Here is a 234,225-nt window from a genome sequence, read left to right as displayed (position 1 = left end):
ATCTCCTTCACTGAACCAAACAGATACAGAGACCTCTGTAAGCTGGAAAGTGTAGAACATATTCTAAGGCTCTTTTTTTCCCCTGTTTTCCCCTTTTTTTCTCCTATCTCTAAACTAGGAGCAGTCTAGAGCTTCTCTGCAGCAGTTGTGGCATGAGCACCTAAAACACTGAGAAAGCAACCAAACCACTGTCTCTCTGGTCAGAGGATCTTCAAAAGAGTTCCCTATCATCCCAAATGGACGGGGGAAAATTTTTGCTTTCGTTCTCTTTGTCTCTCTAGTCATGTGGAACTGCATAACAGGGTGGTCATTATGGAAAATCAATATTCTTTTTTTTTTTGAAATGGAGTCTCGCTCTGTCACCCAGGCTGGAGTGCAGTGGCCGCATCTCAGCTCACTGCAAGCTCTGCCCCCCCGGGTTCACGCCATTCTCCTGCCTCAGCCTCCGGAGTAGCTGGGACTACAGGCGCCCGCCACCTCGCCCGGCTAGAAAATCAATATTCTCTAGAGGATTTTAACAGGACTCAGAGTCTCACAACATAATATCAGATTGTCTAGAATACAATCTGAAACTATTTAACATACAAAGAACCAGGAAAATGTGACCAGTAGTCAAGGAGAAAACCATCAACAGGTGCCAACCCACTCCAAAACAACAAAACACATTCTTTTCAAGTACCTATAGAGGACACATTCTGAACCATTAAATAAACCTTAACAATTTTTAAATAATTGAAATCATACCAAATAATGTCGACAACATGTACGACCATAAATGGTTAAAGAAAAAAATAAAAAATAAAGGATATCTAGAAAATACCTAAACATTTGGAAGTTAAACAACACAATTTAACCGTGTTAAACAACACAGTTCTAAATAACCCATTGGTTAAATAAGTTTCAAGGGAAATAATATTTTTAAATAAGTAACAATAAAAATACAATTTATAAAAAAATTGTGGAAGTGCTTAGACAGAAGAAAATTATAGCACTAAATGCTCATATCAGAAAAGAAAGTCTCAAATCAATAACTTAAGCTTCTGCAGTGAGACGGTAGAAGAAAAGAACAAATAGCCAGATGCGGTGGTTCACGCCTGTAATCCCAAAACTTTGTGAGGCTGAGGCGTGTGGATCACCTGAGGTCAGGAGTTTGAGACCAGCCTGGCCAATATGGTAAAACCCCTTCTCTACTAAAAATACAAAAAATTAGCTGAGCATGATGGCGGGTACCTGTAATCCCAGCTACTCGGGAGGCTGAGGCAGAAGAATCACTTGAACCCAGGAGGTGGAGGTTGCAGTGAGCCAAGATCATGCCATTGCACTCCAGCCTAGACACTAAGAATGAAACTCCATAAAACAAACAAACAAACAAAACACAAAGAAAAAAAGAACAAACTAAACCCAAAGCAAACAGAGAAAATGAATTAACAAAAAGAAAAACAAAAATCAATGAAAGTGAAAACAGAAAAACAGTAGACAAAGCTAATGAAAATATCAATAAAATGCATAAATCTCTAGCTAAACTAAGCAAGAAGAGGAGAGAGAGAGAGAGAAAGAGAGAGAGAAGACAAAGGCTATCAATATCAAGAATGGAAGAGTGGATATCACTACAGAACCTAAAGACAAATGACTCTATTACCATAAATTTGGGTTTAAATCAGGGTTAAATCAGGATGGACTAATTCCTTGACAGATACAAACTACCAAACTTTGGGGAAAAAAATTAGATAACTTGATTTATCTCAGCTCTATTAAAGAAATTGAATTTGTAGTTAAAATACTTCAACAAAGAAAATACCACGTCCAGATGGTTTTACTGAGTAATTTTCCCAAATGTTTAAGGAAGAAGTAACCAATCTATATAATCTTTTCTTAAAAATAGAAAAGAAGGAAATACTTCACAACCCATTTTATTAGGCTAGAATTATACCAGCATTAAAACCAGACCAATAACCCTCATGAACACAGGTGAAGTAATTCTGAACAAAATTTTAGTGAATCGGTTCCAGCAATATTTACAAAGGATAATGTACCATGACTAAGTGGGATTTGTCTTGGGAATGTAAGGCTGGTTCAACATTTGAAAGTCAATCAATATAATTAACCATATTAACAGGCTAAGAAGGAAAACCATGATTGCTTCAATAGATACAGAAAATACATTTGAAATTTTCAGTATCTATTCATGATAAAAATTCTCAGCAAACTAATAATGAAAGGAAATTTTTTTAACTGATAAAGGGCATGTAGAAAAAACTGTATAGTTAATTTCACACTCAATGGAAAAAGATTGCATTCCCCTAAAATAGGAAACAAGGCCAAGATTTTTGCTCTTACCACTTTTTTATAACATTGTTCTGGAAGGCCTAGCCAGTGCAATAAGGCAAGAAAAAGAAATAAAAGGCATACAGATTGGAAAGGCAAGAAAAAGAAATAAAAGTCATACAGATTGGAAAACTTTGTTTATGGACAATATGATTATGTAGAAAATTCCAAGGAATCTATAAGAAAGCTCTAGAGCTCATAATCATAATTGACTAAAAATATAAATATATAAAAATTAATTTTGGCCAGGAATGATGGCTCACACCTACAATCCTTTCACTTTGGGAGGCTGAGGCAGGAGGATCACTTGAGGTCAGGAGTTCGAGACCAGCCTGGCTAACATGGTGAAACCCCATCTCTACTAAAAATAGAAAAGATTAGCCAGGCCTGGTGGCACACGCTTGTAATCCCAGATACTCAGGAGGCTGAGGCACGAAAATCACTTGAACCCAGGAGGCAGAGGTTGCAGTGAGCCAAGATCATGCCACTGCACTCCAGCCTGGATGACAGAGCGAGACTCCATCTCAAAACAACAACAAAAAAATGTGTTTCCATATACTACCAATAAAAAATTTATATTGAAATTTTACATTATGCCATTTATAATAGCACCATAAAATAAAATATTAAGAGTAAATGTAATATCAGCAGGATCTGTATGTTATAAATCCTGATTTTAAAAAAAAATCCCAAAGAAGGACCAAATAAATGGGAAGATATACTGTGTTTATGGGATATTCATAAGGTGTCAGTTCTCCCCAAATTTATCTATAGGTTCAATGAAATTATAATCAAAATCTCCACAGAATTATTTATACATATTGGCAAGCTGATTCTAAAGTGTACAGGGAAAAGCAAAAGAATGACAATAGCAAAACAAATTTGAAAAAGAGCAAAGTTAGAAAACTCATACTACTCTATTTCAGGTTACAGTAATCAAGCGTGATATTGGCAAAAGGATGAACACCTACGTCAATCAAATAAAATAAAGTCCAGAAACAGACCTATATAAGTATGGTCAACTGAATTTCTAAAAACATACAAAGATAATTCAGTGGAGAAAGGATGGTCTTTTTAACAAAATTAACTCAAAATGAATCATAGAGCTAAGTATAAAATGTAAAACTGTAAACTTTTAAAGGAAAATACAGAAGAAAATTATTACATCCCTAAATTAGGCAAAAAATTCTTATATATATATATATATATATAAATAACCCCAAAAACATACTACTTTCAAGAAAAAACGTGGTAAGTTAGAATTCAATAAAAATTAAGAATTCGCTTTGCAAATGACATTGTCAAAATAATGCAAAGAAAAGCCACAGACTAGGGAAAAAACCATCTGTGAATTACATATATTATAAAAGACTTGTATCCAGAATATAAAGAGAACTCTAAAATGCAACAATAAAAAACCAAGGAAATTTTTTAAAGAATTAAAAATTTGAACAGACACTTCAGTAAAATATATATATATAGCAAGTAAGCACATGAAAAGACAGTCAACATCATTAGTCATTAGGGAAATACAAACTGAAACCACTACCTGCCAATTAGGGAGGCTAAAGTTTAAACACAATAAGACAGTACAATGTATTAGTGAGATTCAGCCCACTGGAGCATTTGAAAAACAGTTTGGTAGTTTCTTAACAAGAAATTCAAATATACCCTTACTCTCTGATCCAGCAATCTCATTTTAAGGTATTTATCAAAAAAAAAAAAAAAAAAAGAAAAGAAAACTATGTTCATATAACCTTTATGCAAATATAATATAGCAGTTTTATCCATAATCACTCAAAGCTGGAAACAACTTAAATGTCCTTTAACTAGTGAATGGATACACAATGAATAAGCAAATTCAGCCATAAAAAGGAACAAACTATTGATACATGCAACATGGAAGATTCTCAAATTCATTATGCTAGATTTAAGAAGCTAGGCTCAAAAAGCTGCATATGATAATCCATTTACACGCTACCCTGGAACAGGTAAAACTACAGGAACGAAGAGCAAATCAGTGGTTGCCAAGAGTTTGGAGTGAGAGAAGTTGCCCCAAATTGGGGGACAGAAGGAACACTTTGGGGTCATAAAACTTGATTGGGATCCAAAATCATGCAACTATACACTAAAATCAGTGAATATTACCTTATGTAAATTAAAAATTAAGAAATAAAAAAAGCATACATATCAAAAATAGTTTTTTCTAAGCATTTCACATTTGTAACGTGTTTTAAGTACGTTGTATGCTGTCTCATTCCATCCCCATAACAAATCTATGAAAGAGGTACTTTCATCCCCGTGTTAACATGAATAAACCCAGGTTTGGAAAAGTAGAGAAACATACTTACTGTCAGACAGTTAACAAGTGACCGAGCAGGGATGTGAAGCCAGATTCCTCTGACTCCAAGGTCTGAGTTCTTCCTCCTGCACAGCGATCAATTGGCTAGATCCACATAAACAGCATGCACAAACTCACCACTCACACATACATACCCACAGACACACACCACACAGATGGGATGCAACTCACAATCACATATATGGAATGCGTGATATGCAAATATAACATTGCATTATTTTTATATTATTCTCGTTTTATATAAATCCTACCATGAGGTAGAGTCTGTCTCATTCATTCATTCATTCATTCATCCATCCATCCATCCCTTCCTTTATTCCCTCATTTCCTCAGGAAATAGCTTCCTTTGTGGCAGGTGCTATTCCAGACTCTGGAGATACTGCAGTAAACAAAACAGAATAAACTAAAAAACTCTAAAATGCAACAATAAAAAACAAGGAAATTTTTTAAAGGATCAAAGTTTTGAACAGACCTTTCAACTGAAATATATATGTAGTTAATACACAAAAACAAACAAGTAAATGACAAGTGGGATATTTGGTAGTGACAAGTGCTATGAAGAAACACTAAAGCAAAGTAAGAAGAGTAAGAGGAGGAACTGTTTTAGAGACAGTGACCGGGGAGGCCTCTCTGTGAAGGGGAATTGAAGCAGAGTATGGATAGAAGTGAGGGAAGGAGCATTGGGAAGGTCTGGGAGAAGGTTTTTCCAGGACACAGGCATAACCAGGAGAAGCCCCTGAGGCAGGAGTCGCTTGGCACGTTTGAGGTCCAGCCAGTGTGCTGCTCAGCTGGGGTGAGATTGCAGGGCTGAGAGTGGGAGGAAGCCAGGGAAGTCGTAGAACTTTCCTACTTAGGTGCGTACTTGTAACTGTTCTTCAATTCTCCGGTATAAGTGTATCTCCCTGGCTAATTGCAAATTATTTACAGGACCACGCTTTCTATTTTTTTAAATGAATCTCAGTCTGTACCTGGCACCTCACTGGGCATGGAGCTAATGCCAAATAAAAATGTGATGGTTGATGAGTGCTGTTCATACACATTTCCCAGTGGTTCCACCCCCGGGAGGCAGCTATGTGATCAATAAATAGGATGCTAGGAGAGTGGGAATTTCCAGCAGTGCTTCATATTGTCACCTTCGAGGCCTATAGAGAGTTCTGCTGAGGGCAAGGTCATCCTGATGAGGTTTTTTGTTTTTTGTTTTAATGGTGGCTTTTAGCGTAAATTGGCAGGGATTGATCAGGTGCTTCCTCTGGGCTAATGCTCCCTGGGGATCAGGGATGTGGTGTGCACACTCATCTGAGAAGGTCCAGTAATGGCAAGGCAGTCACCAGGGGACCCATGTCCTCAGAGGACCTGGCCCCTCGGAGAAACTGCAGGTTCACTGGGGGAGATTACCAGGACTTTAGACCTCGGGATGAAGAAACACACTCCAAGAGGGGCTGTGGATAGTTACTATGGTGCCCCAGAAAGGTGCCAGGGTAGTGCATGGGGAAAGCCCCCCGGGGTCCTGGCCAGCTTAGAGGCAATGGGGAGAAGCATGCTGGGCAGACTGTGTGGGGTCCAGTCATGATCAGCCTAGCTCCTGAGGGGCTTTGCGTGGCACAGGTGTGAGGATAAGAGCAAAGATTCCGGTAAGGAACAAAGAGACCGTGAGTCTCTAGGAAGCCTGGACTTTTGATTTAGCCAGACTTGGGTTTGAGGCCTCGCTCCTGCCCAGGGTAGAGTAAGCTCCTGTCACTACCACCACCATTACAGGGAATCCTAGCAAATTTATGAAAGTCAGAATCTAGACACAGTGCCTGGCGCTTAGTGCTCAACATATACTTGCCCTTGGATAGCCAATGTCAACTTAAATTTGCTAGAATTGTCACTCTGGGCCAGAAGGAGCTGTGTCCTGGCAATGGTGGCAGGGAGTCACCAGCAGGACCGGGTAGGACCCATGGTTGCCACAGTAGCTAGTGCTGTGAGGAGGATGGAGATGCGGGAGGGCTTGCTCCCATAGGGCAGCACCATGGTGGGGCCACTGAGACTGAGACCAGTGCACAGAGGGCTGGGCCTGGCGGTGGCCCCTTTGCACAGGCAGAAGAGCCTCCCAGAAGAGGACTCAATCTGGGCCCGCTATGGGGGCCGGCTGCTTGTAAGGAACGGAATAGACCACCAGAGGAGAACACTTCCCAGGTGGGGCAGTGCCAGGGCAAGACGCTGGACCCGACAACAAAGCCTGCAGTGGTGAAGACAGCAGAGACTCCAAGCTCCCTGTGAAGGAAGTGACTCACCCCGTCCCCAGCCCAGCTCCTTTCCTAAGGAGGAAAAAGGTGAGAATTCCAAAAAGAAATACTCTGTCAGTAAATTCTAACATGGGAGGTCTCAAGGAGCCCTACTTGGCCCCGGTCTAACAGCCAGTAACTCAAAAAGCTGGCTGCTCAGAGACCACAGCACAGTCTGTTCTTAGGACAGAAGTGCAGATGGGTGGCACACAGGCCATAACCACCAACATGGAGTTGCTGTGCCAGGTGCAGCCAGGGCCTCACTCCCGCACCCCGTGGAGCTGTGACAGCTGGTGGCGAGCATTCTGGTGACAAGTGAGCCATGGGCAGGCTTGCGTGGCACAGAGAGCGGGCTTGTTCTTACACACCCGTGAGACACCCTCCGGAAAGTCCCAGAAATACTGGCCTGGAGCTTACAGGTGGAGGAGCTGTGAAGGTCTGCAGGTGCAAATGAGGCCAAGCAGTCAGTGGGATTTACATTGGTTCTGTTAACCTGACCTCATTCGTATCCTCAGTATGGAGACGCTTTGGGACGATAAAACAAGAATAGTGATGATAGTAACGGCCATTTGTTGAGCACCTATTGCAGGCAGGCACTATGCTTAATACTCTAAACATTTTTTTTTTTTTTTACTTTTTATCCCAACCCTGAAATAAGAACATTTGAGACAGGAGGAAACTGAGGCTGAGCATTCACGTAAAGCTTGCGGCAGCATCTGGGAGAGGTGTGGGAAAGCACAGTAATAGGACCCAAATGTTCACAGCAGAAGCAGTCCCTAGCTTCTGACCTGAAGGGGCCCTTCTCTGACCTGCTCGCTGCTCCCTCTGGACTCAGCAGGAGCCTCCACGCTCCAGGAAGGACATGGGGCAAAGCTCTGCTTTTTGACCTAGGCATCTCCTTTTGAGGGAGTGGTGAGTTAGCCAAAGCGGGCATGGAAATGACTGTGAAAATGGAATGGCAGCTGGAAGAAGGTCATGATCCAGGAAAGGGCATGAGGAGGGCAAACTGCAAAAGCCTGAGGCACTGTAGGGATGGGAATGTTGAATGGTATAATGGCACATCAGGGTTTTCATGACTTTGATGCAAGGGGAAAGTGATTTTCACCTCAGACTCAAACTGGAAGTTTTTCTCCCTACCAAAAGGCAGGATGCCAGAGAAACAGACCGTTTCCCGCCTGGGTAAGAGTTCGGTGTTTCTCCAGTGCTCCACTCTGACCTAGCAGAGAGTCAGCAGAGACCATCCCCCAGTCACTTCATCCAGCAGAGGATTTTCCACATGTGCTATGGGCTCTGTTCTGGAATGCATGCATTTGTCCAAAATAGTCACAGAAGAAAAGAAACTCAGAATACATAAGGTTGGAGTGAGGCAAACTAATTTTTTCTGAATGATTGCATTTAACACATTGAAAGTGGAAGTTTAGCATCCCATCATTTCATTGTATACCCACTTTGGCTGGATTGGGCTTCAAAGATAGCCAAGCATTCTCTAGCTGTCCAGGATTGCTATGGAGGGCCGAATCTTGTATTACACGGTTGTCTATGTTATGTAAAGTAACTAACATCAGATTCTCCATACAAGTCTAATTCTCATAAAGAAAACAATATTGCAGATTAGAACTTTGAAGCTGACATTGAAGGAATTGTGTGTCAGTTCTTACAGTCCTTGTTTTTTTTTTTTTCATCATGAGAGATGAGGAAAGGAGAACAAACACCAAGTCTGCGTGTGAATTGCAGTGCTATGATACACATAGATTGGGCAGTTTCAACTGGCTTTCAAGGCTGTTTAAGATCCAAGTGTGACTAAATGCTGATCACACAAAGCAAGACACATCATTTGAAACAATCACTGGGGGGTATTATTGTGGCATCCCTTTGGGGGAATCCAGAGGCCCAACTTAACCCTCTCTAACTTCCACACATTGAACAACTGAGTACTGAGAGAGGCTCATGGTGAAGAAGAGCACTGGCCCTAAAATATCATTAACATCATTACCCTCCCCTACAAGCCCAGTCAGAGGTGGAAACCCTTAAAACGTGGGTGGAAGTCCATGGACCAACCATGGAATTCTGTGCTGTGTGCTTAGCTGATGCCATTTCTTCCTCTGTGCTTAGCTGATGCCACTTCCTCTTTTGTCCACTGCATCCATAAAAGAAGCCATTTTGGGTAAGGCCAGAAAGGATGGGAATAAGCTCTTTTTTTTTTTCTTCTATCCTCCAATTCTCTCATTAACTCGGGGCCAATGGAAACTGGGAATCACTTATTATGATTCCTCCTGAGACTGCACAGAACACACATGGCATATTCCTCCCAAAGCTGCTAGAAACCTAGTATGGTGTACACTGCTCTGCAAGCAAGACGCCAATGCTGGAGCACAATTTCACTGCACTTTATACTTCAGCTCTTGCCAGAGCAGCCTTGACTCCTCCAGACACAATGTTCATAATCCAGGTGCAAAAATCAGGTGCTGGAATTCATGTCAGTTAGTTTTCTTTTAAGAGCCAAAGACTCCTTACCAGCGACTCCTCCCTAATCTGTTGCCTGCTACAAACTGGATACTGTAGCAACAGGGATCTTCTTGGCAGGCAAAAGTAGGGAGTTCAGCCACTCCAGCATTGCTGAGCAGAGTGTGCTTCAGGTCATCTTGCCATGGCAATGAAATGTTTCCAGCTATTTCCTTAAGGTTCATTTCCTAAGAACAAACCATGATTCATGGCACTAGGGGAGGTGAATTGAATTAATGCCTGATTGGTAAGTAAAACAACTAAATCTCTTAGTTTTAAAACATATCTGCAAGATTACTCTAAAGTAACTATAGTTTAGAAATGTACAGTGAATACTTTGAAGGTCTAGACTTACACCAATCTGTTTCCTAATCTTTACGAATGTGTATTAGAGTTCTGTCAATCAAGATTTGATTCACTTACTTATTCAACAAATGTACTATGCATGTAGTGTGTGCAGCTACTGTCCTAGGCACTGGGGATGCAGTATTACCTTCAAGGAACTTACATCTAATCTATACTTCATATATTCAAAATGGGTGAATCTTTGCTTGACACTATTAATGAGGTCAAGTACAATCACACATATTTTCCAAAGAGTGAGTTTAACCTTTCAGCTGGTCTCCTATTTGTCCTGTCATGCTCTAAACATTGTATTACAGGCGTGCCATACCTTATCCTTCCTGTTAAAGCAGCAGCCTCCCAGCCCCTAGGAGTTCTCCCCCTGTCCACATTCTTGCTGTTATCTCAGCCATCCCCATCGCCCACATGTCACAAATTTACTCCCTCATAACATATCTACTTGCACAATGTCCCTGAAATCCTGTTTAAAATCCATTAGTGTTTTGCTCAAGAACCTTCACTAGTCTTTTATTTCTAAATAAAACATTTGCCCTTCTTTAAGGTCCTGAATCTCAAGTCATTTAACTTAATTAAACTTGTTTTCTGTTATTTAATTAATTCATTTAATCATGTAATCAATCACTAACCAACAAAGATTTAATAGACACCTATGGTATATCGGGTGGCCCTGAGCCACCAAAGGCATTGGTAGCAGATGCTGTGGTGGCCACCCGATTCCTCCTTCAGGTCTGAAGCCCTCCCCACTCAGCATGACAGGGGTGTTGGTGGCTGAGGGCTCTCACCTGAGTCCCTCTTTGGCAATTGCTCTTGGCTGAAGGGAGCTGCCTTCCCAAGGTTACTCCTGCTCATTGGAAGCAGTCAGCACTGATAATAGGTTGATGTGAATGTCAAAGGTTTGAGATCCTTACTGCAACTTGCAATGAGTTTGAAGGGGCATCCTAGCTCCAGAGTTCCCTGTTGGATTGGACTGAAGTTCAACTTCTCTCAGCCCAATTCCACTTTCCTCACTCCATTACAGGCTCAAGAAGCTTACAGTCTAACAAAGAAATCAGACAAATAAGTGGACAAATAAAACAGTGTGGTAAGGCTCACGCCTATAATCCCAACACTTTGGGAGGCCGAGGTGGGCGGATCACCTGAGGTCAGGAGTTCGAGACCAGCATGGCCAACATGGTGAAACCCCGTCTCTACTACAAATACAAAAATTAGCTGAGTGTGGTGGTGCATGCCTGTAATTGCAGCTACTCGGGAGGCCGAGGCAAGAGAATCACTTGAACCTGGGAGGCGGAGGTTGCAGTGAGCCAAGATCGTGCCATTGCACTCCAACCTGGGGGATAAGAGTGAGACTTTGTCTCAAAACAAAACAAAAACAGTGTGGTAAGAGATATGACAGGGGAAGGTCTAGGTTACAGGGGGAGAGGAGAGTTCCTGCAGGAACTGAGCTCTAAGTGAGATGTGCAGACTGAGCCAGAGACATCCAGAAGAACTGGCAGGACCTGGGAAGAACAGAAGGGTGGCCATCCAAGATAACAATATGTGTGCATGTCCAAGGGAAGAGAGGGCATCGGGCGCTGAGGAATGGTGAGAGGCACTGGGGAATGGTGAGGGGCACTGGGGAATGGTGAGGGGAACTGGTGAATGGTGAGAGGCACTGGAAAATGGTAAGGGGCACTGGGGAATGGTGAGAGGCAAGGCTGGAGAAGAAGGGGCAGAAAGAGGGTGTGTGGCATAGATTCTGAAGTCCTAGTTAGCCATGTGGACAGATTTGGAAGTACTGAATGGTTTTCAAAACAGGAGTGACAGGATTCGATTTGCATATTGGAAACAGCTCTCTGGAAGATTGATGGGCAGCAAGAGAAGATGCAAAGAGGCCAGTTAGGAGCTGCTGCTGAAGGCCATGGGAAAAATGACTGTGGATCATGGCATTGAGGGTGGAAAGCAATGAATTGATTTGAGGACCATTAATGAGACAGAATCAGCAGGATGACTTTCTGGATAAAGGAAAAGGGGGAATGGTAGTGCCACTTGCTGGAGTAAGGAGACTGGAGGAAAAGCAGGCTTGGGCTTTGGGGTTTGAGGTAACTAAAAGATACCTCATCACAAGGAGGAGTCCCTCTTCTGGACACACCCAGCCTCTCTTCCAGGGGATGGTGCTCCCTCTACTAACTAGCTGCTTGGTCATCTCTCCACTCTTCTGGCTGCCTTTCTACAGCCTTAACCATGCCCAAGTGACATGGCTGTTATCTTCATTAGAACTCCCCACTAAACCAGCATCTCCCCCAGTCAACCACCCGATCTCCCTCCTTCCTTCATGCATAGACATCCTTGGCAGAGTCCCTTATACCTGCTAGCTCTGCTTCCTCAGAGGCTTCTAAGAGTTCTTGTGCTTTCCTCAGAAGAATTTTCCAGTCACACTCAAGTTCACAGAAGTCTGGCATCTTCATCTAATACTGCACAGAACTGCTCTCACCAAGATGGCTAAAGACCTCCATGTTTCTGGTTCACAAGACATGCCAGTCATTATCATGTCAGCTGACCACTTCCTTCCGTTGGTTTCTCTGACCCACATGCTCCTGGGTTTTGTGATCTCTCTGGCTGCTCTTTTCCAGTCTGCCTTAAAGACACCTCTTGTTCACAAACATTGATGTCCTCTAGAGTTAAAAAACTAGGCTCTTTTTACTTCACAAACATCCCCTGGGCAATGTTATTATTGTCTTTTTGTTGAAGATTTCCAAACCTGTGTCTGCAGGCTAGCTCTCCTCAGCCTCAGACCCACATGCCCACCTGCCCGTTCAGTGCTTACACTGGGGTAAGAACCAGAATCTTTGGTGAGTCTGAGGGTATGTGGCAGCTCCTTCTGATGGTGCCCAGTTTCTCCACCGAGTAGGAGGCAAGGCCATGTTTAGGGGTGTGGGAGTTGGTGACAGGGTAGCAGGTTTAAGAGACTAGTGGACATTTGCTGTATCTTCTTGGGAGAATGGAACCAGGAGAATGTAAAAGGCAGTATGTAGGATCCAGCTGCTAATGGAAACTATGAATCCATAGGGTTCCTGCCTTCTAAGTTGTGGGATTTCTCCAGCACTCCAGTAAATACCATGGGTGTGGATCAAAAGTTGGACAGTAACATTCTGCCACATGGATGAGACAGAAGGACCATGCAAGGAAAGATCCTGGCAGAGGGAGTTGCAGTGACAGGCCCTGGCATGAAGATAGAAAATAAACAGACTTGGGGGCAGTGGAGGATTGGATGTTTGAATTTTAAAATGCAGAGGCAAAGCCAGATTGGGGTGATGATATGGTGCAAGGAGAGACTGTAAGTGTTGGTCAATGACATGAAGTGGGAGTGCAGGTCCCTGGAGACGAGGATGTCAAGGGGCTGAGAGGCTCAGTATTGGTCATTCCTAGCACTGGAAGGAGCTGGTAGGACTGGGGCCAATGCTAGAGAGGTCAAGGGGGAGCTCATGGGCAGTCTGCAGAGGACACCAGTGACAAAGAGCAGAGATAAAAAGGAGTTCAGAAGAGCTTTCCAGGAGGGAGAAAGAAGGCTTGGGGAGGGAGGGAGTGGAGCTGTGGAAGAATGAACCTGTCATAGGAGAAGGGTCTTCCGGGAAGGGGTGGAAGCTACAGAGAAGAGCCGGGTGTATCACAAACAGATCGCTGACCCCAGGAATCAAAAGGCAAGCTTGAGTAGAGGGGACAGCTTAGGAGTGAGAGGATACATTGTGTGATACATTCAGGTGCCCACCCTACATAATGGAGGTAGGAGACTGACCATACGGTGTCCAACTGAATCGGTCCCAAATCTTCCTGTGTCTGCGGGCAGGTGAGAAGAAGGTTCAGGACTCCGGCAAGGAGTCAACAGAAGCAAGCTGGACGAAAGCAAGTTCTGGCCCAAAGCGGAGGCCAGAGGTAGAATTTTTGCCTCCCAGTGTTCCTAAAGCCACCTTCATTGTAGGGGTAACTAAGTACTCTTGGGGGAGAAGCCTGCTCTGGCCCAGTTAGATTTGCGGAACTCTGAAAGCCGGGCTCCAGATTGGGGTACTCTAGGCATTTCATGTTCCACTCATTAGTTAACTCATTCATTCACTCTTTAATCCATTCGCTTATTCCTAAAATGTACTTTAGTTGTTTCTTCCCTTCCTTCCTCACCTGAAAAGGTTTAAGGTATTCATATTAGCACCGACTATGTGCCAGGCACTGAGCAAGGGTTTTAGAAATATATAGCTCCCTATGATTCCTTTCCCATGTTCCCTTCTATTAAAACAAAATCTAGCCTTCTGGCATGGCCTAGACCAAATTTCACCTACTTCCTGAAAACTAAATCATGTTGGCCACCATCTCTTCTCTTTGGAATTCTTTTAGTACTTATTCTCCGAATCACATATTTTGCTATATAACTACATTTTTTTCTAGCTTACCGTGCCTGTCCAATGAAACTGTAGGCCCTTGGGGATGGGGACTTAGTAAATAAATTTTAAGTGCCTCTAATATCTACTGAAGACATAGTAAGCCCTCAACAACAGGAATTACATTCTAAAGAGACATGCCTCTCTGCAACAGAGTCGTTCTTGATGATGCGCTATAACGAGACCTAATAATGAACTCTGAGTTTCTCAGGATACTCATTGGAGCGTGAACAGTTTAAAGTACAAGGTCAGCTCCAGGAAAGACAGAAGATAAAATGTGAAGAGCAATAGAGTAGCAATTTACATTTGTTCTCACCAGACTAAAAGAATACATTATAATATAGTGTCAAGTTAATGCTGGAGCTTTGGAAAGTATAATGTTACACAGACATATTTTGTTGCACTCATTTTAGGTTTCCAAGAAGTGTGCTGGAATTATGTCTCTCTTGGAATGAGCAACTGCTTAGCAAGACAAATGTCAGATTCTAGAACTTGACCCCAGGACACTTTTCTAATACAGTGATCAAGTGACCTAGTTTGAGGAAATGACAAATAAATGTCATGGATTTCTCATTCAGCTGTCACTCTATGGGTAGGAGAGCAAGTAGGAGGAAAATGGGGAATATTTAGAAGTTCTAAATGGGGCCTTTAAAATGCCAATGTGGAGACATAGGAAAACTGGTTCCCAACATGGTCTTCCTTTGACCAAATTACTTTTTTCATTGTCCATCTGACAATGTTTCCCTGATTCCTATACCTTATTATCACTAAGCTTTATTTCTCCACATCTTGTTTTCTTCTATGATTTTATGTTCTGGCTTTTTATTTTATGCTCCTTTCCTCCTTATAATCTCCTCTATCTCCTTCCCCAGCGTTTAAAAGATATATCTTTTTAATTAAATATTTTTATTTCAATGCCCAAAGTGTAACTTGTAGTGAGAAAAAGACTCAGCTTGCACCCCAGGGGCCAGGGCAGCAATTCTTTATAAGTGGTTGCTCTTTCAGGTTCCTGTCCTTAAAAATCTGTCTGCCCTGACCCAGTATTTCTACAGCATCACGCAGGAAGTACCTCTCTGATGCATCTGGAATTCCCAGAAAAAAAGCACATTAAAGCTGGTAATTTTAATGCTTAATTTCATTATAATCTTAGATCCATTCATAGATCATCCATGTACAAAATGTTTTTTTAATATGCAGCTTGCAGTGCTTGCAGCTTTCAGTTTGTCAGAGGGTTTTTGTTTTTTAGCATCCACTGCTATGTGTGGCAGGCAACTGGTCTACAGATACAGATAGAAATTAACTGCATTCCCATTCCCTGCTCTTGTGGATCTCGCCATACTAAGGATAAAATGAAATCTGGCATATAATCTTACATGACTGTTCTGGTTTCCATTCCTCCACCCTTTCTGTGTGAAATGCCTCCTTTTTGGGAGGGGGCATGAGGAGTTGCCTACTATTTCATCCAGGCCTAAGGACCCATGAGATGGGCAACATCTATACAGCATCTGTGGAAAGCAGGGAGCCATTCAGGCACATCAACTGCCCAGAGAGCTGAGAAGCTTGAAGCCCAGCAGACCTGGCTCAAAGATCACGTGGCTGTTCTTGCTCTCTCGCTCAGGGCGGCATTCTCCCCTTGTTACACCTTAACTTGGAATGTCAACCTCAGGATCTGGGAGGACAGAAGATTGCCACTCTCCTTAAACGGCATCCACTACTTTGAACACTTATTGAGCAACTACCAACACCAGACAATTTGAACATTCACTGAGCAACTACTTGAATATATGTAATTGTTAGATGCTTTACATACATTGTCTTATTTTTTACAAACCTGTTAACTAGATGTTTATGTTACCCCCATTTTAAGAATGAAGAAATCCAGGCTCAAAGAGGTATAATACCTTGATCAAGGTTGATATGGGTCAATGCAGTGGCTGCAACCTGGATCGAAATTGATCGTGTTTAAAGAAACAGACAACAAACAAACAAACAAACAAACAAAACCAAAAAACGAATACCCCACACTGCCCCTCTCTGGGATTCTCTGCATGGTTGCCAAGCCAACAAGGGAAACCGACAAGCACTTGCGGAACTGCATTCATTCACTCACTTATTTATTCAACAAGGGTTTTCCTGGTACAACAGTACCAGCTTAAGGGAGGCAGTTCCTGAATTCAGGGTCTGTCACATCAGGAGACACACAGCAATCTAATAGTTCAACTGTTGAACCTCTTTTTCCATGTGTCTTTCTAATCATTAAAAAAAAGCCATCAAGTTATTTGTATTATCTTTTCTTTTCGTTTTTCTTTTTTTTGAGATGGAGTCTTGCGCTGTCGCCCAGGCTGGAGTGCAGTGGCGCAACCTCGGCTCACTGCAACCTCCGCCTCCCGGATTCAAGCGATTCTTCCGCCTCAGCCTCCCAAGTAGCTGGGACTACAGACACCCGCCACCACACCCGGCTAATTTTTGCATTTTTAGTAGAGACGAGGGTTTCACCATCTTGGCCAGGCTGGTCTTGAACTCCTGGCCTCGTGATCCACCCGCCTCAGCCTTCCAAAGTGTTGGGACTATAGGCATGAGCCACGGCGCCCTGCCAGTTGTTTGTATTATCTTTAATAGACATTGAATTAGCTTTCTTTTAACCGAATAAATTCAACATTAATCCCAGTGCTAACACTGGGTTCAGTTGACACATTGTTTCAGAATCCAAGCCTTCTGCATCCCACTTTCAACCATTTTTTTAAAACCTGTGTATAAAAATAGTTGTTCCTTGCTCCAATAAAGAGATTGGAAAATCAAAATTCACAAACTAGACAGGGTATGAGGGAATATTAATTAGCATGACAAACACCCTCCCTTTATAAAATAATCCACTGTCTCTTAAAAAGGCTAACAGTGAACGAATACTGGTATTAGTAAAGAAATCACTGGGCAAAGAAACACAAAGAGAAAGAAAGCCAAGTGAAGTTCCGGAAATTACAACAGAGATAAGCAGAACGATGGGCCTTGGTTTACAACATTGGGACTTAAAGATGACTTTTTGGAACAAGCCCACTGGGCACGGCCAGGAAAGGAAATTTCCAGTTGTAATCGATGAGTTTGTAAGACTTTGTGCAAAGAATGCGGGGGTGGAGGAAGAACTGGGATCTACTCGGGTTTCTAAATTTACTCATGCACTCTGCTGTGTAAAAGAAAACAATTTTCCACTAAAATCTCCTATTTTATCAACGCAAAATTTTCCTGCTTTCTATTAAGCAACAAGGTTACAGCAAGTGTAACAAACTCAGTGTACTTAGGGATGATCTTTCCTGCTCCAGCCAATCCATCCTATCACCTTCAGCCTGGCTCCTACCCTGGTCTTCAGTTTACACTTGTGTCTCAGCCCTTATCAGCTCCCCACGAAATTCCTGGCTGCTATTTTAAATCGGGTGCTATTTTAAATCTGTTACTACTTTAAATCGGGTCGCGCCCATTCTTCGTGTCGGTGAGAGAGGGGCTGCGCTTCAAGTTGCGCGACCACACAGTGGGGAGTAAACGGAGACGGTGACTGGATTGCCATCCGCCCGCTTCACAGCGCAGGGCTCACGCACAGCGCCCCTGACTGGCCGCTCCGGGCGCCTTCTCCATGCCCCGACGCGTCTCGCCCGCGCGGGCTCCACGCGCAGCCTTAGTAGGCTCCGAAACTTGGATCAGCGCATCGATCCCTGAGAGGGCTCTTCCTTCGGCCCCATCACTCCCACAGCGGAAGGGCGGCCGCCTCCGGAAGGCTGCCCGCGCCCGCGTCCGCGTCCTTGCCCGGCCGAGCCCCGCGCGGGCCCCGAAGAGGTGCCGGTAGCCAAGCGGCAGCTAGGTGGGCTCTTCCCGCGCCGGAAGTCCGCGCGTGCGCGCTGGCCGGCCTGGAGGGCGCGTCCGGCGCAGAGGGGCGGCGGGGGCGGGGCCGCGGCCGCTCGCAGGGTGTCCTCTTCCCCGCCCCCCGGCGTTCGGCGGTCGCCGTGACAACCGGAGCGGCTGCAACGGCGGCTGGCTCGCGAGTCCCGCGTTGCCTCCAGGCGGTACTTCTAGGCCGGCAGCAGCTGCCCAGTCTCCGCGATCTCCCCGCCTCCCGGCCCGCTGGGAGGGGCTGACCCGCCCTCCGCCCGCCGGCTGGAGAGTGAGCGGCGCCCGGCCGCCCAGCCAGCCCGCCGTTCTCCGGCCGCCGTTCGCGCAGGGAGCGGGCGCGACTATGCCAAGATGGTCTTGCAGACGCAGAACAAGCACCGGGAGGCGGCCCGAAGCCGCCCCAGCAGCCCCGCATCTCGCAGTCGCCGCTGAGTGGGGCGCCGGACGTCGGCGCCGGGGAACCCGGGCCCGAGCGCGCGCCGCCGTCCCCAGGGCGCAAGGGCGCCGCGGGCAGTAAGGGGCCCCGCGCCGAGCCCGTCGCACCGCCCGCTGGGGGCGCCCTCAGGGGGCGCCTGGCCGCCCGGCTGCGCTGGGCTCTGGGCCTGCGGCGCGCGGGGCGCGGCCGGACCTGGACCACGCTCCTGTTAGGTGAGCAGCCCGAGCGCAGGCGACGCCGGGACGCGGAACTTTGAGACGCGGCCCCCCTCCCCTCGCCTTGGTTCCCCTCGTCTGCTTCAGCCCCGTCGAGCCCCGCCGGCCGGACGAGCCAGTTTGCAGCCCTCTCCGACTTTTTCTCTGGGACGTTCTTACCTTCTCCTTCCCCCAACTCCCTGGCTCAGCTCTCCTCGCACGCTTCCCACCCGCGCTCTGCCTGGGCTTTAAAAGAATGGCCCGGGGATCAACAGCTGCCTGGCCTGGCCGCGGGCGGCAGGTCTTCGCTAACGAGACTTGGGCGCTGCTGATTGGCATGACCGGCCGCCTTCCCCGTTATCTCGGCCTCTGACCGCCAGGATGGTTTGCTTTGGCTTGGAAACGATTACATGGAGCTCAAAGCAAAAGCACGTTCCATGTCCTAGAGAGTTGCTTAAACTTATAATTAAATTTTAGCGCGCTTTTTTCTTCTTGGCCGCAAACGCCGCTGGTGGCGCTTTATTTGTGATTCCCCTCCACAGGTCACTTTCTAGGTTGTGTTGTGTTTGGGGCGCCCGAGCCTTAATCCTCCCTGCTGGCCTGGGAACCTTTAGTGAGGAGGGCCCTCCTCCCCTCCGTCTGCCGTGCACCAAATGGATAATGTGTAATGATGTGCTGAAAAAAGTAAAGTTGAAGCATTCGTTATGTTTCGGACTGACTTCAGGTTTCCTTTGTTTCCTGTTTGACATTTCGATAAGGCAAGTTATAACAGTTTGGATAACAGGCCTAATTTTTATAAGTCAGCTAGTGAAATACTGTAACATTGCTTTTCTATATGCCTCATTGGGCTTTTGGCTACTGAACTATTTATTTACTGTTGCTTTATCCCTTAGTATATTTTCAAATTACCTTGGTGACCCAAAGTTCCCTTAGCCAGGAGTTGGAGTCCAGTATAAGTCAAGGAATAGGACACAGCAAATTGGCTTCCCCTGAGATCACAGCCACCACTAAAAGCCACTCAGTCATAAAAAGCTAGTCATCTCTGTGTGTATGTTTTAATGGGCTCAAGAAGGTTGTTTTTAGGGTAGTTTTTTTTTCCCTATTGCAGATTCAAGCCTAGAAAAACTGAGGTTTTTTTTTTCCCTAGCAAGTCCCCGCCCCCCCCCACACTTTTTTTTTTTTTTTTCTCAGTAGTGAGCTTGAAAAGCTGTCTGGTCTGCAGGTTAGAAAAGCTCACCTTGGGGAGGCAGCACGTTACGGTGGATGAGGCAGAGCTTTCAGATCTAGTACACAGCGGTTCAGTTTGGTTTAAGTTTCAGGTTCCTGCCTTTGTGAGTCTTTCCTTCTCTGCTAGTGGGGGGTTATCACATGGCGAATTTACTCCACAGGGATCCACAGGGATCTGCTAAGGATCATAACTAAAAGGGGTGGGTGATACATGGGAAGATACTTTGTGTTTAGAGCACTTGACACATTGTAGTTGTTGTAATAAAAGCAAATATGTGATGCTGATTTGAGATCTGATGACAGGATGGAGTTGCATTTTTATTGAATGACTAGTATAAACATTAACCACTTTGTAGTAAAATATAGAATAGCATTGCTTCTTCAGGGATGGTACGATAACAAATCTTAGAATAATGATATTTATTGCTATTTTCTGCATATTTTCTTTTTTGATTGCATTTCCTTTGTGTCTTCTTTGGATGGATGCATGACTTATATTTGGATGACTTATCTTTGGATTTAGTAATGCCCATACCTAAATACAGTTTTGTATTAATGTAACAGTATAGCACGTTGCTTGACTTGCCCCTTTGAGCATTGAAAGGAGGTACAGTGAATGTGGTAGACCGTATTCTTGGGTGTACCCTGGACCATGACCATCAGATGTGTGGAAGCTGGATGAACAGACCTAGGTCTAGAGACTTACTGTCCTTGTTAACCCTCTGCATGAGGCCCCAGGGCACCTTGAGAGATGATTGGGCCTGGGTTGCTTCTTTCTCTGGCTCTGTACCCTCATAGACTGATGTCAGACCTGTTTCTTCCCCACGATTATGCCCTGCCACAGCATCAAAAAACCACTCAGATCCTGCAGAGAGGAGCAGAGTTTAGACATTTCTGAAAGCTGCCTTATTTCCTGTTTCCTTCCTGCCTCCCAGGATGAGTGAGAGTTGAGCTGACATTATACAGTATTTCAGTGTGGGACTTTAAAATAGCTGTTTGGTTTTCCGCATTGCATTGCATATTCTTTTGTTCATCAAGAGTTCATTTGTAACTGATCAAAAAAAGAACAGTTATAACAACTAAGTATTAAGCTAGACAGAAATGGATTCATTTCTATTTAGAAAGTAATTTTGTAACTTGAAGCTCCATGATAGAAACACACATTTTTAAGAGTTAGAAACTGACTGGGGCTTTCCTCCATAGGTTCTAATCACTGATGAGGAACTCACTGCCTACCAACATGGTCTTTCCACTGTTGGGCAGTGTTAAGCATTGTTGCAAAGTCTGTTTTAATAAATATATGTTTTTCTGATTTGGGGGCATTATTTGCTACTTACTTAGTGGTAACATTTGTAAAGAGGGGTTCTTGACATGTATATTTTTAGAAGTTTCAACCTGATAGCTTCCTCATGCAGAGGCAGCTGTGACATAGTAAGAACGTTAACAATGTTTCCCAAACTTTTTTGACCACAGCCCACATTATAAACAATACAGTTTATATTAAACCTGTTCACACTTCCAAAATGCAACTCAGTACATATATGCATAAGTCTGTATGTTTGTTCATCTATTTATGTATGCCAGTGCTCCGTCAGGAAACAATGGAGTATTTTCAGAAGTGTGGGCAGGTTTAAAGAACCCACAAAGGATATTGAATCACCACCCAAGGATTGTCACCAACAGGAAGGTGCTACCACCTCTGGGTCTGAAGGGAAAGGGGAGCTTTATCAGAGGCTGCACTCAGTGAGAGCTGTGCTGGGGGAGCGAAGTCACTCCAGAAGAGTGACCTCAAGCACTTTCCCTGCACCCTCTGGTCTCCCTCTAGTGTCTCTCCCTGGCTGAAGCTACTAGAAACCCTTGGGCAAGGGGCACAGCTGAAACACTCTGTAGGGTTAGCCTCTTGGGGCTGAGAACAGGGTAGAGAAGGGAGAAGAATGGATTTGAAGAGGTAAATGGAGACTAACCAGCACTTATATGCATATATTTAAGACAAAAGTTTCATGTCACGATGTATATATTTTTTAATCTGGAGCTGTATCTTTTTATTATTATTATACTTTAAGTTCTAGGGTACATGTGCACAACGTGCAGGTTTGTTACATATGTATACATGTGCCATGTTGGTGTGCTGCACCCATTAACTCGTCATTTACATTAGGTATATCTCCTAATGCTATCCCTCCCCCATTCCCCCACTCCATGACAGGCCCCAGTGTGTGATGTTCCCCTTCCTGTGTCCAAGTGTTCTCATTGTTCATTTCCCATCTATGAGTGAGAACATGCGGTGTTTGATTTTCTATCCTTGCGATAGTTTGCTCAGAATGATCGTTTCCAGCTTCATCCATGTTCCTGCAAAGGACATGAACTCATCCTTTTTTATGGCTGTATAGTATTCCATGGTGTATATGTGCCACATTTTTTTAATCCAGTCTATCATTGATGAGCATTTGAGTTGGTTCCAAGTCTTTGCTATTGTGAATAGTGCCACAGTAAACATACATGTGCATGTGTCTTTATAGCAGCATGATTTATAATCCTTTGGGTATATACCCAGTAATGGGATTGCTGGGTCAAATGGTATTTCTAGTTCTAGATCCTTGAAGAATCGCCACACTGTCTTCCACAATGGTTGAACTAGTTTACCCTCCTACTAACAGTGTAAAAGTGTTCCTGTGTCTCCACATCCTCTCCAGCACCTGTTTTTTCCTGACTTTTTAATGATCGCCATTCTAGCTGGTGTGAGATGGTATCTCATTGTGGTTTTGATTTGCATTTCTCTGATGGCCAGTGATGATGAGCATTTTTTCATGCATGTCACGATATTTAACCCTATAATGTATAGTACATTCTGATTTTCTATTCTTTTTTAAAAAATATTATTTTTAAGCCATTAAATTGATTTCATGATCCCGTGTTGTGACCCACAGTTTGAAAACACAGGAACTATTTTCAGGTTCCATAACCTGTTTTAAATTAGTTAGGTGCCTGAGCAAAGCGTTTAGTTTTCTGAGCCTCAGATTTGTACACATATAAAAGGAAAGACCCGGACCAGAACAGGGCTTCTCAGTCTTAGCTGTGTATTAGAGTCACTTGGAAACTTTAATATAGTTTGGTATCCAAGCCAACATCAAACCAGTTAAATCTGAATCTGGGATGGGGAGGGTGGTGACGGTGGTGGAGGTGGCGGCAGCGGTGGTGGTGGTAAAGGGAAGCATCAGTAGTTTTTAAAAGTTAATGTCCTGCCTCTTTTTGATAGTAGGCGTCTAGCATCAGTGAGCTGATGTTCCTACATGGCAACAATCTGCGAGAACTATGTGAATCTCCCCCCCTCCCCCATGAGGACATGACACAGACAGGCCAGTTTGCCATAGCTTCTCCTGATCTCTACAGTTTCCCCAAAACTGGGGCTGTTATTTGCCATTTATCATCTGATTAGGCCGTTATTTTAATTAGAGTTAAGAGAAGAGTGATGTATTTTTTATACCTGTGTCCTTTATGAAAAGAGAAGACAAAAGGGTAGCTGGAGAAGGCTCTGTGTTTCAAGTGAAGATGGCAAGGGTGCTTTTCTTTGTGGTAGTGAAAGATATGCCCATTAGACATGCAAACAAAGCATCTGTGGTGAAAGACTCACATGAGATACGATTTACAAAACAAAAAAAAAGAACCTGAGTATGGAAAAAGTGGATGATAAAAACTACCTTTACCCTGCTTTGCATCAGTCCTGTTTGACTCATTCCCATTACCCACCTGGTTCCTGTGGTCAATGGCAAGGGTACCCCTGCTCTAACCTGGTTCTTTATTGACAAGGCTTTGCAACCTCAGCATTGTGGCATTTTGGGTGGGGTAAATTTTTTGTCATGGGGGCTGTCCTGTGCGCTGCAGGATTTTAGCAGCTTCTTTGGCTTCCACCTACAAGATACCACTAGTACCTCCCCAGTAGTGACAACGAAAATGTCTCCAGATGCTGGCCATTGTACCCTGGGAGGCAAAATTGCCTCATTTAGGACCACTGCTTTTATTCTCCACAGCTTACCAGAGCCTTGAAGCCCATATGATAGGAAACACTTGTGACTTCTTAGAGGCAGAAGTGGTCAGAAACTGGGTGGATGCAGAGAGTTGAATCTAGCTGTTGGGGAGTAGATGGGGGGAGCAATGTGGTGTGGTAGAAGCAGCATAGCCATTTCAACACTGGCCTGCATTTGAATCCTGTTCCTGCATTCCCTTTGATATTTCTCACCCTTAGTTGGCTTGTCTTTAAAATGGGGATAATAAATGCTTTGTCTAATTATGGTAAAGAATAAATGAGATAATACATGTAAAATAGCACAGTAAGTTCATTCACAGTCAATCATACCATATCATTGAGTGTCTACTAAGCCAGATGCTAGTTGGTGGGGCTAAAATGTAGAAAGAGACTCTGTCACCCCTACCTTCATGGAACTTACATTCTAGAAGGGGGGATGGTAAATAAATGAATATAATTACACATTGTGAGTGACTGCACTGCGGGAAAGAAACAAGCTGAGACAGAAAAAAAAATAAAAGGAAATACCCAGTTTAAGTAGGGTCAGGAAAGGCCTCTTAAAGAGGGTGATAGAAAGAAAAGATGTCAGCTGAACAGAAGAAGAGAGAGTATTGTGAATAGCATGTGCTAAACGTAGGACAGAGCTTAGCATGTTGAAAGAAGAGGGGGTGGAGGTGCATCAAAGTGAGATGGGCATGGGCCAGATCTTGAAAAGGAGCTTGGGTTTTATTCTCAGTGCAACAGGAAGCCATTGAGGAATGCTGAACAGGAGGAGAGTGACATGATTAAATTTTCACTTTGAGAAATCTGCTCTTGGGAAAATGGGTGGTTGCACTACAAGGACAAAAGCAGAGAGACCCATGAGGTGGCTGTTCAGGGACCTTGCAAGAGGGTTGCTGGGCTGGATGAAGGCAGTGGCTGTGGAGATGGAGAGAAGTTGGTCAATTTGAGATGTGTTTTGGAGGTGAAAATGATAGGACTTATGAATTGGGCTTGGATTGAGGGAAAGGGAAGAGTTATGAATACTTTGTACATTTTTGGCTTCTCTAATTGGGTAAATAATGTGGCATTCACCAAGATAGTGAAGACTGAAGACTAGGGGTATGGATGAGGGAATGGGTTTGAAGGAAAAGGTCAAGAATTTCATCTTGGACATGTTACTTTTGGGACATTTGTGAGATGTCCAAGTAGAAATGCCAATCAGTGGTGGGATATGAGAGAAAAGGTCTGAGTGGAGACATACTACAGGGAGTCATCAGCAAATTGGTTTTCACATTAATGGGAATTGAATTCGTATTCCCATTGAACTTCTATTTCCATGCTTATGGGAACAATAGCATCTTATACTGATAGGGGGCTTACTCTTTGCCAGGCTTTGTTCGAAGTGCTTTAGAAGAACTCATTTAACTGTTAACTCAGTCCTCACCGTGACTCTATGATTACTGTGCTTGTTTTACCACGTGGGGGGAATCTGAGGCACACAGATGTTAAGTAACTTGTCCAAGGTCACCCCTAGAATGTAGAAGGGCCGGGATTTGACCCAGGCAATGTGTTTCCTAAGTTCATGCTATGTTTCATCTCCTCTAGGGGGACAGTACAGCAAAAGCAATGAAGCCCTAGAGTCCAATTCTGAGAAACCCTAACATTTTGTGCTCAATGTTTTCATGTTTCTTCCTTCTCCAGGAAAAAGAAGGAAAAGAGGGTCATACAGGAACAAGAAGTAGAAAGAGCATATTAGGGGTGGCATAAGGGCCAAGAAAAGCCAAGTAAGCATGAGGCCCAGGGACACAAGCCATCTTGGTGTGCTTGCTGTCAAACAGACACGTAGACCCAACTGAGCACCAACTGTGAGAGTGTGTTTATGTTAATTCACAGAGGTCATGCCAATGGGAATTTGGGATTTTAAAGAATTTCTTTAATGTTTCTAGCCATTTTTTTTCTTTCTAAAATAGACTTCTCGCTAACTCTAAAGAATGTTTATAATCACCTAAACATATTTTATTATTAAAAGATACAGTTAGAAGGTTTCTGAATACGTGATGTTCATTAGCATCCAAATAACAAATTTGGTGAGTTTAGTTTATATAAATATAAGCATATGTTATCTATTTGTGATTGATTTTTGGCCAATAATATGGCATCAATACTGAGAGCACATACAATTTTATGTACATATGGGTATTTGGATGTTGCTAATATATGAACAGTGGCTGCTTTGCATTGTAAATACTTATCCTATTAGGCTGTATTAATTTCTCTTAGTGAGTGTGTTAGGTATATTAATGTTTCTTAAAGTTCATGCTAATGAGGCACAGTTGTTCCTTCGTATCCCTGAGGGATTGGTTCAAGGACCTCCCTCTGATATCAAAATCTGCAGATGCTCAAGTCCCTAGTATAAAATGGCATAGTATTTGCCTATAATGTACACACATACTCCTGGATACTTTAAATCATCTCTACATTACTTAGAATACCTAATAGAATGTAAATGTTACGTATATATTTGTTATACTGTATTGTTTAGGGAATAATATCTGTGTGTGTTCAGTACAGATGGATGTTTGCCCCCTACTATTTTCAATCTGAGGTTGGTTGAATCCACGGATGTGGAACTAACAGATATGGAGGACTGACTAAATCTACATTGTCATAGAGACCATAAACCTGTGTACATACTTCCAAATGGGGTAACTTTAGGCTTTATTATTCATATGTTTAATCCTAAATTCCTGTTTTGCTAGTTCTTTTGCCATCAGCTTGTACATTAGCCAAACCATTGGGACATTACTCTTCCAGGGGAAGAGGCTGCTAGTTTTATTTAGTTACTATTAGAACCATTTAGTTCTAATGGTTACTAGTCATCAAAGCTAGTAAAAATTACGTCTGTATCTAGGTCCAGATGTTGTTTAATCTCATAAAGGGCAGTCTTGTTTCACAGGGAAGATCATTTCTCCATGGAGGACCTTTCGTAGTTCAATCAAGAATCATTGACTATAAATACATTTAAAAAGCAGAATAATTTATTTTCAGAATACATAAATCTACAACTATTGTAGTATGTTTTTGTGCTTTAATACTGCTTTCTATTTTCTCAGCATTCTCACTATTATTTTTGTCCTGAGGGCTCTTAAATGAATAGCTGTTTCTGTTTTTCTGGTGTCTTTCTCTATATTTGTAGCCGATTGTCAGGCGTGTTTTTCAGCACGATCACTATCACCTAAAGAATGTTTGGATGGCATTTTGTAATTTTAACTTTATTATAGCAGCAAGTGTTAACATAATAGCGTAGCTGTCACCAAGACCACTTACAGAAGTTCTAGCGTGGTTTATTGTACTGATCATGAACGCGTGTGATTTTATCTACTAGTTTACAGTAGCACTAATTGTAAACACAGTTTCTAAGTCACTTGACCAGTTACTTTTGAAAACTTGTTATCTAGACAAATTATTAGTTTAGGGAGATTGTTGTAATTGAGAAGAGTGAGGCTTTGTCCATAGTTTTAATACTAAAATCTGCCCAAAGTGCTACTACTATGCCCTTCGGGCAAATACGTTTCCTATTTCCTAACAGTAATTACTACTTTTTATAATATAGCTTTTCAGTCCTGGAGTTGTCAATAGCAGAATCTTTTTCTGCAGGTTTTCATATTAATCATAAAGTTCTTATATAATTGTTTTCCACTAAGTTTAAAAAGTTGTTGTTTTTTAAAAATGAGACCTTATTTCTCACTCTTTTCTCATCTTTCATATCCATGGGAATATTATAAAAATGTAGAACTTAAAGGTTACCTCCTAGACTTTTCCTGTTGAGAAAACTAAAGTAGGGCCAGGTGAAAGTATCATTATTGAGTTCAGCAGGTGAAGTTTGGGATTGAAGTTGAGGTCTCTTGGCTTTGTTAATTACATCTGTGTAAAGTTGTAGGTTTCAGATCTAAAGTCTAAGGCATCTGTCAGAGGCACATTAGTGGGAGGTTGACCTCATGTGTCCCAAAACCCTATGGCTCTTTTGGCAAGAGCACTGCTTTGGCTTCTGGTTATTTGGGGGAATCACTCTTTTATATCTTTATGGTCAACCTATCAGTCTCTTTTTTCTTTTTCGTAATTATTTTTGAAAACTAATCTGAATTTTTTTTATTGGTTTGTTGGTTTGGCAATGATATAACAACACAGTAAAATAGTAAAAACTATCACAGTTTTCTTAGTCACTTAAATTAAAAGATAATCAAGATTCGTGGTACCCAAGGGAAGCTTGCAATTTGAGGGGAATGCATATCTTACCATTGGAATGGGTTATCAGTTAATGAACTTGTTAAATCTCTTGCTGATTATGATGGGCCTGGGTGTGTGTTGTTTGTGTGTGTGTGGTTCTCTTTTTACTGTAGTGGAGAGATGCAGCTTCTACACTTTTTCCATTAGGTTTACTAAAGTTTTACAGCTTCTCTATGCATGCTCAGAAGCAGATCATATCATCTTGGTTGTGTATCTAGCTATTTGTTCTTAAAACAGTAAAATACATATTTTTTCAATAAGGAGAAAGTTAATGTATGAAAATTACTAATGTAGATTACTGTTTGATTTTGAAATGTTTGTGTCAGAGTCATTTGAATCAGAGCAACTCCATTTTGAATGGAGGCTGGGTAAAATAAGGCTGAGACCCACCAGGCTGCAATACCAGGAGGTTAGGCATCCTAAGTCATAGGATAAGATGGGAGGTCTGCAAAAGGTACAGGTCACAAAGACCCTGCTGATAAAACAGCATGCGGTAAAGAAGCCAGCTGAAACCCACCGAAACCAATATGGCGACAAACGTGATCTCTTGTTCTCACTGCTCATTATACGCTAACTATACTACATTAGCATGCTAAAAGACACTCCCACCAGTGCCATGACAGTTTACAAATGCCATGGCAATGTCAGGAAGTTAGGCTTTATGGTCTAAAAAGGGGAGGAACCCTCAGTTCCAGGAGTTGTCCATACCTTTTCCAGAAAACTCATGAATAATCCACCCCTTGTTTAGCATATAATCAAAAAATAACTATAAGTATCCTTGGTTCGGTAGCCCAAACTGCTCTTCAGTCTAGGGAGTAGTCATTCTGTATTCCTTTACTGAATGAACTTGCTTTGGACTCGCCCGGAATTCTTTCTTGCGCAAGGTCTAAGAACCCTGTCTTGGAGTCTGGATCAGGACCCTTTTCTGGTAACATTTGTATTCATATTATGTGAAGATAAGACTTTTAAGGTAAGTTATAATTTATTGTTTTCAAAACACTTATATTGAGTAGTTGTTGTATTAAGTATTGCCTACTTTAATATCTGTACACATATACATATTTAAAATATGTGAACATTTACTTAGTGTATTTCTCTGTTTAGAAGCCTAATTATATTCCGCTTTGGGATGGTGATGTATACTTTCCATGCTCTCCTGTTTTCATATACTGTATTCACTTTAAAATAAATGGTTTTGTCCTTGATTCTTTTGTGATTTCTAAGGCATTTCCTCCTGTGTGCCAGTGCATCCTCTTCGTTGAATGTGCTTAACATCTTCAAGCCTGAACTTGGAGTCAGAGAAACCCAGTTCTCCTCCAGGCCTAGCTGCATCCCAGTCATATGCCCCTGAGCCTCATGGGAAAATGTGACCCGTATCTGCCTCAAAGGCACCTCTGGATCATTTTTGCTTAATATGTGAAAGGGCTCTCTAAACTGCAACTGACAAACAGATATTAGACATTTTCATTGTAATTAAGTTTTCTAATTTTTTCTTAACTGTTGGAAAGCACAGTTTTGCTTAGTGCAAAATATATGGAGGAGATTCTGATTAGCTGAAGTTGTCCTTAAAACTATCATCACGTAGACCATTGGTTTCTAGATCTTACTAGGAGCAGTAGTTTCTTCAAATCATGACTGAATTTTATTTTATTTTTATTTATTTATTTATTGAGATGGAGTTTTGCTCTTGTTGCCCAGGCTGGAGTGCAATGGCATGATTTTGGCTCACTGCAACCTCCATCTTCCAAGTTCAAGCGATTCTCCTGCCTCACCTTCCCAAATGGCTGGGATTACAGACATGTGCCACCGTGCCCGACTAATTTTGTAATTTTTTTTTTTTTTTTTTTTTTTTTTTTTACGTAGAGATGGGGTTTCGCCATGTTGGCCAGGATGGTTTCGAACCCTTGACCTCAGGTGATCCACCTGCCTTGGCCTCCCAAAGTGCGGGGATTACAGGCATGAGTCACCAAGCCCGGCCTTTATGACTGAATTTTAAAAGCAATCATGCTTCTCCCTTCGAAACTCAATATCTCTAATAGAATGCATTCCTTCTTTTGCTATTCAAAATAGATTTCTTTCCCTATTCAAAATAGAAAATAAAATAAAACTGCCAAACCTACCAAGGCTTTGTAGTTCGAAGAGCAGGAAAATCAAAATGAAAACAGAAAATTGTCAGAAAATAGCTGTGCAGTCACCTTGGAGGGTACAAAGTCCAGTGTGTTGGTGATAATAGCTGTAGGTAGCTACTGAAGGTCGTTAAGTGCTAGGGATGGAGATGACCAAAGAGAAACTCCTCATTTTTTTTTTTTTTTTTTTTGATACGGAGTTTTGCTCTTGTTGCCCAGGCTGGAGTGCAGTGGTGCAATCTCGGCTCACTGCAACCTCCGCCTCCTGGATCTAAGTGATTCTCCTGCCTCAACCTCCTGAGTATTGAGTAGCTGGGATTACAGGCGCCTGCCACCACGCCCAGCTAACTTTTTGTGCGTTTTTAGTAGAGACGGGGTTTCATCATGTCAGGCTGTCTTGAACTCCCACTTTTTTCCTCCTCCTCCTTTTTATCTTTCCTTTTTTTTTTTGTTTTTTGAGAAACAGAGTCTCACTATGTTGCCCAGGCTAGAGCGCAGTGGCTGTTAACAGTCACAGTCATAGCACACTGCTGCAGCCTTGAATTCTGGGGCTCAAGAGATGATGCTGCTTCTGCTTCCCCAGTAATGGATACGACAGGCATGTGCCACTGTACCTGGCTTGGGTTTCATTTGTAAGAGTGTTTTCATAGTTTGATTCCTTAGTTAAGAGTTATTTAATCAGAAGCCTGCCATCAGCTGTATCTTGTGATATAAGAAAATTGAATTGTGTCTTCCAGGTTCATCTTAGTATGTTCTTTCTACTTGGACAGATAGCAAGATACTGATTCTCGTATGAGACTGATTTTATTTCTAGCTTGTTTTCTCTCTCTTACCTTTTCTTTTTTTCTCCTTTACTCGATTCCTTTTAAATTGGTTTAAAAACACAGGTAAGATTTGTCATAAAATTTCAGGCATTGCAGCAGTATATCAGAAGTGGTAGTTCCCTTTTTTCTCCCACCCCCAATCCTGTACCCCTAAGCCACCATATTTCTTTATTCTGAGTTATCTTTACCTGTTGATTCCATTCCTTTCTCAGTTCTGTTAGCGATAGTTTCCATCTAATGGTTTCTGTCTATTAGCGGATATTAGGCCCTCATATATTTTGTTGAATGAGTGAGTGAATGAAAATGGTGACTGTATGCTTAATTCCCTTATGAGCCGGTCAATCACAATTTTAAACGTAGCCCTGGGGCTTTTCTTGAAGAGCCAGTATTCTTTTTTTACACATTTCAGTATTTGAAATGCTTATCTTTGAAATGGCTTGTCTGTAAGATGAACATGTTTATGCTAAAATTCTAATTTAAATTTCTTTTTCTTACAGCTGCTTTTGCCGCAGTGTTGGCACTGGTAAGATTGTTTTTTTCTCCTATGGTATTTTATGCAGATGTTTATAGCTGACTAAAGCTATTTCCCACACATTTAAAGGAATAATTTCAGCATGATTAGTAGGAATATATATTACATGTAACACAGTAGTATAAAGAGCTAGTTTAATTGATAAATCAGGGTCAGAATAATTGTTTAATAAAAAAGATTCATTGTTAAAGAGGCTATATTTGAGACTCCACTCAACATTAATATGTTCATGGTGAGAGAAAGATTAATTTTTTTAATCTTCTAGCTAGAAATATGAATTTCATTAGGTGTTTCTAAAATGGTAACCCAATGACATTTACAGTTTATACTTTTATTGTGCTTCACTTAAAATATTCTGGTTCATTTTAATTTTAAAATCTAATTTGATTTTTTATAGAGGGAAATTTTAGTATAAATGCAATACATACTGAGCGGAAAACAAATGTAGATACTATTGTATTTGAGTTTTATTACAAAATTATCTGCAAGTTAGTCGATACTTTTATTTTTGCTTTTAGCTTACTTTAAAAAATAATGTTTACAGTGTAAGTTTTAACACTGTTGCTTTGTTTTCTTTTTCCAGGAGCCATATAACACACCTCTTTGAAAATGACCATCATTTTTCTCACCTCTCAACATTGGAAAGGGAGATGGCTTTTCACACTGAAATGGTTAGTTTTTATTTGGTGTTTCATCATAGTACTTTAGGAATTTAAAAACATTTAAGGTTTTTTATTATGGAAAATTTCAAGATGTTCCAAAGTAGAAAGAGTGGATGCTCTAGCTTCTATAGCTGACAGCCGCAGCCGGTTTTCCTTCGTCTACACCCCCACTCACTATGTCTTTTTATTTTTTTATTTTTATTTATTATTATATATATTTTTTGAGACAAAGTCTCGCTCTGTTGCCCAGGCTGGAATGCAGTGGCGCCATCTCGGCTCACTGCAAGCTCTGCCTCCCAGGTTCACATCATTCTCCTGCCTCAGCCTCCTGAGTAGCTGAGACTACAAGTGCCTGCCACCACGCCCAGCTAATTTTGTTTTTGTATTTTTAGTAGAGACGAGGTTTCACCATGTTAGCCAGGATGGTCTTGATCTCCTGACCTCGTGATCTGCCTGCCTCGGCCTCCCAAAGTGCTGGGATTACAGGCGTGAGCCACTGTGCCCAGCCAACTATCTCCTTTTAAAGGGAATCCTAGACATTGTATCATTTCATGCTTTCATACTTTCATAAGTGTCTCTAAAGATAAGAATTGTTTTAACTGTGACACAAAACCATGGCACAAGACATACTGGAAAATGTTTAATAATATCCTTAATATCATCAAATAGAAATCACTATTTAAATGTCCTGTTTGGCACCTTTAAAAAAAAAAAAAGAAAAACAGTTGATGTGTTTGAATAGGATCCAAATGGTGCCTACAGATTGCATGTAGTTGATGTGTATCTTAAGTCTTTTAATATGTGAATTCCTTTACCTGTTTTTGTTTTGTTTTCCTGCCATTCGTTTGTTGAGAAATCCAGGCGATTTGTCCTATACCCACAATAATCCACATTCTTCAATTATGTTCCTGTATCCCAAGTTTCCTGAACATTTATGGATCAGAAGATTTGACTTATTTTCTGGCAGGAATACTTCCTAGGCGATGCTGTATACTTCTATTGTGTCAGGCCAAGAGGCACATCGTATCTGGTTGTCTCACTTTCTGTGATGTTGAGATTGATCACTGGCTTCGGGTATTGTGATGCTGATTCCTCCTATAGCCTAGCCATCAGCCTAGGTTAGTTATTTCATTATCCTTCTCAAACTGTGATATCTAGGCTATCATTTTTTTCCCTGCACTTATTAGCTATAATTCTTCTATTAATAACTTTCACACAATACCTTTTGATTTCTCTGTGAGGTATACTTCATAGAGGAAAGACAGGAAAATGCTTTATTCTTTCTTTTTATTTACCAATTTGCAGAAAAATGAGTAGCTTCCCTAGCATCTTCTAGTAGTGATCAATGGAGTACCTTCTTTTGGAGTATCATTATGACATGATGGATTTTAACATATTTTGTAAACCTTCTTGTGTTTAGCAAGTAAAGCCCTTGCAGTGAGAGACAGGACTAGCCGACTAAGAATCCCTAAGCCTAGCTGGGAAGGTGACCGCATCCACCTTTAAACACGGGGCTTGCAACTTAGCCCACACCCAACCAATCAGAGCGCTCACTAAAATGCTAATTAGGCAAAAACAGGAGGTAAAGGAATAGCCAATCATCTATTGCCTGAGAGCGCAGTGGGAGGGACAAGGATCAGGATATAAACCCAGGCATTCGAGCCGGCAAGGCAACCCTCTTTGGGTCCCCTCCCCTTATATGGGAGCTCTGTTTTCACTCTATTAAATCTTGCAACTGCACTCTTCTGGTCGGTGTTTTGTTACGGCTCAAGCTGAGCTTTCACTCACTGTCCACTGCAGCTGTTGAGACTTCCATCCCTCCAGATCAGGCAGGGTGTCTGCTGTGCTCCTGATCCAGTGAGGCGCCCATTGCCACTCCCAATTGGGCTAAAGGCTTGCCATTGTTCCTGCATGGCTAAGTGCCTGGGTTTGCCCTAATCGAGCTGAACACTAGTCACTGGGTTCCACGGTTCTCTTCCATGACCCACGGCTTCTAATAGAGCTATAACACTCACCACGCGGGCCAAGAGTCCATTGCTTGGAATCTGTGAGGCCGAGAACCCCCGGTCAGAGAACATGAGGCTTGCCACCATCTTGGAAGTGGCCTGCCGCCATTTTGGAAGCAGCCTGCCACCATCTTGAGAGCTCTGGGAGCAAGGACCACCACCACCCCCCCCCCCCCCGCCCCGTAACAACAGCTCTCCCTGTTTGCCCTTGATATGACCTCACTAGTATCCATAGGTTCCTTACTTTCAGGTACTACAAGGCATTTTCTTCTCAGACCTGGCATCAGCCAGTTTTCCAATGAGCCACCATTCCTGTCAGTGGCAGATGCTCATTGCTACTAGATTGGCCATTGTATTTTGTCCTTTTTACTGAACAGAATTAGGCTACAAAAAATTTTTTTTAAAGAGAAGATAGATCATGAATTTATATTAATTTTTAAAATGGAAACAAGGTTAATTTTTTTTACTTATTTGATATTAATCTTTTAGTTTGAGAATCTTGGTTTCAAATTATTGATTTGTTAGGAATAAAAGTACCAAAGGTGTAATTAAAAATATGATTACTGAAAAGAGTTTAAGATTTTCTTGCAGTTCGGTTCTGCACAGGGCAACCCCCAGAACTGGGTCTCAGCCCAGGAGGCCATGTGGGTTCTTGGCTTTGGGCAGGAAGGAATTCAAGAATGCGCCAACAGAGTAAAGTGAAAATGAGTTTATCTTAAGAAAGTAAAGGGATGAAAGGGTGGCTACTCCACAGGCAGAGCAGCTGTGAGGGCTGCTGGTTCATTGTTTTTAATGTTGTTTCTTCATCATATGCTAAACAAGAGGTGGATTATTCATGAGTTTTCTGGGAACAAGGAGGGGAATTCCTGGAACTGAGGGTTCCTCCCTCTTTCAGACCATATAGGGTAACTTCCAGAGGTTGCTACGGCATATGTAAACTGTCATGCTGCTGGTGGGAGTTTCCTTTAGTATGCTAATGTATTATAATGAGCAATAAGGATGACCAGAGGTCACTTTAGTTGCCATCTTGGTTTTGGCAAGTTTTGGCCAGCTTCTTTACCGCATCCTTTATTATCAGCAGGGTCTTTGTGACCTGTAACTTGTGAAACCAGTCCTGCCGAATTCCTGGGCTCCATTTTAACCTTAGGATATAGTCCACTAGGGATATACAGTAAAAGTACAATATCTTACTGTTACTTGAAATCTCCCAAGTTGATAAATAGTTCATTCCTTTCTTTCATTTTTATTTTGATATTTAGGGATTTTTAAATTTTTGATATGTTTCCAAAATCAAACCTACAAAAGAAGGAAGATATAGTTTCCTAGGGCTGTCATAAAGAAGTACAACAAGCTAGGTGGCTTAAAACAGCAGAAATGTATTCTCTCACAGTTCCAGAGACTAGCAGTGGGATGTTAAGGTGTTGACGGGCCTCTTGTCTCCGAAGGCTGGAGGGGAGAGTCCTTCTTTGCTTCTTGTCAGCCTCTGGTGGTTGCTGGCCATCCTTGGAATTCCTTGGCATACTGATGCCTCACCCCAATCTCTGATCCATCTTCACACGGCCTTTTCCCCTGTGTGTCTGTAGCTTTGAGGCCAAATATTCCTCTTTATTTAGATTTACCAGTTCTGTTGGATTTAGAGTCCACTTTAATCCAATATGACCTCATCTTAACTTGATCACATCTGCAAGAATCCTATTTCCAAATAAGATCACATCCACAGGGTCTGGTGGACATGAAATTTTAGGGGACACTATCCAAATCAGTACACAAGGAAACATAATTTTAAAAATAGTGATATCAGAGCTAATACATCAGACTATTAAGACTGTTTTTTTTCTTTTTCAATAAATTTCTGGGTAGGCGTATCACTTTTGTGTTTATGAGTCCTAAACCCAGTTTAAACTTTGGCAGCTACTGGTACTGGCTACCAGGGCAGCTCCAGGTAAAACTGAAGATGCAAATACAAGACATAGATTTATCTTGTGTTTCTCTGTCTTCCCTCATACTGCCACTTAGACTCCCCGTTAGGCTTCTAGTATTTTCTTGTTTTTCTGTGTCATGTATTATTCCACCCTTGCTATCTTTCCAAAGTAGTGTGCCAAGCTAAAAAACTATCTCTTTTCTTCAAAACACGACCACTTCCCACCCTCATCCCCAGTCCCACAGGGTTCTTACCTTATGCTGACTTGATAGGAGGGAAAGTAATCAGTAAAATTAGGTGGCACCTGAATGAAATTCATATGTAATAATACATCAGTGTGTAACCTTCTCAACAGGTTTGCATTTTTGCATGTAAATCCGGAGGAAAAATGACTGATAGTGTCATTTTGGGGATTAAAATAAGCAGTTAGAGGAGCAATTTTGGCTTGCGATTTCTTGGTTCATGATAAATTTTAGTTCCATAATAAACCACTCACTCTTTTCATAAGATAGCATTTTCTAACAGTTATATTGGTATGGGTAATAGGATTTTCTAAGTTGAAGTATGCTGAGTCGTATTATTTTTTAAATGCTGAAACTATTTTTGAAGCTATTTTGCATTCAGTTATTTCAATTAAGACAAGTTTATGTGAAAATACATAGTTTTTTTGCAACTTTAGGATTTATCAGTGATCAGAAACCTGTGCAATTCATTGTATTAATAGCTATTACATGCTTAATTGCTTTGTTTTTCAAAAACAGTGTATTTACTTAGAAGAGGCATCATAATTATGTACCTTTTGTTATTTTAACTGAGCATATCCTAATTTCAGGGACTGTATTATTCCTATTTCAAGACTATTGTGGAAGCACCTTCATTTTTGAATGGAGTATGGGTGATTATGAATGATAAACTGAATAATCCCTCGTTATTAGTACATTAAAAAGGTTCAATCTTTACCCTGAGGTAAGGTACTTTTTCCAATAGTGATTTTTCACTTTTGTAAAACTTTTTTGTATTAAATGCTGATTCTAAATCTAAGATATAATTCAACATATTAAATTGTATTTAATTTTTTAAAAGAAAATATGTATCTTGGGGAGGAATATATAAAAAAGATCATTATTGATTTTGAGGAGCATTGTTTAGAAAATACAAAAACTAGATTTGGTGTGCTTGTAGGGATTATACTAAGGGAGCCCTGTTACTTTTACATATCATTTGTTAAACGTTTTCTTCCTTATCCTCATTTAATTAAGTGCACTTTCTTGAGTGGGGGTGGAGGGAAGGTGAGCCCAGTTCAGCAAGTGGAGATGACATTTGGCCTCTCGTTTATCCTCCTTGCAAAACTATAAATTTGTTGATGTGGAACTCTTTCATTCAATAGAATATATACTTTAATGATTTTGTCAAAAGGCTTTCCAGATAGATATTGAACTATCCACCAGCAGTGTCTTCGAAACTATTTATTTACCTGCATCTTTGTTAATTGGATAGACAAAGAAACTGAAGTCACATGAATGTGTGAATATTTCATTCATTGATTTTATATATATATTTCAATGTTCTCTATTTATGTATATATAACACATACATATACATATAATGCATTTTTACTTTTAAAATTAATGGCCAATTTTTGCCTTTTATCTATATTTCTATTAAAATTCTCTAAGAGCTCATTTATTACATACTGGATATTAATATAATGCTATATAATGAAACATTTTCCCCAGTTGTTTGCCCTTCAACTTTGTGTATGATGTCTATGTATTTTTTTCTATACAGAAATATATCTGTGAATCTTTTTGTCTTTTATACATACATGTAAAAAACTTCATTTTTATAATCATAATTATTTTTTTAAATTTACATTTTTAGTTTATCTGGAATTGGTTTTGATGCATAGCGTGGGGTAGGAACCTAACCTTGAATTTTTCTTTGAAAATGGTATTGTGTGTAACCTAACACTGATGAGGTGTCCATCCTCTCTCCACTGATTTGAAGTAAGCTTTCTTCTTTATATGCAAAATTATTATACCTACATGCTTGCATGTGTTTCTGGATTTTGTGCTCAGTATTGCCTTAGGTTGAGGTCGTGCGAAGTGGACTTTGAGATGGAGATTTGCATGCTGGAAGTAGTTGAGGGAGTGTCCTTAGGGTCAACACCTGAAGGGGGATGAATGAAGCAGATTGAGGCAGGGAGAAGAGGAGAGCTTTGATGCAGCCACCGTGAAGGCCTCATCCAGTCCCTGGCAGCTCTGGATCTGGGATGGCCTTGCAGAGTTGTCCTACCTTGACAGAAGGGCCTCTAGTATCTTTCCCTATTGACTAGTCAGTCATTGGATGCAGATTGCCCTTGGGTAGGGGGTGTCACTTTGAGTGAATTTACTTTCTTCAGCCACGGGCAGTTCCCGGGGAGGGACACAGCTTCGAGCTCTCAGGCACCAGTCTTCCAACCAGCTGGAGGAATGAGTGCCCCGGCCCAGAAGAGGGAATCTGGGGTGGCTTACCACCACCTATACCATGGCTACATTGATCTGTCTAGCCATTCTTGTGCCAGTATCACACTATTTTAATTATTAAAGGTGATAAGACTTATATCTGTTAAAACATTCCCTTTAGTTTTCTTGTTTTCTAGATACATTTTAGGCACATGGAATTTTGATTAGAATTATTTTATGTTTATGAATTAATTTGAGGGAGAATTCATATGTTAAATAATTTGGTCCATTCCAGTAGACCCAGTATCTTTTCCTTGTGCAAATCCTCTTTTTTGTCTCTTAGTAGAGTTGTATAGTTTTTGAAAAACATAAATTTAGCACTTTTTTTGTCCCATATTTTGTCCTTACCCATGGATAAACAATTAAAAACTGACCAGTGAAGAATCTGCCTAGGAGATTCTGAGCCTTGTTTTACTAGATTTAAAGGGAGCCAAGTGAATGATATAGAAAGGGAAAATACAATAATTGTCAAAATATCTCAAAAGTATTCTAGTAATGAAAATTGTTTAGTATATTTTCTTAAGATACCGCTATATTTTTTAAAAATAGGTAATATTGGCCAGCTGGTACTAGATTTATACCAAAATAATGGACTTGATTGGTATTCAAACCAAGATACGTTGGACGGTTACCAGAGGAGAAGGACTCAGTCCTACTGAAAGCCGCAAAGGTAAGTTTCTTTCTGTGATATTGTCCAGTTATCTGTTGTAACATAATAAACTTATCCAGCATAATAAACTTATACTGTAAACTTAGTGGTGTAAACAACACCCATTTTATTATGCATATGGATTCTGCAGGTCCAGAATTTGGGCAGGCTTTAGCAGGGCTGGCTTATCTCCATGATTTCAGGGACCTCTGCTAGTAAGACGCGAATATCTGGGAAGACTGGAATTAACTGAGAGGCTGCATTGCTCACATTTTGACTCCTGGGCGTGGAGGACTGTGAGGCTGAGCTCAGCTGGAACTGTCAGCTGGGACACCTACCTGTGGCCTTTCTGGGTGACTTGGGCTTTTTGATAGCAAAGTACCTCAGAGTAGTAGTAAGGATTTTCCTACGGCAGCTGAAGGTTCCAAGGTGGACGCTGCATGGCCTCTTATGACCTAGTCTCAGAAGTCACATGGTGTTGTTCTGCCGTACTCTGTTGAAAGAGTCACAAGCCCAATGAAACTCAAAAATGGGGGCTATAGACCCCATACCTCCCGAGGGGGCGTATCTGTGAATTTGCAGCCCTGTTTTAAAATCACCATTGCTCATTACCCTGATCGCATTTATGTTGTGCAGTAGTGTTATGTTTTCATGTGGGAACCAAGGCAACTATTTAATATATCTGGCCACCGTTTTCAAAATGAACACAATTTAATATAAATTGCTAGACACATAAGGTAATTTGGGTTAATGTGGTTAGAGCATATGTTTTGTTTATTTTAAAAAGATTGGGAGATCCTGCTTGCTTTTATGTTGCTGTAATTTTTATTTTAAATGGACTAATGATGGCATTATTCTTCATATATGGCACATATTTAAGGTAAGATAATATTTTAGCATGTGCTTATAAGATATACTAAAATAAAATAGTTGATTAGTTAATAATTAATCGTTGATTAATTTATAGTTCAGTTTTATGAAAATGTCCTAAAAAATCTTATTATCATAAAATCAGTCATTATTTGCATGCTTTTACCACTGCCGTGGCCCATCACACTTAAGATAGTTTCAGAGGTATAAACAGAGTTGGGGATACTTGATAAACTTAATTATTATTATTTTTTGAGACAGGGTCTCACTCTGTCACCCAGGCTGGAGTGCAGTAGTGTAATCTCTGCTCACTGCAGCCTCTGCCTTCTGGGTTCAAGCGATCCTCCCACTTCAGCCTCCTGAGTAGCTGGGACTATAGGTGCACGCCACCAAACTCAGCTAATTTTTTGTATTTTTTGTAGAGACAGGGTTTTGCTATGTTGCCCAGACTAGTCTCAACTTCCTGGGCTTGAGTGATCTGCCTATCTCAGCCTCCCAAAGTACTGGGATTACAGGCATGAGCCACAGTGCCTAAATTTTAAATATTCATAGGCATTTGAGCATAAACAATATATATTCCACAAATGGTTATGGAATATCTAATATATTGTTATAGAACAATATATTCCATTTGCTGTATGTATGTGTATATGTGTATATGTGTGTGTGCTGAGATGTGTGAAGTCTTACTTCTTACTATAGTTTTGGTGTAAAAAAAAGTCCGTAGACTACTGCTTAAGGTAGCATGAGGGAGCAGCGTTTACCTTAGAGCATTTGGGTCTTTCCAGATGGCTGACTCCAGTTCTTCTTCCAATGTCAATGGCTGTAGATTGTTTCTGCTCCTTCCAGTATATATTGTTTACATAATATATAAGGGAAAAGACCACTCATTATCAAATGATATTAATAGTTCTTTACTAATGTTAAAATAGAAGTATCTTCTATGCAATATTTGGAAATGTGTTCTATGCAGTATTTAATATCTGACCTGATTACAGTTGAGCAGCATTCCTAAAACTAAAAGACTACTGTTTTAAGGCTTTTTATGTTTACTTTTCTCTTTCTTATTTTTTTGCCAATTTATTATACTGTATATATGTTTGAAGTATTTTACCTTGAGATTATCTTTTGAATTTTCTTCCTTGCTGCTTATTGATTCTTTGTAGTACAGAATTATGAGAACTGTATATGATTTTCAATTCGGGATAATAAGTTTGAATTTGCTATTATCCCATTATCTTTCCTTTGGAAGTGTGGCATTTTCAGTTTAGTACCTCAAAGATCTGTTGAGTTTCTAGCCCACTCTTTGAGTATCTAGCAGTTACTTGATAAGCATTTGTCAAACGAGGAAGCTGTTAGAAGATCAATGTAAAATATATTTGCATATGGATTTAAGACACTTTAATGTTAATATTTCTGACTTAGGTCTAAGAAAATTCTTTTGTTTAATTGGGGAGACAAAAATAAAAATGCATAATTAAAAGATGATGTGAAAGATTTTGTTTTTGAAACAAGACACAGGGAAGTAAGTTAAACCAAAAGACTATGGTAATGAGAAAAGGGGGCTGAGTTGAGGGAAAGTGGGCCTGTGTGCTTGCATCGTAATGAGCCAGAGGGAGAGAAACTTGGTGGTGTCTATTCATTTTGCTAAGTACTGCCCATCTGTCTATGGGTAGCTTTATTACATTTGGGGGATTAGATTTTAAATAAGAGAAGTTAGAATATGAAACATGGCATGTTTGCTAAACTGCTAATCTACACTTATGCTACCTTTTTTTTAAAAAAATATGGGGTCTTGCTATATTGTTGCCCAGGCTGGAGTCCAGTGACTATTCACAGATGTGGTCACAGTGCACTACAGCCTCAAACCACTGGCTTCAAGCAATCCTCCTGCCTCAGCCTCCCAAGTAGCTGGAACTACAAGTGTGTGCCACCTTGCCTGGCTACTTTTTTAGTTGAAAGAAGAATTTATACACAATTGTTAAATCATTCATATTTTCTTGTAATGCTTGTTATAACTGTTTTTTCAAAGGCAGAAGGTACAACATCTACTGAAGAGAATAGAAGTTTCTGGTTTCGGTTGAGGGGTTCTTGGTGGTTTTGGTCCTGACCTGACCTTTCTCAGTCTTTAACCCCTGTGGTGCCTGGTAGGCAGTTTTCTGTCTACATGGGAGATGCATATTCAGTTGTTCAGTCAACACATGCAATTCATACCAAGTAGTTTCTTAAGGCTGTTTGGGCTCTGAGAACATGGGAGTGCGGCAGGGTGTGTGTGAGTGGAAGATAGACACGAAGGAAGGATAAAGTCTTTAGAACTCCAAAGGCAGGAGAAATTTGTTTTGCATGGAGGGACTACTTCAGTGTGACCTTGTAGAGTCAGAGGTATTTGGATAGGTGGAAATAAACCATGAGGATAAAAGCATACCAGGGAGAGGCAAAGGCCAAAATCTAGTGTGTGGAAAGCAGGTAATAAGCAGATCAGTTTTGCTGGGATGCATGTTCTTCAGGGAGTGTTGTGGAGGATTCAGATGGGAACAGTGGTTGTGCTGGATGATGAAAGGCCTTGGTAACTGACTGGGTTGAAACCTATTCCAAAGCAAGTGAAATAAATACAAAAATTAACCAGTATGAAAACAGGATTCAAGCTGAAGTATGATCTCATGGAACGCTTGACTTTCCCCAGTCCTCAAAGTCAAGCAGTGACTACTTCAGCACGGCGTTTGTCAAATTGCAGGGCATCACTTATTAGAGAGTTTTACAATTGATTCAGTGGGTTGAGCCCATTTCATTTTAGATTAAAAAAAAAAAAAACTACAAAGTAAATAATATCATCTACCACACTAATAAGGATAGATACTATTTAGAGAAACTTCCATTTGCTGTATATATACGTCAGTAGGCAAGGTCATGAGCTAGTCCTGGGATAAATGTGGGACTCAGTCGGTAGGGATATCTGACAGAAATGTAGTGGCCAGGTACTGCATATCCAGCAGAAATATCATGAGGGGAAGAGCTGTTCCCTCTTTCTAAATTCACCACTGTTTACCCTGGCTCTGTGGAGCATATCAAAGCAGAACAACTTCTGTCAGTGACATAAGTGTCTTTAACTGATGCCAGCAGTAAAGCATGTGGAGCCAAGATAAAATACGGGCAAGAATCTGGTCCAGGCTCATCCAGGCTCACACTAATAAAATGTAGAGATTTTGGGCCTGAGTCAGTACTTGGTTCTGGACTGGCCACCTTCCCTCGTGTTTGTACATCTGTCCTCTTGGCATCCCATTGGGATTTGCTTGACTGCTCTCCCCTGTTGGATCTCCTGTGCCCTTATCCTGTGTGTTCCTATTTCTTGGTTTATTTTCTCATTTTGGTAGACCTCATCTTCTGGTAACTAGGTCTTGAGAGTAGAGAGCTGGGAGGTAAACATTTATGAAACTTTGCATATTTGAAAATGTCTTCATTTGCTTTCATATTTGGTTCACTGTTTGGCCAAGTATTGAACTCTAGACTTGAAAACATTGTTGGTTGCTTCAGATGGTGCTATTCAGATGTTCCTAAGTTATTCGGATTTCTAAACCTTTGTATGTGACCTTTGCTTCCCCTTCCTCTCTCTGGAAGATTGTGGAATATCTTCCTTGTCTCTATGGTTCTGAAATTTCAAAGCAGTATGTCTCAGTGTAGATCTGCTTTCATGTGTTCTCTTGTACCCCTGATGGGTTGTTTCAATCTTGTAACTCATGCTTTTGATTTCTGGGAATTTTCTTGGATTATTTCTTTACTTATTTTATTCCCTTTGTCTTCTGATTCAGAACTTTTATTGTTTGGATGTTCGTAGTTCCCAGTCCTCTAATTTTCTTTTCTTTTTTCCCATTTTTAAGCTCTTTGGCTTTGTTCTACATTCTAGAACATTTTATCAGCCTTATTTTTCCAACCCTCCTACTGAGTTTTTATTTTTGATTATCATGCTTTTTTTTTTTTGAGATGGAGTCTCGCTCTGTTACCAGGCTAGAGTGCAATCGCATGATCTCGGCTCACTGCAACCTTCGCTTCTTGGGTTCAAGCAATTTTCTCTTGCCTCAGCCTCCCAAGTAGCTGGGACTACACCACCACGCCCAGCCAATGTTTGTATTTTCTAGTTGAGATGGGGTTTCATCATGTTGGCCAGGACTGTCTCGATCTCTTGACCTGGTGATCCGCCTGCCTCAGCCTCCTAAAGTGCTGGGATTATAGGCATGAGCCTAGGTGATTACGTGCCTGGCCTAGCTTGTTTTTTTAAACATCTTTTGGTCTCTACCTTCCATGTTAGGTGCTTTCCTTAGATGTCTGGCAAACTTAGGCTGTCATGATTAAGGCTAGAAGACCAAAAAAGCTGTATAGAAGCTCTAAATTGTGGTTGGAATCTATTAAGGTTGATTTTTTTGTATAGTTTGAGTAAATGATGTGAGCAGAACTTAGAGTGACTGCCAGTTCTTTGGTTTACCTTTAAATGTAAAGGAAAATATAAAGTAACAGATGTCTTTTAGGGTTGTAAAAGGGAGGTGCGGTGTTTTATTAGGTTAACTAAAATGGAAGAGTATAGAAGATTTTTAAAGAAGTGATTGAGTAGAGGGGAGAACACCTAAATGAGTTTAAGAGACTGTCTTCTGTGTGAGAATGGAATAAGGTAGTGTTTGCAAAGGACCCAGAGGAATGCTTGCCTTCCAAAATATTTTTTGGTTGAATAAATGAATAATTAATAAAATATTGAAAGAAAAACTTAGCTTATGGTTGCCATATATGAAAGGCACAATAGAAATATATTATCTGTCACATAAGCTTTACTAGCATTTACCAATTTAGCAAGTATTTTTCCAGTGGACTCATTCTGAAACTTTCCTTCTGCAGATTCTAATCTTCCCTGAAGACTGTTTTTGATTGGAGAAATTCAGTACATTTGTGACACTTATGTGAGGTTCTAGTCTAAGCTCTTTACAATCAGAAACTCATTTAATCCATATGGTTACCTAATGAGATAGGTAAACCACTTTATAGATGAGGAAACTGAGACACAAGGATATTAAATAACTTTGCCAAGGTCACGGAGCTAGTCATTGGCAGAGTAGGGCTTTGAGTACTGACAATGGCTCCAGAGTGTGTGCTCTACTGTCTTTTTTTTTTTTTTTTTGAAACGGAGTCTCGCTCTGTCGCCCAGTCTGGAGTGCAGTGGCGTGATCTAGGCTTATTGCAAGCTCCGCCTCCCGGGTTTACTGAGGCCATTCTCCTGCCTCAGCCTCCCAAGTAGCTGGGACTACAGGTGCTGCCACCACACCAGGCTAACATTTTGTATTCTTAGTAGAGACAGGGTTTCACCGTGTTAACCAGGATGGTCTCGGTCTCCTGATCTTGCGATCCGTCCGCCTCGGCCTCCCATAGTGCTGGGATTACAGGCGTGAGCCACCATGCCCGGCCTACTGTCTTTGAGAATACATTTTAAGTATTCTTTCCACAGCAATTAAATTGTCTGCAGTTTTAGTTAATTTTTGTTTAAAGATCCTGCATAATGAAGAAAAAAGTGTTTATTCCATTTCCAAAGTGAGTAGTATTTATATTTCATAAAAAGTTTTACTTAAAATATTAAAATGTTTCAAAGATACATGATATTAACAAGGATCTAGACTTGCCATTCTCTTTTCTGTTCTCATGTTCCAGAATATTACCGTTCTGTAATAGTTCATTTCCGAAGGATTCTGAGGTCCCAGGATTTTGCTGTTCTTCAGCTGATATTTCTGTACACATTGTTTTGGTTTGATAGGTGGAAGTTTACTCTTTCTAATATTGTCATTTTTCAGAATCCTATTTTGCTCCATTTTTAGCTGTTATACATGTAATTTTATATTTATTCTAATAGTTTCTTCAGTTAATTTTACTTAGAATCATTTATTGAACTAACGACACATTGGAGGGAAAGGTAACATACTGCGTGTTGGGGGACGGATTCTTAAATATCTGCTTTTGCGATTACACATTTCCCCAACTCCTCATCCTCTAGGTAAGATGACTGTAACTCCATACCTTCGCATAGTCTGGTAGTTTGTAGTTGGTAATTTCAGTATGGAAAGTTTCTCTTTTTTTGGAAGGTTTTTCTTTAATGGTTTTCAAGCCAAGGTTAAAATATAGTGTATTATTTCTTTGGTGGTGACTACGAGCATCTATTTTAATGTTATCTGGAACATTTTTATGATTTGTTCCTTATATAAGTATTTTTTGGCAAATATCAAGAGGTCTCCAAATAAGTTAATTGAACAACTTTCTTTCTATTAATGTGTCCTACAATGGGTATGTTACTTATTAGTATGTTTTTAAACTGAATTTTCACTGCTTTGTATATATATGCATATCTTTTGGCATTATTCAACTTTTTATAATCAAGTACATCAGTGGTCCCTTGCCCCATCTGTCTTCCCGACCCCATTGATCCCTTTGTCTAGGGAAAGCCACTTTCAGATCTTTGAAACCTCAGCAATTCTAATACGTAAAACCATGGTCCACAGTTACATTATTATGACTGTAAAAATGTTGCTCATGGCCGGGCGCAGTGGCTCACGCCTGTAATCCCAGCACTTTGGGAGGCCGAGGTGGGCGGATCATGAGGTGAGGAGATCGAGACCATCCTGGCTAACACAGTGAAACCCCGTCTCTACTAAAAATAAAAAAAATTAGCCAGGCGCGGTGGTGGGCGCCTGTAGTCCCAGCTACTTGGGAGGCTGAGGCAGGAGAATGGTGTGAACCCAGGAGGCGGAGCTTGCAGTGAGCTGAGATTGCGCCACTGCACTCCAGCCTGGGCGACAGAGCGAGACTCTGTCTCAAAACACACACACACACACACACACACACACACACACACACACGAAAACAAAAAAACCCAGAAAATATTGCTTATTGCTGAATTAAGTAGTATAAATAATTGTTTATTTAGTAATTGAAAAATTTTCCTGTGGTTAATTATTGCTAATATTGTGTTTTCCTTGGTGTTCTGTATGCTGATTAATTCCTCTCCAGATCTACAATGAACTGTAAACACTTATTTTATACTTTGTCAAATGTATAAAATCCATTATTTCAATTTGCCCACTCCTATTCCCTGGGGCCTCCCTCCTGGAGCCTCTGTCTCTGGTTCCATCCTAGACCCATCCTTCCCTGGGCTTCCGTATAGCGATTCTCTGGGAGTTTTGTTCACCACCATCCTGAGAATTCCCCTTTCCTCTCTTGCGTTGGATTCATTGTGTTTTGGACCCCAAGTTGGTCTCTTTCTGGTCTGTTTCATCCTTTTGAGGATCATATCCTCAAGTAATTTCCAAGAGAGTCACAGAGATAATTTTTAAATACATTTTGTTTGGCATGTTGGAATATTTCCTTTTTTATTTTTATACTTAATTACTGGTTTGCCTGGTTGTTGATTTTAATTTTTCCTCAGACTTTTTAAAGGCTTTGTTCGACTGTCTTCTAAGATGGAGTGTAGCTTTCAAAAGTCTGGTGCTATTCTACCATTAGTTCCTTTTGTGTGTGGCTAGTTTTTTTTCCTCTGGCAGCTTTTGGGTTCATCTTTCTCTCTTTAGTCCCCTAAAAGGTCATGATGTGGCAGATACTATTTCATCCTTCTCATCGCATACTTTGTGCGCTCTATCTGGGCATTTACTTTCTTCACTTTGGAGGAAAACTTTTTTTAGTATTATTTCCCTAATGACTTTCTCTTTTCCATTTTTTTTTTTCCTGTTTTCTTGAAAGTTATTGATTGGATATTGGACTTCTTGAAGTCGAATTTTCTCAGGGTTTTTCTCCCTTATTTTATTTTTACATTTTATTGTCATTTCTGTTAGATTTCCAACTTAAAGAATCTTGAGTTTGAAAATTTCTCTGCCTGTTGCATTGTCTTTGTTACCTCTAGGTCCCCCTTCAATTTGTATTAGTTTCTGTTTTTCACATTGGAAGCTTCCATCCCCACAGCCTGGTGATTCCTAGCTTGACATTTGTATCTAAGAATAAGGAGCTGGTTAGAAGGTTGCAAAGTGGATGGGTCTTAACTGACTAGTGGCTTTTATTACAGCATGATCAGATTGGAAACTGCTTTGTTTGGGGAGACCCAGGCTCCTTTCATCTTGTTGCTTTTTCATTTGCCAGCCTCAGCTGCCTCTGCCTGTGGCCGGAGTCCAGGAGGCATATCTGATTCTTCACCTCAGTGCAGAAGTGACACCCAGTGCCAGTGACTCCTCCTCCCCCTCACCCCCGCTCATATGCAGACACTTATGCATGAGGGAGGGCTGAGCACACACTCACTGAGGCAGGGTCAGTGTTCCCTTTTCCTCACTTCCATCCCCTCTCTGGCAATGAGGTCGCTTTTTGAAGAGAACTTAAATAATCGTTTTCATGAACTTCTCTACATTTAATGAGGGCTGCCCAGAGTCCCTGGGTCCCCTCTGATCTGTTCCTGATCTCCTCCCCCTCTTTTGAACATTTACCCTTGTCTCTACCCAGTTCTCCATTGTTTCTGAGCTCTTGTGAGAAAAGCCTGGACATCCTTTTGTAGACATAAGTAGTCAGCAGAAAACGCCTTTTCTCCCACATAAGGAACCAGCTAGTCAGAGGACAATACCTTCATCTTCCGCTTTTCTGTTCTCTGCTACCTTCTTTGGTCGTTGGAGGTTCAGAGTTTTTCTTTGATACCTGACTTTTTTAAGCTGCTTTATTTCTAGATATGTTCCAGAAGCCCTGAGGGCCTGGAAGATTAGCCTGTATGTCAAAGCCCTTTTAAATTTTGCTTGATGTCCCCTTTTACGTCTGAAGTGAATAGTCATCACTAACAAAGTTAATTTTCCTACCGTCTCTTCCCATGATCCAACCAAGTTACCTATGAAGTGCTCAATATTCTTAGGTTCTGTAGCAGAATGGAAGAGCGTTCTGTATTAATTTTCCACTCTTCCACTGCCCTCCACCTGTTTTAAGGAAAAGTTGAATTTCTTAAATTTCATGCCAGTTTTGCTTCCATTGTTTTACATGATATTTTCTTCTTCTTTATTTTCAAAAAATCAAGCATTTACTACTCATACAGGCTGGATTTTTGGCTGAAAACACATCTTAAATAGGCTGTGAATTCCACCATCTCAAACTTTTCCAGCTATATATATATATTTTTAATATACTATTAACTTGGCCTGCTAACACATCTTTAATCAAACCCATTTGATCTAACAGTTGTGTATGAATATTTAAAAGATAAGTATTTTTATTTAGTATGCATAAATTGATGAAAGTTATTGGTTGGCAATATTGGTATCTTTTCTCCAAAACCTTCCTCTTTTTATGTCTTCATTCTCTCAGCAAATGACACTTCTGTCTACTCTAATGTCCAGTCTGACCTCTAAGAGATAGCCATGACTTTCCTCTTTCCTCTGTAATCCAAGGAGACACAAAATCCTATTTTTACTGTCCTGCTTCAGAATATCTCTGGCGTCCTTCCACTTCTGTGCCAGCCCATCACCCTGGGATGACTCTGCATCAGCTCATGGGGCTCTGCTCCCCACTGTTCTTGCTCCCATGCTGCTCTGCACACTCCTGTCAGTGTGGTCTTATCATTTGAGGAACTGTAACCGAGGACAGTGCAGCTGGAGAACAGAGTGTGGGCAGGAGGAAGAATAGTGAAAGGAGTCGAGGTGTATGCAGGGGCCAGATCCTGCAAGGCAGTTTGGACATGTTTTGGTGTTTGGGTTTGACATTGTAGGCAGTGGGATGCCATTGAAGGGTTGTGTGGATGGAGTGGGATTGGGTCTATTCATTGTTAAAGACAACACACTCTGCAGCGTAGAGGGAGCAGGCTTTGGGTGTGGGGTGTCGGAGGCTGTGGCAGCCCAGGGGAAGAGGATGGGAGCCTGGGCTGGTATGGCGGTGGTGGGATGGAGGGAAATGGACAGACTCTGGGATACTAGGAGGCAGAATTGTAGGGGAGGCTCCAGGGGAAGCATTTGTTCAGAGGAGAGTGATATTTCCGGGCAGGAGAGGGAGGAAGCATTTGGGAAGAGGCTGCAGGTGTTGGATAGGTAATTGTTCACCATGGAATGAAGGGCCTGGAGCACACAGTGTAGAGGTCTGCATAGGAGTTGAGGGTGTGGTGGTTGGGTCAGAGCAGAGGCTCACCTGAACACATGGCCCTGCCTGGTGTGACATGAGGTGTGGTGTGTTTGGCTCCAAGCTTTCAGAAAAGGAATGCCAGCAGTCTTTTGATGGAATAGTTCTGTTTTCAGATACCCTTTCACCCTCTTTCATGGACAAGGCTTGGTCCTTGGTCCTTGGCACCATGGGTGAATTGAGGAGTTCACAATCTAATAAATGAAAACTTCTGTTAGAACTGGCAGATAGAGAGTTAAATTAAAGGCATTAATGACTTGCTTGAAACAGACTGGAAAGGACCAAGCTGAGAACTTTTCTCACCCTTCCTAATTCTTATCCTCATTCCTCATCTTTCTTTCCTATCTCTTTCCTTAGTAACCAGTGAATCCCCTCTCCTCCTGCCACCGTGAGTATAGGGGAAGGTTCTCAGCTCTGAACCAGGCCTGCTTGGCATTTCTTCATTGAGCTAGGAAGGTGCCCAAGCCTTCAGTCTCCAACTTAAGATTGGAAATTATCTTAATTTGGTTATTTTCAAATTTTTCTCCGTTTTCTCTTTCTTAAGCATTTATACAACAATAAGAAAACTTACTCGTAAGAGTTATTTAATATAGTTTTGAATTAACTCTGATTGCTTTTTTCTTTTCAAAAGTTTAACTTTGGGTGATTCATCATTTTTGTAAATAGAGATAAAAATGTCAATCATTGCCGGGCGCGGTGGCTCAAGCCTGTAATCCCAGCACTTTGGGAGGCCGAGACGGGCGGATCACGAGGTCAGGAGATCGAGACCATCCTGGCTAACACGGTGAAACCCCGTCTCTACTAAAAAATACAAAAAACTAGCTGGGCGAGGTGGCGGGCGCCTGTAGTCCCAGCTACTCGGGAGGCTGAGGCAGGAGAATGGCGTAAACCCGGGAGGCGGAGCTTGCAGTGAGCTGAGATCCGGCCACTGCATTCCAGCCTGGGCGACAGAGAGAGACTCCGTCTCCAAAAAAAAAAAAAAAAAAAAAGTCAATCAATAAAATCTATCAAAACTTGCTAATTGATTTAAATCTATACAACCGTAGCAGGTAAGAAAGAAGAGAATTATAGAATTCTTAAATTTTAGAACTGGAAAGTAATTTCAGGTCCTTTTTAGCTTTATTTTTTATTATCCCCTCATTTTATGTCTAAGAAAAATCAAGGTTTAGATGAATGAGATGTATGAGTAAATGTGGTAAATGTTTAACAAGCTTAGAATGTTTTAAAATTTGCACAATAGGAGCGTTCATATTTTCTGACAGTAATATTACAGAAGAGACTTTTTTTTTTAACCACTAGGGAATGCTAAAATATCAACTGATCAACTATAATGGGAAATTTTTTTTTTAAATTTTAGACATTCTGATTGCTGCATCTTTTCTGTTTAGCAAATTAAAAGGACTTACTTAGTATCCTCTATGGATTGGGGTGAGAGGGTGGACATCGAGAACACTATTTTAGATTTGTTTCAAGTCACATCATTTCACAGTGATTCTAACTCAGAACATTCCTTGTAGATAAATTTTATTCTCTTCCTCTAGTTTTGCAGTTCTCAGAAATGTACTAGAAAAAAATCTGCCTCTTTTGTTAGTTAAGCAAAGCTGAGCCCATATTCATGTAAGGTGTTGGACCATAACCTGTATTTTAGTAATTTGGTGAAAAAGGAATGTTGTCACAGTGGCTCTGCTCTCAGGAAATTGTCCAACCTCAGAGCCTCCCAGGTTGTATGACAACTGAGTGAGGGTATGCGACTTCTTAGGCAAACCTCATCCTGAGATTTCGTCGGGGAATTGGATTTGTGAGTCTTTTGTTCTTTCCCTACCTTTACTTTGTCATTTAGAAAATTAAAGTTACTACATTTTCATTTTGATTCCTCATTGTTCCAGGGAATTTTTAAAAGGAAATTTTACATTAAATTCCTCAAGTGTCGTTTTTTAAAAAACTCATCTTTCTTATGACATAAGACAATGATGTGTAATCTCCGTATAGTCACAACACTGAGCTTGTTGATTGTCTCCTTCAAATCCCTAGTATGTTTCCTTTAGCTTACTTGACCTGTCAGATTATGAAAGAATTAAAATTTTCCACTGTGATCACATTTTATCATGTTCTCTTTGTACTTCTAGAAGTTTTAACTTGGTATTTGACTCTTACATTGGTTGTCCAAAATAAACTTTATTATTTTTGAGACAGTTTCACCCAGGCTGGAGTGCTGTGGCGCAATCTCAGCTTATTGTAGCCTCCGCCTTCCTGGTTCAAAGGGTTCTTGACTGTCATCCTCCTGAGTAGCTGGGACTAGTCATGCGCCACCACATGGCTATTTTTTTTTTTTTCCGTAGAGACAGTGTTTCATCATGTTGCGCAGGCTGGTCTTGAACTCCTGGCCTCAAGTGATCCACCTGCCTTGGCCTCCCAAAGTGCTGGGATTACAGGCATGAGCCACCATGCCTGGGCCCAAAAATTTTTATTTGAAGGAATACAATTAGAATTGAGTAAATGGAAGGAGATATACTGTGCAACTGAATGGCCATCATATAAATGACAGTCCTTCCCAACCCAAATTATATATAAATTTAATGTCATTCTGATCAGAAGCCTGACAATTTTTTCTTGGGTAGGGGAGCAGGGTTGGGAGACTGGTTCAGATGTTATATGTAAGAATAAGTTGGTAAGAATTACCTAAATCTTAAAAATAAGTGTAGTTGGGGGTGGGGAGCTTTTTAAAATCATGTGTTAAAATTACCATAATGCTACAGTAATAAAAATAGTGTGATACAAAAAAAAAAAAAAACCACACACACACAGAATTAAGTCAGCTGCAGTTGAATGAAATAGAACAGAGTCTAGCATTGTAAGAAATTAGTATAAGATAAAGGCTGAATTTCGTTTCACTGATAAAAGGGATGTTTACTTGATAAAATGATATAATATAATTGTCTAGTTCAAGGAGAACAAAATTAGGGTGAAAGAGCTAAGTGGAAAATGCAATTAATAATATTAGAAGATATTTTAGGAGACTATAGTTCTGAGGTGTGGAAGGCCTTCAGAGACAAGACAGGAAGTACAGAAGAAATAAAGGAAAATATCAACATATTTAAATACGTAAAAGTTTAAAAATTCTTTCTGACAGAATACACCACAAATTATATCAAAATACTCTGTCATACATATGTGTTAACTTAAAATAATCAAAAGGATCAGAATCTAAAGAGCGTTTATTCAAGCACAAAGTGTGAGGGTGGACCACTCAGGGACACCAACTCCAAAGGAATGAAGTCAGCCTTTGGAGGTAGGGAAGTTTAGGTTTCATTTATATAGGCAGAGGCAGATATTTTTAGCAGGAATACAACATTGTTCATACGAATTGGCACATAGTCACAGCAGTTTGATTGGTTATAGGTGGTATTTCTTTTGGGGAAGGGTACATTTAACTTTTTTTTTTTTTTAGCAGAGGGTATAATAATGATGGGTTTTCTATAGTTTGATGTAAGCAAAGTAAAACAACACGGGGAACATTAATCTATAACAGCGGTTATTAACTACAAAGGTAGGCTCAAACCTTTAATGCTGCCATTGTTTCTCTCTCGCAGCAAGTGGCTTTGTCTTCTGCTCTGTGGGGAACATGGAAACTCCACAAAGTACTTGCCACTAAATATGCAATCTTCCTCCTCTTTTGCCAAGGCAAACAGGCCACCTGTGCTGGGTCGCAGCCCTACCTGTCTCCTTCTGGATACTTACGTGGATTATCCCTGCTGGCCATTGCATCTCTTCCTCTTTTCCTCATTCATACATCACGAGAGTAAATACAGGGCCTTTGATGCCTATACCATCTCATTCTTTGTTGCCTCTCTGACCTCTCTGTGATATACCTATACTTATAGATAGAGAAAAAGAAGGAAGGATGTTTGGGTAGAATAATGAGAAAGCAGCATGAGCTAAAACAAGTAAGAAGACCTCAAGAGTAAAGATGCAGAACATGATGAAATAAACCTAAACAAAGCCTTATGTCCCCTACCCAGACTTCGGGTACAGTAGGGAACATATTTCACTCTTATCTGAGCAAATGAAGGTTAATTGTTGGAACTACTGGATTATACCATCATAATTTCTTACATAGAGTTATAAGCCTGATTGTCATACTTTAATATTTGTGTTCTATTCCAGTTTTTGAAAACAAATGAAACATAAAACTTCATCTATAAACTGATATTCCTCAAGTGTATTCTGCAGAAAAGTAGCTTGGGGATGGGATTTGGGAAATATGAAATTAAATCTTTAATGTGTGGAAGTGCCTTGTGAATTTCTAGGAGCAGGTAGGCAGTGTGGGGGTTTTCCATCCTCATGACCATGGATCCCTTTCCTTGCACATCTTTCTCACCCTTTTTCCTAACGTATGTCATCTGTCCCAAGGAAAGCAGTTTGAGAAATGTTGAAGGACATAAATAAATATGAGGTTATAAAGAAAAAAGAAAAATCAGGTTGTATGATGTACAGTAGTATGACTAGTAAGAATTTTTTATTCCCTTTCAGTTTGCGTGCTTTTCTGAGTCTATACATATTGAAGATAGCAAATGATTTCTTAAAAATGAAAAAAGATTATTTTGACTAATGAAATTTTGGAGGAAATAAACTATTTTGTAAATAAGCATAGGAAAGTTCTAGTGTGACTAAAATCTTTTATAATACCAGAAATTATGATCTTATGTATTTTAAGGTTTTTCTTAGGATTGACCTGAATTTTTGTTTTTTTCTTTTCCAGTGGCAGCCGATTAGGAAATATCCTTCCTTCCTTTTCTCTGTCTGTAAGTATAGGTATACCACAGAGAGGTGGGAGAGCAAACAAAGAACCAGATGGTATAGGCATCAAAGGCCTTGTATTTTTTGATTGTTAGAAATTCTTTTTTTGTGAAATAGGATTGTTTAGCTTTTTCATAGTAAGATTTAAAAAAAACTATTACCAAGCATGATTGATTCTGTTTTATGTAAAACATAATTGCATATATAAAGATGTGCACATATGAAGAGGAAATTTCTTACTTTGTATTTTTTAAAAATAAATACTTTTTAAAAAAGTAATTCAAAGTGAGTGAAAGGATTGCCTTGGGGTTCATATCTAATTAACCCATTTTTAGGACCCACAACATATTTCTGACCCATATTTCTGAAATATTTTTGCACTGAACTGAGACTAAACTATAAACGTACATGTTCCTAATTACTTATTGACATAGTTATGCCATTTATATAAGATTTGGAAAAGAATTCTTGGAACACTTTGAAAACAATCTCATTAATCCTTATAATATTCTTATATGGTAGATTCCTAGTAAATATCGCAATAGCATAAAAATGGAAGCAGTAAAACATTAAGTGATTGGCTCAAGGTTACCCAGCAGGGAGATTATTTTATTTGTATTTTTAAAAAATTATTTATTTTAACTTACAAATAATAGTTGTAGATATTAATGGGCTACAATGTGATGTTTTGATTTATGTGTACATTGTAGAAAGAGTCAATCAAGCAAATTAATGTAGCTATTCCCTCACCAACTTAGCTTTTCTTGTGGTGAGAATGCTAAAAATCTATTCTTTTAGCAATTTTGAAATATGCAATACATTGTTGTTAACAGTAGTCACCAGGCGGAGCAATAGATCATTAAAACTTATTCCTCCTGCCCAACTGAAACTTTATATCCTTGGATCATCTCCCCATTACCCATCTCTCTCCTGAGCCTCTGGTAACTACCTTTCTGTTCTCTGTTTCTATGAGAATGACTCTTAGATTCCACATATAATTAATATCATACAATATTTGACTTCCTGTGCTTGGTTTATTTCACTTAGCATAGTATCTTTCAGTTCCATTCATAGTGTCTCAAATGACATAATTTCCTTCTTTTTTTAAGGCTGTGTCATATTCCGTTGAGTATGTATAGCACATTTTCCTTATTAATCTCTTTATGGACACTTAGGGTTGCTTCCATATCTTGGCTATTGTGAATAATGCTGAAATGACCACGGGAGTGGAGGTATCTCTGATGTACTGATTTCAGTTCCTTTGGATATGTACTCTGAAGTGGGATTGCCAATTCTACTTTTAGTGTTTTTGAGGAAACTTACATGGCTTTCTAGAATGACTGTATGAATTTACATTCCCACCAACAATGTGCAGGAGTTTCCTTTTCTCCACATCCTCTCCAACACTTATTTGTTTTTTTTGATAATAGCCATTCTAACAGGTGTAAGTTGATATCTCATTTTGGTTTTAATTCGAATTTCCCCTATGATTTGAGAAGCTGAACACTTTTTTTTTCATGTATCTGTTGGCCATTTGTATCTTTCCTTTTGAGAAATGACTTCAGATTCTTTGCCCATTTTAAAAATTAAGGTGTTTTGTTGCTCTTGAGTTATTTGAGTACCTTGTATATTTTGAATATTGGCCCCTTATCAGAGGCATGGTTTGCAGATAATTTTCTGCCAATCCTCGGGTTGACTCTACACTCTGTTCATTATTTCCTTTGTTGTACAGAAGCGTTTTAGTTTGACGCAAACCTATTTGACTATTTTTGCTTTCCTTGCCGGTGCTTTTGCAGTCTTATCCAAGAAATTATTGCCCAGATCAATATTGCACGTCTTTTTGCAGCGAGAGGATTACAAGTTTCTTGATTCCCCATTTATCTCTCCAAACACGAAACTCTTCAGTAGGGGAGTAGCATTACAAAGAAGACATCACTATAATTTATCTTTTACAAATGAAAGGTGCAGAGACCTTTTCTTGCCAATTTGTGGACCTCTTACTTCATTTTTCTTTCATTCTTTCTTCCTTTCTTTCCAGTGTTGGTAAGTTTTCGGCCTGTACACCAGGTACTTTTTGATGATTGAGTTATGTAAGTAAAACAAAGACTCCTATCCTTGTGGACAATCATGTAAACGTGGGATAATCTTCTACCTTAAAGCAGGAGAATAACTGGCTTATTTGGGCAGTAGCAAGGAGGAGCAGAGAGTGATAGCAGATAAGGTCAGGCAGTTAATAATTGGAGGTAGGATAGAGTGAGAGCAGATTTCTGTAGGTCATTGTAGGGTCTATTTGGAGTGGATGGAATGCCTCTAGAGGATGATGACTAGTAGAATGGCATGATTTAAATTATGTTTTACATGAATTTGGGAAACAGTGTAAGTACAAGATGTATAATTTTATGAAGTCTATTCACTGGTATGTCTATGGATTTGTGAAGTTATATTAAACTTACAGTAACTTCAAAAGTTCAGTAAAAACAGAGTGTGTTAATCTTAGCAGCATATCTGCTGATGTAAATTTGAAAAGCAGTTTACAATAGAAAAGTAGCCTACAACATTTTTTATGACCTTGCCGCAGCTGGATTTCTGGTTTTGTCTCACATCACTCTTCAGGCTATTTTTGTTTGTTTTGCTTCAACCCTATTGGCCCTTCTTTCTCCAGTTCCCGAAAAGGACTATTCCTTTTCCTTCCTCAGGGCCTTTGCACACGCTGTTTCCTATGCTTTGTATATGCCTCTGTGCTCCCTCATCTTGACCTGTGCCTAATTAACTCCTAGTCATCTTTCACAACTGGGCATTTCAGTTTGCATCTCAGTGGTGTCCTTAATTTCTTCCTGCAGATCTGGATTTCCATCTGACATAATTTCTCTTTAGTTTTAATAATTTTATTTAGCATCGTGATAAAGATCTGCCAATAAGTCCCTTAGTTTTTGTCTGTCTAAAAATGTTATCTTGCCTTCATTTTTGAAGTGTATGTTTGCTGAATAAGAATTATAGGTTGATAGCTTTACCTTTCAGCACTTTAAAGATGCCATTCCATTAACTTCTGGCTTCCACTTAAGAAGTCAGCTATAATTTTTATTGTTGTTCCTCTGAATGTAATGTGTCTTTCTCTGTTGTTTGAAGATTTTCGTTATATATTTGTTTTTTATTGGTTGATGGTGGTGAACCTAGACGTGCTTTGTTCATTGAACGCTTTTGTTTTGTGGGTTGGTTTTTATTTTTAATCAGTTTTGGAAAATTTCTAGCCAAGATCTTCTTTTTAAATACTTTATTTTCTCCATTCTTTCTCTCTTCTCCTTTGGGGATTCTAATTACATGTATGTTCAACTTTTTAAAAACACTATCTCACAGATTTTTGACATTCTGGTTTTTTCCCCATTTTTTTTTTTTTCCTCTCTATTCCTCCCTTTGGGTGTTTTCTCTTGCCATGTCTAGGAGTTGATGGATGCTTTATTCTGATGCATGCAGCCTGCTATTATCACTGTCTGGTAAATTCCCTCCCTCCTTCTCTCCCTTCCTCCCTTCTTGCCTTCTTTCTTCCTTCGTTCCTTCTTAGGATTTCCATTTTTTTCCCCTAGAGTCTCCATTTTTCTGTTGAAATTTCCTATCTCTTCATTCATCTCACTAATATTTTTCTATACGTTTTAAAATCTAATTATTGTAGTTATTTTAAAGTCTGTCTTCTAATGCCAACACCTACGTTATCTGGGAATTTAACTCCATTGACTGTTTTTTTTCTCTTGATTGTGGATCGTGTTTTCCTGCTACTTTGCATGTCTCATAGCTTTTTACTTTATGGAAGACAATTTCTGTAAAATAATGATAAAGGTTGAACTAGATAATCATTTTTGCCTCAATTTCCCTAGAAAGGGAACATCTTCTTTTATGTCAAGCACCTGGGAAGACAGACTGAGAATTTGTGATCCCACATGAAGCCCTGCCAAACAGGGCAGTAGTATAGTTTTAATTTGTTTTAGTTTACTTCCAGTTTCAAATGAACTACAGCGGTCTCTTTTTTCTTTGTCTCAGTCTCCAACTTTCCAGGTGCTCAACTCAGGGGACGATTCCTTTGATCTCACCACTCTTTAAACTGGTTTTCAGCTTTTTAGTTAATTTTAATCCATCTCCAGATTCAGCCGTGGCAAGGCCCTGGAACCTAAGCGCTGTGTGTGAGATCGTGAGCTCACTGGGTTCTGACTCTCCCCAACTCCTTTGCCTGCCAGATTCACGTGTGTGTATGTCTATGTGTGTCCCAGGTTGAGGGAGGGGTGGCTGTCACAACAAATACTCATTTTTGTGTTTGTAGCTTTTTCGGATTCTTGTTTATATGGTTAGAAGTTGTTTGGTTCCAGCAAAGACACTCTGCCTATGGCAGATCCGTACCTAAATTATGCAATTGTTCCCAGGTGTGACGGTAGAGCCAACAGCTGTTCTATATCTTCACTTGGGGTATGTCTAGTTCCACTGTAAATCTTGTACTAAAAAGGCAGTACAAGAAAATTGCATTTTTCTCTGTTTTTTCTCCAGCTTTTTATTTTGAACAAATTGAAACTTATAGAAATGCTCTAGATTCACTTTCATTTACCAGTTTTAATATTTTAACACATATGCTGTCTCTCTTATACGAACACCGGCAGACATTTTTCTAATCCATTTGAAAATGGGTTGGAGATATGATATCTCACCCCTAAATACTTCAGAATATATTGTCTAAAAGCAAGACATTCTCCTACATAATCACAATACTGTTATCATACTTGAGAAATTTAACACTAATAATTATACAATAATATCTTAATATAACCCATATTCTCATTTACATAGTTTATTCCCATAAATTATTTGATGCTTTTATTTTGGATCCAGAATCTGATTAAGGATCGTACATTGCATTTAGTTGTCATTTTGTTTAGAAAAGTTTATCTCAAACAGTTTTTTCTCTTTTTATTTAATGGCCTTAACATTTTTGAGGAGTCTGAACTAATTATTTTGTAGAGGTCTGATAATTTGTACTTGCCTGATTGTTTCCTCATTAAAAGCTTCAGATTAGACCACTTTATTTTATTTTATTTTGAGATAGGGTTTCACTCTGTTGCCCAGGCTGGAGTGCAGTGTCACAATTTTGGCTCACTGTAGCCTCTCCCTTTCTGGTTCAAGTGATTCTCGTGCCTCAGCCTCCTGAGTAGCTGGGATTACAGGCGTGTGCCACCATGCCCAGCTAATTTTTATACTTTCATTAGAGACAGGGTTTCACCATGTTGGCCAGGCTGGTCTTGAACTCCTGGCCTGAAATAATCTGCCTGCCTCGGCCTCCCAAAGTGTTGGAATTACAGGCGTGAGCCACCACGCCCAGCCAGATTAGACATTTTAATGAAGAATGTGGCACATACGATGTTGTGTCCTTTTCTTTGCATTACATCTGGAGGCATACAAAACCAATTTGTCCCATAATCAGATTTACTAAGTTAAATCACACAGTTAAGGTGGTATCTGTCATATTTCTCTATTATAAAAATGCCCTTTTCCTTTTAATAAGTGAAATGTGGGATGATACTTTGAGACACCAATACCCTCTTCCTCTGTAACATTTACCAACTGATTATGCATCCATTGATGATCTTTGCCTGAATTAATTATTACATTAGCTGTTGTAAATGGTAATTTTCTAATTCTAATTTCATCTGCATTTAGTGGTGTTCTGTAAAGACAAATCCCCTGTCCTGCTGTTTTCTTTTACTATATATGCATAGTTTTTAAAAAATTTATTCAATGTTTCATAATCCATCGCAAATCTTTTTGATGTTCTCATTGTCACACATTTGGCTGGTAATAGTCTCCCCACATTTTAATTATATATAATTTTCATACATTAAGATTTGCATGTTTTAACTATTCAGTGGATCTTTACATATGTATACAGTCTTGTATCCAGGCTAGATCAATGTATAGACTATTTCCAGCCCCCAAGCAGGCTCACCTCTGTTCCTGTCCCATCTGTATCTTTCCCCATCCTTCAAAACAGGTAGCTACTCTTCTATCTCTATCACCATTGATTAGTTTTGCCTGTTTGGGGGTTTCATATAGTGGAATCATACTTTCTTATGTCTGATGTCTTTCTCTCAGTGTATGTCTGTGATATATTTCCACATTGTTTTCTAAAGTGCTTGTGCCAGGTTTTACCCCCATTGGCAATGTACGAGAATTCCAGTTTCTTTTATCAATACATCCTTGTCAGTGCTTGGCATTGGCAGTCCTCTTAATTATAGTCATTCTGATGAGTGAAATGGTACCTTATTATGGGTTTCGTTTGCATTTTCCTGATGAATAATGATATTGAGCACCTTTTAATATGGCTTATCTGATTTAGAACTCTTTTCTTTAATACCTATCTAAGTCTTCACCCATTAAAAAATACTTGGGTTATTTTATTCATATATGAGAACTCATTGTCAATTCCGTGGAGTTCTTTGTAGAATATATGTTCTGCAAGTACCCTCTCACCACTTATGACCTGCCTTTTCATCTTTTCAGATTTTGTGATTTTTATCTTTGTGTACACAGATCTTTTTGGGGTTTTTTGATGAAGTTCTTAATTTTCATGAAGTTCCATTTATCAATCTCTTATGTTCAGTCCTTTTTGTGTCTGATTAAAAACTCTTTGCCTACTGTAGGTCATAAAGATTTTCTTGTATTTTCTTTTAGAAGCTTAAAGAAAATATAAGGGAAAAGCTTGGTGTAGCTTTCACATTTTGGTTTATAATCTGTCTAGAATCTTGTATAGAGTATGAAATAGGTTCGAGATTCCTTCCTCCCCTACACCACCCCAAATAGGATGTCCAATTAACCTAGTACCATTTGTTAAAAAGAAAATTCTTTCCCTGCTGAATTGTAGTGGGCCTTGTGTCATAAATAAAGTGACTATATATTTTTGGATTTATTTCAACACTCTCTATTATGTTCTATTTGTCCATTTATCTTCAAGCCAGTATCACATTGCCTTAAATATTGTAGTTTATAAGTTCAATATCTGATAATAAAGATCTCTAACCTTGTTTTTCATCAATATTGCCATAGCTGTTCCAGGTCCTTTGTGTTTCTATACGAATTTTAGAATCAGCTTGTCACTACTCCCCTCTCTTTCAACACATACACAACCTGTTGGTTGTGTATTGGATCTCTAGATTAATTTCGAATGGACATTGCTGAATATACTAAATTTTCCAATCCATAAACATAGATTTATATTCATCTCCTTTAATTTCTCTCAGCAATGTTTTATGTTTTGCACATATTTTATTAATCTCTAGATATTTTATGATTTTGGCACTATTTTCTGCCCTTTTGATATATCTCATTGGTGTCTGAACACTTCCTTTCAAACACAAAAAGGTTCCAGAAACAAACACAAAATGGTTTCAGAGTTACTACACTAATGTCATTACCAATAACAAACCTACCAAGTATGGTTCAGTATTTCTCTACTTATTTTTCTCCTAAGAGTATATGCTACTAAGGAGGTCTAGTCAGAGTATAAAAGTTAAACAATTCAGAAGCAACCTGAATTGTTTTTATTTCTCCATGTTGTATTATCATTTTGATAGTGCAGTTTGAATCATTTGTTTCTGTTTTTATATTGCCTTTATGCCTTGGCTAATGCTTTCATTTTGTAGTCATAATTTTGGTTATGTTGATAACCTTGAGCAGTGTAGTTTATAACCACATGATAAAGGTGGTAGAGTTGATACTGATAACATCTTGCCAGATATATTTTCTATTTTAGATGAATAAGTAGTGGTCAAGTTCGAGTCATTGCAACAATGGGTGGAAACGTGGAGGTGTACTCACTGCTTTTTCAACAAAGTTGACTGCTTTCACAGAGGTTTTTTGTAAATTTAGGATAGGATATACTGATATCTTAGATTTTCAGAGACAAAAAGATTCATGTTTTTTGTTATACAACCAACTGAAATTCTTTATAAAGATAGTAAAGTTTAAAATAGCATTTACATATCACTGACACATTAAACCCTCTATGAGCCAAAATTGTATTATAAGTTCAGATTGAAATATATAACTGGTTAATTGAGCAGCTTATCAGTACAGGCTGTGCATCTGTAATCTGAAAATCTGAAGTCTGAAATACTCCAAAAGTCCAAAACTTTTTGAATGCCAACATGACTCTCAAAGGAAATTCTCACTGGAGCATTTCAGATTTTGTTTTTTTGGATTAGAGATGCTCAGTCAGTAGGAAAAATGCAAATATTGCAAAATTTGAAAAACTCTGAAATCCAAAACACTTCTGGTCCCAGCATTTTGGATAAGAAATACTCAACCCGTGGATGGTACAAAAATAGACCAAAACTCCAAGAAAGCAACCAGGCTTACTTATTATCAAGATACAGTGCCCTGAGACGCACAAAGCCTACTCCAAACTAAGGGTCTTCCTAAATAATGGGACTGCCCTAAGAGCATCAAACAAGAGATAATCAAGCCATGTCTCTTAAACCTAGCATTTTTATGTTTACTATGTGGATAGCAGGATTCTTAACACCTATAACATTCTCTGAAGAGAGGTAGCATAACCTTCATGGTGCCAGCAGTCTTTTAAGGAAGCACTGATAAACATAATGTTTAAAGCATTATTATAGTTAATATTAAGCAGTATGAAGAAATAGTATAATCAATATAGAAAAGCAGCAGTCAGAGGTGGGTAATTTGTTTTAAACCTAAACTTTATAGTAACAAGTTGGGATTGATACAGCAAATAGCAACTCTAGTAAAAACTCTTGGAATAAATCTTAAACATGATCTGTTTGATACTAATACTGACCACAATTTATTTATTTATTTATTATTAATTTTAATTTTTTATTATTATTATACTTTAAGTTCTAGGGTACATGTGCATAACGTGCAGGTTTGTTACATATGTATACTTGTGCCATGTTGCTGTGCTGCACCCATCAACTCGTCAGCACCCATCAACTCGTCATTTACATCAGGTATAACTCCCAATGCGATCCCTCCCCCCTCCCCTTTCCCCCCTCCCCATGATAGGGCCCAGTGTGTGATGTTCCCCTTCCCGAGTCCAAGTGATCTCATTGTTCAGTTCCCACCTATGAGTGAGAACATGCGGTGTTTGGTTTTCTGTTCTTGTGATAGTTTGCTGAGAATGATGGTTTCCAGCTGCATCCATGTCCCTACAAAGGACACAAACTCATCCTTTTTGATGGCTGCATAGTATTCCATGGTGTATATGTGCCACATTTTCTTAATCCAATCTGTCACTGATGGACATTTGGGTTGATTCCAAGTCTTTGCTATTGTGAATAGTGCCGCAATAAACATACGTGTGCTTGTGTCTTTATAGCAGCATGATTTATAATCCTTTGGGTATATACCCAGTAATGGGATGGCTGGGTCATATGGTACATCTAGTTCTAGATCCTTGAGGAATCGCCATACTGTTTTCCATAATGGTTGAACTAGTTTACAATCCCACTAACAGTGTAAAAGTGTTCCTATTTCTCCACATCCTCTCCAGCACCTGTTGTTTCCTGACTTTTTAATGATCGCCATTCTAACTGGTGTGAGATGGTATCTCATTGTGGTTTTGATTTGCATTTCTCTGATGGCCAGTGATGATGAGCATTTTTTCATGTGTCTGTTGGCTGTATGAATGTCTTCTTTTGAGAAATGTCTGTTCATATCCTTTGCCCACTTTTCGATGGGGTTGTTTGTTTTTTTCTTGTAAATTTGTTTGAGTTCTTTGTAGGTTCTGGATATTAGCCCTTTGTCAGATGAGTAGATTGCAAAAATTTTCTCCCATTCTGTAGGTTGCCTGTTCACTCTGATGGTAGTTTCTTTTGCTGTGCAGAAGCTCTTTAGTTTAATGAGATCCCATTTGTCAATTTTGGCTTTTGCTGCCGTTGCTTTTGGTGTTTTAGACATGAAGTCTTTGCCGATGCCTATGTCCTGAATGGTACTACCTAGGTTTTCCTCTAGGGTTTTTATGGTATTAGGTCTAACATTTAAGTCTCTAATCCATCTTGAATTAATTTTCGTATAAGGAGTAAGGAAAGGATCCAGTTTCAGCTTTCTACTTATGGCTAGCCAATTTTCCCAGCACCATTTATTAAATAGGGAATCCTTTCCCCATTTCTTGTTTCTCTCAGGTTTGTCAAAGATCAGATGGCTGTAGATGTGTGGTATTATTTCTGAGGACTCTGTTCTGTTCCATTGCTGACCACAATTTATAACTCACTAGTCAGTTGTTCTTCTATTATTTTGAAGTTATGAAGATAAATCAATTAGATCATGCTGTATTTCCAATATTATAAGTTAATAGTTTGAAAATAGAGATTGGAAAATTAAGCTATTTTTGAGATTCCTTATTTATTGATTCTTGAGTGAATGATTAAAAATTACATGGTGAAACCCTGTCTCTACTAAAAATACAAAAAAAATTAGCCAGGCATGGTGGCGGGCGCCTGTGGTCCCAGCTACTCGGGAGGCTGAGGCAGGAGAATGGCGTGAAGCCGGGAGGCGGAGTTTGCAGTGAACCGACGGCGATTGCGCCACTGCACTCCAGCCTGGGTGACAGAGCGAGACTCCATCTCAAAAAAAAATTATTAAGCGGAAAATAAAAGCCTGTTGTTAATATCTACACAGTATTATGTTGCAATGTAGTCAGTGTTATGAAATGTGTGCTAAAACTTATATACTAGATGATAGCAGTTTGTGCAACGTAAGATTTTTATTGAATTTATTTTCACAATAAATGGATTTCTTGTACTTAGAGACAGCATACATTTGTATAACCCTTTTTTGAAGCAGTTTACATTTATATTTCCTTTAATTCTCAAATTTCAAAATAATGCCTTTAAAAAGCATTGGCATTTTAAACTGTCACACTATTTTTATTTTACATTTAAAATTAGCGATAAAAAATATTTATTTGTTGAAACGTAAGGCATGACTAAACCAAATCTCTTCACTATTTTCAAAGTATATGGGGTCATCTGGAATGGCAATTATATTTGTACCAGATCTAGTAAAGCACGTTGTGTTACTAGAGAAACATAGGAAGCACTTTCATGGACATTTGATTTCATGCACTCAGAATTTTGAAAGGAGAAGACCTTGCCGTTCATTACAGTCCTATAATTGGGTTTTCTTGTCCGTACTTTCAGAGAATGTAATTCAGTTTTGGTGAACTGAGTGACTTCAGCTATTAAATGAATTTTGGAGAAATGATAACGTCATTGAATGTGGGTAACAAATGTGGGGGAACCGTCTGTATGAAGAAAATTCTCAAATTGTACATTGCATAGTTTGAATATTTGTTTGAATATTTGTTTTTGTACAGAGACTGATGACTTTACAAATTTTGATCGTACAGGCATACTTCAGAGATATGCAGGGTTAGGACAAGACCGGGGCAATAAAGTGAATATTGTAATAAATCAAGTCATACAAATTTTTTGGTTTTCCAGTGCACATAAAAGTTATATTCACACTGTACTGTAGTCTGTTAAGTGTGAAATAGCGTTATGTCTAAAAAACAATGTACATACCTTAGTTTAAAAATAAGTCGCTAATCCCAGCACTTTGGGAGGCTGAGGCAGGCAGATCACCGGAAGTCAGGAGTTCGAGACCAGCCTGGTCAACATGGTGAAACCCTTTCTCTATTAAAAATACAAAAAAAAAAATTAGCCAGGTGTGGTGGTGGGTGCCTATAGTCCCAGCTACTTGGGAGGCTGAGGCAGGAGAATCGCTTGAACCCAGGAGGCAGAGGCTACAGTGAGCTGAAATTGTGCAGCTGCACTCCAGCCTGGGCGGCAGAATGAAATTCCATCTCTAAACAAACAAACAAACTACCAATGATCATGTGAACCTTCAGCAAGTTGTTCAGATGGAGGGTCTTACCTTGGTGTTGACAGCTGCTGACAGAGGAGTTGCTGAAGATTGGGATAGCTGTGGCAGTTTCTTAAGATAACAGTGAAATTTGCTGTGTTGATTGATTCTTCCTTTCACGAAAGATTCCTCTGTAGCATGTGATGCTGTTTGATAGCATTTTACCCACAGTAGAACTTTCAAAATTGGAGTCAGTCCTCTCAAACCCTGCCACTGCTTTAGCAACTACGTTTATGTCATATTCTAAATCCTTTGTTGTAATTTCAACAATGTTTACAGTATCTTCACCAGTAGTAGATCCCATTTCAAGAAACCACTCTTCTTTGCTCATTTAAGAAGCAACTCCTTATCCTTTAAGTTTTATCATGATATTACAGCAGTTCAGTCACATCTTCAGGCTCCACTTCTAGTTATCTTGCCATTTCCACCACATCTGCAGTTACTTCCTCCACTGAAGTCTTGAGCCCATCTAAGTCTCCCATGAGGGTTGAAATAAACTTCTTCCAAAGTCCTATTAATGATGGTATTTTGACATCTTCCCATGAATCAGAATGATTTTAATGGTATCTGAAATAGTTAATCCATTCCAGATTTAAATTTCATTTTCCCAGACTCATCAGAGGAATCACTGTGGCAGTTAGAGCTTTATGAAACTTATCTCTTAAATAATAAGACTTGAAAGTTGAAATGACTCTTTGCTTCATGGGCTGCAGAATAGATGCTGTGTTAGCAGGCATGAAACCAACATTAATCACTTCATCCGTCTCCACCCAAGCACTTGTGTAACCAAGTGCATTGTCAATGAGCAATTTGAAAAGAATTGTTTTTCCTGAGCAGTAGGTCTCAAGAATGGGTTTAAAATATCCAGTCAATCATGCTAAAACAGATGTGCTGTCATCTAGGCTTGTTGCTCCATTTGTAGATCATGTGCAGAGTAGATTTAGTGTAATTCTTAAGGGTCCTAGGATATTTAGAATGGTCAGTGAATATTGGCTTCAAGTTAGTCACTGGTTGCGTTAGGTCCTAACAAGAGAGTCAACCTGACCTTTGATGTTTTGAAGCCAGCCACTGACTCCTCTCTGACTAGGAAAGTCCTAGATGACATTTTCTTCCAATAGAAGGCTTTTTCATCTGCACTGAAAATCTGTTGTTTAGTGCAGGCACCTGCCTCAGTTATGTTAGCTAGATCTTCTGGATAACTTGCAGCTTCTACATCAGCATTGCTGTTTTACCTTGTACTTTTATCTTATGGAGATGGCTTCTTTCCTGAAACCTCATGAACCAACCTTTGCTAGTTCAGACTTTTCTTCTGCAGCTTCCTCACCTCTCTCAGCCTTCATAGAATTGAAGAGAGTTAGGGTTTTGTTCTGGATTAGGCTTTGACTTAAGGAAATGTGGCTGGTTTGATCTTCCATCCAGTACATTAGAACTGTCTGCATATCAGCAATAAGGTTGTTTCACTTTTAATTTCCTTCAATAATTTTTCTTTTGCATTCCAGACTGTTAGGCATAAGAGGCCTAGCTTTTGGCCTCTCTCAGATTTTGACGTGCCTTCTTCACTAAGTTCAATCATTTCTAGCCTTTGACTTAAAGTGAGAGATGAACAACTCTTTCTATTAATTGAACACTTAGAGGCCCTTGTAGGCTTATTAATTTTCCTAATTTTAATATTGTTGCATCTCAGGGAATTTGGAGGCCTGATGGGAGGGAGAGAGATGGGAGAGTGGCTGATCGGTGGAGCAGTTAGAACACACATGTTTATCCATTAAGTTTGCCATCTTATTGGACATGGTTCAAGGCACCTAAAGCAATTACAATAGTAATATCAGAGATTACTGATCACAGATCACCATAGCAGATATAGTAATAATGAAAAAGGTTGAAATAGGCCGGGCGTGGTGGCTCATGCCTGTAATCCCAGCACTTTAGGAGGCCGAGGTGGGCGGATCACGAGGTCAGGAGATCAAGACCATTCTGGCTAACACGGAGAAACCTGTCTCTACTAAAAAAAATACCAAAAAAAAAAAAAAAAAAAATTAGCCGGGTGAGGTGGCAGGCACCTGTAGTCCCAGCTACTCAGGAGGCCGAGGCAGGAGAATGGCTTGAGCCTGGGAGGCGGAGCTTGCAGTTAGCTGAGATTGTGCCACTGCACTCCAGCCTGGGTGACAGAGCCAGACTCTGTCTCAAAAAAAAAAAAAAGAAAGGAAAATGTTGAAATATTATGAAAATTACCAAAACGTGACACAGAGACTTGAAGTGACCACCTGCTATTGGAAAAATGGCACTGATAAACTTGCTTGAGGCAGGGTTGCCACAAACCTTCAATTTGTGACAGACGTTATCTGCGAAGCACAGTAAAGGGCAATGAAATGTGTTTTGCCTATGTATCTTACTGTCAATCCTACTGAACTCTCCAGTTAATCCAATAAACTAACAACTTTTAAAAATTGCATTCTGGTTACAACAGTATACATTATCAACAGACATTCAGTAATATTCAGTAACGACGGTATACATTATCAACAGATCTTTTCAGCATTCCCTTGTGGGAGTAGTTCATTCATAAATACATACATATATCATTTTCATAGAGGATGGTGAGCTTGGTAGAAAAGAGGAGTGAATTGACTCAGTCTTTCTATAGCAGTACTAGAAATATTCAGTGGTCTGAGGTAGAGCTAAAATATAGGAAACACTTATTTCTGACATGGTCTTTGCCATTCTGTGGAGTCTTTGTCATCCCTGCTTGCACTGAAAGACATCATAATTTATTTTAGTGTGACTTAATAATATCAGATTGCTTGCATTTAATTCTATGTGGTTTTCTGTTGATGGAAGGATGAACTTACTAATATATTTAGTATATATACAGAAAAATGACATTATTACAACCGCGATAGTACATTGCTTAATTATGTCCAAAGTGAGCTTTTCAGAAAGGTTTATACTTAAAAATTTTAGGACTTTTGTTACTTAATTTGATTCTACCACCTACTTTTAATATTTTGCAACCCAGGGTAGCTTAGGCAAAGAAGTAAAACCAAAAATGGAATATTCTTTTGTAGCAGCACTGAATGAAAATACTAAAATTGATGACTACAAAGAATTCTCAAGTACTAGTTATGGATAGTTTTGCTGAAATTCATGGGAAAGAAGACAGACAATAGATAAATAATCAGCTCAAAATATTCTGAAATTTGACAGAACGTTTTCTTGCTGGTACTTTTCCTCCCTTTCCTTTTAAGATGTAGTTGCATCTTTTTTGGTATTTTCTTGTTGACAATTCATGATACTAATGCTTTACATGATCTTAAGCCATGTGTTTCTCTGTCAGTAATATTTCTCACATGCTAGTTTTGCTGTCTGTGGAATAAAGTCCAGTAGTTTGTTTTACAACACGCCATTTAAATTATTTGTTAAAAATAATTTTATTTTATTTATAAATAGCAATTTTTACTTGGAATGTCTGTCTTAGTAAATTTAGCAAGTATACTATACTATGAATTTTTTTTTCAGTGTACCTGTGTAATGTGGACACCACCTCTCCCTGAAAGCTTCTCATATGCATTTCTTGTTCTTCAAATGTTGCTTGTGACTCATATTCTCAGGTAACTTTGACTTAACCTTATTTCTCTTTGCATTAAATAATTTAAACTAGAATTTCTTAAGCTTCCATAATAAAGTCAATGTAATACAATAATTAACCAATATGATGCTGTTATTAGTAAAAATATTTTAAGAGTATAACTTAAAAATAGTACCAAAAACATTTCTTCTGTCAGCCTTCTATTCCTCTTCCTTTTTCTTGGTGGTCCACAGTGACTGCTTGAGAAGGAGCAAATTTGCTTTCACTTCTCCTGTCATTTCTACTTTCTCAAGTCTTCTGTTACCACTATAGCCTCCTGATAATGAGCAGAAAGAAGGTGAAGGCTGGTTATGCTATAGTGTATCCTGTAAGATACAATCCTTTGGGGCAAAGTGTAATTCACAGAATTCACACTTCTCTCCCTTTCTGCTGACAAATATTGACCTGCCTTGCTTCAGAGGGTAAAAATGAAACCAAATGGGGGCTATGGAAAAATGGAACAAAGCATGATAAAAATCTGAAGATGACTCAGACCGATAACTCCCTTCAGTGATCCTCCAAATTCGGAAGAACTTTGTTGAAGTCTGTTATGCCAAACCCTTTGGGCAATCTATATTTCCCTCTGAATGTTACAGCAAGCATAGAACCATCACATGGCTTTTAGTCTCCTGCATAGTAGTGTCTTTAGACAGACCTTTCATAGAACATGGGATGAGTAATGTTTTTGCATTAGCTTTTTAAAGTCTGTGTAGCTCCAGCTTTATTGCTGTCCCCTAAACTCTTTTGTAGGGTTTAATTCTTTGGCACCTTCAAATAAGGTGAACCTCTATGAATTCATAACCTTTAGCTGTGCCCTGTTGGTTCTGAGGCATGTTGAGCAACGGTCCCTTCTCAAACATCTCTGTAAGAAGTGTTGTGCTATAAGAGTCTTTGATTCACCACCACAGATGCTGTTTTTCCACATTCACATTCTTGACCATGGCTTTTTTCTCCAGTGTAGTGCAGACAGCAGACTGCCCATCAGTCTCTAGTTCCTTCCTGCTTTTCTACCTCTGCTCCTGTCTTAAATCCAGTGAAGGCAAACCTTTGAATCTTCTTTCACTCACTGATCTGATCTGTCCCTGAGTAGCTGTGCGGATGCTGCTCCGGGGACTGAGCGCTGCTTCCTTTAGTCCATCTGCACCATGGAAGGTAGTGTTAGTTTCCTGTTGCTGTGTAGCCAGTCACCACAAACTGGGATCTACTGTCTTGGAGTTCTCTAGCTCCGAAGTTTTACAATCAGGGTATTGGAGGTGCTACACTCTTCCGGAAGGCACAGAGTGGGAGGGGAGAGAATCAATTTTCTTGCCTTTTCTAGCTTCTAGAGGCTGCCTGCATTTCTTGGGAGACTGCCTGCATTTCTTGGGAGACCGCCTGCCTTTCTTAAGAGGCTGCCTGCATTTCTTGGGAGACCGCCTGCATTTCTTGGGAGACCACCTGCATTTCTTGGGAGACCGCCTGCATTTCTTGGCTTGTGGCTCCTTCATCTTCAAAACCAGCAATGGTGGATTGGGTCCTTCTTTGTCAGTTCACTCCAACCTTCTCTTCAGCCTGTCTTCCACTTTTGAGTACCCTGTGGTTACATTGGGCCCACCTGGATAATCCAGGATATATTCCCTACTGTCAGGCCAGGTGATTAGTAATCTTCATTCCGTCTGCAGCCCTAGTTCCCCTTTGCCATGCAACATGACATGTTCACAGGTTCCAGGGATTAGGGCACAGATATTTTTGGAGGCCATTATTCTGCCTTCCAGGATGGGGCCTCTCCAGTTGCTGTTTCCTGCCTTCAAGGGCTGCCTTCTGTTGGGTCCTTCTCTGTTTTTGGCTCCAGGTGCTTCTGTGACAAGCTTTTTATGTCTTCTTTAGCCTCTTATCATTGTCATTTTCAGCCTTACCCACCTTTTCATACCTGTCTTTACTTTTTGCTGAAAAGTTTTAGAAACTTTCCTTTCTTTAGAGCCTTCTTCATTGTCTCTGTTTATATTCTGTTGACATTTCCCTTCTCATATTCCTGGCCATCTGAAGCTGAATCAGCTGCTGCTTTCACCACTCCTGGTTCAGATCCATCCCATCTTGGTCTTCCTCGCCATCTTCATTGGCAGCTTGTCACTTCTGATTGCGATGGCTTTCCTGGTTATGCTCCTTAGTTGGTGTGGCTCCCTGCTTGCTTGGTGTGGCTGTGACTGCTTGCTTGGAAGTGTGGGCTTTCATTTTGCTTTCCTGGACACTGCAGTCTTTCTAGGAGGGAAAACCTGCTAACCCTCCTTTCTTGAAGTTTTGGCAGACATCTTGCCTTTTTTCTGAAGGATAGCAACCTTCTTTCTAGTGGCCATCTTCGTCTTCTGATATTTCATCCTTCTTACTGACATTGTCTCCTTTGGAAGAGCAGCCATTTCCTTTAGTTCTTGGTTTCTACCTGTAGTTGACATATTGTGACATGAGAGGGAGGTGGTGGGTGGTGATGGCTTGGGGGAGCCAAGAAGAAGCTGAGCAGTGTTGATGCAGGCTGCAGTGCTGAGGATACTGTTATAAAACTGGAAAGGAGACTATTCCTTAATGCTAGGAATCATGTATAAATAAGGTTAGAGGTATATTTTAACAAATTGGTTTTGTCCAGTTTTGCATTTTAAGCATTTTTAGAAATTCAGTTTATATAATCACCTAATACTAGCACAGCTGAGCTTTTTCTTGATTGTTCTTAGCTTTTTTTTATTTTTAATTATTCTTGGCAATATTTATGTTTCCATTTCTGTTGTCTTGGGTCAGAGCTATTTTGATCACCAATTGGATTTTCTTTGTTTTCTGTTCATTCCTATCTCCCCATAGTGCATTCTTTACCCAACTGCCAGATTGGTATTAAATTCTGCTCAGAAATCTTAATGTCTCTTATTACCCATAAAATGAAAATCATATTTAGTATTCAAAAGCAGTAGAGAAATGCTTTATTTTAGACAGTGGCTTTCAAACTTTCGGACTATGATCTGTAAGAAATAATAAGTTTTATACTGTGGCTTAGAATACACATACATGTATGCACACAACTGAAACAAAAGTTTCACAGAATAGAACCGCTCGTACGTAGGATATAGTCATATATATTCCGTTTCACCCTGCTGATCTCCATAAGTTGATTCCATAAGTTGATTTCATAACTCATTAAAAGGTTATCTGGAGTTTAAAAGTACTTTTGTTGGATTAAAATAGCAGAGAGGGATGTCCTTTGGGGAAGGGATACTTCCAGAAGTGAAGAAAGGCGTTTCGTAATGGTGCTCTATGCTCTAGGTAGGTTTGTCTAACCAGGATGTCTTTACTGTATCCAAGCTGCCTACACTCCATCACCTCAGTGTATTAACATGCACACTGTGCTTCTGTGAAGATGGACATGTGTGGGGCTTTGCGTTGGCTCGCAGATTTAGAGGATAAAATCATCTTACCCTCCTAAAAATCTCCTAAATTACAAGTCAGTGCCAAAATGAGATCTCTAAAGATTGCTTCAGAATGGCCCCCATATCTTTTCCTCCACTTTTCTGTGTTCTCCTACCTGTGCCAGACCCAACTTTTTATCTCACAAGCGTACAAAATCTCTCTCAGCCGCTTAGCTCTTATTCTACATTCTTGCACTAGTTGTCTGTGTAATACTTAGCACTTAAAATACACTGCTGTCATCTTTTCACAGGCATCTCCTGCCTTTCTAACCAATGAATCTGTTGAATCAGGTATTTTTAAAATATTCATACATGGATTCACCAAAATATAATTTGAAAAAAATGTTCATGGGTATACTGACCCAGCCACCCTCCTTCTCTCTGTGTTATTGTTAGCAATAATGGGTATTTACCTTTCAAAGAAAATTGTTGTAATTGAGTATCAGGAGGTATAATTTCTAACCCATTGGTTCATTTTATGTTTAGGTTGTGTTATAACCAGATCATATATATTTAGAGATTCTAATTTGCAGCAGTTTGGAGCCAATGCTAGACTATTTTGTGTTTGAACTTACTAATGCTTATTTTATCTTTTCAAGGGCTACAAAACTTTATAGAGGAAGTGTGATTGCACTCTGCATTTCCAATGTATTTTTCATGCTTCCTTGGCAGTTTGCTCAATTTGTGCTTCTTACTCAGGTGAGCTGATTATATTTTAAGCTGTTTTAAGCTTAGCATTTTTGACTATGTCAACTCATTTGCATAAAATTATAACTGAGATGTTTTATGATTCTAATTCCTAAAACATTTTCTAGGAATGTTGAACAAAAGAAAGTTCAGTGTAGAGAAATATGTAGGATTATTTATTAATGATTGTTAATTATTTACTTCCTAACATAATGCATTTATTGAACTCAAATTTGTAAGAATGCTTATCTTTGTTATTCAGTATTGTTAATGTGCTTAAAAGAGGACTAGTGCTATAACTTTAAGTATTTCTCTTAAGTTATCTATAGTATTTCTCTTACGTAAAATGTTTCTTTTATGAATAGTTGTGTACATTCTTGCATGTAGAATAAAGACACATAGGATTACAGGATAAATAGTTAACCAGTTCATCTCTTATAAAATTCTCTCTACCTGTCTGGAAATTTATCTATTGTCTTTCCATGTACTCTTGCCCACTATAAATGGAGGTCGTTTGTTGAGAGAGGGAGCGAATTACATACTCATTTTTTTCCCTGCCTACTATTTTTTTTATTGTACCTGGTATATTTGTATAAAGCAGTTGAAGAGTTGCTTTTTTTTTTTTTCCTGAGATGGAGTCTTGCTCTGTCACCCAGGCTTGAGTGCAGTGGCATAATCTCGGCTCACTGCAACCCCCACCTCTTGGGTTCAAGCGTTTCTCCTGCCTCAGCCTCCCAAGTAGCTGGGACTACAGGTGCGTGCCACCACACCCGGCTAATTATTTGTATTTTTAGTCGAGATGGGGTTCACTGTGTTAACTAGAATGGTTTTGATCTCCTGACCTTGTGATCTGCCCGCTTAGGCCTCCCAGAGTGCTGGGATTACAGGCGTGAGCCACCGCGCCTGGCTGCTTTTTAATATTTTTTAGAACGTCTTGCTTGGGAATGAAGTTAGACTTGGATTTGAGTCCTAATTCTATTCAGTAACCTCTTAATTTGGATAAAATAGTTAACTTTTCTTAGTTTAGATTTTCTCATTTCTGAAATAGAGATAATAAAAGAACCTACTTTATTGGGTTGCGTATAGGACCAGATGAAGTAATGTGTATGATTCTTAACACGGTACCTGGTACTTAGTAGGTGTCAGTAAAGTTAGTTGGTTTTATCATTATTTTAAAAAATAGGCTTTATTTGTACTTACTTTTTATTTTGATCTTGTCTTGTAGACTCATTTGTCTAACTTAGTTTGATGACATTTTCAATCAGTTTCTGGTTTAAAATTGTCTCTGAGATTCTTTCTTTAAAATTCTACCCTGTAAATGTACTGTGTGTTGCTTAGCCCTTGGGGTGAAAAGGGAGCATTCTCATTGCTTCCTGATAGTGGACACCGCCTGCTTTTCTGTGGAGGTGAAGGTCCCTGTGGGGCTTATGTTGAATAATAACACACACTTCCCACAGTTGTTATGTCATATCAGGCACCCCAAGAAATGCAGTATTCTCCATGGGTAACTCTGAATTAAGGGAAACTGTGTTGTTTTACTCACTAATGGAAAAATTTGTTGTAGATTGCTTTAGAGATAAAAAACTTGATGAATGAAACTTAAGTTATATGTTTAAGTATTCAGCTACTTTGCAATCTGTTTATGCTATGCTTTTGTAGTAGGACAGGGAGAGTTTAATTTGAGTTGCTTTCTCTATGAGGAAGGGTGTAGAGGCATTGTCTGACATATTACCTCTATGTAAGAGATACTGTATAATCATTTAATCAATTAATTCATCTAAATAGTTCCAATACTCTTAGAATTAGTGATATATAACATACAGTTTTCTTTCAAATAGAAAAGAAAGTTAAAAATACCTTTGCAGCAAAAGTACTCTTGATTTGAAATTGATAAATTTGATTATAACTAACTCTTGGATATTTGTATTAATGAAAGAACGCTAATAGAGATACTTGTAAAGAGTGACTAGCAAGGAGAAATTAAAGTATTTTTATGCACACATGCATTGCATAATTATTTTTCAGTTTAATGTACCTTCCCCAATTATGTATTAGTTATCATATTATAATTACATTTTCTTCTTTTTGATTGGACACAGCACTTTTTAATTGTACGTATTGACAGTAGGGTTGACCTGAAATTAAAATGAGTATTGTTTTGGACAATCGACAGAGTAGACAATTAACATGATTGAGAGAGCTGTGTATCAGAGAGAAAAATCAACCAATATTTTCTATACTAATATATTGACTATATTTAATAATAAATTGGCAGATAAAAGGAAGACAAAAGAACTCACTCTGTGTGTATATATAAATCAGTTGAAACAACAATAAATATATTCTTCATTCTTGTAGCTATTCATTTTATCTTTTTTACTTTTAATTTATTTTTAAATTTCAGATTGCATCATTATTTGCAGTGTGTGTTGTCGGGTACATTGATATATGTAAATTACGGAAGGTCATTTAATAATTTTTTATTGTTCTCTTCCATTTTTTGCCCTTAAACTCCTGATTAATATTTGATTTGTTCATGGTTGAAACTAGTTGTAACAATTTCATAACTAAAACAAATGTTGTTCAAACATTGTGATATAATCAACAGACCTTGTTTTGATAGACCACTCACAAAAATTTAATTTGGGTCATATTATCTGATTGAAGTTGTGCCCAACTTAATGCATTATCAGTAAAAGAAATAATTTATGAAACAGAAACATGGGATTGATATATTATCCAGGAGCTGTCTGTTAAAATGAAGTAGAAGGGCCCAACATGGTGGCTCACGCCTATAATCCCAACACTTTTGAGAGGCCAAGGTGGGGTTCACTTGAGGCCAGGAGTTTGAAACCAACCTGGGCAACAGAGCCAGAGCTCATCTCTACAAAAATACAATAAAATTAGCCTAGCATGGTGACACATGCCTGTAGTACTAACTATTTAGGAAGCTGATGTGGGAGGATTGCATTAACCCAGGAGGTTGAGACTGCAGTGAGCTATGATCATGCCACTGCACTCCAGCCTGGGCAACATAGCAAGACCATGTCTCTACAAAAAAGAAAAAAAGTTTTACTGAGTGTCAACTATCCAGGCATGTGGAACAAACCAGCATTCATATTACTACATTCTAACAGCATGGAGGAAGGAGGGAAGACAGAAGATAAATAATAAACATAGTAAATGGGTAAATTTATGTAGGATGTTAGAAGGTGATAAGGATTTTAGGCCAGGCATGGTGGCCTGGGGAAGTTGAGGCAAGAGGGCATTTGAGCCCAGGAGATTAAGACCAGTCTGGGTGAGACCCCATCTCTATAAAAAAATGAGACCCCATCTCTATAAAAAAATGCAAAAAAAGATTTTAGAAGAAAGAAAAGGTCAGGGTAAGGCAAATAAGAAGCACCAAGATCAGGGGGTAGGAGATGGAAAAATCAAATTAGGTGGTCAGGGCAGGTCTTCTTGAGAAGGGGAAGTAGAACAGAGATTGGAAGAAGGAGAAGGAGTTAGCCGAGTAGATATGAAAGAAACTGATCTCTAGGTTGGTGGAACAGCTAGAACAAAGACCCTAAAGCCGGTTGGTTGATGTTCTTGAATGATTGTCCTTTAAAAACAAACATTTGTCCTCTCTTTCATTAGTTTTTATAATTTTGATGTTTTCTTTTCCTGATAATTTTACAGTTGTCATAATATCCCATTTTCATTTTCTTAATAATTTATACATATAAAAGAACATTTATAATGTGTAAGGAAGTTATAAACACAGTCATAAAATAAACAACCGGGAGCCTATTCTCCAAATGGAAAATAGAACCTTATCGTTACTTTTAAGTCCTGTATGCCCTGAGCTCATCCCCTCACTGCTCCTAGAGGTAACCGCTATTCTGACTTTTTGAATTGTAATCAATTTGCTTTTCTTTATAAGTTTACCATATGTGGATTACTAAATAATATATATTTTTATTAAATGTTCACATTCTTTGTAAGGTTTATACAAATGGCATTATTTTATAAATACTATTTTTTCACTCAGATTTCTGCTACTTACATGTAGCTAGAATTCAAATATTTTCACTGCTTTATAGTTTCCACCATATAAATAAAGGATAATTCATTTATTCATTTTCTTGTTGAAGGACATTTAGGTTCTCTCCTCTCCCCCCAACTTCTTTTTTTAATTATAAATAATTCTGTACATTCTTCACGTATCTCCTAGGGCACATACGTTGAGAGTATCTCTAGGGTGTTTTACCTAGCAGTAAACTTGTTGGGTGGTAAATTATGTACATGTTCAACTTTATAAATACCAAGTTGTTTTTCTAAAATGATTGGACTACTTCCAAAAGCAATGTGTCATTCAAATAGCAGCTTATGTTATTCTACATCCTTTTTTATTTTATCAGTCTTGTTCATGTAAAATGGTATCTTGTGACCTTAATTTGCATTTTCTCTGATTCATAATGAAGCTGAGCATCTTTTCATATGTTTATACACCCTTCATGTTTCCATTGTTGTAAATTCCTATTCACATCTTTTACCAGTTTGTCTTGTGTCCAAAAGAAAATGACATCTATTTTAGTCAGTACAGTGTAATACATTATTTTTGTTATTTATGTTGATGCTCAAATTGTTCCACACTTGTCCAACTATTCAAGCTGACTTCTCTTTCCTTTTAACATGTCCTCATCATGCTTTGAGCACTTTTAAAAAGAAATGAATAAATGTTAAATTTCATGAAATGCTTTTCTGTATCCGTTTAGATGATTCTGTGTATTTCCCCCTACTTTAATCTGTTACTGTAATGAATTAACATTAATTAATTTTCTAGCATTAAATAAACTTGCTTTTCTGGGTTAAACACAATTTTTGCATGTCGCTGGATTCAGTTTGCTGTTATTTTGATGGATTTTTACATCCTTGTTCATGAATGAGTTAGACAGTAATTATATATTTTTTAGACTTGGCTTATTTTTTCCCAAACTATTTAAAATAGTTTTTTATTTTGTAGTATAAATCAGATATTTAAAATGTTAAGCCTTCAGAGTTGGCTGGTCACATAGGCAACTATGGCTGAGGGCATTGACTCAAAGTTATAGTTATAAAATTATAAAATTACCCAGTGTAGTTTGTAGTAAAACCTACCTTGGGTAAATGATACATACTTTATTATATGATTTACTATTTTCTGTCAGCTTCCATTATCACTTTATAAATTCCTAAATTCTTATAGTAATAAAAAGAAAAATATAGAATTATTTCCAAAAAATTATTTTTCCATTTTTTATTGTGGTAAAATACATGTAACTTAAAATTTACCACCTTAAGCATTTTTAATTATACAGTTTAGTGATATTAAGTACATTCACATTGTTTTACAACCATCACCACCATCTATTTCCAGAACATTTTTCATCTTGCAAAACTGAAACTCTATACCCATTAAAGTCCTTATTCTTTCGTCTTCCCAGCTGCTGGAAACGACCATTCTACTTTCTGTCTTTGTGATTTTGACTACTTTATGTATGTCATGTAAGTGAAATGATACAGTTTTTGGCTTTTTGTGACTGGCCTACTTCAATTAGCCTACTGTCTCCAAGTTTCCTCTATGTTGAAGCATGTCAGAATTTCCTTCCTTTTTAACGCTAAAAAATAATCCATTGTGTATACACACACACACACACACACACACACACACACACGATCTTGCTTATCCATTCGACCTGTCCATGAATACTTGGATTCCATTGTGTGTATACACACACACACACACACACACACACACACACACACGATTTTGCTTATCTATTCAGTCTGTCCACCGATACTTGGGTTACTTCGATGTTTCAGTTATAGTAAATAATGCTGCTATGAACAAATATTTTTTGAGATCTTGTTTTCAATTATTTTGAGTATGTACCCAGAAGTGGAATTGCTGGACTGGTCATATAGTAAATCTATTTTTATTTTTTTAAGGAACTGCCAAACTTTTCCATAGTAGCTATACATTTTACATTCCTATGAACAGTGCACGAGGTTCTATTTTCTCCCTGTAATCACCAACATTTATTTTCTGCTCTTGTGATGGTAGCCATCCTAATAGGTATAAGGTGATATCTCTCTGTGGTTTTTGTTTCTTAATTAAAAATCTTTATTTTTCAGAGAAGTTTTAGGTTTATAGCAAATTTTTTTTTTTTTTTTTTTGGAAACGGATCTCACTCTGTCGCCCAGGCTGGAGTGCAGTGGCACGATCTCAGCTCACTGCAACCTCTGCCTCCCGGGTTCAAGCGATTCTCCTGCCTCAGTCTTCTGAGTAGCTGGGATTACAGGCACGTGCCACCACACTCGGCCAATTTTGTATTTTTAACAGAGATGGAGTTTCACCATGTTGGCCAGGCTGGTCTCAAACTCCTGACCTCATGTGATCTGCCCACCTCGGCCTCCCAAAGTGCTGGGATTACAGGCATGAGCTACTGCACCCAGCCAGATTTATAACAAAATTAAGCAGAAAGTACAGACTTCCCATATACCCCCTGCTCCCCAACCATGCACAACCTAGCCCTCTATTGACATCCCGCACCAGAGTGGTACATTTGTTACAATTGATAAACCTACATCACACATCATAATCACCCAAAGTCTGTAGTTTACGTTAGGCCTCACTTTTCTGTGGGTGGTGGTTGTTTTTTGTTTTTTGAGACAGTGTCTTACTCTGTTACCCAGGCTGGAGTTCAGTGGTGCAAGCATGGCTCACCACAGCCTCGACCTCCTGGGCTCAAGGGATCTTTCTGCCTTGGCCTCCCAAAGTGCTAGGATTGCAGATGTGAGCCACCACAATCGGCCTGGGTTTTGACAAATGTATAATGACATCTGTCAACCATGTAGTATCTTGTAGAACAGTTTCACAGCCATAAAGTTCCTCTGTGCTCCACCTGTTCTTCCCTCCTTCCCCCTAACCATGGCAACCCCTGATCTATTTACTGTCTCCGTAGTTTTGCCTTTTGTATGGTGTCATGTGTTTGAAACCATACAGTATGTAGCCTTTTCATATTGGCTTCTTTCACTTAGTAAAAAGCAAATAAGTTTCCTCCAAGTCTTTTCATGGCTTGATAGCTCATTTCGATCTTGATTATTGTTAACATTATATGGATGTACCACTGTTTATTTTTTCACCTATTGAAGGACATGTTGGTTAACTCCAAGTTTGGGCAATTATGAATAAAGCTGCTGTAAACATCTGTGTGCGGGTTTTTACATGAATGTTTTAGTTCATTTCAGTAAATACCAAGGAAAGGGATATTTGGATGGTATGGTGAGAGTATGCTTAGTTTTTAGGAAATTGCCAAACTGTCTTCCAAAGTGGCCAAGCCATTTTGCATTACCACCAGCAATAAATGAGAGATCCTGCTGCTCCACATCCTTGTCAGCATTTGGTGGTGTCACAGTGGGTTTTGGCCATTTTAATAGATGTGTAATGGTATCTCATTGTTTTAATTTGGTTGAATGTCTTTTAATATGCTTTTTTGGCCATTCTAATAGTTGTGTAATGGTATCTCATTGTTTTAATCTGGTTGAACATCTTTTAATATGCTTTTTTTGCCATTTTAATAGATGTGTATTGGTATCTCATTGTTTTAATTTGGTTGAACATCTTTTAATATGCTGTTTTTGGCCATCTGTGTATCTTTTTTGGTGAAGTGTCTATTAAGATCTTTTGCTCATATTTCCTTGGGTTGTTCATTTTCTTATTGTCGAGTTTTAAGAATTCTTCGTATATTTTAGATAACAGTCCCTTATCAGATGTGTCTTTTGCAAATACCTTCTCTCAATCATTGTCCTGTCTTTCACAGAGCAGAAGTTTGTAATTTTAATGAAGTTCAGCTTATCAGTCATTTCTTTCATAAATTGTACCTTTGTTGTTTTATGTAAGAAGTCATCACCATACCTAAGGTCATCTAGGTTTCCTCCAATGTTATCTTCTAGGAGCTTTATAGTTTTGCAATGTGCATTTAGATCTATGGTCTGTTTTGAGTTCATTTTCGTGAAGGGTGTAAAGTCTATGTCTAGATTTATTTTTTTGTATGTGGATCTCTAATTGTTCCAGCACCATTTGTTGAAAGGACTATTTTTGCTCCACTGTATTGCCTTTCCTCCTTTGTCAAATATCAGTTGATGATATATGTGAGTCTATTTTTGGGCTCTATATTTTGTTCCCTTGATCTGTTCGTGTCTTCTTTCACCAATACCACACTGTCTTGTTTACAGTAGCTTTATAGTAAGTCTTGAAGTGGGGTAGTGTCAGTCCTCTGACTTTGCTCTTCTTCAGTATTGAGTTGGCTCTGTACTGGGTTTTTTATATCTCCGTATAAACTTCAGAATCACTTTATTGATAACTTGCTAGGCTCATGATTGGGATTGTGCTGAATCCATAGATCAAGTTGGGAAAAACTGACATCTTGACACTATGGAATCTTCCTGTACATGGAATAACTCTTCATGTATTTATAAAGTTCTTTGATTACTTTCATTGAAGTTTTGTAGTTTCGCTCAGATAGATTTTTTTATATAAATTTGTATCTAAGTGCCTCATTCCAGGAATGCAGGAATGTATTCATATTAGAAATTCTATTAATATTTATCACATTGAGAAGTTTAAAAAAATCCATAATAGGCCGGGCGCGGTGGCTCCCGCCTGTAATCCCAGCACTTTGGGAGGCTGAGGCAGGTGGATCATGAGGTCAGGAAATCGAGACCATCCTGGCTAACATGGTGAAACCCTGTCTCTACTAGAAATACAAACAATTAGCCAGGCGTGGTGGTGGGTACCTGTAGTCCCAGCTACTCTTTGGGAGTAGTCCCAGCTACTTTGGGAGGCTGAGGCAGGAGAATGGCGTGAACCCGGGAGGCGGAGCTTGAAGTGAGCCAAGATTGCACCACTGCACTCTAGCCTGGGTGACAGAGCGAGACTCCGTCTCAAAGAAAAAAAAAGAAAATCCATAATATAATAATTGCCTTTGATACTATAAAGATATTTGATAAAAATCAGCATCTATTTTTGGTGTTTAAGACCATAATCAAGTAAAAATAGATGGATATTTCATTGAAAATTTAAGATACCCGTGCTCGCTTCGGCAGCACATATACTAAAATTGGAAAATTTAAGATACCCACACCTCAAAACAAAAACTAGTATCACATAAAATGATGAAGCAATAGAACAATTTCCTATTTCCATTAATGCCAGAAGCATGGTAAATATGCCTACTGCCTCTCTTATTACTTAACATTGTTGCAGAAATGTCAGCTAATACAGTTGACTAAAAAATAATTCAAAGGAAGATGTAAAAATATCATTGTTTGTAGTTGATATCATTTTTGAATACTTGAAAAATCCAAATAAACAACTACTAGAAACAAATCATATTCATTGATGCATATTTAATATATACAATCAGAAAATATGAAGATTCTTGATACAACAGCAGCAAAAATTATATACTTTAGAATAAACTCAAAATATGCAGGATCTATGTAAAGAAAACTGTACTTGCTAATGCATGTCAAAGAAGATTTAAAGAAATGGAAGGAACATGTATTGCTTTGGGATCTAAAGATTCAATGTTGAGCAGATATAACTATAAATAACATACGTTATTGAATAAAGTAATTTTAATAAAAATTTTAGTTTTTGAAGCTTAATAAGCTGATTCTGAAATTCACATGGAAATTGATATATATGGATCAAAAATAAAACTTCTAGAAGAAAATATGGATTATTTTATTTTTAGTGCCTTTTTTTTTTTTTTTTTTTTGAGACGGAGTCTTGCCCAGGCTGGAGCGCAGTGACCGGATCTCGGCTCACTGCAAGCTCTGCCTCCTGGGTTCCCGCCATTCTCCTGCCTCAGCCTCCCGAGTAGCTGGGACTACAGGCGCCCGCCACCTCGCCCGGCTAGTTTTTTTGTATTTTTTTAGTAGAGACGGGGTTTCACCGTGTTAGCCAGGATGGTCTCGATCTCCTGACCTCGTGATCCGCCCGTCTCGGCCTCCCAAAGTGCTGGGATTACAGGCTTGAGCCACCGCGCCCGGCCTTTTATGCCTTTTTAAATGACATAAATCCAAAGACCTAAAGGAAATGAAGGATAAATTTGCTAAGATAAAGATTTAGAAAATAACCATAATACAAAAAATTCTACAAAGGTCAAAAATGAACTGAGAAAAATATTTACAATATGTTTACTTGATAAGGGGCTAGGTTCTTTTATATATATTATATATACATATATATATATATGGGGAAAAGAAAGATCAGACTGTTACTGTGTCTATATAGAAAGAAGTAGACATAAGAGACTCCATTTTGTTCTATATTTGAGATGCTGTTAATCTGTGACCCTACTGCCAACCTTGTCGTTGCAAGAGACATGTGCTGTGGTGACTCGAGGTTTAATGGATTTTGGGCTGTGCAGAGTGTGCTTTGTTAAACAAGTGCCTGAAGGCAGTATGCTTGTGAAAAGTAATCACCATTCTCTTAATGTCAAGTACCCAGGGACGTGTACACTGCCAAAGGTCGCAGGGACCTCTGCCTAGGAAAGCTAGGTATTGTCCAAGGTTTCTCCCCTTGTGATAGTCTGAAATATGGCCTCGTGGGAAGGGAAAGACCTGATCATCCCCCAGCCTGACACCCGTGAAGGGTCTGTGCTGAGGAGGATTGGTGTAAGAGGAAAGAAGCCTCTTGGCAGTTGAGATAGAGAAAAGCATCTGTCTCCTGCCCCTCCCTGGGCAATGGAACATCTCGGTGTAAAACCCGATTGTATGTTCTGTTTACTGAGAAAGGAGAAAGCCACCTTAGGTGGAAAGTTGGGACTTGCTAGCGCAATGCTGCTCTTTATGCACTAAAAAGGTTTATGGAGATGTTTACATATGCATATCAAGGCACAGCACTTTTCCTTAAACTTAAGTCACAGAGATCTTTATTCATATATCTTACTGCTGACCTTCTCCCTATGATGATCCTATTATCCTGTCACTTCCCTTTTTCTAAGATGGTAAAGATGATGATCAATAAATACTGAGGGAACTCAGAGACCGGTGCGGATGTGGGTCCTCTGTATGCTGAGCACCGGTCCCCTGGGCCCACTTTTTCTTTCTCTATACTTTTTCTCTGTGTCTCATTTCTTTTCTCAAGTCTCTTGAGAAACACGCACAGGTGTGGAGGGGCAGGCCACCCCTTCATATATATACACTTTAAGTTCCGGGATACATGTGCAGCAAGTGGAGGTTTGTTACATAGGTGTACACATGCCATGGTGGTTTGCTGCACCCATCAACCTGTCATCTACATTAGGTGTTTCTTCTAATGCTATCCCTCCCCTAGCCCCCCACCCCCAATAGGCCCCGGTGTGTGATGTTCCCCTCCCTGTGTTCCATGTGTTCTCATTGTTCAACTGAGACTTATGAGTGAGGACATAGGATGTTTGGTTTTCTGTTCCTGTGTTAGTTTGCTGACAATGATGGTTTCCAACTTCATCCATGTCCCTGCAAAGGACATGAACTCCTCCTTTTTTTGGTAGCTGCATAGTATTCCGCGGTGTATATGTGCCACATTTTCTTTATCCAGTCTGTCATTGATGGGCATTTGGGTTTGTTCCAAGTCTTTGCTATTGTGAACAGTGCTGCAGTAAACATATGTGTGAATGTGTCTTTATAGTAGAATGATTTAAAATCCTTTGAGTATATACCCAGCAATGGGATTCCTGGGTCAAATACTGGTTCTAGATTCTGGAGAATCTTCTGGAGAATCACACTATCTTTCACAATAGTTTGAACTAATTTACACTCCCACCAGCAGTGTAAAAGCATTCCTATTTCTCGACATCCTCTCCAGCATCTGTTGTTTCCTGACTTTTTAATGATCGCCGTTCTAGCTGGTGTGAGATAGTATCTCATTGTGGTTTTGATTTGCATTTCTCTAATGACCAGTGATGATGAGCTTTTTTTTTTCATACGTTTGTTGGCTGCACAGATGTCTTCTTTTGAGAAGTGTCTGTTCATATCCTTCACCCACTTTTTGATGGGGTTGTTTGTTTTTTTCTTGTAAATTTGTTAAGTTCCTTGTAGATTCTGGATATTGGGGCTATATTCTGTAATATATGAAGAGAACTGTTAAGGAAAATAATGAAAGCCCAATAGACAGATGGGCAGTGGGAAAAAGCAGTTCACACATACACACGAGACAACATAACCAGCAAATAGAATAAAGGGTGCTGTGTTTCATCTATTAAAAGAATGGAAAAGTGAAACAATGAGGTAACATTTTTTCCCTACTGGATTGGCAGGTATTTAAAAGAGGAATACAGTGTTGCAAGAATATATATCCATAGGAACTTTCCTGACCAGTTGGTGGAAAAGTGACTTAGCACAATCTTTTTGTAGGCCAGTTTGTCAATATTTGTATTGAATTTAAAGATGTGTATATCCTTGATCCATCATTTTCACTTCTAGTAATTTATTCGTAAATGTACTGACATGTACATGAGGTATACACATAAGGATGTCTATCCTTATCCAGTGTTTTTATTAGGAAAATCCAAACAAAACAAAGTAGAAATGGAAAGCACTTAAGTGTTTAGCAGTATTCAAAGGACTAGTTAAATAAATTAGGGTACATCTATAGAATAGAATACTTTTTCCAGTTCTTAAGCAGAATGTATTGTTAGATTGGCTTGCATGCATATGGAAAGCTCTCTGAAACATATTACAAATAAAAGCAAGAAATAGTATAGCTTGTAAGGTAAGTGTCCATTTGTGGTTTAACAAAATATATACACTAGAATTTATACATATTATCTGGAAGGATGCACAGGAAACTGCTCATGATGGTTATCTCTGGGAGTTTGAAGTGTGGTATGGAGAATGGGCTGTTTTAGTCTTATAGTCTCTTTTGAACAGTTTGAATTTTATTATGGGCATGTACAAATTTCACAATAAAAAACAAAGGTTTTTTTTTTTTAATGTGCATTACTTATATTTTTTTCTTGGATTTTTTCCAGATTTCTCTTGCATTTTGTTTTGTTTCGATGTTTGGGAACTCAATGTTGTTATTATCCTTCTTTGGTAATTATTTGGGTAAGTATTCCTTAACACTTACATGGCTGTTTTTGAAACTAATGGTTTAATAATTTCTTCTTCACTGGCTTAGGATTCATGAGGGTTTTCTGTAGGAACCATCTTAAGTGTCTTACTGAATATTCTAGATGTGATGGTGTTCAAGTACTCACTTCTAAAACAGGAAAAAAAAAAACAATGAAAGTATCATTTCAGAAAGATTTCTATGCTTTCTTCTCCCTTCCTCCTTCCCATTTTTATCCAACTCCTGCTCCACTTTTTGAACCCCTTTCCTCAAACTGCAATCTTATCGTAGCCACCCCTCTTCATTCCACTGTGATCGGATGATCAAGGCCTTGGTTACTTAGGGTTTTTGTTTTGTTTTGTTGTGTTTTTTGCCCCTTGTCTACTTGTATGGACTTATTCAGAAGGTGTAAGTAAGGTGATGATTCAATTTTATTTTGTAAATCACTACCAAGAACAGCTTTAGATTATGGAGAGATTATTTTACAGAATTAGAACAAATTGGTGGAAGGTCATCTAATTCCTTCTGCTACATTTGGCAGGATGACTTTGTTTTTTGTTGTGTTGTGTTGTGTTGTGTTATTATTATTATTTTTTTAAATGGAGTTTCGCTCTTGTTGCCTACACTGGAGTGCAATGGCGCAATCTTGCTCACTCCTCCTCCCGGGTTCAAGTGATTCTCCTGCCTCAGCCTTCTGAGTAGCTGGGATTACAGGCATATGCCACCATGCCTGGCTAATTTTGTATTATTAGTAGAAATGGGGTTTCTGCATATTGGTCAGGCTGGTCTCAAACTCCCGACCTCAGGTGATCTGCCCACCTCAGACTCCCAAAGTGTTGGGATTACAGGTGTGAGCCACTGTGCCTGACTGGCAGGATGACTTTGTAGGTCTAAAAGTCTTCTGAAATTTAAAGACTGCCTTTTTTTTAGTGGGTTTCTATTAAAATGTTTTGCAAACTTATTATGTTTAAAGTGCATGTGCTTTAGTTCCCGATGACTTTAAAAGCGTATTTCACTGTTGTAATTGGAATGTATTCTACTTCTTGAGTAATTAAGTTACTCAGATCATTTGGGGTTTCTTAATTTCTAGAAGCCATTACATTTGAAACCTCTGTTTTCATTTATTTTACAAATAATATTTATTTAAAAACCCGTTTCTCAAAAATATGCCTCTTCCCAGTCTGGGCCACCACCCTTTTCAGGTTGTGCCTTGAGTATACTTAGCTACAGAAATTAGCAATTAGCATTATGGTATATTTTCAGCAACAATAGGAAAAATCATAACTTTGGGATTAATAAGTATAGTTCTTTAGTTCTGTGTCAAAGTGACAAAGTACTCAGTTGTATGTTTTACATATGTACTTTGTCATGTACTGCTATCACCCAGGATCAAGTACATGAATCTTGGTACTATGGACAGGGAAACCATTGAATCGAATATTATATATAAATAAAATCTAATTTAAATACATTTTGTAGGAAATTTCTCTTCAGTTCTGTATGTCAGGTATGCTGCTAGATGCTTCACACTGTGGTGCGTCTTAAGTATGAATTAAGCGTATTTATCTATATTCCATATATTGTGGTGTATAAAAATAAATGATAACAGAATACAGCATGTTTGTGCATATTTAACTATAAACACATTTGCATATATTTATAATTAATCACTTTGCACATTTTGTATTCTCAGGTATTCAGAAACTTCCAAAAAGATTTAATTTGGTTTCAAATATTTATGTTTTGATCTGTAATCATATTTTTGCCATGTTTGAAGTAGTTTTAGCTCCCCAAGGGTAATACAGTTTGGGAGCGTTACTACCTGAAAATACTTAAGATTTGACAAGAGAAGTATTTAGTTTATCCATTAAAATTTCATTTGTTGTTTACCCTGAGTCAGTAATTTTTAGCTAAAGGAAAATCTTATGCCTGTATGACTGCTGTCCAAAATTCTGAAAATATTATATACCTCGTGGCTCAGAAATAAATCAGATATGTCAAATCAGTTGTAGACATTTACATATGGTGATTTCCTTTTTCAACTTTAGAAAGTCATGCACTCACCTAGTTGACTTTGTTTGGATAATAGGGCTATAGCTTGAAGTCACTGACTGTAGAAATGAGCATGTGGATGGTATGTGGGAAAGTCGACTGTGTGCTAAATTTTAGATACTTGAGTATCTTATTATTTAGAAGAATTTTTTGGTACTTGAATTTATGTCTATAAATAGTAACTGTGTATACTATGTTATTTTTTCTACTCAGGGTAATCTGGCAATGAAACCACATTTCCTGAAAATAAATATATCTGAACTTAGTTTATGGGTAAGAATCAATCTATTTTAATGCTTATGTTTTTTCTTCTCTAAAATATATCATTGGTTTTATATTTTACTTTTAAGAAATGATCTATGTAATTCAGGGGATCCAACAGTTTCATAGTGTATTAGGGCTCAATTTTAATGTACCAAATTGCCCTTTTTTTGAAACAAGTTAAAGTGAATCCTGGGTATGTAGTTAAAAAATTCCAGTTTTATTTATTACTCATGTTTCATCTGAGAAACAGTGCATGTATAAGAAACTGTTAAAGGGAATTTAACTGCAGTGATTGTGTGAATCTTCTATGAAATATATTAATTTTGATAAGATTGTATGATTATATTTTTATTTTTAGTTATTGCCCCTTGATTTTGAGCAACACGCTTGATTTTAAATTGAGATGCATTTTTTAGCATTTTCTCTTGTAGATAGCAATATGTATTTCATGTATGATTAAAGCATTTATTTTTTTCTTCCTAGCCTATGTCTATGGAATATGAAGCATCAAAGTTATTTTTGTTTTCTTTTTTTTTAGGTTATTCAAGGATGTTTTTGGTTATTTGGAACTGTCATACTTAAATATTTGACATCTAAAATTTTTGGTATTGCAGATGACGTAAGTGCATTTTTTGCTTAAACTTGAAAGACTTGAAAAGAATCGAATAGGCTAAGAATAAATTGAATTATTCATGTATCACTATTAAATGAAATTCTAGGATGAAGTCTGTTCACCTATTATTTTATGTATTTAATGTAATAGAAAGTAAATGTAATTGTATATAGACTTTTGTTCTCCAAAATTAGTTTCTTAAAACAATCTCTTATTGGTCCTTCTATATCACTAAAATTTTTAAATTTTAAAGCAGGAAAACTCTAGAGATTAAAGATCAAATTTTAAGGTCTATACAGATGTTTTTCTCTAGCTTCTTTTTAACTGGTAAAGACACCATCTTCAGAGCTTTAGCTAGAGATCGTATTATAGTCTCATTCTTTTTTCTCCCCAGTTTTCAAGTCATTACTTGTAAAAGGCTTTTATAAACCTTTATAGATAATTTAATCCAAGTTAGTCTTATTTAGAGAAGATTTTTGTTTGTTTTTGGTATTAGGGTAGAAGGGAACATAAAATGGAGAAGTCTGTCTTATAATTTTAAGGATTTTCCTTGTCCGTAATTGCTCTGCCTGTTTTATTTTGGTGTTTTAATCAGCAAATCCTAAGTCAGGAGGCTGTCAAAGATTTAATTTAAAAAAACAGCACAAGAACCAACATGGAAAAAATAAACTACTTTTTTCCTATAATTTATTTTTAGTAATAAATTATAAATTTAATTTATTAATAAAAATAAATTTATTAATCTAGTACAGAAAGAAAAATAAAATTATAGGATTTTATTTATATATAAATTATATTTGATTTTATATATACAGTACAGAAAGAAAAATAAAATTATAGGATTTTATTTATATATAAATTATATTTGATTTTATATATACAGTACAGAAAGAAAAATAAAATTATAGGATTTTATTTAAGTACAGAAAGAAAAATAAAATTATAGGATTTATTTAAATAAATCCTATAATAAAATTATTTAAATAAATAAAATCCTATAATTTTATTTTTCTTTCTAGTACAGAAAGAAAATTTAAATAAATTTAAATAAATCCTATAATTTTATTTTTCTTTCTGTACTAGATTAATGCTATGGTTTTGAAACTGGGTTATGTGAAGTCCTAGGACTTCCCAGGACTCTTCCCTGAGGGCTGTCTACTCCCCCATTTCCTAGCCTCTCTTTTACCCAGGGCAGTTTAACCTTAATCTCTTTCATATAGGTTTTCATAAGAACAAGGGTTGTTTTTGATTAAAAGATTGAAAACACATAGACCATTAAATGAGTGGTCTACAATCTGTGGAAAGATTTTTAAAACTATAAAACTATAGTTGAAAATGTATTCATTCATTCATTCATTCATTCAGTACCTCCTGTGTGCCTGACAGTGGAAAGTATCCTAGAGATACAAAACTGAGTAAGGTATGGTCTAGTGGAAAATTTGGAAAATAGGAACAATTTCTAGCAGTTATAATACAGTGTAATAAAGGCTATGATAAAAAATTAAGTACAGAGTGCTGCAAGAATACACAGGAAGAGCATTAGGGAAGGATCCTGGAAGTCATCAGGATGAGAGCTGAAAGGTGGGTGAGTCAGCCAGTATGCAGAGCGCAAGCAGGAAGACAAGTGAAATAACCCTAGTCCTGCATTTATGGAATCTGTTTTCCTCACTGGGGGAAAATGAGCCAGTTAAGGTATTAATTCAGGTTAAAGCGATTATCGTCATTTTCTGTCATCACCTAAAATTATGCCAGATCCAAAACAAGATGCTATAAACTATGTTATTTGTAAATTAGAAATAACTTAGTTGTAACTTTAGTATTTTTAGAAATATGTAACGTTGATCAAGGGCATTGGCTCATAAATTCTTAATTTTGACATTGGTTAAAGGAAGAGAGTGGCAAGGCTACCAACCCTTTCATTTCCTACTGAGTTCTCTGCTTTTACTGACAGCGCCTCTGAGCGTAGGCTTTTAGCTGTCCGCCCCAAATCCGGTCAGCCTGCTCCAGTAGTGAAGGTTCTTTTTATGACCAGCCGCACTCCGTCCTGCCGCCTTCAAAAGAACTGTTGCACTAACAGTATGGGGGAGATGGGGGTCGTGCCGAGGTGGATGGGAGCAACCGAGGTAAAAATGCCGCAGACTTCTTTGTAGGTTCTGGATATTAGCCCTTTGTCAGATGAGTAGATTGCAAAAATTTTCTCCCATTCTGTAGGTTGCCTGTTCACTCTGATGGTAGTTTCTTTTGCTGTGCAGAAGCTTTTTAGTTTAATTAGATCCCATTTGTCAATTTTGGCTTTTGCTGCCATTGCTTTTGGTGTTTTAGACATGAAGTCTTTGCCCATGCCTATGTCCTGAATGGTGTACTGCCTAGGTTTTCCTCTAGGGTTTTTATGGTATTAGGTCTAACATTTAAGTCTCTAATCCATCTTGAATTAATTTTCGTATAAGGAGTAAGGAAAGGATCCAGTTTCAGCTTTCTACTTATGGCTAGCCAATTTTCCCTGCACCATTTATTAAATAGGGAATCCTTTCCCCATTTCTTGTTTCTCTCAGGTTTGTCAAAGATCAGATGGCTGTAGATGTGTGGTATTATTTCTGAGGACTCTGTTCTGTTCCATTGGTCTATATCTCTGTTTTGGTACCAGTACCATGCTGTTTTGGTTACTGTAGCCTTGTAGTATAGTTTGAAGTCAGGTAGTGTGATGCCTCCAGCTTTATTCTTTTGACTTAGGATTGTCTTGGAGATGCGGGCTCTTTTTTGGTTCCATATGAACTTTAAAGCAGTTCTTTCCAATTCTGTGAAGAAAGTCATTGGTAGCTTGATGGGGATGGCATTGCATCTATAAATTACCTTGGGCAGTATGGCCATTTTCACGATATTGATTCTTCCTATCCATGAGCATGGTATGTTCTTCCATTTGTTTGTGTCCTCTTTTATTTCACTGAGCAGTGGTTTGTAGTTCTCCTTGAAGAGGTCCTTTACATCCCTTGTAAGTTGGATTCCCAGGTATTTTATTGTCTTTGAAGCAATTGTGAATGGAAGTTCATTCATGATTTGGCTCTTTGTTTGTCTGTTACTGGTGTATAAGATTGCTTGTGATTTTTGCACATTAATTTTGTATCCTGAGACTTTGCTGAAGTTGCTTATCAGCTTAAGGAGATTTTGGGCTGAGACAATGGGGTTTTCTAAATATACAATCATGTCATCTGCAAAGAGGGACAATTTGACTTCTTCTTTTCCTAACTGAATACCCTTGATTTCTTTCTCTTGCCTGATTGCCCTAGCCAGAACTTCCAACACTATGTTGAATAGGAGTGGTGAGAGAGGGCATCCCTGTCTTGTGCCAGTTTTCAAAGGGAATTTTTCCAGTTTTTGCCCATTCAGTATGATATTGGCTGTGGGTTTGTCATAAATAGCTCTTATGATTTTGAGGTACATTCCGTCAATACCGAATTTATTGAGCATTTTTAGCATGAAGGGCTGTTGAATTTTGTCAAAAGCCTTTTCTGCATCTATTGAGATAATCATGTGGTTCTTGTCTTTGGTTCTGTTTATATGCTGGATTATGTTTATTGATTTGCAAATGTTGAATCAGACTTGCATCCCAGGGATGAAGCCCACTTGATCATGGTGGATAAGCTTTTTGATGTGTTGCTGAATCCGGTTTGCCAGTATTTTATTGAGGATTTTTGCATCGATGTTCATCAGGGATATTGGTCTAAAATTCTCTTTTTTTGTTGTGTCTCTGCCAGGCTTTGGTATCAGGATGATGTTGGCCTCATAAAATGAGTTAGGGAGGATTCCCTCTTTTTCTATTGATTGGAATAGTTTCAGAAGGAATGGTACCAGCTCCTCCTTGTACCTCTGGTAGAATTCTACCGTGAATCCATCTGGTCCTGGACTTCTTTTGGTTGGTAGGCTATTAATTATTGCCTCAATTTCAGAGCCTGCTATTGGTCTATTCAGGGATTCAACTTCTGAAAAAAACAAACAACCCCATCAAAAAGTGGGCAAAGGATATGAACAGACATTTCTCAAAAGAAGACATTCATACAGCCAACAGACACATGAAAAAATGCTCATCATCACTGGCCATCAGAGAAATGCAAATCAAAACCACAATGAGATACCATGTCACACCAGTTAGAATGGCAATCATTAAAAAGTCAGGAAACAACAGGTGCTGGAGAGGATGTGGAGAAATAGGAACACTTTTACACTGTTGGTGGGATTGTAAACTAGTTCAACCATTACGGAAAACAGTATGGCGATTCCTCAAGGATCTAGAACTAGATGTACCATATGACCCAGCCATCCCATTACTGGGTATATACCCAAAGGATTATAAATCATGCTGCTATAAAGACACATGCACACGTATGTTCATTGCGGCACTATTCACAATAGCAAAGACTTGGAATCAACCCAAATGTCCATCAGTGACAGACTGGATTAAGAAAATGTGGCACATATACACCATGGAATACTATGCAGCCATCAAAAAGGATGAGTTTGTGTCCTCTGTAGGGACATGGATGCAGCTGGAAACCATCATTCTCAGCAAACTATCACAAGAACAGAAAACCAAACACCGCATGTTCTCACTCATAGGTGGGAACTGAACAATGAGATCACTTGGACTCGGGAAGGGGGACATCACACACCGGGGCCTATCATGGGGAGGGGGGAGGGGGGAGGGATTGCATTGGGAGTTATACCTGATGTAAATGACGAGTAGTTGGGTGCTGACGAGTTGATGGGTGCAGCACAGCAACATGGCACAAGTATACATATGTAACAAACCTGCACGTTATGCACATGTACCCTAGAACTTAAAGTATAAAAAAAAAAAAAATGCCGCAGACTCCCACTGTTTTTACCCAGAGTTTCTCCGTTTTTTATGAATGAATGCTTCCCACGTTGTTGCTTCCTTTTGGTTAATTTCTAGAACCTGTTATGAGTGTGTTTTTAAATAATTTTGTCCAATTTTAAAGTTGTTTTGGAGAATGGGAAATACCAGTTTCTTCAGTCTGCCATATTTGGAAGTCGACACATTTTTTGATATATGAGTGTTGATCTAGCTTGTATCCTGGGATAAACCTCACCTGCTCAAATGTAGTATTTCTTTTCTATATTGCTGGATTTGGTTGGCTAATATTTTTAAGGATGTTCATCTGTTATTCATGAGGAATATTTGTTGTAGTTTTCTTTTCTTGTAATGATTTTGTCTGGTTTTGGCTTCAGGGTAATGTCATCTCCTAAAATTATTTGCAAGTGTTCTGTCTCCTGTTTTCAGAGAGATTTTTGTGTGGAATTGGTATTATCTCTTCCTTAAATGTTTGGTAGAATTTGACAGTAAAGCCCTCACGGCCTGGAGCTTTCTTTGTAAGTAGATTTTTTTTTTTGCTACAAATTCAATTTCATTAGGTATCTCTCCAGTTCATCTGGAGTGAACTTTGGTAGTTTATGTCTTTAGAGGAATTTTGCACATTTTATATATGTTATCAAATGGATAATGCTTTTAGAATTTAGTCAGTTAAAATTCTTATTGGAATTTTTGTGTATATGCATATATGGGAAGTGATCTTTTTGTTCTTTGGTTGGCTTCTCCTTATTTGGATTTGGAATTAATATTGGTCTCCTATTAAGAGCTGTTGTGTTTGTTTGTTTGTTTTTGGTGGTCTTTTTAAAAAATTTTTCCTACTTTCTGGCAACTTGGGAAAGATTTTTTTGAAAGTTTAATAATTTATGTGTGTTAACCATCTCTGTCGAGGGGTTTTGGGGAGGGAAAATACTTGATTTCTATTTCAGATATTTGAATGCTTTTTGTTCTATTCAAGTTTTCTGTTTCTTTTTGTGCCAGTTTTGGTGTTTTATGATTTTCCAGAAATGTATCCATTTTACCTAGGTTTTACAATTTATTAGCAAACTATGTAGCCTACTATTCTTATTTTAGTTACGTTGAGTCCATAGTTATTTCTGCCTTTTTTTGTTTTGCTTTTTGTTTGCATCTTTTGTTTCCTTTATTAGACTTGCTCTAGAGGTCTATTGTTTTAATATTTTTAAAGTTATACCTTTTTTTAGTCCTCTTTGGTTTTGTTGTGTTTCTCTTTGTCACCAATTCGTGTCCTTATTCTTACTTCTTCTTATTTCCTCTCTTCTGATGCCCAAGGGAAATGCTTAGCTCTGTTGTTTTCACCTCTCTTACTTTCTGATCAATGCTTTTAAAGCTAAAATTTTCTTATGAGTATGTAGTACTTTTTTATGTATCTTATAGATTGGCTATTTGTGGTTTTTTAAAAGTTTAAGTTTTATGATATTTAATTTCTATTCAAAAGAATTTTTAAAGCAATTTCTAGTTATTTTCTGGGTGACAGAGCAAGACTCTGTCTCAAAAAAAAAAAAAAAGTTAATGCTTAATTTTCCCCTTGAATGTGGGCAAGTAGAATGAATATGGTGGAAGTGACAGTGTATGACTTCCAAGAGTAGGTCACAGGAGGCACTGCTTTCTCCTTGCTTTCTCTCTGAGATCTCTTTCTCTAGGGGAAGCCAGCTGTCATGTCATGATGACAGTCCAGTAGCCCTATGGAAAGTTCCATGTGATGAGGAACTGAGGCCTTAGTTCTAGCACTAACTTGCCAGGCATGTGAATGAATCATCTTGGAAGTAGATTCTCCAGCCCCAGGCAAGCCTTCAGATGGCTGCAGCTTCTGGCTGGCAGCTTAAATGCAACCTCATTAGAGACCCTGAGCCAGAACCACCCAGCCAAGCCACTGCCAAATTCCTGACCCATAGGAACTGTCTGAGTTCGTAAATACCTGTTGTTTTAGGCTACTAAGATTTGGCATAATAGCAGTGGGTAACTAATTACAGATGCTGAATCTAGGGGAAATTTTGATGATAAGCAGGATATTTCTTGATCTCAAAAGTGTTGCCCCACAGACTGTTAATTATCTCTAAGAAGGAAATTGTACAGGGATGAAATTGTACAGGGATGAAATCAGGCAACAGTAATTGTACAGGGATGAAATCAGGCAACAACCTTAACTGGTGATCAGTATTGACACTGGCCATCATATGCCTCCAGATGTGATACCCTGTAAAGGACACAATGTCACCTAGTCAGTATACTGGCCAAGAGTGCACATCTTGGATCTAATCATAAGGAAACAGCAGACAACCTCCACACAAGGAACATCTTAAAAGGAGAAAGAAAAAGGAATTTATTTTTCTAAAAAGTCTATGTCATAAAGGACAAAGGTTTGGGAAATTTTCTTTTTTTTCTTTTTTTCCTTTTTTTTTTTTTTGAGACGGAGTCTTGCTCTGTCACCCAGGCTGGAGTGCAGTGGTGCGATCTCAGCTCACTGCAAGCCCCGCCTCCCGGGTTCACACCATTCTCCTGCCTCAGCCTCCCGAGTAGCTGGGGCTACAGGCACCTGCCACCACGCCCAGCTAATTTTCTTTCTTTTTTTGGGGTATTTTTAGGAGAGACAGGGTTTCATCATGTTAGCCAGGATGGTCTCGATCTCCTGACCTTGTTATCCGCCCGCCTCGGCCTCCCAAAGTGCTGGGATTACAGGCATGAGCCACTGCGCCAGGCCGAAATTTTCTTAATTAAAAGAGACTGACAGGCTGGGTGCAGTGGCTCATGTCTGTAATTCCAGCACTTTTGGAGGCCGAGGTGGGTGGATCACCAGATGTCAGGAGTTCAAGACCAGCCTGGCCAACATGACGAAACCCTGTCTCTACAAAAAATACAAAAATTAGCCAGGCATGGTGGCATGCGCCTGCAATCCCAGCTACTTGGGAGGCTGAGGCAGGACAATGGCTTGACCTGGGAGGTAGAGGTTGCAGTGAGCCAAGATCACCACTGCACTCCAGCCTGGGCAACAGAGTGAGACTGTCTCAAAAATAAATAAAATAAAATAATAAAATAAAACTGACAATTGAATGCAATACCTGACCTAAAACTGGGTCCTGTAATGGAGGGAAAAGAAATGCTGTAAAGAACATTATTGGGGTCGGGTACAGTGACTCCCATCTGTGATCCCAGCACTTTGAGAGGCCAAGGTGGATGGATGGATTGAGTCCAAGAGTACAAGACCAGACTGGGCAACATGGCAAAACCCCATCTCTATAGGAAAAAAATAAAAAATAAAAAAATAACATTATTGGGTCAATTCACAAAATTGGAATACAAGTGGTAGAGAAAATAAAATGATTGAATTAGTTTACATTTATTGAATTTGATAACTGTACCATGGTACATAAGAGAATGTCCTTTTCTTGGGAAATACACATTAAGTATTTAGGGGTAAAAGATAATGATGTTTATAATGTAGCCTCAAATAGTTCAGAAAAAAGTGTGTGTGAGTGTGTTTGTGCAGGGGGAGATAGCGTGTACAAATAAAGGAGAGGGGATACAATGTTAACAGGTGAATCTAGATAAATGGTAATGGGTGTTCTTTTTATTATTTTCATCTTTGCAACTTACTTGTAAATTTGAAATTATTTCCAAATAAGTTTAAAAAACAGCAAAAAATGTTATATGAGATATCAGGAGGAAAATGAGTGTGGGTAAATATGAAACAAGATCGGCCATACATTGATAATTATTGACACTGAGTGGTTTACTATAGTTTTACTATAGTATAAAAATAAGTTTATTATGCTCTTTGACTGCTATTGAATATATTTGAAATTTTTCATAATAGAAGAAGGTAAGCAATAATGAGGGCATCTGAACTTGAAGATTGCTAAGTGTATTTCCCAGCTCTAAAGCTCTCTTGCCATTTGAGTGTGATGAATTACATATGTTAGGTATGATCCTTTTTTTTTTTTTTTTTGAGACAGAGTCTTGCTGTGTTGCCCAAGCTGGCTTTGAACTCCTGACCTCAAGCAACCCTCCTGCCTCGGAGGCCTTTTGAATAGCTGGGACTACAGGCTTACACCACTTTGCCCAGCTTGATCTAAATTTGAGTTCTACTTCGGCTCAAGTTTTTCCTGCAAAAATTGGGAAGACTATCTACTAATAAGAGTAACTAAATATCTATTATGCATTTGAAGTTGTTAGCACATCTCCTGGCACATAGTGTAGTAATTGTTCAATATATGTTAGTAATCACTTATTATTGGATGAGTGAATGAAACAAAAAGATTAATTTTCACTGATGGTTAGAAGATGGAGCATTATCGGTAAGGAATTTGATCTGCATAACTACTCTCATTATTGGCATGAGGTATTACAAGAGGTTCACAGAGAGGGGTACAGAAAGAACAAACTGTTCTTTCAGAAGAAACTGAGAACTGTTATTTTCTCGAGTGAGCCCAGCTTTGCTTGTGCTCACATTTGATTTTCCCTGTGCACTCCAGCACCATAGTGCTTCCTGCTGCTTTCTTAAGGGGTTATATAATTATGCAGATCAACATTGTGAGTCTTTTTCCCCTTGGACAGTACTTTCTGGAACTGCTAGATTTCCAGATGAGAGCTGTTTATTCTGGATTAGACTTAATTTGGTCAGCTGAATTCTCTTGGGTATGAAGAGTTTTTCTTACCCTTGGCCTACTTTTTGTGATTCTAAATCTCCTTTTACAGTTTCAACAAGTATTCTGGAAAACAGAAATAGTTGAAAGCACTGCTTTCTTTTGCCTTCTTAGTTCCTTTGCTGTTTAATGATCTCAGTATGTCAGTTACATTGCCTTCTCTGAAAGCCAAAACAATAGAGCCCTGCATTACAAAGGAACGCTTTGTTATTGTCACAGTTTTCATCGAGTGCCTACTACGTGCCAGGCTCCTCACAGCTTGTTTCAAAACCAGATGGTTACCCCATGGCATTCAGGAAGGTGATGGAGATATATTCAGGGCCCGGGGGGAAAGAAAAAGGCACTGGTCTAGCTGAGATGGCCCAGGAAGCTCTGCGCTGCTTTTACCCACACACAGTGTCTTCTCTACCTTTTATTGCACTTGGATTCTAAGCTCCTGCCCTCCCAAAGAGTAACAACTTAAAAGCAGAAGAAAATCACTGTAGTAAATCACCCTAATAAATTAGCTCATTTCCCATGTTCTCACAGTTCTTGTGGAAGAAATGGAGAAAAAATACAGGAAGAAGAGAAGAAGAAATGAAGACGGAAGCGAGTTTGACTCCTATTCTCCCAGGTGCCTCGTCCCTTTGTCTAATTTTGTATTCTGCATTTTCCTCTTTTCTACCTTCCCCCAGCATTCACAATGATTGGTTTGTTTGTTTTTAAATTTTATTTATTTATTTATTTATTTATTTATTTATTTAGACGGAGTTTCACTCTTGCTGCCCAGCCTGGGGTTCAGTGGTGCAATCTTGGCTCACTGCAACCTCCACCTCCTGGTTCAAGCCATTCTCCTGCCTCAGCCTCCCAAATAGTTGGGATTACAGGCATGCATCACCACACCTGGTTAATTTTTTGTATCTAGTAGAGATGGGATTTCACCATGTTGGTCACACTGGTCTCGAACTCCTGACCTTAGGTCATCCACCCGCCTCGGCCTGCCAAAGTGCTGGGATTACAGGTGGGAGCCACCACACCCAGCCAGCCACCACATCGGCCTGTTTTTGTTTTTGTTTTTGTTTTTTTTTGCATAGAGATGGAGTCTCAGGCTGGTCTCAAACTCCTGGGCTCCAGTGATTCACCTGCTATGGACCCCCAAAGTGCTGAGATTATAGGTGTGAGCAAGACAGTCTCACTCTGTCCCCCAGGCTGGAGTGCAGTGGTGCCATCTAAGCTCACTGCAACCTCTGCCTCTCAGGTTCAAGCAATTCTCCTGCCTCAGCCTCCTGAGTAGCTGGGTTTACAGGTGCCCTCAACCACGCCTGGCTAATTTTTATATTTTTAGTAGAGACAGGTTTTACCATGTTGGTCAGGCTGGTCTCAAACTCCTGACCTCAGATAGATTCACCCACCTCGGCCTCCCAAAGTGCTGAAATTACAGGTGTGAGCCCCTGCACCCAGCCTCACAATGCATGTTTTATTAGTTGTCCATCATCACACTGAGTATCACACTTAGTATTATACTTAAGTGCGTAACTCGATTCTCTGTTGGTGGTTCCAAGTTTTCACTATTATGTAAAATGTTGTGACAGAGAACTTCATGCTTATAACTTTTCTTTTTCCTTTTGGATTATTTCTTTAATATAAGAATGGAGTGCTGGTCAGGCTTAGGATGGGAGTCAGTCCATTTTAAATGAATTATGCTCTCCTTATTAAGCTACAGGGGCATACAAACATTCACTCCTGCTGTATTGACCATGCTTCTCAAAAGCACACCTCGTTTAAAGCAATGAAACAAGTATTAGCTTAATATTCAAATACACCCCAAAAAAGAACGTGGTTGAAGCAGGAAAGCCAGCTAGAGTGCTGGAAACCCTGAGTCACAGATCCCTGAGTGAGGGAGCCCGGACCGCCACGTACTGGGGGAGCGCCCCCTTGCTGCCGTACTCCTCATTTTATCAGGGCAGGACTTCGTTTGAGCAGTCTCCCATCTGAAGAAATATTTGGAAGCCAGGAGTCCATTTCCTTCATTTTATTCAGGACATGGGCTCAGCAAGGTCTCTTTTAAAACGTGGCCAAGATCCACAACAATCCAGGACTGCATTCTGCCTTCAGGTTTTGGGGCGCTCTGGACACAGTTCCTCTCCTAGTAAATGAGGGGAACGGAAGGAGTGAGGGCCTGGGAGGCCAAGGGAGGAGGTTCACCTGGGAGGAGTCGGGCCTGTTTCTCCTCATTTCTTCTCTCCCTCATTCCTAGCTTCTTCCATGCGTCTGTGAGGACAGATCTTTCTAAAATGGCACATCTCGAGGCCCGGCACGGTGGCTCACGCCTGTAATCCCAACACTTTGGGAGGCCAAGGTGGGCGGATCACCTGAGGTCAGGAGTTTGAGACCAGTCTGACCAACATGGTGAAACCCCGTCTCTACTAAAAATACAAAAAAAGAAAAAAAAAATTGGCCAGGCATGGTGTCACGTGCCTGTAATCCCAGCTACTTGGGAAGATGAGGCATGAGAATCACTTGAGCCCGGGAGGTGGAGGTTGCAGTGAGCAGAGATTGCCCCACTGCACTCCAGCCTGGGTGACAGAGCAAGGCTCTGTCTCAAAAATAAATAAATAAATAAATGAAACAGCACGTCTCCTATGTCGCTTTCCTGATGACAGCTCTTCACTGCCTCCACTGCTCCCCAGGCACCTACAGCGTCCTGCGCCGCGTGACTTCTCCTCACCTCCACCAACCCCTCACACCTCCCCCTGCAGGAAGCCTCCTGGCACAGGGACTTCATCCTCTGTTCCTTCTTCTCTGTTGTCCTTCTATCTGGAGCTCCCATCCTGGTCTCACTGGACTTTGCCCGTCACAGGTACATCTTTCGTGAGAATCCCAAGGGCATCCTTCCCATGCCCATGGCTGTGGTGCTCCTAAGGCTTCTGGAAGGTAGGGCCCTGTCTGCTTTCCTTGGTTTCTCCAGCAGCCTGGGGCCAGGAGAAGGGCAGCACTATGAGAAAGAAGGGGAATGGGAAAGAGTCATTTGCTTCCTTAAAGATGATGGGAAGCTGTTTGAATTACATCAATGAGCCATCGCCGGAGAGGGCAGATGAGTGAGTTTTTCCCCAAAGGGAATTTTTTTTTTTTTTTTTTTTTCTTTCAACTTTTATTTTCAGCTCAGGGGGTACATGTGCAGGTCTGTAACATGGGTAAAATGCGTGTCGCGGGGGTTTGATGTACAAATGATTTCGTTACCGGGGTAGTGAGCATAGTACCTGATAGGAAGTTTGTTGATCCTCGCTCTCCTCCCAACCTCCACCCTCAAGTAGGCCCGGTGTCTATTTTTCCCCTCTGTGTCCATGTGGACTTCATTTATAAAGTGAGATAAATAAGAACGTGTGGTGGCTGGGGTGGTGGCTCACGCCTGTAGTCCCAGCACTTTGGGAGGCCGAGGCAGGAGGATCACAAGGTCAGGAGATCAAGACCAGCCTGAGCAACATGGTGAAACCCTGTCTCTACTAAAAATACAAAAAGTAGCGGGGTGTGGTGGCGCATGCCTGTAATCCCAGCTACTCAGGAGGCTGAGGCAGGAGAATCACTTGAACCTGGGAGGCGGAGGTTGCAGTGAGCCCAGAATTGCATCACAGACTCTGTCTCAAAAAAAACAAAAAACAAAAAACAAAACCAAAAAGATCATGTGGTATTTGGTTTTCTGTTCTGTGTTAATTTGCTTAGGATTAGGATAATGGCCTCCAGCTCTGTCCATGTTGCTGCAAAGGACATAATTTCATTCTTTTCTATGCCTATGGTGTATATGGACCACGTTTTCTTTATCCAGTCTACCATTGATGGGCATCTAGGTTAATTCCATGTCTTTGCTATTGTGAACAGTGCTGCAGTGAACATATATGTGCATGTGTGTTTTTGGTAGAATGATTTATATTCCTTTGGTTATATACCCAGTAATGGGATTGCTAAATTGAATGGTAGTTTTTTTTTAAGTTCTTTTAGAAATCTCCAAACTGCTTTCCACAGTGGCCAAACTAGTTTCCATTCCCAATTCCCACCAACAGTGTATAAGCATTCCCTTTTCTCTACAACCTCAGTAATATCGGTTATTTTCTGACTTTTTAGGATTAGCCATGCTTGCTGGTATGAGATGTTACCTCATTGTTTTTTTGATTTGCATTTCTCTAATGATTAGTGATAGAGAGCATTTTTTCATGTGCTTGTTGGCCACATATGTGTCTTCTTTTAAGAAGTATCTGTTCATGTCTTTTGCTGATTTTTTTTTTTTTTTTTCGAGATAGAGTCTTGCTCTGTCACCCCAGACTGGAGCGCAGTAGTGTGATCTCAGCTCACTGCAACCTCTGCCTCTTGGGTTCAAGTGATTCTTCCTGTCTCAGCCTCCCAATTAGCTGAGATTACAGGCACCCACCACCACGCCTGGCTAATTTTTGTATTTTTAGTAGAGATGGGGTTTCATCATGTTGGCCAGCCTGGTCTTGAACTTCTGACTTCAAGCGATCCACCCACCCAAAGTGCTAGGATCCAAATATATCTCTTTCTTTTCTTTTCTTATTTTGGACAGAGTCTCGCTGTGTAGTCCAGGCTGGAATGCAATGGTGTGATCTCGGCTCACTGCAACCTCTGCCTCCTGGGTTCAAATGATTCTCCTGCCTCAGCCTCCTGAGTAGCTGAGTAGGCACGTGCCACCACGCCCGGCTAATTTTTTGTAGTTTTAATAGAGACAGGGTTTCACTGTGTTAGCCAGGATGGTCTCGATCTCCTGACCTCGTGATCTGCCCACTTTGGCCTCCCAAAGTGCTGGGATTACAGGCATGAGCCACGGTGCCTGGCCCCAGATATATCTCTTATACCACAATGATAATAATAGTAATAGCTTACACATACCTAGCACTTCACAAAGAGTGTCTACATGCCTGTGTATCTGATCACTGCTAAAAAAGATGGAATTAACATTTGTTGAGCAGAAATGATTGAATACACGCAGCAAAGCCAGCCCCTTATTTTCCTCAAACCAGCACTTTTGATTTATATAGTGATAGGAAGTTTTTAGGGAGATGGAGTGAAAACTCAATTAAAAGTCAGGAGTCCTGGGTTTGACCTTATTTCCTTATTTATAAAACTGGGATGTGACCTATTTTTGCCTTTTTCACAATGAGATATGCTATTCTGGCCAGCACAGATTATCAATATCATTGTGTAGAAACTCTTCCCCCATTATAAAATTATAAATTATTGAGTTATAAAGCAACAACAAAGACAGAATGGCTTTAATGCAGAGTTAGTCAAATTGACCAAAGGAATAGGAGGAAATATCTTGAGAAGGACCCAGGCTGCTTGTGGTGGCTCACGCCTATAATCTCAGCACTTGGGGAGGCGAAGGCAGGAGGATCACTTGAGTCCAGGAGGAGGAGACCAGCCTGGGCAATGTGGCAAAACCTTGTCTCTACAGAAACTCAAAAAAGTTAGCTAGGCATCATGGGAGGACATGCCTGTAGTCCCAGCTAATCAGGCGGCTGAGGTGAGAGGATCACTTGAGCCCAGGAGGTTGAGGCTACAGTGAGTCATGATCACGCCACACTACTCCAGCCTGAATGTCAGAGTGAGACCTTGTCTTGAAGAAGAAGAAAAAGACCCACATGTGTATCTGTTCATCCAAAGATACTGTAAAGAAAGCAAAAGGCCAATCCGCAAACTGGAAGAAGATATTTGCATCTACGTAACTGACAATGGACTAGTGCTGTGTTTTGAATGTCCTCTGCAAAACACTTGGGGAAATTATTTATTTTTGTTTTTATTATTATTATTATTATTATTATTATTATTATTAGTGTCAGAGTCTTGCTCTGTTGCCCAGGCTGGAGTGCAGTGGTACAATCAAAGCTCACTAAAACCTTGAACTTCTGGATTCAAGTGATCCTCCTGGCTCATCCTCCTGAGTAGCTGGGACCAAAGCCATGTGCCACCATGCCTGGCTAATTTTTTATGTTTTGTAGAGATGGAGTCTCACTGTGTTGCCCAGGCTAGTCTTGAACTCCTGGCCTCAAGTGGTCCTCCTGCCTTGTTCTCCCAAAATGCTGGGATTGCAGGCATGAGCCACCACACCTGGCCTTCACATTGAAATTTAATTGCATTGTGTAGTATTAAGAGGTGGAACCTTTAAGAGGCAGTGAGTTAGTGAGTGATCTGTCCTCGTAAATGTATTAATGACATTACTGGGGGAGTGGGTTAGTTATCATGGGAGTGGGTTTGTGATAAAAGGGTGAAGTTCAGCTCCCATCTGTTCTTGCTCTTGTGCCTTCCACCATGGGATGAGACAGCATGAAGGCCCTCATGTGCCAGATCCTGTGCCATGCTTTTGGACTTCACAGCCTCCAGAACTATGAGCCCAAAAAACTTCTAGTGTTTATACATTATTCAATCTGTGGTATTGTTATACATCAGAAAACAAACTAAGACAACTAGTATTGAGAATATAGAAAGATTTCCTACAAATAAGAAAAAGAGTACTCTATAATACAATGAATAAAAAACTTGAGCAAAATTTCACAGATGAGATATGAACAACCAATAAGCATTTGAAAAGGTGCTCAAATTTCTTAGAAATTAGGAAATACAAAATAAGTCCACAACACTTGTATACTCACTTGAACAGCAAAAATTTAAAAGTCTGTCATGTGTTGGTGAGGTCAAAGAGCATATCTCACAAGTGGGAATGTCATTGGTACTACCACTTGGGAAACCATTTGGAATTACCTTGTATGATACATTGAAGATGGCCACATTTTCTGATACTGTTCCCATTGAGAGGTTGAGTCCCTTCTCCTTAAATCTGGGCTGGTCTTAGTGACTTCTTGGCCAATAGAATGCAGCAGAAGTAGCCGGGCGCGGTGGCTCATTCCTGTAATCCCAGCACTTTGGGAGGCTGAGGCGGGCAGATCATATGGTCAGGAGTTCGGAGACCAGCCTGGCCAACATGGTGAAACCCCGTCTCTACTAAACATACAAAACACTGTGGCACGTGCCTGTAGTCCCAAACACTCAGGAGGCTGAGGCAGGAGAGTCACTTGAACCCGGGAGGAAGAGGCTGCAGTGAGCTGAGATCCCACCACTGCACTCCAGACCGGGTGACAGAGCGAGACTCCATCTCAAAAAAAGAATGCAGCAGAAGTAACACTCTGGGACGTCAAATGCTGGGTCAGAAGAAGCCTGCAGCTTCTGTCTGTTCAGGTCTCTTGGAATACTTGTTCTTGGAGCCTAGCCACCATGCTGTCAGGAAGCCCACACAGTCCCAGAGAGAGGCTCCCTTGCCAGCCAGTACCAAGTTGCAGTCATGTGAGGATCCTAGAATTTGGATCCTCCAATTGACAGTTCATCCTCGGAGCAGATGAAACATCCCTGCTAATCTCTGCCCAAATACCAGATCCTTGAGCAAAATAAATGACTTTTATTGTTTTTTAAGCTATGTAATTTTTTAAAAAACAACTTTATGGTATAACTTACATACCATAGAATTCAACCATATAAGTGTACAGTTGGGTGATTTTTAGTACATTTAAAAAGTTGTGCAACCATTACCACAGTTTTAAAACTTTTTTTTTTTTTTTCATTTTAGAGATAGGGTCTCACTCTGCCACTCAGCCTGGAGTGCAAGTGGCATGATCATAGCTCACGGCAGCCTTGACCTCCTAGGCTCAAGTGATCCTCCTACCTCAGCCTGCTGAGCAGCTGGGACTACAGGCACTTGCCACCATGCCCTGCTTTTTTTTTTTTTTTTTTTAACAAAGCAAGATCAGGTCTTGCTTTGTTACCCAGACTGGTCTAAAACTCCCGTGCTTGTGTGATCTTCCCACCTTGGCCTCCCAAAGTGCTGGGATTATAGGTGTGAGCCTACTACCACTCTATTATGATTCACTATGAGGCCCCAAGTTTTGGGAAGGGTTGTTATACAGTAATAGATAGTAGAAACCTAACAAACTGAAGATACACATACACTATGGCTTAGCAATTCCATTTCTAGGTGTGCACTGTAGAGAAACTCTCATACACACCTATCAGGAGACGTACACAAGACTGATCTTAGCAACCTGCTTGTACAGTAGTTCCCCCTTATCCAAGGTTCCATGGTTTTAATTCCCTGCAGTCAACTGCAGTCTGAAAATGCTAAATTGAAAATTCCAGAAATAACTCATAAGGGTGTTTTTTAAAAAATATATCTTTCTTTTTTATTTATATATTTTACTGTAAGTTCCGGGATACATGTGCAGAACATGTAGGTTTGTTAGATAGGTATACATGTACCATGGTGGTTTGCTATACCTATCAACCTGTCATCTAAGTTTTAAGTCCAACATGCATGCATTAACTGTTTGTCCTGATGTTCTTCCTCCCCTTGCCTCCCACCCCTGACAGGCCACAGTGTGTATTGTTCCCCTCCCTGTGTCCATGTGTTTTCATTATTCAGCTCGCACTGAGTGAGAACATGCAGTGTTTGGTTTTCTGTTACTGTGTTAGTTTGCTGAGGATGAGGACTTCCAGCTTCATCCATGTCCCCACAAAGGACATGATCTCATTCCTGTTTATGGCTGCGTGGTATTCCATGGTGTATATGTACCACATTTTCTTTATCCAGTTTATCATTGATGAGCATTTTTGTTGGTTCCATGTCTTTGCTACTATAAACAGTGCTGCATTAAACATACGTGCACATGTCTTTATAGTAGAGTGATTTATATTCCTTTGGCTATATATCCAGTAATGAGATTGCTGGGTCAAATGATATTTCTGATTCTAGATCCTTGAGAAATCGCCACACCGTCTTCCACAATGTTGGAACTAATTTACATTTCCCCCAGTGGTATAAAAGTGTTCCTATTTCTCCATAGCCTCACCAGCATCTTTTGTTTCTTGGCTTTTTAATAATCGCCATTCTGACTGGTGTGAGATGGTATCTTATTATGGTTTTGATTTGTATTTCTCTAATGATCAGTGATGTTGAGCTTTTTATCATATGTTTGTTGGCCATGTAGATGTCTTCTTTAGAGAAGTGGCTGTTCATATTATTTGTCCACTTTTTGATGGGGCTATTTTATTCTTGTACATTTGTTTAAGTTCCTTGTAGATTCTGGGTATTAGACCTTTGTTGAATGGGTAGAGTGCAAAAATCTTCTCCCATTCTGTAGGTTGCGTATTCACTCAGATGATAGTTTCTTTTGCTGTGCAGCTCTTTAGTTTAATTAGATACCATTTGGCAATTTGGGCTTTTGTTGCAATTGCTTTTGGCATTTTCGTCATGAAATCTTTGTTCGTACCTATGTACTGAATGGTATTGCCTAGGTTTTCTTCTAGGGTTTTTATGATTTTCAGTTTTACATTTACATCTTTAATCTATGTTGAGTTATTTTTTGTATAAGGTGTAAGGAAGGGGTCTAGTTTCAGTTTCCTGTGCATGGCTAGCCAGTTTTCCCAGCACCACTTATTAAATAGGGAATCCTTTCCCCATTGCTTGTTTTTGTCAGGCTTGTCAAAGAGCAGATGACTGTAGATGTGTGGTGTTATTTCTGAGGTCTCTCTTCTGTTCCATTGGTCTATATGTCTGTTTTGGTACCAATACCATGCTTTTTTGGTTACTGTAGCCTGGTAGTATAGTTTGAAGTCAGGTAGCTTGAGGCCTCCAACTTTGTTCTTTTTGCTTACAATTGTCTTGGATATACAGGCTCTTTTTTGGTTCCATATGAAATTTAAAGTAGTTTTTTCTAATTCTGTGAAGAATGTCAATGATAGTTTAATGGGAATAACATTGAATTGATAAATTACTTTGGTCAGTATGGCCATCTCACAATATTGATTCTTCCTATCCATGAGGATGGATTTTTTTTTTAAATTTGTTTGTGTCTTCTCTTATTTCCTTGAGCAGTGGTTTGTAGTTCTCCTTGAAGAGGTCTTTCATGTCCCTTGTTAGCTGCATTCCTAGGTGTTTTATTCTCTTTGTAGCAATTGTGAATGTGAGTTCATTATGATTTGGCTCTCTACTTGTCTATTGTTGGTGTAAAGGAAAGCTTGTGATTTCTGCACATAGATTTTGTATCCTGAGACTTTGCTGAAGTTGCTTATCAGTTTAAGGAGTTTTTGAGCTGAGGCGGTGGGGTTTTCTAAATATAGAATAATTTTGTCTGCAAACAGAGACAATTTGACTTCCTCTCTTCCCATTTGAATACCCCTTATTTCTTTCTCTTGCCTAATTGCCCTGGCCAGAACTTCCAATACTATGTTGAATAGGAGTGGTGAGAGAGGGCATCTTTGTGTTGTACTGGTTTTCAAAGAGAATGCTTCCTGCTTTTGCCCATTCAGTATGATACTGGCTATGGGTTTGTCATAAATAGCTCTTATTTTTTTGAGATATGTTTCATCAACACCTAGTTTATTGAGAGCTTTTAACATGAAAGGATGTTGAATTTTATCAAAGGCCTTTTCTGCATCTTTTGAGATGATCATGTGGTTTTGGTCATTGGTTCTGTTTATGTGATGGATTAGGTCTATTGATTTGCATATGTTGAACCAGCCTTGCATCACAGGGATGAAGTGGACTTGATCATAGTGGATAAGCTTTTTGATGTGCTGCTGGATTCAGTTTGCCAGTATTTTATTGAGGATTTTCACATTGATGTTCATCAGGGATATTGGCCTGAAGTTTTTGTTGTTGTTGTGTGTCTGCCAGGTTTTGGTATCAGGATGATGCTGGCCTCATAATATGAGTTAGGGAGGAGTGCCTCCTCTTCAGTTGTTTGGAATGCTTCAGAAGGAATGTACCAGCTCTTTTTTTGTACCTCTGGTAGAATTCACCTGTGAATCCATCTGGTCCTGGGCTTTTTTTGGTTGGTAGGCTATTAATTACTGCCTCAGTTTAAGAACTTGTTATTGGTCTATTCAGGGATTCAGCTTCTTCCTGGTTTAATCTTGGGAGGGTGTATGTGTCCAGGAATTTATCAATTTCTTCTAGATTTTCTAGTTTATTTGTGTAAAGGTGTTTATAGTATTATCTGATGGTAGTTTGTATCTCTGTGGGGTCAGTGGTGATATCCCCTTTATCATTTTTTATTGTGTCTATTTGATTCTTCTCTCCCTTCTTCTTTATTTGTCTAGCTAGTGGTCTATGTATTTTGTTAGTTTGTTTAAAAAAATCAGCTCCTGGATTCATTGATTTTTTTGAAGGATTTTTCATGTCTCTATCTCCTTCAGTTCTGCTCTGATCTTAGTTACTTCTCGTCTTCTGCTAGCTTTTGGATTTGTTTGCTCTTGCTTCTCTAATTCTTTTAGTTGTGATGTTAGGGTGTCAATTTGAGAGCTTTCTAGCTTTCTGATGGGGGCATTTAGTGCTATAAATTTCCCTCTTAACACTGCTTTAGCTGTGTCCCAGACATTCTGGTACATTGTCGCTTTGTTCTCATTGGTTTCAAAGAACTTCTTGATTTCTGTCTTAATTTCATTATTTACCTAGGAGTCATTCAGGAGCAGGCTGTTCAATTTCCATGTAGTTGTGTGGTTTTGAATGAGTTTATTAATCCTGAGTTCTAATTTAATTGCACTGTGGTCTGAGAGACTTTTGTGATTTCAGTTCTTTTGCATTTGCTGAGGACAACTTGTAAGTTTTAAATTGCTTGGCATTCTGAGTAGCGTGATGAAATCTCCGGTTGTCCTTTTCTGTCCCACTCAGGACATTCCATCTCTTTGTCCAATGTATCCTTGAGGTCTACACTATTGTCCTGGTTGGTAGTCATCAATTTGGTTTCCTCCTGACACTCAACCATCAACATCATATGGCTCAATGGTCCAGGATCACCTGAAGCAGGTGGTCCTCCTTTTGACATATCATCAGAAGGTCAATAGTAGCCTGACGCTAGTCACAATGCCTGTCATTCACCTAATCATATAGGCATTTTATCATCTCAATCACAGGAAGGGTGAATGCAGTACAATAAGATATTTTGAGGGAGAGATCATATTTGCATCACTTTTATTACAGTATATTGTTATAATTGTTCTTTTTTTTTTTGAGATGGGGTCTCGCTCTGTCACCCGGGCTGGAGTGCAGTGGCGCAATCTCGGCTCACTGCAAGCTCTGCCTCCCGGGTTCACGCCATTCTCCTGCTTCAGCCTCCTGAGTAGCTGGGGCTACAGGCACCCGCCACCACACCTGGCTAATTTTTTTGTGTTTATAGTAGAGACGGGGTTTCACCATGTTAGCCAGGATGGTCTTGAACTCCTGACCTCGTGATCCACCCACCTTGGCCTCCTGAAGTGCTGGGATTACAGGCGTGAGCCACCGTGCCCGGCCTCTAATTTTGTTGTTAGTTATTGTTAATCTCTTACTATGCTTAATTTATAAACTTTGTCATAGGTACGTATTGGAAAAAAACATAGTAATATATAGAGTTCAGTACTATCTGTGGTTTCATGTGTGTAGTAGGGTTCTTAGAACGTAACCTCCGAAGGTATGGTGGGACTACTGTATTTTTTGTTTCTTTTTCTTTCTTTCTTTCTTTTTTTCAATTCCAGGCACATGATGCTCAAGGGGGGCCTCCTATAATAGCAAACATTGGTTGGGGAGGGGAAGACCAAAAAAATTGTTTGTGAACTCATGAACAATTGAGTGTGGAAATAAACTGCAGTATATTCACACAATAGAATACTTCCTGGCAGTGAAAATGATCTACTGATAGACAAAGCGACATGATGCTCAGAAACTTAATGTGCAAGCAAAAGCAAGTCACAGGGTAATATGTATGTATGATTCAACTTGTATAAAGTTCAATAATCTGACACACTAAACAATCTGTTGTTGAGAAGGGAAATATATGGTAATTTTTTTTTTTCCTTTGAGACATAGTCTCTGTTGCCCAGGCTGGAGTGCAGTGGCACAATCACAGCTCACTGCAGCCTTGACTCCCCTGGCTCAGGTGATTTCCCACCTCAGCCTTGTGAGTAGCTGGGACCACAGGCATGTGCCACCATGCCTGGCTAATTTTTTTTTTTTTAATTTTTCTTAGAGATAGGGTTGCACCATGTTGCACAGGCTGATCTCAAATTCCTGGGCTCGTGATCTAGCTACCTCAGCCTCCCAAATTGCTGGGATTACAGTCATGAGCCACAATGCCTGGACAAATTTTTAAGCAAAATGAGGGATGAGAGACACCCCCTTAGAGCTGGGTGATGGATTGTTCATTTTATTATTTTTTAGATCATACACATTAGATAAAAATTCTTTTGAGTCTCTTCAGTTATTAAAGAATCAAAAATAGGCCAGTGTGGTATCTCACACTCATAACCCCAGCACTTTGGGAGGCTGAGGTGGGAGGATCGCTTGAGCCCAGAAGTTCAAGACCATCTGAGGCAACATACAAAGGTCATTTCTCTACAAAAAAATTTAAAATGGCCAGGTGCGGTGGCTCACACCTGTAATCCCAGCACTTTGGGAGGCCGAGGTGGGCAGATCATGAGGTCAGGAGATCGAGACCGTCCTGGCTAACATAGTGAAATCCCGTCTCTACTAAAAATACAAAAAATCAGCTGGGCATCGTGACGTATACCTATAGTCCCAGCTACTCGAGAGGCTGAAGCAGGAGAACCACTTGAACCCAGAAGGCGGAGGTTGCAGTGAGCTGAGATTGCACCACTGCACTTCAGCCTGGGCAACAGAGACTCCGTCTCAAAAAAAAAAGAAAAAGAAAATTAAGAAACGTTAGCTAGGCCTGGTGGCATGCGCCTGTAGTGCCAGCTACTTAGGAGGGTGAAGTGGGAGGATTGCTTGAGCCCAGGAGTTTAAGGCTGCAGTAAGCTATGATTGCACCACTGAACTCCAGCCTGGGCAACAGAGTGAGACACTGTCTCTAAGAAAAAAAGAAATTAAAAAAAAAAAGAATTAAAAATAATAGTAATAGCAGGCCAGGTGAGTGGCTCACACCTGTAATCCTAGCACTTTGGGAGGCTGAGATGGGTGGATCACCTGACATCAGGAGTTTGAGACCAGCCAGGCCAACATGGTGACACCCCCATCTCTACTAAAAATACAACAATTAGCTAGGTGTGGTGGTGTGCACCTGTAGTCTCAGCTACTCAGGAGGCTGAGCTAGGAGAATTGCTTGAACTTGGGAGGTGGAGGTTGCAGTAAGCTGAGACTGTACCACCTGCACTCCAGCCTGGGTGACAGAGTGAGACTGTCTCAAAAAAAAAAAAAAAAAAAAAAAAGTAATAGCACATGTGTATTCAGGGTCAACCATATATTAGACATAATGCCAGTTTGAGTATGTATAAGTTCACACTTCCTTTTCGTATCCAATTATGTCATTCTTTTCTGATGCCCTCTCTTCTATCCACAGGAACTCACACCATTCTTTTCATTCTCTTTTGTTCTGCTGCTTCTCCCAGTAAGAAAACATCTCCCTTCTTCTCCATTTACAAATCAGAATTGTCTATCAGTCTATTCATCCAGTGTCCACTAAGTGCTTACTCTGCACCAGGCACTGTTCTAGGCTCTGAAGATAAATAAAACAAGAAAAACACCCTGTTCACATGCCATAGAGGATGATGAACAATAGACAAATATGAAGATACACAAGTGCAGCCCCAACACACACATCGTCATCTCATTTAAACCCACTGTACTGAAGGAGAATGTGTGGTTCAGAGATGTCAAGTAACAAGCAAGTGTGGGTGCTGGGTTTCCAACCCAGGCCTGTTAACCTCCTATTTATGGCATCCCAACTTTATTATAAAGCCCTGAACAAATGCAAAGAGTGATGCTAATTATTGTTGCCAAAATTGAGTGAAATGAAATACAGGCAATTTTATGTGGAATTTTTACTTGTCAGAAACACGAGCCTCTTGGGTTTGTAGTTATCTTCAAAGATGTGTCTGAAAAGTGGAAGCTGTATTCCTTCCACTGATCATACTTCCCTAACTGAGAAGTAAATTACATTTTGAAATGATTGAAACATTTTTAATGATTAGAAACATTAAAATACATCTCACATGTACAGCTTGACTTTATGTGTATACTTATCTAACCACCTAAATCAGGTGAAATAGTTGATTTTAATTAACATCTGCTTAGCCTTGAAATCTGTCGCAGCTTCAGAGTGGATAAAACATCTTTCAGTCCCCAAGAAAAACATGTTTATTTTCAAAACGGTTTGGTTTGTGATATTGATATAAAGGCAGTTGCACTTTCCCAACCCTTCCAGCTTCCTTGGTGGAAGGTACTTCCCACGCTTGCCCCTGGAAAGGCAGCCACATCGTCACACACACGTCCTCAGCACAGACTGCTCCTCACAGGCTCTTCTCTTTTCTCCTGTGTCTGCCAAGAGGGGTTTTCCCCTCCTCACACTCTTCCCCTTAGTCCCCGTAGCCTCACCAAGAGAAACAGACTCCCGGGGGCAGAGCAGGAGGAGCTGGTTTCTGTCTTTCTCAGATTGCTGCTGGCTTTAGCAACCCCGCAGGCTGTTTCCTTCTTCAGTTCTCCTCTCTCATCACTCTTTTCCCCTCCTAGAGCCTCACCCCCCCTGGCCTGCTCCTGCCCTGCATCTCAGGCCATGCCACCCCAGCCCGTCCCCAAGGCCGGAGGACAGAAAATCTGTATCTCAGGCCATGCCACCCCAGCCCCGTCCCCAAGGCTGGAGGACAGAAAATCTGCTCTCATCCTCTTCACTGCCTCACCCTCACTTCAGCAGCTCAAATGACACTTCCTTGAGGAAGCTTTCTCTCACTGTCCCAGCGAAAAGGTTGCCATGATGCACTTGACTGGACTTCTCAACACACTCATCTTTCTCTTTTTTTGGTCTTGCGTTGTCACCCAGGCTGGAGTGCAGTGGCACCATCATAGCTCGCTGCAGCCTTGATCTCCTGGGCTCAAGCAGTCTTCCTACCTCAGAGTAGCTGGGACTACAGGCGCTTGCCACCATGTCCAGCTAATTTATTTTTAGTAGAGAAGGGGTCTCACTGTATCACCCAAGCTGGTCTCAAACTCCTGGGCTCAAGCAATCCTCGTGCCTCAGCATCCCTAAGTGTTGGGATTATAGGTGTGAGCCACTGCACCCAGCCCCATCACTTTCTTTATCACGTATATGTACAGATCTAATCTCTTCTGGACCCAGACAGCCCTCACCCATAGCAAGTGGTTTTGTGTTAAGACTGAGTGAAGCTTTACTTACTCTGCTGGGGCTGCGGCGAATGGGAGTTACGGTTTCAGCTGCCAGGCTGTCACTTAACACGTCTCCGTCTGTTGCTCAGTTCTCTAGTACCTTTATAACACACAGTCATGTGCCACGTAGCGAACCTTTGGTCAGTGACAGACAGCATATACGATGGTGGTTCCCTAAGATTACAATACTGTTTTTTTTTTTTTTTGAGATGGAGTTTTGCTCTTGTTGCCCAGGCTGGCGTGCAGTGGCGTGATCTTGGCTCACTGCTGCCTCCACCTCCCGGGTTCAAGTGATTCTCCTGCCTCAGCCTCCCGAGTAACTGGGATTACAGGCATGTGTCACTACCCAGCTAATTTTGTACAATACTGTCTTTTTACTGTACCTTTTCTATGTTTAGAAGCACACATCCTTACCATTGTGTGAACACTGCCTGCAGGATTCAGAACAGTACCATGCTGTAGAGGTCTGTAGCCTAGGAGCAATAGGCCAAACCATATGAGCTAACTGTGTGGTGGGCTCTGCCATCTAGGTCATTGTAAGTATACTCTATGATGTTCACACAACAGTGAAATCATCCAGTGACGCATTCTTCAGAATGTTGTTAGTGACGTGTGACTGTATTTTGGTATCTACTCTGGCTGTCTGGTGAGCTGCCTTTTATGAGCTGAGACATAACTCCCATAAACAACACTGTCCATGTGGGAAATCCATTTTGAGTTCCCTATGAATTACATTAGAAGCTTTGGAAACACAATAGCCTGTTCTTCAAGGGAGGGCAGTCACAGGGTTAACTTGACAGTTTAAAAGGAAACAAGCCAGGCATGGTAGCTCACGCCTGTAATCCCAGCACTTTGGGAGGCTGAGGCAGGAGGATTGCTTGAGCCCCCGGAGTTCAAGACCAACCTGGGCAACATACTGACACTGTGTCTCTAAAGAAAAAAAATTAAGAAAAAAAAAAAAAAAGGAAACAAAAGACACGTCTTCCAACCAGAGGAGTGGTGACTAGTTATCTTTCATTTCCAACAAGGTCTCAAAAGAAAATTCTAAGGATTAAACCCAGGTGCTCAAAGGAATGGAATTAACCACATTCAAAATAAAAATGATTTCCACTTTGAGTGTCAAAGTGAGGGTTCTGTCACTAATGAAAAAATACACTTTAAAGGTCATAAAATATATAAGATTTAAAAATTCTAGTCCTGCTGACCTTGTGGTTTTAATGACCATAAAATGGGTGACACAAAAAAATATTCATCTTCATCTGTTAAAACTTTACCTAGGAATTTCCATTTGGAAAGTATTTAGCGAGAGTGAGTGGTTTATCAAGGCCACAGAAGCTTTGGTTTCTAAATGGATGATCCTGTACAAAGAACCAATTCAGGATGTGAGAGCCAAGGACGGGGTAATTTTGCTTTGGTCTCCATGGTTTCTAGGAAGTAACGGTTTTCTAGGGCAGAGCCTGAGGACGCAGGTGGACAGCCTACTTCAGAAATTCTCCATTGTCCCACTTTTAACTTTAGCATTCCTGAGAGCATGAATGTGGTAAAATTTTATCAGAAAAAATAATTCCATGAATTTAATGTAATTGAAAGTCCAGATGTTAGTGGCAGATGGGCTTTTTGAATGTATAAATGATTCCCTTCCTGCTTGTAAATGACATGAAGAAACAGCGGGTTTTCTCCAAGTTTAAACACGTCACCACAGTGGTGGTGCCACATGTCTCCTGGGTCTCCACTTAGCCAGAGAGAGTAATGGAACAGATGCTCCAGTGCCCTCTCTGCTCTTGGCTTCCTGGCAGGGACACCATCACTTGACAGGTTCTTTTCATCAACAACCTCCACGGACCGAATGCCTGGGGAAATCGGGAAAACTGTTCTCGCAGTAACTGGTTTTTGACTGAGGGCCATGCCACAGACTTTTGTTCTTGGCTTTATTGTGTTTGGGGCAAATGCGATTTAAAGTCAGTGGAAAACTGGGAAGGCCAGTGAGGAAGGGAAAGGGGCGGTGGTTGAGTTCAGAGGTCAGCTGAGGAACATCACTAGCTTTACAGCAAAGGGCAAAGCAGAAGCAGTGGTACCCGTGACTGAAAAAACTTTCCACAGGCAACACCCAGCCAACCTGCCACCCGCCTGTGGGAAACCCTTGAAGGCTTTCCCCTGTCTGTGGGCTGACAGGGCTCTCCTCCAGATATGGCCTTGTTTCCTGACCTCATCTCTAGCCTGTCCTCCTTGCCATTTCGGTTTCGGCCACTCCAAAAAACATCCCCTCAAGCCGCGCTGCTTCCAGTCTTTGCTTGTGCTGCTCTGCCAGGCCCTGGAGCCCTTTACGTCTTGTGGTCTTTCCCCTCACTCCCACCTCACCTGGAAAACTCTCCCTCAGGTCTCAACTTGGACTCGGGAAGAGACATTTATTGATCCCTGTGAAAAAGCAGTTACCTGCAGTGGTTTGCTGGTGCCACTCCTGCTCCCCCACCACCCAGCACTCTCCCCTCTACAGTGACCGCCCACCCCTACCTGCTGGACAGCAAGGTCCATGGGATCAGGAACTGCACGTGTCAGGGACTATGTGTGGCACTGTATGGCAAATCTCCAAGATTGGGAAGCACCGCTTTACATAGTCCTCAGTAAGTACTGAATCCAGGTATTTTATTATTTTATTTTTTTGAGAGAGAGTCTCGTTCTGTTGCCCAAGCTGAAGGGCAGTGGTGCAATCATGGCTCACGGCAGCCTTGACCTCCTGGCTTCAGTGATCCTCTCACCTGCGCCCACCCCCTCACCCCCACCGTAGCTGGGACTAGAGGAAGATGCCACCATGCCCAGCTCTTTTTTTTTTTTTTTTTGAGATGGAGTTTCACTCTTGTTGCCCAGGCTGGAGTGCAATGGCTCGATCTCTGCTCACTGCAACCTCTGCCTCCCGAGTTCAAGCGATTCTCCTGCCTCAGCCTCCCGAGTAATTGGGATTACAGGCGCCCGCCACCATGCCAAATACAAAAAGCTAATTTTGTATTTTTGGTAGGGACAGGGTTTCTCCATGTTGGTCAGGCTGGTCTCGAACTCCTGACCCCAGGTGATCTGCCCACCTCAGCCTCCCAAAGTGCTGGGATTACAGGTGTGAGCCACTGCACCTGGCCTTCAGCTAATTTTTAAATTTTTTGTAGATACGAGGTATCCCTATGTGGCCCAGGCTGGTCTCAAACTCCTGGGCCCAAGCAATCTTCCTGCCTTAGCCTCCCAAAGTGTTCAGAATTACAGGCATGAGCCACTGGCCCCTGAGAATTCAGGTATTAGAAAGGACTCAGAGTAGCCTGGGGAAGACTTTCAGTAGGAAGAGAGGTTGGGGCTGGGTCTTTGATTACTATGTACTACAGGTTCTCTCAGTAGTGCTCCTCCAACAACTAGAAGGATGGGAAGGCAACAACAGCAGCCAAGGTTTCAGTTGGTAAGGGGGCTTATGGAGGCCAGGGCATCCGTGGAGAAGCTACGAAATTAAGCCAATTCCTAAGTCAGGCACTCAGGGTCCGCCACACAGGAACTGGTGCCTTTTCATGGGTAATGAAGTTGTTTAATGGCTAGCAAGTAGTTTTTAACTCTTCATTATGGAAATTCTCCAACATACACAAACAGAATAGTCTTAGAAGCCCTTATGAACCCATCACTTGCCCTCAACAATGATCAGCATTTCATTAAGTGGACAGAAACCACATGGACAACACACAGGGTACTTCTAGAAGGACAGGTCAAGTTCAACTGTAGGCAGGGCGAACAGGATCATTTTATTCTCATTTACGCTTAAAATAAAGATACAATAGAAGTTTTACAATTCAGTATGATTAGACGTGATTTATAATTTTAACAATAAAAAAAAAAAAAAACTAGTACAAACTTTAAAACTACCAAAGAGAAAATACCTTTCTGATCAAAACACGTGCCACGGGCTAAACTTCCTTAGAAAACTTTTTAAGTTTTCTCAGCTAAATTTTCTTAGAAAAGGTTTGTGAAAAGCCTTTAATTGTAAATATTTAAACTATTTTTGTAACCACTAAATGCCTTCACCAACTCATTAATCCAATGTTTCCTAAATTCAGGAACCAGTGACCAAGGGGCCTGAAACATGTAAGCCTTGATCTTATTCTTCCAGCTACAAAATACTATTATTTTAAGAAAACAACAAAATATTTTCTAAGCACAGAAGCTTTCTGAAAACTTCCAATTACCTTTTCTGGCTCAGTACCTGACTGAAATGTTCAAATGTTCATATTGCACACACGAAAAAATCTGAGCAGCATACTACATGGGTGTGAGAAGCTGATGAAAAATAAGATCGGGAAAACCCCCTACACTGTTCCATTTACATGATTTAAATATATAGTTTCTATATCTTTCATATAAGTAAAAAGGTAAACTTTAGAACAGCACAGAAATACAAATGTATTTAGAGTTTTACAAAATATATTCAACCCCTCAGACATGCACAATTTTTTAACTTTGGAGTTACCATATAAGGGAGCTAGTTTCCCCTCCTTCATAATGAAAGCAGGAAGTCATGTGTACAAAGTCATTCATATGAAAAGAATAAACATCCACATTCCTTTTCTTTGTCCTTGACAAATATTTATGGAATGCCGGAAATTATGGAAAAACAATTCCAATGTTACGAAGTCCAAAGAACTGGAATGAGAAAACTCCTCGCGGCACATTACGCTGCATGGAATGACCATCATCCTCAGGGAATTAGGATAGCATCTTCTACCACTTTTAAAGGCTACCACGAGACGGGGTGGAAATGCCACGAATGGCACCTCATCTCTGATCAAAGATTCAGAGCATGCAAGTGTTGATGCCATTAAAAGTCCCAACCATCTCCCCACTAAAATACCAGGCAATGCTTAGCAGCTGCTGTTCTAACAGGCTACTTTCCGCAACTGCTGACACAGGTTAAGTTCATGTGGTTAAAGGTCAGAGCACTCACCCCTTCCAGAGCTGAAGTGCTCCAACACTCATCACTGGCTCTGGAGGGAAAAGACCACTAGCTGTAACTTCTACAAAACTTTTATTCACAAAATATAAAACAATAACAAAACCTACCTACCAGGGCGATAATGCTATAGCGTGACTTTAAAACTTGTAACTAGCAGAGTAACATTCTGACTGCTTTCTAAAAGAATTCTTATAACCCTTAGCACATGAAATACTGCTCTCAAAATACTTTCATTCAGATTTTAAGCACCTTGTTCCTCAGCCAGGCAACAATTTCTCACTTCTCTTCCGAATTTGCTTTCTCCTTGGCTTTCCAAAGGAAATTATTCTAAAAAACATCAGACGCTTCGTATACAATTTGGAAAGGAAGATAAGGTTGAGCAAGTCACATCATATGCTCTGGTTTGCTGCCAAAGTATATTGCTGCTGTGTTTCTTAACAGGAAAGTGGATGAGAATTGTTTTAGGGCTGTGCTTGGCCAGGGGGTAATCGCTAACGGATTTGGGAAGAGACTATTCATGCTGGTTATGTGAGCCAAATGCATATGCACAATCATTCTAAGCCGCCTTTGGACATGCAACTATTTCTGTTCCACAACTGGTAGCTTTAACTCTCTCTTCCTTACCTACACCATTGTCATTACAATATCTAGTAGGAATTGAAGTATACCAGGGACATTTTCCAAACTTTTAAGTCACCTGGATAGCAGTGAAGCCACCACCAAGACATTGATGTAGTGTGTGTGCCTGGCACATCTGAAAAAGGCTGGCTGACCCTGGTTCCCTCACACCTAGGTACAAATACTCAGTTCTTAGACACACAAGCCTTAGCAAGCACTGGGGCAAGTTTGGCCAACAACACACACACCTTTACCAGGGCTGTGTCAGAAGATGGCCTAGTGGTGGCTCCTGTGGCTCACAGAGCCAGGGTTTGGAGAGAGGCTGCTGCTTCTATGCTGGCCACTTGGAGCCTAGAATCCAAGCCTGAAGTATGTGGGGGGGTCACAGGACCAGGGGTGAGGCTTCCTGCCTTTGTGCGAACTGCCCTGGGGCTCCTGCCAACAATACAAGGGCCAGTGTTCCTTGAAAAACTCCACCTCCTAGAGCCTGAAGGAAATATAGCTATGGTCTTTTGACCATTTCTATGATGAAAGCTGTATTTTCTGAGATACTTGTTTTATGTTGAAAGTCAGTAAAGTGACCACTAAGAATCAAACTGTTAGCTAGAAATGTTAATAGAAAGTCCGATCAAAGTGTATATTCAAACGGGGAAAAAGTGGTATTAAAGAAAGTTAAACTTGATGTAACTATTTTTATTTCAGTGGATTCCAAAGCATGAGCTGGGCTGCTTTTGAAGGGTGAGAAATGGGAGTTGACCCCGATCATAGAAACCATACCAGCTGAAAGACAAATCAGCATCTCGCTGGATGACCCCTCACAGGGCTCCTAGATCCCTGAAGTGTGAACTTCAGCAGCTGAGAGGTAACAATTGCACACAAATCACACTATCATGCTCCAACGAATGATGTGGTCCTTGAGAAACAACAAGATGTTAGAATGAATTCAGTCTCAGCACAAAAAGATTAGAGTACTGTTTAAGGTTTTGTATGGTATTACTTTCTTCTATTCAAACAGTATTTCCTGAGGTTAACTTTCTTGGAAGAAGTGGAATTAATGGAGTTCTCACATTCAGCCCTTCAGTTTATCATTGCTGAATTCTTGAGTTATGCTCAAATGGGTAATACAATTTGTGTTTAGAAAACACAAAGTGGAAAATTTAGAGATATTTAGATTATGTTTCTATGTTCATTTCAAATGCCTTGGGAGCATTTACTTCTTAAACATTTCATGAGGAATAAACCAAATATAATAGTGCCCTCCTTTAATTCCCCAGCAATCTGGGATAGATCATACTCACAATGTATTTCCCAAGTATCCTTTGTTACTGAAAAGGCAGTCTTTTCCCTGTAAGTACTCTCTGAGAACACCCATCCCAGGTCTCCTTGAAAAGCAAATGAGAGCTGAGCAAGGTCCAGCTGTGTACAGATCATCAGTAGATGGCACGCACATGCATGTATATACCTAACATGAAACCAGATGTCCTTTCTCAGATGTCAGATGTCAAGGCTGCAGTTTTCTTCTCTTGCCTCTTACTTTGATGAATATAAACTAAGATGAGATTTCTATTTAATATAGTCACCTTGCTTTTCTTTTAAAATACTTATAGAAGGGGGTAGGGATTGATTATAGGAGGACTTTCAGTTAGGGAAGTAGAAGACTAAGTGCTTTGAAAAGCTTTATGAAGAATAAGACTACGAGAAAAGCTGTAGGTCTGCAAACACCCAATAGAAAACTGTTTAAAAAAGAAACAGGCCAGGCGCAGCGGCTCATGCCTGTAATCCCAGCACTTTGGGAGGCTGAGGCAGACAGATCACTTGAGGCAAGGAGATCAAGACCAGCCTGGCCAACATGGCGAAACCCCGTCTCTACTAAAAATACAAAAATTAGCTGGGCGTGGTGGTGCATGTCCATAATCCCAGCTACTTGGGAGGCTGAGGTACAAGAATTGCTTGAACCTGGGAGATGGAGCTTGCAGTGAGCCGAGATGGCGCCACTGCACTCCAGCCTGGGCAATACAGCGGGACCCTGTCCCCGCTACAAAAAAAGTGAAACAGATGGCACAAACTCTGGATTAAAAAAAGTGCTTGTAAAAGACTGCAACATGACTGTGGTTGAAAAATAAACACATAGGTCTTTGAAAGTATTGCCCTACAGACACATTCATGTTAAACCGCTTCAGTATCACTGAACCATCACTCTGCACTCCCACCTGCACGGTTATAAAGAGGAGGAAAGCACAGTGATACTCCTTGATGTTTGAAAGCAAGTTTTTAAGGATGTGGAAAGAACAAACTAAAAACATAAAACACCCAATCCTCAGAACTACCACCCCTGACTTTCATGTGTTTGGGAGGAAGTGAATTAATAAATGTTTTGTGGGTAGAAAGCAAAAATATCATCATAGAATTCAGCAAAATAATAAAGGCCCAACTGTGTGACCCCTTCACTTTATAAGAACATTTTAAGGCCAACTTTAGAGAAAATGGTAATATAAATTAATTTTAGCAAGTATAAATTACAATGACCATCTAGATATTCAAACACCAAAACAGAACAGAATTTACATAAGTAAAAACTCTTCTAAAGTAAACCAATGTACAGTATCAGAACTCAAAATTCATTAGAAGATTCACTGTATGTTTTAATCAGGCTCAGACTGAAATAATAGTAGTCAATTGAAACCCCAACCTGGAAAGCCATCCCTGCTATGGCTGTGATTTCATCATTTCGGCATCCTGAAACATTCACTTAGAGCAACCGTCCATGTAAACAGTTCGACATCGGTCCCCTGCTGTGGATCTGTGGCTGATAACAGCCTGGGAGCAGCAGACAGACAGGGGACACTTAAACCTCAGAAAGCAATAGCAGCTTCTGATGCCCTGCTCAAGGCTTCCCATCTGGTGGCTCAGTGAGGCTTTGGGAGGTGGAAGTGGTAAAAGTGGAAAGCCATGAAGACATAGCTGTCTTTGCACTGGAAAAAGCTCCTCCAACTGACTGGCCTGGATGGAGAGGAGAAGAACAAAAGGAAAAATGTCTTAACTTTTGTTACAAGACAGTGAAAGACCAACATAATTAATACATTTTTAATTAAAAAAATTTTTTAAATGTTTTTTGAGACAGCGTCTTGCTCTGTCGCCCAGGCTGGAGTGCAGCGGAGTGGTCACAGCTCCCTGCGGCCTTGACATCCTGGGCTCAAGTGATCCTCCCACCTCAGCTTACCAAGTAGCTGGGACCACAGGCATGTGTGACCACACCTGGGTAATTTTTTGGTTTTTTGTAGAGACAAGGTCTCATGTTGCCCAGGCTGGGCTTAAAACACTTGGCTCAAGTGATCCTCCTGCCTCAGCCTCCCAAAGTGTTGGGATCAGAGGGTGAGCCACTGTGCCCAGCCAATAAATGTTAATTCACTAGAATTACACCAATATGTTAATAGTAGCCAAAATATCATTTACATTTTTAATTTCAAAACAATCCCTTTCCATGGGAAAGTCTTAAGGAAAAATAGATGATTTTTTAGCATAGGAGCCTACTTGCCTAAGCATTCTGAAAGTACACTGTTTCTTTAATACCCTCAGTGCTAGCAACACTGGCTATGTATCAGAATTATTAGAGAGCTTAAAAAGTCAAACTGCTTTGTGTATCTTAAATACCAACTTGATAGTCAATAACCACCTAAACAGGGAAGAGTGGTTAGGTTGTTTTAGGGAAATGTGCTTTTGTCATCTAAAATGAAGTTACGTTAAACAAAGATGTATAGAGCTCTATCTGCCCCAGGTCTATTGTGTTTTATAGAACATTATCTCAAAAGTTGATGTTAGGCCAGGCATGGTGGCTCACACCTGTAATCCCAGCACTTTGGGAAGCCGAGACGGGTGGTTAGCTTGACGACAGGAATTCGAGACAGACTGGGAAACATGGCGAAACCCTCTCTCTACAAAAAATAGAAAAATTAGCCAGGCATGATGGCACATGCCCGTAGTCCCAGCTACTTGGTAGGTTGAAGCAGGAGGATCCCGCCGGGGTTGCAGAGGTTGCAGTGAGCCAAGATCGCACTATATTGCACTTCAGCTTGGGCAACAGAGTGAGACCCTGTCTCAGAAAAAAAGGTGATGCTAAGTGAAATTATTTAAGTTGACTAATACATTCCCACTGTTCTTGGAAAGTATAGAAGAGATTTGCCTTTAGAATTTAACTATCAGTAGCAGCATCACTAAAAATTAAGTAATAATGTATAATAATGTATCTGTAATAATCTATAATATAGCATAGTTTTTCTATTAAAAAATTAAAATTCAAAATAAGTCAAAGGCATATTGTTTGGAAATAAATGTTTGTGTGCTAAATTCCATTCCTTTGCAATAAAACTAACATAGTGGTAGTGCTGTGTGTGCTGTGTTTGTCTTTACAAATGAGTCTGTAGAGTTTTCTGTCTCTCTCTAGGTATTCAGAAAACTGGGGATATAAGAACCCCTACACAAAGATTACCTAGTTCTGGGGCTTTTGAATTGTGTTCAGTAACGGTTAGTCAACCTCTTTCAGAAGCTAGGGAAGTAGTAATGCCCTATTTTTACAACACATTGTATGACAAAGCAGATGGGGCAAAATGTAAATAACTGGTGAATCAGAGATAACTAGGATTTTCTTGCACTGTTGCAATGTTCAAATTTGAAACTACATCAAAATAAAAGTTAAAAATATAGAAAAGGAATGAAAAATTTTAGAACTGATGTGGAACAATATTCAAAATATTTTAAGCGAAAAAAGCTAGGTGGAGAAGAACATGCTACCATTTGTCTGACTTTGATATTAATACTGGCCTCATCAAATGAGTTGGGCAGTATTACCTTATTTAAAGATTTTGTGTAAAACTAGTATTATTTCTTCCTTAAACATTTGACAGAGTTCAAACTGAAGCCACCTGGGCAGCCTGGTTTAAATTAAAAACCTTATGGCAAGGCTTTTCATTTAAAGTCACAACCAATTTCTTTCTGTTTTTAAGACTCTTGCTCTGTCACCCAGGCTGGAGCTCAGTGGCGCTCTCATGGCTCACTGCAGCCTTGACTTCCTGGGCTCAAACAATCCTCCCACTTCAGCCTTTTGAGTAGCTGGGACTACAGGCACACACCACCATGCCCACTGACTTTTCAAATTTTTTTGTAGAGATGGGGTCTCACTATGTTGCCCAGGCTGGTCTTGAAGTCCTGGACTCAAGCAATCCTCCCACCTCAGCCTCCCAAAGTGCTGGGATTACAGGTATGAGCCACTGCATTCAGCCCAATTTCTTTAATAGATAATAGGGCTATTCATATTTTCTTTTTGCAACTGTTTAGGTAATGCGAATTTTTAAAAGAATTTGTATATTTCATTTATGTTGTTAAATTTGTTAGCATAAAGTTGTTCACAATATTCCCCTATTTTCTGTTCTTTTAATTTCTGTAAGAGCTACACTAATGTCCCTCTTTCATCCCTAATGTTGGTAATTTGCATCTTCTTTCTTTTTATCTTTACCAGTCTGTAAAGATTTTATAAATATTGTTGACCTTTTTGAAAAACCAACTGTTGGCTTCATTTTCTTTATTGTGTAATACTACCTTAGAGGACAGTAGTTCCTAATGCCTACTTTTATTATGAGTCTCTGCCATTTATAAAGAACTGTGGACAGCACAGAGAATGGGGGAAGAAAACTCTGGTGAAGATTGAATCTTGGTAACAAAACAGTGACTTCATCAGAAAATTCTGTCACTCTCTATTAGATGTAATGAAGTTTGACCTTTTGGAATTTGGAATTTTTCAAATGAATAAGACAAAAATTTTAAAAACTCTCGTATTACTATGTGATAACACACATCTTTACAACTTTGTTTGTTTTATCAATTACATATTAAAGATAGAAAATGGATGTGTTGTGATTCCAATTTGTTCCTGGCTAAAGGCATGTCTTACCAACAGCTTTTCCTGTTTGCACAACATTCCGGCTAGTTGTGACCATGACATTTCCAATTTTTTTGCCACGTTCACTATTCTGAACAGAACTGGGTAAAAGATAAAAGAAGTGTTAAGTACAATTTTTAAAAAATCTCACACATGCATACAGACACATGTAGACACACACACAATAATCACTCTGTAACCATCCCGAATTAGAATTACTGAGAAAAGAAGCTAAATTATTTGTTATGAATTTATTAACCTTTTAAGCATGTGCATTTTCAGAATACATGAGAACATACAGATGAACCAAAAAGTGGTGAGGACATAAGGATGTATGTATGGCTGGCTACATCTCTCTGACAGCCATGGTTTGCTAAAAGCACTTCACCAAAATAAAAATGGTAAATCCTATTATTAGTTCACACCATCCTCTATGAAGAGCGGTGTTTTCACTTTGAAACATAACACACCGCTGAGCTAAAGAATGTTATGCACATATTTGGTTACTATTTGAAGCATAAGTCTATCAAGTAGAGAAAAACAATCCCCAAATAGCAATGAAACACATGGGCATAAATTCAGAATTAAGAATTTTCCCAGTATTTTCTTTAAGTACTTACTGTGAGAATCTTAACTTCATGTCTGATACTGAGTATTGGCCTTGAAATGGATGGCTGTAAAAAAAACAAAGTTTGCGTTTAAACTATCAGTATTTTACCAAGAAGGCTGCAAAAAAGAGTTATCACAAGAAAATATTAGTAAACTTCTCATGGACGACACAGCTGGGTGGCAGTGCTGAATTTGGTATCAGGAAACTTGGCTTTGATCACAGCTCTCCACTTACAATGATGACATCCAGAAAAGATTACCTAACCCCTCTGAGCTTTAGTTTCCTCACTTGTAAAACAGGTGTGTTATGTGTTGTGTGTGTGTGTGTGTGTGTGTGTGTGTGTGTGTGTGTGTAGCCTGTGTTAGTGCTATCCTGACATTCTAATTTATGTGGTCTGTCTTGGGCTCAAGCATCAACATTTTTTACAAGCTCCCCAGGACAGTCAAGGTGAGTCACTGGTTTTAGGACATGGTCATAGATCATACCTTGATCCTGGCCGTCTTACAAATGTGTGCTATTGGTTATGCAAATATTTGTGGATGGATCAACAAAATCTCTACTTTCTGTTAGAAAAGCAGCTCAAAAGGCAGGTCTTAAAAAAAACCAGCAATATCGTTATTTTTGTAAGAAAATACATTATTCAGACTTCCCTATTTCCATTATATTAAAAGAAAAAATATATATATCTAAATCAGGCATTCTGCAATTATACAGGCAGTAGGAAAAAAAAATCAAGCAACTTGACCACATAAAATGGAGGGGTCAATATCCAATTCTTATCTCAGGAGTCCCTCTGTCAAGGTGTAACAAAGAAAGTGATCCTAGTAAAATCTATAGCTACTTATAAAATTAATGGTTCTTCAAATGACAACAAACTACTCTTCATGGCCCAAAGTAAGCATATGTAACACTTCTTATTCCTAGATTCCTGAATCACAGGATTGAAATACTGACACATCACTTGATCATTCTCTATGTTCTGGAATGACTATATTTAAGGGATGAAATATGCCTGCTGCTTGTTAAGTTAGAATGCTACCTTCCCTAATCTTTAAGAGTTAAAGGGTTTCATACTTCTCGAAAGTTATAATTAGTTTGAAATATTTCTAAATGACACCCTCTGATAACAACAGAAGTTTAGCATTTCTTATTTTATTTTTTTGAGACAGAGTCTCACTGTTACCCAGGCTGGACTGCAGTGGCGCAATCTCGGCTCACTGCAACCTGCCTCCCAGGTTCAAGCGATTCTCCTGCCTCAGCCTCCTGAGTAGCTGGGATTACAGGTGCCTACCACCATGCCCAGCTAATTTTTTGTATTTTTAGTAGAGACAGGGTTTCACAATGTTGCCCAGGCTGGTCTTGAACTCCCGAGCTCATGTGATCCACCCACCTTGGCCTCCCAAAGTGCTAGAATTACAGGCGTGAGCCACCAGGCCCGGCTGCATGTGTTATTTTTAATTTGGTAAAAACGTTGAAAATTTGCTATTGAAGAAAACTAACTATTCACCCCAAAATATACCTCTTTGATGTATTTCAAGATGGCTATTCAGAAGGGCTGGAAATGCAAGCATAACTGAAAAGCTGTCTTTTGGGGGGTAGATTTGCATCTGTGGAGAAAATCTGCATTAATGCAGCCTGGTTTGCTCTGAGGCCCTCCAATATCAAGATATAGAAAAGATGAACTGAGTGTCTGGCACCTTTAAAGGTCTGAAAGAAACGTTTACCATCAATTCTCTCTGAGGGCTGCTAAGTGTGAAGCTGGGTACACAATCCAGTCACACTGTAGCTCTCCCTCATGCACATTAATAAATTTGCATGCCATTTCTCCTATTAATCTGCCTTTTGTCAGCTGACTTTCCAGTGACCCTTCAGAGGACGAAAGGGAAGTTCTCCCTTGGCCTGCACTATCATATCTGCGTGATTTCCCTACCTATATATTTTAGTTAACAAGTCATTCTTCAGCCTTCTTTTCAATCTAAATAGCCTCAATTTCTTCACATGTTCTTCTAAGCACCATTTCATAATCCTTTTAAAACTCATTTCAGCTAAGGCTTTTTTGGACCTGTACTAACATCTATAGAGCTGGTTCAAGTTAAAAGCACCAGATGTAGTGACAGATAAAGATTTGACCAGGCGTCCCAGTGCAGGGCCCAGGGAGGAGACTGGGATGGCTCTGTGTGTTGACTGCTTGGACAGTCAAGGCTGACCTGCCCTCCCAGCACCACCCTGTGAGTGCCATCCTGCTCCTCCACATCTGTTTCCCTTCAGCATGTTGAGAATAGAGACTTTGTAGTCAGTGAGGGAGAACACTTTGAACTCAGCCCTTTCATTTAATACTATTAAAAAGGTTTTGCCTTTTAATTTGCTGTTTTTACTATAGTCAAATGGCAATACAGGTTTCTGCTACAGCCAAGTGTGATGATTAAATTCACCAAAATTGGTGCTGAACCTAGTCATTTTTACTTTAAAAGATGGGGTCTCATTATGTTGCCTAGGCTGGCCTTGAAACCTTTTGTTCAAGTAATCCTCCCGCTTCAGTCTCCCAAGTAGCTGGGACTATAGGCACACGCCAATGTGCCCAGCTCCTTGGTTATTTTTCTTGATGCATAATACAAAGCTTAACAGACATGTTACCCAAAACCCTCTGTGTACCACCTTACTCATGCACATACTTCCCCAGGTTGCTATGGCTTCAATATCGGGTGTGTGTGAGTGTGTGTGCAGCAAAGTATCCTTTCTAGCACATCTTAAATCACATTAGAAAAGTTAACTCTAGTCCCAAGATAATATGGTAGTCAGTACAAAGGTGACTTTTGTTCCTCACAGAGAAGTTTAAAATTCAAATGAAAATGGTGTATGCTTGGCTGGGCATGGTGGCTCACGCCTGTAATCCTGACACTTTGGGAGGCCAAGGTAGGTGGATCACGAGGTCAGGAGTTCAAGAACAGCCTGGCCAAGATGGTAAAACCCCGTCTCTACTAAAAATACAAAAATTAGCTGGACCTGGTGGGAGGTGCCTGTAATCCCAGCTACTCGGGAGGCTGAGGCAGAAAAATTGCTTGAACCTGGGTGGCAGAGGTTGCAGTGAGCCAAGATCGCACCAGCACTCCAGCCTGGGCAACAGAGTGAGACTCCGTTTCAAAAAAAAAAAAAAAAAGAAAAGAAAATGGTATATGCTTGTATCATTATGAAAAACCACGTCATCTTTTTAATTTTTATTTTATTTTTTTTAAGACAGAGTCTCGCTCTGTCGGCCAGGCTGGAGTGCAGTGGCGCGATCTCAGCTCACTGCAAGCTCCACCCGGGTTCACGTCATTCTCCTGCCCCAGCCTCCCAAGTAGCTGGGACTATAGGCGCCTGCCACCACGCGTGGCTAATTTTTTTGTATTTTTAGTAGATACAGGGTTTCACATCGTTAGCCAGGATGGTCTCCATCTCCTGACCTTGTGATCCACCTGCCTCAGCCTCCCAAAGTGCTGGGATTGCAGGTGTGAGCCACTGCGCCAGGCCTTATCTTTTAATTTGGAAAACAAGTTCCTGTATACACTATATCAACTGATCTCCTTCGATGCTCTCTGTTGTATTCACACACAAATGTTATTGTTTCATAATGGCTTTAATCAACGGCCTTTTATGCCTATGTGGGATAAAGCCTTCATCATCAACATTCAGTATTGCAGCAGGTATTAAGTTTTGTTGAACCTTAGAGTCTGATGTGGAAACCAGGTCTGACCATATATCCAGGAATCCAAATATTAACTTTTTTTTTTTTTTTTTGAGACAAAGTCTCCCTCTTGTTATCCAGGCTGGAGTATAATGGCGTGATCTCGGCTCACTGCAACCTCTACCTCCTGGATTCAAGGGATTCTCCTGCCTCAGCCTCCCAAATAGCTGGGATTACAGGTGCCCACTACCATATCTGGCTAATTTTTTTGTATTTTTAGTAGAGATGGGATTTCAGCATGTTGGCCAGGCTGGTCTTGAACTCCCGATCTCAGGTGATCTGCCCACCTCGGCCTCCCAAAGTGCTGGGATTACAGGCTTGAGCCCAGCCCCAGATATTAACTTTAATTGGTTTCGCATACGTCATGTTTTAAAATAGCCTCCTAGTTTTACGCATGCAGTAAACCAGTGGTATTTCCTACTAGGATTCTATCTTGTTGAACCATTCTGGTAAAGAACAGCTCCAGGGAAAGAGAGAAGAATCACTGTGTACTGAGCATCACCGAGTGCCAGGGACTTGCTCTCTGAATCACATCGAGAGCCAGGGAAATGTCAGTGCTTCCCATAATGCTCATGCTTTTTGTATAACAATCTGAATATGGAAGCAGTTTCTAAGCTGTTTCTCTATATTTGGGAGCCTTTTTATGACCTACTTAAGGGGATTCTTGAAGATATTCACAATATCAAAGTTAAAATAGATTTTTCTTTGTATTGGGCACTTGTAAACCAACCATTATGTACTACAGTCTTCAGAGGATGCGCTTACTTTGGATTTATTTCTGCAAGTGCTGGATGCTTGTTGCTGTTCCACACCCTGTAGTTGTGAGTATTCTTCCATGCTGTAACAAAAGTTGTCCCATAGTCCGATAGTATCTTTTCATTATCTGTCAAGTAAATATTTGAAAGAAGTTGAGCTGGGCTGTAGCCATTCAGGGATGTGAAGACTACAACCAAAAAGGGTAAAGGAATGACTTTATCCCCGTGCCCTCCCATATTTGGGGGAGATAGCCTACCAGATGTCAGGAAACTTGGGTCTAGTTCCAGAAATCCTGTTAAGGAGCTATGTGGCCTTTGGCAAGTCACTTAATCACTCAGAACTTCATTTTCCTAACTGGAAAATAAGAGGGTTGAGCCAGATATTTTCCAAGGTTCCTTACAACTCCAAAATATTTCCATGTTCTCCTTACCATTATGAGGACAGTATTATTAATTAATCAAAAACTGTATGCTTGACAGTGAATAAATATACTGGTTTATATGCATGGCATAGGCAATTGGGATATCTTTCTACTTTTTTATAAATGCCATTTTTCTACAAAAAAAGATTAAGAATGAATACACAAAGTGGTTCTTTCAGTCATGATGTTCTCTTCTTTGGACTTTGTCTATTTGGTGTTTCATTCTTGAATTTCCTAGCATTTCACTGTCAAAAACACTTTAAAAACGCCATGCACGGTGGCTCATGCCTGTAATCCCAGCACTTTGGGAGGTCGAGCAGGGCGGATCACCGGAGGTCAGGAGTTCGAGATCAGCCTGGCTGACATGGCGAAACCCCATCTCTACCAAAAATACAAAAATTAGCCGGGCGCGGTGGTGGGCACCTGTAGTCCCAGCTACTCAGGAGGCTGAGGCAAGAGAATCGCTTGAAACTGGGAGATGGAGGTTGCAGTGAGCCAAGATCACGCCACAGCACTCCAGACTGGACGACAAGAGCGAGACTCCGTCTCAAAAAAAAAAAAAAAAAAAAAAAAGACTTAAAAGAATATACAGAAAACTGATAAAGTTTTCAGCTTTATCAATACCATGGGAAAGTATCCATGTGTGTTTCCTCCACTTGGAAGATCAGAAATGGTTTGGAGAACTGATAAAAATGGCTATTACTTCATATATTAATTGCATGTTGTTTGCTTTGAAGGTGAAATACAAAGTGAAAACAACCTTTTGTTGGTAGGAAAGGAAATGAATGAGATACACAGTTCCATACACAGCATAAAGAAGTTGTTCTAAGAACACGTTACTCAAGCAGTTCATTGGGGTGAATTTCCTCATTTGACCTTGTTACTTGTTAAGAATATGGGCCTAAGCCAAACTGTTTGGGATCAGATCCCGCCTAAGCCTCTTATCAGATGGATGAGCAAGCTATTTAACCTCTGTGAGCTTCATTTTCTCTTCTGTAAAAGGTGATGACAAGGTACCTACCTTCAGGATTGCTGTGAGGATGAAATGAATTACTAGAGGTAAAGTGCTCAGAACACTGGTCCCTGCATATATTTAATGTTCAAAAAAAAAGTGAGCTACTATTATTCAGTGCCTACAGCCTCCTGGGCAAATATTTTTTAAAAAGCAAATTAATTAAGCTACATGACAGTGGGGACTGAAGTTTTCTTTCTAGATTACTGAATGATTTGGGGTTAAAGGATTTAATTTTGGTGTCTCAGCTGCTATACTGGTAGTGGTGGCAAATATTTAAAAATATCCCATTAACTAATGAGGACTTGTTCCTCAGCTATCTTTTACAAATGAAAAACTCTCCTGAAACCTAATTTAAAACTCCTTATACGCACTGTGAACAACTAACCTGGGAGCATGTGGCGGCGGTGGTGGTGGTGGTGGTGTTGATTAAAAAAATCTACTGATACAACAATGTGAATGTATCTAATGCCACTGTGGAGCTGTACATTTAAAAATCATAAAGATGGTAAATTTTATGCTATGTGTATTTCATCACAATTTAAAAAATAATGGTTAACTGAAACAAAAACACAAGCTCAACATATTTCTAACAACTCTAATGAATATTTGCCAAATGTCCAATGTGAAAATCTCATTGTAGAGCTCCATTTTCACTATTTATATATTTTTTTCCCAAGGGGAATGAGAGAGTTTTAATGCAGGAGTAAGTCCATGTTTACCTGCCCCATTTTAACCATTTAATAGGAATAATAATATTTTTTAGAATGGATTATAAATTTGAAGATTTAATCATTTACAACATGGTTTTCAATGATTTCTATTTTTAATATTCTTCTTTCTCCCTTTATACATCTTAAAAACATGTAGACAGTATTCATAAACAGCTGCCAAACACAGAATACGACGCAGCCATGTAAAAGTGATGATGTATGTTCATGTTATGTTGATACATGTTTCTATTATAAAGTAATAAAAAGTTTCAGAAAACACGTATAAAGGGATCCATTTTTGTAAAAGGACCACCAAAAGTACCATGAAACCAAAATCCAAAATACATGCATAGGAAAAGATCTGCAAGGCTATAAAGTACTCAAGATGTTAAAAGTGGCTCTCTCTGTGTGAGGGAATAACTGGTAATTTTTATATAAGGAATATGTATTTATTGTGCAATCTAAAACCTCATAAATGTTACAAAATGAAAAATTATAATAAAACAGTAGCTGTGTGCTCTGCGTGGTTTCTTACCTAATTGCAGTGTGGCAGCCAGCAGGGCATGAATGTAGACCGCAAACTGGGCCCGGATCCATTCGTCACCTCCCTCCCAGCCTGTGCCATCTAGGAAGACGTCATCCCGATTCTCAGTCACGTGCCTCACTAGGTAATCTGCGAACCTTAGGTCTGCAGTGGTTGGGTTAAGCAGCTTCCTGAGTTCTGGATCATGGATCTGGATCAGAGCTTCTTCTACCTAGAGGGTATCCAGGTACAAGTCAGAGTCTGGGTATTCACGCAGACATCCATGCCACACTTTACAGAGTAACTACAGGGAAGGTGGAGCTGGAAATAAAAAATATGAATAATAGCATTCTCAAAAGGTGAGTCTAAGAAAGAGGTCTGTACACTGAAGTTTTCTTTCTATTTATAAAATGTTCACTTTCTGTTTTTAGAAAATAACACACATAAATGTAGTATTTTAAACTATAAAATTACATAGATTGCAAATATTTGGGAAAACATAGAAATACGTGTAAAAATCACCTTTATTTCACTAGCAGAAATGAACACATTTAACAAGTGTAATTCCTTAAATACTTTTTCTTTTGAGTGCAGATATTTTAGAATATTCTTGTTTTTTTTTTTTTTTTTTTTTGAGACGGAGCCTTGCTCTGTTGCCCAGGCTGGAGTGCAGTGGTGCAACCTCCGCTTCCCGGGTTCATGCCGTTCTCCTACCTCAGCCTCCTGAGTAGCTGGGACTACAGGCGCCCACCACTGTGCCAGGCTAATTTTTTGTATTTTGTAGTAGAGATGGGGTTTCACCGTGTTAGCCAGGATGGTCTCAACCTCCTGACCTTGTGATCCACCCGCCTTGGCCTCCCAAAGTGCTGGGATTACAGGCGTGAGCCACCATGCCCAGCCAGATACTTTAGAATATCTTATTATGTAGTATTTGGCATACTAAAAAATACATGTAACTTACAGGTTAGTTTTGAAGTATAATAATAAAAGAAATTCCTATGAACCCACCAACCAACTACAGAACTAGAATGTAACCAATAATGTTGAAGCAGCTCCATGGTTCTCCCATCCATATCCTCCTGTCTTGGAAAATGTATATACTCTTTCTTCTTCAAATTTGGGATTATAATAAATACATCTTTGAATCCTGAACTTTCATTATATTATAACCATTCGCCCAAGAAACATGTTTTCATATGTTCTGTCAGAAACTACAAAAACCTTAGTGTGGCTGAATTTTTTTTTTTTTTTTGAGACGGAGTTTCACTCCATCGCCTAAGCTGGAGTGCAGTGGCACAATCTTGGCTCTCTGCAAACTCTGCTGCCCAGGTTCAAGTGATTTTCCTGCCTCAGCCTCCCGAGTAGCTGCAGCTGGGATTATAGGCGCCTGCCACCATGCCCAGCTAATTTTTGTATTTTTAGTAGAGACGGAGTTTCACCATGTTGGCCAGGCTGGTCTTAAACTCCTGACCTCATGATCCACCCACCTCAGCCTCCCAAAGTGCTGGGATTACAGACTTGAGCCACTGCACCTGGCCATTTATTTATTTATTTATTTAGAGACAGGGTCTCACTCTGTCACCTAGGCTGGAGTGCAGTGGTGCGATCTTGGCTCACTGCAGCCTCCACCTTCAAGGTTCAAACGATTCTCCTGCCCTCCCGAGTAGCTGAGGCTACAGGCACACACCACCATGTCTGTCTGGCTAATTTTTTGGTATTTTTAGTAGACACAGGGTTTCACCATGTTGGCCAGGGTGGTCTTGAACTCCTGACTGCAGGTGATCCACCCACCTCGGCCTCCCAAAGTGCTGGGATTACATGTGTGAGCCACTGCGCCGAGCCTTATGAAATTTTTCAAAAATTATTTCAGGCTGGGCGTGGTGGCTTACGCCTGTAATCCTAGCACTTAGGGAGGCTGAGGTGGGTGAATCACCTGAGGTCAGGAGTTCAAGACCAACCTGGCCAACATGGTGAAACCCAATCTCTACTAAAAATAGAAAAAATTAGCAAAGCATGGTGGCGGGCACCTGTAATCCAACCTACTTGGGAGGCTGAGGTAGAAGAATTGCTTGAACCCAGGAGGCAGAGGTTGCATGGAGCTGAGATCGCGCCATTGCACTCCAGCCTGGGCAACAAGAACAAAACTGTGTCTCAAAATAACAAAAAAAGAGGAAAAAAAGAGATTATTTTAGTTGTAAAATAAATGATTTAAATTTTTTATATATTGATGTCAAATATTTATTCCTAGCTTCCTTCTTGGTATCAAGAGCATTCTAAATAGGCTAGAAGGACTGAAATTACTTAAACAACACACACATGTTAAAAATCGTGAGGTAGTGGTAGGCCCAGTTGCCCAGGTTGGAATCCTGGTTTACCCGTTTACTGGCTGTTTGATATTGTACAAATCACTTCATCTCTCTGTTCCTTAGCCTCTGCAGGTATAAAATGTGGAGAGTACAGTTCTATTGACTGTTTTTATGAGAATTAGACCAGTTAATACATATAAAATACTTAGAATACATGGCATGCAGTATGCAGTTACTATCATTACTAGTGTTGTTACTATATATTCATAATTGTAGTTAAGAAAGGAAAACTGGGATGAGCAGGGCCAAATACACACACTCACACATAAACGTACTTCCACAATGGCATCACTGAGGTGTTTCTGTTGTCGAAAAAGGATGTTAGTAGCTCCAGCAACAAACCCCCGAACGGTGACATCGGAGAGAAGATGATGCTGCTGCAATGCCATGTAAGGCAAACACAGATATCCCTATGAATTAGAACAGTAATAGAAAATATCAGAAAAGTAAAAGGTTACCCTTCTCTTTAAACTTAGAGGGCTAACAGTAGGAAAAGAAACTTCCATTCTTTCTTGCCCTGTCTGTAAGTCAGCTAATCTTTGACTCAATAAAATAATATTCCAGGGGAACTTCAAGTCTTGACTACAGTAATTCCAGTTAATGATTAGCTAATTGTCTCCATGAATGGTCAAATCTTGGCAAGGTGGTTTAATATGAAGGTTGTCTTTCTTGATCACTTTGTTCTCATTCAATTTAAAAGCCTCTACAGTAACTAATGAATTGAACCTTTTCATTTAGGAAATGAAACATTAAGCCTGTTAATAAGTACGTTTTTTAGTAGAAGGCTGTTAAAAATTTAAAATACATGCATCTGCACATAACCACCGAAGCACTATTAGGAGAACAGCAAGGTACTGCATAGCATTTGTTATACTGTACTATGTTACAAATCATGCAAAAAGATTTCAAGGTATTTGCTACTAAATATCTAAAGCAAAAATGACACTGGCAGTATTTGTGTATTTAATTAATTTCCATTTGAATTTTATTTGAAAACAGCACTGCTCCAAAAATTGCAGTGGAATTGCTAAACTGCAGCAGGCGTCTAAGTCTACAAAAAATCCGGCGTACTTCCTGACAGTGCAGGTGCTAACACTGGAATGCTTCACTGAAGGAAGATACGCAACTTCTGCTGGAAGATTCTAAATCAGAATAGGTTTTCAACAAGTGGCATGACTTGTACATACAGCCAGGAACACAGACTCACTGAGCCCCTGAACTTGTTTTCAGCCTCAAGTTCTGTAAGATTTTTTTTACATCTCATCACTTTTTAAAACACAGAATTACGTCATCTGGACAATGTTGTGTTTACATCATGAGACAAATCTCTCTGAAGACAGGGGATAGCCCCTTTGCAACTTGATATTCTTTATGGCAACTAGGAGAGTGCTTTGTGTGTAACTTCACAGGTCTAGTAATTTGGTTATATTCTTACTCTTGAAAATGTCTTTTGTTGCTTGATCAGACCCTAACTAACAGAAGCAGCGAAAATAAATCCATGCCTTTGCATTAGAGATGCTCAGTATAGAGGTTCTCAACCCAGGGTCCTCATTCAGAATCAGTATTATATTTCATAATAATAACAAAACTAAAAAGTGTGTTTTAAAAAAATAAGGTTAAGGTCGGGCGCGGTGGCTCAAGCCTGTAATCCCAGCACTTTGGGAGGCCGAGGCGGGCGGATCACAAGGTCAGGAGATGGAGACCACAGTGAAACCCCGTCTCTACTAAAAATACAAAAAATTAGCCGGGCGCGGTGGCGGGCGCCTGTAGTCCCAGCTACTCGGGAGGCTGAGGCAGGAGAATGGCGGGAACCCGGGAGGCGGAGCTTGCAGTGAGCCGAGATCGCGCCACTGCACTCCAGCCTGGGCAACAGCGTGAGACTCCGTCTCAAAAAAAAAAAAAAAAAAAAAAAAAAAAAAAAAAAATAAGGTTAAAGCTTTTAAAAAATGTTTAAAAATCCTTTAAAAATTTCTAAATATATATGCCTTTTGGCCCAGTATTCTGCTTGTAATTTATCCTACAGTATCCTACAAATACTATATCATGTGTGATATTATATTTATGAAAATAAATGCAATATCAAAAAACTCAAATCCAAACTGTTCATGAATAGGGGACTAATAAATGTTCATCCATACAATGAACCTGCAGCCATTAAAAGCGATGATGTTCGTCTCCAAAGAATATTATGGGCTGGACGTGGTGGCTCATGCCTGTAATCCCAGCACTTTGGGAGGCTGAGGCAGGCAGATCACTTGAGGTCAGGAGTTCGAGACCAGCCTGGCCAACATGCTGAAACCCTGTCTCTACTAAAAATTCAAAAATTAGCCAGGCATGGTGGTGGGCACCTGTAATCCCAGTTACTTGGGAGTCTGAGGCAGGAGAATCGCTTAAACCCAGGAGGTGGAGGTTGCAGTGAGCCAAGATAGCACCATTGTACTCCAGCCTGGGCGACAGAGTAAGACTCCATCTCAAAATAAAATAATAATAAAAAAAGAATATGATGTAACAAAAGAATAAGCGAGCTGGGCATGATGACTCACACCTGTAATCCTAGCACTTTGGGAGGCCAGAGTGGGAGGACTGCTTGAGCCCAGGAGTTCGAGAATGGCCGGGCAGCATAGTAAGACACTGTCTCTAGAAAAAATAAAAATGAAATTTAAAAAAGGGCCGGGTGCGATGGCTCACACCTGTAATCCCAGCACTTTGGGAGGCTGAAGAGGACAGATCATCTGAGGTCAGGAATTTGAGACCAGCCTGACCAACATGGTGAAATCCTGTCTCTACTAAAAATATAAAAATGAGCTGGGCGTGGTGGTGGGTGCCTGTAATCCCAACTACTCAAGAGGCTGAGGCAGGAGAATCGCTTGAAAAGACCAGGAGGTGGAGGCTGCAGTGAGCTGAGATCATACCACGGCACTCCAGCCTGGGTGACAAGAGCAAAACTGTGTCAAAATAATTAATTAATTAATTAATTAATTAATTAAAAAATAAAGGGCAAAAATGGGCACATTCTGCTGCCATTTGTAAAAAGGGAGGGGAAATATGCATTTGTTTCTGCATAGAATACCCCCAGAAGGAAAGATAAGACAGTGACAATGTTGGCTGCCACTGGAGAGGGCTGCTAGATAGCAGGGGATGGAATGGAAGGGAGACTTTTTATTAGCGATGCTTTGGAATCTTTCAAATATTGAACTATGTGGAAGCATTACATATTTATAAAAGTATTTAAAATAGTTCAAAATAGCTTTAAAATTGTAGCATTACTTGCTGGGTGTGGTGGCTCATGTCTGTAATCCCAGCACTTTGGGAGGCCAAGGGGGACAGACTGCTTGAGCTCAGGAGTTTGAGACCAGCCTGAGCAACACGGTGAAACTCCATTTCTACCAATGACACAAAAATTAGCTGGGTATGGTGGCCCGCATCTGTGGTCCCAGCTACTCAGGAGACTGAGTTGGGAGGATCCCTTGAGCCTAGGAGGTCAAGGCTACAGTGAGCTGAGATCACACCACTGCTCTCCAGCCTGGGTGAAAAGCAAAACTCTGTCTCAAAAATAAACAAAGTTACAAATAAAATGAAGCTTAAGGGAATTCCAAATTAAGTCATCTTTTGGGGGAGGCAATTGTGTGTTTTTTTTAAAGAGTACCAGATACAATAAAAGCCAAACAAAGAAATGGCTACTGCTCTTTAATAAAGTTTTAAAACGCAGCACCTATCCTCCTACATAATGAAATAATATGAAATAATCTTCCCTATCTCTCAAACACTAAAAGTAATTTCTTTTTTTTTTTTTTTTTTTGAGATGGAGTCTCGCTGTGTCCCCCAGGCTGGAGTGCACTGGCGAGATCTCGGGTCACTGCAAGCTCCGCCTCCCGTGTTCACGCCATTCTCCTGCCTCAGTCTCCCGAGTAGCTGGGACTACAGGTGCCCACCACCACGCCTGGCTAATTTTTTTTGTTGTTGTTGTATTTTTAGTAGAGACAGGGTTTCACCATATTAGCCAGGATGGTCTCGATCTCCTGACCTTGTGATCCACCGGCCTCAGCCTCCCAAAGTGTTGAGATTACAGGCGTGAGCCACCGCGCCTGGCCAAAAGTCACATTTATTTGGCTACAGGTTGAGGTAACTTTTTAAAAAATTAAAATTGAAAACAATTCTATTTTTATTCTCGACCCCCAGTGCTTCATTTGACTAGCCTTAAACATTATTATTTTGGCTGGGTGTGGTAGCTCACACCTGTAGTCCCAGCTACTTGGAAGGCTAAGGCGGGCAAACTGCTTGAGCTCAGGAGTTCAAGACCAGCCTGAACAATATGATGAAACCCCATCTCTACAAAAAATTAGCTGGGCATGGTGGCAAGCGCCTGTGGTCCCAGCTACTTGGGAGGCTGCAGTGGGAGGATCGCTTGAGCACGGGAGGTGGAGGTTACAGTGAGCCGAGATTGCACCACTGTATTCCAGGCTGGGCAAGAGTGGTGAGACCGTCTCCAAAAAAAAAAAAAAAAAAAAAAAGATTAAAAAAAATAATAATTATTTGTTAAGATGAGGTCTTGGTCTTTTGCCCAGGCAGGAGTGCAGTGGCATGACCATGGATCACTGCAGTCTTGACCTCCTGGGCTCAAGTGATCCTCCCACCTCAGCCTTCCAAGTAGCTGGGACTACTGGCACATGCCCCCACACCTGGCTAATTTCTTTTTTTTTTTTTTTTGGAGTGCAGTGGCAGGATCTCGGCTCACTGTAACCTTCGCCTCTTGGGTTCAAGCGATTCTCCTGCCTCAGCAGCCTGAGTAGCTGGGAATACAGGTGCGTGCCACCATGCCCAGCTAATTTTTGTATTTTTAGTAGAGATGGGGTTTCACCATGTTGGCCCGAATGGTCTTGATCTCTTGACTTCAGGTGATCCACCTGCCTGGGCCTCCCAAAGTGCTGGGATTACAGGCATGAGCCACCGCACCTGGCCCCAGCTAATCTTTTAATTTTTACTTAGTAGAGTTGAGGTCTCACTATGTTGCTCAGGCTGGTCTCAAATTCCTGAGCTCAAGTGATTCTTCTGCCTTGGCTGTTTCAAAGTTTTTTAATCGACAATAATTGCATTGAGGTAATTTCTTTCTTTCTTTCTTTCTTTTTTTTTTTTTGAGACAGAGTTTCGCTCTTGTTGCCCAGGCTGGAGTGCAATGGCGTGATCTCCACTCATCGCAACCTTTGCCTCCCAGATTCAAGCGATTCTCCTGCCTCAGTCTCCCGAGTAGCTGGGATTTCAGGCATGCACCGCCACACCCAGCTAATTTTGATTTTTAGTAGAGACGGGGTTTCTCCATGTTGGTCAGGCTGGTCTTGAACTCCCGATCTCAGGTGATCCGCCCACCTTGGCCTCTCAAAATGCTGGGATTACAGGCCTGAGCCACCGAGCCTGGTCGCATTGAGGTTATTTCTAAATAGAGTTCCATTATAGTGACTCAACTAATTTTACTGAATAATGGCAAAAATCTCATAACTAGAAGAGGGAGAAAGCTGATGCGTGAGATTAAGGCAGGTGAGAGTCCGAGCTCCAAGGGCTCCAGTCGTTTCTGGCCAGTCCTCCATTAACTACTTTGCTCCAAAGTGCAGCCAATTCCAGAACACTTTCAGTAACAAGATGGGAAGACTTAAAATCAGGGAAGAAGGGAAGAAAAGCCCTCAGGATTGTCTTTTCACATCAGAAAATAGCTACTGTATCTTCCTCTTTATCTTTTTTTCCACTTCCCTCCTTCCCCTTCAATGTTTCTCTGGTTAGAATGTGATGGAGCAGCAGAGCATAAATACTACACAGGCCCAAATCATCCTCTAATTTCCTACTTCTCCTTCAGTGTCCCAGTTACCTTCCCATCACCCTATGGGAAGCCTACCCCACAGCTGCCTCCAGCCCCACCTCTTCTTCCTTAGCACCCATTTCTTCTCTACACTTCCTGAATCAGCTCTCAGGAAAGGTGCAAATATATTTTAGAAGCTAGTATCCACAGCATTTACATAGTAAGCCTCCTCTCTGAAACTGACATGAAAGGCATCAACCTCAGGCAAGTTCATGTACCAGAGAGAGGACTAGAAAGTCGGGGAACTGGAGACTTCTGGAAATAATTGTTTTATTGTGTAGAAATTTGTTTCCATTTATTTATATGATAACTACTCTACTTCAGCAATATTCCCCAGGCACCCAGGCATCTCTCCAGCTATTTCTAAAATTACTTTTCAAAATGTTTTGCTAACCTAATTCATTCTGTACAAGGATTTTAAGATCTTCAAGAGAAAAAAGCCTAAAGACAATTTGGTTTTAAGAATATTTCATATTCCAAAGTTACTGACATGAAAAAGTCAGCATTGCCATTTAAAACTGTGATTAAAGAAATTAGATTTTCATCCAAACACTCAAAAAACATAAAACCAAAAAGACAAATATTTTATAGGGACGTTAGTAAGCCCATCATATATTTAATACTGATACTGTATACGGCACACAAATCTAATACTCCGCTAAACATGCTTTATTGACAAGATGCAAAATACATCTTTAAATTGCTTTGTCAGCAACCTGACAAAACCAAAATCCCTCTCCAGTTAATTTCTCTCTTGATATCTTCACAATAGTAAAAATTAGAGGGCAGGTGGGTGAAACAGCAAAGTCAGGGCTCCGAAAGGTATAGGAAGTCATAACACAGCTCAGAACGCCCACAATTTGTGGCTACTTGCTTTACCAGTAGTCTGAGAAACCCAAGTTTTCTCCCCAAGTTCTTAAATTCCAGTTTTAAGAAACTGCATTGGTTTAATCGTGGAATCAGTTAAGATAATTTCAGAATCCCAAGCAAGTTACAAAATGAACAAAGATGGCATTCTCTATTAACTATTCACCAACAATGACTCTGGGCAAGTACATTTTTGCAAAGTTGGGTAAATCCAGAAATAATTTATCAAATAATATAGGAGAGGAAATAAATACATTGTTCAAGCCAACATTACCCATCTTTCTTTTCCACATAAAGTTTTACTTCATAAATACCAGACAGTATTCAGGGAAAAACAGAATACTTTGTTCTAGTAACTGAAAAGGTGGTACATCTGCCTTTCATGGTAGACTGCAAGATCACAGATGACAAGAATTCAGAATCTAGTATGGTGTCTGGCTCATGGAAGGGCAATAAATACAGTTGGTTCTCCACATCCATGGGTTCCACATACCAGATTCAACCGACCTTGGATTAAAAATATTGAGAAAAATAATAATACAAAATTAACCCTAGCATAGTAACTATTCACATAGCATTTACATTGCATTAGGTATTATAAATAATCTAGAGGTGATTTAAAGGATACGGGAGAGGCTGGGCACAGTGGCTCATGCCTGTAATCCCAGCACTTTGGGAGGCCAAGGTGGGCAGATCACCTGAGATCAGGAGTCTGAGACCAGCCTGGTCAACATAGTGAAACCCTGTCTCTACTAAAAATACAAAAATCAGCTGGGCATAGTGATGGGCGCCTGTAGTCCCAGCTACTCGGGAGGCTGAGGCAGAAGAATCGCTTCAACCTGGGAGGTGGAGGTTGCAGTGAGCTGAGATCATGCCACTGCACTCCAGCCTGGGGGACAGAGCAAGACTTTGTCTCAAAAAAAAAAAAAAAAAGAAAAACCATACGTGGGAAGATGTACACAGGTCATATGCAAACATTATGCCACTCTATGTAAGTGACTTGAACATTCTCGAATTTTGGTATGGGGTAAGTTCCTGGAACTAATCCCCCATGAATAATGAGGGATAACTGTACTTGTAGAATAAGAAATTTAAAAAAATTTTTTTTCTGCTCTACTTTGAAAATTCACAAATAGCAATAAAAGTTTTTCTGCAAAGGATGAAAAAAACATCCAAACAAGGTAGCTTCCAGAATATGTCTCAGCATCAGTGTAACTTTGTTTATTTTTATATAGAGACAGGGTCTTACTCTAAACTCTGAAGCTCAGACTGGAGTGCAGTGGCACAGTCATGGCTCACAGCAGCCTCAAAGTCCTGGGTTCAAGAGATCCTCTTGCCTCAGCCTCCCAAGTAGCTGTGACTATAGTCATATGCCACCGTGTCCAGATAATTTATTTTACTTTTTCGTAGAGATGAGGTCTTGCTTTGTTGCACAGGCTGGTTTCTAGATTCTGGTTTCAAGCAATCCTCCCTGCCTCGGCCTCCCAAAGTGCTGGGATTACAGGTGTGAGACACTATGTCCAGTCCAGTGTAACTTTTGACCCAGTGAAGTTGACTGCTTCATCTTAATGCATTACTGACATTAAGAAATGATATCCTGAGAAGACTGTGAATTAAAGATTCAATTTGATTTACTATATTGTGTTTAAGTCATTAAAAAATTCAAATACATTCTGGCTTTTATAAAAAGATTAAAAAAGTGTTAGAACAATTAGCCAAAACACTGTTATATTCAAATGAAGTTTACTAATATAAGTACACTTAATAAGTGTATGTATTAAGTATACTTAGTAAATATATATGTATACTTATTTATTAGTTATAACTTTCCTCACTTGTAAGTGATATAAGTTAGACATCTAAGCTTTTCTCTTTTAAAATTGTAGTATTTTGATATATATAGGCAACTCTTTTTATTGTACTTCATTTTATTGTGCTTTTTCTAAACTGAAGGTTTATGGCAACCCTGCAACCATCATCTAGTTTTCCAACAGCCTGTGCTCACTTCCCTGCCTCTGTCACATTTTGGTAATTCTCACAATATCTCACACATTTTCCTTATTATTGTGTTTCTTACGCTGATCTGTGATCCATGATCTTTGATGTTACTATTGTCATTGTTTTGAGGTGACATGAACCACACCCACATAGACAGCAAATTTAATAAATGCTGTGTGTGTTCTGACTTCTCCACTGACTGGCCATTCCTGTCTCTTCCCCTCTCCTCAGACCTCCCTATCCCCTGAGATGCAGCAATATTTAAATTAGGCCAATTAACAACCCTACAATGGCCTCTAAGTGTTTAAGTAAAAGGAAAAGTCTCACATCTTATTTGAAATCAAAAGCTAAAAATGATTAAGTTTAGTAAAGAAGGCAAGTCGAAAGCTGAGACAGAAATCTATGCCTCTTGCACCAGTTAGCCAAGTTGTCAATGCAAAAGAAAAGTTTTTGAAGGAAATTAAAAGTGCTACTAAAAGTGTGTGTGTTTTTTTTTTTTTAACCAGTGAACACACAAATGATAAGAAAGTGAAACAACAGCCTTATTGCTGATATGCAGAAAGTTTGATTGAGTGGTCTGGATAGAAGATCAAACCAAAGAGAACATTCCCTTAAGCCAAAGCCTAATCTACAGCAAGGCCTTAATTCTCCTCAATTATATGAAAGCCGAGAGAGGTGAGGAGATGCAGAAGTATGAAGCCAGCAGAGTTAGCTCACCATGTTTAAGAAGCCGTCTCTATAACATAAAAGTGCAAGGTGAAACAGCAAGTGCTGATGGAGAAGCTATAGCAAGTTATTCAGAAGATCTAGCTAAGGTCATTGATGATTTTGAATACAACAGATTTTCAATAAAGACAAAACAGCTTTCTACTGGAAGAAGATGCCATCTAGGACTTTTGTAGGTAGGGAAGAAGTCAATGCCTGGCTTCAAAGCTTCAAAGGACAAGGTGACTCTTACTGGGGGCTAATGCAGCTGGTGACTTTAAGTTGAAGCCAATGATCATTTACCATTCCCCAAATCCTAGGGCCCTTCAGAGTTATGCTAAATCTGCTGCCTGTGCTCTAGAATGGAACAACAAAGCCTGGATGATAGCACATCTCTTTATGGCATGGTTTACTGTATATTTAAGGCCACTGTTGAGACCTACTACACAGAAGAAAATAAAAAAAGATTCCTTTCAAAATATTACTGCTCATTGACAATGCACCTGGTCATCTAAGGGCTCTAATGAAGATGTACAAGGAGATTAATGTTTTCTTCATGCTTATGAACACAACATTCATTTTGGAGCCCATGGATCAAGGAGTCATTTTAATTTTCAAATCTTATTATTTAAGAAACACATTTCATAAGGCTATAGCTGCCATGGATAGTGATTCCTTTGATGGATCTGGGCAAAGTAAATTGAAAGTCTTCCGGAAAAGATTTGTTACTCTAGATGCCATTAAGAACATTTGTGATTCACAGGAAGAGGTCAAAATATCAATATTAACAGGAGTTTGGAAGAAGTTGATACCACTCTCATGAATAACTTTGAGGGGTTCAAGACCTTGGGGGAGATTTGGTGGAAACAGCAAGAAAATTAGAATTAGAAGTGGAATCTGAAAATATGACTGAATTGCTGCAATCTGCTGATCAACTTGAACGGATGAGGAGCTGCTGCTTAGGGATAAGGAGAGTGGTTTCTTGTGATGGAGTCTGCTGCTAGTGAAGAAGATGTGGTGAATGTTGTTGAAATGACAACAAAGGATTTTTATTCATTTATATTTAAGGATTTTTATTCATTTATATTTAAATAAATTTAAAATTAATGATTTAATAATTGTATTTCACTTTATTGTGCTTTTAACATAATTATTAAGTTTTATTCACTTTGTTATGTTTTAAAAATAATTATTAAATTTTAAATAATAAACATTTACTATTTAAAAAATAATAGAGTCTCCCTCTGTCGCCCAGTCTGGAGTGCAGTGGCGTAATCACAGCTCACTTTAGCCTCAACCTCCAGGGCTCAACCGAGCCTGCTAACCTCAGCCTCCCAAGTAGCTGGGACCATAGGTGTGAGTTACCACATCTGTCTAATCAAACTCCTGGCCTCAAGTGATCCTCCGGCCTCAGCCTCTCAAAGTTTTGGAAACAAAAAAATTCCTGAGACTCGTTTTATTACAGTGTTCTGTAACTGAACCATAGTATCTCCGAGGTGTGCCTGTATTTATTGAGCGCAATCAAGGCTGTCTGAACTTCCTTAATTCTTTTTTTAAGGAGAAACCTGAATAATTAAAAATAGACCCAAGAGACTGATTGTGAATATGACTCATATCTACTAAGTTGCAAAACATTTACCAATCAAAATCCCCTATATACTTCCCTATAGACTTATACTATGGTCACAGATGCCACAGTACTATACATCTGGTATATATTTTACAGTTTTCAAGGAAAATTTTCTATCTGAAAATGCGTTGAATACCAAAAGTTCAAAAGTTAAACTCTAAAAGGATTTTTCAAATTCTTTAAGGAATTCGGTAAAAAATATTGCACTTTACCTTTGTGAAGATGGCCAGGGGCATGCCATACTGATCCTCTTCCAAACCTGAAATGAGCCCTGGTATCAGGACTACCTGTCCCGTATTAGCTTGAGGTTGTACAGTAATTGGAAGACTTTCTGAGGGGACAGAGTCCTTTGGAAACAAATTTGTCTGGTCTGATCCCAGCTGTTCCCTTTCTTTCAAGTTGGGGTCCTCTAAGACACTAGGATCCAAAGTTTCCCAGTCACTTTCTGAAGAATCTGGAGATGGGCGAGATGGAGGTTTCAAATATTGATTGTTATCATTGTGTTCCTGCCCTTTGCTGCTGTCTTCCACTTGGAACAAAGACTCTTCAGTCTTCATGGCAGCATCTTCTCCATGGTTTCCTGCCATGACTTTCCTGACAGTTCCCAAGTTGGTATGTGAAACATCAGAAGTGGATGCAGAATTAAAATCATCTGCACATGGGTTACTTTCCTGAAGTCCACCATCTTCAGACATACTCTTCCGGGGTCTATACTGAGAACAGTCACTGAGACCATGTTCAATCATGCCTAAAATATGCAATATTAAAGAACAGCTTGGCTTATAATAATATGGAAGAACCTAAGAGCTATATATTTTATTAGTAGACTCTCCTATAAAATTTAATAAGCTATGCTTTTACACATTTTAATTAAAAACAAAAAGAACAGAAAGAAACCCAGACAAAAGAGAGAAACCTATTTCCAAAAAGCAAATGTCATATTAAAATAGAAAGGATAACCCTAATGAATTTATCTTTGAAACGTTATTTCTAAAAGTTTAGGTTCCAGTACAAGTTAAACAAAAGAAAGAGTAGATACTGCTGTTTTCTTACCTGGAAAAAGGGATAACACAGTCATCAGTGCACCCACCAATTTATTCACTGGAGAAATATAAAAAAGAACCTGGAATGGAGTCAATCAAAATCAAATTAGAAAACCCATGAAGCCATCCATAATGATAACAAATAAAAGAGAGGGAAAAATTATTTATATAAGAGTAATAGCTGGCTGGGTGCAGTGGCTCATGCCTGTAATCCCAGCACTTTGGGAGGCTGGGGTGGGTGGATCACAAGGTCAGGAGATCGAGACCATCCTGGCCAACAGGGTGAAACCCCATCTCTACTAAAATACAAAAACTTAGCCGGGGATGGTGGTGCACGCCTGTGGTCCCAGCTAGTTGGGAGGCTGGGGCAGGAGAATCACTTAAACCCAGAAGGCAGAGTTGCAGTGAGCCGAGATCACGCCACTGCACTCCAGCCTGGCTAGACAGTGAGACTCTGTCTTATAAAAATAAAAATAAAAAATAAAAAAATAACAGCTGCCAGGCGTGGTAGCTGGCTCATACCCGTAATCCCAGCTCTTTGGGAGGCCAAGGCGGGCAGATGACAAGGTCAGGAGATTGAGACCAGCCTGACCAACATGCTGAAACCCTGCCTCTACTAAAAATACAAAAATTAGCCAGGCATGGTAGTGCGCACCTGTAATCTCAGCTACTCAGGAGGCTGAGGCAGGAGAATTGCTTGAACCCGGGAGGTGGAGGTTACAGTGAGCCGAGATCGCACCACTGCACTCCAGCCTGGGTGACAGAGCTATACCCTGTCTCAAAAAATAAAAAGGAATTCAAAGTGTTCTGTGGCTGGATGGTGATGATGGCTGCATAACATGAATATACTTAATACCACTGAATTGTATACCTTAAAATGGTTACAATGATAAATTGTATGTTACATATATTTTGTTACAATTTTAGAAATTAAATAAAAATTTTTGAAACAACACACTAGTATGTTGGGTTAATTTAAAAAAAAAAAAACTATCTTTTTTTCTGTTTGAAGGAATACTCATTCATTCATTCATTTATTTATTTTGAGATGAAGTCTCGCTCTGTCACCCAGGCTAGAGTGCAGTGGTGCGATCTTGGCTCACTGCAACCTCTGCCTCCCGGGTTCAAGCAATTCTCCTGCCTCAGCCTCCCGAGTAGCTGGGACTACAGGCATCTGCCACCATGCCTGGCTAATTTTTGTATTTTTAGCAGAGATGGGGTTTCACCATGTTGGCCAGGCTGTTCTCAAACTCCTGACCTCAAGTGATCTGCCCACCTTAGTCTCCCAAAGTGCTGAGATTACAGGCGTGAGCCACCATGCCCAGCCTGAAGGAATATATATTTCTTACAGAAAAATAGGATACAGAAAAAAATTTCCTTTAAAAAAATAACCTATGTTCTTGCCAAACTAGGCTGATACCTTTACTTCCAGTCCCTTTTCAATTAATATATATTCATTTATAAAATTGGGATCATGGGCTTGATATGTTGTAGACAAACTTTTCTCACTTAACATGCCATGAAAATCTTTAAAACAATAAAAATATCTTAGTATCTTTTTTATTGTCTGAAATTATATACAACATACAAGATAAACTAATAGTTATTCACTTATAATTTATTATTCTGTGACAGACTCTCTTAGAGCTTTGTGTCCAGTTCAGATTAATTTTGGAAAACAGATCTCTAAAAGGAGAATTACTCGGTCAAAGGAATATTTTTAAAGTAGTGAACTAAAGTGGATATTGTGCATGGTCGACTCCCCAATATTCTTTCCACCCCTACTCCTCTAGGCACAGTAATACGGTATATAAAACTGGCCCAGATCCAAGGATGGCTCCTGATTAGTCTAAACCAAAGGCTGGTGAACTTTTTATATAGTTCACCCTTATACCTATAAAAGGTCAGATAAATATTTTTGCTTGGTGGGCCATATGGTCTGTCACAACTACTCAACTCTGCCACCACAGTGTGAAAGCAGCCATAAACAGCAAGTGAAAGCAGCCATAAACAGCAAGTAAATAAATGGGTCTGATTTCCAATAAAATTTTATGTATAACAATAGCTGGTAGGTCAGATTTGGCCTTGGGACTAAGGCAATCATGGCAAACCCATCCTTTTGTATTAGGGAGTGGTCAGGAACCCAAGTTTAAGCCAATCAGGGCAAGCATGTATTTGGCCACAGGAGTAGCCACATGTGTGGCCTGTAATAGGCCCAAACAAATTGAAGGAAAGAATTATTATTTTTTTAATTGTTATTTTTTGAGACAGTGGCTGTATTCCCAGGCTGGAGTGCAGTGGCACGATCTCAGCTCCCTGTAATCTCCACCTCCTAGGCTCAAGCTATCCTCCTAACTCAGCCTCCCAAGTAGCTGGGACTACAGGCACATGCCACCACACCCAGCTAAGTTTTGTATATTTTGTAGAGATGGGGTTTCTTTCACCATGTATACCAGGCTGGTCTCAAACTCCTGAGCACAAGTGATCCTCCTGCTTCAGCCTCCCAAAGTACTAGCATTACAGGTGTGAGCCACTGTGCCCAGTCAAAAATTCTTATTAGATTGTTTAGGAGGAGGTATTATTTCTGCCGGCAGTTATGATTGAGGAAGCAAATAACCCAATTACTGTCAGCAGTTCCCTATACTACCAGGGAAACTAAGCTCTGGAACAAGCTAGCACTGTGTACTGTAGAGCAAAGAGATGGAAAAAAACCTAGGCACTTAATTACACTATGGAGCCACTGAGTCACACAACCCTGAAATCTAAAGTGAGCCAACAACACGTCCTTTTTATTTAAAGTCAGTTTAAAATTGAGTTTTCTGTTACCTCCAGAAAAGCTGCATGAATTTATATTTCTTTTTTTTTTTTTGAGTCGGAGTCTCGCTCTGTAGCCCAGGCTGGAGTGCAGTGGCCGGATCTCAGCTCACTGCAAGCTCCGCCTCCCGGGTTCACGCCATTCTCCTACCTCAGCCTCCCGAGTAGCTGGGACTACAGGCGCCCGCCACCTCGCCCGGCTAGTTTTTTTTTGTATTTTTTAGTAGAGACGGGGTTTCACCGTGTTAGCCAGGATGGCCTCGATCTCCTGACCTCGTGATCCACCTGTCTCGGCCTCCCAAAGTGCTGGGATTACGGGCTTGAGCCACCGCGCCCAGCCCCGAATTTATATTTCTATGGCAGAGAACAAGAAAATGTGCTTCAGCTCACCACAATGATAGGCAAAAAGTATCTTAATACTTTATCATTAGTTTCAATTTTATGAAATAATGTAAAAAAAAAAGTCAATAAAAGTTAAATACTGCATCTTTCCTTTCATCCCTTAGGATCATACCTTTTTTTCAAGAAGAATTAGCTTAAATAGGATTAAGACCTGCAAAAGGGGAAAAAAAAAATGTTGTATTGAAATGAGAAACTGAAGTCTGTAATTCATCTTTTCCCCTCCTAAAACATAACCATAATCATTAATACTAAATACAGCACTTTAAAAAGTACATGAAAAATTATGAACTTATACTGAGAAGTGAAACATTACCTGTGTACTCTTAAATGTGAGAATCACTTAAATCTCTAACTGAAATGATTTTTTCTTGAAGGGGTGGTACCATCTTTGATTGAAGTATCTGTAAGCTCTTTAAAGGGGACCCTGCTCTTTAAATAAATAATTTACTTCTGGATGTCCAGAGTGTTCACAAAGCAGGTGCTCAGTAAATGTTTGTTAAATGGATAATCTGTGTTTATATCCTAGTCAACATCTGCTTTAATAATAAACATCAGAAGGTATAGGGATGTATATGTTTTACTGAAAAATGCTCCATTCTCAGGGCAACATATAAAATATTCTGCAAGATCAAACCATGTTTCTTTCCACTCTAATCTCATGATAGATGAAATTGCAAAAACAATAGAAAAAATTACCCTATCCTACAAAGAAGTAAACAGTATTTGTGCTCTTTTGAATTTCTATAATACAAGGACTACCAATACTTTTAATTTTGTATAGTTATAAGGCCAAGCACATCTTAGAAGAACTAAAGCATGGTATGCCACAATCTGCATTCAATTTAGCACACTGAATTTGGCAGTTAAATGTGCACGCTAAGAACAGTGTTGGCCATTTTAGTACTGTACATCATAAATTTATTTAAATAAGGTACTATACCTTGTGTCGAAAATGAAGGACAAGATCTCGAGGTGACAGACCTACAATGTTAATAAAAAAGCTAAACTGTGGCTACAATGTAATGTTTTTACTGAAGAAAGGTTATTTTCCCCTTAACGGAAAGAAAGATTAAAAACAAAGGCAGGAATATGCAAATATTCAAATATTTATGTAATGTTTGATTAGGTACACATATACTCATATACAGTGCTGTTCAGTACAACTTTCTGCAAGGATGAAAATATTTTAAACCTGTCTTGTCCAATACAGTAATCACATGCGGCTACTGAGCAATTGAAATGTGGCATGAGTAACTGAGACAAACTGACTTAAGTTTTATTAAAATTTTATTAATTTTAATCTAAATATAGACAGCTATAGGTGGCTAGTAGCTACTGTTTTGGACAGTGCAGGTCTAACACATTTCCCCATTCTACAAACATAAACTATACAAGTTTAGAAATGATATAGCTTATATTATAGTGGCAATCAATGATTAAACAAGGTTTTTGGTCATGGCACTTCATACGCTGTTATTTCTGAAACAGTCTTTTCTATCATCTGCCTGAAACAACACAGTACAAGAGAAAATAATTTAGAGAAAACATGTTCTCAGAATAGGACCTCATATTATGCAGAACAATAGTTTGCATTACACAGAGGATTGCAATCGTAAACTGCAGTTGGCAACTGCATGCTGAAATTGGAATTGAGTGAGCATAAACCACTATGTGATTAAAAAGTTTTAATCACAAAATGGATATTTATTGAGTTGCCCATTGAATACCTTGGCTACCAATGGATATTCTGGGTTGTCAAGATAGTATAAATTAAACACAAATCCCTAACCCGAAGAATCTTAGAACAGGAAAGAGCTGAGCATCTTTTTGCTTCATCTGTTACGACAGGGAATTAAGCTAGTCAGCATTAATGCAAGGAAAAGAAAAAACAATAAAAAACTTCCATTACTATCCTAAAAGGTAGAAATTCCAGCCTGGGCACCATAGGGACACCTTGTCTCTACAAAACAAAACAAAACACAACAAAACCCAAAACAAACAAAAAAATGACTAGCTGGGAGTGGTGGCATGCACCTGTGGTCCCAGCTACTCAGGAGGCTGTGGCAGGAGAATTGCTTGAGCCCAGGAGGTCAAGGCTGCAGTAAGCCATGATCACACCACTGCACTCCAGCCTGGGTGAGAAAATGCTGTCCATTTTCATTGATAATTGAGGTAGTTTGTCTCAAAAAAAAAAAAAAAAACGCAGAAATTTACCTTGATTTACCTTGTACATTAACAGTTGTAAATCTGGTATGTTCTAATACTCTTCTCAGCATAAACACTGGCTAAGAAGATACTTAAGGAAGAAACAGCATCAAATGTTGAAGAATTTAGATCCCATATAGAGATGTAATTCTAATGAAAGTTTTACATGCAACTCACTTTGCTAAACAAATAGAAATGAAGGAATCTCTTTTAACTTGTAAGTCAGTTAACTTACCAAGATATACTTGGGATCCTTCTAATGAAGCACCTCCCAAGGAACTATTCATATGTTCATAAAGTTCCTATAAAATATAGATTGAACTTAGCACATTTTACTATCATTTTAGATCTGAATTAGAAATATATTGATCAGAAAAAATAGTTGGTTTCTTAATTGAGGCAGTTTGTTCTGCTAGGCGCTAAATTTAAAAACAAGCCTCTCTGCAACCTTGCCAGTTCTCATTTCTTCTCTTCTGGATATGAGCAGTATCAGAAGAGATGTGGGCAGTGAGTATGAAAAACTACTCAGGGTATTCCTTTCTCCCTCTACATTTTAAAGCATGTCTCATTCACATAGTGATATGAATTCCTAGTGTAAATTCCCTCTGCCCCTTGCTAAGTCCCTAGCTGTCCTATTCCCACCAGAATCCATGAGAGATCCATATTCTTTACATGAATGGTGGCATTGAGGAAAACATACTATCCATTTTCGATAAAGTAATCATGTGGTTTTTCTGGTCTATGTATTGGGAGCTAGGAACCAGAAACCTGATATATAAAAATACTGTGCAGTTTATTAGTAAGATAAGCAAATTTATAGAAGCAATGCCATAGCAAAAGGGCTATTATCCACTAAGAGAAACATTACTGTTAGTTATAGTTATTTGTAGTCATTATTTCCCCCCCCCAAAAAAAACGGTTGGTTAAATTTAGTATTTGGGCAGATTCCTAGTCTTTCAGTGTTTTGATGCAAATGTGTTTTCACATTAGAATGTCTTTCTTAAGGTAATAATTATCCTTCACAGTATTAATGACAATATTTACTTGATTCATGAGCATATCTTCAGCCAAACACTATAGAGGGGTATAAAGTTACCTTTAGAATGGAAATTTGGGAAAAATCCTTCTCTTCAAAATATGCATGTGTAATGAGTTGAAGTTTTGCTTGAAGTAAACCATACAAAGGCTTAAAGGAAAACAGAGAAATTACCATTGATTGATAATAATTGGTTGATAACAGTAAAATTGGTTGATAATAGTAAAAGAAACAGAACCCCACAACTTTTTAATTTGAAGAGAACAGGGAGAAAAAAGTTAGTAACTATCAACTTTAGTGCGTATTATTCATAGTTGAAAGCTGTGAAGTCATCTGTTCTTTGGCTGCAAGTGAAAAGTACCTGAAACACAGTACAGTGCTTAAGAGTGTGGGCTCAGACTTGCTGGGCCTGGTTCCATCACTCAGCTCTGGGGAATCTAACCTCTCCACCTCTGCTTGCTGATGTGAACATGGGCATATGAAAACAGTACCTCTTACTTGACTGTTTTAAGGATTAAATACCAGGTAAAAGCACTTGGTAAGAAGTATCTGACACACAGAAAAAATCCAAACATTAGCTATTACTATTATATGATTTAAAACATATTCTAATTCTGCACACTGTTTTGCTAGCCTGTAGTGACATTTATTCATCCTTATAACAGTCTGTTTTTAAATCTATTTGAACATTCATGATTACATTTAAGTTCATTTCCCTTTTTTGTCCTCTGTGGAGGCTCACTCCTCTGGGAGTGGTGGCATGCACCTGTGGTCCCAGCTACTCAGGAGGCTGTGGCAGAAGACAAACAACTAGTTTGTGTCCTTTATCATAATATTGTTTTATACATTTGAGCAAAGTTATCCCTTAATCCTTATTTCTCTATTTAGGATCTTCTTCTACCATTTTCATCTTTTTATTTGTAATGTTCTTTTCTAGATGTTTTCTCATTTCTATGTCCATTTCAGGATGCAATGACCAATGATGTATATATACTCTAATTAATTAAAAACAAGTAATACTGGAAGAGTCTCTTTTCCAGTATCCCTGTTAATATATCATGATTCCCATCAAAGTATAAAATCATTTTATTTTTATACATAGACTTCAATACATAGACCAGAAAAACCACAACCAGACCTTTGAGTAAGCTACCCTCTTCCCATCTCTTGTGTCTGCTTTAAAAGCAGAGACAGATAAAACTTGATTTTTTTGCCCCAATTTTATCACTTAGTAGTTACATGTCTGTGAGAATTACACATTTTTTCTCTGAGATATGCCTTTATTTATAAAGTGAGAACAGTAACTATGTCTCAATGTTGTTATAAGGATGGAAATGACAATTACATATAACAAGTGTCTGGTACAGAATTAATGCCTGATATATAGGCACTCAATAAATGGCATCTTTTATTATTGTAATCGTCCTTTGAAGAATGATTACTCAGGAAGTCTCTTAACATGTTGCACTTCCTTTAATATCTGGTACTCTTATTCTTCGGTCATCTGGTCCAGTATAAAAAAGCTATTCACTCATGTATATTTTTTCAGGCTACTCTTCTCAAAGCTGTGTACAGGAATCAGATGAATAATTAATCAATTTTCTGACACTGGGGTCTTTTATAACAGCCATTCCTTTTCTTTTCTCTGGTTTTTTTGAGACGGAGTTTCCCTCTGTCACCCACGCTGGAGTGCAGTGGCTGATCTCTGCTCACTGCAACCTCCGCCTCCTGGGTTCAAGCGATTCTCCTGCATCAGCCTCCTGAGTAGCTGAGATTACAGGGGCATGCCATCATGACTGGCTAATTTTTTTTTTTGTATTTTTAATAGAGACGGGGTTTCAGCATGTTGGTCAGGCTGGTCTCGAACTCCTGATCTCATGATCCGCCCACCTCGGCCTCCCAAAGTGCTGGTATTATAGGTGTGAGCCACCACACCTGGCCACAGCCATTCCTTTTCTAGGAGACTATTGTTGCCTTATATGTAAATTACTTCTTGGAAGAAATATTCTTATCCTCCAAATTTTATTTTGGATAAAATAAGATTTTGGCTGGGCACAATGGCTCACGCCTATAATCCCAGCACTTTGGAAGGCTGAGGCAGGTGGGTTGCTTGAGCTCAGGAGTTTGAGACCAGCCTAGGCAAAACGGCAAAACCTCGTCTCTACCAAAAATATAAAAATATTAGCCAGGCATGGTAGTGCATGCCTGTGGTCCCAGCCACTCAGGAGGCTGAGGTGGGAGGATTGCTTGAGCCTGGGAGGCAGAGGTTGCAGTAAGCCAAGGTCATGCCACTGCACTCCAGCCTGGGCAACAGAGTGAAAGACTGTCTCCAAAAAAAAAAAAAAAAGATTTTGGACAAAACCAAAATGGATAAATGAAATATATCAGCTACCTCATTTTGTTTACGTGTCAACTTACTTTCCAATAGCTATAAGATCTCCTTTCTCTTACCCAGTCTTGGGTAGAGGTGTAAATGAAAACTGTTGAAAGGGAAAGAGAATGAGGAGATGCTAGGGCATAAATAATTTTAATATGTCATTTAAATCTCTTCTTATTCTAATAGTGCCTTATCCTTAAAGAAAGATCTGCCACGAAAGTTTAACATAATGAACGAGTTACTTGGTCTCTTACCAGCTTGCTTAGAACACAGACACTTTTCTGAACAGTCTCTCTGGTGATATCTGCTTGCCTTACTTTCAGTGCCTATTATAAACAAAGAGCAATTTATCAGAATATTTGATAGCAATATTTCAAAAATTATTTTTCAATATAAAAATAGCAATTATATGTAAGAAATTTCTTACATTCAGTTAAACTTAAAAAGTTATTAAGACTCTCAGGAAATACTGAACAAATAAATGTCAGTTTGGCCCTATGTGCCAGAATCTATGGGAGGCACTGGGAATATAATAGTGAAGGGACGATCCCGAATCTTAAGGAATTTATAATCTGATGGAGAATACTTTATGTATAAGTCACCAGGCCCAAATCAACCATTCAATGCAAATCAATCACTGTTGATTCTGGTTATAAATGGTCAGTCCTTTCAGAGACCATTGTTTCTGGTGAGAAGGGGCTAGTTCAAGAGACAACAAAAGGCCAGGAGCAATGGCTCATGCCTGTAATCTCAGCATTTTGGGAGGCTAAGGTGGGTGGGTCACCTGAGGCCAGGAGTTCGAGACCAGCCTGGCCAACATGGTGAAACCCCATCTCTACTAAAAATACAGAAATCAGTCAGGTGTGGTGGCACAAGCCTGTAGTCCCAGCTACTTGGAAAGCCGAGGCAGGAGAATCGCTTGAACCCGGGAGACAGAGGTTGCAGTGAGCTGAAATTGTGCTACTGCACTACAGCCTGGGCGACAGAGTGAGACTCTGTCTAAAAAAAAAAAAAAAGGAAAAAGAGATGACAAAAACAGCTTGTTCTCCAGAGATGGAAGAACTGTCAGTAATTTTGTTAAGTTAGTTGTGCCATGTTGCCTGGAAACTTATATTGGCACCCAGCACCAAACACAAGCACATAACTTATTTCTCAGTGATTGTGAGGATGACTATATGAGATTTCTACAGTCCTCTACTAGTAGAGAGCAAATCTTGATTTGATTAACCTCAGGCAAGGCTGCAAGGGAAGAAAGACTTCCTCCTCTAGTGTACTGCCTGACACCTTCTTGGATCTGTCCTGAGGACCAAGGGGCCCCCATGTTTTCAACTGATGACTGATGAACAGGCTTTAAATTAGCTGTGGAGTTGAATCCTTCCTCCTGATTGGATTCATCCACTGTCTCATCTTCATTAAAAAGGAGTAAAGTCTTTCTTCCAGGCTCAAGGTCCCTCCAATAACTGGTTTATCTGTCTGCTTCTATTGTCTATTATCTATTGAGAAGGATAGCAATCACTGGAAAAATGGACAACTCTAATGTACTCCTGAGTGGGTCAGAACCAGGGAGTGTGGCGACAGGCAGTATTTAAAGGCTATGCAGAGCATGAGGGCTGTTAAAACAGCACTGAGGGATAAGACCCACTTGGGAGAAATAATTTTACTAGTGCTTACATGACATATGGGTAATAAAAGGTATTAAAAGGAGCAAATTTCCAAGAACAGGCAGCAGCTCAATTCATCTCACATGTAAATATGTAAAGGTAATAGTGTTAACAGTGAAATAGCAAAAGAACATAACTAACTGCATTTTTTAGGCAGCGTTTCCTTGTTCCTGCACATAGAAAAGGATAATTTTAGAGTACCGATATGCAAAAATTGCAATCATGCATGTTTTAAAACCAACTCTGGGATTTAAAAGGTATGTAAACAACTAACTATGTTTTGTTAAAGACTTACAGGAGCATTGTGGCCTGACCAATGATAAAGAAGTATCCAACCTCCTTGGACCCTTGCTGGTACCCAGATGTCTGTGTGTCACCTCATGACACCAACTTCCTCTTCTTCCCCATATCCCTCTCCCATAAAAATCCTCCAGACAGACTGAAAAATTTAAGATGCTACTTTAGAATGCTAGCTCACCATCTAGCTGGCTTTCCAAATAAATCTGCTTTTCCTCCCAGCAACTCTCTTCTCTCCTGTTTTTTGAGCGGCGTGCAGCCAAACCTGGGTTCGATTACAATAGTATATGAAAACATCAACTGCTCAAAGCTGTCAGTTGAACTCTTACTCTCAGGTTTCTTTTATCTTTTTTTAAAAAATTTATTACTTATTATTTTTTTGAGATGGAGTCTCGCTCTGCTGCCAGGCTGGAGTGCGGTGGCGCCATCTCAGCTCACCGCAGCCTCCGCCCTCCTGGGTTCAAACAATTCTTCTGCCTCAGCCTCCCAAGTAGCTGGGACTACAGGTGTGCGCCGCCATGCCCAGCTAATTTTTTTGTATTCTTAGTAGAGATAGGGTTTCACCATGTTAGCCAGGATGGTCTTGATCTCCTGACTTCGTGATCCACCCGCCTTGGCCTCCCAAAGTGCTGGGATTACAGGTGTAAGCCACCAGGCCCAGCCTCTTTTATCTTTATTTTCTCAGCTTCGTTGAGGTATAACTGACAAAAATTGTACACATTTAAGGTGTATGCTATTATTTGACATAATATCTTTAGCGTTAGATTCCGTTATTCATGATATAACACGGATGTTCTAGGTTCCAGGCCCTGTGCTTAGAGGGTTATTTCATGGTAGTTACCTACTTTGGGTATCCTGGAATTTACACCTGTAGTTTACATTTAAGTGGGTCAGAGGAAAAACAGACACACAGTCTATGAGTCTAGCTGATGGCTACACAGGTACTCAGTGTGCTATGTTTTCAATTTATCTGCATGGTTGAAATTTCCATCATAACAAGTTATGCATGTTTGAAATTTCCATCATAACAAGTTAGAAAAAGATTTACTAATTGTTCACCCGAGGAAGCTTTTAAAACTTTTAATTGTCCAGGCTCAAATCCCAGAGATTCTAATTCAGTCACTAGGAGGAAAGGCTAGGTACAGATATTTACACACACACACACACAAAAGTCTCTAGGTAATTCTGATTAAAAATCATTGTTTTAGAGCAGTGGTTGTGAATCTTGACTACGTAGAAAATCACCTGGGGAGCTTTTAAAACATTCCCACCTGCCATGTCTAGATCATTAAATCAGAATCTTTTGGGGTGGGGGAAGACCCACTTATCCTAGCTTTTAAAGCTCTCCAGGTGATTGCAATGTGCAGCTGAGAATGAGAACCACTCACTACTTTAGAGTATTATTGACCTTTTGAAAGAGCTTTTTACTCATTAAGATTATCCCCACCGCAAAAAAACAGTGCTACACATAAGCAAATCATGAAAGGTGGGGCCACCATCTTGGCTTATTTGAATTTATTAATTAGAGCTATTATAGTAAGTCAGGCATTAAGCTAGCAGGTACTTAAGAATAATCAAGGCTGGGCACAGTGGCTCAGCCTGTAGAGGCTGAGGAGGGCAGATCACTTGAACTCAGGGGTTCGAGACCAACCTGGGCATCGTGGCGAAACCCTGTCTCCATAAAAAACACAAAAATTAGCTGGGCATGGTGGCACAAACCTGTATCCCAGCTACTTGGGAATCTGAGCTGGGAGGAGGGCTTGAGCTTGGGGTCAAGGCTGCAGTGAGCCAAGATTGTGCCACTGCACTCCAGCCTAGGCAACAGAGTGAGACTCTTCCTGAGAAAAAAAAAAAAAAAGAGAAAAGAAAAAAAAAGAAATCTTAGAGATAATTAAGACAACTTATGAGTAGTTGGGAGCCCCTCTAAGCATGTCCCACTACTTCTGAAATGCTGCTTAAAAAAAGGCAAGACACAGTGGTGCACACCTGTAGTCCCAGCTACTCAGCAGGCTGAGGCAGGAGGATCCCTAGAGCCTACGAGTTTAAAACCAGCCTGGGCAAAATAGCAAGGTCCTGTCTTTAAAAAAATAAAAAAAACTAAAAAACACACAAGCATTACCACTCAATTTTTCTAAGTTATATGCCAAACACTAGAAACAGAAAATTCAAAGACATCTTGAAATGTAAGTACAGTATTTAAAAGACAAATGGATAATTTATGTATTACTATCTAAAAACAATGTACAAAATATTATGATACAAATATAAGCATAGCCACCAATGTCAACTTAATAAAATGTTTCTGTGAATAAACTGGTACTAGTGAAAAAACAGCTACCAATTATATTCAAAAATCTAAAACAACATTACAGGCACCACTGAAAAATAAAGACTGTGTTTCTCTAAGTGTCCAACATCTAAGAAAGGACTTTGGAGTTGTTTTTCATTATTAACTATCATACCTTGGCTTCAATTTGTCGATAGCAAGAGATACCAAATACTGTGGCTCCATTTCCATTTCTGGGTGGCAAGTGAAAAAACACCGTATCTAAGAGATACATAGAAAAATGTAAATAGTGAGGTGAATTACCCTTATTAATAAGTAGTAAAATCTGAAGCTATCATAATGCAGTCATTAACACAAAAATGACAAAACAAGGAATCCAAATCATACTTATTTGTAGCACCACAACCAGTGGTTTCCTAGAATTTTTCTCATTGCCTTATGGTAAATACTCATCACAAAAAGCCCAAGAGGCTGAATTATAACAGGTCAAACTGAGACTACAATTACAGAAAATACTTAATCTTTAGGGAATCGTTCTAGATTAAAAGAAAGTAGACAGTCATAAAAGCCAATAGCAACACATGAACCTTGAATGAATACAAGAAATCTGGGGGACAACTGAGAAAATTTGAACATAGATTGGATGTTAGATAGTATTATGAAATTACTGTTAAATCTCTTAGCTGTGATAATGGTACTGGAAGTTACACTGGGGAATGATCTCATTCTCAGATCTTAAGTATTTAAAGTGTCACTGCCTTTCAGATAGTACAGACAAAATTATATACATACACAAATACAAAGAAAATCTGTAGAAAATTTGCTATAATCTTAATTCACATGTTTGCAGCAGTCCTTTCACTGGGCATGGTGGCACCGCCAGGCATGGTGGCACAGCCAGGCATGGTGGCTCACATCTGTAACCACAGCTACTGGGAAGGCTGGGGTAGGAGAACTGCTTGAGCTCAGGAGTTTGAGACCAGCCTGGGCAACAGGGCAACAGTGAGACTCCATCTCCAAAAAAAAAAAAAAAAAAAAAGACCAGAAAGAAAAGTAACAGCAACAATAACAACAAAAACATTTTTGTAGGGCATCAAATACCATAGTAAAATACAGTCCTTCATTAAGTCAGGCAAAATACTCATTTATAGGGTGGTAGGAGATTCGGTAAGAACTTCACAGCCCTGCTTTTTTTGAAGGTGTTAACATGCTCTGCATGCAAGCAAGCAACCTTGCAAGCAGAGTACTTGTGACAGCAGTGGTTCCAGAGGTGCAAAAACAATCTCAGCTGCTTCTAAGGTGGGCACTGGAGCAATAACCTACTACTGCAAGTATGCAGCTAGAGTCCCAAGCAACGTACAGCTGGCGCTGGCAAGCCCCCTGGTTTGCCTCTGAGGAGTATGACGTATAGATGTAGGAAGTGCTTCCAGTGGTGGCTGTCCTGCTCTGGCTAATCACTTGGCAGAGGCATGGCCAAGGTTCACTAGCCGCAGTCAATGTAAGCCTGGCACTCCTTTAGAGGTGCTCTAGTGAATGACTAGTTACCTCCAAACAAGCATGTAAATATTTTATAAATAGTTCTAACAGGCTGAAGGCCTTTAATTTCTCAAAGTATTTAGAACCTAAGATATTTTGGCAAATTTTTTCAAAAATGTCACCTAACTGTTTCACTGTCTTGTGACATACCTTCCTGGTAGTTGTGTGCACCATCTGGTAAGGCAAGGAAGGGCAAATACTTCCATTCTTCAGGTAAAGTGTGGCTGTCATGTCCATCTCCTGGAATCAGGGGCGGGTAAGAGAATTCAACCTAAAATAGCAAGGAATGTTAGCCAAAAGGTGGTTGATCAAAGGAAGCATTTTATTCTGATATGTAAAAATGCTTTTAAACCTTGAATGACAGAAGTCAGGATAAGCCACACTGTATAATGTCATTTGATATCATCAGCAAACCTATGGCACAGAAGAGGGGAAAAAAAAGCAGTAAAAGGAGGAAAAGTTTATAAGCTTTTCTCCACTTTCTGATTTAAGGGCTGTTAAACTTTAATGTGCATAAGGGGTAGTGGGGTTGGTGACTGGACTGCAGATTGATATTTGGGGGCTGTCACCAAACAGATGGTAGTTGAAGCCATAGGGCCCTTAGGAAAACCAACGGCCTACTGAATTGAGTAGTAGAGGTCCAACAAAGGACCCCCAAATTTAGCCCAGAATCACTTTTAGAACCAATCCTTAATGTGGAAAAATAGGATGGCTCATCTTTCCACATTTCAATGAAATCAAGCTGCCACTTCAATCACAGGAGAGTCAACTGTAAAAGGGTTTTAAAAATGATTAAAAAATTTTTTTTTGTCCACTGAATTTAAAATTCGTGATTCTTTTTTTTTTTTTTTTTTGAGACAGTCTCGCTGTCAGCCAGGCTGGAGTGCAGTGGCATGATCTCAGCTCACTGCAACCTCCATCTCCCGGGCTCAAGCAATTCTCCTGCCTTAGCCTCCCAAGTAGCTGGGATTACAGGCGTGTGCCACCACACCCAACTAATTTTTTTGTATTTTCAGTAGAGACGGGGTTTCACCATGTTGGCCAGGCTGGTCTCGAACTCCTGACCTAAGGTAATCTGCCTGCCTCGGCCTCCCAAAGTGCTGGGATTACAGGCGTGAGGCACCGCATCCGGCCAATTTGTGATTATTTCTAAAGGTGATCCAATTCCAAATTTAAAATGTTTAAAGACACCAAAAAAATGGACTGTAAAAAGACTGCCTCCCACCCTTGGGAGGCAGCTACCCAGTCCCTGCTCCCATCTCCAGACGCAATCACTGTTTTTCATTTAGAAGAACTCTTCAAAAGTTTAGATTAAGGAGTAAAACTTTTCTTCCAGAGATCATTTAAAATCAACTGAAAAATTGGCTGGGCACAGTGGCTCACACCTGAATTCTCAACACTTTGGGAGGCTGAGGCGGGTGGATCACCTGAGGCCAGAAGTTTGAGACCAGCCTGGCCAACATGGTGAAATCCCGTCCCTACTAAAAATACAAAAATTAGCCAGGTGTGGTGGCGCACGCCTGTAATCCCAGCTACTCAGAAGGATGAGGCAGGAGAATCACTTGAACCCAGGAGGTGGAGGTTGCAGTGAGTGGAGATTGTGCCACTGCACTGCAGCCTGGGCAACAAGAGTGAGACTCTGACTCAAAAAAAATAAATAAAATAATTAACTGAAGGTGAGTCAAAAATAACCTCCGATTACATTTCTCTGTATCTTCTCTATAATTTATCATACAGGTTTCATCCTAATTTGCTTTGTTGGACAATTTTTTTAAAAGTGTGAGGGAAGGCAGGATGTGACGAGGTAAGATACACACAAATTCAAAGCTGATGTTAAGTTGGCAATTTTAGAGTTAAAAAAGTTACCAATTCAGTTATTTAACACCAAAAATAAATGCAAGAAAATAATCATATTTTATGTAATCAGTACCAAAGTCCCATATATAGTGTATTTATCATAAGGAGTCCTGGTAATTATTACTAAACAATCTTTTAGAAAACCATTAAATTTTGATGCACAGATATTTACTTAAAATGAATTTTGTATGAAATAAACATGTTTTTAAATAAGCATAAACATCATGTACCCCAATTCTCATGATGCATCATGAAATATGTTTCTCTTTAGGGTCCAAAAAATTTAATATAGAAAATTCTAAAAAAAGTAGTACAACAATGCTTAATCTCATTTTTAATCACAGAAATACAATTTGAATTAATATAATTTTTATCCATCTATTGAAAAACATTAAAAAGAAGCCTGCTGTGGGAATGTACAGTACACTGGCACAACAGTTTGGAGGGCAACTTGGCTGTATCAACAACACATTTACCCTTTATTAAGATAACAAAATGAGAGGCCCTCAGACTGAGGTGGCTCTAAGGCTCAGGGTTCTACTTAAGCAAACCAAAACTGAATTTAAAAGATCACCAAGCTTAACTCAGCCAATGACAGGCAGCCAACTGGGCATTAGTTACATTTTCTTGAACTTCCCACAGGCATGGCCCAAATAAGGCAACTGCTTAAATTTAAACCAAATAATTTCTTTGCTCTACATCTATATTCACCCTATAAATGCCTTCCCTCATGCTCCTTTAGTAGAGCCCCAACCACTTCTGGTTTGGAGCTGCCTGACTCATGAAGCACTGTCTGCTCACATACACTTCTTAAAATCTTAATGTGCCAAAATTCATCCTTTACCACCTTTGACTCAGCAATTTCAGTTTTAGAGATTTATCCCATAGATACTCTCACATATTCAGATACATACAAAAATGTTCATAGCAGTATAATTTATTTCAGCATGTAAGGGAAACCTAAATATTCATCATGAGTAGAAACATCGGTGGTTTCTATCAGTTTTGTCCAGCTGTTAAAAAGAATGTCAGATTCATATATACTGATAAAGCAAGACAGCCACAATATCCTGTGTGATAGGCGAAATAATGGCCTTCCAAAGATATGCTAATCCCCCGACTCTATTTGTTACCTTACTTGGCAAAAGGGACTTTGCAGATATGATTAAGGATCTTGAGCTAGGGAATATCCAAGTGGGTAAAGTATAATCATAGAGTCCTTATAAGAGAGGAAGAGGAATCAGTGAAAGAGTTATTTGAAGATGCTATGCCACTGGCTTTAAAGATGGAAGAAAGGGCCATGAAACAAGAAATGCAGGAGACCTTTAGGAGGTGGAAACAGTAAGATAATCAAGTCTTTCCTGGAGCTTCCAGAAGAAATGGAGCCCAGCCAACACCTTGATTTTTGCCCAGTGAAACCCATTTTGGAATTCTGACCTCAGAACTTTAAATTCTGACCTCAGAACTTTAAACTTTAAATGTGACCTCAGACACATAAATTTGTGTCATTTGAAGGCATTACATTTGTGGTAACTTTTCAGCAGCAAGAGAAAACTAATACATACTGTTAAATTTTAAAAGCAAGTAGAATATCAGTAAACAGTGTCAGAGGCACCCTAACCAGAGTGACTCCATCTTGAATAAGGGCTGGATAAAGCCAAACCTGCTGTGGTATGTTCCCAGGGGACTGGGCACTCTTGGTCACAAGGTGTTTATGTTTGAGGGAATGAGTTAATGATGTTAACTAACTGAAGACCTAGGACTTATGGAAATGTCCCAGTACTTTAAGAACAAAAAGCATTCTTAGTTTAAGAATAGGTTTTGCTTTAAAAATAATAGTACACTCAAAAATTCTTGCTAAAATCAATAGTAATATAGGAAAATAACAATACTAACAGCCTGTCACAAGCTGGTCACAAGCCTTTGTAATGAAGCACACTTTTCTTTTCCTTTTTATTTATTTATTTATTTATTTTTGAGATGGAGTTTCACTCTTATTGCCCAGGCTGGAGTGTAATGGCATGATCTCGGCTCACAGCAACCTCTGCCTCTCGGGTTCAAGCGTTTCTCCTGTCTCAGCTGCCTGAGTAGCTGGGACTATAGGCATGCACCACCACGCCCGGCTAATTTTGTATTTTTAGGAAAGACAGGGTTTCTCCATGTTGGTCAGGCTAATCTCAAACTGCTGACCTCAGGTGATCCACCCGCCTCGGCCTCCCAAAGTGCTGGGATTATAGGCGTGAGCCACTGCGCCCAGCAGAAGTTCACTTTTCTTAATAACCTATATTAGCATTATATTTGAAATGGGTGCACCCTCCTCTTGCTCTCTGAGGATGCCCTATTCTGTAATTCAGCAGTCTGTAATAAATTCTTTTAACTTCACTCTACTCTGTGACTTGCCCTGAATTCGTTCCTGCATGAGAGCCAAGAACCTGCTCTTGGGGTCTTGGACAAAACCCCTTGACTGGTGACAGTAGTATAATTCTATATTTACTGTGATTCCATTTGTGCAAAAAAAAGTTTCTGTAAATAGATTTTAAAAACATGCTTGAAAAGATACTTGAAAAACTATATACACTGTTGGCAGATGTTTTAACTCTGGAGAGGAGAATGAGGTTGGGGACTGAAGATAAGTGAATACTCCTGTTACTTTAAAAAAAAATTGCCACCTTTTTAATTGAAATTTTCAAACTTACAGAAAGTTGAAAGAATATGAACAACCTAACAAACTTGATCTTTATTTACCAACTGCATTGCTTCTTTAGCCACACTTGTTTTATCTGTGTTGTATGTGTACACAAAAACAATTTTCTAAATGATTTAACAGCAAGTGGAGCATACTACCTTTACTTTTAATTAAGTGTTTTTTAAATGGATATGTATTGCTTGCAGGATTAAAAACAAATAAATAAAAAAGACAGTCACAAGCAGTTCTTAACTTCTGAAGGAAATCTTATTTCCATCCTATAATCTTGGGAGTTAAGGGCAGGTATAGAAATCTACCTTCTTTTCTGAAGATTTAGATAACAGAAGTTTAATTAATATCTGAAGCTATGCTATGCTTAACATATTCTCCGAATTTCCAACTCTACTGAAGGAAGATCAGTTTTAGATGGTTCTAGCTGAAACTGAAGACGCAGTTGACTCAAAACTGTCATAAATAGAAGTGTGGATACTACATGTATTCCAAGAATTCCATGGGTAAAATTAAGGTTGTTCTAGCCTGACTTGGGCCCAGAGTACTTACAACATTGCTTCATTGGGAAAGTGTTCAGAATTTCAAACAGTCAACTTTTAGAACACAAGTCTTTCATAAATTGCAGACTGCCTGTACTGTGTTGGCAGCTTTCTATAATTCTCTTCTCCTGCTGGTAGATTTTTCTACCAACAAATATATCCATTTGGAAACTGCTGAAATTGCTAATCAAGTTCAAAACCGTTTATTAAAACTCCTTTGTGGCTGGGTGCGGTAGCTCACACCTGTAATTCCAGCACTTTGGGGGACCAAGGCAGGCGGATCATGAGGTCAGGAGATCAAGACCATCCTGATCAACACGGTGAAACTCTGTCTCTACTAACAATACAAAAAATATTAGCTGGGCATGGTGGCAGGCCCCTGTAGTCCTAGCTACTCAGGAGGCTGAGGCAGGAGAATCGCTTGAACTCGGGAGGTGGTGGTTGCAGTGAGCTGAGCCGGCGCCAGGGCACTCCAGCATGGGCGACAGAGAGACTCTGTCTTTAAAAAAAAAAGATATATATTATTTCATCATTTTAATATCAATCTTCTATTGTTGAGTTTTTCTAGTTTTTTAAAACACTATACTACTGCAAGCTGTTCAGAATATTCAAATGTGATATAATTAAAAATACATATATTTGGTCTTTGTCCCTCATTCCTGGAACAAAACTCCTAACATCCTTGGAATTTCCTGAGTAATAGGAACATCTTTTGTTATTCATAATAAGCTCCAATCAATCATACTTGAGTTTATGCTAAGGTGACTCTAGTGGTAGGAGGACCTAGATAGCTTCAGGACAGGGGCTGATCACCAGAAAGATCAAGCCTTGATTAAAGAGATGTAACTTTCAGCCCTACCCCTTGACCTCCCAGGAACGGTGTTAAGAGTTTGAGTTCTATCACCAATGGCCAGTGATTTAGTCAATCATGCCTATGTAATGAAACCTCCATAAAAACAATGGGATTCAGTGAGTTCCTGGGTTGTTGAACACATCAAAGTGCTGGGAGGGCAGCATGCTAAAGATGGCATGGAAACTCCCTGACTCTCCAACCAACATACTTGCTTTATTCATCTCTTCCATCTGGTTGTTCCTGAATTGTTTCCTTTAATAATAAACCAGTAAATGCAAGCAAAGAGTTTTCCTGAGTTGTATGAGTCATTCTGGCAAATTATCAAACCTCAGAGAAGGTTATGGGAAGCCCTGAATTGGCAACAAAGTCAGAGAGAGATGGGGTGGCTTGGGGCCCAGGAATTGTGATTGGTGCCTGAAGTGAGGGCAGTTTTGTGGGATTGAGTGAGCCCTTACAGAGTTTGATGTTAACTGAGTAGTTAATGTCACAATATGACTTAATTGTAGAATTCCCAGTTGCTATCTGAGAATCCCTAAGAATCAAAGATTAAGCATGAAAAAAAAAATGTTATTTCCAAATTGATGGTATATTTAAATCTTAAACTGTGTATTTTTCATATTTTAAATACTGACTGAATACTCTGTCTGTCCCCTTTCTATATATCCAAATTAATCCACACAGACACAAAATTTCATGGCACAGAGGCTAAAGAGGAATTCTCTTGGAAGTTAACATGAGACTCTTAAATACTCAGTTGAATCAAGACAATTTAAATAGTAATGCCAATTAAACTAACCAGCACCACGTAAGTGAAGGTAAGCGTAGTAGGCTGCCTCACTGCACAGCTCCAGGGAGAGCTACATTGTCATTTACACAAATGGCTCTCCATGGAATTGTGTCATGAAGTACATATAGCTGTACATGGCAGCCCTAAGTATATGTAAAAAACCACAGACAAAAACCAATGCTAAGTACCCAGATACATCAGTCCTCACGCTACTATGAAAAAATACCTGAGACTGGGTAATTTATGAAGGAAAGAGGTTTAATTAACTCACAGTTCTGTATTGCTAGAGAGGAAACCTCAGGAAACTTATAATCATGGCAGAAGGCAAAGGAGAAGCAGGCGCATTCTTCACAGGCAGTGGAATGGAGTGAGTGCAAGCAGCGGAAATGCCAGATATTTATAAAACCATCAGATCTCGTGAGATTCATTCACTATCACGAGAACAGCATGGGTGAAACTGCCCCCTTGATCCAATTACCTCTACCTGGTCCTGCCATTGACACGTGGGGATTATGGGGAATATAATTCAAGATGAGATTCTGGGTGGGGACACAGCTAAACCATATCACCAGAAATTGAGAAACACTTATTCTCATCCAGTAGGGTTATTATTAAATAGTGAAATTTAATGGCCCAAAATCTAAATCAAATTTGGGGATCAAAATAGAGTCTGCCAAGATAAATTTAACAGTTTATTTGAGCAAAGAACAATTCACCAGTCACGCAACCCTCAGAACAAGAAGTTGAGAGCTCATCTCCGCAATGTGGGTAGTGAGTATTTTTGGATGGGTAAAAGGCTGAAGAAAGCAGAAATAAGGAACAAAAAGTAAATTAGTACTTTCAAAGTTACTTTCCTTGTAAGGGTTAAAGCAGAGGAGGCTCCCTTACCATGCCAGCTAAAACTGGCCTGTTTGGGAATCTGACTTTTATCTCTCTCTCTCCTGATTTCTCAGGTCAGATAACTTAGCCTGGTGACATCGAACTTTAGCAGGAGGGACCTCTATCTTGGTTTGGTCTGTTGGAGCTTGTGCAGGAACTCAGTGGAAACCAATGGTCTCGTGAGATTACATTTCCACAAGGGGGAGGGAGCCAATTGTAGAGTTCAGGACATGACACCCCAAAGTATGTCTGTAGGACACCAGTATATGCCATTCCAAATATGCCTCTTTGGCATAGGACTACTTTAAACTGGATATTTTGGGAAACAGACACAGGAGAAGCTCTGAAAACAGTAAAAGTTATATTTTTGTAAGAGAAATTTATTTTATAAAGAATATCTACATTTTTAAGTGTCTTCCTGTCTGTACCAGGAAGAGAAGGATGACTAAATCACTGGAAACTTTTATTTATTTGTTTATTTTGAGACAGGATCTGGCTCTGTTGCCCAGGTTGGAGTGCAATGATGTGATCTCGGCTCACTGCAACCTCCACCTCCCAGTTTCAAGCGATTCTCCTGCCTCAGCCCCCCGAGTAGCTGGGACTACAGGTGCCTGCCACCACGCACGGCCAATTTTTTTTTTTTTTGGTATTTTTAGTAGAGATGGGGTTTCACCGTGTTAGCCAGGATGGTCTTGATCTCCTGACCTTGTGATCCGCCCACTTCAGCCTCCCAAAGTACTGGCGTTACAGGCATGAGCCACTGCGCCCGGCCAACAATGGCTGATTTCTAAAACATAAAAGCTGACTCTGATCACAAGGAATAAAAAAGCAATTTTTCTAAATGCTAAATGAACTATGTAAGAGAGGGTGACATGTTTGTCCTCCAGTAATAAAAATTACCATCCCTTTTCATAGTTTATAAACCAAATTGGTGTCCTCTAGTCAGATTCCATTTACTCTGTCCTAAGAAAAAAAGACTGAGGAAACAAGAAAAACTACAAAAACAAAACAACATAGTACCCAAGCACGAACTCTGAGTACTTCAGGAGTACTCTCTGTTCACTTTTTAACAATGCATTATGTTCCACTGCCAGAGAACCATGTGGCAAATAGAAGCCACACTTCCAAACTATTAGCACACACATTAACCACATCCATGGACCCTACAGATATCAATGGCTTACAGAAGGAAGGAGAGTGCTTCACAGCTGCTCTGCCTCTTTGCTTCCTTTCTCGGTATCTCAGACATTTTTTCTTTTCACTCAGAAGCACAAAGTATTTATTTTCTTAATAGTCATAACATTTTAGGCAGCAAAATCAAAGCTCTGTCATATTTTCCGCTTAAAACAGAAGAAAACGAAAAAGCCCTGGGCATCAGACATGTTTTCTTCTCAGCTATGGTTTCTTTCTCATATCTCTTGAAAAGTCAATACTACAAAGCAATTGGCATTTATTCCTCACTCGACTACAAAGTTGGCAACAAATCACTATTTGTCAAATGTAGATTTGAAACAGCTGCACTTAACATTTCTGTACCTCAATATGACATCGTTTTCATGACTGCACTAGATGTTCAGAAATATAAAGTGTATACTGCAGAGGTAAAATGGCACCTTTGAGACTTACCAATTAAAAGTAAGGTTTTTTTTTTTTTTTTTTTGAGACAGTCTGGCTCTGTTGCCCAGGCTGGAGTGCAGTGGTGTGATCTTGGCTCACAGAAACTTCTGTCTCCTGGGTTTAGGCGATTCTCCTGCCTCAGTCTCCCGAGTAGCTTGGATTACAGGCACCTGCCATCACAGCCGGCCAATTTTTATATTTTTAGTAGAGACGGGGTTTCATCATGTTGGCCAGCTGGTCTTGAACTCCTGACCTCAAGTGATCTGCACGCCTTGGCCTCCCAAAGTGCTGGGATTACAGGCATGAGCCACGGTGCCCGACCTTGTTCTGTTTTTAAGAGACAGGGTCTTGCTCTGTCACTCAAGCTGGTATGCACTGGTGTGATCAGGGCTCACTGCAGCCTCGGCCTCCTGTGCTCAAGTGGTCCTCCCACTTCAGCCTGAGTAGCTGGGACTACAGGTGTGCACCACTGCACCCAGGTAATTATTTTATTTTTCGTTATCCAGGCTGCTCTCAAACACCTAGGCTCAAGCAATCTTCCCACCCTGGCCTCCCAAAGGGCTGGGATTACAAGCATGTGTCACTGAGCCCATCAAGAAGTTTGTTTTTAAATTAAATGGAAATAAGTATCTTAAAGCATGTACTTTTATACATTCAAGTGAATAAAGGCTGTTATCTTCTATTTTTTTCCCTAGAATTAAAGAGCTATTTATTATTTCACATCCCTTAAGTTGGAGTACTTGGATTATGAGCATGAAAACAGATAATGTGTATTTTAATTTTAATGTAGAAATTATTATGAGAATCCCACCACAGTGAAACAGAATATCAAGACTCTATTATATAAGATAATAGGACATTTTGCTTGTGTCAACATATATTCATAGGGACGGAGGTAGAGATATTCTAGGCAGAAAAAGGTGGGTCCCCAATAAAACCCCACCTTGAAGTGGAAAAGCCTGAAATCTGTGGCCCAAAGTGAGAACTGCTGTTTTTCCACTTGAATACTGCCTTTCACTAAACTATCCATGGCCTGCCCAGCCCCCATCCTCAGCCAGCAGAGAGACGCAGCTGGATGTGGGGGACTATGTCTGGACACTGGAGAGAAGTGGCTTGACTTCAGAGGGACAGCTTGACGGCATAACTTTGGAAAAGAACCTGGTCGGAGATGGCTGGACTTCAGGGAAAGCTTACTCACCTGCCCCATCCCTTTTTCAGATCCCCATTCCACTAAGAGCCACTTTCATTGGCAATAAAATCCCCTGCATTTACCATCCTTCAATTCGTTCACGCGACCTCATTTTTCCTGGACGCTGGACAAGAGTTGGGGAGCCACAAGTGTGGATGCAAAAGGCGGTCACACTGCCCTGGTGGAGGACAGCTGCCTCATGTGAAAAGGCAGAGGGCCCACTGATCTGTTAACACTTAAGCTGTCTACAGATGGAAGAACGAAATGAAAACTGTAACACGCCCTCTGGGGCTTTCGGGGTCACAAGCACCCCCACCTAGATGCTGCTGCGGGGCCTGCACAGAGTTTGCTCCTGCTGGTGCCTAAAAGCGCTCACTTTGGCTCCTGTACCCACTCACCTGTGCACTCCCTCCACGAGGGGAGGAATGCAGTGGGTCTGAGTGAGTGGCGTTTGATCCCACCAGCTCTGAAGCAGCCAGTCAGCTCCAGCGCTCATGCACTCCAGTTCCCACCGCATTCGCTCGTGTGCTCCCTCCTGCGAGGAGTTGAGAGCAGTGGGCTGAGTAGGCACCCCTGTTGTGAGTCCCGCAAAGGGATGAGGGAAATATGCTACTTCAGTATTAAGGAAGCTGATTTGCTATTGGTGCTTGAGGCACTAATATTAAGACATTATCATTCTGTTTTTCCACTTTAAAGTTATTGGAATTTTATATGAATATATGTGTTAATGAAAATGTATATGAACATGTATATGTTAATGAACATGAACATATGTAACTGCATATACACAGCAAACTGAAGATTTGATAAAATAGAGAAAGAAAAAGAATACTTATCTGAGGAATGCAAGTCCCTTTAAATTATCAGGCCCAGAAAGGGGCAGTTATTCCCTCTTGAGCTAAATAGTTACCGCTTGAAGCCACTTGCTATGCAAGCTCTAGACTGAGGCCAAGTAGCCAAAAAATGCTTTACACCCTATAGTTCAACAATGTATAGGCAATCACTAATGCCATTTCTGTAAGCCAATGAGAATTCCTGAAGAACAACTTTTGTAATTGTCCCTGCCCCCCATCTGTCTTTTTTCTTTAAAACTTGAGCCTCTCTCGTTCTCTGGAGTACTTGCCAAGGCAAACTGGAAATGTGTCCTGGACTGCAGTCCTCAACTTCTGTTCTTAAATAAACTCTCTCTTTTTTTTTTTAATAGACGGAGTCCTGCTCTGTCACCCAGGCTGGAGTGCAGTGGCATGATCTTGGTTCACTGCAACCTCCGTCTCCTGGGTTCAAGTAATTTTCATGGCTCAGCCTCCAGAGTAGCCAGGACCACAGGCACATGCCACCATGTCCAGCTAATTTTTATGTATTTTTATTAATAGCAGAGATGGGCTTTTACCATGTTAGTCAGGCTGGTCTCGAACTCCTGACCTCAAGTGATCTGCCTGCCTTGGCCTCCCAAAGTGCTGGCATTATAGGTGTGAGCCACCGTGCCTGGCCAAATAAATTCTCTTTTAAACTACATTCTGACTTTTATTTTAGGTTGATAGAATCATGTTTGCTTAAAATAAATATTTCTTCTAAAAAGGAAAAGTTGTCACATATGACTAGCAAAATCAAGAACTCTACTAAGTATTAATCTCTACCTGATAGGAGAATAAACAGCATTGTTATAAGGATTTGGCATTCATTGAAACGTAAGTATTCGCAGATATACACCTTACAAAATCAGAAATACCCTCAGATATGGCATTAATACAATTTGATTTGTGTTTCCGACAAATAATTTCCAGTAGTACCAGATTTTTTTTGGAGAGCTACTTTATGTAAAGCTAGACAGCATCAAATACATTTACTAGTTATGAGTGAACTCTCACTTAAAACATAGTTATGAAGGATCTTAAATGTATTTGACTTTGACTTGATCTTATATATTGAAGAAATCTGGAACTTCTATATTACCCTAAGTTCCAAGTTAAAACACACACTTTGGTCATGTAGCACAAATATGTATAACTATATGGAAAAAAATCCCAACTTTTATAAACTTAAATCCAATAATTAAAAATATTTTTTACAATAGGATGCTTTTTGTCTTATTTGTAATAACCAAAAGCTGGGAACCCACATGTCCATTAATAGGATAATGGGTAAATAAATAAAGGTCTATGTATATAATGAAATACTATACAGCAATTACTGATACAAACAACATGGACCAATCTCAGACATAACACTAAGAGAAAAAAAGACACAAAAGAGACAGCATGGGTCAAAACATGGTTATTCTTGTGTAGAAACTGGATAGGAAGGGGTGCATAAGGGTATCTTCTAAAGCACTGGAATTGTTCTCTGTTTTGATCTGGATATTTGTTACATATACGTATGTAAAAATTAACTGAACTGCTTTAAGTTTCATGCACTTTATTGTTCATAAGTTACACCTCAATTTAAGAAAATGCTTAAAAAAATATGAAGACGAAGTGTGTTCAATGCATGGGCCTTTGAAACTTTGAGTTCCAGCATGGGGTTCCAGTCCTCGCTTACCACTTAGCTATGTAACCTAGAGTAAGTCACTTGTCATCGCTTAACTTCAATTTCCTTATCTATAAAGAGGGCTAATAAATCCTTGCTTTTTCTAAATGAAATTTAAGGGAAATAACTGTTGTGGACTGAGCTATAGGGTGTATTAGGACTAACAAACCAGACCAAACCAGAATGGAGTCACTTATTCTAGGTGCCACGTACTTCATAAACTGTACTTTGAAACCAGTTTCCCCCTAAAACCAGGAGATTTACAGCAACCAATCAGAAGGGACCCAGTTCACCTGAGCAGGCATGACAGGGAAGTCCCCTGTTTTAACCCTATAGGTAACTTTAAAATGACCAATCTGCCCTTTGTTCTGTTTCTGCTTTCTTCAACCACTTCCTGCCTACAAAGGCAACCTCTTCTGCTCAGTTCATCAGAGAGCCTTTCCTAATTCTTAAATGAGAGGCATCCCATTTATGGATTGCTAATGAAAGTCAATTAGATCTTTAAAGTAAATCTGATAAAATTCTGTTTTTAACAGTTTGTGGTAAAGAATAAATGTTATCAGGCACACAACTAACACAATGCTTAGTATATGATAAACTTTTTTTTTTTTTTTTTTTTGAGACAGAGTCTCGGTCTGTTACCTAGGCTGGAGTGCAGTGTCACAATCTTGGCTCACTGCAAGCTCCACTCCCTGGGTTCATGCCATTCTCCTGCCTCAGCCTCCTGAGTAGTTGGGACTACAGGCACCAGCCACCAGGCCCGGCTAATTTTTTGTATTTTTAGTAGAGATGGGGTTTCACCATGTTAGCCAGGATGGTCTTGATCTCCTGACCTCGTGATCTGCCCGCCTTGGCCTCCCAAAGTGCTGGGATTACAGGCTTGAGCCACCGTGTCAGCCTATGATAAACATTTAATAAATGGCAGCTATTATTATTAACATCTTTGACTTATCAGAAAGATATCTAATCCAGAAGCAGTTTCTTTTCTGAAAAAAAGAGTAGTACCAAGGAAGCCTCGGCGGACAAGCAGGAGCCCTACACCGAGCCTCTGGACAAAATGGTCTAGGTGACCACTCAGGGTTCGGGAAGGGGGCCTGTACCCCATTAAGGGGCTACAGTACTTCAGACAGGTTTCATCCCAGCTGGGTTGCCAGAATTGTTACTGAGCAAAAGGGGCTCTCTCCTCATTGAGCTAGAAGCTGTAAACCAAAAAGTATCTGAGACAAGAGACAAGTCTCAATTTAGAAAGTTTATTTTGCAAGGTTAAGGATGCACCCGTGACAGCCTCAGGAGGTCCTGAGGACACATGCCCAAGGTAGTTGGGCTCCAGCTTGCTTTTATACATTTTAGGGAGACACAATACATCAATCAATACATGTTAAGGTTTACACTGGCTTAGTCTAGAAGAGCGAGACAACTCGAAGGCGTGGGTGGGGTAGGGGTAGGGGTCAGGGTGGGTGGTGTTTCCAGGTCATAGGTAGATTTAAACAATTTCTGATTGAAAATTAGTTCAGACAGTTACGTATAGAAAGGAATGTCTGGGTGAAGACAAGGGTTGTTTATCATGCAGATGAAGCCTCCAAGTATCAGGCTTTAGAGGGAATAGATTGTAAATGTTTATCAGATTTAAGGTTTGTGTTGATGAAAATGCTGGAGGGGTATAACGAGGCATATCTTACCCCAACTCCCCCATTTCTTATCATGGCCTGAACCAGTCTCTCATGTTAAATTTTAGGGTACCCTGGCCAAGGAGGGAGTCTATTCAGATGATTGTGGGAGGTAGGTGGGTGGGTGGAACACACTTTGAATTTTATTTTTGGTTTACATTTTCCCACTTCTGGCCAAGATTTGCCAGAGGCAACATCAATGGCCACCAAATTTTAATTCTGTCCCATAGTGTTGCTGGTGTGGCATAGCTGCCTGCCCTGGGCCCATTCTGTCCCTCAGTGGGACTCCCTATGGCCAAGGATGTTAGAGTCAACAAGACTTACAGCCAATTAACTGTTCTAGGTCAGACAGGGTAGACATGGCCAGGCATTCATTACCCCTTAAAATTACTTTTTTTAAGTAGAAAGTCAACAATCAAAAAAACCAAAGGTGAAGTTACAAAACTGATTTATTTTTAACTTGTACGTATTGAGCCACTGTAGTCTCGGTTTTAGTTATAGACTCACAGCAATTAGCTAAACAAAACATAAGCACTGTTTTGAAAAAAGTTTTTTAAAGACTTATGGAACTATCTGCACTCTTCATAATGAGGGTATTAACTCAGCAGGCTTTGTCACAAGTTATCTTTATCCTATCAGTCACTGAACTCTTTTGGGCACCATTATTTTCACTAGCATAGGGGTAGCTTCAGTAATTGTTTTAATTCTACAGGAAGCAGGAAATTCTTTATGGCTGAAGTGGATGGAAAGGTGCCACACAACAGCTCAGGAGGTAAAGTCCCTTGTTTTACCAGCTGTTTAGGCATCTTTGTACCCATCCTTGAGATTTGGAGGGTCTGACCTTGACCTAATTCTATCCCTCAAAATCACATGCCCACTTCTCCTGTGATAGTCCTTGGGCCTAGAGGGAGGGTGCTTGCATAGTTTTGAGACAGCCAAGTAAAAAGGGGTCCCCGGGGAATATCTAACTGGCCTGCACACTGGGAGGATGGCGTGGAGCCTCAGGAAATTTGTGCCATTTGCAGGGGGGAGGAGCCTGGCCTCTCTTGTTCCTGTGTGGTAACCTGGAATTCAATCTGGGAGGTGGGAAAACTGCTATCGGGACTCTCTTTCGCTTTGCTGAGGGTTCCTGTTTGCCTTTTTTTCCTTTCACCCAACAAACCCTGCCCTACTCACCCTACAATGTGTATGAAACCCCTGGGTCTCCTTTGAAAAAATGTCTTCTTTTTTCTTTTTCCTCCTCTATCCTCTCTTCACAGATAGAAACAGTATGCTTCCATAAGATGCACCCTCCAAACTGGGAAGAGTTAATTTCTCAAATCTTAAACTTGTTAGCTTAGCATTGGGCTTAGGGGAAGGGAACCCAGAAGCCTGACATGCTGACAAAAGGGTAAGTTTTTTTTAGCCAGTCAGGCTTTGGGCCCCTCTCTCCCTGTGCAAACTGGTAAAAGGCCTCAGGATTTTTGAGAGGTCCTTACCCTTCGCCACTTATTTCGTTTTGATATATGTTTTCTAATAACCCGATTTGTGTCTTCTTGCCTTCAGACCATGACACTCCAAGTGGTTATGAACTGGAGCCTTGGATGATGGCCCCTTTTGCTAGGGACCCTTAGATAGGTCTCTGAAGGAGATCTGACTGCCATTCTTCCCAAACAGCACCTCCTGTCAGCAGGAAGCAGTTAAGATTGGTCTTCATCCTTATTCTTATCCTTCTTCTAATGGCAGTTAGAAGTATTTCTTTAGAGGGGTGAATGAGACTAAGTAAAAAGGGGTCCCTGGAGAATCTCTGACTGGCCTGCACACCAGGAGGACAGGATGAAGCCTCATCAAGTTGATGCCGTTTGCAGCGGGGAGAAGCCTGGCCTCTCCTGTTCCTGTGTGGTAACCTAGGTTTCAATCTGTGAGTTAGGAAACCTGCTAGCTGGACGCTCTCAATTTGCTGAGGGTTCCTGTTTCCCGTTTTTTTCCTTTTCACTCAATAAACCCTGCCCTACTCACCCTACAATATATCCGCATGCCTAAATTATCTGGGTTGTGTGACAAAAACAAGTTTGTTTTTTTCCCCCCAAAACAGTTTTAGCAGCGGGGCATTTGCGGTGAAAAACAAATCAGGCCCTGTGGGATGCCAAAGGAGGGAGATTGGTTTCGTTTCCTTGAAAGTAAAACAAAGAGAAATAAATAACATTAATATTTTGACAATAAAAAGATTATTTGTGTGTCAGAACAGAAAAATAAATCTATTCCATTAGGGCACCAACTAAAGATATGAAAAAATTATAATCTTATAATCTGGTACTCTCTAGAGATTACTGTAGCCAAGATATAATTCATGATTCAATCTGCACTCAAAAAAACAAACGTTAGGGGTGAAATCTAGTATAGAGCGTTACATTTTTCCTTTGAAACAATTTCTCTCTAGCCCTCTTTTTCTATTCAAGAGAAATTATAGTAAGACCAATTTGTGTGCAAAATAAGTTCTAAGCTTATTATACTTTGCCTGATGATTTACATAAAGTGCAGCAAGAATTCATTGACTATATAGGCTCTTCTTTTTTTTTTTTTTTAACTTATTTATTATTATTATACTTTAAGTTGTAGGGTACACGTGCATAACGTGCAGGTTTGTTACATATTTATACTTGTCCCATGTTGGTGTGCTGCACCCATCAACTCGTCATTTACATCAGGTATAACTCCCAATGCAATCCTTCCCCCCTCCCCCCTCCCCATGATAGGCGCCGGTGTGTGATGTTCCCCTTCCTGAGACCAAGTGATCTCATTGTTCAGTTCCCACCTATGAGTGAGAACATGCGGTGTTTGGTTTTCTGTTCTTGTGATAGTTTGCTAAGAATGATGGTTTCCAGCTGCATCCATGTCCCTACAAAGGACACAAACTCATCCTTTTTTATGGCTGCATAGTATTCCATGGTGTATATGTGCCACATTTTCTTAATCCAATCTGTCACTGATGGACATTTGGGTTGATTCCAAGTCTTTGCTATTGTGAATAGTGCTGCAATAAACATACGTGTGCATGTGTCTTTATAGCAGCATAATTTATAATCCTTTGGGTATATACCCAGTAATGGGATGGCTGGGTCATATGGTACATCTAGTTCTAGATCCTTGAGGAATCGCCATACTGTTTTCCATAATGGTTGAACTAGTTTACAATCCCACCAACAGTGTAAAAGTGTTCCTATTTCTCCACATCCTCTCCAGCACCTGTTGTTTCCTGACTTTTTAATGATTGCCATTCTAACTGGTGTGAGATGGTATCTCATTGTGGTTTTGATTTGCATTTCTCTGATGGCCAGTGATGATGAGCATTTTTTCATGTGTCTGTTGGCTGTATGAATGTCTTCTTTTGAGAAATGTCGGTTCATATCCTTTGCCCACTTTTTGATGGGGTTGTTTTTTTCTTGTAAATTTGTTGGAGTTCTTTGTAGGTTCTGGATGGTAGCCCTTTGTCAGATGAGTAGATTGCAAAAATTTTCTCCCATTCTGTAGGTTGCCTGTTCACTCTGATGGTAGTTTCTTTTGCTGTGCAGAAGCTCTTTAGTTTAATGAGATCCCATTTGTCAATTTTGGCTTTTGCTGCCGTTGCTTTTGGTGTTTTAGACATGAAGTCTTTGCCCATGCCTATGTCCTGAATGGTACTACCTAGGTTTTCCTCTAGGATTTTTATGGTATTAGGTCTAACATTTAAGTCTCTAATCCATCTTGAATTAATTTTCGCATAAGGAGTAAGGAAAGGATCCAGTTTCAGCTTTCTACTTATGGCTAGCCAATTTTCCCAGCACCATTTATTAAATAGGGAATCCTTTCCCCATTTCTTGTTTCTCTCAGGTTCGTCAAAGATCAGATGGCTGTAGATGTGTGGTATTATTTCTGAGGACTCTGTTCTGTTCCATTGGTCTAGATCTCTGTTTTGGTAGCAGTACCATGCTGTTTTGGTTACTGTAGCCTTGTAGTATAGTTTGAAGTCAGGTAGCGTGATGCCTCCAGCTTTGTTCTTTTGACTTAGGATTGTCTTGGAGATGCGGGCTCTTTTTTGGTTCCATATGAACTTTAAAGCAGTTTTTTCCAATTCTGTGAAGAAACTCATTGGTAGCTTGATGGGGATGGCATTGAATCTATAAATTACCTTGGGCAGTATGGCCATTTTCACGATATTGATTCTTCCTATCCATGAGCATGGTATGTTCTTCCATTTGTTTGTGTCCTCTTTTATTTCACTGAGCAGTGGTTTGTAGTTCTCCTTGAAGAGGTCCTTTACATCCCTTGTAAGTTGGATTCCCAGGTATTTTATTCTCTTTGAAGCAATTGTGAATGGAAGTTCATTCCTGATTTGGCTCTCTGTTTGTCTGTTACTGGTGTATGAGAATGCTTGTGATTTTTGCACATTAATTTTGTATCCTGAGACTTTGCTGAAGTTGCTTATCAGCTTAAGGAGATTTTGGGCTGAGGCAATGGGGTTTTCTAACTATACAATCATGTCATCTGCAAACAGAGACAATTTGACTTCTTCTTTTCCTAACTGAATACCCTTGATTTCTTTCTCTTGCCTAATTGCCCTAGCCAGAACTTCCAACACTATGTTGAATAGGAGTGGTGAGAGAGGGCATCCCTGTCTTGTGCCAGTTTTCAAAGGGAATTTTTCCAGTTTTTGCCCATTCAGTATGATATTGGCTGTGGGTTTGTCATAAATAGCTCTTATTATTTTGAGGTACGTTCCATCAATACCGAATTTATTGAGCGTTTTTAGCATGAAGGGCTGTTGAATTTTGTCAAAAGCCTTTTCTGAATCTATTGAGATAATCATGTGGTTTTTGTCTTTGGTTCTGTTTATATGCTGGATTATGTTTATTGATTTGCGAATGTTGAACCAGCCTTGCATCCCAGGGATGAAGCCCACTTGATCATGGTGGATAAGCTTTTTGATGTGTTGCTGAATCCGGTTTGCCAGTATTTTATTGAGGATTTTTGCATCGATGTTCATCAGGGATATTGGTCTAAAATTCTCTTTTTTTGTTGTGTCTCTGCCAGGCTTTGGTATCAGGATGATGTTGGCCTCATAAAATGAGTTAGGGAGGATTCCCTCTTTTTCTATTGATTGGAATAGTTTCAGAAGGAATGGTACCAGCTCCGCCTTGTACCTCTGGTAGAATTCAGCTGTGAATCCATCTGGTCCTGGACTTTTTTTGGTTGGTAGGCTATTAATTATTGCCTCAATTTCAGAGCCTGCTATTGGTCTATTCAGGGATTCAACTTCTTCCTGGTTTAGTCTTGGAAGAGTGTAAGTGTCCAGGAAATTATCCATTTCTTCTAGATTTTCCAGTTTATTTGCGTAGAGGTGTTTATAGTATTCTCTGATGGTAGTTTGTATTTCTGTGGGGTCGGTGGTGATATCCCCTTTATCATTTTTAACTGCGTCGATTTGATTCTTCTCTCTTTTCTTCATTAGTCTTGCTAGTGGTCTGTCAATTTTGTTGATCTTTTCAAAAAACCAACTCCTGGATTCACTGATTTTTTGGAGGGTTTTTTGTGTCTCTATCTCCTTCAGTTCTGCTCTGATCTTAGTTATTTCTTGCCTTCTGCTAGCTTTTGAATGTGTTTGCTCTTGCTTCTCTAGTTCCTTAATTGCGATGTTAGAGTGTCAATTTTAGATCTTTCCTGCTTTCTCTTGTGGGCATTTAGTGCTATAAATTTCCCTCTACACACTGCTTTAAATGTGTCCCAGAGATTCTGGTATGTTGTATCTTTGTTCTCATTGGTTTCAAAGAACATCTTTATTTCTGCCTTCATTTCGTTATGTACCCAGTAGTCATTCAGGAGCAGGTTGTTCAGTTTCCATGTAGTTGAGCGGTTTTGATTGAGTTTCTTAGTCCTGAGTTCTAGTTTGATTGCACTGTGGTCTGAGAGACAGTTTGTTATAATTTCTGTTCTTGTACATTTGCTGAGGAGTGCTTTACTTCCAATTATGTGGTCAATTTTGGAGTAAGTACAATGTGGTGCTGAGAAGAATGTATATTCTGTTGATTTGGGGTGGAGAGTTCTATAGATGTCTATTAGGTCTGCTTGCTGCAGAGATGAGTTCAATTCCTGGATATCCTTGTTAACTTTCTGTCTCGTTGATCTGTCTAATGTTGACAGTGGAGTGTTGAAGTCTCCCATTATTATTGTATGGGAGTCTAAGTCTCTTTGTAAGTCTCTAAGGACTTGCTTGATGAATCTGGGTGCTCCTGTGTTGGGTGCATATATATTTAGGATAGTTAGCTCTTCCTGTTAAATTGATCCCTTTACCATTATGTAATGGCCTTCTTTGTCTCTTTTGATCTTTGATGGTTTAAAGTCTGTTTTATCAGAGAATAGTATTGCAACCCCCGCGTTTTTTTGTTCTCCATTTGCTTGGTAAATCTTCCTCCATCCCTTTATTTTGAGCCTATGTATGTCTCTGCGTGTGAGATGGGTCTCCTGAATACAGCAGACTGATGGGTCTTGACTCTTTATCCAGTTTGCCAGTCTGTGTCTTTTAATTGGACCATTTAGTCCATTTACATTTAAGGTTAAGATTGTTATGTGTGAACTTGATCCTGCCATTATGATATTAACTGGTTATTTTGCTCGTTAGTTGATGCAGTTTCTTCCTAGCCTCGATGGTCTTTACATTTTGGCATGTTTTTGCAATGGCTGGTACCGGTTGTTCCTTTCCATGTTTAGTGCTTCCTTCAGGGTCTCTTGTAAGGCAGGCCTAGTGGTGACAAAATCTCTAAGCATTTGCTTATCTGTAAAGGATTTTATTTCTCCTTCACTTATGAAACTTAGTTTGGCTGGATATGAAATTCTGGGTTTAAAATTCTTTTCTTTAAGAATGTTGAATATTGGCCCCCACTCTCTTCTGGCTTGGAGAGTTTCTGCCGAGAGATCTGCTGTTAGTCTGATGGGCTTCCCTTTGTGGGTAACCCGACCTTTCTCTCTGGCTGCCCTTAAGATTTTTTCCTTCATTTCAACTTTGGTGAATCTGGCAATTATGTGTCTTGGAGTTGCTCTTCTCGAGGAGTATCTTTGTGGCGTTCTCTGTATTTCCTGGATTTGAATGTTGGCCTGCCCTACTAGGTTGGGGAAGTTCTCCTGGATGATATCCTGAAGAGTGTTTTCCAACTTGGTTCCATTTTCCCCCTCACTTTCAGGCACCCCAATCAGACGTAGATTTGGTCTTTTTACATAATCCCATACTTCTTGCAGGCTTTGTTCATTTCTTTTTCTTCTTTTTTCTTTTGGGTTCTCTTCTCGCTTCATTTCATTCATTTGATCCTCAATCGCAGATACTCTTTCTTCCAGTTGATCGAGTCGGTTACTGAAGCTTGTGCATTTGTCACGTATTTCTCGTGTCATGGTTTTCATCTCTTTCATTTCGTTTATGACCTTCTCTGCATTAATTACTCTAGCCATCAATTCTTCCACTTTTTTTTCAAGATTTTTAGTTTCTTTGCGCTGGGTACGTAATTCCTCCTTTAGCTCTGAGAAATTTGATGGACTGAAGCCTTCTTCTCTCATCTCGTCAAAGTCATTCTCCGTCCAGCTTTGATCCGTTGCTGGCGATGAGCTGCGCTCCTTTGCCGGGGGAGATGCGCTCTTATTTTTTGAATTTCCAGCTTTTCTGCCCTGCTTTTTCCCCATCTTTGTGGTTTTATCTGCCTCTGGTCTTTGATGATGGTGACGTACTGATGGGGTTTTGGTGTAGGTGTCCTTCCTGTTTGATAGTTTTCCTTCTAACAGTCAGGACCCTCAGCTGTAGGTCTGTTGGAATTGCTTGAGGTCCACTCCAGACCCTGTTTGCCTGGGTATCAGCAGCAGAGGCTGCAGAAGATAGAATATTTCTGAGCAGCGAGTGTACCTGTCTGATTCTTGCTTTGGAAGCTTCCTCTCAGGGGTGTACTCTACCCTGTGAGGTGTGGGGTGTCAGACTGCCCCTAGTGGGGGATGTCTCTCAGTTAGGCTACTCAGGGGTCAGGGACCCACTTGAGCAGGGAGTCTGTCCCTTCTCAGATCTCAACCTCCGTGTTGGGAGATCCACTGCTCTCTTCAAAGCTGTCAGACAGAGTCGTTTGCGTCTGCAGAGGTTTCCGCTGCGTTTGTTATTGCCCTGTCCCCAGAGGTGGAGTCTACAGAGACAGGCAGGTTTCCTTGAGCTGCTGTGAGCTCCACCCAGTTCGAGCTTCCCAGCAGCTTTGTTTACCTACTTAAGCCTCAGCAATGGCGGGCGCCCCTCCCCCAGCCTCGCTGCTGCCTTGCCGGTAGATCACAGACTGCTGTGCTAGCAATGAGGGAGGCTCCGTGGGCGTGGGACCCTCCCGGCCAGGTGTGGGATATGATCTCCTGGTGTGCCTGTTTGCTTAAAGTGCAGTATTGGGGTGGGAGTTACCCGATTTTCCAGGTGTTGTGTGTCTCAGTTCCCCTGGCTAGGAAAAGGGATTCCCTTCCCCTTGCGCTTCCCAGGTGAGGCAATGCCTCGCCCTGCTTCAGCTCTCGCTGGTCGGGCTGCAGCAGCTTACCAGCACCGATCGTCCGGCACTCCCCAGTGAGATGAACACAGTACCTCAGTTGAAAATGCAGAAATCACCGGTCTTCTGTGTCGCTCGCGCTGGGGAGTTGGAGACTGGAGCTGTTCCTATTCGGCCATCTTGCTCTGCCCGCCCTATATAGGCTCTTCTTAAGTTGGCTTTGCTGGAACTTTACCTAAAAATACGCTATTCTAGTGAAAGTCTTGGTAAAGTAACCAGTGTCTCCAACTGTTTTGTTCTAAAAGACTCTTACTAAACTTATGCAAACAACTATACTGTCATAAAATCACAATCTGAATTTTGGAGAACTCAGAAAAATGTAAATTTGCTTACAAAAATATACTTTACCCAAATGTTCTAAACTAGAAATAAAGGAAAAATAAATTTTTTGACCCTTCTTTAGCCAGAGCAGCAGCATTCCAAACAAGATGTTTGTTCACCTTTGAATTGCCATTCACAAGCCAAACAGCTCATGAGAACCATCAGGCACTGTAGAATCTAGCAGCCCCTCATACAGTTAGAAACAGTCCTAGGGAAAAAAGTAGCTCCCTGCTCATGAGTGCGTCCTACTTGTACATCCAGGTAGCAAGATCTACGTAAACCACTTTTATTTTACCATGGAACTCTTTTGGGCACCATTATTTCCATTAGCATAGGGGTGGCTTCAGTTAACATTCCACAGCAAGACAGTAGATGCCCCTCAAGTGGAAATTCTCTAGTCCAGTAGTTATTACTGGGAAGTACTCACAGTCTTTTGCCATAAGCCCCAATAAATGCTCTACAAAAGGCTATGAAGTGGAGGATTTGTCCCAACTAGCACTCTGGTTTCTACCCCATATTCTGTGGGCTCAGGCAATCTTACTAGTTCCCATTTAGTGCGTCCAATTAACATTTCTCAAAGAGCAGATTTACACGCCTTCAGTTGTATAGCACTAGATAGGGGAAATATCCCCCAGTTAGATATAATATCCATTTTCTTTTCTGTGTGTGTGTTTTTTTCCACCCCCTGAAGAAGGAGGCTCACTCAGCCGCCCAGGCTAGAGTGCAGTGGCATGATCTCAGCTCACTGCAACCACTGTCTCCTGAGTTCAAGCAATTCTCCTGTCTCAGCCTCCCGAGTAGCTGGGATTACAGGCATCTGCCATCACGCCCTACTAATTATTGTATTTTAGTAGAGACAGGGTTTTGACATGTTGGCCAGGCTGGTGTTGAACTCCTGACCTCAGGTGATCCATCTGCCTTGGCCTCCCAAAGTGCTAGGATTACAGGCGTAAGCCACCGCACCTGGCAATATAATACCAATTTTCATAAGACAGGTAAAGGAGTCACAACTACCTTACATAAAGTCTGTTTAAATATATCAAATTTCATAATTTGACAGGTGTGGTGGCTCAATGCTGTAATCCCAGCACTTTGGGAGGCCGAGATGGGTGGATCACTTGAGGTTAGGAGTTTGAGACCAGCCTGGTCAACATGGTGAAACCCTATCTCTAATAAAACTAAAAAAAAAAAAAAAAGCCAGGTGTGGTGGCACGCCCCTGTGGTCCCAGCTACTCGGGAGGCTGAGGCAAGAGAATCATTTGAACCTAGGAGGCGGAGGCTGCAGTGAGCCAAGATTGTATCACTGCATTCCAGCCTGGGCGATGGAGTGAGATTTTGTTTCAAAAAAAGAAAAAAAGAAATTTATAATTCTATTAACACGTACATTTTTAATGTTTTGGTTCCAGGAACTTTTCTACCCCCAGACCATTTTACCTTACCTGGTAAAAAAAAAAAAAACAAAAAAAAAACAAAAAAAACGGTTTGGGTTCCCAGCAGGGAGTCGAGCCAAGGGACTGACTCTTTTGTTCATTTTTATCAATTTTCATCTTAATTGGCCTCATCATTGCCCCAGGCAATGTCAGCTTTCTCATAACCTTTGCCTTCTGATTTCTTTTTTCCCCTTAATCTTCCAATCTGGGGCAAATGGTGAATAACCATCCCAAAATTTCTATCATCCTTCTGGGGCTAGTCCTTTGGCTGCCTTTTTGCTTTCCTTTTCTTTTTGGTTAATTACCCCAATGTTTTATTAACCATCTGTAGGCCCATGAGGGACAGCAAATTTGATAAGGCTTCTGTATTCAAGTCCATTTTCATGCTGCTGATTCATACCTGAGGCTGGGAAGAAAAAAAGGTTTAACTGGACTTATAGTTCCACATGGCTGGGAAGGCCTCAGAATTATGGCGGGAGGCAAAAGGCACTTACTACCTGGAGGTGGCAAGACAAAATGAGGAAGAAACAAAAGCAGAAACCTCTGAGAAACCCATCAGAGCTCTTGAGACTTATTTACTATCACGAGAATAGCATAGAAAAGACAGGCTGCCATGATTCAATTACTTTCCCCTGGGTCTCTCCCACAACACATGTGAATTCTGGGAGATACAATTTGAGTTGAGATTTGGGTGGGGACACAGCCAAACCATATCATTCCGCCCCTGCACCCTCCAAATCTCATGTCCTCCCGTTTCAAAAACAATCATGCCTTCCCAACAGTCCCCCAAAGTCTTAACTCATTTCAGCATTAACCTAAAAGTCCACAGTCCAAAGTCTCATCTGAGACAAGGCAAGTCTCTTCCGCCTATGGGCCTGTAAAATCAAAAGCAAGCTAGTTACTTCCTAGATACAATGCGGGTGCAGGTATTGGGTAAATACAGCCATTCCAAATGGGAGAAATTGGCCCAAACAATGGGGTTATGGGTCCCATGCAAGTCCAGAATTCAGTGGGACAGTCAAATTTTAAAGCTCCAAAATGATCTCCTTTGACTCCAGGTCTCAAATCTAGGTCACACTGATGCAAGAGGTGAGTTCCCATGGTCTTGGGCAGCTCCACCCCTGTGGCTTTGCAGGGTACAGCCTCCCTCCCAGCTGCTTTCATGGGCAGGCGTTAAGTATCTGTGGCTTTTCCAGGTGCGTGGTGCAAGCTGTCAGTGGATCTACCATTCTGGGGTCTAGAAGACGGTGGCCCTCTTCTCACAACTCTACCAGGCAGTGCCCAATAGGGACCCTGTGTGGGGGCTCCAACCCCACATTTCCCTTCCACGCTGCCCTAGCAGAGGTTCTCTATGAGGGCCCCGCCCCTGGAGCAAACTTTTGCCTGGGCATCCAGGCATTTCTATACATCTTCTGAAATCTAGGTGGAGGTTCCCAAACCTCAATTCTTTCACTTCTGTGCACCTGCAGGCTCAACACCATGTGGAAGCTGCCAAAGCTTGGGGCTTCCACCCTCTGAGGCCACAACCTGAGCTGTACATTGGCCCCTTTCAGCCACAGCTGAAGCAGCAGCTGGGACACAGGGCGCCACATCTCTAGACTGCACACAGCACGGGGACCCTGGGTCAGGCTCACAAAACCACTTTTTCCTCCTGGGCTTCAGGGCCTGTGATGGGAGGGGCTGCGGTGAAGGTCTCTGGCATGGCCTGGAGACATCTTCCCCATGGTCTTGGGGACTAACATTAGGCTCCTTGCTACTTACACAAATTTCTGCAGCCAGCTTGAATTTCTCCCCAGAAAATGGGTTTTTCTTTTCTATCGCATAATCAGGCTGCAAATTTTCCAAACTTTTATGCTCTGCTTCCCTTATAAAACTAAATGCCTTTAACAGTACCCAAATCACCTCTTGAAAGCTTTGCTGCTTGGAAATTTCTTCCGCCAGATACCCTAAATCATCTTTCTTTTTTTTTTTTTTTTTGAGACGGAGTCTCACTCTGTAGCCCAGGCTGGAGTGCAGTGGCCGGATCTCAGCTCACTGCAAGCTCCGCCTCCCGGGTTCACGCCATTCTCCGGCCTCAGCCTCCCAGGTAGCTGGGACTACAGGCGCCCGCCACCTCGCCCGGCTAGGTTTTTTTTGTATTTTTTAGTAGAGACGGGGTTTCACCGTGTTAGCCAGGATGGTCTCGATCTCCTGACCTCGTGATCCACCCGTCTCGGCCTCCCAAAGTGCTGGGATTACAGGCTTGAGCCACCGCGCCCGGCCAAATCATCTTTCTTAAGTGTAAAGTTCTACAAATATCTAGGGCAGGGGGAAAATGCCACCAGTCTCTTCTAAAACATAGCAAAAGTAACCATTACTCCAGTTCCCAACAAGTTCCTCATCTCCATCTAAGACCACCTCAGCCTCGACCTTATTGTCCCTATCGTTATCAGTATTTTGGGCAAAGCTATTCTCTAGGAAGTTCCAAACTGTCCCACATTTTCCTGTCTTCTTCTGAGTCCTCCAAACTGTTCCAGCCTCTGCCTGTTACCCAGTTCCAAAGTCGCTTCTACATTTTCAAGTATATTTTCAGCAGTGCCCCCACTCTACCAGCACCAGTTTACTGTATTAGTCTGTTTTCGTGCTGCTGATAAAGACATACCCAAGACTGGGAAGAAAAGGAGTTTTAATTGGACTAACAGTTCCATATGGCTGGGGAGGCCTCAGAATCATGATGGGAGGCTAAAGACAATTATTACATGGTGGCGGCAAGAGAAAATGAAGGAGCAAAAGTGGAAACCCCTGATAAACCCGTCAGATCTCATGAGACTTATTCACTATCACGAGAATAGCATGGGAAACACTGGACCCCATGATTCAGTTACCTCCTCCTGGGTCCCTCCCACAACACATGTGAATTCTGGGAGATATAATTCAAGTTGAGACTCGAGTGAGGACACAGCCCAATTACCCAAATGTTTTATTAACCATCTGTAAACCCATGAGGGACAGCAAATTTGATAAAGCTTCTCACACAGTCATATGATTCTGTGGGAGGGGTACCCATGTAAAAGGTGCCCCTCTCAGCCCAAAATTTACCATCACCTAGGTTATAGGCATATTCAGTGGGAGAATAACCCACCTATACTCCCAGGTACTCAGGAGGCTGAGGCAGGAGAATCCCTTGAACCTGGGAGGCGGAGCTTGCAGGGAGCCGAGATAGCGCCACTGCACTCCAGCCTGGGCAACAGAGCGAGACTCCGTCTCAAAAAAAAAAAAAAAAAGAGTAACAGCTAAGAAACATAGAAGTACTAATAGACAAATCACCATTTGGCATAATAATAGTTTTTAAAAGATTTTAAACTACTGCAGGGAATTTTTAGATTAAGTTTACCAAATTAATCTTAACAAAGACCGCCGAGGTCATGTGAATTAAAAGGCATCTAAGCTAGCTTCTATCAGTCTGAAAGCCCTTACGTTTTCTTTTTTTTTTTTTTTTTTGAGACAGAGTCTTGCTCTGTCACCCAATCTGGAGTGCAGTGGCGCAGTCTCAGCTCACTGTAACCTCCACCTCCTGGGTTCAAGCGATTCTCCTGCCTCAGGCTCCTGAGTAGCACAGGTACCTGCCACCACGCCCAGGTAATTTTTTGTATTTTTAGTAGAGATGGGGTTTCACCATGTTGGCCAGGCTGGTCTCGAACTCTTGACCTCATGCTCCACCCACCTTGGCCTCCCAAAGTGCAGGGATTACAGGTGTGAACCACCGTGCCCGGCCAAGCCCTTACATTTCTTTAAGTCAAATTAGAACTCTTTCACACAGTTTAATAGTGAAATATCACTTCCACATGACACATATAATCATAGATATAACAGACATGCAGACAAAAGCAGATCCAAAAGATTTTTCATTTGCTTTTCGAAAATTTTCTTCCATAGATTATTAAGCTTCTGAGACATTTGAATAGTTTCAAAAAGAAACAGATCATTGAGGCCGGGCGCGGTGGCTCAAGCCTGTAATCCCAGCACTTTGGGAGGCCGAGACGGGCGGATCACGAGGTCAGGAGTTCGAGACCATCCTGGCTAACACGGTGAAACCCCGTCTCTACTAAAAAAATACAAAAAAAAAACTAGCCGGGCGAGGTGGCGGGCGCCTGTAGTCCCGGCTACTCGGGAGGCTGAGGCAGGAGAATGGCGTAAAAACCCGGGAGGCAGAGCTTGCAGTGAGCTGAGATCCGGCCACTGCACTCCAGCCTCAGCCTGGGCGACACAGCGAGACTCCGTCTCAAAAAAAAAAAAAAAAAAAGAAACAGATCATTGAATTTAAAAATTAAAAACTTCTTGCACTAAGAGTAACTCAATTTTTTCTAATGATATCTTGTTTTAACAAATTCTTGAGTGCATTTTTAATACTCAAGTCCAATTTTTTAGAAAAACTATTATAATTTCCTTTCATTATAGTCAATTAATCACAAAACATTTTTATAAATTCCCTTTTTACTAACTGTATTATGACTTAGACCATTCACGACATGCTCAAACTTTCTGGTTTGTCCTACATATCCTTCTTTTTTTTTTTTTTTTTTTGAGACGGAGTCTGGCCCTGTCGCCCAGGCTGGAGTGCAGTGGCCGGATCTCAGCTCACTGCAAGCTCCGCCTCCCAGGTTTATGCCATTCTCCTGCCTCAGCCTCCCGAGTAGCTGGGACTACAGGCGCCCGCCACGTCGCCCAGCTAGTTTTTTGTATTTTTTTTAGTAGAGATGGGGTTTCACTGTGCTAGCCAGGATGGTCTTGATCTCCTGACCTCATGATCCGCCCATCTCGGCCTCCCAAAGTGCTGGGATTACAGGCTTGAGCCACTGCGCCCGGCCATATCCTTCTTTCTTAACCCTGTCATTTTATTTTAGGAAAAAGATTCACCATAAAAGATTCTTTCTCACATATTTTTCTTTGAGCTTTCTTACCAAAAACACCTCTTCGATTATGTAACTTCTTTATTTCCTGGTTCCTCTTTTCTTATACATAACCTTTAAAGCTTTGAATTAGACAAAAATTACCTTTTAATAAGAGCATACTTCTTTTTTTAGAAACAATGTTTTCCTACAATATAATTTTTTTAATTGGAAAATATCCAAACATTTAATGAAATATGTATTTGATTTAATTTTACATTCTAAGCTATGACAAGTTTTTCTATAAGTATTTATTCCATTACATTTAACCAGTTATTTTATTTTAATCCTTTACCTAGATTATTTATGAAAACTGCAAATAGTCGTCATTTAAAGTTATTTCCCTGTCAACCATTTTACAGTCTGTGAATTTCAGGTGTTTACCTAAGTAAGAAATTTAAGATTAAATATATGGTTATTTTACCACATAATTCAAGATTTGGTTATTTTCACTGAACTAATATTAATGTCCTCTTTATTAAAAATTACACAGCACAGCTAGGTGTGGTGGCTCACATGTGTAAATCCCAGCACTTTGGGAGGCCAAGTTGGTCGGATCACTTGATGCCAGGAGTTTCAGACCAGCCTGGCCAACATGGCGAAACTCTGCCTCTACTAAAAATACAAAAATAAGCCGGGCATGGTGGCACATGCCTGTAGTCCCAGCTACTCAAGAGGCTGAGGCAGAGAATCACTTGAACCTGGGTGGTAGAGGTTGCAGTGAGCCGAGATCGCACCACTGCACTCCAGTCAAGGTGACAGAGCAAGACTCTGTTTCAAAAAAACGCCAAGAACACAAGCAAAGATCATTCTGTTTTGGGCTGGGTTTATAGTTTAATAATGCTTATGCCAAATTTTGACATCTTATAGCATATAGCAGGGATAAGTATGAAATCTCTTGATCAATAAATGTAAACAAAAATGCATGCTGACAATTCTTAGGACATTTCTAGTATTACGTTACCAGTAATTTTAAAGCTAGATTAAAGATTTTACTGTTGGCCGGGTGCGGTGGCTCATGCCTATAATCCCAGCACTTTGGGAGGCCAAGGTGGGTGGATCACGAGGTCAGGAGTTCAAGACCAGCCTGGCCAAGATGGTGAAACCCCGTCTCTACTAAAACTACAAAAATTAGCCAGGCATGGTGGCAGGCACCTGTAATCCCAGCTACTAGGAAGGAGAACTGCTTGAACTCGGGCGGCAGAGGTTGCACTGAGCTGAGATCACGTCACTGCACTCTAGCCTGGGGGACAGAGTGAGACTCTGTCTCAAAAAAAAAAGAAAAAAGAAAAAAGATTTTACCGTCACGTGAACTTGAAAACCATTTGGGCTTATTTATGAGTACTCTGTAAGTTTAAGCCACATTTGGTCCCTGTGGCCAAAACACATAACAAAATATGCATATGTACACATAAACACACATATATACACTCACACAAAGATTCTATAGCTTTTACTTCAGAACTCTAGCCAGGAGATATTAATACAAACTCATTGGTTTGCAAAAACAATAACAAAAAGAAATGGTTGAATGCAAACTGTGGATTTTATCTCAGTAGAAAAGTAACAGCAGACTTAAAGCAGGCCGAAAAGAAAGAGATAACTTAGGAACCTTACAGTTGCAGGTTGACCTTTGGGTTCTGAAATTTCCTTGATGTAATTGTGCACAAAAAGACCATAAAGACCATTTTACACAAACACTTGCAAGCAGAGGTGCCATAAAACCAACAGAGTGCCTGAAAGGGGGTCATTCTCCTTGTTTTTCCTCATTCTTAAATTGTTTCCTACTTTTTTTTTTTTTTAAAGCGTAGGGTTTAGTGGAATGGGTTGAAATGTGTGGGCTATTAGCAGGACTCCATAGCGTGTTATCCACTGAGTCATTTTTGTCTCCAGAGGTCTAGCACCTCCAGGAGGGCTCAAAGCATGGAATGTCCAGCTCCTATATTCATTTCTTGGACAAGCCTTTCAAAATTAATTTTGTTGAGGGTTCCCTGTAAGGCTGCTACACGTTGCTGGGGCTCAACCCACCAGACACTCCCACTTAGCCCCTAGTAATCCAGGGGAGGCTTTCAGCTGGGAGAAGCAAAATGCCCTTTAGGGAGCTGAGGAAACTCATTATCTCATTTATCTATGAAAAGGACAATTTCAGTTCCTCATGCAAATGCCCAGAGAAGTCAATCAAGATTAATTTTGAGAGGCAAGGCAATGGAGATGACTCTGTAGAATGCACCTCTGAATTAGAATTAGGATCCTAACCAACTTCCTAGGTGGAAAAAACAAAACAAAACAATGAAGACTGCTTCCTTTAAACTGTCCTCAGTCAGATTTAACTTTGTAGTTCTTGTCCACCATTACACACACCAATGGCAAATCCTCTCACAGTACAAGGTAATCTCTGCTACCCACAAAAGCCAAAGAGGTGAGGTAATATAATACAGGAAAGCAGAACTTTACACCTAAGAAGAATCTGCCCATGACTCTTGAAACTCCACAAAGAAAACAGAACACCCCCAAATGGGGTGAGTGGTGCCTTTGTTCTGCGTTAAGGGGTTTGAGTCATCTCTAGATTTTTCTTGGTATTGAATATGGCAAAGGGGGGAAGGAGGAATCAGGTAGAAGAAAAGTAAATGAAAGAACAATTTTTTTTAAAGACAGGAAGCAACCAAAAATGGATTTTTTTTTCTTTTGCAGCAGCAAGGAATTTTAACTAATTCAGAGAGGCCCTGTTCCCTACAATTTGGAATTTCAGATCTACTAAGTCAGGCAGAATTGGTCAAATCTGATGTGAGAAAGACCAGAACAACAACAAAAACCCCAACAATATGATTACTGAGCGCTGTAACAGTAAGGAGAAATTACGACCAGCTGGATCATAACTTTAACCAAGATGAAACCCCAATTCAGCTACTTACTTAGGAATGGGTCTCAGACAGAATAGTGCTCTCTACCATTCTAGAAGCAGGAAAACTCAATCTTGCCTTCTCTGTTGGAAGTGAGCTCTAACTCCAGAAAGGAGTTACCTGCCTTCTATTGTCAGGGAAGCAGGAAAACTTGCTTTCCTTGTTGGAAGCAAGTAAAACTCTAGAAAAGGAGTTGCACAGCAAAATACACTTTGGATCTCAACCAAATTTGGGGAGATCAGGGATTCTCTAGAGGGAGGAGGGCTCCCAGGCCTCAGCCAATTGTCCTATTGGTTTCGACCATAAAGGCTGCTAAAAGCTGCTACTAAATATCAATAGATTTGTCAAAGGTTGAGGCCACCTATACTCAGAGTCTCTTCAATTGATCACCAATTTGTAAACCAAAAAGTATCTGAGACAAGTCTGAATCAATTTAAAAAGTTTGTTTTGCCAAGGTTAAGGATGCATCTGTGACACAGCCTTAGAAGGTCCTGAGGACACATGCCCAAGGTGGTTGGGCTCCAGCTTGCTTTTATACATTTTAGGGAGACATAATACATTGTGGGGAAAAGAAAGATCAGATTGCTACTATGTCTATGTAGAAAAAGGAAGACATAAGAAACTCCATTTTGATTTGCACTAAGAAAAATTGTTCTGCTTTGAGATGCTGTTAATCTGTAACTCTTGTCCCAACCCTGTGCTCACAAAGACATGTGCTGTATTGACTCAAGGCTTAAGGAATTTAGGGCTGTGCAGGCTGTGCTTTGTTAAAAATGTGTTTGCAGGCAGTATGCTTTGTGAAAGTCATCGCCATTCTCCATTCTCTATTAACCAGAGACACGATGCACTGTGGAAGGCTGCAGGGACCGCTGCCCAAGAAAGCCTGGGTATTGTCCAGGTTTCTCCCCAGAGACAGCCTAAGATATGGCCTCGTGGGAAGGGAAAGATCTTACAGCCCCACAGCCCAACACCCATAAAGGGTCAGTGCTGAGGAGGATTAGTGAAAGAGGAAGACCTCTATGCAGCTGAGATAAGAGGAACGCATTTGTCTTCTGCACATCTCTGGGAATGGAATGACTTGGTGTAAAACCGAGCATACATTCTATTCTGAGATAGGGGAAAACCACCTTATGGCTGGAGGCGAGACATCATGGTGGCAATACTGCTCTGTTACTCTTTACTGCACTGAGATGTTTATGTAAAGTTAAACATAAATCTAGCCTACGTGCACATCCAGGCACAACACCTTTCCTTATTTATGACAGATTCCTTTGCTCACATGTTTTTCTGCTGACCCTGTCTCCCCACCATCACCCTATAGTTATGCCACATTCCCCTCACCAAGATAGTAAAGATGTTAATCAATAAATACTGAGAGAACTCAGAGACCAGCACCAGTGCAGGTCCTAACTTGCTGAGCACCAGTCCCCTTGAGGAAAGAAAAAGACCTTCTCACATTGTTTTGTACTCAGTACCTGTTTTAAGAAAAAAATAAGGAAGTAAAACCAAAGACAGGCAGCCCGGCGCCAGGCCCAAAACCAGGCCTGGGTCTGCCTGGCCTAAACCCAGTAGTTAAAAATCAACTCATAACTTAGAAACCGATGTTATTCATAGATTCCAGACACTGTATAAAAGAACACTGTGAAACTCCCTGCCCTGTTCTGTTCTGACTATCAGTGCATGAAACCCCTGTCATGTATCCCCTAGATTGCTCAATCAATCACGACCCTTTCCTATGAAATCTTTAGTGTTGTGAGCCCTTAAAAGGGACAGAAATTGTGCACTCGGGGAGCTCGGATTTTAAGGCAGTAGCTTGCCGATGCTCCCAGCTGAATAAAGCCCCTCCTTCTACAACTTGGTGTCTGAGAGGTTTTGTCTGCGGCTAGTCCTGCTACATTTCTTGGTTCCTTGACCCGGAACCCAGGTAACTGACAGACGGCCGAGGCAGCCCCTTAGGCGGCTTAGGCCTGCCCTGTGGAGCATCCCTGTGGGGGACCTCCAGCCAGCCTGAGTGACTCGATCCAAAGAGCGCTCCTGGGTACGCAACTGCCCCAGTGGAACGCCTCACCACAGCAGCACATGGCAGGCCCCCGCAGAGGATTAACACAGTGGCTGAACACTGGGAAGGAACTGGTACTTGGAGTCCTGACATCTGAAACTTGGTTAGACTAGTCTTTGGAATTTGCCCACTCCATTTGAGTAGAAGCGTGGCCTGATCACCCATGGCATGCCTTTATTGGCACTTTGGTATTGGTTTTAGTTTTGACTTGGTTTGAATTGCTTGATAGGACTGGTCTTGGGAACTTGCCTACTCCATTTTAGTGGAAGTGTAGCCTGATCACCCATGGCGTGCCTTTATTGGCACTTCAGTGGACTGGTCTTGGGAACTTGCCTACTCCATTTGAGTAGAAGCGTGGCCTGATCTGGCACTTTGGTTTTTGTTTTTGACTTGACTTGACTTGGATTGCTTGATACTTTGGTTTTGGTTTTGACTTGGCTTGGATTTCCGGATCCTCTGATTTTAGTTTTGATTTTGGTTTGGTGTAAACTGCAGAAGTGTGTGTGTGCCCTTTCTTACCTGTTTTTTTTTTTGTTTTGTGGTGTGCGTGTGATGTGAGTGTAGTGTTTTGTCTCGAAGAAGCATAGGTCAGGCACAAATAAGCCCACCCCACTAGGAATGATGTTAAAAAAAAATTTCAAGAAAGGGAAAAAAGGGAAGAGGCAGAATTTACATAAAAAGAATGTTATGTGGTAAATTCTTGTCCTGAAATAAATTAACTGGTTGTTTAAAGAAAAAAATGTTTGTAATAAGTCAGAAAGTTGAGACAAGTCAAAAAATTGTCTGCGAAAGTCATAAAAGAAAAAAACTGTTAAAAAAATTTTTTATGCAAAAAATGTTATATAATTTAAAAGTAACAAGGCCTCCTGAGTACTATTGAAGAAACAGTTTATGTGCAAGGTGTATAAGAAAAGTAAAATATACCTTCGGTAAAAAGATTACAAGGATTGGGAGGCCGAGACGGGCGGATCACGAGGTCAGGAGATCGAGACTATCCTGGCTAACCCGGTGAAACTCCGTCTCTACTAAAAAATACAAAAAACTAGCTGGGCGAGGTGGCGGGCGCCTGTAGTCCCAGCTACTTGGGAGGCTAAGGCAGGAGAATGGCGTGAACCCGGGAGGCGGAGCTTGCAGTGAGCTGAGATCCGGCCACTGCACTCCAGCCTGGGTGGCAGAGCCACACTCCGTCTCAAAAAAAAAAAAAAAAAAAAAAGAAAAACTCCTGTTGGCCCCAGCCCTGAGCTAACTGACCTGACAAAATTCTTTGCGCTCTGTGTGTCAAAAAGAGAAAAAATGGCAGTTGGAGTTTTAACCCAGACTGTAGGGCCCTGGCAGCAATGGCCCTGTTAGCACAAGAAGCAGATAAGCTAACTCTTAGGCAAAACCTGAACATAAAGTCCCCCCATGCTGTGGTAATTTTAATAAATACCAAAGAACACCATTAGCTAATGAATGCTAGACTAACTAGATACCAAAGCTTGCTCTGTGAAAATCCCCGCATAACCATTGAAGTTTGCAACACTTTAAATCCTGCCACCTTGCTCCCAGTATCTGACAGCCCTGTTAAACATAATTGTGTAGAGGTAGGTGTTAGACTCTGTCTATTCTAGAAGAACAGATATTCGAGACCAGCCATACGCATCGGTAGATTAGGAGTTACACGTGGACGGAGGCAGCTTCATCAACTCGCAAGGAGAAAGGTGGGCAGGATATGCGGTAGTAACCTTAGATGACGTCGTTGAAGCTAAGCCATTGCCCCAGGGCACTTCGGCCCAAAAAGCAGAACTCATAGCTCTAATTCAGTGAAGGCTCTGAAACTCAGTGAAGGTAAGACTAAACATCTACACTGATTCTCGATATGCCTTTCTAACCCTTCAAGTACATGGAGCATTGTATAAAGAAAAAGGCCTGTTAAATTCTAGGGGAAAAGATATAAAATATCGACAAGAAATTCTACAATTATTAGAAGCACTGTGAAAACCACAAAAGGTGGCAGTCATGCATTGCAAGAGACACCAGCGAGTTTCCACCTCGGTAAGCCAAGGAAACTCCCCAGCAGACACAGAGGCACCAAAAGCAGCATCTACTTCTTACCGGGGATCAGTCACAGTCCCACTACTCCCTCAAATGCTTGATCTGGTGCCAACTCATTCTAAAGAGGAAAAAGATTTTCTTCAGACAGACGGAGGACAAACAATAAACGAAGGATGGATAAAGTTATCAGATAGAAGAATAGCTGTGCTGCAGCTGTTAGGAGCCGCAGTCGTGCTGGCTGTACATGAAACTACCCATTCAGGTCAAGAATCACTTGAAAAGCTGTTAGGCCAGTATTTCTACATCTCACACTTGCCAGCTCTTGCTACAACAGTAGCGTTACCTGTGGACAGCACAATGCAAAGCAAGGCCCCTCTGTGCCTCCGGGCATACAAACCTATGGAGCGGCTCCTTTTGAAGATCTTCAAGTGGACTTCACAGAGATGCCCAAATGCGGAGGTAACAAGTATTTACTGGTTCCAGTGTGTACTTACTCTAGGTAAGTGGAAGCTTATCCAACACAAACTGAAAAAGTTCGTGAAGCAACCTGTGTGCTTCTTCGAGATCTCATCCCTAGGTTTAGACTGCCTCTACGAATCGGCTCCGATAATAGGCCGGCATTTGTGGCTGACTTGGCACAGAAGACGGCAAAGGTATTAAGAATCTCATAGAAGTTACATGCCGCTTATTGACCTCAGAGTTCCGGAAAGGTGGAGTGAATGAATCGAACTATCAAAAATAGTTAAAAGAAAGTATGTCAAGAGGCAAGATTAAAATGGACACAAGCCCTTCCTATAGTATTGTTTAAAATTAGGTGTACCCCCTCTAAGAAAACAGGATACTCCCCCTATGAAATTCTGTATCATAGGCCTCCTCCTATACTGCGAGGACTTCCGGGTACTCCCCAAGAGTTAGGTAAGATTAAATTACAGCGGCAACACCACAGGCCTTGAGGAAAATAACCCAGACTATCTCAACTTAGGTAAATGAGAGGTGCCCAGTCAGCTTATTCTCCCCAGTTCACCCTTTTGCTCCAGGTGACTGTGTGTGGATCAAGGACTGGAACGTGGCTCCAATGTGGCCACAGTGGAAAGGACCCCAGACCATTATCCTGACCACTCCCACAGCTGTAAAGGTGGAAGGAATCCCAGCCTGGATTCACCACAGTTGCATGAAGCCTGCAGCCACTGAGACCTAGGAGGCCAAACCAAGCCTGGACAATCCCTGCAAAGTGACCCTGAGGAAAACGACAAGCCCTGCTCCAGTCACACCCGGAAGCTGACTGATCCGCGCATAGCCTAAGCATAAGGAAAATCGTCGTGGGACTTATTTTCGTTATAACATGGACCTCTGTGGTAAAAACTTCTACTGCTTCTTCCCACACCGAGGACTGCCGTCAGTGTATACATCAGGTCACTGAGGTAGGACAAGTTAAGACAATCTTTTTATTTTATAGCTATTATGAATGCCTAAGAACTCCAAAAGGAACCTGTTTGTATAATGACACCCAGTACAAAGTATGTAATCCAGGAAGTGACCAGCCCTCTGAACCTTCCATGATTACAGTCTTTGAAGTAAGACTAAGGACTGGTCCTTTCCTAAAGGGCACAAGTAAAGTAATTGCTAGAACAGAAGAGAGGTCCCCAAAAATGTAACCTTAAAATTTGATGCCTGTGCCGCTGTTAATCGTTAGCAGCATAGGATAGGATGCGGTTCTCTAGATTAGGAAAAAAGTTACACAGCAAAACTAAGTATATCTGTCAAGAATCATATTCATGTGAGATGTGTCAGTACTAGTCTTGTGTCATTTAGGCTACTTAGAAAGATAAAAAAGATCCTGTTTGGCTCCAAAAAGGAAAAGTCGGCTCCTCCTGCACGAGTAGGAGCTGCAACCCTTTAGAATTAGTAATCACAACCCCTCAGACCCAAAATAGAATAAAAGAAAATACGTAACATTAAGCATTGATGGAAAAGGACTAGATCCTAGCGTAAGCATCTTAATAAAAGGAGAGGTTCAGAGACGCTCTCCAGAACCAGTATTTCAGACTTTCTATGATGAACTAAAGGTTCCAGTACCTGAGATTCCAGGAAAAACTAAAAATTTGTTTTTGCAATTAGCCAAACATGTAGCCCAGTCTCTAAAAGTCACTTCTTGTTATGTTTGTGGAGGAACCGTAACAGGAGATCAATGGCCTTAGGAAGCCCAAGAATTAGTTCCTACAGACCCAGTTCCTGATGAATTCCCGGCCCAAAAGAACCACCCTGACAATTTTTAGGTTCTAAAAGCCTCAATTATTAGACAGTATTGCATAGCTAAAGAAGGGAAAAGGTTCACTCATCCTGTAGGGCGGCTTAGTTGTCTTAGGCAAAAGCTGTATAATGGTACTACAAAAACAGTTACATAGTGGAGTTCCAATTACACAGAAAGAAATCCCTTCAGTAAATTTCCAAAGTTGCAGACTGTTTAGGCCCACTCAGAATTCCACCGGGACAGGACAGCCCCCACCAGGTTATACTGGATATGTAGATGCAGAGCTTATGCTAAGCTGCCTGATCAGTGGACAGGTAGCTGTGTAATTGGCACCATTAAGCCATCTTTCTTCTTACTGCCCATAAAAACAGGTGAACTTCTAGGCTTCCCAGTTTATGCTTCCCGCCAAAAACGAAGCATAGCCACAGGTGATTAGAAAGATGACGAATGGCCCCCAGAAAGAATCATACAATACTACGGACCCGCCACTTGGGCACAAGATGGCTCATAAAGATATCAGACCCCCATCTACACGCTCAACCGAATCACATGGTTACAAGTTGTTTTAGAAATTATTACTAATAAAACCGGTCAAGCCTTGACTGTTCTTGCCCCGCAAGAGACTCAGATAAGAAATGTTATCTATCAAAATAGATTGGCTCTCGACTACTAGCTAGCAGCTGAAAGAGAGGTCTATAAGAAATTTAACCTTACTAATTACTGTCTACACATGGATAATCAAAGGCAAGCAATTAAAGACATAGTTAAAAATATGACAAAACTGACACATGTAGCCTGCACAAGTGTAGCACGAATTCGATCCTGAAGCCATGTTTAAAAATTAGTTCCCAGCACTAGGAGGATTTAAAACTCTTACAATAAAAGTTATAATAGTAATAAGAACCTGCTTACTGCTCCCTTGTTTGCTACCTGTACTTCTTCAAATGATAAAAAAAAAAACTTCATTGCCACCTTAGTTCACCAAAATGCTTCAGTACAAGTGTACTATATGAATCACTATCAATCTATTGCACAAAAAGACATAAGCAGCAAAAACAAGAGAACTCCAACTAATGAGTGAAGGTCTCAAAGAGGGGAAATGAGGAAAGAAAAAGACCCTCTCACATTGTTTTATACTCAGTACCTGTTTTAAGAAAAAAATAAGGAAGTAAAACTAAAGACAGGCAGCCTGGCGCCAGGCCCAAAACCAGGCCTAGGTCTGCCTGGTCTAAACCCAGTAGTTAAAAATCAACTCATAACTTAGAAACCGATGTTATTCATAGATTCTAGACATTGTATAGAAGAACACTGTGAAACTCCCTGCCCTGTTCTGTTTCTACAAGTGCATGAAACCCCTGTCACATATCCCCTAGATTGCTCAATCAATCACGACCCTTTCCTATGAAATCTTTAGCGTTGTGAGCCCTTAAGGACAGAAAGTGTGCACTCGGGGAGCTCGGATTTTAAGGATTTTTAAGGCAGTAGCTTGCTGATGCTCCCAGCTGAATAAAGCCCTTCCTTCTACAACTTGGTGTCTGAGAGGTTTTGTCTGCAGCTCATCCTGCTACACCCTGGGCCCACTTTTCTTCCTCTATACTTTGTCTCCGCGTCTTCTTTTCTCAGTCTTTCGTCTCCACCTTGTGAGAAATACCCACAGGTGTGGAGGGGCAGGCCCCCTTCAATACATCAATCAGTACATTAAGATTTACATTGGTTTGATCTGGAAGGGTGGGACAACTCAAAGGGGGAGGCTCCCAAGTCCTAGGTACACTTAAACATATTCTGATTGGCAATTGGTTGAGTTTTTATCTATAGAAAAGAATGTCTGGGTGAAGACAAGGGGTTGTGGAGACCTAGGTTTTATCATGCAGATGAAGCCTCCAAGTATCAGGCTTTAAAGAGAATAGACTGTAAATGTTTCTTATCAAATGTAAGGTCTGTGTAGATAGTAATGCTGGAAGGGTATAATGAAGCAAGTCCAACCCCCACCTGGCTTCCGTGGCCTGAACCAGTCTTTTCAGGTTACATTTCAGGGTGCCCTGGCAGAGGAGGGAATCCATTGGGATGGTTGCAGGGAGGCCTTTCAATTTTATTTTTGGTTTACAAAGCCAATACTATGACACCAGGTTTTTGAGAAAAGAAAAGCTTTTCATTCAGGTTACTCAACAAAGAGACACGAGTCCAGCTCAAATCTGTCTCCCTATGCTAGTTTTAAGGCAGTACTTTTATTAGAAAAGGTTAGGGGGCTGATTCTGGGATTAGCAAGTGATTGGTAGAAGGCAAAGGAACATCTGGAAAGTCCCTCAGACATGCACAACTATCTCTTCGTACCTCCTCATGGATCCCATATGCAAATTCAGGGGGAGTTAGTGTTATGCCCAGACCGTTTGTTCCCCCAAAGAAGACCACCAGAGTCCAGAGTCAAAGCCAAGCGGCAAGGATCTTTACTACAAGTTCGAACTTGGTCCCTCCGTTCCACAGCATATAGGAGGGCGTCGAACAATGCGAGTGCTTGCTTTTTATAGCCCGATGTAAACAGGATATGTAAAGTTATAGGGAACAAGGTAATTCTCTCGGTTACAGCATTACAATTGGTTAACATTCTACATTTAGCATTCCTTATCGGAGATCTCCCAGGTGATGTTTTTCTGAAGTTTGAAAGAAATATGGAGGAATGTGTTTGTGCTGGGCTCAGAAAGTTGGGAGATATATGGGGGATGTGCCTCATTCCTTTCATTAGTATGAAACAGGGGGAGTTAGTATGAAACACGTGGTAGAAATTTGGGTTGTGATATAAGCAAGTTCACTCTGCATATACTCATTGGCCATATTCGTTTTAACCAAGTTTAGCCAACTTCATTCTCTTAGAAGGGGAGGGAGTTTTATTTTAGCAAGTTGTTTCTTTTCTTATCTTCCATCCGGCAAGCTCGAAGATTTCTGTTATTGCTGTCTTCGGCTCTTTGGGGCACAGTTTCAAAGGGCAGAGAGTGTACCAGCTTTAGCCTTATGTTTCTGGTTCCAGGGAACAGAAAGGAATCAAACCAAGGGAACACAAGAACTAAGAGGTAAACTACGAAAAGTACAGTTCTGCTCTTAAGCTCCTCCTACAAGATCCTGTCCAGAGACATAGGAGGAGGCAAAGATGCTGGTAAGCACTTTGTGCCATCTTGTGCTCCCTCCCACCAGCCCTCTATTTGGCCAAGTTCTAGTCCCCCCTGCTTTGTGCCTACTGGCATTCGCTTTCTGGTCTTTAGTGTCCTCGTCGGTAAAATGAACGTAACATCTCTAATCATCTGCATTCACACAGTGAGGTAAATGATGTGAAAGGGCTTTCAATAAGGTAGTAAGGGAAAGAGATGAGGATACTGACTTCCCATTTTCCCAATTCCTGCTTCAGAACTGCTCTCCTAGGCCCCAAGCCCCTGCCTCTGTTAGCTCCTTGATCAATTTTTGCCTATGGAGGGGCAAAACTACATGGTATCCCATGAACAAGGACCAATAATTACAGACCCATTTATTTTCTTTGCTACTTCCCATGACCACTTTTGAAATGAGAAACTGGGACAATTTCCCTGATTGGTGGGGCCTCCTCACTAGAACAAGAGGGAGCATGTATGTTTCATAATAGGCATTCCGTCAAGAAATGTCCCAAGAAAATAAATGTACGTTTCATAATAGGCATTCTGTGATGGAATGTCCTAAGGAGATAAATGCTGGAGTTGGTCTCAGCACATCTCAGTTATTCATTCTGACTCGTTTGGACAAGTGAGTTACTACAGCACTCATTTGGAAAAATGACCAGAAAGCTACCTCCAATTTCTCAGCCTCAACGCTGGCCTCCATTTCTTTCTGTTCCTTCCCGCTCTCGTGTTCCAGCCCTCCTTCCTCCCCTTACTTCTCAAACTTCCTGCCCTCAGCCTCCTCTCCAGGGCCGTCCAAATTGTTCAATTTTCCAGCCTACCCATTTCCCCCAGCTGACTAATGTTGCCCCTTCCCAGCACTCTACCCCCCAGAACTCCCTGCCCAGCTCTTCCTCTGTTAATTCCAGAGTGTCCATATGCCGTCGCCCTGCTTGTCAGGCACCCCTTTCCAAGTGTCCCCCTATCTTTCCCCCTTGCCCTCCTCATAGCCCCTCTTGCTAGTCCCCTGTACTCTAGTCCCCACACCCTAGTACCCCCCTGCATCTTATCCTAGAGAGATGGCTTCCCTCCTACCGGGGCAGTTTAGAGCTGCCAGGACTGTGACCTTCCACAACCAGACCTGATGGCTCACAAATCTCACCCTGGTGAGATGGTTTCCCTCATACTGGGGCAGTTTAGAACTGCCAGGATTGTGGATTCTCCCAACGAGACCTGATGGCTCACGAATCTCACCCTGGAGAGATGGCTTCCTTCATACTGGGGCAGTTCAGAAGTGCCAGGACTGTGGACTCCCAGAACCAGACCTGACGGCTCACAAATCTCACCCTGGAGAGGTGGGTTTGCTCCTACTGGGGCAGTTCAGAAGTGACAGGACTGTGGACTCCCACAACCAGACCTGATGGCTCACAAATCTCACCCTGCAGAGATGGCTTCCCTCCTACTGGGACAGTTCAGAATTGTCAGGACTGTGGATTCCCAGAAGCCTGATTTGATGGACGTAGAAAATGAAAGACGGTAAACCAACATTCAGCCTCAGTAAGTTACAAGGACCCCTTTTCCATGACCAGATTCCTGGTTATCTTATTACTAACTGTATTTTGCCTTAATCCTCATTTTGTTAACCCTCTTCAGATTCTTGAGATTACCTTTTTCTAGACAATCTTTTTTTCTTTTTGAGACACAGTCTCACTCTGTTGCCCAGGCTGGAGTACAGTGGTGCGATCTTGGTTCACTGCAACCTCCACCTCTCGGTTCAAGTGATTCTCCCACTTTAGCCTCCCGAAAAGCTAGGATTACAGGCGCCCAACACCACGCCTGGCTAATTTTCTGTATTTTTAGTAGACATGAGGTTTCACTGTGTTGGCCAGGCTGGTCTCAAACTCCTGACCTCAAGTGATCTGCCCGCCTCAGCCTCCCAAAGTGCTGGGATTACAGGCGTGAGCCACCAGCCTGGCCAACACAGTCTGTTCCTTTTCTCTCGTGTCTAGTCAGCCAGGATACACAAGCCTTTACCTTTGGAACTGGTTTCTCCATGGAACTTGGTCTGAAACCACAAAGCAAACTATAGGACTAGCGACAGAGAAAGAGAGTGAGGAGTAAAAAGCATTAATCTGTTCTCAAGGAGGGTAAGTTGTGTTGATGTGCCCTAGGTTCAAGTCAATGCAAGAACAGGTGATCCCTGAGAACTCCCTGAGAACTCACACACAGGGTACAAGGCCCCTGCTATATAGATACAGAGGACTAAGTTTTGTTTTTTATTGTGTTTTTTTTGGGTCTGGTTCCTCCCAGACTTAATTTTTCTTCATCCTAGAATTCCAGAATCTTGCCAGGGACTTTCTGCCCTTAAGGAAAGTCTCCTGCAAAAAGAGGGAGGGGGCCCTCTAGTGCTCTCATCAAAGCTGAGGGTTGAGCCTCCCTCTCAGTTAGCTGCTTCTATCCCACAAAGGGAAAGGTAGCAGAGCCTGGAAGGCACAGCACGTCCAGATCCTACCCAGATGAGAGGATCTGATGAACAGATAATACAAAAAGAAGTGTTCCCCTCAAACTGATCCTTAGATTCAATACAATCTCAATCAAAACTCCAAAAGATATTTTTGTGGAACCTGGCAAGCTGTTTATAATTTACATGGAAATGTAAAGGGTCAAGAGTAGCCAAGACTCTCCTAAGAAGAAATTCTTCCTTACCAGGTATCAAAACTTATTACAAAAATTATAATAAGATAGTGTAGTACTGGTGTAAGCATAGAAAAATAGACAAATGACACAGAATACAGAAGCAGACTCACACATATGTGGACACCTTAATACCAAAGTAGCATGACAGAACAGTGGAGATAGGACTGTCTTTATATTCTATAAAGTGGTCTTAGGTCAACTGGATGCTTAAATGAGTAACTAATGATTTCTACCTCACAATTCATTCAAAAAATCATTTTCAGGTGAAACATAAGATATGATGTGAAAGGATAAAAACAATGAATCTTCTAGAACTGCTCTGTCCATGTATGGATACTGAACATTTGAGATATGCTATTAAGTAAAATTTGCACTGGAGTTTAATTACTTAGTAGGAAAAAAACAATGTGAAATATCTCAATTTTTATATTGAAACTTTGAAATAATTTGGAGTTACATAACAATATTAAAATTAGTTTTATCTGATTATTTTGCTCTCTTAATGTGGATACTACAAATTTTAAATTATGTATGCAGCTCAGTATTTTTATTAGACAACACTGATCTAGAAGGTAATATAGAAAAATATCTTCAGGACATCAAATTAGTAAAAATGTCTTAAATGGCATTTAAAAAGTATTAACCACAAAGGGAAAGACTACTATAGTTGACCACATTTCAATTATGGTATAAAAAAGACACCATTAAGATACTGAAAAGGCAAGCGACAGAGAGGGAAAAGAATTTGCAGCACATATAAGTCTTAAAGGGCTTTTTTCAATAATATAAAAAGAACTTGAACAAATACAAAAAAGATAATCCAATAGAAAAACAGGAAAAGACTTGGAGCATGTACTTCACAAAAAGAGGACAGCCCAATGACCAGCAGACCTATTAAAAAGTGTCCAGCCTCACCAACAAATCAAAAAATGTAAAGTAAAACAATGAGATGACACTATATACCCCACCAAAATTACTGTAATTAAAAGGATGGACAATGCCCAGTGTTGGCAAGGAGCATGAAGAACACCAGTGATAAAGTTAATTGGTTCCACTGTTTTGGAAAACAATTTGATATCATCTACTAAAAGCGAAGATAGGTATTCCCTAGAATCCATCACTTCGACTCTTAAGTATATATCCAACAAAATGATTTGCACATGTGCACCAAGAGATATCTAAAAAATGCTCATGATAGCATTATTTGTAATAGCCCATGATGAAACAACTGAATGCCTGTCAACAGTTGAATAAATAAATAAATAGTGGGGTATCACCAAAGGGAACACTACACAGTTAAGAGAAGAAATTAAACCACAGGAATATGCAACGGCATAGATGAATTCCACAAGCACAATGCTGAACAAAAGAAGCCAAGCACAAAAGTATGCATAATACATGATTATATTTCTATAAAGTGAAGAAACAGCTAGAGTAATCTATGGTGTTACAAGTGGAGAGGGTGGTTAGCGTTGAGGAAAAAGAAGAGTGGGAAAGCATACAACAGTGGCTTCTGGGGTGCTGTCAATATTCTATTAATATTTCTAGACTTGTGAGGTGATTATACACATTTGTGATCTACATATTGGGAATGGAAGCACTTTTCTGTGTATGTATGATGTTTCACACTAAACATTTTCTTTTAAAGAATGTGCCTATTGGCCGGGCACGGTGGTTCACGCCTGTAATCCCAGCACTTTGGGAGGTCGAGGTGGGCGGATCATGAGGTCAGGAGATCGAGACCACAGTGAAACCCCGTCTCTACTAAAAATACAAAAAATTAGCTGGGCGCAGTGGCGGGCGCCTGTAGTCCCAGCCACTTGGGAGGCTGAGGCAGGAGGATGGCGTGAACCCGGGAGGCAGAGCTTGCAGTGAGCCAAGATTGCGCCACTGCACTCCAGCCTGGGCCACAGAGCAAGACTCTGTCTCAAAAAAAAAAAAAAAAAAAAAAAAAAAAAAGAATGTGCCTATCAAGAAGGCCTAACTTTGAAAAGTGAGTTCTGACAAGTTGTGATTCTGTGTGGGGAGGTACAAGGTTATACATAAAAACCCTAGGAGCTTTCCCCTTCTACCTTCCCTTCCCATTTGCCAACCATAGAGTACCATATATAGCTTTACCCTATTATTTATTAATATTGTGAATGGATATTTTCAAATGTGAAATCAACCTGTGACAAACCCCATTTGGTTATGATGTATTATTCCTTTTATATATTACCAGATTTTTTGCAACTATCTAGTTAAGGATTTTTCCATCTACGTTGATGGTGGATATTGATCTTTGTTTTTTTCTTATAATAATTTGTCTGGCTTTGGTATTAATGTAATGCTGGCCTCATAAAATAAGTTGAGAAATGTTCCCTCCTCTTCTGTTTTCTGACAGAGTTTGTGAAGGATTGGTATTTTCTTCATTACAGTAGTCCTCCTGACCTGCAGTTTCACTTTCTTTTTTTTTTTTTTTAAATAGAGACAGGGTCTATGCTGTCCAGGCTGGTCTCGAACTTGTGGCCTCAGGTAATACTCCTGTTTGGCCTCCCAAAGTGCTGGGATTACAGGTGTGAGTCACTGCACCTTGCCCAGTTTCATTTTCAATGGCTTCAGCTAGTCATGGTCAACCACATTCTGAAAATTGTAAATGGAAAGTTTCAGTAATAAACAATTCATAAGTCTTAAATTGTGTGCCATTCTGAGGAGCGTGATGAAATCTTACACTGTCCCTCTCCATTCCACTTGACTTGTGAATCATCCCATCGTCCAGCCTATCCTCGCTGTATAGGCTACCCTCTCATTAGTCACTGAATAGCCATCTTAGTTATTGGATTGACTGCAGCAGTATCAAGGTGCTTGTGTTTGAGTAATTTTTATTTTACTTAATAATGACCCCAAAGCCCAAGAGCAGTGATGCTGGCATATTGTTATAAACATTCTATTTTACTGCTAGTTTTGTTAATCTCTTATGCCTAATTTCTAAATGTTTTAAAATTGTTTTAAAGTTTAAAAAGTTTAAAATTTGTAAAAAGTTTAAAATTTTTAAAATTCAAAACTGAAACATTTTAAATTAAAAATTTAATTAATTTTTTTTGTTAATCTCTTGTGCCTAGCTTTTAAACTAAACTTTATCATATGTATGTACAGGAAAAAAATTAGAAAAATATGTATCTTCATAGAATTACAATAATGAACTGCATGGTGACTCTCATGGACAGTTTTTAAAAATAGTTCATAACAAGCAGAGATTATGTTTAGGGCACACTTTATGGACTTAGAATCTTTGCTATTGCTTATCAAGAGCGAAGAAAACAACTCTACTTAATAGAAATTTATGCTCTCAGTACATAAATATATATATGAGCATCCAAGAGAGGTCTGGGTTCCTATATTAAGTCGTGGCTTTTATTTCTCTAAGACACCATGTTTGCTTAGAATAGTATGTGAAAACAGAATATTAAAAAACAGCAGATCTATTGTTTGAGTTCTTTTTTTCTAAAATTATATACTTGTAAGGCTCAACATTAAAGAACGCAAGTGGAGAACTGTCACTAAATCCTAGCTAGCTCTGTACTAGTCTAAACAATTTAAAGAAAGAAAATCATATGAATTAAATGGCAGTTTTGAAAAGCCTCTTTCAAAAGTACTGAAGAATGAAGGGTTTTGTGATTTGCTACAAGGTAGAAGGGTTTCTTTTTCTTTTTTTTTTTTTTTTGAGACAGAGTTTCGCTCTTGTTGCCCAGGCTGGAGTGTAGTGGCCTGATCTCAGCTCACTGCAACCTCCGCCTTCCAGTTTCAAGCGATTCATCTGCCTCAGCCTCCCGAGTAGCTGGGGATCACACGCCCGGCTAATTTTTGTATTTTTAGTAGAGATGGGGTTTCACCATGTTGGCCAGGCTGGTCTTGAACTCCTGAGCTCAGGTGATCCACCTGCCTCGGCCTCCCAAAGTGCTGGGATTACAGGCATAAGCCACCACACCTGGCCTTTGCAAGGTTCTTAATGAAACCCATGTCTGCCCCATGGGACTTCACTGGTGATATTAGGAATGTGTTAGGCTCCCTTTGGTGGGTGTGATGCACTCCCAGAAATTATAATATCTCTATTGCCCCATGAAAGTTCAATATTGAAATGAAAAAAATTGAAATGTTAAACATGAATTGATGTACAAAAGATTGCCAGGGTAAAGTTCATTAACATTTCAATTAAATGCCATGGCCAACAGACAGGGTAAAACCCTGTCTCTACTAAAAATACAAAACATAGCCAGGCGTGGTGGTGCACACCTGTAATCCCAGCTACTCGGGAGCCTGAGGCAGGAGAATTGCTTGTACCCAGGAGGTCGAGGATGCAGTGAGTGAAGATTGTGCCACTGCACTCCAGCCTGGGAGGCAGAGTGAGACTGTCTCCAAAAAATAAAAAAACAAAAACAAAAAACAAAAAACCCTGGAGCCACATGCACATATATGAACAGCATACCTTGTGACAATGAGCACAGTGGTGTGATGAAAGGCACAAGTGCGGAGGGCCATATTTCAAATATAGTTTTATTTTTTTTCCTTGAGACAGAGTCTTGCTGTGTCACCCAGGCTGGAGTGCAATGGCGAGATCTCGGCTCACTGCAACCTCTGCCTCCTAGGTTCAAGCGATTCTCCTGCCTCAGCCTCCTGAGTAGCTGGGACTACAGGCACGTGCCACCACGCCTGGCTAATGTGTGTGTGTGTGTGTGTGTGTGTGTGTGTGTGTGTGTATATATATTTATATATATTTTAGTAGAGACGGGGGTTTCACCATGTTGGCTAGGCTGGGCTTGAACTCCTGGCCTCAAGTGATCCACCTGCCTCAGCCTCCCAAAGTGCTGGGATTTACAGGTGTGAGTCACCACACCTGGCCCATATTTCAAATCTAAATGAACACCCAGAGTTTATTCAGAAGTCACACTTCTGACAACTTAATTACCTACAAAACTGCCAAGAACCAGAAACAAATGAAAAAAAAAATCTATCAGCAAAACCAGCTATTATAAAGTTCTTGACAGTGTACCAAGAAGGCTGTAAGTTTCCTTTCAAAACCCGTGACTGAGTCATTTTATTTCACACAACAGATTCAGTAGACATGGTCTCCCAATCAATGGAAGAAAAGCATCAAATAAAAGGAAGCTGAAACCACCACCATCACTATGGATAGTACTGACATTGGGAAGTAATTACTAACATTTCTGTCATCTCTCTGGCCGGCTAGGGCCCGACGAAGTCAGAGCCATGTGCAAATAACTCTATGTTAAACGGAGAATGCCACAGTACGAGTGACATTTGCTCTGAAGAGTCACCCAGACTAACTTAAATTGTGTTCAGTAAGTTCTGTTTCAAAATCCATTTTAATAAAACCTTCACAAGAAAAATGGCTACAATGAAGTGTCTATACTTATGAGAAAAGGTACAAAAAGCCACCAGGATGTTCTTTGCAGCACTATTCAAAATAGTGAAAAATTAGAATGCCACCTAAGTATCTAAAAAGGAGATCAGTTAAATAAATAACAGTATTTCTACAAAATACTATTTAGCAATTTTAAAACATAATTCAATTATTTACTAATATAGAAAAATATTAATGGTATATTTCACATGAAAAAGGTAGGCTATGAAACATGATTATGGTTTGATACCTTTTATTTTTTTATTTTTTTATTTTTTTGAGAAAGGGTTTTACTGTCACCCAGGCTGGAGTGCACTGGTGCCATCTCAGCTCACTGCAGCTTCGACCTCCTGGGCTCAAGTGATACTCCTGCTTCAGCCTCCCAAGTAGCTGGGACTACAGGCATGCACCACCAAACCTGGCTATTTTTTTTTTACTTTTTGGCAAAGATGAGGTCTCCCTATGTTGCCCAGGCTGGTCTCGAACTCCTGGGCTCAAGCGATCTTCCCATCTTGGCCTCCCAAAGTGCTGGGATTACAGGCATGAGCCACTGCACCTGGCCAGTACATATTATTTATCATAAATGTTATTTTCAAAAATACTGAAATATGATTTAAAAACCGCCAAAAACGTCAGCTTAGATAACATCCTCTCAAAATATCTTAGGGAGAACCTGAGTTCTTAATCCATATAAAATCAGAGCAGTCTTAAAATTAAGTAGGTAAGTAGACTCTTCTCCCTATGTGTTTGCATCTTCCTGTTGTCCATCCCTAGTAGATTAGGGCCCTTCTGCAGCCTTCCCTTTAGCAAAAATCTGCGTTCAGCAAAGGATCTGAATCATATCAATGACATGAAGTAGACGATTACTCATGGTGTATAAGTATTTTACTAGGGATCAAAGGTTTAAGCTAAAGAAAGGAATTAGGCACATTCTTGCTAGCTGGGAGGACCCATAAGAGAACGAAGGAATCTTCTTGATATTTTTATTTCTAAGTTCAGGTACACAAGTTGACACCCACTCCACTTAGTCACAATGCCAAAGCCTGAATGAAAACTATTCCATTGTTCTGTCACTGCTGCAGCCCTGCTAGGTCAGAGATTTTCATAATTTCACCACATACAAAAAGCATGGCCAAAATCAGGAAAAACTGTCTACCAAAATATTAAAGTTGAAGAAATAAAAGTGCAGTGAAGGGCCAGAAAATGCAATCTTGTTTCACAACAAAGTTTCTGTAAAACTAGCAGCTAAAAAGAATCTTAAAAGGTTATTCTTCCTTAACTGCTAACCCTTCAGTTTTCTTTCTGGTTCCAAAGAACTACTTATTTCAACAAGAATCAAACAAACCCTCCCAAATGTTTCATTATTGTCACCACAGGATTTCATTAATAGCAGGTGCCAAAAAAGGCTTGACAGTGAGTCATCTGTCACCAAAACCTGAATCACTCAGGGCTTTAGTATAGTTGTAACACCCCAACATAAACAATCCCCCTAATATCAACCCATTTCTAAATTTGCAATGCAACATTCTGCTACCCCATGGAGACTTCGTGACCAGTTCACTCACACTGATGGGAAAATCTGCCATTCTCTACACTGCTGCTGGTTGCTTTCTTCACTGGTGGAATAGCGTTAAGATTAGTTCTAGCTCTTTTATACTTCTGCTTTTTAGACATATAGACCAATGGGACAGAACAGAGGTCTCAGAAATAACACCACACATCTACAGCCATCTGCTCTTTGACAAACTTGACAAAAATAAGCAACGGGGAAAGGATTCTCTATTTAATAAGTGTTGCTGGGAAAACAGGCAAGCCATATGCAGAAAACTTTAACTAGACCCCTTCTTTACACCTTATACAAAAATTAACAGAGGATGGATTAAAGACTTCAACTAAGACCTAAAACCCTAAAAACCCTAGAAGAAAACCTAGGCAATACCATTCAGGATATAGGCACGGGCAAAACTTCATGACTAAAACACCAAAAGTAATTGCAACAAAAGCCAAAATTGACAAATGAGATCTAATTAAACTAAAGAGCTTCTGTACAGCCAAAGAAACTAGCATTAGAGTGAACAGGCAACCTATAGAATGGGAGAAAATTTTTGCAATCTACCCACCTGACAAAGGTCTAATATCCAGACTCTACAAGGAACTTAAATAAATTTACAAGAAAAAAAACAAACAACCCCATCAAAAAGTGGGCAAAGGATATGAACAGACACTTCTCAAAAGAAGGTATCTATGCGGCCAACAAATATATGGAAAAAAGCTCATCATCACTGGTCATTAGAGAAATGCAAATCAAAACCATGAGATACCATCTCATGCCAGTTAGAATGGTGATCGTTAAAATGTCAGGAAACAACAGATGCTGGAGAGGATGTGGAGAAATAGGAACACTTTTACACTGTTGGTGGAAGTGTAAATTAGTCCAACCATTGTGGAAGACAGTGTGGCGATTCCTCAAGGATCTAGAACCAGAAATATCATTTGACCCAGCAATCCCATTACTGGGTATATACCCAAAGGATTATACATCATTCTACTATAAAGACACATGCACACGTATGTTTAATGCAGCACTATTCACAATAGCAAAGACTTGGAACCAACCCAAATGGTCATCAATGATAGACTGGATAAAGAAAATGTGGTATATACACACCATGGAATACTATGCAGCCACGAAAAAGAATGAGTTCATGTCCTTTGCAGAGACATGGATGAAGCTGGAAACCATCATTCTCAGCAAACACAGGAACAGAAAACCAAACACCACATGTTCTCACTCATAAGTGGGAGTTGAACAATGAGAACACACAGACACAGGGAGGGGAACATCACAGACTGGCACCTGTTGGGGGATGGGGGGCAAGGGGAGGGAGAGCATTAGGACAAATACCTAATGGATACGGGGCTTAAAATCTAGACGACTGGTTATGCAGCAAACCACCATGACACATGTATACCTATGTAACAACCCTGAATGTTCTGCCCATGTATCCCAGAACTTAGAGTATAATTTAAAAAAAAAAAATTGTTACTCCTCTTTTTTTGTATTAGAAATACAGTTTGGTAAATCCAGTTTATTTAAGACAAAACTGCAAGCTATGTATACAAAACAAACTATCAGAAAAGTGGTCAAAAATTAATTATTTTAACTTTTTATGACATCTCTTTGGAAAATAACCTATTCCCTTTTAACTTGAGTAGTTAAAAAAGTTCTATCCTGTTTGTGAAAAAAACCATAAGAGTTAATGAGTTAATGTGATATACATTTGACGCTACTTAACAAAAAATTATGGTAGTTCGACAAATATACTTTATATATTGGAACAAACAAAACTCTGGAATATACAATCAACAACAAGCCAATTTACTACAGAGAAGGTATTCATAAATTATTTCATGCCAAAGGGTCTAATGTCAGATAAATTTTTGTTTGTTTTGTTTGAGACAGGGTCTCACTGTCACCCAGGTTGGAGTGCAGTAGGGAGATCTTGGCTCACTGCAACCTCCGCCTCCCAGATTCAAGCAAATCTCCCGCCTCAGCCTCCTGAGTAGCTGGGATTACAGGCAAACGCCACCATGTCCAGCTAATGTTTATATTTTTAGGGGAGATGGGGTTCCCCTATATTGCCTAGGCTGGTCTCAAACTCCTGAGCTCTAATAATCCGCCTCACTTGAGCCTCCCAAAGATTACAGGCGTGAACCACCGCGCCCGGCCACACTTATTATCCCTTGTTAAATGTTAAATTATCCCTTGTTAATTATTATCCCTTGTTAAATATTAAATTTTAAACAATTCAGTAAAAAGTTGAAATGAGTAAATATTTTGAAACGACTTTAAATGTCATGGTAGAACTCAAAAAATCACTTAAAATGTTCTAAATGTTAAGTATATCAGTAAACTAGAAAAATGACATCTAGAGGCTAACACGCTATCTACAGAATAATTCACTTCCACAAGTTACCCAAATAAAAGTGAAAAATAAGAACAAATGATAAAAGTAATAGATATTCATTTAAATTCCAATGAAAGATTTTTCATTTAAAATACATCTGAGGCTGGGCACGGTGGCTCAAGTCTGATGCCTGTAATCCCAGCACTTTGGGAGGCCAAGGCAGGCGGATCACTTGAGGTCAGGAGTTCTAGACCAGCCTGGTCAACTTGGTGAAACCCCGTCTCTACCAAAAATATAAAAAATAAGCCGGGTATGGTGGTGCATGCCTGTAATCCCAGTTACTCAGGAGGCTGAGGCAGCAGAATCACTGGAACCCAGGAGGTGAAAGTTGCAGGAGATCCCGCAACTGCACTGCACTCCATCTGGGGTGACAGAACGAGACTCTGTCTCGGGAGGGGGGGTGAGAATTAAAATACATTTGAGGACTTCAAAGGTGGAAAAGTGCAAGAAACAAGATGAATTAACATTTTCCACAAGCCTAGTTTTGGGTCTTCAACAGCAGTATTAGAAGATGGCTTTTACTTTGAGGTCCGTGTCAAATGACAAAGTTATCATACTTAACCAAGTGGACTGTTGAAAGGCATCACTTTTAAAACAAAGGTTTTACTTCAGTCACTTGTATTTAAAAGTTACAAATTATGACCAAGTATAGGAATTTTCCCTATGCACAATCTCAGCGCACAGAAAGAACGGATGGTCAACATGACCCACGGCAATTTTGAATACTTGGAAGAGCAGTCTAAGTACCCTCACACAAGTTAAAACCACGTGAAGTCAGAGTCACAACTCAATGAGCCACGCACCTCTAATCCTTTACACCTGGAAGTAAAATAGTAACGTGGAGAATTAGGTAGCTGATTAATCTATCCTGGGGCAAATCTTACATACTTTAATTAAAGCCTCTAAAAACACCTGATGTACAGGTTATAAAGAACAGATTCTAGACCAGTCATTATAAGACTTATGCACGTAATACACAATTTTCAAAACTTTTTTTTTTTCGCTCTTGTTGCCCAGGCTGGAGTGCAAGGCTCACAGCAACCTCTGCCTCCCGGGTTCAAGCGATTCTCGTGTCTCAGCCTCCCAAGTAGCTGGGATTACAGGCATGTGCCACCACGTGCAACTAATTTTGTATTTTCAGTAGAGGCGGGGCTTTCACCATGTTGTCCAGGCTGGTCTCGAACTCCTGACCTCAGGTGATCCACTCGCCTCGGCCTCCCAAAGTGCTGGGATTACAGAATTGAGCCACCGCACCCGGGGCCAAAATTTTCTTTTGAGACAGGGTCTTGCTCTCTCATCCAGGCGGGAGTGCAGTGGTGGGATCAAGGGCCACTGTAGCCTCAGCCTCCTGGGCTCAAGAGATCGTCCCAACTTAGCCTCCCGACTAGCTGGGACTACAAGTGCGCTATCACATGCAGCTAATTTTTTTTTTTTTTTTTTTTTTTTTTTTGAGACGGAGTCTCGCTCTGTCGCCCAGGCTGGAGTGCAGTGGCGCGATCTCGGCTCACTGCAAGCTCCGCCTCCCGGGTTCACGCCATTCTCCTGCCTCAGCCTCCCGAGTAGCTGGGACTACAGGCGCCCACAACCGCGCCCGGCTAATTTTTTTTTTGTATTTTTAGTAGAGACGGGGTTTCACCGTGGTCTCGATCTCCTGACCTTGTGATCCGCCCGCCTCGGCCTCCCAAAGTGCTGGGATTACAGGCGTGAGCCACCGCGCCCGGCACATGCAGCTAATTTTTAAAATTTTTTGTGGAGACAGTTTCCCTTTGTTACCTAGGCTGGTCTCAAACTCCTGAGCTCAAGTGATCCTTTCATATCAGTCTCTAAAAGTGCTGCCATTACAGGTGTGAGGATATATTTCAAAATTACGCACAAACAGTTTTTTCACTCCCATCACTTTTTCTGTTATTCCCTAGAGAACTTAATTTTTGCCAATACGTCTTCTAAAATGTTACATTTCCTGCGGAATGCAAGAAACTAAACGCTTCATGAGCTAGTGGTGGCCATTACTATTTTTAATACTTCAAAAAAGCATTTCAATTTACTGTTCACTAGCACATTATGACATCATTCCCTTCCAGTGTTTGCTTGCTCATTAGATAATCCTGTTTCTATTTTGTTCTCTTGCCTTCAATATACAGATCGCAAATATTCCATTTCAGATGATGGATTAAAGATTCAATGAGGCTGCTGAAAAACGCCTTTATATTTGAACGGTTTGGTCGGTAATACGCTTTCTCTTATTGCGGTTGATCTGGAGAGATTAATCTCTCACCAAAAGGTAAAATCCGGAGAAGATGAAATAGCAAAACTAAGGACCAATGGGAAGGGGGAGGCAGGGTTAATCGACAACCGTACTTAACACGACAGATTCCAAGGCTTCCATCAGATAAACAAAGGAAGCTGATTTTTCTACAGAGGCTGCAGGTGCGCAAGCTACCTGAAGTATTAGTATGCAAGCCCACTGAGCCTATTACCTTGAAAGCAGAGTCCAAGCACTGAATTTTTCTAGACTCCCATTATAGGCGGACACCCAGAAAGCCAGTGGAGACAATGATGGACGGGGAAGAGAGTGGGGCCGGTCTTCGATTCCTTCCTCCCACTCCACCAAAGCAGAAGCTAAAATCCTACAACCTACACATACCAATCTGCGCCTCCGCCGCTCATAACCATTTTTCAGGTGCAAAAGGAAGGGGTTGTGGGGGCTGGGCTTCATGTGGGGCGGGTGGGAGGAGTTGCAAAGGAGTCAGGTTGAGAGGCGAAGGGTCGCGGGCGCGGTGGGGAGGACTGCACGACGCGAGCTGGGAACACAGAAGGAGGGCAGGGGGCGCCGGGAGGTGCGAACGCCCGAACGGCCGGGGGCGGGGGCGGGCCCTTTCCTCACCTGGCAGCCCTTCTTATGGTGAAAGCCAACAACCACGATGTGCAGTACGGGCCCCCGGGGGGCGCCATCCCCGCCTCTCCTGGCCTTCTCCATGGGCGGCCGCCGCGGGCCCACACTACGACTTCGACTGCCAAGGGCAGCGGGTCTGACTACCCCACCGTGTGCGGAGAGCCGCGGACTTCAGGTGTCAGCGAGCGCAGCACATGAGGGCCGCACCGGGAGATCTGTGGAGGGAGAGCAGCTCCCGCCCCCAGGGCCGCGGCCGCCCTTCTCTCATCCGCTTCCGCAGCTTCCGGGCTGTCACCTGACGCGGCGGCAGCTGCCGGCGAGGCGGGGCGGGGCAAGGCCGGGAGGGCCCTGACGGCTGGGGGTTCTGAGAGACCGAGGTGGAGCCTGGGGGAGTTAGGTGGGGCTAGGAAAAAAAGCGATCGACTGGACGGGGGCGGGGGGTCTGGGGTTCGGGGGGTCGGGGGGGGACCGGAGGGGGCCTTGACGTGGAGCAGCGGGGTGGGGCTTACGTGACCCGGGCGGCTGGGCCTGCGGAGCCTGTAGTGTCCGCGGGACCTGGAGGTGCGGCGTGGCACACCTGCTTTTTCCTCCCTGGATTCAATCTCAAAGCACTTCCTTCTCTTTTGCCTTCTCATTTTCCTCCTTAAAGTTTTCCCCCTTCCCTCTTCTTTTCTGTTTTCCTTGCTTTTTCACATCTTTTCGATTCATTCTCCGAGTGACCGATTCCTTCACCTCCTTGCCTTTGCCTCTGTGGCCTCCGTCCTTATTCTCAAATATGTAATAACATGGAGCATACTGGTGAGGTTGCGTATCTGTGTATTCAGCCTTTAAATTACTTGCTTACCCGAGAATTCTTGTTTGTTTGTTTCTAGAGCTTTTTTCCCCTTCATTTAAATATTATGTGTAGCAATCTGAGACGCATTTAAAACCTGAAACCGAATATCCTTGACAATAAAGGAAGTTTACTTGGATACCTGTAAAATGGTTATTCTAGTCCTGCGATTTTAAAAGAGTATTATTTTCATTCCATCTCTTTTTGGGTTTAGTACTCTGAGCCTATTACCTTGAAAGCAGAGTCCAAGCCTCTCAACCTGACTCCTTTGCAACTCCTCCCACCTGCCCCACATGAAGCCCAGCCCCCACAACCCCTTCCTTCTGCGCCTGAAAAATGGTTATGAGCAGCGGAGGAGCAGGTTGATATGTGTAGGTTGTAGGTTTTTAGCTTCTGCTTTGGTGGAGTGGGAGGAAGGAAGGTCAATACAAAATATATGGGTTCTGTTGTCACCAGGGTTTTTTAATTACTGACTGTACTGCAATTTTTTTTTTTTAAGCAGTGAATCTCATGTCAATTTAAAGTGCATTCTAGAAACACTAGCAGATTTAACAAGTCTTATCTACGACAGTTTTCAAATAACCTAAAGGATAGGAGTCTGCTTCAAGTAGAATTAGAGATTACTACAGTAACTATGATATTTTGCACTTCTGGTCTTGAAAAATAAGGAGCTCTGTTCTAATCTAAGCATAGCGGAGAAAAACAGTAGGCTTCCTAAATCAAATTTAGTTTCTGTGATTCAGTAGAACTGTTTTAATGCTAATACTGTAGACATTTTTCAAGATGTTGCTATACATTTCTGTATTACAAAATTATTGGCATTGGCTCAGAAAACTGTAAAACTATATTGCTCCCTGTATGCAGAATATATTAACTGTTTTCTTAATATATTAACTGTTTTGAGATGTCAACTGTGTGATGTGTTAACTATTAACATTTTCTTGATATAAACTGTCTTGATATTTTCCACAATTAACATGGCTAAAATTACTGTCTAATGAACACCTTTTAAAGATATCTATAAGGGCCGGGCGTGGTGGCTCACGCCTGTAATCACAGCACTTTGGGAGGCCAAGGCAGGTGGATCACCTGAGGTCAGGAGTTCTAGACCAGCCTGGCCAACATGGTAAAACTCCATCTCTACTAAAAAATACAAAAATTAGCCGGGCGTGGTGGCAGGCACCTGTAATCCCAGCTACTCAGAGGGCTGAGACAGGAGAATTGCTTGAACCTGGGAAGCGGAGGTTGCAGTGAGCCAAGATTGCGCCATTGCACTCCAGCCTGGGGGACAAGAGCGAGACTTCCTCTCAAAAAAAAAAAAAAAAAAAAAGATGTATGCAAAAACAGGGCCAGGCACGGTGGCTCATGCCTGTAATCCCAGTACTTTGGGAGGCCGAGGCGGGCAGATCACTTGAGGCCAAAAGTTGGAGACCAGCCTGGGCAACATGGTTGAAACCCCATCTCTACTAAAAATACAAAAATTAGCTGGGCATGGTGGTGCATGCCTGTAATCCCAGCTACTAGGGAGGCTGAGGCAGGAGAATCCCCTGAACCCGGGAGGTGGAGGTAGCAGTGATCTGAGATTGTGTCACTGCACTGCACTCCAGCCCGGATGACAGAGTGAGACTCCATCTCAAAAAGAGAAAGAAAGGGAGAGAGAGAGAGAAAGAAAGAAAAAGTAACTGGGAAAATTGAGAGAGAAAGTGAACAAGGGAATTTCCAGAATTTTTTTCATCTCTAAATATTTTAGAATATAAGTGGGGCCCGGCCGCTCACACCTGTAATCTCAGCACTTTGGGAGGCCAAGGCGGGTAGATCACTTGAGTCCAAGAGTTCGAGACCAACCTGAGCAATGTAATGAGATCTCATCTCTACAAAATGTAATAAAAAATAAATAGCTGGACTTGGTGGCACACACCTGTGGTACTGGCTTCTTGAGCCTGCGAGCACACCACTGTACTCCTGCCTGGGTAACAGAGTGAGTTAATAAATAAAGTTTAAAATATGATGGGGTGTTGCTATGTTGCCCAGGCTGGCCTCAAACTCCTGGGCTCAAGGGATCCTCCTGCCTCAGCCTCCTGAGTAGCTGGGGATACAGTTGCCTGCCACCATGCATATCTTACATTGCGTTTTAAATGAGTTGTGTTAATGTAGAATAAATTCATTAACAAGATATTGTCCACAAGGACAATTGTGTATTGGGAAAATAATAAAATTTCTCATTTAACTCAGGGGAGAAAATTAGAAATACCTTTCTAAACATATAATACATCGAAGAGCCTTTGGTAGTTACATGTATTTTATGATAAATTATAAATTCTATTTTACATTTTCTACTTAAGACTTAAAAGGAGAAAAATCATTGAGACATAGAGCTATGACATATTTTCAAGTTCATAACAACTATCCATTTGGAATTGGCCTGTTCTTCCTTTTTGAGTGTCGCCTCAGGAGAGAAAATAATAAAATAAAAATACCACTCCCTTCCTGAAATCCCCATTAACTCTACTGTGTAAGTGAACTATATATCGCTCCTTTTTCAGATTATAAGGAGATTATTCTTTATTAGTGGCATTCAAAATTGCTAATGTTTATTCTGTTCTTTTTTTTTTTTTTTTTTGAGATGGAGTGTCGCTCTGTCGCCAGGCTGGAGTGCAGTGGCACGGCACGATTGGCTCACTGCAACCTCCGCCTCCCGGCTTCAAGCGATTCTCCTGCCTCAGCCTCCTGAGTACCTGGAACTACAGGTGTGTGCCACCACGCCCAGCTAATTTTTGTATTTTTAGTAGAGGTGGGGTTTCAACATGTTGGCCAGGATGGTCTTGATGTCTTGACCTCATGATCCGTCCACCTCGGTGCCCCAAAGTGTTGGGATTATAGGCGTGAGCCACTGTGCCCAGCCTATTTTTCTAATTTTTAAAAACTCTATCAAGTAACAACGTTTTGAATTTGGCCCATACTATCAGTATGGTATGAGGAAAATAAAATAGGAATAGGAATAGAAAAGGAAAACCAGGAAAAGAGGCGGGTTTCAACCAAATGAGGATTGGACAAAAAGAAATAAAAAAAGAGAAAGAGAAAGAAAGAAGTGTCACAAACAAATTTGACATTACTTTGTGTTTAAAATCTTATGAAGAGTAAGGAGAATGTTGATGGGTATGAATGAAATAGTGAGAATCAATTTAAAGAATATTCATTAGACCCTACAGTATGCCTGAAAATGTGTGCACAGTGTATAAAATAAGAAATTGCTTCCTTAAAGTGGCTTATGTCTGGTTATAAAAATAAGATGAATGCAAAACCAGCTAGCAATGCCAGCTTTATGTAGCTTCACTCTGAGCCAGACATCATGTATTAGGAAACAAGGATAAGTAATAACAGCTCACGTTTAAAAGGGCTTACTATGTGCCAGGTCCTATGCTGACCACTTTTCATAGATTATCTCAATTAATCTTCACATTAATCTTATGAGTAGATACTATTGTCCCCATTTTTTCCAATGGGTATATTGAAACTTAAAAAGTTAAAATAACTTGCCCATTGTCAAATAACTGACCATGGTATTTGAACCAAAGTCATTTAAATCAAAACGAAGAAATTTAATCATGTAAACTACTGCTTCCCATCATTCTCAGCCTTGAGGAACTCAGTCTATGAAGGAATGATGGGTGCTTAACGAATGACGTTCTTTGTGGCTGCTCAAAAAAGATAAGAACGATGAATTTCTTGCTTAGCTTTTTTTTTTTTTTTTTTTTTTTGAGACAAGAGTTTCGTTCTTGTTGCCCAGGCTTGAGTGCAGTGGCATGATCTAGGCTCACTGCAACCTCTGTCTCTCGGGTTCAAGCAATTATCCTGCCTCTGCCTCCCAAGTAGCTGGGACTACAGGCACACGCCACCACATCCAGCTAATTTTTGTATTTTTAGTAGAGACGGGGTCTCACCCATGTTGGTCAGGCTGGTCTCGAACTCCTGACCTCAGGTGATCTGCCCGCCTCAGCCTCCCTGAGTGCTGGGATTACAGTCGTGACCACTGCGCCTGACCTAGACTGTTTAGCTTTAACTTCCTAGGATACAAATATAAAACAGACTAGGGCCGATAATTTGCTGTTTTTTTGTAGTAAAAAGTTTGTAGTAAAAAGTTTAAAAAACGTATTTTAAATCCCCACTAAAGAAAAGTTTTTTAAAAAGGCTAGTTTCAGACTTTCAATCCACTGGACTTTAAAAAGTAACAATAGATTCTTTAATGAGTAGTTGTGAAGAAAAATGTAACAGTTAATTGATGGCAGGAAATACGAATTGATTTATACTGGTTTGAAGATTCTGGCTTGAGAGGAAATGCAACTTTACGGGGCAAGACGACTCAAAGGTTACAGGAACAATTTATTCATAAGGCAAAATATCTTCAACGTCTCTCCAAAACTTCGAGGGCAGAATCGGTATCTGCCGAGATGGTAAAATGTCCAGTGAGCAGGAAATATTTCACCGGATCTCAATTGCTTGGGAAAAAAGGCAGTGAACGCGACCCACGCGATAGACTAGATCGCACGCTCGGCCTCAGATTGGTCGAGCCTGTATGGGCTGCGCAAAAAGCGGAAGCGCGCTTTTCAAAGTCGTCCCACCGTGGATGAAGGCAGGCCACTTCCGGCGTAGCCATGGCGGCTAACGCTACTACCAACCCGTCACAGCTGCTGCCGTTAGGTAATCGCCGTCCTTTGGGGAGCAGGAACCGGGAGCTGAAGTTCAGGATTAGGGGCCGAGGGGCTGTTCCGAGGCAGGCCCTGGCCGAGTGTGGGGAAATGTATAGGACCAAATGCGGTTCGACTCTCGGCTCCAAGTCTTCAAGGCAGCAGGCCGCCCCTGCTCTTTAACGTGGTCGGGCTCCTCCGGGCAAGGATTTCTGACTCCTCAAAGCAGACCGTCACTGGAGAAGGTCCACATTTAGTGAACGTGTTGTCGGCCTCCTTTGTTGTGAGCCCGCCTCTGCAGTGTGATAGGTAGTAGGCCAACTTCTCAACCTGGCTTTTAAGATCCCCAGATTAGATAGACCATGTTATGTATATGGTTGACACTAACACCCTGGTCCGGAATGAGCCTTAAATGAGGAATCTGGAAACTAGCTCTGTTTGTTATTTATTCATTCAATAAGTAGTAACTGAGTATCTATACACGAGATACCGTGCCTGGGCATTTTTCAACGATAAACTTAAACCATAGCCATTGCCTTCAAATAGCACACAAGCCAGTGGAGGAGAGAATACTGGACAAGTAGACATCCTGCTACATAATGCTAGGCTGGCTAAAGAGATGTTCAAGCTGCCGTCAGAGCACAGAGGATAGACAGAGTTGGGGGAGGGAAGCAGTGACAGAGTTTCCGGTGAATATAATTGTACCTATCTCCTCTTATGTTTTTGTAGCTGGTGAAGAGTGATTGAACTAGTGGTCGTGGCAGTGATTGAAAAGTTTTCATTCCTTCATGCCACAGACTCTTTTGGAATCATTACGCGCCAGATGCTGTGCTTAAACTGAGATTTGTATTAAAAGACCTAAAGTTATTGAATGAATGTTTTTCCTGGTTTTTCTTTCACTATATGCAAGTAAGAGTGCCAGTAGGCACTCAAATATTTGTTGAAATAATGAATGGTAAAATAATATTTTTTCCCTCCTCAGAGCTTGTGGACAAATGTATAGGATCAAGAATTCACATTGTGATGAAGAGTGATAAGGAAATTGTTGGTACTCTTCTAGGATTTGATGACTTTGTCAGTATCCTTTTAAAAGGTGGTGGTGGTGGTATAGGTTTTTCTTAAGTATTTAATAACGTAAGAACTATAGACAATCAGTATATTTGTGATTATTATAATAAAATCAGTTCATTTTCAGGGAACTTATGATAATGTTTTAAGAGGTATGTATTGAAAGACGGTAAAGTTCCTATCAACAACAAACATTTTGAATTTGAGCCGTTGTGTTAAACATTATAATTAAAACTGAACAAGCGAGCCCAGTGGCTTACACCTGTAATCCCAGCGCTTTGGGAGGGCAAGGTGGGTGGATCGCTTGAGCCCAGGAGTTTGAGACCAGCCTGGGCAACATGATGAAACCCTGTCTCCACAAACATTACAAAAATTAGCTGGGCATGGTGACGTACACCTGTGGGCCCAGCTAATCTCTGGGACCGAGGCAGGAGGATCCTTTAAGCCCAAAAGGTGGAGGCTGCAGTGAGGTGTGAGTGTACCACTGCACTTAAGCTGGGATAACACAGCGAGACTTTGTCTCAAAAGAAAAGAAAAGAAAAGCTGAACAAAGGCAGAAGCTGGAGTAAATTCTCTATTTGTTTTCTTAACACCAAATTTCAGATATGGTACTGGAAGATGTCACTGAGTTGTGAGTAGTGTTAAAGAATTGGGGGGGAATCTCTTCTTAATTAAAGACAGTTTTACTACTTTTGAGTAAAATTATTTATGAGAAAACATTACCTGTTGGTGGAATAACCTTAAAGATAGAAGTTTTATCTGTTTGCTTGTAAAATTGGATCAGTGTTATTACCTTAATTTAATTATTAGTAAACTCCTAGACAATTAGTGGAGACACAGTTTTAAGGTAGAAGATAAAAAAAAGAGCTAGGAATTTTAGGGTTCAGGTCAAATCAAGGAACTGATAGTAAGAGCATTTAGACTGGACATGGTGGCTCACCCCTGTAATCCCAGCATTTTGGAAGGCCAAATGAGGAGGATTGAGCCTGGGAGTTTGAGACCAGCCTGGCCAACAAAGGGAGACCCCTGTCTCTATAAAAAATTTAAAAATTAGCTGGGTATGGTGGGGGGCAGCTGTAGTCCTAGCTGCTCTGGAGGGTGAGGATCCCGTGAACCAGGAGTTCTAGGCTGCAGTGAGCTATGATTGTACCACTGTACTCAGCCTGGGCAATAGAGCAAGACCCTGTCTCTTAAAAAAAAAACAAAACCCAAAAAACATTTCATTTCATATTTGATTTCCTGGGCAAGCTTTGGCTTCTTTTTATGAAGCTCTGTCTGACAGATGTGGATCTTAGGTCAGTGAGTTCATTCTGTTGCTTTTAATGAAGGTTACATTACCTAGTGGATAACCTTTGTAACTGAAAATTGTCGATATAATTGCCCAACCTCAGAGTAATTTGTATACAAGGATCACCTTTTTAGGGAGGGAAAGTATTTCCAAAATGTTGGCTTTGATTTTCACTGTTTATCCTGACTGTATTTTATCTATTCATTTAGTGAAATCACACCAGAAGGAAGAAGGATTACTAAATTAGATCAGATTTTGCTAAATGGAAATAATATAACAATGGTAAGACACATTGAAACTGTTTTGTTTAGATGGGAACCCATTTTTCTGGGGCAGTGATTATAGAACTAACCTTAATGTTGCTTGCTTAACTAAATGATCATGGCCCAGTGGTGCGTAAGATGGGAAGGGTGTTCTCTGGTCAGGGCCCTAAAGCTCAGCTATTGAAGAGGCATTGGGTCTAAAGGTTAGTTTGCTTCGAATTTTTAATCGCTGTTGAGATAGTAAGTATTAATTGATGATGTTGGAAATTGTGAATAGATATTGACAATCTGGAGAAAATGGGAATGTGGAGCGCAGGGGACAGGCAAAGGTGCTTAAGGAAGAGCAAGGGATTTTTAGATGACATGGTTGTTGTGTTACTAATAAACTCTTTTTCCTCTTTATGCAGCTGGTTCCTGGAGGAGAAGGACCTGAAGTGTGAATGAGTTTTCTTGACTTAGCTAGATTCTGTTTTGTCTTTTAATGACAAGAAAATGGAATTTTTTTTCCCCCACCTTCTAATGTTTAAATCCCATAAAGCTAAGTTTCCCGTTAAAGGGAAGTGCTTTGAAGATGTGTACCCATTTTTGTAAGTTAATCATGATTATCCTGGAAAAAGAAGAAAAGAGCTTCTTCTTTGAAGACGAAAATAAAGGTGTTTTTGGTTAATTGTCATTTTATTTATTGTACTGCAGTAGCCAGTGGAACAAAGATTGTGGTTATTTTGCCACTTACTTTTCTGTCATTATATGCTTATTTGCTTTCTCATTTACATGACCATTTGATTCTCAAACAAAAGTCGTTCCAAACAAAATGATGAACTTTGATTTGAACAGGTGCATTTAAACAACTGGAAATGATCACTTAGAAAATTAAATTAAAATGCTGTTGTTTTGTAATGAGGATTTTTCTACTGATTTCAAATTCCATGAACAACTATTGAAAACAAACAATATACAGGTAATATATGCACATTGTAGAAATGCGGGAATTATCTATTGGAATTTCCCTAAAGATACAAATTTTATCTATTTGTTTATAAAATTGGTTCAGAGGGTTATTACCTTAATGTAATTATTACTGAATTGCCAGGAAATTAGTGGAGACAGAGCTTTAAGGTAAAGGATACTAAAAACAGCTAAGAACTCTAGGACTCAGGTAAAATCAAGGAACTGATAATAAGATCATAGAACTGTATAAATTAAGTCAAAGAACTATTAAAAACAAACAGGTAATATACACACATCGTAGGATTATAAGTAAGCAAAAAGGAGAAGGTTGATCATGCTTTGCTGTATGTCTTCATAGACTTTCTCAGTCCACTCTCAGTACACATTTTATTTTACTTGTTCATCCTGATTTTTTACTCTCCACTTAAGCCATTTTTTGAATTTAAATGGTGAATATCTTTCCATGTCAAATATTTCAACATTAATGTATACATAATATTAAATGGATTTACTATAAATTATTTAGCCTATTCTTACCACAGTAGTCTAACTAGATCTTTATACATTTTTATTTTTCTAGAATAAACTAAAAAATGTGTAAGATCAAAGGGTGTATATTGTGTTGCCAAGAAAAACTTTGTGCCAAAAAAAAACTTTGTGCCAGGTGTCTTTCATAGTACTATTTATATCCTTCCCAACATTAGCTGTGTTCTGCCTTCTCTCCTCTTTGCCATTTTTACAGGCAAAACCTGGCATGTCTAAAAATTTTCTTTTCCTTTTTTTTTTTTTGGAGACAGAGTCTCGCTGGAGTGCAGTGGCATGATCTCGGCTCACTGCAACCTCCAGTCAGGCTGGAGTGCTGTGTTGCAATATCAACACGACCTCTGCCTCCCATGTTCAAGTGATTCTCCTGCCTCACCCTCCCGAGTAGCTGGGATTACAGGTGGGTGCCACAACTCCCATCTAATTTTTATATTTTTAGTAGAGATGGGGTTTTAACTTGTTGGCCAGGCTGGTCTTGAACTCCTGACCTCTAGTGATCCACCTGTCTCGGCCTCCCAAAGTGCTGGTATTAAAGGCATGAGCCACCAGCACTTTGGTTAATTTTGATCTCATTTGTATTTTGTAAATGACTTACCCGATGAGGCTTTTGCCATTGATGTTTGTCTTTTTCTTACTAATTTGCAAGAATTCTTGATGGGTTTCTCTTAGTCATGTATTTTGCTAATAATTTCCCTAGTTTGTAGTTTGCCACTTAGTGCTATTTTTGACATAAATGATGTATTTTAATGTAGTTACATGTTGACCTAGGCCATTATGGTTTTTGTATTTGGTCCGCGTGGATTGGAAAGACCTTTGCTTTGATTATACTTTTCTTTGGGCACTTTATGTTTTCTGCATTTGATTTAAATCTGGAATCTATCTGGAATTTTAGTATTACCACATGGAAAAAGGATCCAACTTTATTTTCCAAAACACAAAGCACTGATTTGTAGTTTTTTTCTGATTTACATGTTGTCAGTACTACTGCCTTGGCTAATTTCAAGCTACTGTGGCTTTAACAACTGGTTTGCAAAATTCTCAAGGATTTAACAGTTGATTCTCAGGAGACAGTATGTGCTGGTTGCCCCACACTTTGCTTCTAACTCTTGGGGGCAATGCTTTCCCTCCACTGTTGTATCTTTCCCTTTGGTGGTGAGTAAGTGATGTAACACCTGCTTCTTTCCACTCCTTTATTATTTGCTATCCTAGGGGAGCTAATGGTCATACCCAAGCTCTTCCTTTTTTCATCCTAGGAGTTAGGCCAGGTGCAGTGACTCATGTCTGTAATCCCAGTGCTTGTGGGTGGTCAAGGTGGGAGGATAGATTGAGGCCAGTTGGAGGCCAGCCTGGACAATATAGTGAGACCCCGTCTCTACCAAAAATTTTTAAAAATTAGTGAGGTGTAGTGGTGTGCACCTGTAGTCCTACATACTTGGGAGGCTGAGGAAGGAGAGTTGCTCGAGCCCAGGAGTTTGAGATTTCAGTGAGCTATGATTGCATCACTGTACTGCAGCCTGGGTTACAGTGAGACCCTGTCTCAAAACCTACAATGAAACACCATTTCATGGGTGCTATATGATGGCTATAATGATAAAAAAGGAATGTTACAAGTATTGACTGGGATATGAAGAAATTTGAGCCCCAGTACTTTGTTGGTGCGAATGTAAAATGATGCATGCACTGTGGAAAATAATTTGATGATTCCTCACATAGTTAAACAGAATTACCATATGACCCTGCAACCTCTCTCCTCAGTTCATACCCAAAAGAACTAAAAACATGTCTGCATAGAAACTTGTGTGAACTTTTCACGGCAGCGTTATTCCTAATGCCCCAAAGTGGAAACAACCCAAATGTCCATCGATGGATGGATAGATAAATGAAATGTGGTATATTCGTACAATAGAATATTATCTACCTGTAAAAATGAATGAAATACTTGTGTGTGCTACAACATGGATGAACTGTGACAACATTATACTAAGTGAAAGAAGCCAGACACAAAAGACCACATATTTCATTTATATGATCCAGAACAGGCAAATTTACAGAAATAGACAACTATATTAGTAACTGCTAATAGATACGGGTTTGTTTTTTGGGGTGATGAAAATGTTCTGGGATTAGATGGTTGCACAACCTTGTGAATATACTAAAAATCACTGAATTGTAACCTTAAAAGGGTGGATTTCATGTTACATGAATTACATCTCAATTTTTAAAAAGTGATGTATCTCAGGCATATCTAATGTAACTTCTGAGGCCCTAAAAGAATTGCTTTCCCATGAGTGACAGCTTGGGTTGTGGCTGCTGAAAGGACTTTAA

At 40.3% G+C, this 234,225-nt stretch overlaps 2 protein-coding genes and 1 pseudogene across 13 annotated transcripts; 2 read left to right on the top strand and 1 right to left on the bottom strand.

The window, feature by feature from the left end:
* The first annotated feature begins 18,343 nt into the window (after nucleotides 1–18,343).
* On the top strand, nucleotides 18,344–123,741 carry LOC105475837 (protein C-mannosyl-transferase DPY19L1-like; annotated as a pseudogene).
* Nucleotides 120,477–222,574, bottom strand: LOC105475838 (AVL9 cell migration associated). 2 transcript variants are annotated; one of them, XM_011731384.2, is made up of 16 exons: nucleotides 222,265–222,574; nucleotides 165,244–165,364; nucleotides 163,733–163,818; nucleotides 159,567–159,638; nucleotides 156,996–157,085; nucleotides 156,135–156,201; nucleotides 154,635–154,675; nucleotides 153,807–153,845; nucleotides 150,489–150,558; nucleotides 149,648–150,183; nucleotides 138,663–138,797; nucleotides 136,034–136,253; nucleotides 133,362–133,479; nucleotides 128,883–128,936; nucleotides 128,275–128,363; nucleotides 120,477–125,330 (listed from the first exon to the last, which is right to left on the bottom strand). In XM_011731384.2, exons 1-16 carry the CDS (start codon nucleotides 222,355–222,357, stop codon nucleotides 125,215–125,217), a joined length of 1,947 nt encoding a protein of 648 aa, XP_011729686.2. In that variant the 5' UTR covers nucleotides 222,358–222,574; the 3' UTR covers nucleotides 120,477–125,214. The 2 variants fall into 2 exon arrangements, with proteins under 2 accessions (XP_011729686.2, XP_011729685.2); XM_011731383.2 differs by having other exon boundaries at nucleotides 138,651–138,797; nucleotides 222,265–222,498.
* On the top strand, nucleotides 201,584–231,076 carry LOC105475839 (LSM5 homolog, U6 small nuclear RNA and mRNA degradation associated). 11 transcript variants are annotated; one of them, XM_011731387.3, is made up of 6 exons: nucleotides 208,420–208,871; nucleotides 221,522–221,661; nucleotides 228,773–228,868; nucleotides 229,462–229,489; nucleotides 230,356–230,428; nucleotides 230,817–231,076. In XM_011731387.3, the coding sequence occupies exons 3-6, from the start codon at nucleotides 228,814–228,816 to the stop codon at nucleotides 230,847–230,849; spliced, it is 189 nt and encodes a 62-aa protein (XP_011729689.1). In that variant the 5' UTR covers nucleotides 208,420–208,871; nucleotides 221,522–221,661; nucleotides 228,773–228,813; the 3' UTR covers nucleotides 230,850–231,076. The 11 variants fall into 11 exon arrangements, 8 of the variants coding, with proteins under 8 accessions (XP_011729689.1, XP_070950155.1, XP_011729687.1 ...); XR_011621597.1 differs by lacking the exons at nucleotides 228,773–228,868; nucleotides 229,462–229,489; nucleotides 230,356–230,428; nucleotides 230,817–231,076 and adding exons at nucleotides 201,584–203,365; nucleotides 207,218–207,343 and having other exon boundaries at nucleotides 208,390–208,669; nucleotides 208,760–208,871; nucleotides 221,522–221,648; XM_071094054.1 differs by lacking the exons at nucleotides 208,420–208,871; nucleotides 221,522–221,661 and adding an exon at nucleotides 221,789–221,807.
* Nucleotides 231,077–234,225: the final 3,149 nt, after the last annotated feature.

The sequence above is a fragment of the Macaca nemestrina genome, chromosome 4 (genome assembly GCF_043159975.1).
Source record: "Macaca nemestrina isolate mMacNem1 chromosome 4, mMacNem.hap1, whole genome shotgun sequence".
NCBI classification, from domain to species: Eukaryota; Metazoa; Chordata; class Mammalia; order Primates; family Cercopithecidae; genus Macaca; species Macaca nemestrina.
Note: the sequence above shows the minus strand (reverse complement) of the source record. Positions and strands in the feature narration are given on the sequence as shown.

Bases quoted from the DNA above. Each gene is read 5' to 3' on its own strand.
- LOC105475839 (XM_011731385.3), top strand. From the start codon at position 221,934: ATGATGGACGGGGAAGAGAGTGGGGCCGGTCTTCGATTCCTTCCTCCC. The intron at 222,061-228,772 runs GTGCAAAAGGAA...TTCCCTCCTCAG, and splicing joins CGCTCATAACCATTTTTCAG to AGCTTGTGGACAAATGTATA. The intron at 229,490-230,355 runs GTGAGTAGTGTT...CTATTCATTTAG, and splicing joins CTGGAAGATGTCACTGAGTT to TGAAATCACACCAGAAGGAA.
- LOC105475838 (XM_011731383.2), bottom strand. From the start codon at position 222,357: ATGGAGAAGGCCAGGAGAGGCGGGGATGGCGCCCCCCGGGGGCCCGTA. The intron at 165,365-222,264 runs GTGAGGAAAGGG...TTGCTATTTTAG, and splicing joins ACCATAAGAAGGGCTGCCAG to GTTGAATTCTCTTACCCGCC. The intron at 133,480-136,033 runs GTAAGAAACCAC...TTTACTTGACAG, and splicing joins GGCTGCCACACTGCAATTAG to ATAATGAAAAGATACTATCG.